General features: G+C 61.5%; 9 protein-coding genes and 2 long non-coding RNA genes across 34 annotated transcripts; 4 read left to right on the top strand and 7 right to left on the bottom strand.

Annotated features, from left to right (window-relative positions):
* Positions 1–15,535: 15,535 nt before the first annotated feature.
* RFNG (RFNG O-fucosylpeptide 3-beta-N-acetylglucosaminyltransferase) lies at positions 15,536–19,647 on the bottom strand. 3 transcript variants are annotated; one of them, XM_013054279.2, is made up of 8 exons: positions 19,293–19,647; positions 18,707–18,800; positions 18,102–18,204; positions 17,811–17,964; positions 17,501–17,589; positions 17,223–17,388; positions 16,668–16,750; positions 15,536–16,581 (listed from the first exon to the last, which is right to left on the bottom strand). In XM_013054279.2, exons 1-8 carry the CDS (start codon positions 19,578–19,580, stop codon positions 16,500–16,502), a joined length of 1,059 nt encoding a protein of 352 aa, XP_012909733.2. In that variant the 5' UTR covers positions 19,581–19,647; the 3' UTR covers positions 15,536–16,499. The 3 variants fall into 3 exon arrangements, with proteins under 3 accessions (XP_012909733.2, XP_012909734.2, XP_044941586.1); XM_013054280.2 differs by having other exon boundaries at positions 18,707–18,770; XM_045085651.1 differs by having other exon boundaries at positions 18,707–18,755; positions 19,293–19,646.
* Positions 19,648–19,664: 17 nt separating this feature from the next.
* On the top strand, positions 19,665–25,006 carry GPS1 (G protein pathway suppressor 1). 2 transcript variants are annotated; one of them, XM_045085647.1, is made up of 14 exons: positions 19,665–19,765; positions 20,614–20,706; positions 21,291–21,472; positions 21,994–22,158; positions 22,244–22,379; positions 22,484–22,561; positions 22,731–22,788; positions 23,191–23,276; positions 23,496–23,590; positions 23,758–23,863; positions 23,947–24,027; positions 24,114–24,251; positions 24,338–24,472; positions 24,561–25,006. In XM_045085647.1, exons 1-14 carry the CDS (start codon positions 19,733–19,735, stop codon positions 24,633–24,635), a joined length of 1,461 nt encoding a protein of 486 aa, XP_044941582.1. In that variant the 5' UTR covers positions 19,665–19,732; the 3' UTR covers positions 24,636–25,006. The 2 variants fall into 2 exon arrangements, with proteins under 2 accessions (XP_044941582.1, XP_044941581.1); XM_045085646.1 differs by having other exon boundaries at positions 22,728–22,788.
* Positions 25,007–25,194: 188 nt separating this feature from the next.
* Positions 25,195–30,939, bottom strand: DUS1L (dihydrouridine synthase 1 like). 3 transcript variants are annotated; one of them, XM_045085649.1, is made up of 14 exons: positions 30,793–30,939; positions 29,928–30,174; positions 29,337–29,412; positions 28,856–28,906; positions 28,449–28,561; positions 27,885–27,967; positions 27,632–27,735; positions 27,296–27,440; positions 27,083–27,179; positions 26,904–26,992; positions 26,377–26,522; positions 26,062–26,099; positions 25,709–25,784; positions 25,195–25,605 (listed from the first exon to the last, which is right to left on the bottom strand). In XM_045085649.1, exons 2-14 carry the CDS (start codon positions 30,162–30,164, stop codon positions 25,466–25,468), a joined length of 1,395 nt encoding a protein of 464 aa, XP_044941584.1. In that variant the 5' UTR covers positions 30,165–30,174; positions 30,793–30,939; the 3' UTR covers positions 25,195–25,465. The 3 variants fall into 3 exon arrangements, with proteins under 3 accessions (XP_044941584.1, XP_044941583.1, XP_004748732.1); XM_045085648.1 differs by having other exon boundaries at positions 29,337–29,445; positions 30,793–30,938; XM_004748675.2 differs by lacking the exon at positions 30,793–30,939 and adding an exon at positions 30,455–30,766 and having other exon boundaries at positions 29,337–29,445.
* An 8,315-nt stretch (positions 30,940–39,254) lies between these two features.
* Positions 39,255–56,791, bottom strand: FASN (fatty acid synthase). Of its 2 annotated transcripts, none has more exons than XM_045085644.1 (42): positions 56,634–56,791; positions 54,888–55,021; positions 54,144–54,296; positions 52,850–53,023; positions 52,533–52,733; positions 52,308–52,430; positions 52,104–52,219; positions 51,895–52,029; positions 50,906–51,377; positions 50,643–50,830; positions 50,355–50,544; positions 49,659–49,753; positions 49,406–49,540; positions 49,120–49,323; positions 48,852–48,967; positions 48,380–48,555; positions 48,089–48,280; positions 47,926–48,006; positions 47,630–47,809; positions 47,235–47,414; positions 46,943–47,146; positions 46,136–46,440; positions 45,501–45,893; positions 45,255–45,419; positions 45,055–45,173; positions 44,719–44,873; positions 44,382–44,585; positions 44,051–44,201; positions 43,786–43,964; positions 43,571–43,690; positions 43,343–43,465; positions 43,007–43,230; positions 42,709–42,910; positions 42,463–42,614; positions 42,259–42,350; positions 41,844–41,995; positions 41,486–41,731; positions 41,067–41,255; positions 40,620–40,850; positions 40,307–40,530; positions 40,119–40,217; positions 39,255–40,006 (listed from the first exon to the last, which is right to left on the bottom strand). In XM_045085644.1, the coding sequence occupies exons 2-42, from the start codon at positions 55,012–55,014 to the stop codon at positions 39,617–39,619; spliced, it is 7,557 nt and encodes a 2,518-aa protein (XP_044941579.1). In that variant the 5' UTR covers positions 55,015–55,021; positions 56,634–56,791; the 3' UTR covers positions 39,255–39,616. The 2 variants fall into 2 exon arrangements, with proteins under 2 accessions (XP_044941579.1, XP_044941580.1); XM_045085645.1 differs by having other exon boundaries at positions 54,888–55,047; positions 56,634–56,787.
* Positions 56,792–60,234: 3,443 nt separating this feature from the next.
* Positions 60,235–153,561, bottom strand: CCDC57 (coiled-coil domain containing 57). Of its 6 annotated transcripts, none has more exons than XR_006608288.1 (25): positions 153,431–153,561; positions 147,180–147,341; positions 146,707–146,966; positions 140,972–141,262; positions 139,345–140,205; positions 138,768–138,869; positions 137,025–137,133; positions 131,638–131,739; positions 130,248–130,405; positions 130,066–130,140; positions 125,587–125,787; positions 121,764–121,922; positions 118,731–118,893; positions 118,219–118,353; positions 113,517–113,739; positions 112,749–112,901; positions 108,781–108,888; positions 108,527–108,630; positions 105,679–105,849; positions 101,564–101,738; positions 92,134–92,234; positions 86,783–86,914; positions 86,106–86,322; positions 60,738–65,894; positions 60,550–60,635 (listed from the first exon to the last, which is right to left on the bottom strand). XR_006608288.1 is itself a non-coding variant. In XM_045085627.1 (22 exons), exons 1-22 carry the CDS (start codon positions 140,563–140,565, stop codon positions 60,433–60,435), a joined length of 3,531 nt encoding a protein of 1,176 aa, XP_044941562.1. In that variant the 5' UTR covers positions 140,566–140,965; the 3' UTR covers positions 60,235–60,432. The 6 variants fall into 6 exon arrangements, 1 of the variants encoding a protein (XP_044941562.1); XR_006608286.1 differs by lacking the exon at positions 153,431–153,561 and adding an exon at positions 150,416–150,539; XR_006608289.1 differs by lacking the exon at positions 153,431–153,561 and adding an exon at positions 150,416–150,539 and having other exon boundaries at positions 141,123–141,262.
* On the top strand, positions 69,137–75,709 carry LOC123393511. Its single transcript, XR_006608290.1, has 3 exons — positions 69,137–69,265; positions 71,131–73,511; positions 73,588–75,709. It is a non-coding gene; the product is annotated as an uncharacterized LOC123393511 (long non-coding RNA).
* Positions 153,562–153,665: 104 nt separating the features above from the next.
* SLC16A3 (solute carrier family 16 member 3) lies at positions 153,666–168,648 on the top strand. Of its 11 annotated transcripts, none has more exons than XM_045085636.1 (7): positions 153,666–153,801; positions 155,841–155,898; positions 165,462–165,709; positions 165,785–165,965; positions 166,099–166,242; positions 166,528–167,286; positions 167,940–168,648. In XM_045085636.1, the coding sequence occupies exons 2-7, from the start codon at positions 155,862–155,864 to the stop codon at positions 168,194–168,196; spliced, it is 1,626 nt and encodes a 541-aa protein (XP_044941571.1). In that variant the 5' UTR covers positions 153,666–153,801; positions 155,841–155,861; the 3' UTR covers positions 168,197–168,648. The 11 variants fall into 11 exon arrangements, with proteins under 11 accessions (XP_044941571.1, XP_044941573.1, XP_044941566.1 ...); XM_045085634.1 differs by lacking the exons at positions 153,666–153,801; positions 155,841–155,898 and adding exons at positions 163,760–164,007; positions 164,737–164,989; XM_045085633.1 differs by lacking the exons at positions 153,666–153,801; positions 155,841–155,898 and adding exons at positions 163,760–164,007; positions 164,734–164,989.
* CSNK1D (casein kinase 1 delta) lies at positions 168,171–199,909 on the bottom strand. Of its 3 annotated transcripts, XM_045085643.1 has the most exons (10): positions 199,494–199,907; positions 193,147–193,257; positions 182,569–182,717; positions 181,849–182,077; positions 181,213–181,383; positions 180,682–180,830; positions 178,730–178,901; positions 178,021–178,160; positions 174,977–175,040; positions 171,749–173,847 (listed from the first exon to the last, which is right to left on the bottom strand). In XM_045085643.1, the coding sequence occupies exons 1-9, from the start codon at positions 199,567–199,569 to the stop codon at positions 175,008–175,010; spliced, it is 1,230 nt and encodes a 409-aa protein (XP_044941578.1). In that variant the 5' UTR covers positions 199,570–199,907; the 3' UTR covers positions 171,749–173,847; positions 174,977–175,007. The 3 variants fall into 3 exon arrangements, with proteins under 3 accessions (XP_044941575.1, XP_044941578.1, XP_044941576.1); XM_045085640.1 differs by lacking the exons at positions 171,749–173,847; positions 174,977–175,040 and adding an exon at positions 168,171–169,238 and having other exon boundaries at positions 199,494–199,909; XM_045085641.1 differs by lacking the exon at positions 174,977–175,040 and having other exon boundaries at positions 199,494–199,908.
* A 26,252-nt stretch (positions 199,910–226,161) lies between these two features.
* CD7 (CD7 molecule) lies at positions 226,162–229,936 on the bottom strand. The gene is made up of 4 exons (XM_004748653.3): positions 229,369–229,936; positions 227,685–227,999; positions 227,311–227,441; positions 226,162–226,649 (listed from the first exon to the last, which is right to left on the bottom strand). The coding sequence occupies exons 1-4, from the start codon at positions 229,442–229,444 to the stop codon at positions 226,542–226,544; spliced, it is 630 nt and encodes a 209-aa protein (XP_004748710.1). The 5' UTR covers positions 229,445–229,936; the 3' UTR covers positions 226,162–226,541.
* LOC106005466 lies at positions 226,240–229,058 on the top strand. The gene is made up of 3 exons (XR_001178812.2): positions 226,240–226,378; positions 227,326–227,461; positions 228,597–229,058. It is a non-coding gene; the product is annotated as an uncharacterized LOC106005466 (long non-coding RNA).
* A 1,640-nt stretch (positions 229,937–231,576) lies between the features above and the next one.
* On the bottom strand, positions 231,577–246,279 carry SECTM1 (secreted and transmembrane 1). The gene is made up of 8 exons (XM_045085626.1): positions 246,188–246,279; positions 244,623–244,925; positions 236,316–236,364; positions 234,124–234,225; positions 233,471–233,782; positions 232,653–232,709; positions 232,303–232,466; positions 231,577–231,990 (listed from the first exon to the last, which is right to left on the bottom strand). Exons 3-8 carry the CDS (start codon positions 236,362–236,364, stop codon positions 231,976–231,978), a joined length of 699 nt encoding a protein of 232 aa, XP_044941561.1. The 5' UTR covers positions 244,623–244,925; positions 246,188–246,279; the 3' UTR covers positions 231,577–231,975.
* Between the last annotated feature and the right edge of the window lie 5,038 nt (positions 246,280–251,317).

Genomic DNA, 251,317 nt, shown 5'->3' with positions numbered 1-251,317 from the left:
ACCTTATCCTGCACGCGCACACGCACGCACACGCGCTGGCCCCATGAGTCCCCCGTGTGGGCTCAGCTCCCGTTCAGGTCCTACAAATTACCCTAGTGCTGGTCTTTTTAAAAAGAGTGGCTTCGGGACGCCTGGGTGGCTCAGTGGGTTAAGCAGCTGCCTTCAGCTCAGGTCATGATCCCAGCGCCCTGGGATCGAGTCCCACATCGGGCTCCTTGCTCAGCAGGGAGCCTGCTTCTCCCTCTGACTCTGCCTGCCTCTCTGTCTGCCTGTGCTCGCTCTCTCCCCCTCTCTCTCTCTCTGATAAATAAATAAAATCTTTAAAAAAAAAAAAAAAAGAGTGGCTTCATCGAGGTACAATTGACGGGTCCTGCTAGCAAACAGTCCACTGAGTAAATTCTAAACATCTAATCGGCTTTCTTAATCCCTTTTGGGCAGGGATCTTCCCATCTAGAGAGAGAGGAGCTCCCATGAGCAGCAGAAAAGGAGAGGTTTTTAACGGCAGAGAGGGACGGGAAAAGGAGGTTGTTAGCAAAGGATGCCTTGCCTCTGACGGGGGGGGGTGGGGGGGGCTTGCTTCAGACGGGGGGGCCTTGCCTCAGACGGGGGGGCCTTGCCTCCGACGGGGGGCTCCTGAAGGGGGAAGACGTTTCTGACCGGGACCATCCCCGGCTTCACTGGCTCAAGGGTCCCTGATGTGAGTTACTTCGGTTTGGGCCGGTGGTTTTCTTCGCCCCTCCCCCCTCCCCTCCCCACCCCACCCCTCCCCTCCCCTCCCCTCCCCTCCTTCCAATCCTTCTTTTTTAAGATTTTATGAATCTATTCACCACAGAGAGACAGCCGGAGCGGGGGGAGTGGCAGCAGAGGGAGAAGCCGACTTCTGGCTGAGCAGGGAGCCTGATGGGGGGCTCCATCCCAGGACCCGGGGATTGTGACCTGAGCCAAAGGCGGATGTTCCACCCACTGAGCCACCCATGTCCCCGGGCCCGTGGTTTTCTTTTTAGCCACAGATTAAACGTGCATGATTGGAGGAGTCAGGGCCTCGGCAAAGCCCGTGAAGCCATCCCTACAGTCAAGGTCACACACCCAGGTTCCAGCACCCAGTTGCTCGCGTTTGCCGTGAGACCTGCCCCCACAGCGTCCTGCGCTCGGTGCCTGGAGTCACTCTCTCCTCTCGCCTGAACCTGCCCGTCAGTTCTGTCTAGGGAAAGTGTCCAGTCCAGGCTCGCCTGTGGCTAGGGGTGGCCCGTCGCTCTCGCCCCCCTCACTCCAGATCACTCCTCAGTCTTGCCTCGACCTTTACGACCTTGGCATTTCTGGAGCCTGGAGGTCAGCTCCTTTATAGGAAGTCCGTCAGCTGGGGCTTGACCGGTGTCCCTCCGAGGTGAGGTGCCCCATGTCCCCGCCAGGGAGGGGCACCATCGGCCGCTGCCAGGTGGGGCCTGTCTCACCACTGGCCATGTTAACTTGATCGAGGGTGTCAGCTTTGACCCCGTCAGGCACAGCACTGTCCCTGTGCCTCACACCTGCCCTCCTAACCTTAGGCAAACCGTCCCCTGGGGCCAGGGTCCCACGTGCACGCGGTGTCCGTCTACCCCGTGTGAACCGCCACCACGCATGTGACTGAACCTCCAAGTAGAGCCCGGAGCGACCTGTGACTCACAGAATCCAGCCGACAGCGCAGCCAGACGCGTGTCCCCTAGACACGCTGGCGCCCACACTCGGGGCGGCGACCGGCGGGGGGGGGGCAGAATGGCCGGCGTGCACAAGCGCCGACAGTGCTTGTGACCCACAGCTCTGGTCACAAGTACCGCCCACCTCGTGGCTCTCCACGGCCCAGGCCCCTCATCCACTGGAGGGAGAGCCCGGCGGGCCGGCCTTCTGACTACCATGACGCGTGGCAGGCGCCACCAGCGGGTCTTGGGGACGGGTGGCACCCGGGACCCCGCGCCCTCCCTGAGCTCAGGAAGCCCCGCGGCGGCCCCCACCACACGCTCTGGCCGCAGAGAGGAGCCCGAGGCGGAGTCGGCTCTGGAAGGGGCGCTGCTGTGGGCACCCCCGGGCTCCCTGCGCTGGGAGGGCGGGTCTCCCCGGGCTGGACCGGCCTTGCTGCGCCTGTGGGCGCCCCCTGCCCGGCCGCGTTTCCAGGTATACCTGTGCGGGCGGCCGGGGGCCCAGGGCGCCGGACAAAGCTCTGGCCGCCGAAGCCCTGCTGCCCTCGGGGGTCCGGCTCTGCCCGGCGAGCCCCGCGGACCGCGGTCTCCGCGCTCCTTGCGTCCCCCCGCCGGCTCCCACGCCCTCAGCGGCCGCTCCACGCCGGCGCCTTCGCACGTCTGCGGCCCCAGATCAGCCGCCGTGTGGCCGCCGCCGCTTCCCGAACTCGGGCTCCACACGGCCCAGCCTGCCCGGACTGGGGTGAGCGCGGCCAGAGTGAGGGCACCGGCCGAGCACCAGGACGACAGCAGCCGCTGGGGAGGTGCTCAGGCTTCCTTGGACGCTGGGCTCCGGGGACACCTAGTGGGGCAGCAGGCGCGTCCGTCTGTCCTGCCCCACGAGTTCCAGGTCCTGCTTCAGCACTTGGTGCTGCCACTTTGACAAAAGTCCTGGGGCTCGAGGGGTCTGTTCGCACCATCACTGGGGGGGGAGGCTGAGTGTCCACCGAGGCCCCGCGCTCCTTCCAGGACGACCACGGACACTTTCCTCCCAGGCCTTGGGCTGGGGCCGCCCCTTCCCCTGTGTCTCCAGCACCAGGAGAAGCAGCCTGCTGGGGACACGGGCGCTGCTGCAGGCACCGGGCCGCACGTCCGGCCCCCCCGGGCCCAACAGAGACCCCGGGCCCAGCCTGCTGTGGGCTCCCAGCTGCTGCCAGAGTCTCTCCAAGCCTGGGACCCAGAGGCCATGAGGGCCGACCCGCAGAGGCGCCAACAGGCGGAGCAGGGCAGGCAGGCCAGGACACAAGGCAGCCTGAGGGTCTCCCACAGCCTCATGCGCGCCCTCCAGACCCCCCACAGGCACACCACGCACCACACACTCACGTGCACACCATACACGCCGGTGCACGCATTTGCCCTGATGCCTGCATTGCCGCCTGTTTTCTACCCCGAGATTATGTGTTTTTTTTTAATATTTTATTTATTTAACAGAGAGAGAGAGACAGACAGAGATCACAAGTAGGCAGAGAGGCAGGCAGAGAGAGAGAGAGGGGAAGCAGGCTCCCCGCTGAGCAGAGAGCCCGATGCGGGACTTGATCCCAGGACCCTGAGACCATGACCTGAGCCGAAGGCAGAGGTTTTACCCACTGAGCCACCCATGCGCCCCAACTATTGTCTCTTCTTAAAAGCAACCCAGGGATGCCTGGGTGGCTCAGTGGGTTAGGCGTCTCCTTTCAGCTCAGGGTCCTGGGATCGAGTCCTGCATCGGCCTCCCTGCTCGGTGGGGAGCCTGCTTCCCCCCTCTTCCACTCTACTTGCTTGTGCGCCCTCTCGCTCTCGCTCTTTCTCTCTCTGTGAAACGAATAAATAAAATCTTAACAAAAACAAAAACAAAAAACCAACCCAGGAACATGCCGAAAAACTCCTTGAGAAGAAGCTGTCGTCCCCAGCTGCTGCCCCAGAAAACCCGTGTGAATGGAGCTCCTGTGTCCAGCCCCCAGCGGTGCCCCAGGCCCTGCCTCACTGCCCACCAGCAGCACACGGCCGGGGGCGCATGGGGAGGGCAGCCCCGGCACACACTGGAACGCACACGTGGGTCAAGAGCACACACTTCTGGCCACGGGTCTCGCCGTCGGAGCAGCGGGGAAGGGGACAGGGCGGACAGCGTTCTGAGGGCCCAGGAGAAGGACTCCAGCTTCGCGGTGCAGAAGGGGCCATGGGGGGGTGGGGGAGGCCTCAGGTGCACGCTCGTGACACACCTGTGGTGCCCCTGAACAAAGGTCCTTCTTGAGCCTCCGAGCTAACTTTAACTCCGGTTTCCTCCTTGAGAGAGGGGAGGTTTTCTTTCTCTTCCTGTTTTTCAGGGCAAGGAAAAGCCTCTTGAGCAGACCTGCCCGAAACTGGACCTGGGCAGGGCCGCAGACGGGACACTCGAGCAGGGTAGGGTGGGGTAAGTCATAGCCGGCTGGGGCCAGGGACGGGGCGGCGCGGCGCGGAGGGCCAGAGCCTGGGCACCCACTGGAAAAGGCTGGGCAGCGGGCTGCACTCAGAAGGGCGGGGGTCCTCAGGGAGGCTTGGGCACCTGATCAGCCTGGGAAGGAGGCCCCTCCGTAGGCCTGATCCTACCCCACTGCCTGGGCTGGGCAGTTTCGGGAAGGCTTGATGTCACCTGGAACATTCTGAGATTGGGAGGTGTAGACAGGTGCGGTCCCATGGCTGTATCCTGTGCACCTGCGCGAGGAGGCCGGGCAGGGAATGGATGCCAAGCCAGGCCGTCTCCAAGCCAGGGCACTCTGGTGCCATGAGGAGTGTGGGGGAAGGGGCTGCCCCAGTGCCGTTCATGCTGAGCCAGAGGCTTCTCTCTGAGAGGCACGTGTCTGCTGTGTGACCCAGGGCCCAGAGCAGCCCTGGTTCCAGAACTTTCCTCATACTCCACTGGCCTCTTGCTGCCCAGCAGGCAGCACTGGTCTTACTTCATGAGGGTCTACCTGTTCCCAAGGCCAGTCGCCTGCACTGTCCGGCCCCGGCTCCCAGCCCTGCTTAGCTCCTGTCTCGTCTGCCTGGAGGGGCCCCGCCCCCGCCCTGTTGGCCTCTGCCCGCTCAGCTCTTTGCTCCGTGCACCTTCCTGGCATCTGGGCCCGAGAAGCCAAGCTGGGACGCCGGCTTCCCTGAGGGTCACCCCTCTGGGTTCCTGCAGCCCTGGTGTGGGCCCCACAACAGCTGCTCTGGGACTCCTGACAGCCTGAGCCCCGGGGGCAGGACGCGCTGGGGCCTCGGTTCCCCCAACAGCGGGCAAGATTTTCCGTGTGTCTGTGGTGTGAGGAGCGAGTGAAGGAGTGATCGAACGAACGCACATTCTTTTTTTTTTTTTTAAGATTGTATTTCTTTATTGGGATGGCTGGGGGTGGGGCTCAGCCTGTGAAGCGTCTGCCTTCGGCTCAGGTCCTGATCTCCGGGCCTGGGGATCAAGTCCCGCATTGGGCTCCCTGCTCTGCGGGGAGCCTGCTTCTTCCTCCCCCGCTCCCTGCTGCTTTCCCTGCTCCTGTGCTCTCTCTGTCTCTGCCAAATAAATAAATGAAGCCGCATAGACACTCTAGGTCAGACCTCCCCTCCTGGGCCTCTGTGCTCCCAGCTGGGAGCAGGATCCAGGGCTCAGGCCACCCCAGGAGTTCAGTGTGGGGACGGCTTTGTCTCTGGGGGTGTCTGTGGGCTCAGCGCCAGGCCTCTCCTGCTTCGAACACCCTCTCTGTGGACAGGGGTTCAGGCTGTGGACACCCCAGGGAAAGGCCTCCTGCAAGGTTTCCTTTGAGGACCTGGGAGCCCTGCACGCCGCCTCTGTCAGGCCACGTGGAACATGCTGCAAACCACAGCTCGTTGGGTCTTTTCCTCACCCATGGTGGCCAGGTCTCACCCAGCCGCGGGGGCCCCGAGCCTCGGACGGAGAGCCCCAGGTGTCTGCGGAGGGGGTGCCCTCAGCCCTGTGGAGCCGGCTGGGAGTGCAGGCCAGCCAGAGCCACCGCGGAGGTCTCAGTCCTTCTTGGGGGCTCCTGGCCCTGCCGGCCTCCAGCACCTCCTGAAGGCCCCGGGCCCACTCGGGGTCACCCCTGCTCTCTCAGAAGCGATTTCACAGCCTGGCGCTGGGGCTTTGAGAACGACAGGGAGGCCGTGGGTGTCCGGGTTAGTGGGCAGGGGTCCCTTCCTGGAAGCTCCTGGGTCCTTGGGACCGAGCCTGCCCCCACCCCTGACAGCTTCTCGGGTGGGAAAAGGCCTCGGGCCCCTGCTCCCAATTTAATGGGGTGACAGCGGAGTGTGTCAGGTGTAGAGAGGGCCTTCAGGCAGATCTCCTTTGCCAAGAACCTAGTAAGCTGCTTGCTGAGGTGGCCTATTGCACAAAGGCCCACGTGGGTGAGTGGAAGGCGATGCGTCTGGGGAAAGGCATCCGGGAGACTCCCAGGATTAGGCCTGGGGGCAGGGGGCAGAGATGTAGTGCTGGGAAGGGGACGTCAAGCTTCCTGCTTGCAAGCTGTCTCCCTGGGCCTGTCCCTGGGCCCTTTGGCAGTTGACCCCAGGCTGCAGGCACAGGTGTCCTCCTCCCCCCACCATGCGCTGTGAGTCTAGAAGCAGAGGGCCCAGCTGTTGGGACCCGGGGAACTTTATGGAGGTGAGGTTTCTAGGGGTTTCTCATCCTCAGGCCAAGTCACTGAGTTCTCACATCCCTAGACCTCTCCCAGTGCGTTTAGAAGATGGTCCCTTCCACCAGCATGACAGTGTCTGTGGGGAGCTGGCCCAGCTTAGACGAATTTCTGTCTCCTCAGATCCCACTAGACCCTTCCATCAGCTAGTGCTTCCTCAAAAGCAACTATAACTTGGCCCTTGGATCGGAGCAGAACAAGGGAAAACAGACCAAGATTCACAACGCGATGTCCTCGCCATAGACTGAAACGCTCGTACACTTGCTTCCAGCGGGGATGTTCTAACTGGTTCCCAGACTAGCCTTCCCGCTGTGAGTGACCGTGGAGTTTGACAAATGTACCAGTAGTGATTTTCTGGAAATGGATAGTAGACAGCACAAGACTTCCGTCCTTGGTGGATAGAAACCCCTAAGGTCAGACCCACAGATGCTCTGCCGGGGATAACACGTCCAATGAGGGGCAGGGGGTCAATCTAAGCAGAACATGTGGTCCTGCCACGCAGCAGAGGCAGATCAGGGTTTGAAGCAACTGAAGGGATGGAGTCTTCAGGGAGGGGAGGAGGCTGTGCCCAGAAGTCGGGTGTGGTCTCTGTCTGCTCCCTGTCTAGTCCGTGGCTGAGGAGTGGGCTGAACACAGGCAGGATGAGATCACCCAAGAGTGGCTCAGGACAGAAGAGAGCAGTTGTTATGGGCCCAGTGCTGGGGACCTGGGAGCTCTGGCCCAGCCAGAGAGGGTACAGCTCCTCCACACCTAGTGCACACCCTGGGCAACCAGCCACGACCTGGAAAGTCTCATCCTTAGGAGTCAGGGCCAGTGCTTCTCTCTCTGAATCCCTCACAGAGTATACAGGGGAGACAGTTTGGAGGCTGAGTCCCACTGAGTTAGAAGACCTGGGGAAACACCAGAAGTCTTCTGCAGAGAGCCCTAATAAAGCACAAAACCAAATCCGAACAAGTTTGGAATGATTAGTCAGTAATTAAACTGTCTACCAGAAAAAAAAAAAAACCAACAACAACACAAAACAAAACAAACAAACAAACAAAAAAAAACCCCAACACTCTTCAGAGGAAGATAACAAAATCCAGACTTTCTATGGTGTATCATCTGTAATGTCCAGTACACAATGAAATACTTCTAGGAATGAAAAGAAACAGGAAAACATTGCCCATAGTCAAGGAAAAAGCAGCCAACTGAAACAAACATTGTCTTGATATACCAAACAAGACTTTAAAGCACATATTTAAATGTGTTCAGAAATTAAAGGAAAATAACATTTTGATGAGCAAAGAATTACAAAGTTTTATCATAGAAATGGAAACAATAAAAAAGAATCAAGGGGCGCCTGGGTGGCTCAGTGGCTTGGGCCTCTTTTGGCTTGGGTCATGGTCTTGGGGTCCTGGGATCTAGCTCCTCATTGGGCTCCCTGCCCACTTGGCAAGGAGCCTGCTTCTCCCTCTCCCTCTGCCTGCATCTCTGCCTGCTTGTGATCTCTCTCTCTGCCAAATAAGTAAATAAAATCTTTAAAAAAAGAATCAAATGGAAATTGCGACTTTAAAAGTACAGTAACTAAAAGAAATTTGCCGGGTAGGTTTAATGAGATTGTAGGTATCAGAAAACAGAGTCATTCCACTTGAAGGCAGGTCAATAGAAATGAGTCAATCTAAAGAAAAAGAACAAAAGACCAAAGAAGAATGAAGAGACTCTCAAGGAGCCTCTGGATAGGGTTAGATAAATGGTCTAACATGCAGGTCACTGATGTCCCAGAAGAAGAAAATGAGAAGAGAGGTAAAAAATATCTGAAGAACAAATCCCCCAAATTCTCAAACATTTGATTTAAATTGTCAACATACGACCCCAGAGCTCACCAAACTCCAAGCAGGATAAGCAGAAAAAGAATGACATCAAAGTGCATCCTGACCGACCCGGTGAAACCAAAGATCGAAGGAGGATGTGGAAAGAGACCGGAGCAGGAGCGCTCGTTGCCCAGCGGGAAGCGGGACGCGGAGCGGGGACGACCAGCCCTCATGAGCCAGCGAGGAGGCCAGGAAGCAGCGAAATGACATCTCCAAAGAGTTAAAAGGAAAAAAAAAAAAAAAAGTCTGTCAATCCAGAAATTCTAGACGCAGCAAAAATATCTCTCAGCAATGTGATGAGAGGCGCCTGGAGGGCTTAGTGGGTGAGGCAGGTGATTCGATCTTGGGGTTGTAAGTTCAAGCTTTGTGTTAGGTGTAGAGATGATTTAAAAATAACACCTTAGGGGCACCTGGGTGGCTCAGAGGGTTGATTTCCTGTCTTCGGCTCAGGTCATGATCTCAGGGTCCTGGGATCGAGTCCCGCATCGGGCTCTCTGCTCCGTGGGGAACCTGCGTCCCCCTGTCTCTTTGCCTGCCTCTCTGCCTACTTGTGATCTCTCTCTGTGTGTCAAATAAGTAAATAAAATTAAAAAAAAAATACCAACACCTTAAAAAACTAGGGTGAAATAAGATATTTTCAAGTCAACAAAAGCCAAGAGTGGTGGTGACTAAGACCTGTACTACGAGAAAGCTAAACAATGTTCTTTAGCTCAATGAGAAATGATCCAGGTGATTCCTTGCAGCTACCAGGAAGAATGAAGAACGTTAAAAATAATAACTACATTGGAAAATATTCAATACAATTTTTCTCATCAAACATTTCTTTAAAAACACTTGACTCCTTAAAAGAAAAATAAGAGGGGCCCCTGGGTGGCTCAGTGGGTTGGAGCCTCTGCCTTCGGCTTAGGTCATGGGATCGAGCCCCACGTCGGGCTCTCTGCTCAGCGGGGAGCCTGCTTCCTCCTCTCTCTCTCTGCCTGCCTCTCTGCCTGCTTGTGATCTCTGTCTGTCAAACAGATAAGTAAAATCTTTAAAAAAAAAATAAAAATAAGAGGGGTGCCTGGCCGCTTCAGTGAGGAAGTGACTGTTGATGTCAGGGTCTGAGTTTGAGCCCCATGTTTGGGTGTAGAGACGACTTAAGTAAATAAATATTTTAAGAATATCCTAGTGAAGTGGCATATGTAAAAGTCAAAAGTAAAACAATAACAGCCCAGAGGTTAATGAGGTTAAAAGGAATTCTAGTCTTGCAAAGTGGTTCATATCAACCCCAAACCAATTTTGGTGAATTCAGGATGCGTATTGTTAACAGTACGGGACCAACAAAATACTTTTTAAATGTGTGGCCACGAAACCACATGAGGAAATGAAGTGAAGCCGTAACGCGATTTCACAGTCCCACCCCAGGAGAGGGGTCAAGGAGCAACAGGGGACAAAAAGCAGAAAGAACAGATAGAAAACATGGGGAAGTGGCGTACTTGAGCCCAACTAGACCCTTAGGTAAGTACACTGGACACGGCCTGAGTACACACGTCCCGGGCAGAGATCAGCTCCCCGAATGCAAAAGCAAGACCAGAAGCGCGCCCGGCCACCTCAGCTGTCAGGCGTCTGCCTTCGCTCCGGTCGTAATCTGGGGGTCTTGGGACCCAGCCCCGCAGCGAATTGCACCCGAACCCCCGGGCTTCCAGCCTGCGTCTCCCTCTGCCTCTGCGCCTCCCGCTCGCTTCCCCACCCTTTCCTCTTGCCCTGCTCCTGCGCGTGCGCGCTCTCTCAGATCAGTAAAACCTTTTTAAAAAGATGACACACACTTTACAAGAATACGACCACACACTCCAGGAGGGGTGCGGGCAGAGGACAGAACTACAAGGAACAACTGGGTGAAAAGAGGGGAACCCGGCCCGGATGGGAGAGCGTGGGAAAGTGATTCTTGGGGGCCCCTGGGGGGCTCAGTGCGTTAAAGCCTCTGCCTTCGGCTCAGGTCATGATCCCAGAGTCCTGGGATCGAGCCCCGCGTCGGGCTCTCTGCTCAGCGGGGAGCCTGCTTCCTCCTCTCTCTCTGCTGCCTCTCTGCCTGCTTGTCATCTCTCAGATAAATAAATAAATAAATGTCAGATAAATAAATAAAATCTTAAGGAAAAAAAAAATTAAAAAAAAAAAGAAAGTGATTCTTGGCACAAATTCCAAGAAAGAAAAAGCACGGAGGAGAAGAAGGGAGAGGAGAGGAAGGCGGCGGGCGGGAAGAATGTGGGGGGCAGGGGGAGGCAGGAGGGGGAGGCAGGAGGGGTGCGGCGTCTCCTGGGGAGGCCTCCGAGAGCTCCGCATCTGGGGCTGTTGCTCCCTTCTCCCGGGCAAGGGGCGTAAGGGGACAGGTTAGGGGCCCAAGGCCATTCTGTGTGGCTTCAAGCTTTTAATTTATTATTTTATTTTATTTTGTTTTATTTTATTTCATTTTTTAAGTGGGTGCCATGCCCAGCCTGGAGCCCAGTGCGGGGCTTGAACTCTCGACCTCGAGATCAAGACCTGATGCTCGCCTGACGGGGCCCCCCAGGCATCCCTCGGGTTTCTTCCAGGAGCCTCTCTGAGAACTGTGTGCCCTTCCAGGGCCACGGTTCCCTTGGCCTTGGCCAGAGCACAGCTAGGAAAGTGGCCTCGGGGGCTGGTGGCCCCCAGGCTCTGGCTCAGGCAGGAAGAAGGACGTTGCTGAGGCTCAAGGGCTGTGGGGCTCGGGAGCGAAGCCCACCGGCCGGGCCAGGGGGCGATGAGGCCTGCGGTGCAGAGCCGGGGGTGCCCTGGGCCCGGCACAGGCACGGTGAAGCTGCCTGGAGGTGGTGGCTGTGGCCAGGGCGTGGTGGTGGCTGGAGCCCACGCATCCCTGCACGGAGGCCGGGATCCCGGGGAGACCCCTCCTCACCAGGGCGACTCCCCACAACTGAGCTTTCAGGAGGCGGTGCTGCTGTCCTCTCCTCCAAGAAGACAGAGGCCCGTTGCCCCTGCCAGGGGTGCGTGCCAGCGGCTGCGAGCAGAGGGCCCTGCCTTTTCCCGCCTCTCCTCCTCCTCCTTCTTTAAGATTGGATTTATTTATTCGCAGGGAGGGAGAGAGAGAGCACAAGCAGGGGGAGTGGCAGGCAGAGGCAGAGGGAGAAGCCGGCTCCGCAGAGAGCAGGGGGCGCCCAATGCGGGGCTCCATCCCAGGAGCCTGGACGGCGACCTGAGCCGAAGGCGGTCACCAACCCACCTGAGCCACCCCCGCACCCTTCTTTCTCCTTCCTCTTTCTTCTTCTTCCAGAACCTCTTGGTGGCTGCTGGCCTGGCTTCATGTTCCACGTCAGGAAAACGTGGCCGAGAACAAGATGGTGACCACTGGCTGGAAATAGAAGTTTGTGTCTCTGGTAACGACAGGTAATAGATGCTTCATAAGATCCCCACCCCTGCCCCCACCACGAACACAGCGTCAGGGGCTCCCGCTCCCTCTGTCCGGCGCTCGGGGCACGGGCCCCCGAAGGGCTCCTCCGCACTTCCCCGCTTCCGTCCTGCTGAGCCGGCGAGAGCAGGGAGAGGATGGTGTCCCTTCTGGACTCGGTGCTCCTGATCCTTCTCTCGGCCTCCATGTTACCCGCTGACACTCGGGGGACTTGGAAGCCACAGATGGTGGCCCCAGAGGTAGGGGCGCCCTGAGTCCCTGACCCACGCGATGGCCGCATCATGTGAACAAACGCGTATTTTGGGCAGGGTCCTAACCGCACCACCGCCCAGCCCATCCCGCTGACCCTCCGTGCTAGCTTTTTCTCTTTCTTTCGTTCTTTCTTTCTTTCTTTCTTAAGTCAAAACAAATGACTTCAGGGACGCCTGGGTGGCTCAGGTGGTTAAGCAGCTGCCTTCAGCTCAGGTCATGATCCCAGCGTCCTGGGATCGAGTCCCACATCGGGCTCCTTGCTCGGCGGGGAGCCTGCTTCTCCCTCTGCCTCTGCCTGCCTCTCTGTCTGCCTGTGCTCGCTCTCTCCCCCTCTCTCTCTCTGATAAATAAATAAAATTTAATAAATAAATAAAGCTATTTAAAAAAAAAAAAAAACAAATGACTTCATGGACTGATTCTAGCCCTATTTGTTGAAAAGACCCCCATAGGCTTGCTCTGGAGACCTTAGTGGTCCCCTGTAGGCGTGTGCACCCGCGCCGGGCTGTCCCCTGGGCCCTCGGGCTCTGCGTGCGGGCCTGCCCGGCACCCGCTGTCTCCGCACCGCAGCCCCATGGCAGGTCTTGAAGTCTTTAACTCGATTCTTTTCCAAGGTTGCATTTTGGATTCCACTAATGTGCTTAGTGTTTCTATACCAAGTTTCGAGTCGGCTGATCAACTTTTTTGTAATGTATTTGTCAGACTTTGGTACCAGCATTATACTGGCCTCACAAAATGAGGAAAAGTGTCCTCTTCAGCCTGATTTCTGAAAGGTTTTGGGTAATGTTGGTACTCTTCCCTTCACGTTTGATAGAATTCAGCAGCGAGAGCACCTGAAACGGGGTATTTCTTTGTGGGAACTTTTTGGTTAATACATTGAAATTATGCAATAAATATGGGCCACTCCCGCTCTGAATCTCATCTTGGCTCACTTCCGAAACGACGTCTTTATGGAGACATTGTTTGTATCAAAAAGTGGCTGGTGTTAAGGTGTACAGTTCGGTGTTTTTCTTACGTTCGGAGAGTTGTGTAACCACAGCTACTATCGAATCCCAGAATCGGGCTAATCCTGTTACTCACGGTGGGATGACGTGGCCACAAACACGGAGTTAGCTAGTACCGAGCCCTTGCTCTGGAGGGATGCGTGTGGCCTTCCGGCACGCACAGGATTCACGGAGATAATAACCCTAGCAATGGAAACACAGTTCCTTCCAGGAGATTCTGTTTGACAAAAGAGAAAACAAGGTTCAGCAGCGTCGTGTGAACTGCTTGGGAGTGGGGACTCGGCCCTGTGCCTCTGGCCGCAGAGCGGGAGCCTCTGCCCTCCGTGCACACCCTCCCCCACCCGCCATAGCCTCCGGCCTCGGACGCAGGAAGCAGGGCCTTGCCTAGTCCGACCGCGACCTCCGCTGGGGATGCTCAGGTCTTCCACTGTCGGATGAGGACAGGAAGAACTGATCTTGAGATTACAAACAAAATGTGATCAAGCAGGCCAGTCTGCAAACGCACAGCCTTTCAGTGGGGATCAAGGGGTTTTCGTGGCCCCAAGAAAGCCCACACCCATCAGCAGCTGCCCCCGTTCACCGGCCCCCAGCCCCCAGCAGCTGGCCTGCTCTGTGACCCACTGTCCCCCCAGGGCTGGCCTGGGGCCTGGCCTGCAGGGACACGGGGTGTCCTGACGTTTATTAAACACTCGTTCAAAAAAACTGTTAGATGGATGTCCAGGGATGCACGATTGAATTTTTAAACTTAATTTACAAAATTTTAACTTTTTCTGATGCTTTGGCTACTGCACGTCCATTGTATGACATACTTTGTTATGCGTAAAATGCCATAAAGGAGAAAGAAAAAAATCCATTTTACCGGTTTTTGCATTTTTCAGAGACAACTAAACATTTTGGCGTTTCTTTCCAGGCTTTTTGTCCTCCCTGAAAAATGAAGGCACCAGCGGGTCTGGCAGACCCCGCCGCTCGCCGCTTTGGAAGCCGGCCAGTACCCCCCCACCTTGGAGGCCGCTGGGGGTCCGGGGACGACTGTTCCTCCTGACCCAGCGAGGGGGTCTGCGGTCTGGGAGCTTGGGCTAGTGTCCCAGTCTTGGGGGACGGCATGCTCTATGTCCGGGGGTGTTAGGGGGTGTTCCGAGGAAGGACAATGCTGGGTGACCTGCCGCAAGCTCCCTCCCGAGTGATGGGGGTCCCTTGCGAACTTGCTGCTTCGGGGACTAAGGGCACCCCTCTCCCAGGACCCCAGCTGGCATCTCCTACCCCCTGGATTTCTGGAGCCCATGTCTACCCGTCCTCAGGCTCCGTTCCCACTCTGAGGCTTGGGCCGCCTCCTGGTGCCTGTCTCACCCTCCACCCTGACGGCCCCCGCAGCCCCAAGCTCGCCCGGTCCGCCTGTCTGCCGTGGTGTGCGGCTGGGGTCGCGGGATCCTCTCCCCGGGAACCCCGAGCGGTCGCACCTGGGGACAGACGTTTGAAGCAAAATGGGAAACTGCCTGTTGGAAAATTTCATAACCCGAGTCCAGCAACACAAATGGGCAGTGCTGGGGCCACTAACGAGAAAAGCCTCAAGGCCCGAGTGAGTGGACGTGAACTCAGACCCCAGCCAGAGTGGGAGAAACGGCTCGGGCTTGGCTCACGAGTCCATGGCAAATCCAAGCCTGGAGGACGGTTTGGAGAGCAGAGTGACCAGCTCAGACTTGATGGCGTCTGAGCGGTGTAGACAGAGCGGAGGTGGAGGGGGCGCGATTCTCCACGGCAGACACGTCCCCCGCGGGCACGGCGCAGCCCAGGCTGAGGCGAGGGCCTAACGGAGGCTGAGGAAGGGGCGGGAGCCCCCACCTGCCGCGGGCGGAGCCTCACGCACACCCACACGCCGCCGCCTGCGGACCACACCGCGAGGTGCTGACCCGGGGCTGAGATCCGGTGCCAGTTTCCCCCGCGGATCCCTCCCTGGTTGCCGTGACAGTCGTGCAGCACCGAGAACGCAAGGTTTCAGACTTGCTGAAATTCGCCACTCCCTGCGTTTGCCTGGACCCCAGTGCTCCTCCTTCGGCCCCGACGGTGCTCAGTCTGGGGCTCCTCCCAGGACTGTCAGCAGCCCTGGGGCCTGGAACCCGTAACGCTGGACTCTCAGTGACCTCCGGACGTGTCTTCCTCCTGGCGGAGCACCATCGAACCGTACGTGGACACCAGTCCGAGGACTCCAGGCTGCTGTCTGGGTGCTCCCTGCCTGCCCTACGCACGTGCATCGGCACCTCTACGGCTCCCTCACCTGCGGCCCTGCACACACACACGTGTGCACGTTCACGCACGGCCCGCACACGCACACTCACGCACGGCCCTGCACACGCATGCTCATGCACGGCCCTGCACACACGCACAGCCACAGCCACACTCACGTACAGCCCCGCACCCCCCCGCACACACACTGGTTGTCCCGCAGTGTGCTGAGGAAGCAGGCGAGACGGAAGACTAGCCTCTGGGGCCAGGTTTGCGGTGGGTCCAGCCCCTGCTGTGCGCTTGGGACCCCTCGGGCAGTTAAGGCTTGGCAAGCAGGGCTCTGGGGGGCGCAGAGTTGCCTGGAGACCCTTCCTGGGCCAGCAGCTGGAGGCCTGTCAGCTCAGCTGCCAGGTGCCGGGCCGGTCCATTAAGCCAACCGGCCAGAGAATAACAATCACCCCTTTATTCACTTCCAGCAACTGCGCAGCCAGGAGCCAGGGCGAAAGTGCCGAGTTCTCTCATTCCGCTCTCTCTTCCACGGAAAGGCACAGTTAAGGCGGGTCCGCTGCAGGGGTGGGGGCACCGCCCTGCAGGGGGAGCCCAGAACAGAAGGGCCCTGCTGCTTTCTGGACTTGGGGCAGGGGGCGAGGTCAGGGAAGACAAGCATGGAGTGGTGGGTCGGAGTGGAGAGATATGAAGGCCTTGGCAGAAGAGACCCGGTGAGGCGGCCTCCAGGTGGCGATGCCCGGGGCAGAAGTAAGCCGGGTTTTGAGCTCGCTGGCCGGGGGCCTTACTGCAGCGCCTTCAGAGACCAGCCGGGTCCCCGCTCCAGGCCTGCTGGTGCAGCCTCCGTGCCCACGGATGGCCTGCTGACGGAGCCCACGCACGACCCTGGGCCTGGAGCCCACTCAGTGAGCCTAGTCTGCCCGGAACCCCCTCCAGCAGGGTGAGGGCAGCGCGGGGCCCTGGGAGCAGAAGCCGGCCTCCGCCCGGGCCGCTAGGTCCCCGGGCCGCTAGGTCCCCGGGCCGCTAGGTCCCCGGGCCGCTCGGTCCCCGGGCCGCTCGGTCCCCGGGCCGCTCGGTCCCCGGGCCGCTAGGTCCCCGGGCCGCTAGGTCCCAGAGTAGACCCCTTTCCTGCGGGAGCACACCTCGGGGCTGCGCTGGGAGGAGGACCCACATTACACCCCCCGCTCTCGGCGGCAGCTGGCACACGCACAGCCTGGACCCCTGGTGCAGGGGCAGGCCACTCACCCAGAGAGCTCGGTCCCCTGGCCCACCAGGGGCTCTGGGGGGGGGCGCTCTGGGGGAAGCCTGCAGCACCCCATCTCCCTGGACATGGCTGTGGCCAGCTAAGAGAGCCGAGAGCGGAAAGGGTCAGCAACGGTCCTGCTCCCTGGGTTGGGAGTCCAGGGTCACCGAGCAACGAGGTCACTCTGCTTGTGCATAGGACACCAATCTGTGTCTGGGTAGAGAAGGCAGTGGACAGACTTGAACCTGGGAAGGAAACGCGGAGGTCAGGCCTCCTGGGATGTAGGTGTTGTGGGGGGAAGCACCAGAGGCCCTCCTCACTGCCCATCTACCGTGTGGGGTCCTGCTGCAGGCTGAAGCCCCCGACGTTCACCACGTTATGTGGGTTCTCTGGACCCCCGTAGCTCAAGGTGACCTGAGCGGGGGCAGGGAGGGGAGAAGAGACAAGTCGCTCCCAGGATCAGCTCTTCCCCCACACCCTCCTCTGGCCTCCGGAGTCAAACCAGGAGAGGCTGCTGTGCCTCTGGCTCCCCGGGGCCCTCCAGGGCAGGACTGCCCCCCATCCCAGGGCCCCCAGGGCACGACCTCCCCCCGACCTGCCAGGGTAGGTGGAGGGCCCACCCAGGCCAAGTCCGGGCCCATCCCCCACGCTCCCCACCCAGGGCAGGACTGTCCCCCTCCATCTGGGGCATCCAGGAAGGCCCCTCACAAAGGAGCCCCTGTACCCAGGCCCCGGGATCCCAGCAGGCCAAACACACGGTGTGCAGTAAGTTCGCTGCAGGGCTGGGAATGCTTCCCTGAGCCCTGGTGATGGGCCTGAGATCCCGGGCAAGGGCCAGGCACCTCGGGGGACAGCCGGGGGCTGAGGCCCGGGAGCTGGGCTATACCTGCCGCAGCACGGCGTCGGGCGGCAGCCTCCGCAGGTCCTCCAGGTGCGAGTGGAAGAGCGCGCTCGGCAACAGGCGCGCGCCCAGCAGCCCCTCCACGATGTAGCCCACGGTGCAGTCATCCGGCAGCCGCGCCCGCTCGGCGGTGCTGATGAAGCTGCCCAGGCTGGTGGGGGGCCCGGGCCAGCAGGTCAGGGCCTCCTCCGTCCTCAGTGCCACCATGCCCGCCTCCCAGCCCGGGCGGCCGGCCCCCCACACCCCCCACGCACCGCCCTCACCTGGCCCAGGGGCTCATCTTCAGAGCGAGGCCTCTGCTCAGGCAGAAGCCGGCTCCGCCCGTGGCGAACCAGAACTTGACGGTGGTCACCTGAGGAGGAGAGAAACGCTGGGCCGGGCGGTATCCGCAGCTGCTCTCCGCACAGAGGGTGCCCCCCCCCCGACACAAGGGAGGGGCTTCCCAGGGGCCCAGCTCCTCCCACAGCACCTCCTGAAGGGCCCCCACCCCAGCATGGGCCAGACTCGCCACGCTGCCGCCCTTCCCCAGCGGGGTCCCCGCGCTCTCAAACGTGCTCCCGGCCCAGCACTCACGGTGCCCCCTCCCGGGACCCTCTCGGCGGCCTCGATGGGGTGGTCCAGGCTGGGCCGGCCCAGGTAGACGTCCTGGCTGGGCGAGAAGGCGGAGAGCAGCCGCAGCAGGCCTCTGGGGTTCACGTAGTTGTCGTCGTCCACGTGGCAGAACCACCTGGGAGCAGCGAGAGGTGCTCTGGCGTGAGGGGCTGGTGCCGCTGGGGGCCTCCCCCTGCTGGCTCCCGAGCATGGGTGGGCCCGGCCTCAGCCCTGGGCTCTCCTGGGGGGCACTGGAGCAAGGCCACCACATACTTGCGTCCGGACTCGATGAACTTGTCGTATTCCACGGCCATCTTGCAGCACAGGGCCTGACGGGTGTGCACGGCCGAGCAGTTGGTGTTGATGACATGGCTGCCTGCCGGGCGCGGGAAACGGGGGAGGCGTGAGGGCCAGCCCACCGCATGGTGATCAGGGCAAAACGGGGCTGCCCAGTGGGCATGGCCACCTCACCCTGCTCGAAGCCCCCAGGCCGGGTCCAACCGCGCAGCCCTGGCCGGCTGCTGACCCACAGGGCCCAGACCGGTAACAACCATCTGCACCACTGTGAGCGCAAAGCCGCCCCAGGTCGAGGACTGCCAGGAAACAGTGGCCTCTGCTGGAGCATCTTCGGGACCGTTTGGGGACTGTGGCTCTGGCCCGAGGCCCTGGGAGGCCTGCCAGGGCTGCGGGAGGCAGAGCCCGGCCCGTGTGTGTAGGGGACCTGGATGCTGGCCCTGCTCTCCACCAGCTGTGTGACCCTGGGCAAGCGACGCCCCCCACCCCGCCCCAGACCTCTGTACACAGCAGGGAGACGGGTGTCACCGCACCAAAGGATCCATGAGGGGACCTGGTGCGCACAGGCTGGGGAGTGCGCTCACCTGCCCGGAGTTGCAGTTCAGGGTCATCCCCGTCCGTGAAGATGAAGGTCTGGGGAGAGACAACCTGTGAGGCCCCAGGGGGACCCGAATGGAGCTGCAGAGATGCCCCTGGGTGAGCCTGGGCTTCGGAGATGGAGCTTCAGGATAAGAGGGTGCCCAGGATGGGCCTGGACGCTGGGGTTGGGACGGGGCGGAGGGGTGGGGGAGTGGGGTTGTGGGTGGGGGGGAGTGGGGTGGGGGTTTTCCCCAGCGATGGCCTGCTGCTGTCCCCAGTGTCTCCTGCTGCGGTTGGGGCCTGGCCTGCTCTCACAGGACGTCTGTGGGGTCTTGGTCCAGTGTCAGCTGAGAGAACCCACCCCAGTGGGAGGGCGGCCGCGCTTGGGTCCCCACAGACTCAGAGTGAGGGTCTGGCCATCACTCTGGGGACACAGCAGTGGGCAGGGGGTCCCGGGGATGGGGTCTCCGGGGCAGCCCTTGCGGGGACAGGGGTGTAGGGGGCGCGGACGGTTGCCGTCCGGGGTCGGGATCCGGGCTGTGGGATCGGGGGATGGGGTGCCGCGATCGGGGATCCCGGGGCGAGGCCCACCTGCTGGCGGGCCCGGGAGATCCAGGTGCTCAGCAGCAGCCCCAGGCGTGGCCCGTGGTTCTTCTGGGTGGTCTTGACAGCGATGAAGACGTCGTCCGGCCGCAGGCGGGGGACGGAGGCGGGTCGGGCTGGGGACCCCCGCCGGCCGGGGCTCGGACTGGGAGCCCTGGCAGGGGCGGGGGCCGGCGCCGGTACGCGGGGCAGTGGCAGGGGCAGCAGCAGTAGCGCGGCCAGGGCCGCGGCCAGCGCGAGGCAGGCCCGGCACAGCGCCCCCCGCGCGCGGCTCATGCGGCCGCGGGACCCGCGGGCACCGCCCGGGCTCAGGCCGCGCAGCGGCCCCTTTAAGAGCCGCCCCGCCCGCCGCGACCCGGATGCGCTGCCCCGGAAGTGGACGGCGCTGCCCCGGAAGTGGACGGCGCGCCGCGGCGGGGTCGGTGAAGATGCCGCTGCCGGTTCAGGTGTTTAACCTGCAGGTAACGCGCCGCGGCCGGCGACCCCAACGCGCCCTCCCGCACCGCTGCTCCCGCCCCCCCACCCCCGTCGCCGCCGGGCCGGGGCCGGGCCCCCGCGCGGCCTCCCCTCCCCGCCGCCCCGCGGCCTCGCGCAGGGGCCCCGCCGTGGGCCCGGCAGCCCGGCCGGCGCCAACGCTCTGTCCGTCCGGCCGCGGGCGGCTGTGTCAGGGCCGGGGGTGCGGAGCCAGGACAGGATGCGGGGCAGGCCTCCTCGCAGGGGCCGCTCTACCGCGCCCCTCCCAGCGGCAGGTCAGCCCTCGTCCTGCCGGGCTCGGCCGGGGACTCCGGCCCGAGCGCAGCCTGTCGGCCCGTACGCTGCTTCCCGAGGTACCGTCCAGGACGGGGGGCCCAGGGGCGAGCGAGCGCGGGGGGGCGCGCCCACCGGCCCCAGGACACTGTTCCGCCGCCGCCCGGGCCCGCCGCCCCCGCTGCCGGGCGCTGCTCGAGGCTCGGAGAAGCAGCGTCAGGACGGTGGCTGCGGCCGCGAAGGGACCGCAGGGGCACCCCCTCCCCCCCGCGCCGCTGCCTGCCCGCGGCCCCGGAGACCCGCGGTGGATTGGGCGCCAGGGCTCTCGCTCTGCGGCTGCGGGGCTTGCGGGGGGCGGCGCCGGACACGGGCTGGGGAACGGTCAGGGACGGCCAGCGCCTCCGGACTGGGTCCCGGACAGGATCGCGCAGACAGGATCCCCAGGACAGGAGCCTGCTGGGGACGTGGCACCGCGGGCAGAGCCCGACTCAGGGGACAGTGAGGGTTTCTTGCCCTTCCTGGTCAGTCCGGTTCGAGTGCCAAATGCCCGCTTGTGTTGCAGGGGGCCGTGGAGCCCATGCAGATCGATGTGGACCCCCAGGAGGACCCGCAGAATGCGTCCGATGTCAACTACGTGGTGGAGAACCCTACTCTGGTAAGGAACCCTGCGCGCGGTCCTAAGGCAGGCAGCAGAGGGCGTGGGGTGTCAGTCCTGGGGCGGGTTGGTAGGTGGGGGGGCCCACCCAAGCCATGCTTTTCTCTGACCCAGAAACCTCTAGGCTGTTCGGTTGCCCACTGGTCTTGGGGGGCGGTAGCCCAGCTGGAGACCGGGTGCCCCACTTCTCTTCATGGGTCAAGAGCCCACGCGCAGCTCTCCTCAGACCCAGGACAGGTCTTTCTTGGCGCCCAGCCTGCAGCACGGCTTCCTGACCGCTCTGCCTGGGGACTGGCAGTCACGAGTCAGGCCCATCTGGCTCTGGCCATTTGCCCCCTCAGCGCCCCAGGCAGGGCTCTACCCTGGAGGCCCCCGCCCTGGCTCACGCCAGGTGGCTTTGCCGGCACCGGAGAGCCGTCTGGCTGGCGCCCGAACACCTCGTCGTTCTTGCCATGGGTGTAGGGCTTCTCGGATACCGCAGAAGGGTCAGTGTCTGGGTCCTGCTCCTGGCTCACCCGCCAGGACTTGGGATCTGGGGTCCCACCTTGCACAGCCTCCGTCCACTCCCGCCTCCCCGACTTCAGGATCTGGAGCAGTACGCGGCCAGCTACAGCGGGCTGATGCGCATCGAGCGGCTGCAGTTCATTGCCGACCACTGCCCCCCACTGCGGGCAGAAGCCCTGAAGATGGCCCTGTCCTTTGTGCAGAGGACCTTCAATGTGGACATGTATGAAGAGATTCACCGCAAGCTCTCGGAGGCCACCAGGTGACACCCGGGGCTTGGCCAGAGGAGACAGGGCCCTTGGTGGGAGCCGACTACAGGGACTGGGCGTGGTGTGTCCCCTTGGGTCCGGCCTGGGCAGGGCCTTCCTGTGCTCCCGACTCCTGACACCGTCCCCGTGTGGGCACTTAATAGCATCCCTGCCTCCGTGTGGGGACATGGCCTTCTTTGTTGAAGCCAGGCAGGGCGATGAATGGCAAAACAGGCCAGGTTCTCAGTCGCCCTGTCGTGGGGCTCTCTGCGCCGCCCTGGCCTTTCTCTGCGTGTGCAGGGCGCGTAGATGTCCTGGCGGGAAGCGGGTCTCCTGGAGAGGACCCCTTGCTCTCCTCTGCGCGTGGCCGCACGCCCGCGCCTTCTCCCGGCGGGCATGCGCTCCAGGCTGTGGGCCCGTGTTCCTGTGCTGCCTGGGCGCTCCCTCGGCAGGGGCTGGGCAGGGGCTGGGCAGGGGTCCCCGGGGACACCCCTCTGCCTGCGCCTCGGGCCCTGACGCCTGAGCACTCCCTCAGGGAGCTGCAGAACGCGCCGGACACCATCCCTGAGAGTGGCGTGGAGCCGCCACCCCTTGACACGGCCTGGGTGGAGGCCACTCGGAAGAAGGCTCTGCTGAAGCTGGAGAAGCTGGACACGGACCTCAAGAACTACAAGGGCAACTCCATCAAGGAGAGCATCAGGTGCTGCTCTCGGGAGGCCGGAAGGCTGGCGGCCGGCACGGCCCCTGTGGCCCTGGGCCAGGTCCGCTCACATCTGGCCCTACAGGCGCGGCCACGACGACCTGGGTGACCACTATCTGGACTGTGGGGACCTGAGCAACGCCCTCAAGTGTTACTCCCGGGCCCGGGATTACTGCACCAGCGCCAAGCACGTCATCAACATGTGCCTCAACGTCATCAAGGTGGGCCCTGCCTGGGGGGTGGGCGGCCGGAAGGGCTGCGGGGCAGTGCCGCCCCTGAGCCAGGAGGGGGCGCCCCAGCTGAGCCCACCCCACCTGCCCGCCAGGTCAGCGTCTACCTGCAGAACTGGTCTCACGTGCTGAGCTACGTGAGCAAGGCCGAGTCCACCCCGGAGATTGCCGAGGTAACGGCGGCGTCCCCACTCTGTCCTCGGACCCGGTCCCCCGACCGCTGCGCCCCGGCGGGCGGGGCCCTCCCCAGACTGCTCTTGCCCCTCAAGCTGGGGCAGGGCCCAGGGAAGGACCAGGGTGTGGAGGCTGGTGGCTGACGTGTCCCACTTTCCCCTGCAGCAGCGTGGGGAGCGGGACAGCCAGACCCAGGCGATCCTCACCAAGCTCAAGTGTGCTGCCGGTGAGGGCTTTGGGCCGGGTAAACGCCACCGAGGAGACCAGCGCTGGGGTGGCGTGTGCGGGTCCGATGTCAGTTCTCACTGCCAGGGTGGGGGGCCTCATCGCAGCGGAGGAAACGTCCGAGCCGCCCCAGGGGTGTCCGCCAGGCCACAGTCCTGGGCGGGGAGGCCAGTGCGTGGCCAGTGGTCAGGGACGGAGGTGTGGCTAGCGGGTGGGCCTGGGGCTCCTTCGTAGGAGTTCTCGCCTCTGCTGCTCACGGCTTCTCCGGCTTCTCCGGGCCAGGCTCACGGGTGTGGCCACGTTTGACCAGAGTCCCCGTCCTTGACCCTGGGAAGCGGCTGGGGTGGGGGAGGCAAGGGCGCCGGGCTTCATTCTGCCCTCCCCCCGTCCCCCTGCCCCGCAGGCCTGGCCGAGCTGGCCGCGCGCAAGTACAAGCAGGCCGCCAAGTGCTTCCTGCTGGCCTCGTTCGATCACTGCGATTTCCCTGAGGTGAGGGACCGGAGGCCGAGTGGGGCCGCGCTCTTGCTGGGTCTCCGGAAGCAGGGGGAGGACTCATGGGTTACGCTCTTTATTGAGGGGACGCCCCCTTCAGGTGGGTGGTGGGTGGTGCGTGGGGCAGCCGTGACCCGGCCTCGTGTCTATTGTCTCCTTGGACTCTCTCGACGGTCAGTGACCCCGGGTGTCTGTCCCAACTCTTCTTGCCCTTAGCTGCTTTCTCCCAGCAACGTGGCCGTCTACGGTGGCCTGTGTGCCTTGGCCACGTTTGACCGGCAGGAACTGCAGCGCAATGTCATCTCCAGCAGGTGGGTGGGGGGTGGGGTGCCGGCCCTGCGCCCCCCGGGCCTGCTCCCTTCCGGAAGTGTGAGGACTCACGCCGGGCAGGCCTTTGGGGGGGCTCGGGCCGTCGGCCGTTGGCGCAGGTGCCCGTCAGGGCAGGTGCGGGCCGGCTCTGAGGGCCATGCGTCTGCAGCTCCTTCAAGCTGTTCCTGGAGCTGGAGCCACAGGTTCGCGACATCATCTTCAAATTCTACGAGTCCAAGTACGCCTCGTGCCTGAAGATGCTGGATGAGATGAAGGTGAGGGACCGGCCAGCTGGGGGGCGGGGGGCTGGGGGGCAGGGTCCGGGGAGCAGCGGTGCCTGAGCGGGTCCCCTCACCAGGACAACCTGCTCTTGGACATGTACCTGGCCCCCCACGTCAGGACGCTGTACACCCAGATCCGCAACCGCGCCCTCATCCAGGTAGACGCGGGGGTGCGGAAGCTGAGGCGGGGTGCTGCGGGCGGGCTCGGGAGTCCCCAGCGGCTGACTCGGCCTCGGCCCCGCAGTACTTCAGCCCCTACGTGTCGGCGGACATGCACAAGATGGCCGCGGCCTTCAACACCACTGTGGCGGCGCTGGAGGACGAGCTGACGCAGCTCATCCTCGAGGGGCTCATCAACGCCCGCATCGACTCCCACAGCAAGGTGGCGGGCCCGGGGCCAAGGCCGTGGGTGCAGGGAGGGCCCCTGGGCTGTGGGGAGCACTGCTGAACCCCACCCCTCCGCCGCAGATTCTGTACGCCCGGGACGTGGACCAGCGCAGCACGACCTTCGAGAAGTCCCTGCTGATGGGGAAGGAGTTCCAGAGACGCGCCAAAGCCATGATCCTGCGGGCGGCCGTGCTGCGCAATCAGATTCACGTCAAGGTGAGGGCAGGGGCAGCCCCCGTGCGGACGCGCTGCAGGGTGGGCACACACACGTCCCCTGGGCTGAGCAGCCCCGTCTCCACCCCAGTCCCCTCCCCGAGAAGGGAGCCAGGGGGAGCTGACGCCGGCCAACAGCCAGTCCCGAATGAGCACCAACATGTGAGGGCGCTCACTGGCCTCCAGGATCGGCTCGTGCCCTGCCCGCCCCCATCCACGGCCTCGACACACAGGCTCCCACGGCTCACCCGCTACTTGTGGAGGGGCCTGTGTACCCCTGTGGCCCCTGCTATGCAGGGCCCCCCGCAGGGGCGTCCAGGCCCGGCTTCTCGTGTTCCCTCGCCCCCTGCTGTGCCCTGGCTGTGCCCTGGCGAGGCGGGCTGCTGCTGCTCAAGGCCCTTCCCGGAAGGAGAGACCGGCAGGGCTCACCCGTGTGACTTCCCCGTGTCACCCCCACCCCCAGCAGCACCCCCTTGTTGTGTCACCGAGGGTGCAGGCAAGTTCAACGTCAGTCCATTAAAGGGCAGCCTGAGAACATTCCCTGGTGCCATTCCTTTCTGCTAAAAGGGCTTCCGAGGCCCATCTCCATGAGGTCAGGCTTTGGGGTCAGGGCTCCCCACCCCATTACACAGGCCGAGCGGCGGGGAGGGGCCTGAGACCAGGCAGCGGCTCCACCCTCCCAGCCTCACGTCCAGGTCTCGCAGGCCTGGGGTCTGCTCACGCCGTCTGGTTCTCTGCATCGTTTCAGAGATGCACGTTTATTGTTCACTTCTGAACACACACGTTGCAGGGAGGGGGCAGGTCCAGCCTGGGCGCCTGCTCCCTGGTGCAGCATTTCTGGGCTCCTGGCGTCGGCCGAGGGGAGACCAGCTCTTCCTTCCGCGCAGAGTAGCGGGAGGCTCCCTGAGTAAAGGCATTTCCTTAAGTGGGATGCGTAGAGGTCACAGCGGCAGTCCCTGGGCCTGGGGAGGCGCTGTGTCCGGCTCTGGCTGCTCCTCAGGCCAGGGCGCTGCCCACCACCTCAGGAAGGCCGCCTGGCTCCCCGGGTCCTGCTGGCTGGGGCTCCTGCAGCCTGGACGGGGCCCCCTTCCAGGCCAGAGACTTCTCCAGTTTGGTTTTAAAAAGCAATCCGTGACCTGGCGGCAGAGGAGGAGGGTGGTGGGGCTCAGGAGGCTGAGGGTCCCACTGCCCGCTGGGGGCTGGGACTGGGGGGGGGGGCGGCGGCAGAGGCGCCCTTACCTGGGCAGTCCGCAGCCTCTCTGAACGCTCGCTTCTTGCAGCAGCCCCGGCACAGGTTGAACACACACCTGTTGCCCTGGACGCGGGGAAGCCGGTGAGCCTGCGGCTGTGGCCCCTCCACCTGAGCCAGCCCCCCAAAGCCCAGGGCCGGCCAGGAGCACCGGTGGGCTGCAGCCCGGCCCAGGGCCTGCCTTCCACACCGCAAGCGGCTGTCGTGAGGCGGGCAAACAGCCATCCTCCCTGGGGCTGCCCCCCACGTCCGCACGACAGGTCCCGGGCAGTGTCAGCAGGGACCGCCCCGCCCGCCGCCCCCTAATGCTGAGCTCCGGCCTGGGCAGCCCGGCCAGACTCACCTTCGGGTTTCCACACTGATCACACTTAGCGTATTTTGCTGAGAAAAGAACAGAAGCAGGTATTGGTGAAGCCGGGAGCCGGCCCGAGGACGCAGCACACGTGTCCCCACCGCGTACTAGGTGCCTGCCACTAGAACCTTCTCCAGAGGGTGGCCCCAAAGCCCATCCCCACCTCCAAGCAGCAGCCAGGGGAGCAGGGGGCAGGCCGGGCCGCGGTCACTCACCGTGGCAGCCTGGCTCCCAGCAGGCCCTTACCACTGCGCTCCCCTCGCCCGGGGGAGCAGCCCCTGGGGCCCCACAGGGAGAACAGCTTACGCTTCAGCGAGGGGTCGAAGGTCTTGTGGGGGTTCCTCAGCTGCTTCTTCTGCTTGTTCTTGGACAGGACATCGGTGCCGCCCTCCTCCTCCTCCAGGGCCCGCTTGCCGCGCGCACCCCCATTCTCCTCGCTCCCTTCCCTGGGCCTGGGAGGGCAGGGCAGCGGGCAGAGCCGGCCCCGTGGAGGGGTGACTCACCAGCCCGGGGCCCAGGACGTGTACAGCGCCCCACAGCTCGGCTCCTGGGCTCCCGGGGCCGTGGCTGGGTCTGAGTGGCCCCAGATGACAGCCCAGCCACGGCCGCAGGGACCCAGGGGAAGCTCAGGGGTGCCTGCCACTTGCCCCCAGGACAAATCCACTGGGACCGCTTAAGAGAATCACCTTAGGGGACAGCTAGCATCCCAAGAGCGAGCCGAGCCGCCAGCACCCTCCACCAGGGCTGCAGAAGGCCCGCCAGGCCCTGGTGCAGGGAGCGGGGTGCCCTCTCCTCCGTGTGTACCCCGGCCCGTGGGCTGGTGGGAAGCTCACCCTGGCCGCAGGTAGGGCTGGCAGATCCAGTGGAAGAAAGGCAAGCCGCCAGAGGGCTTCTCTCCCTCTTTCTGCCTGGATATATCCTCCTGCAGAAGCCCAGAGCAACCCAGGTCACGGAGCCTGGCCGCCCCGCCGCCCGCCCGGCCACCCCGCCCCCAGCCGGCCCCACCACCTGCCTGACACCGCAGCTTCAGCTCCCGGCTCACGGCCGCGGCAGCCTCCAGGGTCTTCACCTTGGCGAGCTCCTCCCGGAGCTGCTGATGCACCTGCAGCCTGAGACAAAGGCTCTGTCCCCGAGCCGCACCCAGGTCGAGCCCCTGCCCGGCACACAGACCCGACTCGGGAGCGAGCTCTCCCGACACACGCTTCCAGAGAGCTGAGCAACTCACGTGTGGTGCCACAGCTTGAAGAGGTGTGCGCGGACGCAGGACAGGGGGCAGGGGTGCTGCCGCACGATGTCCAGGTACTCCTCGGCCAGCTCCCACACGGCAGGGCTGCGGCCCTCAAACAGGGCGGGGTTGTGCAGGTTGCCCTCTGGGGAGAATCGGGGAAGGAGGGCTCAAGGCGGCAGGCGCTCACGTCCCCGGAGGGGCGGCCCCCACCATTCAGGCCACGGGCAGCCGAGGCCTGGGAGTGAGGCCAGCACAGGCCCCGGGCAACCGGAATGGGGCCCAGCCCCTCCATGGCCCATCAGCTGTGGCCCATCGGCCACGGCCCTGCCTCACCTGCACTCATGACCCCCTGGACTCCTGTGTCCCGGATGCAGCGCTCCACGTCCCGTAAACACTGGATGTTCCCGTTGGCAAATACAGGGATGGCCACTGCCTTCCTGTCGGGAGCAGGGGCAGACGCTCAGCGGAGAACCGTGTCTCCTTGTGCCCCATAGCAGGCACAGAGCTCCAGCCCCCACACTCCCTCCGACCCCACCGCTCGGCTCCCCGCCAGCTCGGGCAGCGCGGCCCCTCCTCGCACACTCACCGCACGGCCTTGATGTGCTCCCAGGAGGCAGTGCCCGACAAGGGCCCCTTCTGCTCCTTGGTGCGCCCGTGCACGGTCAGCAGCTAGAACGCAGGCCTGGCTCTACTGTGCTGTGACCGCAGACCCCAAACTAACCCTTGGGCCTCACATGCCCAGTACCCTGGGCTGCAATTGGGGGCTGCTGCCTGTGGCTCATGTCCCACGGATCCAGCCGGCGTGCAGAAGCGAGGCGGCACCTTGTTCGAGGGCCGCTCCTCATGAAGTGGCAGCACGCCAGGTCCAAAGGTGTTGGGGGGGGCACCAACCTGACTTTAAGGCTGGGGTCAGGTAGGGGAGGGCAGCTGAGGCCTGGCCCCTCCCAGGACCGGCCTCCTCCTCGGGAACACGCAGCTCCCCCACCCTCACCAGGCCTTGCCTCGGGGTCACCACGATTCTGGCCCTCCCTGGCGAGTCGGTGCCTCAAGGGAGCTCCTGGGGGCAAGGACCCCTCCCTGCCTGGTGCAGGGTGCAGGGGACACGAGGCAGGGGAGTAGGGCGTGGACCTGCGAGCCCTCAGCCCCTCACCTGGCAGCCAGCCTTCTCCAGCATCTGGGCATACTTCACGGTCTTGTCGATCTCCGGGAAGACTCGGATTTTGCACGTGACGGGCACAGCGAGTTTCTCGTGGGCCAGGAGAACTGGGGAAAAGGAGAGCCGGCTTCTGACGTGCGTGCTGTTCGCCTCGGGCCGGCCGCGGGGCGGTCTGCCAAGACACTGCAGGGCTGGGCCGGGACCCCTGCCCCCAGCTCCCGCTGTCCGGTTTGCGGTCGGGCTCGAAGGGGAGTGGCTGGTGCGGGGCAGTGGTTTCCCAGCCCCTCCTGCAGCCGCAAGTGTGCAGTGGCCAGGACCCACCGGCCACGACCTTGGGGCTCCTTTACCAACCACGACCCAGCCTGATCCCCGCCCCCGGCCCCAGCGCGCAGCCAACTCACTCATTCTCCGGAGCAGGTCCCACTCCTCCTGCAGGAAGGCACCGTAGTGACCTGCAAAAGAGCAGACGGTCCTGCCACATCACGCCTGGGGGCTGTGTGCCGGCTGCTGGAGCTCAAGGGCTTGGAGTGGGACGCCCACCACGTCTGGCCAACCAGCAACCCCTCAGACTCAGCGAAGAACAGTGTCTGTGCCCCAGGCCGGGGAGCGGTCCCAACGCCTGAACTACGCTGGGTGTACAGCGGCAGGGCCGGCGGCCGTTCATCCTCCCCAGGCACTAAAGGGGGCGACGAGCCTCAGGCCGGCAGAACCCTGTCACTCGAGGGAGGAGCAAAGACAGGACAGGGACGCCACCAGGAGCGGAGAGAAGGCCCTCCCCTGGTCGTGTCCACACCCTGGTCTGTAGGGGGCCCGCTGTGGTTTAGAGCCTTGCCCTCTCCCCACAAGGCAGTGCTCCGCACAGCGACCTGCGGCTGAACCCACCTCTTTTGGCTATCATCTGCGGGCAGCCCAAATTCAGGTCGATGGCGTCACAGTAATCCTGAGCCAGGAGAGCTGCCTGGACAAACACCTCCGGGTCATTGGCACAGAACTGGGAGACACAGGTGGTGACGTGAGCCCGACACAAACCCTGGGACTGCAGCTCCCCGGCCCCACAGGACATTCAGGGTCCCCGGGGCCGCCTGCAGGATGCCATCCTGTGCTAACGTTCACGTGACGACACGGGCCCACACCACGAGGAGGGGACGTCACAGACGCACGTCCGTCCCAAGTGACACAACGCTGGCCTCCCGGACTTCAGGAGAGCAGAGCGTTCCTCCCCAGCGTCCGGTAACACACGTGGCACACGGGCAGGTGAGGGGGAGGGGCTGCCAGTCTCGCACCGCACTCACGGCGTCCCCTCACCCAGACTGAGCCAGCGCCCCAGGAAGGGTCCATCTCTGCAAGCCCAGCCCCAGGAGCCCCGGGAAGCCCGGAGCTTCGCCAGAGCATGCCCGCCCCCCCGCCCCCGCCCCCAGAAGTTGGTTCTGGAAAGATGCGGCACCTGGCACTCCCGGCCAGGCCCCTGCCCACCTGCACAATGAGAGGCCGGTCCTCGGGGCACACCTCGCAGTACAGGTTCTCCTTCCGATAGTTGGCGTCGCGGACGAAGACCTGGGCGTGCAGCATGGGGGTGTAGCAGAGCTGGGCCCCGTGCCGGCGGCTCAGCAGCCTCCAGGCCAGCTCACTCTGGTCCACCATGGGCGCCACCACGTGGCGGGCGCCCCCCAGGGTGCGGCTCCAGAACTCGAAGCCCTGCAGCTTTGGCATCGCCTCCACGCTGAAAAGGGGGAGACCAAGGGTCGGCCGGGGGCGGAGCGGCAGGGCGGCCTGAAGGCATCGGATGGAGCCCGGAGGACGCACAACCGTCCTCGAGGCCGCTCCAGGGCAGCCTGACGGTCGCAGGCACAGACATCAGGGTCCCCCCTGCTGCAGACCCAAGGCCGTGGCCTCGGGGCACCGCGTCCCCACCCGCTCGCCAGTGCGCCAAAGAGCCAGGGAACGCGCTGACCTCGTCCCCCTCCCCCGGACACCTCGGTCAGGGAGGCGGCCCTGCCCACCTGCTCCGCACAGCGAACGCCGGGGCGCGCTCGCCGGCCCGTCGCACCGGTGCCGGCCGGACGCCCGCGCCGCAGCCGCCCTTGCCCACAGGCCGCCGGAGCAGCCGCGGCCCCCGGCCTCCCCCAGCGGATCCCCGGCGGCGGCGACCCCGCGCACCGAGCTCCGCGTCCCGAAGCAGTCACCGGCCTGGCACCGACCGAGCGCGCCCCTGGGGGCGGCACTGCCCGGCCGGGGTCGCACGGGGAGGTCGCACGGGGAGGTCGCACGGGCGCGCGGGGCGCTGTCACCGTCGCTGCCGCCTCGCGCGGGCGCCCGGCCGGACCCGCGGGACACGCACCTGCCCGGGCCCCTCCCGGACCGCCCGCGGGCCTCTGGGAGCCAGGCCGCGGCGGGGGCTCCCTCGCTGCCCGCAGGCCGCCACGCCGGGGCCGCCGCCCGGCCCAGGACTCCGCGCCGGGGCCGCCGGAAGGTGCCTCCTCCAGGGCGGTCCGGGCGGCCCGCGGTGCGGCGGGAAACGCGTCCCCGGGAAACCGCGCCCGGTCGCGGAGGAGCCCCGCCCCGCGAGGTCGGAGGTCAGAGGCCGGAGGTCGGCCGGGCCCCGCCGCAGCGCGGTTGGGCGGGGAGGGGAGACCCGAGGCCCGGCTCGCCCGGCGCCCGCTTTCCACTCCGGGCTCCCGCTTCTGCCTCCCGAAAGGGCCGCAAGTCCCCCGCCTCGGCCGGGTGCTCAAAGGCCTCCGGGGGCCCCCCCAGGCCGGAAGTGCTGCCGTCCGCGGGGTCCCACCCCTGCACTTCCGGGGCCCGGCCGGGGTGCGCGCGCGGCGAACCCGCCTGAAACGCAGCGCGCACGCGCAGGGCGCTCCCCGCCGCTGGGGCTGGCGCAGGCGCAGGCGCAGCCGGGAGTCCGGGGTGGTCGCGGCGGGAGCTGCGCGCGGGGGCCGCTGCGGGGCGGGCCTTTCCCCCGGCGGCTTTGAAACCCGCTCGCTCCCCGCCGGATGCCGTGCGCGCCCCTCCCCGCCGCCAGCGCCCGACGCCCTGCCCGTGCCTGCCGCGCGAGCCGTGCTTTAATTCGCGGGCCCCTGCGCACGAACCCGACAGTGTGCAGGGACGGGGCCGGCGTTTCGTTCCGGCCTTGAATACGGCCGCGTCCCCGAAGGTCGGGCGCTGGAGGAAGGACAGGTCCAGACCGAAACGGCGAGCGCCCCGAGCACTTCCGCCGGGTCCGCGGAAATCAGTGCCATGCAGTCTTTAAAAATACAGTAACTAGAAAACTTAAAACTACCGACGTGGGCAGGATTTCTGGAACCGCAGATGGAGGGGTTTTCCAAATGCCTTCCCAAAAAAGCAACGGTTCTAACAGGACGAATCATTTAAAGCAACCATTCCAGGACCCTTTTTTTTTTTTTTTAATATTTTATTTGTTTATTTATTTACTTGACAGACAGAGCACAAGCTCTCTCCCAGGTGCCCCCCATCCCGGGACTCCTGACCAAAGACATACAACATTTAGGAGCACTTACACGGAAGTTACGAACATCAGGCAGGCCTGGCTGGCTGGTCAGCGGAGCCAGGGGCCGGGTGTGACCCTTGATCTTGGGGTTGTAGGTATGAAGCCCCATGTTGGCTGCAAAAATAAAATCTTTCAGAAAAAAAAAGGAGGGAGTGACTGGGGGGCTCAGTGGGGGGAAGCGTTAGGGTTAGGGTTAGGGTCATGATCCCGGGGTCCTGGGTTCAAGCGTACATCGGGCTCCCTGCTCTGCGGGGGTGCTCCCTCCGCGGCGGCTCCCCCTGCTTGTGCCCGCCCTCTCACTCTCTGTATCTTGCTGTCAAGATTCGGGAAGGAGCGCCTTTCCTTTCCTCCTACCCTCTGGTAATTCCACCAGAGTCCGGTGGGCCTCCAGGACCGGACAAGGGGGGGCTGATTAGAAAGCCTCCCAGGTGTTTGTTGAGAAAACTGCAGTCATGGTGACAGACGGCGAGCTGGACACGCAGCTGCCCGAGGCCACAGGACTGGTTGAAGCAAGGACAGTTTGGCCAGAAATTCAACAAGGAGACTCAGTGGACAAAACAGCAGCCATCGGGGCAGCCGCCGGCGGTGCCCGGTAGCCTGCAAGGCCGCGTGTGTGCTCCGCAGGGACCAGGCTGCACTCCCAGCTCCACACTTCTCTGGCTGCATTTGAGGCTTCACACCAGCAAAACAGAAAAACCAGGGCTGAACTGCGGACTGCTAGGACTTGGAATACATCCCCAACCCACGCAGAACTGTCGGCAAAGGACGCAGCCCCTCCGGAGGACGCTGGTTCACGATGCTTACGCGTGCCTTCTGACCAGTAACGGACGGTCGTTAAGCCGTACTGACCCAGGGAAGCGGTGGAGACCAGGGGCACCCAGCTGGCTCTGTCCACACAGCTCGAGAATTTTGATCACGCAGGGTGTGGAGCCTACTTAAGAAACGAACAACCTGGCAGATATCCCAGTGGCCACACCAGAGGGGACAGGCTCGACAGAACCCACCATCCAGGCGCGGTGCTACGTAAAGCAACACCAGCACCAAGAGCGACACTAAGTTGGGTGGGGGCAGGGGGTTCAGAACCCAGAGTTTCTACAGCCTGTCATCTAAAAATGCCCCATCGTCGATTGGAAACATTCTTTAAAGATTATTTAGTTTAGGGGGCACCTGGGTGGCTCAGTGGGTGAAGTGTCTGCCTTCGGCTCAGGTCATGATCTTGGGATCCTGGGATCAAGTCCTGTGTAGGGCTCCCTGGTCTACTCCCTCTACCCTTCCCCCCTGCTTGTGTGCTCTCTCAAATAAATACATAAATAAAATCTTTTAAAAAAATTGTTTACAAAAATCATGCAGCTAGCAGCAACCACATTGGTAAGAGTCTGGGGCCTTTCCCTCCGATCGGGGGCAAGGTAAGGAGGCTACTGCCTCTCTTTACTCGAAATAGTCCTGGGGTTCTCCCGGCACCAAAGGCAAGAAAGAGGCATAAAAGGCGTCCAGACAGGAACAGAAGAAAGAAAATGCCTCCTTTTGCTGTCACTGTCTAGGTAGAAACTCCCGGAAAACAAAAGCGACCTACAACACCCCCAGCCCCGCTCCCCACCTCTCTGCCTCCTTGTGATTTCTCTCTCTCCGTCAAATGAAGAAATGGAACTTAAAAAAACAAAATACAAATATTTATGACCCGCTCGTGTTGCCTCCTGCCCCCCCAGCCCCCGTCCCTAGAAAGCTCTGATCTGTTTACTGTCCCTAGAGATTGCCTCGCCATTCCAGCATTTTGCAGAAATGGACTCATGCTGCGTGGACTCTCCTGGTCTGGGGTCTGCGCTCAGCGGCAGCGTCTTGAGCCCGTCCACGCCACGCCATCCTGGGCATCCGCGGGCCTCACTCGCTGCTGGGCAGTGTTTCGGTCCAGACAAGCCACCGTCCACCCGACCCGTCACCTGTGACGGAGGACTCCGTGTGTGCGGCTTTGGGCTTGTGGACAAGTCTTTGTGTGGACCCAGACTCTGCTTCTCTTGGATAGATGCTTGGAGTGGCATGGTCGCCTCAAATGGTAGCTGAACGTGTCACTTTTTCAGAAACTGCCAAATTGTTTTCCAGTGCCGGCACCATTTCACGTTTCCGCTAGTGACACGGGGATGTCCTAGCTGGTCCATACCCTCCAATACTTAATATTCTTTTATTTTTTAAGATTTTATTTATTTTTTAAAAGATTTTATTTACTTATTTGACAGACAGAGATCACAAGCAGGCAGAGAGGCAGGCAGAGAGAGAGAGGAGGAAGCAGGCTCCCCGCTGAGCAGAGAGCCCGATGCGGGGCTCGATCCCAGGACCCCGGGATCACGACCTGAGCCGAAGGCAGAGGCTTTAACCCACTGAGCTACCAAGGCGCCCCGAGCATTGGACTCTTGATCTTGGCTCAGGTCTTGATCTCAGGGTCATGAGTTCAAGCCCTGTGTTGGGCTCCCTGCTGGGTGTGGCACCTACTTAAAAAAAAAAGACAAAGAGCAAAAATAGTCAAACTTTGATAAATGTAACAATTTATTCTTTTATCAATCATGTTTTTGGTATCCTAGTTAAGAAACCTTTGCCTAGGGGTGCCTGGATGGCTCAGTTGTTAAGCGTCTGCCTTGAGCTCAGCAGGAAGCCTGCTTCTCCCTCTCCCACTCCCCCTGCTTGTGTTCCCTCTCACTGTGTCTCTCTCTCTCTGTCAAATAAATAAGTAGGTCTTTAAAAAAAGAAAAAGAAAAAAGAAACATTTGTCTAACTTGAGTTCACAAACATTTTATCCTATATTTACTTTGTAAAGTTTTATAGTTTTATTATTTATTTATTTCATTTGTTTTTTATCTTTTTAAAAGATTTTATTTATTTATTTGACAGAGAAAGATCCCAAGTAGGCAGAGAGGCAGGTAGGGGGTGGGGGGAAGCACTGAGAAGGGAGCCCCGCATTGGGCTGGATCCCAGGACCCTGAAACCATGGCCTGAGCCGAAGGCAGAGGCTTAACCCACTGAGCCCCCCAGGTGCTCCTCCATGGATCTACTTCTGTGTCCTGATGTCAGTAAACACAGATTATTGCAGCTTTGTAATAAAGCTTGGACAGTCTTGGAATCAGGCACCGCAGCTTCTCCACCCTGCCGCTCTCCAGCACATCCCAGGGGAACTGACTTTTGGGTCCGCGTGTCCATCCACACAGGCTGCCGGGATTTCGATCGAGGCTGTACGATGTGTGCGGGCCGGGGGTGCCCGGGCGGCTCCGGCGCAGCTCATGGGACTCCTGGTCTCTGGGTCTTGAGCCCAAGCCCCATGTTGGGTACAGAGATTGCTTCAAGTTAAAATCTTAAAACAGGGGCGCCTGGGTGGCTCAGTGGGTTAAGCCGCTGCCTTCGGCTCAGGTCATGATCTCAGGGTCCTGGGATGGAGTCCCGCATCGGGCTCTCTGCTCAGCAGGGAGCCTGCTTCCCTCTCTGCCTGCCTCTCCGACTACTTGTGATTTCTCTCTGTCAAATAAATAAATAAAATCTTAAAAAAAAAAAAAAAGCTAAAATCTTAAAACAAACAAACCCGTAATGCTCATTCTGGGGAGAATGGACACATAGCCCTGAGTTTTGCGGCCCCGAGTGAGGCACATCTCCGCACCCGCTGCCTTCACCTGGCTCAGCAGGGCCGCGCCCACCTTCCGTCGCGCTGCCCCAGCTCTGCCTTCTCTGAGGGGCGACTGGCGCTGACTTGCTGACGGCAGCGTCTGCTGTTCGTGTCCCTTGTCGGTACTTGAGTGACGGGCTCAGACCCCGTCTCTGCTGGGGTCGTCCCAACTCACCGCCTCCATCTAGCAGGTTTCCGGAGGGTCTGTCAGCGTCTCCGCGCGGGGGACCATGTTGCCTGCAACCAGGGCCGGTGTCATTCCTTCCTTCTCCGCTGGACGCCTTTGGTTAGTCTCTGCCTCGTCCCCCGTCGCAGGGGGACGCCCGCTCTGCAGCCACTAGGGGCGAGGCGGCTGCATCTTGCTGTCTACCCGGCGCGGGGGGTCTCGCGTCTCTAGCGGGCGGAGAGATGCCCCCGCAGACCCAGGGTAGGCGTTGCGTCTCTGTGTTCAGCACATGCTGTTTTCTGCATCCAGTGAGATGATCCTTTTCGGCCGTTAATGTGGTGAGTTGCGGTGATTGATTTTTGAAAGTCCAACCAGCCTTGAATTCCGAGGATAAACCCCAATTGGTCATGATGTATTCCCCCCTTAATGCGTGACTCCGCATGCTAAAATGCCGATGTTTTGCTTGCATGACCGTGACGGATACTGGTAGCTTTCCTGTAACGTCGGGCTTTGGTACCAAGGGGATGCTGGCCTCGTAGCAAATCTGTACATTACCCTCTTGCTGTGGAGTGGATTGTGTCCCCCACATTCATGGGGGAGCCCTAATCCCCAAAGGGACAGTATTTGCAGACAGGGCCCTCAAGGAGGTGCTAAAGGCGAAATGAGGCCCTAAGAGTGGCCCCTCAGCAGACAGGGCTGTGCCCTTACAGGAAGAGGGAGCCACACCGGACTTGTGCGCTCGCTCTGTGCTGCCGGAGGTCAGCAAGAAGGCAGCTGAGAGCCAGGAGGACAGCGCTCCCCAGGAACTGCGCCGGCAGGAGCCTCGACCGTGGGCTTCCCGGCTGTGATGAATTCCAGTCCATTGTGTCGTGGTACGGCAGCACGAGCCGACGACACATCCCCGAACTATTCATGCAAACGGAACCCTCGCACGCGCGGAGACTGGTCTCCCTTCCGGGACTCGGGGAGCGTCTGGAGGGACGCTTTTTCTCCTACGCGTCTCGCAGAACTGGCCGTTCCGCACTGGAGTTATCTCTGCGGACAGGTGTTCGCCGCAAACTCACTGTCTCCCACGCAGGTAGGGTCACTCGGGCTGCGACTCTTTCTTTGTTCTGCATCTTATTCCGCGGATTTTCACTCTGGCACGCATTGCTTCCATTATTCTGCCGAGCCTCTCATTTGCCCGCGTTGCAGCGTCTGAAGGTTCATCTGAGCCGTCGGTGCCTTCGCCCCTGCCGCGGCCGCCTGCCGAGCGTGGTGCTGCGCTCTCAGCTCTGACACCGATTTCTCTTTCCAGTTTTTCTTTCTTTCTTTTTTTTTTTTTTAAAGATTTATTTATTCACTTGACAGAGATCACAAGTAGGCAGAGAGGCAGGCAGAGAGAGGGAAGCAGGCTCCCTGCTGAACAGAGAGCTGGATGCGGGACTCGATCCCAGGATCCCGGGATCCCGGGATCATAACCTGAGCCAAAGGCAGATGCTTAACCCACTGAGCCACCCAGGCGCCTCTCCAGTTTTTCTTTAACCCGAGGATTCTTTAGCACTGAGATCTGAGGGGGCGCCTGGGTGGCTCAGTGGGTTAAGCATCTGCCTTTGGCTCAGGTCATGATCTCGGCGTCCTGGGATCGAGTCCTGTCCTGTCCTGCTCAGCGGGGAGCCTGCCTCTCCCTCCGCCTGTGCCTGCCTGTGATCTCTCTCTCTCTCTCTGACAAACAAAAGAATAAGATCTTAAAAACAACAACAACAACAACAACAACAAAACATTGTGATCTGATTTCCACACATTTGAAGATAGTCTAGAGAACTTCTTGTTATTCTCGTTTTATTAATTGCGGCCAGAGAAAATATTTTATAAAGTTGAATTTCTTTTTAACTTAACGGCACTGGTTTTATGACCCAGAATGTGTGCTCCCTTGGTAAATGTTCCACATCAATTTGAAAAGAACTGTGTTGTGCTGCTGCCCCGTGGGTGTTCTACCTCCGCCAAGGCGAGTGGGCTGGTCACACCGTCCATCTGATTTACCCCCGACATCCCGTCTCCGTGTCCTGCCAGTTCAGGAAGGACTTTTGGACTCTTCAACTTTCATTGTACATTTGTGGTTTCTCTTCGGATGTGTAACCTGGTCTCCTGTGACTTGGAGCCGTCACGGGGCATGGAGGCTTGGGGTTGTTACAGCCTTTCAATCAGCTGACTCTTTTACCTTTTTTCTCATTATGGAGGAACCCTTTATACCCCCAATGCATTTTTAAAAAAAATTTATTTATTTACTTGACAGAGATCACAAGTAGGCAGAGAGGCAGAGAGAGAGGAGGAAGCAGGCTCCCCGTTGAGCAGAGAGCCCGACGTGGGGCTTGATCGCAGGACTCTGGGATCATGACCTGAGCCGAAGGCAGAGGCTTAACCCACTGAGCCCCCCAGGTGCCCCCCAGGTGTATTTTTTGCTCTGAGATCTGTTCCCTGTTGGCACATACAGAGCCATGTGCCAGAACAGCCCTTCCCAGGGCAGGAGATTCCAGGCAGGGACAGACCGCATCTGTGCACTCTGTTGGTGGACGCCTGCTGGCTGTCCTGAGCAGGGCCAGCGTGAACACTGACACACACGTCTGTGCAAGCCCTGGTGTGCCATTCCTTGGGGCATATACCTAGGAGCGTAACTGGTGGTTCACAGTAATTCTACGCTGAACTTTCTGAGAATACGGAAGAGCCCCTGGTCTGTTCTGGTTTCAGCTCATCCCTTGAGAAGCCTGGTGGTAGACCTGATCCCCCGACCCTGGACTCCCTGGCTGCAGGGTCCAGCTTTCCCTGCTCATTCCCAGTTGGCCCAGAACTCACAGCTCTCCACACCCCAGGGACCCACTGGGGTCTACCTCACCCCCTGGCTCTCGGGGTTCAGATGCTCAGGGGACCTCCCTGCCCCCCGACTTCCTCGGATGCACCTCTGTCTACCCCAGCGTCTTGGTCAGCCTCTTGTTTCAGCCTGGCTAGTTCTGCCGAGAGCAGCCTCGGGGCGGCTGGGAAGGCCGTGTGCCAACGAGAGTCACACGCGGGACCCCGACTCCCGGTCGAGAGCGCTCAGTCATGTGGGCGGGACCCTCAAGTGAGCAGAAGCCCTGGCGTCCCTGAGGAACAAGGAATCCTGGCCACAAGCAGTGGCGCCGGGGACCCCACACTCGGCCTGGCCCATCTCTTCAGTCCGCAGCAGCGGATTATCTGCGTCCCCCTGGCTGTGTGTTCCCAGTAGAGCTCCCGCCTGGCCCTCCAGGAGCCAGGCCCTGTCCCTGTGTCTGAGGGCTGCGGGGAGCAGGGCAGCCCACCACCCCGGGTCCCCACGGCAGCTGTTAGAGGAGGGAAGGGTGGCCGGAGGCCAGAGCTCAGGTGGGGTTCAACTGTGGGGAGGCCGGTGGGCGTTCACCAGGTTGGGGTAAAGACGGACATTGTCCAGACGTGGCCCTGGACACAGACAGTTACAGTAAATTCCAGAACTCAAGCAGCAACATGGATCATGTTTCTTGAAAAACGAACACAGACAAACACAGACCGGGTGCCCGCGTGCCCTGGGCTGCTCCTTTCCACAGGCCCCTGCATCATGGGGGCCCCAGGGCTGGGGCTCCTGCACCCCCCGCCTTCCCAGGGGGGACGAGGCCCTGGCGTCTCCCCAGCGACGCAATAAATAGGAGAACCGGAGGGACGAGCGGGGGCCAGACCCCCGCGGGCCCCACACGGCGCACCGCCCGCCGGCCGACCCTTCACAGACCGGGCAGGTCTCCGAGTCGGCGGCCCCGGCGGCCCGGGATGCGGGCGGGGTCCCACCGGCAGGACCCCAGTCCCCCGGGGCGTGGGGGCGGCTAGCCCTCCCGCACGCTGACGCGGGGCTCGGCCAGGGTGCTGTGGATGATGCTGAGGATGGACTCCAGGCCGCTGCCCTCCAGCAGCGTGCGGTGGTCACCCTCGACCACGTGCACGGACACCTTGCCGTCGCACACCTGGGACAGGTTGTAGTCGGCGCCCAGGCCCTCGCCGTACAGGCTGCTGGTCTTGGCGCGCAGCAGCGTCACGTTGCCGTGGTAGGTGGCCCGCGGCGCGTACTGCTCCGCCGCGCGCAGCTTGTGGTAGAAGGAGTGGGCGGCAAAGCTCAGCTGCCGGCGGTCCAGGCCGGCGTGGCTGCGCACAATCAGGTCCACGGTGGCTGCCACGCGCTCCTCCAGGCCCCGGAGGGGCAGCAGCGCCTCGAGCACCTGCGGGCCGGGGCACAGGACGGCCGTGAGCGGCCCCCCCGCCTGCGGGGTCCGCCCCCCACCCCTGAGCCCAGCCCTGGCCCCGCTCCCCGCCCCGGGCTCACCGACCCACCCTGTCGTGCTCCATGTCCACGAACTGCTGCACAAAGAAGCACATGGCCTCGGCCTCGGCCTCGGCCTCGCAGCCCAGGGTCATCTTGGCGCGGTAGCTCTGCGGAGGGACAAGGGGCCGCTGCAGCAGGGGGCCGGATGGGGGCCGGGCAGGGCAGGGGGAGCCCACCGACGCCAGGGGGGCCTCACCTGCGTGTAGGCCAGCACGTAGGAGTGCGAGCCGTCGAACAGGAAGAGGCTGTTGTGTGCGGGGGCAGGGCCGGGCTGCGCAGCCTGCAGCTGTGAGCACATCTCGAAGGCCACGCAGGCCCCGTACGAGTAGCCGGCGATGCGGTAGGGCCCCTCGGCCTGCACCTGGCGGATGCACTCGATGTAGTAGGCGGCCAGACTCTGGATGCTGTCCAGGGGCGCGGCTGCGGGGCAGAAGGAGGTCAGCGGCAGGCGGTGGGGGTGGGACGCGCCTCACTCGGGGTGGGGACGGCCTTGCAGGACGGGTCCCCACCTCGGGTGCACTGCAGGCCGTAGGTGGGGATGCTGAGCCTGGCAGCCAGGCTGTGGAACACGGTGACGGAGCCCTCGATGGGGTGCACCAGGAACAGCGGTCGCTCAGAGCTCTGCACCGAGTTGAGCCGCGTCAAGGTGGGGCCCTCCGGGTTCACCAGCAGGGTGCTCAGGTTCGGCTGGGCCTGCTGATGGGCCAGGCTGCTGTTCTTGGGCATGGCGTTCTCCAGCTCTGCAAGGAGGGGAGGGTGCTAGGGAGGCCCAGCGCCGGACAAGGGTGAGGCGCCCCAGGCCCCACAAAGGGCTTGCAGGAAGGGGCCCGATGGCCAAGCCCTGACCCGGGGGGTGGCTTCAGGGGCTCACGAGCCTGCAACACAGAGGGGCACCGGGGGCCGGGGGGGCCCAGGGACTCTCCCCTTCCTGCAGCTCTGTCCTCACAGCCACGCACCTTTCGCCGGGCCGCCCTTTGAAGAAAGCTCCTGCAGCTTGCGGAGCGAGAGCTGCCGGATGTCCCGCATGGACAGCAGCAGGTCGTGCTCACGCTCCAGCATCTGCCGCACCTCGACGCCCATGAGCGAGTCCAGGCCCAGGTCTGCCAGCGTGCTGTCCAAGTTGATGGTGGCCAAGTCTCGGATGCCTGGGGACAGGGACTCAGTTGGCAGTTCGGGAGGCGGAGAGGGGGCCCGGGTGAGCGCAGCACGCCGGCGGCTGGTGCCCTTCCCAAACCACCGTTGGCCTGCTTCCCGCACGCAGCCCCCCACCCCGCCCTGTGCCGACCACGGGTGCCTGGCCTCTCCTGCAGCGAAGAGGCACAGCCTGTTCCCAGCCAGGACAACAGTGGTCAGCGGGGATGGTGGGCTCCCTCACCCAGGATGTGGGCCACGGCCTTCATGAGGTCCTGCTGGGCGCTGCTGTCTCCCTGGGTGGCAGCCTTCTTCTCAGCCAGCACAAAGCTGCTCAGGACGGGGTAGGGCTGGCTCAGGAAGAAATCCAGCACCCCCAAGCAGGAGCTCATCCGCTGAGGCAGCGTCCCGCCGATGACCATGTCGTTGGAGCCCATCGACTCCAGGATGAGGCCCACGTCACCGATGGCGCCCCACTGCACGGCGAGGCCTATGGGAGGACCAGGGCCAGTGGGCCAGGGTGAGAGGGGGCGCCCGTCAGGGGCAGGCGGTGGGGGCTGCCGGGCCGGGGGCGGGCGGTGGGGGCTGCCGGGCAGACGCACCTGGGAGCCCGTCGTGGCGGCGCCTCTCGCACACACGCTCCATGGTCGAGTTCGCGAAGCCGTAGTTGGTCTGGCCAGCGTTGCCGCGCCCGCAGCTCACGGACGAGAAGGCCACGAAGTAGTCCAGCTCGGGGCACGCCGCCCGGGTCACCCTGTGAGTGCTCGAGTCACACCCTGCCTGCTGGCCCGGCCCACCGGCCGCCACGCCCAGGAGCCCCCGCCTGCTAACCCGCCTCCACGGCCCTGAGCCCCCAGCTCAGGCCCCCGCAGAGGCCTGTCGCCTGGTCCCCGAGTGGCAGTGGGAACTGTGCTGGGATGCAGGCAGGGCACGAGACAGCTGCTCCCGGCACGTGCCAGGTCAGGGCCAGGCCGCGCTGGGGGACGGGGACAGGGCTGAGAGGGCCGGACACCTCACCTGTCCAAGTTCACGGTACCACTGTACTTGGGCTTGTTGACGTCCTGGAAGAACTCAGGAGTCTGATTCTCTAGCACGGCGTCTCTCAGGACCTGGGAGTCAGGGACTCTTAGCAGCTATCCTGACCTCATGGCTCTGGAGAGCGTGGCCTGGGAGGGCCTTCCCTGGGGGGCCTGCTCGGGAACCCTTCAGAGTCACACTCACCACAGCCAGGTTGAAGACGCCGCCCACAGGCCCCAGCTGCGTGGCCTCCGCGATGAGGCTCCGGGCCCCGTCGAGAGAGCTGGCGTTGCTGGTGGACACCAGGACCTGCACGCCCTGGCGTCTCCACTCGCGGACTTGCTTGGCCTGGTAGCCTGCAGGACACGGGGCAGCGCGGTTGGGCTCCCTGGGCTTCTAGACCCGAGAGCGCAGAGCTGAGCGGGCGTCCCAGCCCTCAGACCCGCTCACCTGTGCGGATCCCGGAGCGAGAGGTCAGCACGAGCTTCTGGGCGCCGCGCAGCACAAGCCAGTGGGCCAGCTCCAGGCCGAAGCCGCCCAGGCCGCCCGTGATGATGTAGCTCTTGTGGGCTGGGCAGAAGGTCTTGGACACCGCGGTCATCAGTGTGGGCCTGGGCACCTGTGGCCCTGCCTCTGGCTCCTCCTTGAGCACCTGCGGCCCAAGCAGCAGCCCAGCTCAGGCCCGACCGAGGGGCGGGGCGGGCGGGGGGGCGGGGGGAGAGCCGGGGGCCCCAGGGGCCGCACTCACCTGCACCACCACTTTGCCGATGTGCTTCCCCTGGGCCATGAAGCGGAAGGCGTCCTCCACCCGGTGCTTGGGGAACGTGGTGCACTTGAGGGGCCGCACCACGCCGTCCCGAATGCCCGCCCGCAGCAGGGTCGCCACCTCCCGCCAGCCGCTGCTCCCGTCGTCCAGGAGCGAGTCCAGCAGGATGCCGTGGAAGGTCACGTTCTTCAGGAAGACAGCCATGCCTGCGCGGGCAGGGGGAGGGCTCAGCACTTGCGGCAGCCCCTCCGCGGCCGACCCTGCGGACTGCGCCCAAGTGCGGGTCTCCCGCTGCCCACCGCCCGCCGCCAGCCTCACCCAGCTGGTGGTTGTTGGAAAGGTCGAATTTGCCGATCTCCAGGAAGCGGCCGTGCACGGCCAGGCAGCGCACGCTGGCCTGCAGCTTCTCCTCCGCCAGAGAGTTCAGAACCAGGTCGACACCTTAGGGGTGGGGGTAAGAGAGGTCCTCCCATCACCACCGGGCCCAGGTCCAGAGTGCCCGACCTGGCCCCCGCCTAGGCCCGGGCAGGAGGCGACACCGCTCACCCTTCCCGGCCGTGTGCCGTAGCACGTGCTGTTCGAAGGACGTGTCCCGGGAGTTGGCAAAGCTGGTCTCGCTGAGCTGGGGGAACCTGGCCTGGAGATACGCCCGCTTCTCGGCGGACCCTGGCAGGGAGAGGCGCGTGCCGCTGAGCCAGGCTGTGGGGCTGGGGTCGGCGGGGGGCGCAGCCCTGGGCTCCCGGGAGGGCTGGCGGGCTTACCCACGGTGGTGAAGACGCGGCAGCCCAGGCTCAGGGCGATGGCGATGGCGGCCTGGCCCACGCCGCCGGAGCCCGAGTGGATGAGGACTGTCTCCCCGCGCTGCATGCGTCCCCGCACGATGAGCGAGTAGTAGGCGGTGGTGTACACCACGGGCACAGACGCGGCCTCCTCTAGGGTCCTGCGGGCACCGCACAGGATATCAGCTTGGCCTGAGGCTTGGCCGCAGCCATGCAGGGCACCGGGCTCAGAGTCCCCCCGACTCACCAGCTGGACGGCACATCCCACAGGAAGTCCTCCGACAGCAGGACGGAGGTGGCCAGGCCTTCAGCCGGCACGAGCCCCATCACGCGCTTGCCACTGGCGTCCCGGCCAGAGAACTCCATGCCCAGCATACAGTCCCGGGAGGACCATTTCCCTGGGGGCAGACAGCGGTGGTGAGCCCTGCGTCTCCCAGGGGCGGGGCGGGGCGGGGCGGGGGGCAGTGCACAAGCTCAGGCACCAGGAGCCCCTGGGTCCCGAACGCTGCGATCGAGGACCCTCCTCCTCCCAGCCCCTGGCCCAGAGCGTCTGCCGCGGCTGAGGATGTGCTCCGCACCTGGGATGGCGTCGGGGGACAGCTTGCCCGTAGCCAGCATGATGTCTCGGAAGTTGAGGGAGGCGTAGTTGACGGTGCAGAGATGCACCCTGGGGTCAGTGGGCTGGGTGTGGCGCAGGGGCGAGCAGACCCAGCGGATGGAGGAGAGGTCCCCCCGGGTGAGAACGTTGACAAAGGCATGCTCGGTCTGCTCCTCCGGCAGGCCTGACGGCAAGAGGGAAGCGGGGCTGCCACGGGGGCTTTCCGGCCAGGGCCCCCCAGGCCCCATCACCCTCAGCCCACCCAGGTACAATGCAGGGAGCTGGTGGGGATCAGGGAGTCATCTCGGGGCGCTCACCGTGCTCCAGTGGGAAGTGGCGGAAGGCCCCCCAGGCCCCGTCGCGGTAGACATTCATCACGAGGTCCCCCTGTAACACCTTCTGCAGCTCCGCGGAGCCTGGGTCCATCTTGGGGGTGGGGGACGTGCTGCTGAGGTTGGACACCAGGATGCATCTGGGGGCATCCAAACAGGTGAGGGAGGCTGGAGAAGAGGAGGGAGTCGGGGGGGGGGAGAGGGCAGAGGAGGGAGAGAGTCTGCTCGGGAGAGGGAGGGAGCAGTGGAAGGGTGGGGGCAGGAGAGGGAGAGAGAGCCGGGGCCGGGGTGGGGGCCTGCAGCCCCGGGGCTGTCCCTCACCGAACCCGCTGCCCGCCGGGCTCCCGGCGGAGACAGTTCACCATGCCCACGACGCCCGAGGTGGGGCAGCTGACGGCCGTCAGCCACACGGGTCGGGAGGTGTTGTCTGCCAGGACGCTCTGCGGGATGAGGGAGGGTTGGCGTCGGAGTGGGTCCCCAGGCCCGTGAGCGCGGCGCTGGGCGGCCCGGCAGACACTGACCTTCAGGGAGTCCACCCAGCGGAAGCTGGTGTCCTCCACGGGCAGGAAGATGGGGCTGCCCTGAGGGGCCGGCCGGCGGCACAGGAAGAGCGCGGAGCCGTAGAAGGACCTCTTCAGGGCCACCAGACGCAGGGACGCCTGGGCAAACAGCCCCTCCCACTCATCCTGCGTTGGGGGCGGGGTCAGTGCTGGGCCCGCCCCCAGCCCCCGCGCCCCCCGCCCCCGGCCCCCAGCCCGCCTCTGCACCTGGCTCAGGAGGCTCTGCTGGCCTCGCTGGGGCTCCGGGCAGGTGAGGAAGGCGACGGTCTCCCCCAGGGGGTGTCCTCTGAGCAGCGTGTGCAGCAGCAGGAAGCCACCCTCCTTGAGAGCAGCCGCCATGTTGCTGAGGGCCGTGGCTGGGTCATGGAGTGTGGCCACGGCACAGTTGCACACCAGCAGGTCAGCCGGGCCCAGGCTGCTGGGGACGGGGCCCGCAGGGTCCCACTGCTCCTGGGTCAGGTTGTACTCCTGCAGCTTGGCCTGGGCGGCCTCCAGGGCCTGTGGGTGGCGGTCCGTGGCCGTGTAGTCCAGCTGGAGCATGGGCTGGGTGCTGAGCAGCAGTGGGACGCGGGAGTAGAGGCAGCCGTCGCCAGCCAGCACCTGCAGGCGGGGAGAGCATCCTGGCCCAGCGGCCCCCCCCGCAGACACCCGGGTCCAAGCTGGCGGATGTCTGCCAGGACGGCCCACCCTGCTGCAGAGAACACCAACGCGTGTCCTCCCCCCAGCCCACCTTCAACCAGGGCAGAAAGGTCAAGGACAGAAGGGCAGCCTCGGCACAACCTCCGATGGGGCCCGGCGCTGCTGACGCCCGAGCCTGCTTGGACCGGGCTCCACACACCCACCTCGACGACGCGCATGCGGAGGCTGGTCAGGTTCTCCAGGGAGGTGTCCACGCAGGCCTTGAGCGCCGGGGCGTCGAGCAGGCCGCAGAGCAGCGGGTCGTTGTGCAGCAGGGGCCTCTGCTGGGCCAGGAGCTGGCTCAGCTCCATCTGCAAGCTCCCGTTGAGCTGGAGCTGACAGGCGGCGGCCAGCAGCTGCGGCAGGCCCTGCTGCGGGGGCTCCCGGGGGACCTGAGCCCCGTCCAGTCCCGGCACCACCATCTTCAGCCCCTGCTGGGCCACCTTGGTCTGCAGGGCCTGTGCCAGCCCTAAGAAGGGGAGAGACGGCCACTAGGGAAGGGTCCCACCTGCACCAGTGTCCCTGGAGCCCCACTCGGAGCAGGCTCCGTGGCTAACCAGGCCCGCCGCCTGGTCCTCCAGGACCGGGAGCCAGGCCTCTGGTATCATCGAGGCATGAGCTCCACAGAGGGCAGATTCCCTACAGAGCGCAGGCTCGGCGCCCCACAAGTTGTCCCCCACCCATTGGCGCCGGGGTGAGGACAGGGTGCAGTCTGCTGGGCTAGGCCACCCAGCCCCCACCCCCCGCGATGGCTGGCTGGGGACCGAGGCCAGAAGAACGAATCTGTCCTCGTGCCCTGGGCCGACCCTGAATGCCGGGGGCCTCTCGAGGAGGCGGGTTTCCACTCCTTGTGAAGCAGGAGGTTGTCGAGCTGGAACGGGTCTGGCGAGGGGCTGCGTGGGCAGGGGAGACTCCCTCTCGCCAGAGGCAGCGGTGAAGGGCGGGGCACAGACGCAGGGATCGGGACTCACCCCTGCACAGCTGCAGCTCCTCCTGCAGGGCCGTGTCTCCGGCCAGGAGCCCCCCCTCCACGTGTGGGGTGAAGCAGAACTTCTCCAGGACGGGGGCCAGCTGTTCCTGCTGCCGCCGCGGGGCCACGGACGCGTGCAGGCCCGAGATGTGGGCGCCCCCGGCCACCGTGCTATTCAGGCAGCTGCTCACCACCACGTCGGCCACTGTGGGGGATAGGCAGGGGCAAGCTGGGGGCGCGCGGGCCGTGGTGGCCGGGGGCACAGTGGGGCAGGGGCCGGGACACGGGGCTACCTTGGGCCTGGCCCTTGAGCGAGTACACCTTCCGCCGGTGCGTGGCAGGGTCGATGTGCAGGGAGATGATGCGGGTGGGCAGGCGCAGGCTGCGCTGGGCCGCCCCCAGGATGGAGAGCTGCAGCATGGCGTCCAGAAAGGTCACCCAGTTGTCCTTCCACAGCAGCTGGCCTGCGTTGCCTGTGGCCGAGGGGCCGTCAGCGTGGCCGGGCCGGGCCGGGCCTCTCGCACGCACGGCACCCTCCCCTCCACGTGCCCCCTCACCCCCTGTACAGCCTCCCACAACCCCCGTCCCCACCCCCACCCCCACGACGGCTCCCGGATGCCGTGTGGCCTGAAGGGAGGCAACCCCAAGGCTTGTTCCCTGCCCCTCCCATGAGAACGTGGCACCCTACCTTCGAGGTTGGCCTCCAGGACACCCTGGAAATGGGGGCCATAGTCATAGCCGCACAGCCGCAGCTCCTTATACACGTCCCCCTGGGACAGGCAGAACGCAGCCGTGGGGTCCGTGGGATCCGGGCCATCCTGGCTGTCGAAGAGCTTGGGGTCGGGGTCCTCCCACTGGTACACCTTCCCTGGGGTGAGGGCAGAAAAGCCTGAGACGCATCCCACGGACCTGGCCGCCAAGGGCCCCCCCAGGGACAAAGCCCCCCCGGAGAGCCTGGGGCCCGGCCAGATGCCCACTGCTCACCGCTCACGATCAGGTTGCCGTTCTCAGACACCTCGAAGGTGCGGGAAGCCTCCAGCAGCCGCACTTCCAGAGCCACGGTCCCTGTGGACAGCAAGGCTGGCACTGAGCCACAGGGGTCGGCCGTTGGCTCCCCTGCCCTCGCCGGGTGGCCGCCCCGCCTCACCGGTCTTGGGCAGGATGGTGGCTTGGTGCAACGTCACTCCCTCAAACACCACAGGCAGGTCATCCATGTTTTGGCTCAGGGAGCGCGCCAGCGTCTTCCACACCAGGCACAGGTAGCCGGTGGCAGGGAAGAGTACTCGGCCGTCGATGCAGTGGTCCACCAGGTAGTGGTCGGGGGACTCAGGACTGGTGTCTGTGTGGGCTGAACCTTAGTGCCGGCGCCTGGGCGGGCGAAGACAAGCCCTGCCAGCGCCCGCGGCCCGGCCCTAGGCTTCCCTCAGCCCCTCCTCACCAATGCTGTAGACGGTGGCCGCGGAGGAGCCGCTGGAGCCGCTGGGGAAGTCCCCGGCTGCAGGCACGTCCCAGGTCTGACTGTGGTCCCACTTGATGTGGGGGGAGATGAGGGGGGTCCCCCGGGGCACCGGGACCTCCATGGGTGGATACAGGCCGTTGGGGTTGGCATCAATGCTAGTGGAGAGGGCACGGTGTGAGGTGCCGGCCGGGGCGGGCGGCCTGGCCCGGGACTGCCCCGTCATACCCACAGCCAGTCGTCTCCCACGAGGCCCCGGAGGCCACCCGGATGGGGTGCAGTGGGGGCCGTAGCAAGGGAGCTTGGGGGGGCCTGGCACCCACCTCCCACTTCCTGGGGATGACTTCAAGGCCGCCGAGCGGCCCTGTACAAATGCTTTGCTGTCGGGGAGACGCTCCGGGTGGCCCGCTCCACCCTGCCCCCTCCCTCGCCCTTCCCCGGCGAGGCCACCCACCCCAGCAGGTGCAGCCTGCCCACGCTCCTGAGGAAGAACTCCAGGTTGTCCGTCTGGTCCTTCTTCATCAAGGGGACGATGGTGCAGCTAGACTTGAGGCCTCTCTTCAGGACGGCCTGGCGGGGCAGACGGGCTTGACCTTTCTCAGCGGCTCCCACCTGCCCCCAGGCCCAGACCCTCGGCGGCTCTTGGCCGATGCCCCAAGACCAGGGTCCCTCCTGGGACCGGCCGGCCTCCCCCGCTCCCGCCCCCCGAGCAGGGTGTGCACCTGCAGCAGCGCGTGCGGGGCGATCTCCAGCACCACGGCGTGCTCGGGCACGTGGTAGAGCGCCTCCTGGAACAGCACCGGGCTCACGAGGTTGTTGACGCTGTACTCCGCCGAGGACGTGCGGGCCAGGCTGCCCTGCCACTGGGCCTCGGGGATGGAGGTGCTGAGCCAGCGCGCTGAGCGGGGCCTAGGCTCCCGGATCACCTGCGCACACGGCCCGGTCAGTGCGAGGCCGTGGCTGCCGCCGCCCTGCCTCCGCGCACCCCCCCGAGGGCAGCCGGCCCACCTTCTTGAGCGCCTGCAGCAGCGTGGGGGCGATGGCCTCCATGAAGTAGGAGTGGAAGGCCATGCCGCCCGTCCGCACCTCCTTGGCAAACACACCCTCCTCCTTCAGCTGCTCCAAGAAGGCGACCATCTCGGCCTGAGGACAGAGGTGTCTGGACTCTATGGTGCACCACGCCAGCTGCCTGGCCCTGCGCAGAGCCGCCCCCGAGGGACAAGGAAGGGACCCGGGGACGCGCCTGGCCTCGCGGGCCCACCTGTGGTCCGGAGATGGTCACCGTGTCTTCGGAGTTGTGGCAGGCGGGCACGATGCCGGGGGGGCAGCGCTGCTTACACTCCTCCCAGGACAGGCCTGTGGGCAGGGGTGGCCTCAGGGGGCGGGCTGTGGAGAGCCAGGCGCACACCCCCCGCTCCCGCCGCGAGGACGGTGCCGCCCCAGGCAGGCCCTAATGAGGGGTGTGGTAATGACCACCGCGGAGCGGGGCCTTTACAGGCACTTTCGCTCCTGCCACGTTTGATCTCAAGGGAAGGTGTTCTCTCTGTTGTGCCGTGGGTGGACAGCTGGGTCTCAGACACTGGGCCTTGGCCTCCCCCGTCAGCACCTCAGGGAGGTGGCTCTTGGAGGTAACCCTCCTGTCTCCAGCCCAGCCCGCCCAAAGCACGAGCAGGTGCAGGTCGAAGGCAGCCACGGCGAGCCGCTCCGACACCGACTCTCCCGAAAGCCCTCGGGCTGCTTGCCTACAGGTGGGAGCTGGTTCTCAACCCCACGTGGCTTCAGCCCTCCCTGTGGCTACTGCGCCGGGTTGACAGACGGCCGCCATGCTGCACCCAACAGGTGCTAGGGTGGGTGGCCGCCTCTGCCCCGTGGGCACATACGGAGCACAAGGGACGACACTCCCACCCCGGACCCCCAGGCTGGCAGGGGGAGGATGGGGGACCTCGGGGATGCCCACCCACGGCCGCCATGGCTCCCGGAGGAATGCTGGCCTCCTTGATGCACTGGCCCCGCCAGTAGGCGGTGAGGATGGTCTCCTCCCGAGTGAGACAGCCGTCGGCGTAGCCGCAGGCCACCTCCCCCAGCGAGTGCCCAATGATGCCGTCCGGCCGCACGCCCATTGAGGTCAGCAGGTCTATGAGAGCGATCTGGGGAGGGGGAGATGTGACACGTCACGCCAGTCCGGCCACCAGCTCCGTCCAGCAGCCCCATCCTGCCCACAGGCTGTCGGGCCCCCAGGGCACACCTGGATGGCGGTGAGACTGACGAAGGCGTGGACGAGGTCGTCAAAGGTGGTCTCGTCCTTGCTCAGGAGCAGCTCAGACACCTGCAGACCCAGGGGCTTCACGACCTCGTCGGAACGCAGGATGGACTCCCGGAAGCCGTGCAGGCGCATGAGGCTCGACCCCATTCCGTGCCACTGCGTGCCCATCCCTGTCCCAAGGAGATGGGTCAGGGCTGCCGGCCGCCCGGCGCCCACTCTCCCCCAGGACGGGCCCGGGCTCTCACCGGAGCAGATGAACCAGACCGGACGCGGGCCGGGGGGCAGCTGCGGCACCTCCTGCACCTCCAGGCCGCCGTCCTGCACCCCCAGCATCGTGAAGCCCCGGAAGGGCATGGCGGCGGGGGGGCTGCCCGCGATGTCGTTGAGCATGCTCACGAAGGCCGGGTCCCGGTGGTGCCGGTGACCCTGCTCCAGCAGGCAACGCACGGCCTCCGCAGTGCGCCCGCTGGCCCGCAGCAGACGGGGCAGGGTGACGTGCGGGGTGGATGGCGAGGGCGGCCGTGAGTTGGGTCTGAGGACGACGTGCACGTTGGAGCCTCCAAAGCCGAAGGAGTTGATGGCCACGATGCCGCCGCGGACAGGCAGGGGCCGGTCCACCACCTGCAACCGCCCTTCCCGGAGGGCTGGGATCTCAGGGTTCGGGCTGCAGAAGTGGAGGTTGGGGGCCCAGAGCCCGTGTTCCAGGGACAGCAGCACCTGCGGAGGCTCGCAGTCAGCGGGGCAGCTGGCCCCGGAAGCTCAGCACTGTTGCCGGAGGCCTGCCTGTCCCCAGCCTCAGCCCACCACGGTGCAGGGACCCAACGATCTGACCTCAAGTCCCTTCCCTTCTCTGGGCCTCCTGCCTTCACCCGGGGCCCTGTGGTGGCCCCTGGATGGGTGGGCTGTGGGCCTAGACACAGAGGCACCGCCCCCCACCCCCGCCAGGGCTTCTTCCAGGTCCCAGTTCTTGCGGAAGCCACAAATGGGTGACTACGCCAGCCGGAAGAAACCTAGAGCACCGGCAGCTACAGCGCGGGCTCTCCCCACAGGCCACCTGGTCCTCGCTGCCCCCTATTCTGGCTGAGTGTCTGACCCACAGAGAGCAAGGGGGGAGACCGGTCATCGGCCTGGCCCCTGCTGCCTGGGCCTCCGTGGCTCACGCCCCTCGAGCATAGCCGTGGGACCCCCCGACCCTGGCCTGGCAGGCAGGACGGCTCTGGACTCGCCCACCCACCTTGGCCAGTGCCGCCAGCCCTGAGGCGGGCTCTGGGTGCCCCATGTTCGACTTTGTGGACCCGATCAGCAGCGGGTCCCGGCGGGTGGTGCAAAGGGCTCGGTCAATGCCGTTCAGCTCCTGGGGGTCACCCACCTGTGGAGGACAGGAGGAGGGTCAGGACCCCAGCTGAGTACCTCTCGGGCGCGGGGTGCTGGCGGGGCGCTCACCTTGGTGCCCGTGCCATGGGCTTCAATGTACTCCAGGGACTCTGGGGCCAGCCCGGCTGGCTCGTACAGGGAGCGGATGAGCTGCTCCTGCGCCTCCCCAGAGGGGAAGGTCACACCTGCAGGACGAGCAAGGCCTCAGCCCCCGGCCGATGACCCCTCGCGGTAGCCCGGCCCGGGGCCCCTCCAACCCCCGCTGGCGCCCACCTTGCTCCTTGCAGCCGTCGGTGTTGGTGCCGGCATTCAGGATGGTGGCGTACACACGCCGGGCCAGGGACTTCTTGGTCAGCAGCATGACCACCACTGCCTCTGCGCGGCAATAGCCGCTCCCTGTGTGCAGAGCGCCAGTGAGGCCCGGGGTGCTGCAGACCCTCAGCCCCCAGGCCAGGTGCTCTGGGGCTGCCGCCCAGCCCATCACCCGCTGCCGCTCACCAGACTCATCGAAGGACCTGCAGACGCCCTCGGGGCTCAGCATGCCCAGCTTCATGAACTGCACGGACGTGTTGGGCTTGAGCAGGATGTTGATGCCGCCCACGATGGCACTGGGGCACTGCCCGCTGTGGATGGCCTGGTACGCGTTCTGCAGAGCCATGAGGCTAGACGAGCACGCCGTGTCCAGAGCAATGCTGGGCCCTGGGAAACAGCACAATGTGGGGGCCCAGTGGCGGAAGCCGCATGGCCTCCCCTGGGAGCCCCGGCAAGCCATCCTGGGGGAACCAGGGGCCCGGAGGGGCTGAGCGGGCACCCACCTTTAAAATCAAAGAAGAAAGAGAGACGGTTGGCCATCATGGCCCGCTGGCAGCCCACCATGCTGTAGCCCAGGAGAGTCTCGGGGTCTCGGCTGAGGGCCTCCGAGGCCTCGGAGCCGCTCACGCCCACCCAGACACCGGTGTGTGTCCCTCGGAGTGACGCTGGGTTGATGCCTGCAGGAAGCAATGGTGAGACCTGGCGGCTGGGCCTGTTGTCCAGCTCTGGGGTAAGTCCTCCCCTTGTGGCCCGACTCTGGAGGGGCCTGAGCCGAGCAGCCAGCCCAGCTGGGGTGGAAGACAGGGAACTCGGGGCCCAGGAGACAGGTGGGGCTCCAGGCTCTGGGTCAGGCAGAGGCCCGAGAGAGCTGGAGGGGAGGATAGAAGGCAGCATTGTCTTCAGGACACTCCCCTGGCCCCTGGTGTCACCAGTAGGGTCTGGCAAGCCCCAGGACCAATGAGCACCCGAGCGCCAAGGGCAGCCCTAGGACAGGCTCAGATAAGGAAACAGAGGGAGACAAAGGCTGAGTGTCCAGGCTGAGAAAGGAGGGAGGGACCCCAACCAGCCCCCGGGGAGCGGTACCCAAGGTCTCCGCTTGCCCTTCACCCCAGGGAGCTCTGTGCTGGCGACACTGTTGAGTTCAGGGCCCGGGGGCCGGCCGGCTGTGGGGCAAGCGGGCGGGTGGGCCAGGACTGCCCGCCTGCAGTGCCATGGGTCGGCCCCCTGCTCCCCCTCAGGGCCGGGCTCCTGCCACCCACCTGCCGAGTGCCACGCCCACGAGGCCAGCCTCCTCTCCCCACCAGGCAGGGCTCCTAGGCCCCTGGGGTGGTAGGGACCGGTCTGTGCCCCGTGACAAGGGACAGCTGTCTCAGGGCACTTGTACAAGGCCAGACACAGCCCAGAGAAGGGGAGAGTGGAGGGCACGCGTCCTGGGGGCCGGCCCCCACCTCCCGGTCTGCCTGGCACCCCACCCTCGCCCCAAGAGCAGCTGTCCTCTGGGGAGGGAGGGGACTGGGGCGTCAGGGCATGCCAGGGACACCTGCATGTTGTGAAACCTCAGCCTGCTCCCAGGCCCACGCCTCCCGCACCGCCCTGAGCCCACGGGCCCTGAGCCACAGCCCCAGAGAGCCGCAGCGCCTTGGGCTGCCTCCTTGGTATTTCTGGGTCTTTAGACTTCTGCTTTTAGATGTGGGAAGAGGCAGTGATGTCATGATTTCTGGAGAGGTGGGAACCTCAGGGACGGGGCCCCCAGCCCCAAGGAGGCCACGGCCGGCCCGCAGCCGCATGGGGACCCACCTCCATCCAGGATGGCCTCGTAGGTGGCCTCCAGCAGCAAGCGCAGCTGGGGGTCCATCGTGTGAGCCTGCTTTGGGTGCACCCCGAAGAAGGAGGCGTCGAACTTGGACAGGTCCTTCAGCTTGCCGGACCGCCTGGGCAGGCCGTAGAGCCCTGCAGACAGAGGCAGTGGAGGGCTGTGGGACCCCAGGGACCAAGGACGAAGTCCCTGCCGTGACGGGGGGCCATGAGCTCCTGAAGAAGACTGGGCAGGGGCCGCACTGGGCAGCCATGTGGGAGGTGGCCTCGGAGCAGAGCACAGTGGGGACGGGGCTTCCTCACTCCCCACGGCCCCAGCCGGAGACCCCTGCCTGCCCTAATGCTGCCTGGCGGCAGCGGCCAGCCCAGCCCCAGCGGCTGACTCACACCCCGCAGATCAGGTACAACGGCTCCACGGAAGAACCTCCTGGGCGGGAGGGAGTCAAACCAGCTTCCCGAGAGAACCTGGCATCTTATCTGGCAGTGCCTGGCTGGGCTCTGAGGGACAGGGTGGTGGGCGGTGGGACCAGGGGTGCCTGCCCCACCTGGCCTCACCCTGGACCTGCCCCCCCCCCCCCAGTGGGTCACCTAGCTCGGCCATGCCCAGGCTTGGCTCTCAGTCCCCAGCTTTGCCTCGGGGTCCAGGGCCTCTGCCGCTGGGACGGGGGCTCAGGCTGGAGCCGGTCTGCGCGGTGTGGGAGGCGAGTGCAGGGGCCACCCACTCACCAGCCTTCCACCTCCTGTCATCGTCTGTCACCATGTCTATGCCGCCGATGAGATTGGTCCAGAACTCCTGCAAGTTGTCCGACTCGGGCAGCTTCCCGGACATACCAGCGATCACCACCTCCTCCATGGCTGTTCTGTACAGGGAGGGCAGTGTGGGGGCCTGGAGCTGGTCAGCTGCAGGAGCCACACCACCAGGACGCAGCCTCCCGCCCTCTCCCCGGGCTTCCCGACCCCACAGCACCACCTATGGGTCTGAGAGCACTGAGACCACGATCCAGGTGGCCAGCTCCTGCGCCCCGCACTGGCCAGGACAGAAGCCCCGGGTGCACGGCGTGGGGGTCCATGACGGTCCAGCCAGCCCTTACTCGTCATTAGGAGGATCGGGCCCTCTAGCCTTTGGCACTGACCTGTCCCATGTGGGACTCTGGCCTGGGTGACTACCCCGTGGCCCTGCTGCCCTGTACCGTGGGCAGGTGGGCTCTGCACCCATCTGCTGGGATGCTCCTGGGACGGGGCCATCCCAGAAGGGCCAAACTCTTCCCGGGACGGGGCCACTTGGCCCTCATTCTGTTGGGAGCTGACCCACGGAATCAAACAAGCCAAAGAGGGTCCCAAAGTCGGAGTTGGGGGAGTACCGGCCCACACGGGCCAGTGGGCCCTGCCCCCCACACGCCAGCTTGCTCTCCACTAAGGGCAGCCCATGGACTGCCAGGGTTTGGGAGGGACATGGGGGTCCCAAGTGCAGAGCCCCTGCAGGTGGATCCACCCTGGTCTGACCACCTAAGCAGGGTCCAACCTGGGAGACCCGGCCTTGGTTGAGGGGCAGGGCAAGTGCTGCTCACGCCTGCACACCTGTGCAGGTGAGGCCTCAGGACACCCCCCGGCCACCTCTGCACAGCCTGGCCGACCACCCAGGGCCCCCTGCGTGGAAAGCCCCCACCCCCCTGAGCACCGGCGCTCCTGGGCGGCTCCCGGAGGAGGGGGCCAAAGCCAGGCTTGGTCCGGCCACTTCCGCCAAGGCCTCAGGGCCTCGTGGCGCTAAGGACCAGCGGACACGCCAGTCTCCGGCCGCCCCGGGTCCCCGGGCCTCTCCGAGCAAGGGCGCGCGAGCGGAGAGCAGCGTCCTCGTCGCGTGGCCCCGCGTGCCCGAGTCCCGGCCCGGAGGGAGCCCCCATCCCCAGCGCCGCATAAAGAGCCCTTGGGCGGCCGGGGCGGCCCGGCTCGGGGGCGGCCGCTGCCTCCAGAGAGCGCCCGCGGTCCCCCTACTTGCTATTCACCGAGCGCGGCGCGGCCCGGGCAGGGGCTGGAGACCCCGCGGCGCCACCTCGCCTCGCCGCCCGCCCGCCCTCCGGCGCTTGGGGCTCCGCGCGGCGCCCACGTGACGCGAGCCGGCTCCCCCCCGCCGCGGCCCAACACCCCGGCCGCGGCGCTCGGCACCGGGGCTGCGGGATGCGGCCGGGCGCTGCGGGCCTCGTGGCCCAGCCCGCGACCAAAATGGCTGTTCGCGGCGCGCCCGGCGTCCGGCCTCGCCCTCGCCCACCCGCCCCGCCGGCCCCCGGCGCCCCGCGCACCCACAGCGGGCGCTCGGAGTCCGCGGCCCGACGGCCCGACCCCTCCCCGCGGGAGCGCCCCGAGACCGCAGCGTGCGGGCCGCCGCCCCGGCCCCCCGGCGCCCCGGGCCCCGCCGCCGCCGCCGCCCCGGCCCCCCGGGCCCCCGTCCCCCGGGCCGCGCCGGGCCGCTCGTACCTGGTCTGGCGCGGGCGGCGGAGCGGGCGGCGGAGCGAGGATGGAGCGGGCGGCGGAGGGGAGGCCGGGCCGCTGCCGTCTCTCTGGCTCCCTCTAGGCCGGCGCGACTCTATTTAACCGCGGCCGTCCCCGCGCGGACACGCCACATGGGCTGACAGCTTGGCTGCGCCGCCCAGGCCAATGAGCGTCGGGGCTGCGCCCCGGGACCCGGCGCGCCGCCGCCGATGGGGTGATGCCGCGCGCCGCCGAGCCGCCGGGACCCCGCGCGGGGGCGCGCAGCCGCGGGGAGCCGGGCGCTCGGGGGGCGCCGGGAGGGGCGCCTCGGCGCCCGCCCCCACCCCCCACCCCCGCCCCCGGCTTCCGAGCCCCGCCCCGCGGGCCCCCGCGCGGAACCGCCGGAGGCGCGCGCGCACGCGCCGGGGCCCGAGACCCGGGGCCGCCCCCCGCCCCCTCCCGGGGCCGCCCCCCGCCCCCCACTCCGGGCCACGGGGCCACGTGTGCGCGCCGCGCGGGGGAAGCTGGACGGGGATGTGCTTGGGCGCCACTCGGGGACCACGCTGGGGGCACGCAGGGGGGCCGGCCGGACCCCCGGGAACACCGACGGACCTGCCCGCGCTCTGGCCGCGCGCAACGGGACCGACATGGGGGGGGCGGGGGCGGGGCTCGCTCCGCCGCCGCGACCAATCGGGGGCCGGGGGCGTGCGCACCGGCCCAATGGCGGCGCGCGAGTGGGCGTTGCTAGGCGATAGGGTGATGGGCCGGGCGGCGCGGCGGTCGTTGACCCCTGCCGAGGGCGCCCCGGGCGGGGTCACTGCCGGTCACCGCAGCGCGGCGCGGCCGGCCTCCCCAGTCCCGCGAGCCGGCGCGCGCGCCCCACGGCTCCCGGAGCCCGCGGGCGGGGCGTGGCGCGGACACCGCTTGGCGTGGTTCGAACAAAGGCGCCCCCCTGGGCAGAGGCGCTCGCGCGCGCGCACGTGGCCGCTTGCACCCACGGGCGCGCACACCCCCGGCTGGAGGCTCGGCCGTGCGGCTCGCGCACTCCCCAGCTCACGTGCTTGTCCAACTTACAGAAAGACCCAAAGGAAACCCACCGCCTGTCTGGGGGACAGCTGACACTCCAAGAGGGCCGCCTCCCTCCCTAGTGGCCATGCCCTATAGGACCCAGGCGCCCTATGGGCCCCCCAGCAGGTCCTTTGTGAGGCTATGTCGGGCCCCAGGATGGCCAGTGCCCTGCTTCCTCTCCACCGCCTCATTGTCTTGAAATCAATGCTGCGCTCCTCCGCGGTCCCTCCAGCTTTGCTTCCTGGAGCGCAGGGACTGTGCGGCAGGACACTGGCAGGGACGCTCAGGGACAGCACAGAACGGGACTGGCGGGGTGACACCAGTAGCTGCAGCTCCACTTGGCCGCATGCCCCTGGATTTCCCATAGTGCTCACCAGCCCCATGAGGTCCTCGTGGTCCCTCCATGCCCTGATGCTTCCGTCGTCCCTTTGCGTCTTGTCACTGGGGGGCTTCTAACTCCTGACAGTGGAAGGAAGCGCAGGCCAGGAAAAGATGGGAGAGAGCCCTGACGTCCAACAGCCAAATTAATGTCCTGAACAACCTTCCCTTGGATTTTTCTTTCTCTTCCAAATTAAAATTTTTCAGCTACCTTGTATCCTGGGCCAGGAGTCACTGGACCATGGTGCATCACACTCCCAACCTTGGGTGACTTGAACGATCCCAGGCTCATTTCTTGCTGGTCAGTGGGGCTGCGGTGCTGGGGGACACTGGGAGCAGGATGCCCGCCCACAAAACAGGCGTCTCCCCACAGGGTGCTGCCCGTGCGAGGGGCTCTGCTCACTGGGGCTCTGCTCACTGCAGCCTGCAAGGGGCCAGATGATGGGGGCCCACCGCAGGCTGGGCCAACCTGAGATGGAGGGCCTGGGCTGGCACCTTCGAGGGAGGGCTCAGAGACTCACTCATGGGTTTGTTGGTTTTTTTTAAAGATTTTATTTATTTGACAGAGATCACAAGCAGGCAGAGAGAGAGGAGGGGGAAGCAGGCTCCCCGCTGAGCAGAGAGCCCGACGCGGGGCTCGATCCCAGGATTCTGGTACCATGACCTGAGCCGAAGGCAGAGGCTTTAACCCACTGAGCCACCCAGGCTCCCTGCCCATGGGCTCTTCTTTTTTTTAAGATTTTTATTTATTTATTTTGAGAGAGAGAGCAACAAAGTGAGAGAGAGCACGAGAGGGGAGGTCAGAGGGTGAAGCAGACTCCCCGTGGAGCTGGGAGCCCAATGTGGGACTTGATCCCAGGACTCTGGGTCCATGACCTGAGCCAAAGGCAGTTGCTACCAACTGAGCCACCTAGGCTCCCCGCTCATGGGCTCTTAAGTGCCTCTTTGGAAAGTCACAATGCATCTCTGCTCAGGTTTTCAGCTTAAGGAAGTCACACAGCCGCGCCTCACTTCTAAGGACACACCAGAAACCAGAAACGGCAGAGCCCTGGCACCGCCCCCCTCGGCAAATCTTCCTCCAGGTTGCGGCTTCCTGGCACAGCGGGGCGGGCCCAGCATGGCCTCTGCAGCTCCTGGAAGCACAGTGGGCCCGGGCTGAGTACTATCCTGCGGCAAGGATGTCCCCAGGCCCGTGTGCCGTCACATGGAGCTCAAGGGTGCGCAGGACGGGGCAGGAGCCGTTGCAAACCACTGGGGCCTGGTCTGTGGTCTCTTGACCCGACATCAGGGCGACGCGTGAGCTGCAACAGCACCCGTTCGTGGGCTCTCCCTGCGATGTGCTTCCACACGCGCCCCTGCACCTGGGAGCCAGGCGGGGAGAGCACATCGTGCACATTCTACACGAGGTCAACGGAAGCCACAGAGGCGGCACGATGTGTGCCCGTCAGCCTTCCCCCGGCACTCTCCGACATCCTCCCAGAGAAGCCGTCTGCCCGGTTCTGTGGGAGCCGCTGACCAGAAAGGGAAAGCCTCCATGCAGAGAGCTCGGGCTGCTTGAGGGCACAACCGCACTCGCCTCAGGTGGGGACAGACTGTCTCCGTTGCTAGCGCTGCTGCGGGCACAGAACGGCCTGGCTCTGCCAACCAGGTGTGGACACCAGTGGAGCCAGAGGCTGAGGGCTCCAGGGGGAGCATGGCAGGACCGGGGATGGTTCCCTGCAGAACAAGTCTGCAAGTGTCCAGCATGTGCGGTTACGCTATGCGAGACATTTCTCGGGTGGGGACGTGTGGGTGTGGTTTTGTGGTACTTGGAGCAAGGGGTTCAGTGTCCAGCCCCGGGCATCAGGCTGTTGGGAATGCCTCACTTCTGTCCTACGTGGCGGGCAGACGTAGAAGGCTCCAGACCGACCTGCTGGGTTGGCCTCACGGGGCCAAAGAGGTCTGGAAGTGCCACCTCCACGTCACCAGGGGCCAGACGCCAGCAGCCAGGCCATCTGTTCTTCCAGAAGGTCCCCTCGCACGGGCAGCACCCTGTGGGGAGACGCCTGTTCTGTGGGCGGGCATTCTGCTCCCAGTGTCCCCCAGCACCGCAGCAGGCTTAGCAGCCACGCTGCCCTCCTGGCTGCCTCTCCCAGGTAAGGACTACAGGGCCGAGCCCAAGCACGGGAAGCGCAGGCTTTAATGGCTCTAGGTCGGTCAGTGGGGCCTCTGCTCCGGGGCCGTGGGCACACTCACATTCTCCGCGTGCACATGTGGGCACTCACACTCACACCCCCCATGCGGGATGGAAGCACAGGCCCCACGTGCCAACACAGGACGGGAGGCGGGGGGGCGGGTGCGACGAGGAAGGCCCGGATAATCAGTCCTTCAAATTGTAGTTACGGATCTTGGGGGGCTGCTGGCAGCCTTTAGTTTTTGAAGGGGGAGCTCTGGCGGGTCTGGCGGGGAGGGCCTTTGCCCGAGCTTCCATCTTCACCCCTTCGACGGCAAAGGCTGCCCGCGTCGCCACGGAGCTGCGGTCCGGGTGTCTGAGGCCGCCGGCTGCTGGCCGCGCAGTGCGCTCTGCAGAAGGACAGCAAGAGAGAGGCCTGTCACAGCACGAAGGGAGGAAGCAGCAGGAAGCCTGGGCTCCCCGAGGACGAGCTAAGCGGCTGCGCCTCTCACCCGCACAACCCAGAAACCCCACGCCTTGGCCCTCGGAGCAGAGCCCGTCAGGCCAGAGGTCCTCCCTGGGGGACGAGCTCTGCGGCCGCAGCTGTGCCGGGGGCCCTGGCACGGGGCGGATCTCTGGGACACACACTCCCCAGATGCACCCTAGGGCTGGGCCTGCTCCTCCACTGGGCACTCTGGACACACCATCTCCGGCCATTTCGCAATGGGTCCCCGGGGCGGGTGCTGAGTTAATGGTTGACCCAAGGCAGGTCTCAGGCTGTGCCCGGCTGTCAGCCACGTTCTGCCCGCTGGCCGTGCTTGCCAGCCCCTCCAGCTGCCCAGCAGCCCTGATGTGTGCGTCCAGGCACAGGCCGAGGACCCAGGAGCCTGGCCCACGTGCCGCACGCGTGGGCCCACACGCAGGGGCAGCGCTTCCAAAGTGACCACCACGGCGTCTCCTACTAGGGCACAGTAGGGGGCTTCCAGTTTCCAAGTTTCTCTACTTGGCAAGTTTTTAGAACTAGGACTATATTTCTTTTGTAAACAAAACAAAACAAAAAAGATGGTGGTGGGAAGCAGCCACAGCTGGAAGGTTCCCTGAGAGGTCAGAGTGGTTCTCCCTTGTGGGCTGGCCCAGTGGGGAGGGCCGGGGTCCCTGGAGTACCCCAGGAGGGTCCCGGCAGATGGGAAAGCTGCCCCAGAGAGCACACGTGGGGCAAGGTGGGGCCCGGCACCAGCATCTCACACGGGTGACACACACATCACACGTCTCAGAGCCAACTACCCAGGGCCTGGACCCATACGGCCGTGTGCAGCACAGGTGGGGGACACCGCGTGGCCGCGACCCACCCGGGTGAGGTCTGAGGGCAGGCCGAGGGGCAGGAAAAGGCCTGTGCTCTGGAAAGCACACACAGGGGAGGCACACTGTGAGCTTGCTGGCAGCGTCCCCGGTGCTGGGAGGTGGAGGTCTGCCGTGTGTACCCGGGTCCCTCGCCCTCACCTTGGGCCTCTTCTGTCCTCACGAGTACCTGGAACAGGTCTGTTCCCCACAGGCTCCCTGGGGTCACACAGCCTTAGGCTCCCTTCCTGGGGCCAGGCCCGTTCTCCTCCTAGTGCCTGGGCTCCAAGCACTGGGATCCTGGAGTGGGGCAAGCTTGGTCCCTTGGATGTCCCTGTTCCTCTCTGCTTCCCGAGGCCATGGCTGTCTCCCTCATGGAGGAGAGGCCCGTGCCTTTGCTTCTCTAACTGCAGACAAGTTCCCTCCCCTGCACGCGCCCTCCTGCCCCAATCTCATGGGCCCCATCCCGATAGCTGATAATATCTGGGCCCGTCCTGGGCGCCTGGGGGGCTCCGTTGGTTGGGCCGCTGCCTTCTGCTGAGGTTATGATCCTGGAGTCACAGGATCGAGTCCCGCATCGGGCTCCCTGCTTGGTGGGGGGTCTGCTGCTCCCTCTGGCCTGCCCTCTTCTCATGTGCTCTCAAAAAAAAAAAAAAAAATCTAGGCCCACCCTGTGCTCCGAAGCAGTGGCCAGCGGGGAGGGGCAGAGTTGGGACCCTGACCCCACAACGTGAGGGACCGGCCCTTGCAGGGGTTCCACGGGACTGGCCTGAGCTCCCCCTGGCCATCTACTGCCACCAGGGTTGGAGAGGCGGGGGGAGGTGGCACTCTGGGAGGAGGAAGAGCCCAGGCCCTGAGGCCTTGTGCTTGGGGGGCCCGCGACGCTGACCGCGGGAAGAAGCCGGCGGAGGCAGCCATGTAGTCTCGGGGGGTTTTGTCATGCCCCTGCCCGCAGAGCCCTCCCCGAGGCGTCGAGGAGGCAGCCAGCTGCCCCAGGTGTGAAGCTGGACGGGTCCCGCCTGTTTGCCCTGTGACCATCACCTGAGATGCGCCCTCCTCGCTCAGGCGCGTGGCTGGTTTGTGGCGGGGGACCCCCTCCCCTCTGCCCTTCCCGGTCCCCGCCTGCAGAGCCCAGCCTGGGACAGCTCTTCCTGCGCTGGGGCCTGACATGCCTCCCGTCGGCGGCCGGTCTGGCTCCCTGTGCCCAGGGCCTCACAGCTAAGAACGTGGAAGCAGGAGCCTGTGTCTGTGCCGGGGCTCCCAGGGCTCGGTGAGTGCTCCGAGCTTCCCTGCTGCCTGGAGCCACCGCTCAGCCCTCGTCGGACTGGGGGAGGGAGGCTGGCCGCTCTCAGGAGCAGGTCAGGCTGCTGCCGGCTGTCAGGGCGCCCTGAGCACATGTTGCCTGGGCCTCTGAAAGCCGTTGGAAGGGCTGGGGACACGGAGCCTCTGCCAGCCCTGACTCTCCAGAGCCTTCCTTGGGGCCACGGGGGCAGCTCAGCTCTCAAGTCCTTGTTGTGGCCTTGGACAGTAGGCACAAGGCCTCCTCAGGCTCCCGGCAGCCTCGCTGGTGCAGGAGCCCTCCTGGCTCCGCTCCTTCCATCCTGGGTGCCGACAGGCGCTGCTTCCACTGAAGCCCCCCTCCAGCTTGCGCGGGAGCCCCTCCTGCCGCGGGGTCCAGCCAACCGCACCCCCACCTCGCCTTGCCCCTCATCCCAACCCCCGCAACTTTCCCTGTAAGCAGGCTCCATGCCCAGTGTGGAGCCCACCGTGGGCTTGAACTCATGGCTCCCAGGTCAGGACCTGAGGATCAAGAGTCGGACGCGAAACTGACTGAGCCCCCAGGCGCCCCCAGCCCTCCTTCTGATAAGTTGTTATGAATGAGATTATGTCAAACTCCCCAGAACCTTCCAAGGCTTCCTACCATGGTGGGAGCGAGCCCAGGCCTTCAGTAGACAATGCGTCAGGTGGGGTGGCCTCTCTCCCTAAGCCCACGCCCCGAGTCTCCAGAAGCTGCCAGCTACTTCCCAGAGCCCCGAGCCTGCCCGGAGTGACCCTGCAGGGAGCGCCTGTCTGCCCTCGGTACAGAGGCTCTGGGTGGACATTCCTGGGCACGGCTGTACTCAGCAGGGGGAGGGCAGTGCACAGGAAACCCCAGATCCTTCAGGGCCCCTCAGGCTGCCCCTGGCCTGGGGCTGGAACCCTCTTGTTAATCACCCCGGCAGCCTGCTCTGCCCCCTCCTCCCTGAGGTTAATACCCAATGCCAACCCTTAATCACTTCTTCCTACTATCATTTTCGGGGTGCCCCTCCCTAGATCTGAGTCTGCTGACGCCTCTCAGTGTGGCCCAGTGTGGTTCCTGTCCTGCGTCTCAGGAAGTGCCGCTGGGCAGCAGGGAGCATCCTGGGGCCCCAGGGAAGGGAATTTAGGGGACATACCCTGTGAGAGCAGCTAGTCCTGCCCTTGTCGGGGCTGATTTGTCCGAGGCGGGCAGGCAGAACCCGGACAGCGGCCCAGCCCTCCACGTGGCCTCTGTTCCTTCTCTGGGCCCTGAGGCTCCACAGCACAGGAAAGAGGAGCTGACAGAGGCCAGAGGTGGGGCGGGCGGCCGCAGAGGTGCGGGCGGGGCCAGGACAGTGAGGACTGCAGGTCCGGGAAGGAGCAGAGAGTGATGGCCAGTCCACCAGCCCCGCAGAGGCGGTGGCGGGAAGAAGTGCCCGGGCCCCAGAGGGGAAAGCGTGCAGTGGACAAGCCGGGGGTGCGGCCTGTGTTAATGGACGTCGGGACCCTGGGCCGAGGGCCTGGGGAGCAGTCAGAGAGCCATCCTGTGGGGCACAGGGAGCAGAGGGGAGGGGTTGGCTCTCACCTGCCTCCTTTCCACAGATCTAAGCCCCAAAGCTGGCTAAACAGGGTGAGATTCACGAGGGACTTGTGTCCACACGGGACCAAGGCGGCCACACCGCGGTCACAGCCGGCAGGCTCCCTGCTGGCGCCGCCCGCCTCGTGCCCCGGCCGCACGCCGCAGTGAGTTGCTCTCTGCCTCGCTTGGCGGAGGAGGCCGCTGCAGAGGACTGAGCAATGCTCTCCCTTTCCTCGCAAAGGCGGCCCCTGGAGAGGGCTGCCGCTGGCCACACGCCCACAAGCTGCCCATCGTGCTCACGGCGCTGAGCCACTCCGGCCAGAGGCTTCCCCACACCAGACCCCAAAATGGCTCTCTGGAGGTCTGGTGAGGGCTGCACCGGGCTGCTCTCGGGCGCCGCAGAAACAGAGGCAAACGGACAGAATGCCCACAGGCCAACCGCCGAGGTGCCGGCGGAGTAGGGGTCCCCGCGCAGGCTCCCCTGGGTCCGGGGCCCGGCGGTCAGGCTCTGGGACGTGGCTTGCGGCGCCGGTGCGGCTCCTTGTGTGGCTGCAGCTGCGTGGGGAGCAGGAAGGCCCGCGGTGGCTTCCCGGGGCACTTCCCTCCGGAAGGGCTGGCCACGAGAGGACACTCGTCCTGTGTGCCGAGTCCCGACGCCAAGCCCGCAGGGCTCAGGGCACAGCTTTCTGCGCGCACTCCTGTCTCATGCCCGGGCCGCGGTGTCCCCGCCCCCTTCACTCCCCGACCCTCTCCAGGAGACCCAGGGGACAGTGGTTAACTTTGCTCCAAAGGGGGGGGCGATAGGTGTCCCCCCTCCTCAGGAGGCCAAGCCAAACTGCGCGGAGACGTGGGCCTCAGGGCCTGAACCACAGTGCCACGGCCGAACTCCCGACTCCGCCGGGAAAGGGGCCCCGGCCACCCTTGGGGGCTGGACTCCAGCTGGAAGGGGGTCTCGGCTGCCCGCAGTGGCCAGAGCGCCTCTCTGCCGCGTGCCCCAGCTCAGAGGAGGCTTCACGAAGCCCAGAAACCGACCTGATGGAGCCCCTGGCTTCCCCACAGGCCACGCCGCCCACCGCCTCCCTGGCTGGACGGAACGTCAGCTAGGACACGTCGGCCTGCCTAGAAGGTCCTCCACCCACAGGAAGCCAGGGCCCTGAGCTGCGGCCCAGCTTCCAGCCCGGTGACCCGCGGGCGGCTCTGCCAGGCCCCGGATGGCCGGGGGCAGGCAGAGGCACCGCGGACAGGCCAGAAGACAGTAGGGCTGCGGGGACGGGCAGGCGTCTCCGAGGCAGGAGTCTCGGGCTCCCCAGCGATCTCTGCCCACGGTGGCCTGGAGACGGGGCCGCCTCCGTCCCGACGCACTGGCTGCTCCCTGGACTGTCCGGCAGAGGCCCAGCCCTCAGGGGACAGGTCTTCCCTCCTGCCTCTGCCGCGCTGCTGGGGACTCTCAGGCAGGTGCTTCCAGAGAAGGCTCCTGTACAGAAAGAGGGGCCGGCTCCAGGGCCTGTGGTCCCCACGTGGACACCAAGGCAGGGTCACTGTGCATGTCAGAGATGAACGTTCACATCAGAAAATGCAATGCCGGGGGCACCTGGGGACGCGGTTGGGGAGCTCAGTTTGTGGCCTCAGGGTCCTGGGGTCGAGCCCGCATCGGGCTTCCTGCGGGCGGGAAGCCTGCATCTCCCTCTCTCGCTCCCCCTGCTTGTGTTCCCTCTCTCCCTGTTCTCCCTGACAAATAAGTAGATAAAATCTTAAAAAAAAAAAAAGGAAAAAGAAAAAGAAGAATTTATCTCAGTAATGCGAGGCCTGCTTCTTCTCAGAAAATCTACACATATTTACCACATCAATAAGTGAAAACGGAAAAAAATCATGTCTACCATAATCAATGCAGAAACAACTGATAAAGTTTAATACCTATTTGTGATGAAAACTCTCAATAAATCTGGGTTATAAAAGAAATTTTTTAATTTGATGGAGGGTATATTTTTAGAACCCAGCAACCACACGTATTTGGTGGAAAACCCAGCCTCACTGCCTTCAAGTTTGTGAGTGGATGAGATGCCCACCATCCTGTGGCTGTAGGTCCAGCCAGCTCTACAAGGAAAGAGCGAGAAATCAGGGGTAGAAGGCTTGGAGGGGAAGGCGACAGTTGCCTTCTGAAAACGACCCCATGATGTCCTTAGGGAAGACGGACTGCCGGCGTGGGGGTGGCTGTGGGCGAGGAGGCCAACCCGGGACTCTGGGGAGCTTCCCTCTAGAACAGCAAGCGCCTGGGGGACAAGATAAAATGTCAGAAAGAGGGAAACTGTGAACAGGACGGCCGCCTGCTTCGTGAGTGCACGGTCCTTGTTACACAGTCGGGGGCTGGCGGGGGCCGCGCGGTGGCCCTTCCCTAGCAGAGGTGCGTGAGTGACCGATCTGCAGCCTTCTCCAGATGCAAAACGACCCCATGAGATGAGAAGGCGGATGTCTCCCCTGAAGCCGATGGAAACCAGGCCATTATTTCAGGTAAGAGCGGGCGAAAAAATGCAAGTGGGTTTGTTCTATACCCGGTTTAATGTCTTTTAAAGGGTAATATCTTCACCTTTGCCGATCCGCAGGGGCTCCTGGGGCCCTTCCGGGAAGCCCGGGGGAGGACACAGGCGGCGGCAATGACCTCCCCCGGGAGCTCCGAAGCTCCACAGCGCGGAGTAATTAAGAGCTGAGTAAATTGATAAGAATTACCAGGATCCTCCGAGGTCCCGCAGCAACCTGGAAGGAATGCAGGTGGTGTCCTCGTGACGGCAGGACAGACACCGAGCACACGGAGTGGAGGAGGGACGCCCGCCGGGAGTCGTCCCTGGATGGCCGCGGCTCCTTGCTGAGAAAATTGCTTCTATCCAGTTACAACTTACAGGCAATAGATGCACCCATTGTTTTTTAAAGATTTTATTTATTTACCGAGAGCGTGAGAGGAGCAGGCCAGAGGGAGCAGCAGACTCCCCGCGGAGCTGGGAGCCCGATGCGGGACAGTCCTGGGGCTCCAGGATCATGACCTGAGCTGAAGGCAGTCGCCCAACCGAGCCACCCAGGCGCCCAATGCGCCCATTTTTAACCGTACATCTCAATGGCTTTTAGAAAACGTGCGCCTCGATGCGTTTGGAACATTGACCCCTGCAGCCCCAAGCCAGCCCTGCCTTCTGCTGCCACTGATCCCACAGTCTCTTCTAGAGCTTCCCGTCAGTGGAACACAAGACACTGGGCACTTTCTGAAGCCTGGTTCTCCCAGAAACCCAAGAAATGTTTCCCGAGAACATTCCTGTTCTTACGGATGACCCGAGCTCCTTTACTTGCGGGTTAGTGTTCCGTTGTGCCCCGGGGGGGCGTTCGCTCGTCCCCTATCTGGGCTCGAAGCAGCTATAAACATTCATGCTAAACTCTCTGGGTGCATGACTTTTTAAAAAAATATTTTTAACTTATTTATCGGAGAGAGCGAGAGCGTATGAGGGAGCAGCAGAGGGAGAGGACAAGCAGACTGCGGAGCACGGCGGGGCCTGATGTAGGGCTCATCCCAGCACCCCAAGACCATGACGTGAGCCCAGATCAAGAGCCGACCGGGTCTAGCCACCGACCCCCAGGTGGCCCTGCATGGACGTTCCCCTTTCTCCTGCACGGTAGCCTCGAAACCAAAGGGCTGGGCTGTGCCGTGAGTACACGTTTAACTTAAGAAACTGCCAAACGGCTTCCCAAAGCAGCGGCATCACATCACCCCCACCCCCGCCCCGGCCGCCGTGTGCGCACACGTCCTGCCGCTCCAACACGGTCTGGGTCACGGGAGCGGGCGCTGCCCTGTTCTTCAGGTCTGCAGTGCCCTCCTGGCTTCACCCTCGAGCATCCCTCGTGCGCTTTTTCTCCATTTAATGATCTTCTTTTGTAAAGGGTCTTACCAAGCATTTTGGCTACTTTCTGTTGTGTGCATTTGTGTCTCATTCTTGACTTGTGAAGTTCCTTGTATGTTCTGGGTGCAAGTCCTCGACACGCTGCCCAGCCTGTGGCTTACGTTCTCACGTCTTCACCGCGTCACTGGGAAAGCAGACTCTGCGTTGTCCACGGAGTCCAATCCGTCGGTTTTTTCTTTTTTTAAAAAACATTTCATTTATTTGAGACCGACAGAGAGAGATCACAAGCAGAGAGCAGGGGGCGGGGGAAGCAGGCTCCCCGCTGAGCAGAGAGCCCGATGCGGGGCTCGATCCCAGGACCCTGAGACCATGACCCGAGTGAAGGCAGAGTCTTAACCCACGGAGCCGCCCAGGCGCCCCTCATTGTTCCCCACTTGTATCTTTACTATTTTCTCCTACTATAAACCTAAACTTTGAATTTAGTTTGTTCTTATTTTTCTAAGATTTTTTTTTTTTTTTTTTTAATTTTAGAGATGGGGTGGGGCCCTCAGGTGGCTCGGTAGGTGAAGTGTCGGCCTTCCACTCGGGTCTTGACCTCAAGGTCCTGGGATCAGCGCTGCATCAGGTTCCCTGCTCAGCGGGGAGCCTGCTTCCCCCCTCCCTCTCCCTCTGCCACTCCCCTGCTTGTGCTCGCTCATTCTCTCTCTGTCGAATAAATAAAATCTTTTAAAAAAAGACAGAGAGAGAGAGAGATGGGGAAGGGGCAGAGGGAGGGAGAGAGAAGATCTCAAGCACACAGCGTGGAGCCTGATATGGGGCTCGACCTCACCACCCCGAGATCATGACCTGAGCTGAAATCAAGAGTCGGTCGCTTTAACCAACAGAGCCACCCAGGCGCCCCGTATTTGTCTAGCTTTTCGAGGTGGTCAGGTGGACGACTGAATTCAGAACGGTGTTCTTCTCTCATGTAAGTATTTGGACGCTTACGTTTCCAAGGACTACTTTGTGATTTCTTCTTGGACCCGTGAGCATTGTTTGGTTGTTATTTTCTGAGATACTTCTCTGTTCTTGATTTCTGATATAACATGTTTGCGGCCAGCAAATACAGTACGTATGATTACCGTCTTCTCAAATTTACCAAGACCAGTTTGATGGCCAATATGTGACCTATCTTGTCAAATGTCCCAGGTGCATCTGAAAAGAATGTGTGTTCTGGTGCAGGTTACAGAGCCGTACACACGCCTGTTCAGCCGAGCTAGCTGACCGAGCTGCTGAAACCCTCTAGACCCCGGCTGACTTTTCTGTCTCCTTGTTCTGCTGATTACTGACGGAGAAATCCACAAGGCCCCAAGTATAATGACGGACCCCTCTACATTTCCTTCCATTTCTGAGAGGGTTTTTAAAAAAAGATTTTATTTATTTTAGAGAGAGAGAGCACAATTCGGGGGGAAGGGCAGAGGGAGACGAGAGAGAATCTCAAGCAGACTCCATGCCGAGTGCAGAGCCTGACATGGGGCTTGATCTCACGACCCCAAGATCACGACTTGAGCTGAGTCCAGAGTTGGATGCTCAACTGACTGAGCCCCCCGAGCGGCTCTTCTTCTGAGAGTCGATAGACTCCATGCGTTTGCCACGCTGGCATTAGGAGCATACACACTTGGGAAAGTTGTGTCCTCCTGATTAACTGACTTCCATGCCGTCACGAAATGTACCTCGTGATCTTAGTACTCCTCGTGGGGAAGTCCACCCTGCTGGACGTCAGGCAGCCGTCCAGCCTCTCTTGTCTCTGCCTCTGCATGTACAAGTGGGTTTCGTGCAGACAGCACACAGTCGAGACTAGCTTTCTGCTCCCAGTCGGCTTTTTCATGCAATATTTAGACCATTACGTTTAATATAATCGTCAACGTGATTGGTTTTAATGTTTTAAATGTACCTTTTTGCTAGATCGCACTCGCGGGTTGTTTTCTGTCCTGTCCGTCCCTGTTCTTCTCTCCCTCTGTCCGAGGCTGCTCTGAGTTGATGTTTTCACTCCATTGGGTCTATACTGCACTACTGGCTGTTCTTTGTCATTGTTTTTTAATGGCCGTTCTGTGGTTTACGTGCACTTTTGACTTACCTCATTCTGCTGTGACACGCTGTTGCACAATGTCACCTCCAGGAGCCTTGCAAGAGCATGCTTCCCCTTCCCTGTCCCACCACGCCTGCCACCTTGTGACAGGTAGCACACACCTCTGACTTCCACACATCTCACAAGCCCCATAAGACACTGTTAATGCGTGCGTTTTAAACAGTTAGCGTGTGAAGAAAATGTAAGCCTGTCTTCTTCATTTACCTGCAGACCCGCCATGTCTGCCTTTCCGGATTATTCTCTGTTGACCCCCATCTCCATCCGGCATCATTTTCTTTCAGTCCGAAGAGCATCCTCTAACATTTTGTGTAGTGGGGGGTCAGTTGGTGGTGAGTTCTATCAGATTTGTTTATCTGTGAAAGCGTTTATTTTGCCTTAATTTTTGGAGGATATTTTTGCTAGATACAGAATTCCATTTTGACGGCTTTTCTTTCAGTATTTTAAACCCGGTGAGCCTTTGTCTTCCGGCTCGCAGTTTCTGAAGAGAAGTCTGCCGTGATTATTTGTTCATCTCCACGCACTGTGTCCTTCGTTTTTCATTCGACTGCATTTTAGATTTTCGTTATCACTGATTTCTAGAAACTCAGCTGCAGCCCTCCCTGGGTGGCACACGTGTGTTTAGCCAGCTGCTGGGGTAGTTGAACCCGGATCTGTGAGAGAAGAGTTTGCATCAAATTTAGGGGGAATCTGTTTTGTTATTACAGAGAGCGAGCACGCAAGTGGGACAATCTCAGCAGACCCTGCGCTCAGCGTGGGGCGTGACACGGGTTCAATCTCATGACACCGAGATCACGGCCCGAGCTGAAATCCGAGTCAGACGCTCAGCCGACGGAGCCACCCAGGTGACCCTCGTCATTACTGCTTGGAATAGTTCAGTCTCTCCCTGTTCTCTCCTTCTGGTAGACTGATGGATGCCGGCAGGAGGCCGAGGCTCGCTCTCTCTTGGCGTCTCATTTAGGACAGATTTTCTTGCGATGACTTGGAACTTTCTGTTTTTCCTTCTACCATCTTTATTCTTGGGTTAATCCCATCTAGTGAGCTTTCCTTATCAAATATTATAGTTCCCACCTACAGAAGTTTTGTTTAGAACTTTTCATATTCTCGGTTTTTCTCATCGTGTGTATGTTTTCCTTTAAATACTTGAATGCAGTCATTCCAGTTCTTTTTAATATCTTTGTCTGCTCGGTTATTTCTGGGCCTCTTCCTACCGATGGATTTTCCTCTCGCATGTGGATCACATTTCTCGCTTCTTCACGTGTCTTGTACGTTTTGATCGGGTGTTAGGCATTGTAACATTTCCTTGAAAAATTTTTTTAGAGTGTTGGTTTTATTTTGGTGGGCAGTTAGGTTCCTTGACTGGTCATTTCAAAGATTTTTAACTTTTCTAGTCTAAGTCTACGTGGGTCTTCACTCCAGAGGTACCTAGGCCTACTGCTGACGTGTGACTTCTCTCAGTCTCCATTAAAGGGAGGTGACGACGGACACTCATTCCTCGGACTGAGTATCTCCCTACTCTGACAGCTCTGGAAATGGTTCGGCTTACAAGTTGTCTGTCTTTCCTTCCCCTTTTCGTACAGATAGCTACGCTACATGTCTATGGGCTAGTACACAGGGAGAACTCAAAAACATGCCTCTACAGGTTTCTGGAGCTCTCTTCTGTGTAGTACCCTCCTTTCTAGACTGTCCTGCGACTGCCAGCCCCCTCTGCCTTCCCAAACTCCAATTCCCATTTTTGCAACTCACTTTGCTGCTGAGTTCTGTTTGGCCTCCCTCTCTGTGCCTTCAGCCCAGAAATTGCCTTCAGGCAGAAAGTCAGGGGGATTCTGGAACTCACCTCATTTGTTTTCCTTTTTTCAAGGACCATGATCCTGTGCTGACTATTACCTGATGCCTGAAAACAGCTGTTTCATATATTTTGTCCAATTTCCTAGCTGTTTACAGAGAGACATTAAAGCATAGTCCATAGAATAGCCAGAAGAGGAAGAGGGCATTAGCCATGCTGTGGCCCCAGAACACACGCCGAGGAAGAGTAAGCCGATTTGGCTATTTCTTAAAGTATTTACTTTGGTATAGAAGTTCTTTCTACATAAACTTTCCCCCAAGTGGCATAACTGTTTCATCAAAATGCTTTCAAGAGGAGAGCTAACAAAGATCTACTTGACCGTTGCTTCTCGAAAAGTTTACAGGACACTCTGCACTTCTTAAAATGTCTCAGGTTGTAATCATTAGCCCAGGCAGGAAGCCGGCGCTGCTCGCCCAGCTCAGGACCCGGCGCTGCTCCCCTCTCTGACCAGAGCACTGGTTCTGGGATTTCTTTGGTTGTGATCACAACAGTGCTGACAGGTAGCGCACAGCAACCCGTACCAGTTTCGCTGGTATGCCAGGTACTCCCGTCCAGTCCTGCCTGAGAGTGGGAACAGGCGGAGCCAAGAGGGTGAAGGGCAGCAGGGGGGAGACCCCTTGCCCCCTGGGGTCCCACAACCTAACAGTCACAGTGCCGAATAAGCTTCCTGGCTCTCAGGGCCAGCCCTTGTCCCCACGTGGCTCATGAGGTCTCTCTGTGGCAGTGGCCAGTGAGAACGCGTGCTGAGCCCGCCAGCGGGAGGCCCTCCACCCATCAGCAGCTCATGCTCCCAGAGCCCAGCCAATGAGCCCCGACTGGCAATTGCCTCACAACATGTTTCTGGCGCAGAGGCCAGCCCCCCTGGCTCTAGCTGGCTTCCTTTCCTGTGGCTTATGCTGCTGGTCTCTGAGTCGGGTCTCACAAGGTTCTCCTAGGTCTGTCTGTCTCACAGATGCTCACATTCCAGTAAGGCTCTCAGACCCAAGGGGAGGTCCCTGGTGAGTGCCCAGGTATGAGGGCTACGCGGGAAGAAGAGAATGTATTGTTCCAGGTGCATTTACAATAGAATCACAAGACATTCTTTCAGGTCACCTAACCTGTGCCATTCTAACCTGTCTTATCACAAATCCATATCACAAGTGGTCGTCACTCAGAGCCGGTGCTGGGCCCTCAGCCTGCGGTCGTGTGTGCAAACCCTGGGTTTCATGAGAAAAACAAGAGCATCTCTGTGGAAGCCAGATGGTAATACCCTTGGTGATACCCCGTGGATGGGGTAACTCTAAGGTCCCATGTTCACTGTATGTTTTTATGACCTCAGACCAGGGCTGGGCTCACAGAGCCACAGCTGAAGCAAGGTGCCTTCAGAGGAAGGTCCAGACCCTGCTCCTGAGCCGACGCAGCCTTCAGGGAGGGCACAGGACAGTCTCCACTCAAGAACACAGACACCAAGAAGGGGACAGATAAGACGGAGTCCTGGGGGCCCACTCAGCCCTAGTCAGAGGCAGGTGACACGCTGCAGGATGGACATGAGGACAAGCCCAGGAGGGCCTGGTGTGTTTGCCCTGCGATAACAAGCGGAAACATTCCGGACTCTCCAGTAGAGAAGCCCAGTCTTCCCAGCAGTCACCAGATTCCCTGGCTGGGAAGGAACCTTGCCAGAGGCCGGGCCTCTCTCTGGAGCCCGCCGGCTGAGCAGAGTCACGGCAGCGTGTCGTCTGTCCTCTCCTCTGCGTGTGCAGTCCTGGCACAGCCCCCAGCCGGGGGGCCACACGGCACGAGGCGGGGCCGGCCAAACCAGCGGTAATTTGGCACACACATTGTTCTGATTTTTTAACTAGTTGCCAATACTCAAAAATGAAAATGTGCTACATAAAAACAAGATTTCCAGCTTCTCTGGAAAAATGGGACGATCTGGCGCGTTGCACCATCTGCCACTGAGGGTCAACTGTGGGACGGTGTCACGGGCTTGCTAGAGCCAGCCCACCGGCCCGCTGCCGCCGCCACCCAGAGGACCGCCCGGTGGTTAGCGTGGCTCCCTGAGTCCTGCACGCAGCCATCTGTGCCTGGCGTCCACAGGTACCATGGCGCGACTCTCCTCAGCCGGTGGGCTCAGGGTCCGGAGGGCATCGGCTTGGACTCTGGTCCTGATCCCCCCTGACTGGGAGCTGGGAGACCTTAGGGGAATAACCTAGTGTCTGTGGGCCCAGGTCTGCTGACCCGAAGGCAGAGCCCTGGCCTCTGAGCTCTGGGAGCTGCTGAGAAAGGGACCCGCTGCCGAGAGGCCTCCACGCGCGCTCGGGCTGTGAACACAAGGTGGCTGGGTCTGTTTTTCCGTGGATTGCTGGTTAAGAACAGCCTGGCAACGTGCTTATCTGATTCAGATGTCATCTCTGTAGAGAGATCTGTTTGGAAACATTCTTACCACACAGGATTTAAAAATAATTTTGGATTAGAAGCCAGTTAGTAGCACCATGCATAGCCTTTTCTTAACCTTTTATGCAATCCTTTTTAAAGAGCAAAATGTTTAATTCCAGGAAACACTAATGTAATTTTCAAAAGAACAATAATCCAAAGAAAAGAAAGTGACACCCACACTGTACCCTTCGAAGTTGTAGCCCTTCTCCCCCTGCTCATTCTGACCCCCAGGGGATCCCCTTGGAGGCAGCAAGGGAGGAGGGCGAGGGTCTCCACGCAGGGTTCAGACCCCACAGGAGAGCTCCCGCCCACCAGCTCCCATGATGCAGCTGGAGCAGGACCCACCTTGAGTGGGCGGGGCCTCCGGTGCAGAGCCCGCCTCCTCTCTGGAGGAGGTGACCCCACAGCCACATTCCTCAGGTGCCCCCCCACCGCCATTATCTGTCTGACCTCTGGGACAGCCTTGGCCCTTCCCCCGGCCACCTGCCCCTGCTCCTCCGGAGCTCCAGGAGTGCAGGCAGGACCAGTACTTGGGCCCTCTGGCTAGGAGCTCCCTGGCCTTGGGCAGGCACTCAGAGTCCTGGGCCCTGGTTTCCTCACTTGAAAATGGGACAGCAGTGGTCCTGCGGTTTCCTGAAAGGCCGCTGACCCCGTTCAGGTTACATTCATTTGTAAAAACAGATCTCCAGCCGCCCCCTCCCTAGAGCAGGGTCTGACTTTCACAGCTCACAACGAACATGCATTTTCTTACCCTGCGAGCTTCCGCGGTCACTTTTACACACTGTGCGAAACCTAATGACCACAGCACCTGAAAGACAGCCAGCCTCACCCACAGTTCAAAACTGCAAATTAAAACCAATAATGAAATGTGTTTCTCATCATCACATTGGCAAAAGAGAAAATGCTGGATAAAAATCTAGAAGTGCCGGAGGCTCCTGGCTGGCACAAGACCGTGAAGCCACTCACTCTTGGTTTTGGCTCAGGCCCTGATCTTGGGGTCGAGTCCCACAAGGGGCTCTGTGCTCAGCTCGGTCTGCCTGAGATTCTCTCTCTCTCTCAAATAAATAAAGCCTTAAAAAAAAAAGTCCACCATTATGGGAGTTAGGAAACACACTCGTACGCCCTGCAGCCATGAACACAAACCGGGCCAACTTCTTGAGGGTGATTTGGAAATAGCTCCACAGAACTTAAACCTCTCACACCTTTGACCCAGTGATTCGACTTGGAGATACCGTCCTGACAACAGACTCCCACAGACCCGCACATACACAGCAGCACAGTCTTAGGAGCAAAGACCACAGGCCATTGAAACGTTCGTGAATACAAAGCACTTAAAGCCTGTATTCAGCAGTGGATCACTGGGAAGTGTTAGCTCTGTTTGTCTGTACCAACAGAGAGAAAGACGGCCGCTGGGGGTTTAAAAAGCAAGCTGTCTGCTGCTGTATACAACTAAAAAGAAAAGGGGAGGCACGCACATTTTAAAATATTTGCTTCTGTGGCCACAGAGAGCAGGGCACACCTGGAGAGGGGCAGGGGACTGGACAGCTGTGGTCTGGGGGACAGAGATGGGACGGGAGGCAGGCAGGGGGTGACGGGGAGGGAGGGGAGAAGGGGACTGTCTTCTGGGGGAAAACCCTCTGTACCATTTACATTTATTTCTCAGCCACAAGGAAGTAGGTGTTCGCCATGACTAGCTGAGGTCTGGAGCCCCCTTTGCCCCAGTGGGCGTTCTGCTTCCTGAGTGTCCACACACGTGGCCGGGACACGTGTTGTGGGGTTGACTGCCCCAACCACCCCCGAGACAGACTCACCAACACAGCGCTTCCCGGAAGACCCAGTGCCCCGGCCTGCCCCTCCGAGCTGGGTCAGGCTTCCCAAGGCAGGCGCTGAGTTGCCAGTGGGGCCCCGACAGCTGTGCCTTTCTGCGGCGGCCCTGGCTGAGTGCTACCGTCCTGCTCCGCTGGGATGAATTACTCGTATGTGAAGTTTGGCATCTTGCTTAAGAAAATCTCTCTCCAGTTAGATCATTTTTGAAGTGATAAAGGGATTATTTTAGACATTTGTGATTTTTAAATCCCATCTCAGGTTAACCTTCTGGTCTTTTGTGAATCCTCAGTTCCATTTCTGTATATATTCAGGTTTGATTTTAAGTCATTTAAGTGTGCGGCCAGCACTGCTGGTGGAGGGCGGTCCCTCCTGCTCCGACCGGGCCATTCCGGGCTGGCCCCTCCTTACCGATGCGCTGGCATCTACAAGGCCTGGTTCTTTCCCCTGTATGACCTCTTCCCCTTGAAAACACACTCACTTAGCTTCAAGGAAAACTAGCAACCGGCCGTTTCAAGGTGGAGAAAACAGCTTTACGAGATGTAGTACTTCCTCCCAGGAAGAGTCCATTGTCAAAACCTACTTTGTCAACAATGCTGGGCACTTGCTCTAATCATAGGCTCTTCCCAGGAATCCAGATCCCTGGGCTGCAGACTAAGGGCCTCCCTGGGTTCCATTCTTTCCAGTTATCTCCCTGCTCAACTTGATTGAGCACCGATTGTGTACGGGCTCAGGCCGACCACAGGGAGCGGGGAAGAGGGGAGGGTCAAGGATCAAGGCTGATGCCCCCAGCCCAGGTGCACGTAGTCCCAGGATGGGGGCTGGGCTTGCGGGGGAGGCAGGCAGGCGCTTGCAAAGGAAGGTGGCGAGGAGGTGTCCACAGACAAGGGCTGGGGGGGTGGGGCGCCGAGGTTGTGGCCCGTAGGCCCTGCAGTGGAGCCAGAAGAGAGAGGGGTAGGAAGCAGGTGTGGGTCGGGGTTGTCGGAAGTGGGGCTGGGCGGAGGGCCGGGACGGGGGGTCCTACCCCTCAGACAGGATGGAGGGACGAGGGGCGACCCAGAGGCGCTGGGTGCCATCAGGTGATCTGGACCCCAGGCAACTGTCTGGGCTCAGGCCCCAGCCTCACATGGGGGTGCAGCAGGGGTCGGCCAGGCCTGTGGAGGCAAGATGGGGGTGGCTCTGGTCCCGCCTAGAAACCAAGGAGCGTGTGTGTCCTTCCAGTGTAAGAACCACGTGCCCCCGAGATACACCGTGAACTAAAGGTACTTCTTCCCGTTTGGACGCAGATGTCCCACACCATCGGACGACTCGCCACTCCGACTGCTCACGACGGCTACTCACCACGCACCGAATATGGACAAACGCGAACCCACTTCATCCTAGTTTCTAGAATGGAGCCTCCAGACTGCTTGTCTGGGGTCCGATTTCCAGCTTGGTACTCGACCATCGGGCTTGGGAACACACGTTTCCCCTCCAGCAGAGTTCCTGTCTGCCTGAGTGTCTTTGAGGAAACCAGTGAGGTCTTCAAAAGTACGCTTACACGACGTCAAGTATCATACAGGTAACTCGGTTATGCGTACTCCATACTCCGGTGTACAGCTCTGTAGCTCGTTAAAACATCTAAACCGCATTCATTTCAACCTGTTCCCCCCACCTCAGTTTTTCAAAGGGCGAGCCAAAAGCCTACACTGAGACGCCTCTGCCTTTTCATCACGAAGCCCCGCTCACTAAGGACAACAGCAACCCTCCCCGCTGCACAGACCGTGTTGAAGGCTCCTCCACACCAGCTTTCCCGCTGAGGACCCCAACACAGCTCCTGGCTGCTGTCCTCAGGGTCTGAGACAACGCCCTGATGAGGTGGAAGGGGCCTGTCAGCAGCTCTGGAGAAGCACTTCCCTGCGCGCTGACGAGCAAGAGGCGCTCAGCCTCCCCCCGCGACGGTCAGAGCTCTGCAGCCCTTCTGGACCAGCAGGATGAGGGAGAATCCCGGAGGAGCCGGCCCCAGGCTCACCGGCCTCTGGACCTAACGTGCAAACTGAGGGACTCCCCTGTGTGGGTCAGTGTGTCGGTCCCACTGCTGTGCTGGCCGCGCCACGGTCAGCGATGGGATCGGATGCCCCCCACTCTGGCTGTCCCGTCCTGGCTCCAGGGAGCACATGCAAGTTTCTGGGGGTGCCCCGATGAGATAAAGTGTTTTAAGTCACTCCCAGGAGGCTGTCCTGTGACCTGTGCACAAGCTTGGCAGGCTGCTGGGGGCAGGGGCTGCTCTCTCCCGGCGCAGGAGGCTCTCTGCCACGGCCGGCGGTAGCCAGCAGGCCGCCCCGCGCACCGTGGGTCGGACGCTGCTGGGCCTTCGCCTTCCACCTGCTTCCCGACTCGTCCAACGGCCGTTTCACAACTGGGTTCTGCAAGCCTCCCACAGCCTCCTCCTCTCTGGGCCATGGCTCTGGGTCACACTTAAATACTTAAATAAAAAAGCAAGAAAGAGGATCTGACCGGAGCCTCCTGTCCCACCAGCAGACCTGCTCCCTGGACGGTTCTCCAGCGGTCTCTGGCATCTCTGCTGTCAGAGCTCGGACAGCTTCTGTTCTGGACTCTCCCGTGGGTGTTTGCGTCGCCTGGCCTCAGGCGGAGAGGGCAGATGGGCCTGCAGCCTACCCCCAAGTCCGCCTTGCCCCGGAGTGGGGTAGGGGCTGGGGAGAGAGGGGACCCACAGCCGTCAGCTGTGCCAGGAGAGACAAAGCCTCACACCTGCCCTTGGGGCCTTGTGTCTTCTGCCGGGCCCCATGAAGCGTGGCCAGTGCCCCCGTCAGCTGAGTGCACAGTTCTGGCCACCCCTAAAGCCCCTGCCTCTGTCCTGTCCAACCCCAGCGCCGCACGGCCTCCGGCCCTCCTCTCCTGAGTCTGCCTCCCCCTGCAAGACCTACCGTGTGCCCCCTGCCTCTGTGGCCTGCACGCAGACAAGCTTCCTCTGGCATGGTCCTCTCGCAGGGCACAGGCTCCAGGACAACTCGTCCACCCCGTCCTGGCCTCCAGCCGCTTCCCCCCGGGAAGCCTGGCACGACCCCGCCACCAGCCCCCGCAGACCAGCCGTGACCCCGCAGTGACCTCCACCTCACCACAGTACGAGCTGCCTGACCTCCCCTGTCCCCCCCGCCCCCCGGGGACCACTCCCGCCGTCTTTAAGGCCTTCCGTGGCAAAAGATGCCCAGATTTCACCAAGCACACGTACGTGTGTGGTTTCCAGAACAGAAATAAAATGTCCTAAGGAGTAAAGCGGACAGCAGGGCACCTGGCCGAGCCCCTGCTGGGGTGCGCAGCCCTTCATGTCCAGACGGAGAGCTCGACATCCGTGCTGGGTGCTGGGGTTACTCGGAAAAAGATAAAGAAGAAAGCAAGCGGCCGTGCACTGAGCTGACGCAGCACGGCTGCCCCGTTTTCCTAAGTGGAGTCCGGCGGGTGTGGCCGCGGGCGTGACGGCCTGTGGTCTGTGGCCCTCACGGAAAAGTCAGCCACCTGCTACTTTGGGTCCTTTGGTTTTCAGCGCGGGACGGGGGGGGGGGGGCGGGCGAGCTGCTCAGTTCTCACTGTCTCTCAAGTCTTCGTTTCGCCCGGGTGGTGAAGGACGCGTGCCCGGGCTCGGGGGTTCCGGGCCCACAGCACGTGCGCGCGGCCCGGGAGAGGCGTCGCCTGGCACCAGGGACCGCTGCGAGCGGGCGGTGGCCGCCGCCGCCCCCACGCCCGCGCGCTCGAGGCTGTCGGACACATCCCGCGCCCGGCCGGGCGGTTACTCGTGCTGGGGTTTGCCAGGCTGCCCGGGGGGAGGGGGGGCGCGCTTGGCTTCGGCGGATCTTCCCAGGGCACCTCTGGCCCAGACTCTGTCCTTTGGAGGCTCTGGCCGGCAGGCGTCCTGCCACACCTGCTTACGCCGTCCTCGCGGCTCCTGACCTGCTTTCTTCCTGCTTCTCTTCCAGTCGCTCTGTCCGGAGTAATTTCTTCATATATGTCTGCATCACCGACCTGTTCCACCCACCCACCAAGATTTTAATTTGAATAATTACGTTTTCCTTTTCTTAAAGTTCCTGTTTGTTCTTTTCTTAAGCTTGCTTGGTCTTTCTTTATAATTCTTTGTTTCCCGAACATGCTTTCTTGTGAGTCTCTTACTGGTTTGAATCTATGAAACTCAGCCGGTCAGACCTTGTGTCTTCCAGGTTCTGCTCTGCCGGTCTCATTCCCAGTGCCTTGACCCCTGTGTGTGGGATCCCACTCTCAACTGGAATCTGATTTGTGGGGATGCTTATGGCCGGGGACAAAGGAGGCCCCCTAAAGCGGCCTGTCTCCACTGCCACCCGGTCCTTGGGGGCTCCACCGGTTCAGAATCCTGAGAACTGAAATCCTTAGGCCACCCAGGCCTTGTAACTGGGACCAACTCCCATGAGAGCATTTCTCTCACGGTGACAAGTTAGAGTGACAGCCCTGCTGCCAGTGTCTGGGCGAGGGCCCTGACCCCGCTCTGGGCAGGCAGGGCACGGAGCTGTTTCTGACTCACCTTCCCGTGGAGGGTGGGGGGGATCCTCCCCAGTCTCTGTCTTTGAGCCAGGATCGCCTGTCACACCCCCACCCTGGATGGGCCCTGAGTTTTGTCACTTGCTTTCTGAACACCGTGAGGCTACGACACCCAGTGCCAAGTTTACCCAGTTTGACGGGGGCCCCGGGGTCAAAGCTGCCGGTGGCGATCAGCCTGCAGTCGGGGGCTCCTTCACGGGCTCTCTGGCTCTAAAAGCTCTTCACCTCCTTGCCACGTATGGGTGCCTTCAAGCATGACCGCAGCATGTCTGAGGAGCACACTCTGGGCTACGTATTTTGTTGTATGTTGGCTCCAGCCAACATGGCGCTTGAGCCCATGACCCCGAGACCAACAGTCAGCGGGGTCCACTGACGGAGCTGGCCAGGCGCCCTGACTGTGGCATTTCCTTCGGCAGGTTTGTGGGGCCGTGGGCAGAGGCAGTGTGAGTCCAGGCCTCTGCTGGGGCGCTGGGACACGAGGCTGAGCTTTACACTGAACTAGAGTGACTCAGACGCGAGGCAGAGGGAACACTCTCCTTGAATAAGGCCTGAAAGAGCTTCCCATTAAAAATTCTCCTTTAAAATTCTTCTGGAAGAAGAAAAACATATCCAAAGACTACTATGGGAGATTTGCAAAATATGTAAGGATAAATCTAAAGAATTTAGTCAAATGCGAGCGCCTAGTTGGCTCAGTCAGTTCAGCCTCTGCCTTTGGCTCAGGTCATGATCCTGGAGTCCCGGGACCCAGTCCCACATCGGGCTCCCTGCTCGGCGGGGGGTCTGCTTCTCCCGCTGGCCTCTCTCCTCTCATGTTCTCTCTCTCTCATTCTCTCTGTCTCTCTCAAGTAAATGAATAAAATCTTTTAAAAAATAAAAATAAAAAAATAAAATAAAGAACAAGAAACACAGGATACTCTCAATAGATGCTGAAAAAGCATTTGACAAAGTACAGCATCCTCTCTTGATCCAAACTCTTCACAGTGTAGGGATAGAGGGTACACACCTCAATATCATCAAAGTCATCTATGAAAAACCCACCGCGGATATCATTCTCAATGGAGAAAAACTGAGAGCTTCTCCCCTAAGGTCAGGAACACCGCAGGGATGTCCACTATCACCACTGCTATTCGACATAGTACTAGAGTCCCAGCCTGAGCAATCAGACAACAAAAAGAAATTAAAGGCATCCAAATTGGCAAAGAAGTCAAACTTTAGCTCTTTGCAGAAGACATGATACTCTATGTGGAAAGCCTAAAAAACTCCACGCCCAAACTGCGAGAACTCGTACAAGAATTCAGTAAAGGGTCAGCGGTATAAAATCAATGCACAGAAGTCAGTTGCATTTCTATACACCAACAGCAAGACAGAAGAAGGAGAAAGTAAGGAGTCGGTCCCACGTACATCTGCACCCGAAACTGTCAGATGTGCAGGAACAAACCTAACCAAAGACACAAAGGAGCTATACCCTGAAAACTACAGATCACTCATGAAATAAATGGAGAAAGATACAAAGAAATGGAAAAACATTCCATGCTCATAGGTTGGAAAAACAAATATTGTGAAAATGTCTATGTTACCTAAAGCAATCTACACGTTTAATGCATTCCCTATCAAAACACCATCGGGGTGCCTGGATGGCTCAGTGGGTTAAAGCCTCTGCCTTTGGCTCAGGTCATGATCCCAGGGTCCTCGGATCGAGTCCCGCATCGGGCTCTCTGCTCAGCAAGGAGCCTGCTTCCTCCTCTCTCTCTGCCTCTCTGTCTGCTTCTGATCTCTGTCAAATAAATAAATAAAATCTTAAAAACAAACAAACAAAAAACCACCATCAACTTTTTCACAGAGCTGGAACAAATAATCCTAAAAAATTTTTTTAAAACATTTTATTTATTTATTTGACAGACAGAAATCACAAGTAGGCAGAGAGGCAGACAGAAAGAGTGGGAAGCAGGCTCCCCGCTGAGCAGAGAGCCCGATACGGAGCTCGATCCCAGGACTCCGAGATCACGACCCAATCCAAAGGCAGAGGCCCAACCCACTGAGCCACCCAGGCGCCCCAATAATCCTAAAATTTATGTGGAACTGGAATAGACTCCGAATAGCCACAGGGATGTTGAAAAAGAAAACCAGTGCTGGCGGCATCACAACTGCAGACTTTAAGCTTTGTTACAAAGCTGTCATCATCAAGACAGCCTGGTCCTGAGGCGCCTGGGTGGCTCAGTGGGTTAAAGCCTCTGCCTCCGGCTCAGGTCATGATCCCGGGGTCCTGGAATCGAGCCCCCCTCCTGCGTCGGGCTCTCTGCTCAGCGGGGAGCCTGCTTCCTCCTCTCTCTGCCTGCCTCTCTGCCTATTTGTGATCTCTCTCTCTCTTTCAAACAAATAAATAAAATCTTAAAAAAAAAAAAAGACAGTCTGGTACTGGCACAAAAACACAGATCAATGGAACAGAATAGAAAACCCAGACATGGACCATCACCTCTATAGTCAACTAATCTTTGACAAAGCAGGAAAGAATGTCCAATGGAAAAAAGACAGTCTCTTCAACAAATGGTGTTGGGAAAATTGGACAGCCACATGCAGAAAAATGAAACTGGACCATTTCCTTACACCACACATGAAAATAGACTCAAATGGATGAAAGACCTCAGTGTGAGACAGGAAGCCATCCAGATCCTAGAGAACACAGGCAGCGACCTCTGTGACCTTGGCAGCAGCAGCTTCTTGCTATATGTGTCCCCAAAGGCAGGGGCAGCAAGGGTAAAAGTGAACTCCTGGGACTTCATCAAGATCAAAAGCTTTTTCACAGCAAAGGAAACAGTGGACAAAACCAAAAGACAACTGACAGAATGGGAGAAGATAATCACAAACGTCGTGTCAGATAAAGGGCTAGTGTCCAAAATCTATAAAGAACTTATCAAACTCAAAAAGAATCCAATCAAGAAATGGGCAGAGGACATGAACAGACATTTTTGCAGAGAAGACATCCAGATGGCCAACAGACACATGAAAACATACTCCACATCACTCGGCATCAGGGAAATACAAATCAAAACCACGATGAGATCCCACCTCACGCCAGTCAGAACGGCTAAAATCAACCAGTCAGGAAACGACAGATGCTGGCGAGGATGCGGAGAAAGGGGAACCCTCCTGCACTGCTGGTGGGAATGCAAGCTGGTGCGGCCACTCTGGAAAACAGCATGGAGATTCCTCGGAAAGTTGAAAATAGAGCTGCCCTATGACCCAGCAATCACACTACTGGGTATTTACCCCAAAGACACAGATGCAGTGATCCGAAGGGGCACGTGCACCCCAGTGTCCATAGCAGCAATGTCCGCAGCAGCCGAACTACAGAAAGAGCTGAGATGCCCGTCGACAGATGAATGGATACAGACGATGTGGTGTATATACACAACGAAACGCCATGCAGCCACCAGAAAACGAAATCTTGCTATTTGCAATGATATGGACAGAACTAGAGGCTGTTAGGCTGAATGAAATAAGTCAGTCAGAGAAAGACGGCCATCACGTGATCTTACTGACAACGAGGAGTCTGAGAAACAGACAAGGGGAAGGGAAGGAAAAACAAAACAAGACGAAATCAGGGGGAGACAAACCGTAAGAGACCCTCAGCCACGGGAAACAGACCGAGGCTGGAGGGGCCGGGGGCACTGGGTGACGGGCACTCGGGGGGACACGGGATGGGGCGTCCTGAGCAGCCGACGTGTCACTGACCTGAACTGTCAGTTTCTGTCCCTGAAACTGACAGTTCACTCGGTGTAAATTAATTGAATTTAAATGTGAAAATGTTTAAAAAAAATTTTTTTTTAAGTTAAGTGAGAACCTGGGGGGTAGTGGGGTGGTGAGATCTGTAATTCATGTTTTAGAAAAGGCCTAATTCCCATCATAAATGACCAGCTCCCACAAATCAGTAAGACAAAGACAGCAAACTCCAAGTACAAAGGGGCAGGGACCGGAAGGCGGGAGAGGAAGTGCGGACTCGGAAGGGCCACCACCTCCCCACCCCAGTGGCTGCAGACATGGCCAGAGCCCCGCTGGACAGCGGCTTCTAGAACCGACAAAGCAAAGCCCCTCGGGCTGCAAGACCCTTCGCTATAACAGGACACGTGTGACAGAAGACTGGAAATAACCCACAAAGTCCACAGCAGGGACAACGGTCACACGGGTTGGGGCACATCGACCTAACGGAGCATGCTGCGTGGGGCCAGAGCCAGAGCAGGGATGCTCTGTGCACACGGACCCCCGAGGGGCTCCGTACGGGCTGCCCTTCCGCCGTCTTGCCACGAGGGGGGGTGGCACGCAGCTCCCCGAGAGCTGGGCCCTCCTGGTGGATCCTTCTGACATCGAGAGCACCAGGCGGGACTAGGGCAAGGACAGAGCCCTGCTCGCGAGGCCGGCTGGCACAGGGAGTGCCCAGTCGCCCTGGTGGATGCACCAGCTCCCCAGGGAGGGGACCCCCGCCGGTGGCCTGCAGGGCGTGCGGTGGGTGTGGACGGGCCCATGGGTGACGTGGCCGGAGCGCCCGCACAGGCGGAAGGAACACCCCGTGTCTGTCCGCATGTCAGCCTGGAAGTGGCCACCCAGCCCTGCCCGGCAGCGGCGGGGACAGCACATCTCACCCCTGTTCTGACCTCTGGCCAGATGGTCATGGCTCACGTTCTGCCTTCCCGCTTCTCCCTGAGACCCCGAGAGCAGGGTCCCCAGTGGGAATGGAAATTCTCCTCGAGCTGGAAGGACTGAGCCAGCGGGACCCCCGCGACGGATCCCATGACGGGCCGAGCTGGCCGTCACGGCCGCCTGCCCGCACTCATGGACCTTTGCCCCATGCGGTCCCTACATAAACTGGACGTGTTTCCTGCACCTGGAGGGTTCTGAATGCTGGCCGTCCAGGAACAGCATCCCTGAAATAATCTTTCTTGTGTCACCACTGCCGTCTCTCTGCCTGTGGCTTCTGTCAGCGGCAAGGGGCCAAGCCTGGCCTGTTGAGGACCCTGGAGCCCTACCCCAGCCTACCTGGTGCCGAGTCATCCTGGGACGTGAGGCCAGAGGGGCTGGATCCCAGGTCCAGTAACTTCCACGTGTCCTGGAGGGGACTGCTGGCCACCGAGGAGGAGCTCCCAGCCAGGCACCTACTCTCCGTGGGGCCTTCGTGAGACGGGCGCAGCTTTGGGGACTGGTTTTCTTTGTGCCGAGGGCATCTGCAAGTCGCCGCAGATGTTCTGTGTTGCCGCTAGGGAAGTAAACACAGACAGAAGGATCCCAGAGAGCCGGCCCTCCCTGCCCCTGGAGTCAGCGACAAGACTGCAGGCAAGGCTGGACGCCAGGCCTTGGGCAGAGGCCCCGGGGACAGGCCCACGCTCCCAAGCACACTGGCTGGCCAATGCGGGACCAGATGGGATTCCTACGGACCCTGGAAGGACAAAGCAGTCTGGTCTCCATGGAAATGCCCCAGAGCCCACCTCTCTGGCTGCGCCAAGGCCCCCTCTGGCGTCCGTGCCCACCCGTCCCCCCGCGCCCCGGGTGCGCCCAGTCTGCGGAGGCATGAGAGCCAACTCCCTCCATCCTAAGAGGACCGTCTGGGGTGGCCACAGCGGCAGCCCCCTGCTAGGACCCCAGGCGCTCTGCTGCCCGCAGCTGGTCCCCGTGCTGAGATGGGGCGTGGTGTCCCCAGCACCCGTGGCCCAGCATACCTGCCCTGACCTTGTCACTGCTCCCGCCGCCTGGCCCTGCGGAGGCTGGCTTCTCCCGGCTGTCTGGGCCAGGCGGGGCTGCACCTTCCCGGAGTGCTCGGAGACATGGGTCTTCCTGGTGTTCTCAGAGTCCTGCCGTGGAAATGCAAACAGAAGGAATCCAGTGGGTCTCCCTCGAGATGAGGAAGGACTCCCTGTGTCAGGGACTCACTCAGGTCAGTGGCAGCCAGGAAAGGAGGGGCACAGTCATGTCCACCCGCCAGGATGAACAGCGTCCCCAAGTGCCCCTTCCGGCCTTCAGGAGACCAAGCGCCCCGACATCACACGCTTTGCCGCGGCCTGGCCCCCGTGCCCCTCAGTCTGCTGGCAGGGGGGACGCCCACCGAGCCGTCGAGGGGAACTGTAAGGAGTCTTAGGAGGCACCGAACAGAAACCTGGAAGAAAACGGAGGAGTTAAAAGGAGCCGGACTAGGGCAGACGTTCGAGCAGTGGCCACTCGCGAGGGAGCCGGCCAGACCCCCAGCCTCTTCCCGGAGCCCCGGGGCACATTCAGGCCCACGGAGCCGCTCTTCTCTGCTCTGGCGGGATTAATATTGGAGTTGGACTGAGTGATGCATGCGCGTCTTTGGTTTCAACGAGCCGGCTCTGGTGACGAATGGGCTTTTTGTGTTTGTTGAGCGACTCCCTGAGCTTCTTCCTCTGTGGTTTCTTTTCTTTTCTTTTCTTTTTTTATATTAATTTATGTATTTTCAGCATAACAGTATTCGTTATTTTTGCACCACACCCAGTGCTCCATGCAATCCGTGCCCTCTCCAATACCCACCACCTGGTTCCCCGACCTCCCACCCCCGCCGCTTCAAACCCCTCAGATTGTTTTTCAGAGTCCATAGTCTCTCGTGGTTCACCTCCCCTTCCAATTTCCCCCAACCCCCTTCTCTCTAACTCCCCATGTCCTCCATGCTATTTGTTATGCTCCACACATAAGTGAGACCATATGATAACTGACGCTCTCTGCTTGACTGATTTCACTCAGCATCATCTCCTCCAGCCCCGTCCACGTTGCTACAAAAGTTGGGTATTCGTCCTTTCTGATGGAGGCATAATCGTGGTTTCTTTTCTTTTTCTAAACATTTATTGAGAGAAAGTGAAAGTGAGCACGGGCGTGCGGGGGGCCGAGGCAGAGAATCTCACCCCCCACTGAGCAGGGAGCCCGACACGACACTACACGACACGGGGCTCGATCCCGGGACCTGAGGTCATGACCTGGGCCGTGATCAAGTGTCAGACACTTCACCGACGGCGCCCTTCCTCCGTGGTTTCCGATCATATCTGCTGGTTCAGAGAGTGAGCCTCAGGGAGTGGCCCTCTCCCAAGCTGTAAGAGAGGAGTCCTCTCACTGGGGTAGCGCAGACGTGACTTCTGTGGTCTGGAGGGGTTAATAGAGCATGAGACGGTCCTTAATGTACCCGAAGGAAGTGGAGGTCCACGGAGCAAGGCGCACGTTTTACTGTCACAGAGAACAGGCATATCTTTGCGACGACTTGGGAGATTTTCTTCCAACACGAGTTTAGAATTTTAACCAATGCAGGTTGGAAAGTCACGAACTGCTGGTACTCCAGTGCTTCAACGGCATGTCCCACAAGCGGTGAAGGGGTCCTCCAGGACAGGGGGCCGTGCGGGGGACGAGGTCCTCTGGTGGAAGTAGCCATGGTCTCCAGCCCCTTTTCTGTGGCCAGCCCTGCCCAGGTTCTCAGGCCAGCGTCGCCTCGTTGGGCAGACCACTGCCGCTGTGCAGGCCTCCCCTGCAGACCCACTCCGGGCACTGTCCGTGCTGTCCCTGCCGTCCCGCGACTGAGACACTGCCCTTTGCCGAGGACTTGTGTCGCGGCCCAGCGGAAGCCCCGCGACCCCCAGCCCAGTGAGGTGTGTGCCCGACGGACGTGCTGGATGGGCCGCTCTGGCCTCGCCAAGCCCAAGCCACCGTTCACCTCCCCCAGTCCAGCAGCTGGGTCCTGGCCGCTCTCACTTTCCAAAGCCATCCCACAGCGAACCCTGACTTCAGCTGTCTCCAGATGTGACACTTCTCCCGGCTGGCCGCCCAGCGCTTGTTCCCAGGCCCCTGGGTCAACGTAGAACCTGAACACAGCCCCCTTGCTCAGGCCACCTTGGGGCTCACGTCAGCCCACGGCGGAACGGGCCGTCTTTCTCCCAGCAGGCTGCTACTTCACTGCCAAGAACTTTGAAAAGGCAAAGCCACACAAGGGAGACTACCTTGGCGGAGCACGGGCAGGTAAGGTTAGTCTCAAGACTTTAGGAAACTCCCCTTCCAGGAAACTCCCTTCCAGGAAACCGAACGCTGGCAAATGACACATACACACGGCGCCAAGACATGCGCTTGCTACCGCCATCAGCTCACGACAGGCAGGAGCTCCTGGCCGTGCGGAACGGCTTGTGAAGCACGGACTCTGAAGGCAGCAACGTCTGGCCTGAGCACGCAGGTGGCTGGCACACCGGAGGCCGTGACCTCTGTGGAAGGACAGTGGCATCCTGCTGGCCGGGCCCCAGGTCGCGGTCATTGGGCTAGAGTCAGAAGCACGAGCAGATAGAACGCAGCATCTGTTCTGGGTAAGAACTCAGTAGAGCAGGAGAAAGAACTTCTAACTGACAAAGCGTCTGTCTGAGGTCGAGCTGCATGAAATTGCTGATATTGAACCACTTCTGACTCAGAGAAATGGCCACTTCATAGGATTCAGCATCTGCCTTTGGCTCAGGTCACGATCCCAGTGTCCTGGGTTCGAGTCCTGCACTGGGCTCTCTGCTCAGCGGGGAGCCTGCTTCTTCCCCTGCTTGTGTGCTCTCGCTCTCTCTCTCCCTCTCTGACAAATAAATAAAAACTCGTTTTTAATTTTATTTCTTTATTTGACAGGCAGAGATCACAAGTAGGCAGAGAGAGAGGGGGGGAAGCAGGCTCCCCGCTGAGCAGAGAGCCCGATGCGGGGCCCGATCCCAGGACCCTGGGATCATGACCTGAGCCGAAGGCAGAGCCTTAACCCACTGAGCCACCCAGGCGCCCCATAAATAAAAACTCTTAAAAAAAAGAAAGCCAACTCTGCTCCTAACCGCCCACAATACCTAGAAAAGTTTAGTTTAAAGAGAGCCTCGAGATGAACAAACAGGCACAGTCATCAGACAGAATGCCCCCCGGCAGGAAGAAGGGAGCTTTCCAGCCGCGGGAAGACGTGAGGCAGCTCACGTGCGCGTTCCCCGGAGAAAGAAGGCCATCTGAAAGAGGCCGCGCAGCGCAGGATTCCAACCCCAGGACGTTCTGGAAACAGCAGAGCTGGGGGGCAGCAGGATCAGTGGGTACCAAGGACAGAGCTGGGGCGGGGGAAGGATGCACAGAGCACAGAGAATTGTCAGACAGCGAGACTGCTCCGTAGGAAACCACGATGGTGGACACACGTCATTACACACGTGTGCAAACCCACAGAACGCACAGCGGCAAGAGCGAGCCGTGACGTACGCCACCAGCTCCGCGTGACGATGGCGTGTCCGCGCGGGCTCGTCAGCTGTGACAGACCCACCATCTGTGCGATGCTGACATGTGTGCGCCAGAGGACTTTCGTAACAATGTTTACAGCAAAAAACACCCTGACTGTCCCCCGAGAGACGAACGGAGACGTCCCCCGCTGTTGTATTTGTTCAACACAAAGGATGTACAGAGACCCATGTGTAGACCTGGGCTCGGCAAGCCACACCTGGCAGAGGCCAAATCCTCACCTCTGTCCAGCCCATGAGCTAAACATAGTTTTTATGTTTTTAAATAGCTGAAAAAAATCTGTTTCCTGACAGGAAGATTACATGAAATCAAACTTTCAGAGTCTATTGGGCTCTCGTGGGGCGCACCGAGGCCCGTCTTCTCACGCCCCACCTGCACCACAGCTGGCCCAGCAGCAGAGTCGTGCACATGCTCACGTGTCTGTGTGTGTCATCCAGCCACCCAGCCGCCCGTCCATCTGTCCATCCAGCCACCCATCACCTAGCTATCTAAAGTGCAGGGGAGGCAGAGGGAGGGAAGAAAGAGAGTGCCACAGCCAGTGCAGTAGCAGTTAACAACCGGTAGGTCTAGGCGAAGCGTGTAGTGCTATTTTTGCAACTGTGTAAATTTGAAATTATTTCAAAATAAAAAATGAATTTGAAAAAGACATAAGCAAGAGTTTAAATGTTTAACACATGATTAAAAAAAAGTCTGTTCAAAACCAGTGAGAAAAAGGATAATTACTTAAGGGCACTATGACAGTGAAACAGAAACGCTAGAAGAAATGGGTAGACATTTACCTAAACTTGAAATAGAGAAAAAACCCAGTGAAATAAATCATGAAAGTTCACCATATTAAAAAAGTTATCGGTGGATTAAGCAAACAAAGAAAGGATCAGGCAGGTAACTCTGGGAAAGGCTGTAACGGACAAGTAGCAGTTCCTTCATTGATAAGGAACTCGAGAGAACTGACAAGTGCAAACACAGTAGAACGATTAACAAAGCATGTGTATAAATAACCCATAAAAGAGGAAATATATGTGGCCAATAAATAGATTACAGGCTTTAATACCACCAAAGAAACAAGAAAAGTCTAAAACATGAAATTTTTTTAACCCACCATATTCGTAAAGATTTGAAAAATAGGGGACGCCTTGGGGGCTCAGTCAGTTGGGTGGCTGCCTTCGGCTTAGGTCATGGTCCTAAGGTCCTGGGGTCGAGCCCTGCGTCAGGCTCCCTGCCCAGTAGGGCACCTGCTTCTCCCTCTGCCTGTGTGTGTGTGTGTGTGTGTGTGCGTGCGCGTGTGTGTGTACGCGCTCACTGTTCTCTCTCTCAAATAAATAAATAAAATCTTTTTTTAAAAAAAGGAAAAATAACGCCCAGATGGGTAGGCTGCGGTAAAACACACACTTGATGTAATTGGTAATCTTATGTTTGCGATTTACTCAGGTCATTTTAAAATCAGCAGGAGGGGTGCCAGAGCGGCCCCGCTGCTTGTGTCCGACTTCCGGTCTCAGCTCAGGTCACGATCTCAGAGTTGGGGGACAGCCCCCAGGCGGGCTCTGGTTCAGGCGGAGTCTGCCTGAGAGTCCCTCTCCCCCTCCCTCGGCCCCCCTCTCTAAAATGAATAAACAAATCTTTAAAACGAAAACAGGGGAGACGCTCTGAGAGGTCACTGGTAGCGGCACTTGCGTGTGAGCATCAGACCCTTCAGCGGTGCTCACTGGGTTTCCCGCCTCGGTAATGCGATCCCACACGCAGGTGACCCGTGAACAGGTACTACAGGGACACTTCTCAGATCAAGCAGGATTACCTGAGCTGCAAAACCGGGCTGCAGTTGTCCCGAAGCGGCCTCGCGGGTGACACTCCGGTTCTGGACCCCGGGGCCGGGCGGGGGGTGATGAGCCGCTCCCCCTAGAAACAAGGGGACGAGAAGGATTTGCTTCCTTGGGGTGTTTCTGTTTGTCTGGTTCTCGTGGACGCTCTACGTGGGCCTTGAACTCAGCACCCTGAGGTCAGGACCGCGCGCTCCAGCGACCCAGACCCGGCGCCGACAGGGTCTGCTCCCCGAGGCCCGTCCCTCTGCGGCCGCACAAGCACTCGGCGGGCCGGCCCTGCTCCGGCACGTCCGTCTGGCGGGGCGGCCGCGGGGGCGGGGGCGGGGGCGGGGGCCCGGGACGCCCCGGAGGCGCGCGAGGACCTCCGCGGCGCGTGCGGACCGGGCAGGGCTCCCGGCGGCCGGCGCGGGGCGCGGAGAAGTTCTGCTTCGACGAACGGGAACAGCGCGTGAGGGCGGCCGGACGGGGCGGCCGCGGGGCCGCGGGGCCGAGGTCCAGCCGCCCCTCGGTCAGCGGCCTCGCCCGCGCCCCTCCCCCGCCCTCTCGCCCGCGGCGACCCCGACCCCGCACCCCGACCCCGCACCCCGACCCCGCACCCCGCACCCCGACCCCGCACCCCGACCCCGCACCCCGCACCCGCACCCCGCACCCCGACCCCGCACCCCGCACCCCGACCCCGCACCCCGGAGCGCGCTCCCTCCGAGGGACGCGCCGTCGCCCCGTGTCGCCGCCGGGAGCCTCTCGCCGCGCGTCGCGGACGGACGTGGCCAACCCCGGCGGGTGCGTGCGGTTCGCTCCGCCCGCGGCTTCGGGCGCCCGCGGGGGTCACCGGCCGCCCCGCCGCCCCCGCCCGTCCAAGCTGCGGTGGCACGTGCGACACCCGCGTCGCCGCCGGGTCCAGGCAGAGCGACCCGCCCCCGTCCTTCGGGGGAAATTTCGGACGAGTCGGCCACCGAGTGCACGACGGGGAGCCGCCCTGGAGGTGGCCTGCGGGCCCTGACCGCGACCCGCCGCCGCCGGGAGGTTTGGGGCCGCTCGGTGACCGTCCCCTGCTCCCCGTCGCACAACCCGGACGGACTGACCCCAGCTTTGGCCCCAGCAGTGTCCGGGACCGTCGGAAATGATCTGGGTCTTTGGTTTACGGCCACGTGACAACGGAAAGCTGATTTTAAAACCTCCAATTTATAGGGAAACAATAGCCCTCTAGGTCTTTAAAAAAACGTGCTAAGGAGTGTTTGAAAACCGTCTGCGGTTCCAATTCAGCCTATTTTCTGGGTATTCCATAAATTTAATCTTGAACAGTCACTGTCAGCATTGCAGTCTGCGACATTCGTAATAGCATCTTCCAGAACAAACATCTGCAGCTGAATTCAGTGGCAACCATTCAAATTCGTCTCAGACTGGGTAGACTCCGCTGTTTATGTTCTACCTGGTATCCGTTAGTGGCCCACCGAGACCCCTAAGAATAATACTGGTCTTATTGATGCTGGTTTAGAATTGTAGCTGTTTTGTTTCTTTCAGATTGAAAAGCATAATAAGTTTAAAGGTTTTCATTTGGTGTTGTCTTTTTTATTTTAAAGATTTTATTTATTTATTTGACAGAGAGAGATTGAGAAACCCAGCAGGGGGAGGATCAGACGAAGAGGGAGAAGCAGGCCTCCCACAGAGCAGGGAGCCCGATGTGGGGCTTGATCCTGGAACTCTGGGATCATGACCTGAGCCAAAGGCAGACGCTTAACAACCGAGTCCCCCAACCCCACCACCCGGCCCCCGGCGCCCCAGTCTCCATCTGTGTCAGTTTCTTTATTCTGACCCAGCTTTTCCTTGGAACTGGCTGTAACATCTGACTGGTCCCCTCACTATCTAGTGAGCCCTAAACCTGTGCCCATTTTCATAGCTATTTGAGCCATATTTTACCTTTCTGGAAACGACCCTTTTAAACACCTGATGAAAAATACCGACAAGTGGGCGCCTGGGTGGCTCAGTGGGTTAAGCCGCTGCCTTCGGCTCGGGTCATGATCTCAGGGACCTGGGATCGAGTCCCGCATCGGGCTCTCTGCTCGGCAGGGAGCCTGCTTCCTCCTCCTCTCTCTCTCTCTGCCTGCTTGTGATCTCTGTCTGTCAAATAATTAAATAAAATCTTAAAAAAACAATGCCGACAAGTGTTACCGGACATCAGAAAGGACGGTGCACAGCGGGAAGCAGGCCGAGCCACGCCTCTGCGGACACTTCACACCTAGGGACAGGATGGGGAACTGGCAGAAACGCAGGAGCCGCACTGAGATTTCGACACAAAATCATGGATCTCGGCAGTTCAAGTTGACAAACACACATAAATTTAGAAAAAAATGTGAGTAAGTATGTATGATAAGGCTGCTTAACAGAACAGATTAAAAGTAAAACTCAACACATGTTTAAAAATAACTAAAAAATTCTAAAACTCTCCTAAACGATCAGGTGAACTAGAAAACCCGGTGCACAGCGGCAGAGTATCTGGAAGCTAATCACAACGACAACGCTGCCCCTCCAGACCCCCAAGGCCCAGCCACAGCAGCCCTCAGATGGGGACGCGATCAATAAACAAGAATAATGCAACTGTTAAAGAAATCAGGGAAAGATCAAAAACCAATGAAAGAAATGAACAAACACAATATGTAACCTCCTTATAAAGATAAAGGAATCCATCCACTGGCTCCCAACATTTCCTTTGGGGAACCCCAGGGAGGCAGGAGAGGAGCGGAGGGGGGGGGTGAGAGGCTTCCGGCAGGTCCGAGGGGATCTCCAGAAGAGGCCAGAAACAAATGGGACGGAGGGTCTTTAAAGAGACGATGGCTGAGAATTTCAAAGAATGGGAAACAACCAACCAACCGTAGTCTTAAGGTTTCAGAAAACCAGCCACTTCCTGAGCAGGTAAAATTAAGGCAAACTGATCTAGTCCAGACACCAGCCAGTAACACAGGAGAAAGGCAGCCAGAGAGAAAAGGGTGGCCCTCCCCCAGGACAGGGCCCCGACGGAGGACACTGGGACATTTGCTTTAAAAATGTTTGTAAGAAAATGCCAGGTTCTTGTTCCAGCCAAGCCATCATTCTAGAAAGTGGTCACAATACAATCTTTTTTTAAAAAATTAATTAATTCATTTATTTGACAGAGAGAGATCACAAGTGGGCAGGGGTGCGGGAAGCAGGCTCCCCGCCGAGCAGAGAGCCCGATGCGGGGCTCCATCCCAGGACCCTGGGATCATGACCTGAGCCGAAGGCAGAGGCTTTAACCCCGAGCCTCCTAGGCGCCCCATGATACAATCATTTTTGACAACAAGCATATGCGCTGCCCCTGTGCCACGGTCACGTGGGAGACACTGGCGTCCAGGAGCCAGCCCGGCACGAGTCTCAGTCAAGCAGGACACACAACATGACTGAACATCACTGCTTCCACACTGGGATAGTTTTACAACAGGATCTTAGATGCACGTGTAATAACGAATAACAAACATAAGTAGTGATTTTCGTATTCACACACACGTGCCTAGTAAGCAGTGGTGGGTTAGCAGGCTAACTAAAGCTAGGTCCCTAATCTGTTTTTTTGTTTTTTTACCAAAGAATGTTTTTCTTAAGATTTTATTTGAGAGTGAGAGAGCACGATGGGGAGGGAGGGGCAGAGGGAGAGGCAGCTCCCAGCTGAGCGGGGAGCCCAGCGCGGCGGGTCTCGATCCCAGCTGAGCGGGTCTCAATCCGGGACCCTGGCAGATGCTTCACCGACTAAGCCACCCAGACGCACCCCCACAAGTCATTTCTCCATGAACAAAAACTTCATCAGGAAAATGACACGATAAGGAGACATGAAAGGCTCTGTGCTCCCTGGTTCCATCTGTGCGACCCCGGGAGAAAGACAGAACAGAGACAGTGAAAGGGTCAGCGGCCCCCAGGGAGGGGAGGGACTCGCAGGTAGAGCACAGAGGATTTCTGTAAAATTCCTCTGCACCATGCCACCCACAGTCCCGTGGCGGGTATGTGTGTGACATGCCTGTCCCAACCTGTATGACGTCCAGCACCAAGAGGAACCCAGATGTCAGCGTGGACTCGGTGCCGATGACGATAGCCTGTGACCACGGAGGCCCTGTGGTAGCAGGTTGGCTGCGGGGGGCATTCTGAACCTAAAACTGCTCTGAAACGCCGAGTCTTCACAGCAGTGCTAGATGCTGAGACCCTCGGAAAGAACCTCTGGAGGCCTCCCCCGAGATCCAGAGGGTGTGGGCGGCGGAGTTTCCGGGAGCAGCAGGGTCAGCGGGAAGGGCCAGGCCCCACGGCGGGTGGTGCCGCTGTCCGCCTCAGCGGTGAGGGATGAGCCCTCGGGACGGCCGCCCCACAGTCGTGGGCCCCCCACACCAGGCTGCCGGAGCGGGCCCAGGGCCAGTGCAGCCTGACCACAGGCCCACACGCCGGCGGCCCGTCGGTGCAGAGCCCCAGGCGTGCCTGACCGGGAGCCTGACCCCAGGTGGGACGGGCACGAGGGGTGAAGACTGGGCAGCCAGAGCTGAGGCCGGCGAAGGGACTGGGGCGCCCGCTCCCTGTGAGGACGGGGGGTCCTCCCCAGAAGCAGCTGGGGGCGGATGCACCCTGGGGCGGGTGCAGGAGAGCCCTGGGTCGGGTATGCCGGCAGGGCTGGGCCCGCTGAGGGGGCTGAGAAGCACCTGGAAACACGTCCAGACGGACGGAGCCTCCTGGCGCCACCTCGGCTGGGCCGGCAGGCGTTATTCGTTGTCAGATGATGATAAGATATTTGTGTCACGGTTGGGTTATAAGGCAGATGTATTCACGAACCAGATAAATGGTCTTTGTGGAAAAAAAAGCAGACAGACCAGTCTTGCCAAAAGCCTTTGCCACCGGGTCTAAGCATTTCCATGGAGAGTAGAAATCCTACCACCAGCTTTTGGGGGAAGATGGCCTTCCGCAAAGGGACCAGATGAAGAGCGTCTGGTGTATTTGCAAACTGCAGGTGCCAAGGAAGTCTGGGACAGAACTCCCTAAGTCTCATTCACGATTTCCCTCTGCAAACCACAACCGAAATGGCTACATGTCCCTGCGGCCGCCCGCGTCCGCACAGTCACAGGCACACGCGTGCACGCCCCGCCAGCATATCTGCTATACAGACACACGAGTGTGCACGCTTCCTTCGCAGACCGCTGCATCCAGGCTGCATGTGCACAGGAGGGTCCACAGGCCGGAGGTCCACACCCTGTTGCGGGCTCCGGAGAAGAGTATACAGGAAACGGGAGTAAGAGTGAGGGCCGTGCTGTCACCTGGAGCTGCTACCTTTTTCCTGTGGCGGCTGAAGTACCATCCGTAATGGACTGGGATTTAATGGGGAAAAACAGCTCTGACCGGTCTGAGGCCAGGTGGAGGCAGCCCGCTCTGGACTCCAGTGCCCAAGCACGAACGTTTGGGCCGGTCCCAATGACTTCCTCATGGTAACAAAATGCTAAGAACAGCCTTGAGGGGCGCCTGGGGGACTCAGTCGGTCCAGCCGCTGCCTTCAGCTCAGGTCATGATCCCAGAGTCCTGGGATCGAGTCCCACGTGTGGGTCCTTGCTCAGCGGGGAGCCTGCTTCTCCCTCTCCTGCTCCCCCTGCTTGTGCTGTCTCTCTCTCTCTCTCTGACATATAAATAAATAAAATCTTTAAAAAATAAAAGCAACAGCCTTGAACATGCTTCTAAGAGAAGCACTGCTGATCCACAGGGCACCAACATTGTAGAACTGAACAGGGAGAGCCAAACTGCTCTCGCCAGCTTCCCTGGTCTCCTCCGCACTGCTGGCGACTTCTCCTGCTGAGAGTCAAGCTCAGTACGGACTTAACTGGCCTCTGCAGGCTCCTGAGGAGGCTGCGTGTTTCCCGCACCCTCCTCAGCCCTGTGGATTTCTTCTGGGCCCCACACACGGTCTGGACACACCTGCTTCGGCGTTGATCCCCTTCACCGGCCAGGCGTGTCATGGACACGTCCCCCAGCCTGTCATTTCTCTTCATCCTTGTGTACAATGTCTTGTCCTTAGAGCCTTTAAAAATGTAACATCCTGGGGCGCCTGGGTGGCTCAGTGGGTTAAAGCCTCTGTTTTTGGCTCAGATCATGATCTCAGGCTCCTGGGATCGAGCCCCGCATCGGGCTCTCTGCTCAGCGGGGAGCCTGCTTCCCTCTCTCTCTCTCTGCCTGCCTCTCTGCCTGCTTGTGATCTCTGTCTGTCAAATAAATAAAATCTTAAAAAAAAAAAAAAGTAACATCCTGTCTGCTGATATTTGGCTTCCACTGCCTAGGGGGTGTTTTAATTTTTAACCTTATTTAGGGAAGCTTTTCTCTATGCTTGGGGTTGTTGCAAAGATGAACTGAGGTAATGCGTGCACAGCTGATGGAGGAAAGGCAGTTTGGACTGAATCCCAAACCACTGCTCATACGAAGGTCTTAGAAAAGGAGGAGAAATAGCCACCGTGGGAGACAGTGCTACGGGCCACCATGTTTCCCTCACGACACAGGCTGCAGACTACGAATACTTTCCTGGAGTGGAAATGACTGAAAGTGATCCAACAAGAGGCAGAAAATCCACACAAACAAATCACTGTAGAAAAAAATGAGACAACGGTAAAAGTCTACCGTTAACAAAGTCACCAAGCATGGAAAATCTTTGGCTGAGGTCTGCCCAACCTTCAGAGGAGGCCGCAAGCGCGGTCACTAGGGATCTGCGGCTTTCTCTGACTCCGTGGGGCAGGACGTGGCCGGCCTGGCGAGAGCAGTGCGTTTAGCCAGATTTGAGGCCCAGAGATGCAGAAACTGCACAAGGCAGGAAGTACCTGGCATGTGGGGGCAGCTCCTCAGTTGGATGGACGGACGATAGACGGACCGACGGATGAACAGATGGGCGGATGGGCGGGTTTGTGGATGGGTACACAGCTGTGGGGGTGTGTGTGTATGGATGGGGGGTGGGGTGGGGGATGGGGGTGTTGAGCGACTCACTGAAATACTTGGCCATGAGGCCAGGCTGGCTACGAGTGACCACAGTGAAGAGGAAAGGCAGGTTCACTGAATGTTGGAGCGGAGGGAGAAAGGCAAGGCTCCAGTCAGAGAAAAGCTCTCGGGCCTTGGGGGCCATCAGAGAGGGCACCCTGATGGTGGTGTAGCACGGCCAGGAGGCCGAGGTCAGCTGTGGAGGGTGTTGCTGGTTTGAGGACAGGAGGACAGAATGCAGTTCTGGAGAACGGAGAAGAACCAGAGCCACAAGTGCCAAAGCTGCCGCGGTCACCGACTGACTGACAGGTGTGAGAGAGGAGCGTAGAGCAGACGGCACCGCCTTCCAAAGAAACCAGGTCTTTAGTGGACTTGGCAGAAGATGGTCTAGAAGTGTGTCTGACGAACAAGCAATCAGCCTTCCTCTTCGGCTGGTGACCTGGCAGGGGACAGGGAAGGCTCTCACCGAGCAGGTATCGAGGCACACCGCCAGTCCTTGTCAGGGCTGTGGGTCACGATGCCGCGGCCGCTGCTGTGCTGCCGCCAGCTGGGGGTCTACCAAGCCATCCCTCACTCTTCTTCTTCCAGAGGTGCGGTCTTAGAAGGACAAAGCCTCTGGAACAGCCTCTCCTCCACCACCCTACGTGCAGAGTGGATAGCCCGCTGGGGTCTCCAAGAGCCATCTGGGCTAACTACCCATTAGGTGTGGTTTGCTCCAGCCCTTGGGTCCCTGGGCCCACAGCAGCCCCTCAGCAAGAACCAGGCCTCCAGTGCCGATCTCGGGGGTCGGCAGCCTCCCTCCCGCAGACACTGCGCCCTGCCGCTCCGTGAAGCTCTCCCCCTTCCAGTTCCCGCTCACTGGATAATTCTACTGCTCATATTCAGGCCAAAACACTACCATAAGGAGAACTACTACTGTTACCCATGCAGCTCAGCCGTGGGGAGTCCTGAGGGCGAAGAACAGGCCTGGCTTCCCTCTCCCTTCCCTCGCGTTGGGTCGTCAGGGATTAGGACGCGCCCCGGGAAGCTAAGACCATAGACAGAGGAAACATTTTTTGCTGATACTTCCTTTGTGGTGCCCTGGGCTTTACTTCGAAAGCTGAGCCGTTGGTGGGTCTGCAGCCCTCCAACCTCCCCTGTGCTTCTAGACAATGGACAGGAGAGAGGGAATGGCCTGTCTCCCATCGACGTGGGTGGAACCCCAAGTCCCTCATCTCTGACCCTCACACAATCTCAAGGCTCTTGCTGGAAAAACACAGAGAGGCAGAAGCCACGTGAGGCAAGGGGGTACAGTGTGGGGAACGGGGTGCCACAGGGCAGCGAGGACTGCTGGGGAACGTGGTCTGAGAGCCGCGTGGCCAGGGGCTTGCTCTTGGGGCTGACCGAGCGCGTTCGATCCGCACAAGGCTACTCCGGCCGGCTGTGGTGACAAGCACGCAGCTGCCCTGTGAAGCACATCATCTTGCCCACCAACACTGGTGCCTCTGGTCCTCTGGCAACAGGGGCCTTGGCTGTGTGCTGGGAGCTGGGTGTCTGCTCCCCACGCGGGACTCTACGCCAACCCTTCCAAGGCCCCGCCAGGAGGAAGGTGCGGCTCGGTCGGGACCCTTTCCCCTCCTGCTCCGCCGCAGGGACAACAGTGTCATTACTTGTCATCCATCGGGGATATCATTTCCTTATTGGCTTATCAAGAGACTGCATCCTGTAAGTTAGGATTATAGACGACCATTCGTGCAGCGAGCCCGTGGGGACCACATCACCGGCACAGACAGCATCAGTCTGAGCACCGCCGCACGCACCGCCGCGCGCAGCAGACGGGGCCCCGGGCTTCTGCGTCTGCGGCGGCAGCCGGGGCCAGGGCTGTAGACAGGGACGAGGGCACGCCTCTTTCTAGTCTGGCTGTCTTTCTTCGGAGCCAGGGCCCTGAGACACCCGGGGGCAGCTGGGCAGCCACTGCCAGCGGTCTCAGGCCGCGTCCCAGGGGACCCATGGCGGCCGTGAGCGACAAGTCCGGGCAGGGTAGCGGAGAGCACGGCGGCTGTGGCTGTCCCCCCCACAGTGCAGCCCAGAAAGGCCACCGCGGTCCACTACAGTATTGTCTCACAGACGCTGCCGGAGGCTCGGGTTCATGGACACATTCCGCCCCCCGCCCCAACCCAGCAGGATGAAGCTCCGCTCTGTGCCTGTGACCCCTGACCCCGGCTTCCCTCCACAAGGGAGGCCACTGTTCTTCCTCCCGCCTGCCAGGGGAGTCAGGCCAGATGCCCCCTCAGGGCAGCACAGCTTCTCTCCTCCCTCCGCTCAGGCCCCTCCCCTCCCCTTCCAGGGGAGCAGGCCACAAGAAAGGCCTTCTGGGGGGCCCCCGGCCCCCTGGCCCCCACTGCCTGGCAGCGCAGGCCACGCACCCGAACTCACCCGGGGCCCGATGGCCGAGCTCCGCACGGAGCCTGTTCCCCATCTCCAGGAGCTGCTCTTTCTCCAGGCGGAGGCGGAGGATTTTTCGGGCGGCTTCCTTTAGTTTCCTCTGGAGTCGGGGCACAGACAAGGCCTGTGGGGGCTGCGGCCCCTGGTCCTCAGTCGCTGTGGGGCTCTGGGAACGAACCGTAGGCAGATAGCCTGTAAGACGAGCCGTCCAGCGGGGAGAGGCACGAGTGGGTGGGGGCCGAGTCTGCAGCACCGGGGGACGGAGGGATAAGGAGCAGCTCTGCCAGCGAGACGGGGACCTCACATCCCGGAAAACTCCTCTACAGTGGGGTGGATGAAGACCGCGAGCCCCTGGGCCAGGCCTACACCTGGTCCCCTGCGGCCCCCACCAAGCCTGGGTCTTTCTAGTGAGGACAGCGAGGAACCGGCGGGGACCCACGCCGAGCCTCTGAGGGGTCCCAGGGACGCATGAGGGTTGCCTGTCTGACTGGGTCCCCTGCGGGACACCAGGTTATGGGCTGGGTACACAGGTCACAGGTACTGGGTCACATGGTGCAGAAGGGGCTGGCAGAGGCGGGACACAGAGCCGGAGGCCGGTGCCTGCCTTCCCCATTTCTCTCCTGCCTGGACAGTGCAGCAGGGTCACTGCCGGGCCAGCACACAGTCCCTGGACGGACACCACTCACCGGGACGGTGTTTGGAACGAGGGGCCGTGGGGAGGAGGAGAAAGGAGAAGACAAATGCGTGTGTGCCGGACAGAGGCCCGGGAAGCGCCAAGCCTCCGGGGCCCCAAGGGACGCAGGTGGCCTCTTTCGCCGCCCGTGAAAAGCTGCCCTGGGCCATCTTGGCCACACAAGCTGCAGCCAGAACAGGAACTGGCCCAGAGTCCCTGGAACAGATCAGCACATTCTGTCCTGGCCCCGTTTCCTGGTGTGCCTTCCCAGGGCTGGTAGACGCCCGCACACGTGGCGGCCGCTGTCCTCCAGGTGGCTGGAGCCGCGGGGGCTCACGCGGGTGCCTCTTGCACAGGCTGCGGGCAAGCCGGGCAGGAGGACAGGAGCGGAGACACAGAGGAGAGCGGGAGAGGGTCCGCGCCCACACCCTGACCCCGGACAGCGCGCGGGCCCGCGGGCCTCGCCTGCGCTCTCCTGAGGACCCGGGATGTGACTAGGGTCTTCGGGCCCACGGAGGGGCTGGGACAGAGCTCGAGGGAGGACAGAGTGGGGACACGATGCTGGGAGCCTCCGGTGCCGCTTTAAGTGAGGAGGCTACGGTGCACCCCAAAACGCGGAGACAGGCAAGAGAAAGCTCGCTTTTGAGAGCTGACCCAGCCCACCAGGCATCCCCCCACGCTGGCCCCGTCAGCCCTGGCCTGCTCAGGGGCTGGTCCCAGAATCCTGGCCAGGGGAAGGGGTCCTTGTGAGGGAGGGGTCCGCTCCCAAGGGCGGTGGTAACTGCGCTCCACAGAGGCCAATGGCCGAACATGGCCCCACGTGGGGGTGCAGGGGGAGCCTGCCAGGGCTGCAGCGGGCACAACCGGTGAACACTGCCCCCCAGTGGAGCTGGAGTGTCCCTCCTGCTGTGCTCAAGGGGCAGGGAGGAGCCGTGGACAGGACGTGGGGAGAACCGCAGATCTCAGTCCCCCGGCTGGGAGGTCACTGGGGACACGACAGACGCTGGTCCGGCAGTGGCTTCTGCTGCCCACTGGGAAGGGGCTCCGAGTCCCGCATGGGCCCCTTTCCTGGGCTGGGTGGTGGGGGACCGGCCTCCACCTGGGACAAGGCCAGACTCGCGCGGGAGCGCCAGGACGGTGCCCCACCAGTCCCTCTGCTTTGTGGCCGCCAGTCCCACGTGCCGTGTGCGCTTCTTCCCGAGCCGCGGACGGGAAGCTGGAGCCCTCGTGCTCGTAGATGCCTCAGTCCGTACTTCCAAACGCGGATCTGCTCTCGGTGGCCACAGTCGCGCAAACCAGAAATCACGAGACACACAACACTATGACCCAACTCATGGGCCACACGCACACCTCGCCCACTGTGCAGTCGTGTCCTACAGGCACAGCTGGGGGTCCCACAGGACCAGCGTCCATGCGAGGAGCGCGTCCCTCAGCGGAGGGGTGTCCGCAGGCTGCACCCTGGGAAGCGGCTCTCGTCCTATCCCTGAGCCGCACCCCCACGTCCGTGGGAGACACTGCGTCCCGGCCCTGTTCCTCCTCCGTGAGTCAGGATGGCTTCTGGGCGCGCGGGCCGCCATGTCTGCAGACTCGGTTCTGGACCGGCCCCCCTCCTTCCTCCCTCTCCTGGTCAGTGCAGGCCCGGGAGTCCCACTGCTCGTGGGGCCGGGCCTGGGGCCCTTCGGTGCCCGTGTCCTTCCGTCCTATCTCCGTATGTCCACAGGGGAGCCAAGCACCCTGCTTCCTCTCAGCACAGCAAGAGATTCAGAAACCCGTGTCAGCACTGGTGACGTTCAAGGCTCCCGGGCCGCCAAGGTGCTGGCCTTCCTGCGGTCAGCCTGGATCGGGCATAGTGACCGGCCACTGGATTTCCTGTGCCTCCGGTCCCCCCCAGCTCCAGCCCGTCCGTCACAGAATTAAAACATCTTGTTTTCAAATCCTGCCGATGTACCTGATTCCCTCTTGCCAGGCGAGCGGGATCTGTGAGCCAGGCTGGGAATAGAACCCCTGGTGCCACCGACCGCCGGCTAGGCACGGGAAGCACCTGGAATGAACCCTGGGGACGGGGTGAGGCAGACGTGCTGCCCGCCTGCCTGTGGCTCAGTGTCCCACGGCCTCCAGCTCAGGACAGCCGGAGTCCTGGTGCAGGGCCGCGGCTCTGGCTCTCCAGGCCACGCCCACTTAAGGGCGGTGCAGGCAATTCTGGGTCCCGCCTCCCCGTGACCCCTGAAGGCCTCCCCTCTGCGGCCGTTCTTGAGCCGTCCATCCGTCTGTCTGTCCCAGGGCCTGTCTGGACCCTCTTGCTGTTCCTGAGCCAGAGAGGAGTGGGCCTCGCCTCCCCTCCGGTCCTTCCGGGCCGGCCGTTGTCCTAGAGCTGGGTCCCCCTCGTGCCTCTCCGCTCCGCCTTCCACCCCTGCTGCCAGAGAGCTCCCCACGCCTCCCAGATACCACGGTACGGGCACAACTGCAGGTCGCCACGGGGAACTCAAGTCACTGCAGGTAACCATGAGTAACGCAGGTCACTGCAGGTCGCCACAGGTAACGCAGGTCACTGTAAGTCACCATGAGTAACGCAGGTCGCTGCAGGTCGCCACAGGTAACGCAGGTCACTGTAAGTCACCATGAGTAACGCAGGTCGCTGCAGGTCGCCACAGGTAACGCAGGTCACTGTAGGTGCCACAGGTCACCAAAGATAACCACAGGTGGCCCAGGTCAGCACAGGTCACCGACAGAGTCCGAAGTGTGCCCTGACAGCATATCCATCCCGGGCGTTGGTAGAAGAGAAGCGGCCCCGTGGGTCAGATCCATGGGGACGGCGGCTGTGGACTCTCTGCACAGCTCAGAACCATGGCTTGGACCAGCCGCGGAGCCTGCCGGACACCAGGTGCGGAGGGCCAGGGCCCGGACAGGAGCCCCGCTCTCACGAGCGCAGAGCGGCCTCAAACCCTCTGAAAACCCGCTCAAGGGTCCTCTCGAAGGAGAAGCCCAATTCCGCATGCAGTTTCAGGGCCCTCCTAGCCAGGGGCAGGGACTCCCTTTTAGAAGAAACAGAACAGCCCCTTCATGCGTGTGGTTTTCCCATGCTGGACTTATTATTTTTTTTTTAACATTTGTTTCTTTACTTTGCGGGGAGGGGCAGAGAGAGACTCTCAAGCAGATGCCCGCTGAGCGCAGAGCCTGACGCGGGGCTCCATGTCACCACTGTGAAACTGTGACCCGAGCTGACACGGAGAGTCAGCCGCTTCACCGACTGGGCCGCACAGCGACGTGGACTTCAAGGGGCGGGGTCCTAGGGCCTGGAGGCCACGGACCAGGCCTGACCAGGAAAGCCAGCCACGGGGGGAGCCCGGGATGGCTCCACCGACGGCCACTCGGGGACTTCAGCAGGCCCCGGACAGGACAGCAGTGGCGGGAGTGATCAGCACAGCGCACCTACCTCCCTCCCGAGGGCCACCTTGTCCAAGGCGGGCAACAGCGGCCTGTTCCCGAGGTGCTCCTCAAGCTCAAACACCTGCTTCCGCAGCTCCGAGACCTGCTGGCGCACCTGGTCCACCTCATGGGGAAGCGCGTGCTGGACGGTGTCCACGTCCAGGGGTCGCTGCAGCACCTGGGAGACCATTTCGGGGGCAGTGTTAGGCCGGAGGGCGGGGGGCAGGAGGGCAGGCACACTCGCCTGGTGCACAGGAAGGTGACAAGGGACGCGTCTGTCAGTCTCCCACCTCTGGCCGAATGCAGCCGTTCCGCCCGCCAGCACCCAGCCCGCCCCCTGCAGCGCGCCCTGCGGGGCCTGTGGCAGGGCCTGCGCGGGACCCAAGGCTGGCCAGGGAGAATCCAGGCCTGAAACCGGCTCTTCCAGAGCCCAGTTCAGGCGGAAACCAGCAAGTGTAGAAAATGCTGGTGACCAGGAGGGGGCAATCCAGGGCTTGAGATGGGAGCTGGGGCCGTGGGAGGGGCTAATGGACAAGCCAGAGAGAACAGAGGGCCAGGAGGGCAAGTCCCCGGGACAGGGTGGCCTTGGTCGTGCTGGGTCGGCCCAGAGACCCCCAGAGCAGGCCCCAGGCCGGAGCCCCAGGGCCAGCCCCTCACTCTGGACATCTGTCCTCCTGCCGAAGGAAGGAAGGAAAGAGGAGGCGCCCCTGTAGACTCGCTTCCGGTTTATTCCCAGGAGGAGGAAATCTGTTCCTTTCCCAGGAAGCCCTACAATGACTCGCTGGTGAATATTTTATTCTTTGAATTTGTCACATTCACACCAAAAAGGTGACCACGTGCTCAAGAGATCCTGTTAAATAACAAACCAACAAAAACACATCTTGAGGCGAACATCTCTCCCCGTGATAGTCTCATCAGCTATGGTCATCAAGCGCGTGCGTGATGTCCCCGCGGCCGGCAGACTGGGAAGCAGCGAGGCTGAGCGCCCTGAGCCGTCCCCACGCCGCCAGCACACAGCAGCCAACGAGCCCCCTCCGTCCTGACCGGCAGCACAAGGCAGCAGCCCCCGCCCAGCGGCCAGTTCTGTTTCACGGAAGACGCAGGGCACACAGGGCACTGGGATTTGTGTTAATTATGGACTTAAAAGGACAAGTGAGAACTTCTCGTTTCCTCGTGAAAAACATTTCTGTGCAAAAGGCAACGGCACGATGACACCAAAATTACAAGCAGTTAAAAAAAAATAGGCAAAACAGGATGCCTGGGCAGCTCAGTCATTGAGCGTCTGCCTTCAGCTCAGCCATGGTCCCAGGGCCCTGGGATCGAGCCCCGTGTCAGGGTCCCTGCTCCGCCTCCCTTTCCCGCAGCTGCTCCCCCGGCTTGTGCTCTCTCTCTGTCTCTCTCTCTCAAAAAAGGAATAAAATCTTTTAAAAAATTAAAAAAAAATTAAAAATATAAATAAACTGGAAATCATAAAAATTAAAAACATTTGTGCTTTGAAGCACATTATCAAGAAAGTGAAAAGAGGAGCCTTAGCATGGAAATTCTGCAAACTGTGCATCTGATAACGGACTAGTATCCAGAATACGTAAACAACAGTCAGAGCCCAACGACAGAGAGACGGACAGTGCAGCTACGAACGGCAGAGGATCGGAATCGACATTTTCTCAAAGACACGGGAACGGCCAGTGAGCGCACGAGAGAACGCTCCACACCGCTCGCCGTCGGGGCAGACGCAAGCCACAGCCACGGCAGCGGCCGCAGTTGAAAAGAAACGAGGTCACGGGGGTCAGGACGTGGGCCGTGGGGGTCCTCACGCACGGCCGGAGGGACAGAAAACGGGGCCGTCGCATGGGGAAGCGGCTGGGCGGCTCCTCGGAGAGCGAACTGCGGACTCACCCCACGACCCAGCGCGCCCGCCCCCGCACGTGTGCCCAGAGCAGCGGCCAGCACGGACGGCCCCGAGGTCGGAGCCCACGGTCGCAGCAGCATTATTCACAGTTGCCAAGAGGAGGGGACACCCAAGTGTCCTTCGGAACCCACACATGTGGGGAACACAACGAGCTATTCCTCAGGTCTCAGAAGGTGCCAAGGATGACGGACGGACCTTGAGGACATGGCGCCGAGGGAAACGAGCGGGTCGGCAAACGGCAGCTGCCGCAGGACCCCGGTCCCGGGAGAGGCACCCAGCCCGTCGGCAGGACGCAGGTCCCCAGTGCAGCCTTGCCATCTTGTGCCCGGTGGAGGGGTGCCAGGGGAGGCTTGGGGGGCTGGTGCCGAAGGGGATGGTTTCTGTTCAGATGATGGAAAAGTTCTGGGACTAACAGACCGTGGGGACACTAACACAGTGTTGCCAACGGAGTTAATGTCACTGAACGTACGCTTGAAAATTATAAGCTTCATGTTTGCATATTTTACCACAATGAAAAAACACTAAAAAAGAGAAATGGTGAATTTGCAGCAATAAAGCGTGGGTTATGACCCAGGCCGCACGTGTAACGGGTCAGCGCGCGCATCAGCCCAGGGCATGACTGTGGCCTGACCCCACACAGGCTGCGGAGGCGTCTGGACACACTCCCACCACACCCCTGCGCCCAGACCGGCCCCAGAGTGCCAGGAGCACATAGCTGGCATCGTGCTCTGGGCCGCAGCCGCCCGGGGCAGCGGAGACAGCAGGCCCTGTGCTCCACCACGGCGGCCCCTTGCTCCAGACTCATTTCCCAGGCCTTCCCGGGTGCCGTCACATGGCCACACATGACCTCACAATAAACCCTTCTTGGAGGGAAACTGAGGCACGAAGAGGTCGAGGGCTCCAGCCAGGAGAGCCGCCCAGCCCACGTGTCAAGGGGAAGCTGTACCTTCTGCCTGAGCCGGGCCACCAGGAGGTTCACGACGTGTGCCCTGTTTCGGAGCCTCCTGAGCGCTAGCCCAACGGGGGCACCTTCGGCCGGCACAGCTCCTCCTGCAGGAAGAGTGAGTCTGTCAGGCTCAGGTCTCTGAAGCCCTGGAGAAGGTTCCAGTCAGCTGCCCTGTCTGAGGAGTCGAGCCTGTGCTGTCCAGGGCAGAGGGCCCTGCTTCCCTGCCCTCCCCGAGGCATGCCCGCTGTCCCTGCCTGTCCACCGGGAGGTCAGCTCTGGAGCTGAGTGGAAGGGCCAGTCCCCGCCAGCACCGAGGGCCATGGGGGATGAAATCTCGTCCTTGTGCCAAGAAAGCAGCGTCTCTGCAGGAAGACAGTGCAGCCTTGCCGTCGTGTGCCCGGGGGAGGCCGGTCAGTACCAGCCGCCCCTCACTTGGGCATTAGGGAAATGTTCCTAAACCATAGGTTAAGGAAGGAATCAGTGCAGGTTAGAAGTTATCTTGACCTGAATTATCATTAATAAACCGCTCATGCAAACTTCCAGAAAGCAGGGCAGCCTGCTGGCTCAGGCGGTGCAGCGAGCGGCTCCTGGTCCTGGGCTCAGGAGTCTGAGCCCCATGTTGGGGGCAGAGATTACTTAAAAATAAATACTTTTTAAAAAAAATTAAGGGGCGCTTGGGTAGCTCAGTCACTTGAGCGTCCAACTCCTGATCTAGGCTCAGGTCATGATCTCAGGGTCGTGAGATCGAGTCCTGCTTTGAGCTCTGAGCTGAGCACGGAGCCGGCTTCTCTCCCTCTGCCCCTCCCCATGCTTGTGTGCATGTGTGCGCTTGCTCTCAAATGGCTCAACAAATCTTATAAGAAATTAAGTAAACGTGGGGGCCTGGGTGGCTCAGTGGGTTGGGGCCTCTGCCTTCGGCTCAGGTCATGATCTCAGGGTCCTGGGGTCGAGCCCCACGTCGGGCTCTCTGCTCGGCGGGAGGCCTGCTTCTCTCCCCGCCCCCCGCTTGCTTGTGATCTCTCTCTCTGTCAAATAAATAAATTAAAAAAAAAAAAAAGAAAGAAAGAAATTTAGTAAACAGGGCGCCTGGGGGGCTCAGTCATTAAGCCTCTGCCTTCAGCTCAGTCATGATCCCAGGGTCCTGGGGATGAGGGGCTCCCTGCTCAGCGGGGAGCCTGCTTCTCCTCCTGCCTCTCGCCCTGCTCTCGTGCTCTCTCCCTCACTCTCTCAAATAAGTAAGTTAAAAATAAAATAAAACTCATAGGACGATACTAAGTAATTTTTGAAAATTTAGATGAAATGGACAATTTTCTAGTAAAATAGAATATCAAAAAGTGACACAAAAAAGAAAACATGGATCATCCTTGACTGTAAGAAAGAGTGAAATAATACTTTAAAGCCTTCTCATGAGGAAAATCCTAAACCCAAAAGGGCTCAGAATTGAATTCTATTAACTGGTTCACGAAAAATTAACATAAGTCTAACACAGTTTTTCAGAAAACAGAGAAATAGGGAACATCTCCCAACACATCTGAGGCCAGACTTGTGGTCCTAAAACCTGACAGTGGGCGTCATGAGAAAGAAAGCCCAAAGTCCCTCACAAACATAGACGTACTAATTCTCAGTAAAATGTCAGTAAAAGAATAAATCACATGTGGAGTTTATTCCAACATTCAGAAGCCAAGCCGCGCTCACCGCTCCGAACAAGATGGCGCGTGTGGGCCCCGTCCCTCTCCTTCGGTGCAGCGAAAGCCTCGAGCGACCGTGAGGGGAGGCCCAGCAGGCAGGGCCAGGGGCTCTGGGGACACTCCGCGCTGGGCTCCATGTCTTTGTTCTTCCTGTATTTCCTGGCTCTGATCCTGAAGCAGCCACAGCCCAGAAAGACCAGGGAGCTTAGACCAAGTAAGGCCAGGCCTGCTCCCTGCGGCGGAAGCGCCTGGAAAGAAAGGCAGAGGCTCCCGTGCACCAGCCGTGTGGACCCTCCGGGAAGAGCATGTGGGGAGGGTTCAGGGGGTGAGGCGGAGAAAGGAATTCCTTCACTCTGCGCACTAAGTCTCTGGGGGGGCCTGTGGAAACCAGGCAGTGTGGACGCAGCCCATGTGTTGCGAGCTGAGCTCTGCGAGGACCAGTGGCCTCGGGCAGAGGGGGACAGCATCATCGCAAAGGCTCTGGTGACCAAGTGACCTTTCAGATGCAGCCCGAGAGACGGGCCAGGACATGGATGTGCGTCGTGCCCCAGCAAGAGCAGAAGAGCGGTCAGGCTTTCAGAGTACCTGCTTGGTACACGCCTGTCACAGTCCAGGGTCACTCATCGCACGGACAACCAGGACAAGCCCAGCTGACAGGACAGATGGCAGAGCCACGTGGACCAGGGAATCCATGCACAGAGTTAAGGAATTCGACCACGAGGAATAGGGAACAAGGGATCTAAAACAAGCTGATACATCCTTAAAACAATGGGAAAAAAGAAGTTTCAGCAGAGGAATAAAAGAGAAAGAAAAACCAAATGCAATAAAAGTGCCCCCAAAGGACTCCCGAGCAGCTCGGAGGGGACCCCAGGCCTGCGAGCTGGAAGACAGACAGAGAAATCACCCGTCTGAGACACAGAGGAAACAGATGGACAAAAGTCCCAGAGCCACAGGGACGACAAGCTGGTGCTTCTGTCGTCGAGCAGAGTAGAGCAAACATGTGCCCAAGTCACGGCTGAAAACTCCCCAAACCTGGCAAAGACAAGAACCTTCAGACTCAACGCCAAACGGGTAAGCCCAGACACACCACCATCAGGAATCCCCCCGGAGCGACAGACGCGGCATGGGGCTTCGGGGACGGGGCTCGGATGGCCGGGCCCTCTCGGAGACACGCGGCACCCCGGCTGGAGGGCTGGGAGCTCCTCTCCTCATGCCAGCAAGAAACTCCCTTCTCAGACGACGGGAAGCCGGAAGACTCGGCAGCAGCAGACCTGGATCACATGGAGCCTGGAACATGGGCCTCAGGAGGGACACGCGCCAAGGGCAGGCGTCCGGTGAACCTCCCAGCCTCTGGCTCTCCTCCTGAGTGTTTCAGGTCCCACGGGGCAGCTCCAAGCGGAGCCGAGAACACTGCCTGCCGCGGTTCCCCACGTGGGAGAGGTGGGTTTTGCGCTGCGGGGCCTGACCTCCGCCTTCCGCCGGAGGCTGCGCCGCAGGGACAGGAGCTGGCCGTGGTCCTGCAGCCATGGCCTGCGCGGGCGACCCATGAACAGAAGTCGCCGAGGGACAGAGAGCAGGAAGGAAGCCACTGCTCACACCCCACACGAGGGCCAGGGTGGCCGGTGGACACGGGTCGGTCAGAGACGTCGGCAGTGTAGGCGTCAGAAACTGACCCAGCTGTGCGCTGCCTGCGAGAGTCGCCTCAAGTGGGGGAGAGGCAGGGCACCAGGGAAAGGGTCCTGAAGATATGCCCAGCAGACGCCCACCCAGGGGAGGCCGGGCTAGTGACCGACAGCACACGCGTGGACCCCGGGGCAGGGAGAAAGGAACATTCCAGGACCACCGACGGATCTGATCCCGTCACGACCACGGCAATCCTACACGTCCAATGACAAGGCTTCAAAACACACTAAGGAAAATTGACAGAATCACGATAAAAAACAAAGATCCGCCTTACAACAGGAAGAGAAAGGAGCTTCCTTGCTCTGGCCCTGCTCCCCCCAAATCCTTACAAAATATTTAGGAGAAATGCTGAAAATTTTTCTTGGGGCTCAGGAAGACAGCCAGCTGCCATCAACATCATCCGGGGGATGCCAGCCAGGGAAAGGAGTATAAGAAAAAGAAACAAAAGAGACCAGCTCTGGGGAGCCAGTTCCCAAGCGGAGACCGGATGACCTGGAGGAAGAGCCCGGCCCCCTCCCTTCTCCTCGTGTAAACCCTCCAGCTGCCTGGCCTGCGTCCAGCCCCCTAGTCCCCCCAGGCGGGCCCTGCACCAGGCCAGCGCCCCAGCCCAGCTGGTGTCAGAGCAGGGGGGGGCAGGGAAGCACCCACACAGAGTGGTGAACGGGAGCAAACACCTCGAGAATGGCCTGACCCGGGGACTCCTGGGGGTCAGGACAGGGACCTGCAGTCTGTGGTCACTCCTGACCTGTGCGTTTGCATTTTGTGACTTTCTGTAGGGTTTGTATTTCAATTAAAGCAAAGGCAGCGCTACTGGGGCAGAGCACGCGACAGGACAGGACAAGGACTCTTACCGGGGACGCGGGCCGAGGCGTGGACGCTGGGTTGAAAGTCAGCGTAAGAGGAGGAGGTCTTTGAAGGATCAAACACGTCTTCTAGTTGCTCTTCCAAGGCTTTGAATTTATGCTTTAGATTCCGTATTTCTGTTTCAAGGACCGTGATGTGATCTGCCCCCAAAGACCCAGGAAACACACAGACACGCACGTGTGCACATCCCTCCACCATCGCCACGGCCGAGGCCCACTCAGGCGGGTGCTGCTGTCTCCCAGCCTGTCCCCCACCACGGCCCCGGCCTGGGTGCTCACTGAGGAGGGCCCCACCGCCCAGCAGACCCTCAGCGTCCCTGCCATGAGCCTTCATGCGCAGGAGCACAGCGTGTCCCCCGCTGGTGGAGCTGTGCCCTCTGCTCACAGCCGCTCCTGGGCTTCCTGACGCGCATGGGGCACAGCCCAGCTTGGGTACGGCACAGGACACCCTGAAGAGAGGCCTGGTGCCCCAGCCCTGATGCCCACCCCTCGAACACGGTGCCCAACCAGCCCCCCGTGCCAGCGGCGTCCCGGCGATAAGTGCTGAGTACACAGCCCTCCCCTTCCCAATAAAATGTTGTCGCACAGAAGCGCCGACGGAAGATGCTCCTGTCAGGGAAACGCTGCTGCCGTTCTCGGACGTCCTGCTCTACAGCGGATGCCCGTTGGTGAGACTCCGCGGGAAGCCCATCTTGGACCCGGTGGAGACCCGTGTCCCCTCCCTCCCCTCCTCCTGCTGCCCTGGTCCCTGCTCACCAGGCGCCTCAGCTGCTGCCTCTGGGCTTGGACGGGGCTGCTCTGTGTCAGCGGCCCGAGCCCCCGACGGGGCAGGAGGAGGAACGTGGTCACTCAGAGTCTCCATTTCTTTCCGCATCTCCGCAACAGCCCTTCGTAAGCTTGCGTTCTGCTCCTGGAGCCTCTGCATCTCACCGGACGGAAAACTTGCCCTCATCTCTTCTTCCTGCTGCCCGAGGAGCACCTGTCAAGGCCGAGAATGCTTACGGCGGCCGAAGAAACCCGCGGCTCGCAGCCCGTCCGGGGACGCTGTGCACACCCCTGCCTCCCTCCGCGCCTGCACTCCCGGCCGTGGGGACCCCCCGCCCCAGCTGACGATGCTGACCCTCCGGTCGTCGCGACAAGAGGACTGCTGTTCGCCAAAGGCAGCTTTTCCTGACAAACCTGGGGACTGTTCCTTCTCAGTCCCAAAGCTGCCCTCCACCCGCTGGGGCGGCTGGTGTGGAAAGACCGGCCAGAACGTGCCAGCGATGAGGCAGATGGCGCGGGGCCGTCGCTCGCTGCAAAGGCTGCTCGCGGGCGTGGGACGGTGCTTCGCCGGGCAAGGCAGTCTGGCGAGCACACGGCCACCCACGGCTTGCCCGGTCCTGCGGCACACGGCCGCCCGAGCGAAGGGGAGCTACTGCCAAGTGCACGGCCGGGCAGCCTTAGGACGGCAGGCGCGAGCGGTCAGCGGCCGCAGGGAAGAGAAGGGCCACAACCATTTACATCGTGAACCGAAGAATCACAGTGACGGGAGACACACAAGTCACAGAAGTGGAAAAAGGACTCAAGGCTATGTGGCACAGCCTGACCTCTGTGAAAGTGATACGCGCACGGCGACACGTCCAAGACCCGCAGGAGAGGCAACGGAGCACCGCAGCGCAGTGCCCAGAAGGTCCCACCAGGGGGACTCTGTGTCCTCGGCCACCATGCCGGCCCCAGCCGATGTCCTGTGAAGGGGACGCATCGCACAGACGAAGGAACAGACGCTCGAGTTAGTGGGGTCCGACCCAGCCACTGCGCTGTCTCCACACGGCCCCCACATGCTCAACCTGCCCCCGCGCCAGGCTCTGGCCACTCGTTCATTCCCACAAAAGCGCCACGGAAGCTGCAAGAGCCAGTCTGCTCCGGGCCAAACGGGAGCCGTGCGAGGTTAGAGCTGGGCCTGCCTGCTTCCAGAGGCCACGCCGGCAAACCGACATCGCTGCATCCTCGCCATGGCCGCACATCACTGCTTCCAGAAGGAAGCTCTTTTCCTACTGAACACAGACCCCAGCTTCCCCTCCTGGTCACAGCCCCACCGGCTCCACTGCACCGGCTCCCTTACCCACTCCTCGCCGTGGACCCAGCAGACTGGAAGGGTGGCTTGTTTCCCTGCAAACCCCCAACCTGTCCTGTGCCCGTCGGAACATCTCCCACAAAATCTCACAGCTGCTCCTGCAGACCCCACAGGAGAATGGGGGACCTGCTGCCGGCCTGGCCCTGCCCAGAGGCTCTATCTGCCGCCTGCAGGGCCGGCACCACCCTCGCAGGGTCTTGGCTTCCTCGTCCGTAGGACGGAATGGCGGCGCAGGCTGCTCCGGGAGCCCCGGTCTCGTCTGTGACTTGGCGTGGCGACCAAGCCTCCATGGCACAGGCTGTGTGTTCCCCTGCACCCTGTACTGTGACGGTCCGCACTGTGGAGCCCAGGATCGTCCCCGCTGGGGGACTGGTGTGGTTCCCGCTCAGGCTCCGTGAATGTTAACTTGGTACCGGTGGAAGGAAGACGCCGCTGCACCCCAAGATGCAGCCCTCGGCACGGCAGGGATGACGCCGGCTCGCCTCCCTCCGCACCGCCTGCTGACCCGCCCGCTGCTCCCCGCCGTTTGCCGCGGGCCCTGCTGCGCCAGTCGGGCAGCCACACTGCGAACCTGCTAACAGTTACAACACCCCGGAGCAGGCCGACCCGCAGCAGACCGGCTGCGTCTGCCACACACGCGCACGGCATCCCCCAGCCCCAGGCCTGACTCTAAGCACACGCCTCGGACCACGGGGCACGCCAGCTTGTGCCTGCGGCTGGCCTTGCGGTGTGGCCCGCTATGCCCACTCGCCTTGGCTCCGGGCCCCATGGCCAGGCCCCCCGCACGGACTCAGAGACATGCGCATTTGGGGACCGGAGTGGAGTGTTTTCTCAGCATGGCTGGAGGGACACAAGTAGCTTCGTGACTTTCAGGTCAGCTCGCGGACGCTCCGCTTCCCGCCTGCTTCAGTCACCAACCACAGGGTGAGCGCCGGCCCCGGAGGGCACAGCCAGAGGCTGCGGGGGCCGCCTTCCCCTCTGCAACAAGCGTGAACCGCTGCCAGCGAGGACGGACCGACAGCCTGGCTGACGGGGACGCCGGGGCGAGCCAGCTCGCAGCCGTGGCGCTCGTGCCTGTGTGCAGCCCCCACCAGGCTGATGTCAGACGGTAGGGAAGAGGCTGCGCTTCTGGAAAGACCCGCCACCTGAACAGCTGGGTGAGTGACTTTTCCTAGAGGGACAGAGGTCCGAGTCCTGGACACGTGGGCCCTGGAAGCAGGAGGTCAGCGTCTGACAGACCCCCTGGCTCTGCCCTGGAAGCCGCTTCCCCTGCTGGCTTCCCGCGGGGGCCTTGTGGGGAAACACGCAGTGGGCTGGGGCTTCCCGTGTGGCTAGCTGTGGGGGACGTGCCTCAGGTTGGAAGCAGACGCTCCCTCGGGGACTCTGGCTGGAACCCTGCCCACCTCCTCCAGCCTCGCTTAGCGAGGACCCACCCTCCTCGGCGTCCCTCGGTCTGGGGCCACGTCACTCCCGTGTCTGCCTCTGTCCGCACCTGGCCTTCTCCCTGAGTCCCTGCCTTGCACATGCTGTGCTTTTCATAAAGACGCCAGTCACACCGGACCAGGACCCATCCTGCTCCGACTGACCTCCTCTGAGCTGGTCACATCCACCAAGACCCTATTTCTAAGTAAGGTCGCACCCTGAAGAGCTGGCCGTTTGGACCGGAACCTGTTCCTTTGAGGCCAGCATTCAGCCCGCGGGCCTCTCCCTGTCGCGGCCTGGCTCTGACCCCGTTGGGGTCAGCGAGGACCTCTTTGTGCAGAGAACACGGCCACGGCTCTGTGTCGGTGGCTCAGACACCACGTGTGGAGACACGTGTCTCTGGGATAAAGTCTAGGCCCTTAGTTCAGTGCTTCCTGAGAGCCACAGGCTTCAGTTCCAAGAGGGCCACAGGCTGCACCCGGGGCCCTCCCTCCGGACGGGTGACGGCACAGCATGTCCTCCACGCCAGCCCCGACGCTGACACCACCACCGGGACAGGAAGCTCTCCTCACGGCTTTCCAAGCGAGGAAGCGACCTGGCTCTGCGGCCAGTAATGTGGCCGTATCACAGAGGGACACTCTGGTGCATGTCCCTGCCACCCGCCGGTCCCTCCCTGTGAGCCTTCCTGCTGCCTTGCGCAGCCGAGGTCGAAGGAGCCCCTGCGCTCGTGGACCATGTCCTCCTTGAGGCTGTGGCTCCCGCCTGGCTGTCCAAACGGCACCGGGTCAGTGTCCTGGGTGCTGACGATTCTCATGCGTGACCAAGAGAGGGTCATCAAATGACAGCTCTGGGTCAGCTCTGGGTCTGAGCTGGGACGTAAAACTCCTGACGGAAGCAGCCGAGGTCCTGGGGTGCACACACAGGCTGGGACAAGTTAGGAACGTGTATGTGTGTTTTAGTGAGCTCTACACCCAACGTGGGGCTCAAACTCACGACCCCAGATCAAAAGTCACATGCTCTACAGACTGAGCGTGCTGGGCGCCCCAAATTACAAATTTCTTGACACTGCTTACGAGCTGACCTATGGACACGTGGCCACGGCATCATCTCGGAGGAAACCTTGCCCACCTGGGTCCCTATGACGAGCCAGAAGTCTGAGCAGCTGCTGCCTTTGGGGTGGGGATAGGGACCAATGGGAAGGGGCGTGGGGGCCTTTCCGGCATGACGGAAATGCTCTGTTTCTTGTTGGAGGGCTGGGTCCCATGGGCACATTCACGGCAAACACACTGAGCTGTGTGCACTGAAGATCTGTGCTTCACCATGTGTCACACAGGAGCCATTCACAGCCCGGGGAGTCTTCTGCCTGCCCCTCCTGCTCTCGCTCCCCCGGCCTCACGCTGCCCCTGGCCCTCTGGCCACGGACCTCAGAACCCAGCCTGCTCCTTCCAAACTGTTCCAAAGGGTCCCTGTGTCTTGGGCCACGGCACTGGCCTCAGCATCGGAGGACCCAAGGGCCAGGACACCAAGTCCTCGGGCAGACCTGGTGCAGGCGGGTACCCAGGCTGTCCCCACAGACGGGATCACGGCACACAGCGACCCCCCACAACAGCTCCGCAGAGAAGGCCACAGCAGCAATGCTACACTACCCGTCTGTATGGCAGTATGTTCGAATGTGAGGCTTTTTGAGATTTCAAGAACTAAAGATACACAACAGTGTCTGAGCACAGGGTCACCTCAGCTCTTTCAGGTGCTAGATTGGCCTCGTGGTGGCGACAGACACAGAAAAGGAATAGGGCTGAGAAGACCGACCTCCCGTTGGGGTCTGTGTGGCCCTGTTCTCCCACGGCCACCACTGAGGGAAGGCTCAAGCAGGCTGCTGTGTTCCTGGGGGGGCTCCGGGAGGACGGCGCTGGCACTGACCTGCACCTCCTTCTCGGGAAGGAGGCCGCGTGTCCTCAATGCCTGCACGGCCTGGTCTCTCTCCAGCGTCAAGGCCTTGAGCACCCCCTCCTGGTCACGCAGTGTCCGCTCCGTCTCCTGGAGCTTCGCAGAGGCCTGGGGAGAGACGTGGGACTCAGTGCCCGCTGGGAGGGTTACAGAGCAGCAGCCGACTCTCAGGTCCTTCCCAGGGAGCAGAGAGCAGGCGCCCGAGTGAGCAGCCCCCGGGCCCACGGGCGCACGGGCCTCAAGTGTGGCCTTCCCAGCACCAGTTAGGGGAACAGCTCGTGCAGTAAGAACCAAAGGCTGTGGCAGGACAGGGACACCTTCGGCTACTCTAATCATCGTTACATGGCACGCTGCTCGGTGAGGCTCGGCATCTCCCAATCCCAACAACAATGCGGTGACAGCCCAGAGCCCTCGTCCAGGAGCCACCGGGAGCTCCCAGGCCCTCCCAGCGCACGACGACACCCGACGAGCCTGGGGACGCAGACCTGATCCCGCGCCTCGCTCAAGGCCCGAATCAGGTCCTCGGCCTTGCGGTAGTGGTCCCTCTCCACGACGTCACAGCGCTGCCGCCAGTCCAGCTCTAGCTGCGCCTTCTCGCGCTCCAGGCCCCGCTGCCTCTCCTCGGCGGCGGACAGCTGCTGCTTGTACCTCGGGGACAGGACAAGCACGGAGGTTAGTGTCTTGCACGTGAAGCAAAGGTGGCGGGCGTGGGGAAGGCGCCACACACTGTGGTCGGGACCCCCAGGCTGGCCCATTCCCAGGCACATGCGGACACTCAGCATGCCGGGGGGGGGGGACGCGCAGCCGGGAGGGGTCCCTGCAGCATGGACACGGAGGGCAGGCTTGGGTTCATACAGGAGCAGCCAGCAAGGACCCGAGCTCCAAGGAAGCCAGCACCGTGGAAGACCAAACTCAAGAAACACAAGAACCCGTCTGGAAGAAGAGAAGGAAGAAAGCCAACAAACTTGGGGGAAACAGAGAAGTGGTTCAAGCAGAGACATGTGAGAAGGTTTCGGAGTGACCGCCAGAGAGCTTGGAGCCGCCGGAACAGAGAGATGGACCGATGCCCATCTCAGAGCAGGTCCAGGGAGATCAGAACCGAGCAAGCAAAGGAGAAAACCCAGCACAACCCGGGGAGACACGTGTCCTCGGACCAGACGGGCTCGCCAAGCGCTCATCCGGGGCCTACGGAGGCGCACGCATAGACGCCGCGCACAGCGCTGGCCCGGGATGAGAAGCCTCGGGGAGACAGAGTGCGGGCCACACGAGTCCCAGGCCTCTCGTTGGCCGCGTGGGGGCAACGCGTGGTGGTGGCTCTGGAAGGCCTCCCCCCAAGGGTGGCCGGGGTGTGCACAGGTGGGATGGGTGTGTCCCTGACCAGATAAGGCCATGCAAGGCCCCGCCTTGCCCACAGGAGGGAGTTTTGCACCACCCCGAGAAGCCACAGTGTCCGGCCCTGCAGACACCTCTGGGACTCAGGGGCACTGGGAAGGACCCCCCGCCAGCCTGAAGAGCCTAGAAGGAAGGGGCGGCCTGGCTGATGTCGTGGCCCCAGCCTAACGAGACCCTGTGCCGGGGACACAGCTGAACCGAGCCAGACTCCTGACCACAGACATGGAGACAGTAAGTGGGTGTTGTTCAAGCCACTAATTAGCAGTGATTTGTTCCAGAGCAACAACAAAGTAACACACAACGGGTTCCAGATCCGGCGGAAGGGGCGCCTGGGTCACTCAGTCAGGTGTCTGCCCTTGGCTCAGGTCATGATCCCGGGGTCCTGGGATCGAGCCCCAAGTCAGGCTCCCTGATCAGCGGGGACCCTGCTCTTCCCTCTGCCGCGGCTCCCCCTGCTGTGCCCTTGCTGTCTCTCTCTGTCAAACACATGAATAAAATATTTTTAAAAACCTAGGGGAAAGCGATTTGGAATGTGGCATTCTAACCCAGGAAATCAGCACCTACACAGGAAGGCAGAGATGGGCATCCTCAGACACAAAAGCTCAGAGCAGCGGGACAGGGTTTCACAAATGTGGTAAAAGCCCACTTGTTTATTTCTTTAGGAGATTTATTTATTTTTGAGAGAGAGAGAAACACAAGTCGGTGAAGGGGCCGAGGGAGAGAGAGAATCTCGAGCAGACTCCCCGCTGAGCACAGGGCCTGACGTGGGGCTCGATCCCATGACCCTGAGATCACCACCTGAGCGGAAACCAAGAGTCGGACGCTCCACCGGCTGAGCCCCAGGTGCCACCGGGTTGTTGATTTTTAAATGTGCACTAAAGCCCGTAGCTCTGTAGAATGTCAGGAAACGCCACAGCGCCGTCCCGTCACCACGATGTCCCGGGATGCCTGTGCTCCCTGCACGTGGGTCCCGTGGGGCAGGAGCAGACACAGAACGTGTTCTCTGTCCACAGCAGAAGTGAAATGAAATCAGTAACAGAAAGATATCTGGAAATCTCAAAATGACGGGAAACCTAGCAACACGTTTCTCAACAGCTGCCGACCAAGGAAGAAATCACAAGGAAGATTACGAAGTATTTTTAACCAAATCGTATCAAAATTGGTGGACGGCAGCGAAGCAGTGTTCAGAAGGACACGCCCAGCACAAAATGCTTACGTGTCTCAGACAAGCAGAGCCAAGGCCCCGCCGTCATCAGCTGTGAAGAGAACATCCGGCGGAAGCCAGGCGAACCAGAAGGGGTAAGGGTGAGAGAGTGAGAGCCAGAGAACGCCGGGAAGCCCTCTGAAAAGATCTGTAGAGCCGACCGACCTCCAGCGAGACTGACCCAGGACAGCAGAGGCGGCAGCGACAGGCCGCGCCCCAGGAGACGGACCCCAGGAGACGGACCCCAGGAGCCGCCCCGGGCCCGTGAGGTCAGCAGCGATGCGGAATGGGCAAACCCCCGGAAAGACTCGAAGTCGCAGACTGACACAGAAACACAGAAAACCTGCAGCAAGCCCGCGGCGAAGCCGGAGGCAAGGGGCCCCCACATGGCACGTGGGAGGGGCAGGCTGTGGGGCTGGGGCGTGAGGAGGGGGTGCCAGCCGGCCGGGGCCAGGTCTCAGTCTCGGCTGCGGGGGCAGCAGAACAGGCACAGGCCGGTCAAGACTCGCCGACCGCACGGCAGAAACTAGTGCATCTCATGACATTTCAGTGGCCCGAGAAGGCAAGTGTGTTCTTGACTCAAGTATTCCCTCTGCCTGGTGACAGCAGCAGCCGCCCCGGAGACCGGAAGCAGCGACTGTCCCCACAGGCCCGAGCAGCAGGAACGCTGCCGTGTGCCTGCGACAGAGCCGAGCCCACTCCCATGGCCTTCTCTGGCCGCACTCCGTCACCCCGTCCCCTCGCGTCCCCTCTCCCGACCCGACGGTCCTCTTCTTCCGGGTTTTCCTGTCTTTCTCCCCCAATGGGCTATGAGGCCAGGCCTGGCTTCGGTTCCCTTTTGCTCCCCTAGTGCCAGAACGGCACCGGGCCCAAAGGAGGCACACAGTGGAAAGACCCCTTGGGGAAGCTGTGGGACAGTCACCTTCCAATGTCTTGCTGACATCTGGCCAGATGTGCCTTGAGTTCCACTGCCTCTGCCTGCAGCGACTGAATCTGGAGGTCCTTGGAGATCATCTCCTTGGACAGCTCAGTGATCTGGGCATCCCAGCCGGATCTTAGAGCCAACGCGTCTTCCCGAAGTCTGCACAAAGAAGGGAGGCCGCAGGAATGCGGTGTGGCGCTCGCTCGAGCTTTCTTTTCCCCGGTGCCCCCAACGCGCACACCCCTGCACGCGCACGCCGCCCTCAGAGGAAGTCTGCACGCCAGCATCTCCCCGTCAGGGTGGGGCCTTCCTCACCCAGACGAGGAAAGGTCCTACCCGAGCAGAAGCACCTGCCCAACCATCCCGCCGACCCAGCTGCCCACTGAACTCCTACGACATGCTAAGTCCATGCCAGCCGTGCAGGGCAGACGTGAGCCACGGGGTGGTGCCGCTGGGCTCACCGGTGCCACGCCTCGCGCAGCCCTCTATGTCGGGACACATGTTTGCAAATTGCACAGGGACATGAGCTTGTACAGAAACCCCTCCTCCACCTGGCGGAATTCCCAAAACTTGGATAATGTCCCCAGAATAAAACCCGTAGAGTAGACACCTGGAGCTGCTGCCCAGGGAAGGCGTAGTGCTGACGGTACCGGAGGCCCCTGGGGTCACTCCGTCCGCGGCCCAGTCATCAGGGAAGAGGCACCGGGCTGCCCCCTCCGGAGGGAAACCAGCCCGGGGGCAAGAGTCTAGTCTCCGAGCCCCGCTGCCTGAGGCACCACAGGTGTCTCGGAGGACGAGGAAGGTCCGTCAACACAGAGTTCTAGCTTGACTCTTAGCCACCGGAAAAAGACCATTTTTCTTCATATGCTTTCAACGAATTATTTCTGGAACGAAGCGTACGAACTCACCCTGACCTCTACCTGCTCTAACGTCAGGAAGGGCCACACAAGTGGGGCGCCTGGGTGGCTCCGTGGGCTGAGACTCTGCCTTCGGCTCAGGTCATGGTCTCAGGGTCCTGGGATCGAGCCCCGCATCGGGCTCTCTGCTCAGCGGGGAGCCTGCTTCCCCCCCTCTCTCTGCCTGCCTCTCTGCCTGCTTGTGATCTCTCTGTCAAATAAATAAATAAAACCTTAAAAACAATAAAGTAAAATAAAAGAAGGGCTGCACGAAGTTGGAAGCTTCAGTACACACCCAAGTAAGACGGCACGCAGGCACCAGGAGCTGGTCTGAAGTGAGATGTAGCTTCAAAATTTAGCACCCCAAAATGCAAAATATCTCCATATTCATTTTTTTCAGGCAAAAATTACTAGTTCTTATTCCGCTTACTTGTTATTGATGCAACACGTGATTGGCTTAAACAGTCTCCCCTCTCTTGTTGGGCCTTCACTGTGGCCCCACGGGTGGGTCAGTCATGACTAGGTTGCAGGTGACCCGGCGACAGAGAACACAGACGGGCTCTCACAAAGCCTCTCGGGGCCACAGCCGCTCTCCTGTGGCCTTCACGACCCACTGGCCTCAGGAAGATTATCACAAATACGCCCAAAGAAATAGATTAAAATATGGGGTGTTTCTGTCACTGGTTTTCAAACAGCACCTGTCTTAGTAGGAGAAGACACAGACTGTCCTGGGCATGGTGGCCCCAGCAGCACCCGTGTCCCAGGCCACGCGGAGCACCAGTGAGGAGCACAAGGACAGACGCGTCGGAAGGAAAGAGCACGTAGGAGGAGGCCGGCCCAGGGCCTCGGATGAGGGGGTCCTGCGGATGCGGCCGGCACCGCGAGAAGGGCCCGCGCAGAGCCTCGCAGCCCGTGTGCCCATCAGACTGTGTCACTTCTGCGTCTCCAACTGCTGCTGCTCGTGTTGAACAGATCGAACACGACCGAGCGTCCAATCTAAGGAAAGCTTCCCGAAGGAGCGCTAGCTTCCCGGTGCTGCACAGCTGTAAGAGCCATCTTCCCCGACGGAGACGTAACTGGGCAGAGCACCCTCCCTAGAACGCAGCCCAGCTCATTCCCCAGACAGACAGGAAAAGCCAGTTGCTAGGCACGGTGAACACTGGCCAATGGCTGATTTAGCTGGCTTGATCAGACAGTGTCAGTAAACACGGCTTCTCCAAGTACCAGAGACGAGTCCAATCCCCAGTTCTGTCCCCAGAGGTTCTACACGCCAGCTCGCCTGCCCAGACACTGCCCATGGAGCCCGCCGGCCTGCATGTACACCGTGTGCAGTGCAGTTAGCACAACTGCTCACAGTCATGCCTGGCTGAGACGCTGGGAAGAAAATTCCTGTTAAGAAGAAACCAGTGGAGGCGCCTGGGTGGCTCAGTGGGTTAAAGCCTCTGCCTTTGGCTCAGGTCACGATCCCAGGGTCCTGGGATTGAGCCCCGCATCGGGCTCTCTGCTCGGCGGAGAGCCTGCTTCTCCCTCTCTCTGCCTGCCTTTGCCTGCTTGTGATCTCTGTCTGTCAAATAAATAAATAAAATCTTTAAAAAGAAGAAGGAAGAGGAGGAGGGGAGAAAAAAAAACCAGTGGACTACTACACGCCATCAACCCCCTGAAATCCTGCTTTTTGCAAAGACGCAGGTGGAACTAGAGGCTGTTAGGCTGAGCGAAGTCAGTCAGAGAAAGACCGTCATCACGTGATCTTACTGACAACGAGGAGTCTGAGAAACGAGACAGAGCAGCCAAGGGGAAGGGAAGGAAAAACAAAACAAGACGAAATCAGGGGGAGACAAACCGTAAGAGACCCTCAGCCACGGGAAACAGACCGAGGGTGGCTGGAGGACCGGGGCTGGGGGCCGGGGGCACTGGGTGACGGGCGCTGAGGGGGACACGGGATGCGACGAGTGCTGGGTGTTGTGAGCAGCCGACGCGTCACTGACCTCTGTCCCTGCAACTGACAGTTCACTCCGTGTAAATTAATTGAATTTAAATAGAAAAATAAAGTTAAAAAAAAGAAACTGGTTGTGGAGAAATCGGAATCCTTGTGCAGACAGGGCACCCGCTGTGAAAACAAGTCTGGCAAGTCAACCTCAGAAGGTTAAACATAGGGGTACCCGGGGGCTCTGTCAGTCGATCCTCTGCCTTCAGCTCAGATCCTGGACTCAGGGTGCTGGGATCGAGCCCCACGTCAGGGTCCCTGCTCAGCGTGGAGCCTGCTTCTCCCTCTCCCACTGCTCCTCCCACTTTACTCTCATGGTTTCGGACAAATAAATAAATAAAATCTTTAAAAAAAGTCAAACACAGATTTACCATACGATCCAACAAACCACCTTCCGGGTGTCCCCCGCACCCCAGTGAACAGGCACCCGCACACCCACGCTCGCGGCAACACTGTTTACGATAGCCACAAGGTGGAAACAACCCAAGTGTCCACTGACAGACGAATGCGTACAGACAGTGTGGTCCAGCCAGGCAGCCAGGAAAGGAAGGACACCCTGTCCCCTGCCCCAGCACCGGTGGACCCAGGAGGCGCGACGGCCAGTGGAATACACCAGTCGCCGAAGGACAGACACTGCGGGATCCCACCCAGACGAGGGACCGAGAGTCATCAACGTCCTGGAGACAGTGTGGACGGTGGGTCCCAGGAGGTGGGGGAGGGGAACGGGAGGGGACATTTGGTGGCCGTACGATGCAGCCAACTGTGCACTTTAAACGGCCGAGATGGTGAATGTCACACGCTGCACACTACCACAACCGCATACGTCCACACACACGCACACGCGGCGCGGTCTGAAGACACGACGCGGAGAAGGACCAGAGACCAAACCCTCCCGGGCTGCGGCGGGCGCCACCAGCCGCCGGGCCCTCCCGCGCGCGCTCACCTGTCCAGGGCGGCGTCCTTCTCCCTCAGCGCGTCCCCCTGCCTCCACTCGGCCCGGCGCAGCTGCAGCTCGAGGGCCTCACAGCGGGCCTGCAGCTCCCGGGCCCGGGCCTCCAGCGCCTGCAGCTGCTCCGCGTGCGCGCCCTTCACGGCCGCCAGCGCCGCGTCCCTCTCCCTGGCCAGACGGTCCAGCTCCTCGTGCCTGGAACACAGGCAGGTGTCACAGCGGCGCAGGGCCCCGCTCGGTCCCCAGACCACACATGCCTCTCCCGCGCTCAGGGGCTGCAATCCCAGGACCTGAGCCGTGGCGCATCCTGCCCGGCCACTGCTCAGGCAAACGCTGGCTCAAGGGCTCTTAGAGGCCGGGTCCCTGGGCGACTCTGGAGCTGACGCCCCCAGAAGACAGACGGCAGCGACAGGGGCTCTGGTCAAGCAGTGCTACTGATGCCCCCACCAGCTTTCCTACTGGCCCCTGAAAGCAGGGCACAGCTCAGCAGCCGTCTGTCACCCAGAACCCTAAGGCTGTCCCTGTGACTGAGGACCGCAGGACGCTGGCTGCTTTTCTTTTTTTTTCAAGATTTTATTCATTTATTACAGACAGAGATAATGCAGGCACAGGGGAGCTGGAGAGGGAGAAGCAGGTTCTCCACTGAGCAGGGAGCCTGGTGTGAGGCTCGATCCCAGGACCCCGGGATCATGACGTGAGCCGAAGGCAGACGCTTAACGACGGAGCCCCCAGGCGCCCCTTCCATTAGCATTCTTCAGTGAGATGGTGCAGCCTTCTTCAACGAGGTCACATTAGCATACTTTTCACTCTAATTACAATCGAGCTTCACCTCACCCACGCTGCGAACTGCTCCGTGTTCTCTACCCTCCGCCAGCAAACACACGAACGCGTGCTGGCGTCCGGCAGCACAGGCCTTTCCCTCGTGGGACCGCGAGGAGTCCGATCGCGACGGCTGGGGAAGGAGAAGACTCACTTCCGAGCCGCACCGCGTGGCGGCTGTCCAGTGGCTCTCAAAAGGCCGACTCTGACGCCGGGCTGGGAGGCTTGCCCTCCGTCACCAGGGTCCACTGGTGCCACTGGCGCCACCGCACTTTCGCACAGGCCGTCCGACGTGAAGCATCGGGAAGCGCTCTAGTGTGTCACGTATATTAGCACCAAATGGTCCTAACCTCGAGCACGTGGGTGCGCTTTTCAAGGTGTGCTCTGGGATTCCCAGTGTTTTGACAATTCTTCTCCAAACACGCGCAGACCCGCTGGGCCCGAGACGGAGTGAGAGGCTCTCGCAGAGCGCCCTGACCGGCTAACAGTCTCCCAGCGAGGCAGGGAGGCAACACTGTCCCTAAACGGAAACTGAAGCCGCGAGCCCGAGGTTTTAGGGAGAAATGGTTAAGCTTGTGACAAAATTAAAAGCATCTTACTGTATACACATCACGCTGGCGAATGTGTTCTCTGAGTCACAACCTTCCAGTTTCCCAGCTTCTCAGGACGAGGGGTTCCCACACTGTCGCTAAGTAGAAGGGCACCAGGTGTACGTAGTTACAGAGTAAGCCTCAGAAAAGCCAAACTTCGGGAACATGAGTGATCTGCCCACGGAGCCGGGCACCACCTGCTCTCTGCTCCCAGGGCGGCCGGCAGACATGTGACCTAGTCACGTTCGGGAGCAAGGCCAGCAGGCGGCTCCTGGCACAGAACTGGAAGGTGTTCAAAGCCCAGGGGATGCTGCCAGAGAGTCCCCCAGCTGTCCTCTGGCCGTGCGTGGGACGAGGTGAGCAGCCCCACTCGGGGGCTTGCAAACTGATGTGGGGACCCTCTCCTCTCCGTCAGGGGAGCATTCCTAAGGAGACTTACACTTAATCACTGAATGTTATAGTGTGGTAGACTGTTTTGTAAAGTATGTGCAAATAATCGTCAGAATACCTTCACTTAGAAACCTTTTAGAAGGGGCACCTGGGTGGCTCAGTGGGTTAAAGCCTCTGCCTTCGGCTTGGGTTATGATCCCAGGGTCCTGGGATCGAGCCCCGCATTGGGCTCTCTGCTCAGTGGGGAGCCTGCTTCCCCCCTTTCTCTCTGCCTCTCTGCCTGCTTGTCATCTCTGTCTGTTACATGAATGAATAAAATCTTTGAAAAAAAAAAAAAAAAGAAACCTTTTAGAACACTTATAGCCTTGTGACCCTTGCGAGTTTGTTTTTAGTTTATGTAAACATAGGTATTGTGATGTATACATACACACACGTATAGAGAAGACTGATTTCAAATTTCTTTTTTTTTTTTTTTAAAGATTTTTTATTTATTTGACAGAGACATAGCGAGAGGAGGAACACAAACGGGGAGTGGGAGAGGGAGACGCAGGCTTCTAGTGGAGCAGGGAGCCCAATGTGGGCCTCGACCCCAGGACTCTGGGATCGTGACCTGAGCCGAAGGCAGACACCCCACCACTGAGACACCCAGGCGCCCTGATTTCACATTTCCTAAGCATAAAACATACATTTTGGGGCGCCTGGGTGGCTCAGTCAGTTGAACGCCTGCCTTCAGCTCCGGCCGTGGTCCTGGGGATCGCGTACCAGGATCGAGCCCCGCATCGGCCTCCCTCCCTGCTCGGTGGGGAGCCTGCGTCTGTCTTGGCTGCTCCCGTTTGTGCTCTTCCTTGGCTCTCTCAAATGAATGTGTAAAATCTTTAAAAAGAAAAATACCTACTCATTTCACTACGCCGTGACAATCAGATTCCTGATTTCGGCTCAGTTCACAACCCCAGGGTCCTGGGGAGGAGCTGCATCAGGAGCTGCTGGACATTCTCTCCCCCCGCCCCGCCCCCTCACAGGTGCACGCTCACTCGCTCTCTAAGATAAATCAATCTTTTAAAAAAGAGTGACCAGTTTTACTTCTTTTTTGTTTGCGCACCGAATGTGGGGCTTAAACTCACAGCCCCGAGAACCAGAGTCATGTGCTCCAACGGAGCCAGCCAGACACCCCTGAACAGTTTTGCTTCTAAATGTCAATATTTACAATATGCGAAAACTGTACTCTGCAACTATTTCAGTTCATGGCTCTGTCGGCGGTGTGTGGCTCTTGATCTCGGGGTGAATTCAAGCCTCATGTGGGATGCAAACATTACTTAAATAAATGAACTTAAAAGGAAAAAGGCTCTAGCTGTGGGCATGAAGAGGAACGCTGTCTGTTGCCACCGGCCCGTGTGGGTCTGAGCCGGACCACATCGTGCTGGGTCCGTGGCGCCCGCGTGTCCCTGGCAGAGGCACGAACACCACGTCCACCCCCGCTCCCGCAAGCCGGCCTGGCCGAGGCGAGCACGGGCCGATGGCGTCTGCATAGTGGCCCGGAAGGCAGCTCCCAGCTCTGGCCTGACTACGGGTGAAAAGGCCGTAGACAGTCTGTAAAGCTCTTCTCCTCAGGGTGCGCACACCACACAAACATCGCAGCCAGAAAACCCAGAAGTGCCCCAGACGGCCCACGCTCCACCACCCTGCACCATTCCCGGTACCACGTAGCCTCACAGCCACACCTGGTGCTTCCCAGAAAAGGAAGGGGGCAGCTCCCGTGGCAGGTGGAATGGTGCACCCCGCCCCCCCAACCCCGGGGCTCTCAGGGGCCCACCTAACCCCGGGCCAGGGCTTCTCCCGAGGCCACACGCTCCCACATGCCCGCCCTCCCCCAGGAGTGTGCCTTGTGCCCTCACTCAGCACCCCCATCCTGCGGGCCTCGCACGCCTCAGCCCGGACAGGCTACCACGGGCTCGCTCAGGGTCCCCGCCTGGGGGGTGCCGTGCCAGCTACAGGCTGGGCATCCCGACACCCCAGTGCAGGGCGTGCGGCCGGTCCTGAGGGACGAGAGAGCATCTCTGCAGGAAGGGGGTTTTTGGGGAAGGTACAGCCTGGAGAGTGGGAGCGCTTTGCCAGGATAACGTAGAAATGAAAGGCGACTATCACCAAAGTAACCTTTGTTGCTGCGGCCTGAAACTAATGAACTGATTCATAAAACTGTTTTGTTTTTTTTTCCCGAGACAGCTCGTGCCTGCACTGGGACTGGGGGAGGGGCAGAGGGAGTCCCAGGCAGGCTCCATGCCCAGAGTCAGCCTGATGTGGGGCTCAATCTCACGACCCCACGATCATGACCTTGGACGAAATCAAGAGTTACATGCTTAACCGACGGGGCCAGCTAGGCGTCCCCCTGGTTAATAAAGCGTTTATGTTTCAAAGTCTCAAAACACCAGGGCGCCCGCTGGCTCAGTCGGTGGAGGGTGCACCTTTGGGTCTTGGGGTCCTAACTTGAAGTCCCACGTTGGGTGTAGAGATCACTTAAAAATAAAACTTTGGGAAAACCTTTAAATAAAAAGTTTTTTAAAGACTAAAAAGCCTAAGTACCCGCAGAAAATCCTGGACAGAGCACGGAAGCAGACCCAAAGCAGGGACAGCCTGGCCCTGACCCCTCGAGGCCAGGCTGGGGGCCAGGAGCACTCACATCCTCCTGGCCACCTCCTCTTCTTCCTTCCTGGAGAGCTGCACACAGTTCAGTCTGTCCTCTAAGTCCTTTATCCTAAAAAGGAGGAAATGTCACTGGGAAAAGCAGACGAGGCCCCCAAGCCGGCTGACCGGCGGAAGCCCCTGGCCCGAGGAGTCGGGCAGGTAGGCGCGGCCACGCACCGGGCGTCCTTGGCAGCGGCCGCGGCCCTGAGCTCCCGGTCCCTGCGCCGCAGCTCGTCCTCCAGCCCCGCGCCGGCAGCCTCCGCGCTCCGCAGCGACTCCGCGGCCTGGGCGGCTGCCTCCTTCACAGCCGCCAGCTCCTCGTTCAACACTTTCACCTTCAAGAGATGAGGAATTCAGGAAGAGGCTGGGCCTGGAACCGAGCCGTGAGGAGGAAGCGACACGGAGCCGCGTACCGCAGGCGTGGCGCGAGGGCGGCTCGGTTCTCAAACGCGCTTTCTGGGCTCAGGCTCCGCGGCCGTGAACTGCGGCCCCCGTAAGGGCTGCAGCGCCCTCATCGCTGGTGCGTGGAAGCTGCCCTGCCCTCCAGGGCAGGTGTGCAGGGGTCTGGCCCGGTGGGCAGAGGGAGGTGGGGCAGGGCCCATCCCACTGTGGAGCTCGGGACGCGGCCCCGCTGCGGTCCCGCTGGCCCTCTCCCCACCAGCTCTCACGGGTCCCCGAGGCCTCCTGAGGGTCACTGCAGGGCTCCTCCAGGAGTGCGGTCAGGTGCACTGATGCACGGGGCCAGACGGGGCCCGAGACGATGTGGAGCACTGGTGTCCCTGCCAGGACGTGAGGGCGGGCTGGGGGCTGCCCGGCCCGCGCCAGTCACGGGAACCGGCCAGGGTTCCCGGGCCCTCTGGCTGGCCCAGCACTGCCCTGGGACTGTAGCATTGTGGGGAGGCCGGAGGCCTGTGGGAGGGGCCCTTCCTGACTGCGGTGGTGGGGTTGCTCCTCTGGACACCTGCTGGGCAAGAAGCAGATGCAACCCTGGGGGTGGGGAGGTGGGGACAGCGCCAGGCCAGGTGTCTCCCCCGCTTCCTCGGAGTCCTCCCCCGCTTCCTCGGAGTCCTCCCCCGCTTCCTCGGAGTCTCCCCTGCTTCCTCGGCCTCGCACAGCCTCCCACTTCCTCAGAGCTGGCCCTGTGTCCGCGCTAAAGTTCAGACGTGCTGCTTGGTGACGGGCGCTCACTGTGGCCGGGTGCACAGGCTGCATGCAGGCCCTGACCGCCTGCCTGGCCTCCTCCGCTGCCAGTGGGGGACGAGCAGCACCTCCCCAGAGGCACGTTCCCGGTGCTCACAGAGGACACACCAGTGATAGGCTATCTGGATGGGGTTGGGGGGCACTTTATCCTGGGAGGGGCCCCTTCCCCAAGGCCGGGGATACCAGAGCCTGGCAGCAGCCCTCCTCTCTCTCAGGAGAAGGGCCATGTAGCAGGCACCACGGTGGGCGTAACCCCTGACCCCAGCACAGCAAGGGAGGCCTCTGTGTGAAGCCCACCTTCCTGCGCCCAGCAGCCGCACCGGGTGTCTGGGGAGGGAGCGGTCATCGGCCAAAGGCTGTCCCCCACCTTGAGCTCATGAGTCGAGACCACGGTGCTCAAGCTGTCTGCCTGCTGGCGGAACCCGTGCTCCCGCTTCTGCATTTCCGACTTGAATTCCAGCAGCAGCTCCTGAAACAGAAGGGGGTGGCGTTGAGGGGAGGCCATCAGCCCCAGCAGAGAAGCTCCCACAACGAGGACCCAGTGAGCGGGCCCGAAGCCGGCAGGACACCGAAGTCCCTGGAGGCAGAGGCACCCAGGAGTCACGTCCGCGTAAACCTCCAGGGGCTCCCGCAGCGTCCGAGCGCTGCGAGGGATTGCCCCAGGGCTGCCGGCAGTCTCTGCCGGGTGTCCACGGAGCCGCCGGGCCTGTCTGCTTGGCACACACAGATGAGGACCTGCTGGGGACCCGCGACAGAGGCCCCTGGGCCTGCTTACCCCGCCTGTGCGTGGGAGCTTTCCGGCGGATTCCGGCCGGTTCAAGCTGGGTGTCCAGGCCACGCCACGGCTCCCTGCCCGTCTCCCCGCCAGGAGCCCCATCCCACTCCTGCCAGGGGGCTGACCACGGCTTGGCAAGCAGGCAGTCTCCAGAGTCTCGCCCCCCACTGAATCTACACACCCAGTACGTCATCGTGAGCATGAGAGCACTTGCGTGCACCCACCAGGAGCGGGGACCACAGCCCACACCTGCCGCCCCCGGTTTCTCCTGGACTTTGGGTTGCCCTGCGGCCTCCCCCCACCTCTCTCCTCGGCCGTCCTGTGCCCTCACATCCCTTCGCGCCATCCACCTGGGCAGCGTGACCCTCTCCAGGGGCGTCGGCCTCCGCACTGTGGCCTGGCTTCTCCCCGGACCACCGCCCAGCCGACCCTCCGGCCCTGCTTCACGCCCCCAGCCCCCCACCCCATGCGCTCCCTGCGCCGCCTGCTCTCTGTGGCTTCTTCCGGGTGGGAGGAGCCTCTGCCGCCCCCCACGCCCCACGTGGCCTCACGGGGGTCTGGAAGCTCAGCTCTGGCCTGGCCCGGGCCCACTGGGACTCTGAGGCTGGGGCTCCTCCACCCTGGGTACGCCAGGGAGTCTGCTCGGCTCAGGCCGCCCTCTCCACTCCCATCACCTGGTTCCCACTGTTCTCAGCTCCTAAGGGAATGGAGGCAGCTGAGGGCTGAGCCCTTGGCCACGGGCCAGGCTGCAGAGCACGTTCCAGTAGCTTCCGGGAGAGGCCCGCTGAGCCTGGTCTCTGCAGGGCTCCCCCTCCACCCGTGTGTACGGACCCGAGAGCCCCGCGCCCGCGCCTCACGGCCGTCTGCTGTTCTCCCCTCCGTGAGTTCCCAGGAGGTCTCGGCAACATCTCCCACTATTGCTCCAGCCTCTGCTGGCCTTTCGCTCTGAAGTCCCCGCCCTGAGAAGCCACCAGGCCTTTTCCTCCAGAGCCGGCCCCCTCCTGGTTTCCACTGCAGGTTTCCAGGATGTGATTGCAGAACCGAACGGCCCGATTTATCCTCTACGTCTCTTAAATTTCTCCTAGATGTTCTTTCTTATCTATATTCTGAATGTGTTTCTTTAAATATACATTTAATTGTCCAATTCTTCCTTGTTTTGTGACCTACCACCCCGTTCTTGGGTTATGGAGGCAGCACACATCTCTGGAGGCACTAGCCACAGGAAGACCCCGCGATGGCCCTAAAGCCTGCAAACCACGGCAGCATGAGGCGAGGCTGGCCCTGTTCCCACCCCAGTGCAGACAGGCTCGAGTTCCCACCCGTGGCGAGAGCAGGGGGTCACGGGATGGCCAGCTCGCCTGCGACGGCTAGACCGGCGTGGACACCGGAGGCCAGCGTGGGCACACCTGCCACCTCGCCCCAGAAATGGACACACAGCCGGGGGGGCTTCAGGGTCACCGACCCAGGAATCATCACTCTTCCAGAGCCATTTTCCCTTTAACTCGGCTTCTTTCCCACGCAGCCGGCGATTCTCAAATGTCTCTCTTGCCTCAGCTGCATGCTGCTATCCGAGAACCCGGCAAGAAGACGCTCAGTGGAACGTCAGCACATTAAATCACCTGCTGTTCATACGGTCCCGCTGAGGAAAGGAAAGGCCGGGCCCAGGACGGAGGATCGCCTAACGCACGTGCGCAAGGACTTGCTTCCGGAGTCCACCGGCGCTCCTACACATCAGTGCCGTGAAGACAGATCATCCACCTTACGAGAAGGGCGGAGAAGGTGAACGGACACTTCCCTCCCAAACAATATCTTCACGGCCAATGAGCACATGAAAACATGCATACGGGGGTGCCTGGGAGGCTCAGTGGGTGGAGCCTCTGCCTTCGGCTCAGGTCATGACTCAGGGTCCTGGGATCGAGTCCCACATCGGGCTCTCTGCTCAGCAGGGAGCCTGCTTCCTCCTCTCTCTCTCTGCCTGCCTCTCTGCCTACTTGTGATCTCTCTCTGTCAAATAAATAAATTTTAAAAAAATCTTAAAAAAAAAATTTAAAAAAATATTTGTTAAATGAATGAAGAAATCAATCACCCCATTTCTCTGTCAGTGGCTTCTTTTTTTTTTTTTTTTTTTTTAAAGATTTTATTTATTTATTTGACAGAGAAATCACAAGTAGGCAGAGAGGCAGGCAGAGAGAGAGGGAAGCAGGCTCCCTGCTGAGCAGAGAGCCCAATGCGGGACTCGATCCCAGGACCCTGAGATCATGACCTGAGCCGAAGGCAGCGGCTTAACCCACTGAGCCACCCAGGCGCCCTCTGTCAGTGGCTTCTAATCCTACGTTGCTAACCGATACAGAAGAAAGCTTCCCTTAACCCCACAGCCTACTCACAGGTACGCTAAGAGCCAAACAGATGACTGTTCTCATCACCTTAAATTTCATTTTTCAAGAGAAAAGTCACTGTCACCATCGAATCAAGTCTCCTGACAAGTCAATCATGGACACCAGAGCTTCCGAACCGAGAGAGGAAACCAGCCCAAGGAGAGCAGGAAGTCGGGGGCACGCGGGAGCCTCGTTCCGCCTCTGAAAGAGCAAGACGTGGCAGCGGAGCAGGCTCAAGCCAAGGGCAGGCCGCGCCCCGAGAACCGGCGCGGCTCACGCTGCTCCAGAGCCGTGCCGCACAAGTGCCACTTCGGGTAGACCAGCAAAGCCGCAGAGTTTCTGTCCTTCCAGACGCAGGGCTGCCGCGAAAAGCAAAGCTCCCCATGGCTGTGAGGGGGTCCTTGACAGGTACAGGGGCTCCAAGCTGGAACCGGCCCGAGTCACAGCAGAGACCGAGTCTGGACAGCCTGGGAAGCCCCGCAGAGGCCTGGCCCAGCCACCCCAATTCCCCAGAGGTCACTGCTGCCTCTGAGGGTCACTGAGACCCTGGCTGCCCTTCTGACCCCTGGGGCCCTTCTGACCCTTCTGATGTTCCTGCAGGAGTGACCCGGGGGCTGCCTGAGGAAATCTCAGCACTACCCAGCAAGCCATAAGGGTCCGGTGGTCACCCTGCTGCTCAGACCCCACTTAGTGCCCTGCCAACTGGGGCTGTTCCCAAAAGGCCAAGCTGCCCATAACAGACGAGACTCATTAGTTCTGGAAAACTCTAGAAGTCCTCTGCAGATTTCAAGAGCTGTCAGGGTGCTCTGAGTAGCCGCATCCCGAGGATGAATGTGGGGCTCCCGAGAGGAAGGAAAGGCTCTCCACGGGGCCTCGGCCTCCTCGCCTGTGGTCAGAACACTGTCCCTGGGCCTTTCCACCCCGCCTGCACGAGGTCTCTCGGGAGACACGGTTCTGGCTCAGGGGCTGACACGGCACCACGGCGCAGTAGGCCAGGCGGCCGGGCCCCAGTTCACTGGCAGGACAGGTCTGTCCCTAACTGCTGCCCCAGCACCTGGAGCAGAGCCAGCACGGCCAGGCACACCCTCCGATCTGCCCCGCGGCACAGTCACCAAGAGACAGGGAACAAGCCCGGGGTTCAGTGTTGCGAGAACAGGCAGAAACAGGACACGGCGCAGGCTGACTTCGGATGAGTCCTTTCTCCGATACCGTGAACAGGAGTCTAACACTATGCGGGAGGAGCCGGGAAGGGGTTCAGGAGGCCCCCAGAAGGTGCCACTCCAGCACACGGGTTGTTCTGAGCTGAAGGCGCTTGAGATCCTGCAGGCTCCGGAGAAACTTCTGTCCCGTCTTAACCACAGAACGATCTAAACTGGGCGTGTTTTCCAGAATAAGGGTCGTTAGCAGAGACAAACGTTCTCTGTGCGGTGTGGCAAACACCTTTTTCTCTTCTACACACACGCACGCACGCACACCGTCTACATACGTGTGTGCTTCGTAAATACCGTCTATGTCCGGCATGGGGCTCGAACTCATGACCCTAAGACCAGGAGTTCCACGCTCTACTGACAGAGCCAGCAGAGCACTCCGGGCAGAACAAACATCCTCCTGCCCCACGCCGGCTCTCCTCACTGCCCCGAGGGGCCTGCCTTCCCTCTCCAGTGCCAGCCCCCGCCCCTTCCCCGCGGTTCCGACTGACGCACAGACCTCACTCTGCCCGACTCTGAGGTTTCCACGGGTGGACTCCCCGAACACGCACCTAGTACATCTGACGTTCTCCCACTCGCCTGCCTCACAGCGACCCGACTCTTAGCCCAGCCAGAAGGACCTCGAGGGGATGGCGCTCTTGCTCCCCGACAACGGCGACGCGGGGCCGGGGTAACAGTGGCTCAGAGCCTACACACTGGACTCCCGAGTCCGCCTCTGCCGTTCACTGAGGGCACCTCGGGCGGGTCGCTTCATGCCTCTGGGCTCGGCCCACATCTGGGAAATTCGGATCGACACTGTGTCTCTGCTGTGAGCGGCATGGGGAGCTCCCCAGAGGCAGTTTCCACAAACACTGCGGCTGCTACGGAGGACGCAAGCTCGGCACGCACTCGAAGGAGCCAGGGGGGCCCTGTCGCCCCGCCCCCGCACTCACACGGCTCCCCCACACGTGGACTCAGCCACAATGTGGTACCCTTCGACCACACCCCGCACGCCCACGTCCGTCACAAGTGCGGGCCGAGTCTCCGGGTCTGGGGGGCCTCTGGCGACAGGTTAGGCACTGCCTACAGGCCGACGCGTCTACACAGACTCCCAGAACAGCTCTTTCCTAGAGTAAGTAACTCAAATTTCGATTTTCAAAACTTTCTCCTGAAATAACTAAGGGAGAAACACGGACCCTTGTGAGGAGAGAGAGCACCGAGGGAGCTTCTAGAGACAGAGGTTTAGACGCCCACTGTTTCCCACCCGGCCGCCCCAGAATGGGCACCTGCTCCAGTAGCTCAACTATGATCCCAGGGACACCGCACAGTTAACAAGAAGGCCGTCTTCTCCTCAACAACTTGGATTCCAAGTGGTGGGCAGGGCGGGCACCTGAGGGGTGACGCCAGAGCGCCCTACCTGCCTCTGTTGAGCTAGCGCGCCATGGAGCTCTGCGAGCTTTCTCTCCAGCTGCCGGTTCAGGCTTTCGTACTGTTCCCGCTGCTGGTCCATCTCGCTGTTCTTGTTGCTGTGCAAGCAGGGGTATGAAAACGAGTCAGATGCGTCTGCAGGCTGGGCCCTTGGGAGGCTTCGGTGGGACCCGCATGCTACGCCACACAGGCGACTGCCTGCAGAGGAGCCTGAAATGGGGTCCAGAGTCTCCCAAGGGAATTCCCAAAGTGCCCAGGACACAAGCCCAAGTCACGGGTCACACTGAGAACAGGAAGGTCCCCACCCAAACGGGAAAAGGCAGTCAGCACATGCTAACAGCAAGACGACACAGACACAGCTTTTCCAACAAGGGTTTTAAAGCAGCCATTATGTAAGACTTTGGTGCACTCTTAAATAAAAAAAATTAGAAACTCTCAGCAAAGGAAAACTTACAAAGAATCAAACAGAAATTGAGAACTAGGACGTACGACAACCAGACATGAGACTCACCAGCGTGAGCCCAACAGCAGGACAAGCATGTCAACAGGACAGACCCAAGAGTCCATGAACTTGAAGCCAGAACAACAGAAACGACCCCAGCAAATGACAGAAACAGAGTGAAAACCAGGAGCAGGGCCTCAGGGAGCCGTGGGACAGTCACAGAAGCGGAACACTCAGGCCGCCGAGCCCCAGCGCGGGGGGAAGAGCAGCGCTGAGGCGCACTTGGTCTCAGATGAGGGAAAGGAGGAAGGGGAGGCAGACGACGTGAGAAGACACTTCCTAAGAAGGACATAGAGCCTTTGAGGCCTCTCCAACGCAGCCGTGAGGAAGAAAACCAGTATCCCCCCAAGGGCAAGCTGGCCCACATGCCCCAGCACTGCAAGCCCCTGCTTCGGACCTGCCATGGGCATCTCAGCGGGGGCGGGGGGTGAGCTGCGGAGCTGGGGAACGGCTAGGACGCCCACAGCCCTCCTGTGGGGGTCATGGAGCCCCGGCCCTGCTCCCGGCGACGCTGACCTTAGTTCAGCTCTGTACCTGTCTTCCCTGCGCCCCGGGAGGGTGGCACGGGGGTGAAGGCCACCAGCCACACTGCTCCCAGGAGCGACAGGCTGCCTGGCATCGGACCCGCCGCACCTGCACCGGCCCCTCGAACAGCTCGGGCTTCCAGGCTTCCTGAGGACGGCGGCACCTGGAACCCAGGAGCTGGGCCTGTGCGCTCTTACAGGCCATGCCGGTGGGGCAGAGGCTCAGAGCCGGCCTGGTCCCGCGCCCACCAGGCCACCCCAGCGCATCCAGTCCACCACAGGAAGGCTCTGGCCACAGAGCGGCGCCAGTAGGCCCCGCAAACCCAGAACGGGCCGGGTAGCCACTTAGAAGGACGTGGCAGGGGCACCTAGAGGGCTCAGTGGGTTGAAGCCTCTGTTTTCGGCTTAGGTCATGGTCCCCAGGGCCCTGCGATCGAGCCCCACATCGGGCTCTCTGCTCAGCAGGGAGCCTGCTTCCCCCGCCCCCCGCCGCCTCTCTGCCTGGTTGTGATCTCTGACTGTCGAATAAATAAATAAAATCTTAAAAAAAGAAGAAGAAGAAGAAGAAGGAAGTGGCAGAACAGTGCAGGACGCAAAGAAAAGCCGCCCCCGTGGCTGGCAACTGCCCCAAGCCGATGTAGGCCGCATGCACAGGCCGCGTCTACGTGGGCAAAAAAGTGAGCCCTCCAGGGAGAACAAGACACACCCCTCAGCAGCTTCTCCCTGCGCCGGGCCGTCCTCAGGAAACAACGTCGTCCACAGGACCACCGTCGCCAGCGACACCTCCCACCGGTGCTTCGAAGTGCACCTTGACAACATAAAATCTCAGGACCCCACTCTAAGTGGGATGCCGCCCGCGGCTCCGACGTCTGCATGCTCACACGCACAGACACGCTCACGCACGTGCACACGCACACCAGAGAGACACACACCGACAGTTAACATGACATCACAAACACAGGCGCGGACATCAGGGCAAGGACAGCAGGACAGTTTAAATGAAGCCCATGTTCTCTTGTCACCGAGGAGAGCGCGTGTGACACAAGGGCAGCCATCCTGTCGGGGGGCCCAACAGGACCCTCGGACCCGAGCCCCAGGGTCTTCGCGGGCCTGTGTCACCGGAGCGCCCTGAGCGTGGGGACGAACAGCTGTTCTGCATGATTCGAACAGCCGTGGGCTTGGGTATCTTCAAGGAAATGCTACAGGTTCAGACTTGGTACAGAAAAGCGCGGCTGTGGGAGCCCCTCCCCGCGCCCCCGCCGCCCTGCACCTCCCCGCCTCACCTGTGCGCACGCTCCAGCTCCCGCCGGTGCTCCTGCAGTGTCAGGCGGTGCTGCCGCAGCAGGTCCTCCCGCCGCCGGGCCTCGAGGGCCAGCGCCTGCCGCAGCCGGGCCGCCTCCACTCTGAGCTCGCTCACCTCCGCCCGCTGTGCCTCCTCGAGCCCCCGGGCCCGGGCGAAGGCCGCGTCGTAGCGCTCCAGCTCACGGTCCCGCTCCTCCAGCACCTGCAGGTTGTGGACGAAGTCCTCCCGCAGGCTCCGCAGCTCCCCCTGCGCCTGGTGCAGCCGGCTGTGCGCCTCCTGCAGGGCCGCCTCCTGCAGCCGGCCGCGCTGGGCCTGCAGCGCTCGCCACTCCTCCTCCTTGAGGGCCAGCAGCCGGCTCAGGGCCTGCTCCGTGGGCGGCAGCATCTGCGCGGCTGCGGCCGGGGCAAGGTGGGCGGCGGGCCCGCAGTTAGGGGCTCTGGTGTCCTTCTGCAACACCCGCCCCAGGCCCCCGTCCTCGGCGTCACTGTCACCAAGTGGGGGCACGCTCTGGGCCGGCCGGCAGCTGTCTGGTCACGCGTTCTGAGAGCCACAGGGGGGCCCCCAGGGCGAGACCCTGAGGGCTCTGTTCAGCCTGTTCTCCCCCAGCAGTGCAGGAAGGAAAGACAGGAAACCGCGGCTCACCGACAAGAGTGGGTCCTTCCAAACAGGCTCCCGAACGGATGAGGGGACGCGGCCGTGAAGCAGCGAGCGAGCGCCGGAGCCCGCCAGCCTCCGAGAGCGGCGGCCCCGCGGGGCACCCGCCCCGGTCTCCAGGAGATTCAGCACTCACGAGCCGCTTCCTTGCCTCTCGATCTCCAGTCCACCGCGGACTGATACTTTCCTAAAACAAAAATAAAGTAGTAAAGGAAAATAAAATTAGAAAACAAACACATACAGTGCGCAAGCTCAATTTCTAAATTATTTGACTCAACAGCATAAAACTACTTTGTCAAACTGCTAACAAGCGTCTGAACACCTCTTGCTCCTGCGTGTCTGCCAAGGACAGGCCGCGGAGTGGGCATGGGGGCAGCCAGGCGCGCCAGAGACCGGTGGCCTGGGCACGTCCCCTCACCTGGCAGACAAGGGTTGGCTTCTGACACATAAAACCATGTGGTGCTCTGGGCCCTGACCACGCAAACAGGCCCAAGGCCACACGGCAAGCGCAGACGGCAGGCAGGCTAGGCCCAAGGGCCACGGTCATGCCGGGGGCAGACGCTCCAGGGGCAGCCACAGCGCTTCTCTGAGAGCACCTTCCCAGAAGGGCTGGGGGCACATGAGTCGGGCGTCCGGCAGGCACATTTGGATATCACTGTCACCCCAAAGAATCTGAAATGTCTGATTCACATGAAGTGGGTCTTTTGTAAGAAGACATCCCAGGGCACCAGGGTGGCTCCGTCACTGAGCGGCCGACTGTTGCTTTCAGCTGCGATCATGATCTCAGGGGCGTGGGATCAGGCCCCACAGCCAGCCTGGGTCGGCTTCCCTCTCCCTCTGCCCTCACCACATGCTCAAGCTCTCGATCTCTCCCAAACACATGAATCTACAGGAGGAGGAGGAGGAGAGAAAAAGAAGGAACCTTCCCACCACCGCACGTCATCCTGACTCACTTCTCCGTTTGCGGCTGGGACCGGGGAGACCAGTGGGCGGGACTCGAGAGCCCTGCGGGGACACTCTGAAACGGGGTCACAGAAGTGCAGCGCAGCCACTCCTGAGCGGACCCCACAGCAGCCACCTTGTCAGCACACAGCAAATACAGACCGGAACTCAGAAACGGAGCAAGGGACACTCAGAGCTCCAGCTTCGGCGTTCTTCACGCGCACTCGAGAACGCTCCAGTAAGCGGCCGCACTCTGACCCGGCCGTACGACGCCTTGAGGGGCGTGAAGTGTCGTTTCACTCCTGAAGTTACGGATAAAAACCAACAAAAGATCAGCCGTATACTGAAATCCATGCCTGTCACACTTTGCTGATTGGGTCAGAAACCGAAACCAACGGTGTACGCGCAGGTGCGGGCCGTGCGCTGTGAGGGCAGGTCCCCGCGGACGCTACGTGGGACTCCGGCCCGATGAGTGGGGGTTGCTAGTCACCCTCACTACAAGTTTTTAAAAAAACGAGAGGAAAGGGGGAAAAAATACAAAGTAAAAGAGAAATTGTCGTAAAGGCCTGGGCTGGAATTTGGAGAACCCAAAACACTGTCAGGAACCCGAAACAATGGTGAGCACTTCACAGAGAACGTGCAAATGTGCCGAGCTGCCCAGGAACGGAGGACATGCGGCAGCTCGGAGCTCAGCAGAACAGCGCTCGGACCGGGGGCAGCGGGCGCGCCTGGGGGGCGCAGTCCGCTCGGTGTCTGCCTTCGGCTCGGGTCATGATCCCGGGGTCCTGGATCGAGCCCCGAGTTGGGCTCCGGCTCCTGACCTCTCCCTCTGCCCCTCCCCCACCCGTGCTCCCTAAATAAATAATCTAAGAACACGGCTAGCAGAAGCGGAAAACACGGCGAGACAGATGTCAGGGTCGGGCAATGGAGGCCGCGTAACTGCCGCCGCCAACGCATCCTGCTGGAGGCTGGAGGCTGGAGCGCCGGGAACAGGACGGAGCGCAGTGCCCAGCATCTTCGTAAGGAAAAGGCAAGGCGATCTGTCAGCTGGAGCCAGTATTTTCTTGGCATCCGCCATCGGCCCGAATGAATTCCGCATGCAGGGGGACCTCTACAAGAGTAAGGAGTCCTGCAGCACAGGGCCTGGCCAACTCCTGCTGCAAAGGCAGCTGGTAATTCCTCAGCGCTCTGTGGGCCACAGGGCCTGTCGCAGCTCCCCAGCTCCGCGCAGAAGCAGCCAGAGCGTGGAAGGTGCAGGCTGGGTCCGGCCCGCGGGTCTGCTTTGCCGAGCGCTGCAGCCCTGCGCAGGGACACTGCCGCGGGTACTGTGCGGCAGCCTCCAGCGCTGGCCAGCCTAGGCCCTCAGGGCTCACTTCCAGCCTGGCCGGTCTGGGGCTGACCGGGCGCTGGACAGGAGCAGCAGAGTGCGGAGGGAACGCCGGCGCCAAGACCCCGAGCAAGAGGCTGAAGCAGAGGAGGGCCTGCAGAGGCTGCGGGAACCGCAGGACCTTGCCACATGCGATATAACGAGAAACACAGCAAGGCCTTCGTTCTCAGCTCCTGACACACGGCTCCGAAAACCCTCAAGACCCTACGGGGCAGCTTTTGTTCCCTTTAGTGTTTGTTCCCCGGTTCTGAAATAACTTCAGGTGAGAGGGGAGCTTCCATTTTCATAACAAACCTGTCAACACACCTGAGTTTATGAGGCGACTGTGGGAAGGCCCAGAAAACCATGGGATGGAGCTGGCTGCCAGGGGATCCGACGCTCCCCCTGCCGGCTTCCCCGGGAGGCGGACTCGATCACCAGTGGCCAGTGGTTCCAGCAATCATGCTTATGAGCTGACGCCTCTACAGAAACCCTTGGCCAAAGGGTTCAGAGAGCTTCTGGGTCAGCGAACACACTGGGGGAGCCCGAGACAGCACGGAAGCTCTGCACCTCTGCACCCATCGCCCTGGGCATCTCCTCCGTCTGGCTGTTCCTGAGTTACAGCCTTCCATGACGAACTGATGACGAACTGGTCATCCAGAAAGCGGAATGTTCTGTGAGCCCATGGGCGGGTCGTGGGACCTCTGAGGTCCGGCGGGTTGTCAGCAGCACAGGTGACAACCCAGACTTGCCTCTGGCACCCGGGAGGGGCCAGTCTTGAGGGGCTACCCCCAGCAGTGAATCGGAATCCGGTTCCACCGCAGACAGTGCCTGGCGGAGGGAAAGCCGCGTGCCGCCCGAGGCAGAGCAGAGTGCAGCGCGTCCGCAGAGGGAGGGGGGCCCGGGAAGCAGGGGCCCGCTCGCTGGGGGCAGCAGAGCTCCAGCGGCCTGACCGCCGCGTCCTCCCCAGGGCCAGCCCTGCAGGGTCTGCAGAGAGGCGGCGCTCGTCCGCAGCCAACTGCCACCAGAGCCCAGGAGCCTGGGCCTCGTTCAAGGCTGTAGCCCTAACCCCGCGGGCCTTTCGGCCTCCGCAGGCACGCCGTGTCCCCCACTCCGCCGTGACACACCCAGCCAGGCACCTGCTTGCCCTCCTGAGTTACAGACTGCCTGAGCCCAGCACCCCACGCTTCTGCCCCGTTTCCCCAGCAGCCTCTCCCCAGCTGCCCAAGCTACCCGCACGGGGTGAGCCTTGCCTCCCCGCTGCCTCCCAGCCCCGCACCTCAGCTGCCATCATCCCTGAGCCGCGGGGAGTCGCCACGAGGCCCCGAGCCATGCGCCCACTCGAGCGCCGCTGAAGGGACCTTCTAGGAAAGGAAAAAAAGCCTCCCTCCCTCGGGCTTCCCACTGGGGGACACCCGCAGCCATCGCACGCCCTGGAGCTCGCCGGCCGCGGCCGCGGGCAGGGCGGTGTCAGGCCTCCCGGCGGCCCCGTCACGGGACAGGCACCCGTTCGCTTCCTCCCGACCCAAACACCCAAGGACCCCACGCTGCGGTCGCCAGCCCTCACCCCTCCAGGTCCACGACGACTGAAACTTCAGACGCGTCAGCGGATGGATGAATCGCAGAAAAACGCGAGGCGTTTACTTCTGGAAGCTTTTATTCAATGAGAAAGGGCGTCCTTGGCCTCAGGCCCAGTCAGTGACTTGTCTCCCCCGAGCAGACAGCCGAGACGCACGGAGGTCACTCAGGCTCTGTTCTGAGCCCAGGCCCACACGCAGACGGTGACGACAAATGTCTGCCCCGTGCAGGAGCAAAGCCCACACCACCGTCAGCAGAAGCCGCAGAACACCTCCACGGACGCGGCGAGCTTCCTAGAACCCGCCTTCGCTCCTCCAGCGAGTATTTACTCCGCGGTTAGCAGGCGCGAGGGGCCGGGTGGCCTCCTCTGCGGGCGGGCAGGTAAGGCCCCGCACCCATGCACCACCACCCTGGGATGAGACGGAAGCCCAAAAGGAAACGGGCAGAGGAGGCAACTCCGCACACCAGCAGAGAGACTGGGCCCTGGGCTGCCCGGGGCAGAGGCCAGGGAATCTTCCACCCACTGGCACAGAGCACGAAGGGGCCCTGCTTGGCCTTCAGGAGCCTTCCAGGCCCTCCCTGGGCCATCCATGGTCTGTGCGCCAGCTGCAGGGCTCCCGGGACCACTGAGAACCCAGGACGACTGCAGGCCAGGCAGGCCGCCAAGCCGAGCAAAAGCCCCGGGGGTAGAACCGGCGACCTCCACGGCTGGGGCTTTGCCCACACTAACTGCGTATCTACTAGCTGCCCCAAACCCCCAAGGTGCATGCGCCCCGCTACCAGCCAGCGGGGGAGCTGTACGCGTGGCCCAGGAGCTCCGGGGCAGGCCCAGTTCGGTCAACAAAACCTGGAGCTCGCACAGGTCACCCACACGCCTCGGCCCACTCGCAGGGGACGACCCGGGACTAAAGCAAACACACACCACCACATGAGGCCCCTGCTACTGTGACCTCGGGTGACTCAGACGGTCGCCCAAAGCGCCCATGAGTCATCACCACAGTCCTTCGCAGAGAACACACTAACGTCTGCCAGGTCTACGGGCCTCCCCTCCTCCGGGGACCACATGAGCGCCCTGTCCTGTGCCGGGCACCCTGCCACCAGCTTCGCCTTGTGAAGGCTCTGGTCACACAGCTACCCACAGCGGTAGCCCCGTAACGGAGAGCCGACCACATGATACCACTTCTGTACGGCGTCTGGACATGGCTCCGGCCATTCTCAAGGTAAAGTTCAACCTGTTTGGGACAGTATTCGGGGAGTCCCGGGACAGCCCCCTCCTAGGGAGCGAGCTTGGACAGTGCAGCACCACTGGTACCGCCCTGCAAAGGCGCACACCCCTTGTCCCAGAGCGGCCTCTGCCCTGCTGCTCGCTGATCTCAGGAAAGGATGATCCTAAAAGCCCCGAGGCGGACAATAATCGGCTTTAAACGTCACAGAGTAAGATGGACCCAACGGGTCGGCCAGCGGATGTCCCCAGCAAGCGTCCAGTTTTCAGGAGGGATGACGTGAAGCTTCTGGGGAAACTATAGACATCCCACGAGGGGAGAGACACACCGTTACCCTGGCTTTGCGCAGGGCTTTGCGTTCCCGGTGTTCTAGGGGACCGGGGGTTCAGCCGGGGACGGAGCAGGCCATGCGAGGCCACACCATCACTCTGACCTCCGTGTGTGTGACACGCGGAGCTTTCTAACCCTTACTGCAGACCTGGCCCCTGGAAATCCGCAGGGCCAGGAAGATGAAAAGAACGCCTCGTGAAAGCCACAGTCTCCCCCGCACGGAAGACCTGCAGGCCCCATTCGGATGTCGGCAACAGCGGCCCCGTCTGGAAGATGACCTCAGGCAGCAACACACACGGAAGCACCCCAGGGGCCGCCAGGAGTGTGGAGCGGCTTGGGGCTCACTCACCCGAGCCTCGCCAGCGGCTGCAGCAGGTGCCCGACGAGAGGGGCGGCCTTGTCGGAAACAAGGTGGGGGCAACGCCTGGGGCCGGGCGCGCCTCGCACAGAGCACAGGGCGAGGGAGGCTCAGAAGTGGGCACTTCCCGTCCGTGGGAGACGCCGACGAGTCCTCGCAAATTCGGGGGGAGCCAGAGGCGGCCAGAGCCACTGGGGGAGCGCACGCCAGGTGTTCTGGCAGCTGGCGCCACAGTTAGGAGGACAGAGCTCGAGACCAAGGTGACTCCCAGGAAACCACAAAGAACCACATGGGAGGTGCAGAGCTTCCCAAGCACGGGGCTCTGCAGGGGCGTGCCATGTCCTGGAGCTGTCCCCAGCCCTCCTGCGTGGTCTAGACGCTGGCGAACAGGGAAGGAGTAGGACAGGGCGCTTCTGTCCCATGGGTTAATCCTACCACTCGCCCAGGGGACCAGACCCTCAGAGTAAAACCCATCAGAGATGAGCCCGCAGATTACCCGGTCACAGATGTGACACTAGAACTAATTGCACACTGTGGGGCTGAAGCAATTTGTTGCAATTTGTTTTACAATTTGGATTTGGAGCAATTTGTTTTACAATAAACATCTGATGAGGACTTAACTGGGAAAGCGTTGCTCGAAGGACCGCGGCACAGCATAAGCACTTATAGACACTACAGCTCACACAAGGGAACGTCCGTGCAGGGGGAAAGCTGGTCACTAGACGCTCACGAACACGACGACTGGGCACGCTGGCTGAGCAAGAGCCGTCAAAGCAGGGGCTCCTGTTCACCTCCTCCCTGAGGACTGCGGCCCTGGCTGCATTAGGCCCTGGACTCGGCCACTAGTAAGACGAGCCCCGCCACTCCTAACGCAGAAGAACCCAAACGGACCTCATTAAGGAGTGTTCCCTCGTCGCTCCATAAACACAGGTAGTGAGTTTAATCTACAAGACGTTTTTGTGGGACTTGAAAGAAAGTGCAGAGGTGGCTCATCTCTGGTTCTGCACTCAAGCTGGGACACAGCGTGGGCCGTCTGAGCTAAACTCCATACGTGGCCTCTTCCGGCACATCCAGGGCCTGAAAATCATGGGCCTGTGACCACAAGCCTTTCTTCCCGTGCTCCACTGACTACCAAGTAGTCCCACGACCATCTGCAAAATCGGAAATAAGAGCCAGGGGCCAAAATGGATCTGAATTCCAGCAGTGGCACTTGCTGGGGTCAGGGGCACCACTAGAGTGCGGGGGCGTGAAGTGCTCTGTTGTTGGCACGTACACCTGCCAAATCCCTTTGCCAACAGTAACAGAAAACAAATAAAAACTGAGTAAATGAGAAATAAAGTGGAAGGGAAGTTGAATCAGCTTACAGGTAAAAGCCGTTGATGCATATCAGCGCTCTCCACACCCAGCGTGGTGCTCAAACCGTGACCCCAGGATCAGGAGCCGTGCTCCCCGCGCTGAGCCGGCCGGCCCGCCCCGGGAGCCGCCGGCTTTCAGAACAACACGGTTCACAAACCGAAACTCCGAATCTGTAAGGGCTCACAATGAGAGATGAACAGAAAAAAGCGAACCTAACTTCATGACAAATGATTAACATACATGAAAAAACCCGCGTACGTGTACCCAAATAACTTGGTAAAAACATATTTGGACTCTATTTCCTAAGGAGAAAAACAAAACAACTGCATGCAAATACTACATCCTAGCTAACGTGTTTTCCACAGAAATACGGATTGGCGATTCAGAAGTTCCCCCGTGTGTAGTCCAGGATTGAGCACGTAAGTAAACATAGTGACGACAGGAACCAGATTTAAAGAGGAAAAAGAATGTGGAACGAACCTTGGGGTAGCTGACTGGAGATATCAATATAAACTCACAGCTTTTATTTATTTATTTTTTTTTAAAGTCATGTAGTGCCGCAAGGCCCTTTTTTTTTTTTTTTTTTTTTTAAAGATTTTATTTATCTGACAGAGAGAGACACAGCGAGAGACGGAACACAGGCAGGGGGAGTGGGAGAGGGAGAGGCAGGCTCCCTGTGGAACAAGGAGCCCGATGCGGGGCTCGATCCCAGGACCAGGGATCATGACCCGAGCCGAAGGGAGATGCTTAATGACGGAGCCCCCCAGGTGCCCCCAAACTCACAGCTTTAATATATACACAGATGTACACACACAGAAACAGATGCGGGTGGGTCTGATGTCCTGGCTTTGCCCACCGAGAAGGCCACAAAGCAAGGACACCGCAGTCAGCACACCCACAGCCCGATGCTGGTTTCCGAATGCGCTCTTCAAAACGAGGAGGAGCCGGAGCTCCACAGAGAAGTGGCCGATTCAGGCCAGGACAAGGGAAGCTGGAGATGGGCCTGAACATCTGGCGGTGCTGAGAAATGTTGGGGGACATGCTGAAAGGACACAGAAGCCCACTGGACGGGGCTCCCAAAGCCCATATCTGGAGAATCAGCAACACAATACAGCAATGGATTATAACAAATGGGATAAAAACAAAGTGGAAACATCTAAGTAACAGGAAGGGACAAATGGGGAGCAGGGAAGGCTTCTGGGGCAGCTGGCTGGCTCCGTGGGCAGAGCAGGTGGCTCCTGGTCTCTGGGTGCTGAAGCCCCAGCTGGGAGCGGAGCCTGCTTAAAGAAGACTGGGCACAAGGTTCCTTCTTACAGTAGGATTCCAACCAGTGTGTACAAAGCATAATGGGAACAGAAAGTCTTTATTTGGTGAACAGGATTAATAACGGCCTCAGGAAACACCCGTGATACAAAGTGCGGTTACATGACCTCCCTGCAAGGTGAGCTACTTGCCAACAGAAAAATGGTAAGGATTCTGTAACCGAGACACACCTAAACCACATACCTCAGTGCCCCCGTCATGGGACAAGCTGGCATCATGTGCCTCTGGAGAACAGCGGGATGTCACTGTTGAAGTTTCCTTATAAAACTGCCTAACTTGGGGTGCCGGGGTGGCTCAGTGGGTTAAGCCTCTGCCTTCGGCTCAGGTCATGATCTCAGGGTCCTGGGATCGAGCCCCGCATCGGGCTCTCTGCTCAGTGGGGAGCCTGCTTCCCCCTCTCTGCCTGCCTCTCTGCCTACTTGTGATTATTCTGTCAAATAAATAAATAAAATCTTCAAAAAAAAACTGAAAAATTTTTAAAAAGTAGATTTCTTAAAAAAAAAAATGCCTGAGGACGCCTGGGTGGCTCAGTGGGTTGAGCAGCTGCCTGCGGCTCAGGTCATGATCCCGGCGTCCTGGGATCGAGCCCCGCATCGGGCTCCTTGCTCCGCAGGGAGCCTGCTTCCCCCTCTGCCGCTGCTGCGTCTCTGCCTGCCCCTGCTCGCTCTCGCTCGCTCGCTCTCTGACAAATTAAAAAAGAAAAAATTAAAAAAAAAAGCCTAACTTGGAGGGGTGCCCGGTGGCTCGGTGCAGGTGGGGTGCCAGCCGCAACTGGGGGTAGAGTCGCCTTAAGAACCTTTTAAGAAATGCGTAAGCTGAAGCGAATGGTGAGGAAACATCAGAGCCACCCAAACTGAGGGGCGTCGTACAAAACGGCGCGTTCGCCCCAAGTCCACGGAGCACCGCGGAACCGGCCCAGACGCGAGAAGAGTGGGGAGCCACCAGGTCCCGCACTGGACGCGCGGGGACCGGGGCGGACACGAGCCCCGGCTCGGTGGAGGCGCCAGGCCCTCGGTCTGCTAACGGCGGGGGGAGGAGAAGGCGCGAGCGGCAGAAGCCCCCACCCCGGGAGCCGCAGAAGCCCCCACCCCGGGAGCCGCAGAAGCCCCCACCCCGCTCCGGCCCTGCCCCCGCGCACGCGTCTCCCGCAGGACAGAGCAGAGCGCACAGCGCATCCCTGGGCCGGACCCCGGGGCTGGAATCGCTCCTCGCGGACGGCGGGGCTGGGGCTGCCCGCCTGCTACCAGGGCCGCGGGCGCCCGCACCGGGGGACCCCTGCGGGGGGGGAGGAAGGGGTGACCCGCACGGGGAGAGGGGGAGGGGTGACCCCGGGGGGGAGGGGTGACCCGCACGGGGAGAGGGGGGAGGGGTGACCCCGGGGGGGGGGGTGACCCGCACGGGGAGAGGGGGAGGGGGGTGACCCCGGGGGGAGGAGGGTGACCCGCACCGGGAGAGGGGGAGGGGTGACCCCGGGGGGGAGGGGGGGTGACCCCGGGGGGTAGGGTGACCCGCACGGGGAGAGGGGGAGGGGTGACCCCGGGGGGGAGGGGTGACCCGCACGGGGAGAGGGGGAGGGGTGACCCCGGGGGGGAGGGGTGACCCGCACGGGGAGAGGGGGAGGGGTGACCCCGGGGGGAGGGTGACCCGCACCGGGAGAGGGGGAGGGGTGACCCCGGGGGGAGGGTGACCCGCACCGGGAGAGGGGGAGGGGTGACCCCGGGGGAGGGTGACCCGCACCGGGAGAGGGTCGGGGGAGACACGCGCACCGGGAGGCCGGACCCATCCGGCCCGAAGCACGGCGCCGCCAGCCCGGGTCCGCCGGGCCGCGAGAAGAGAGAAGAAGCCAGTTGAGGGGCCCGAGACGCGGCAGTGAGGACACCCCCGCCCCGCGCCGCCCCCGCGCCCCGCGCCCGCCGCTCACCGCGCGCGCCCGACGGGAGCGGCCTCCGGGCCCGCCGCGTTGCCACAGTGACCGGAGTCCGGCCGCCGCGGTCCGGGCGCGCTCGGGGCCGCGCTCCGCGGCGCCGGCCGGAAACGCGAGCTCGGGCGCAGGGTTCCGGCCTCGTCTCACCCGGCCCGCGCGCAGGCGCCGAAGGGCGAACCGACGGTCCCCGCGCGCAGCCGCGCCGGGGGACGAGGAGCCGCGGAGCCCGTGGCGGGCCGGAGCGGAGGCGGCCGAGGCTCCCCAGCGCCCCTCCCCGAGCGCAGCCGGCGCGCGGCCGTCGTTGCTGCCCCGACGGGCCGGGGCTGGGGTCCGCTGGAGGAGGGCGAGCCCCCCGCCCCCCGCATCCCGCCGGGCCGGGGGCGCGCGGGGGCCGGGGCTGGAGCGGAGAAGCGGGGGCCGCGCCTGCGCCCGGACCGCGGCGCCTTCTGTCCTGTCCGCCGTCGAGGCCGGGCACTGGCCGCGCCCGCCGGTCCCCGCGCGCCCTGCCGCGGCGGCTTGGGAAGGTCCTGCCCTCGCAGGCAGCGCCGGGCGGGCGGAGGTCGCGGTCGGAAGGGTCGAGCGGGTGAATCATTCAAGCCTCGGGAAAAGCGGAGGATTTCACGTCCCGCGCAGAAACCAAGTGACCGTAGCGGGCCCGGGCTGGAGGCGCTGGAGACGGTCGCCAGGGACCTTTCGCCTGCACCCCGCGGCCCGGGGCCCCTTGCTGCCTCCAGACCAGGCCGACCCGCAGGCCCAGGGCCGGGGCTCGAATCCTAGCCCAGTCCTGTCTTCCGTCTACGCAGGACTGTCTGGCTCTCCTCGCAGCCTGGGCACGCACGCCCTTCCCTGCTGCTCGGAGGGTCAGAGACCACGCTGAACCGTTCAGGTTCCCTGAAGGGGCCCCAGGTGTGTCTGGGTGGACAAAGGGGCCCAAGGGACCTGCCTGTTTCAAGGACAACAAGAGCTGACCAGGAGCGCCGTTCTCGCCGTCCTAGGCCCCCAGCCCTCATCCTATAGTGACCCCAACACTAAGCCCTCCCCAGCCCTGAACACATGATAACCCCAAGGCACAGCATGGCCTTGCTTCTTGTGGGTAGGGCCAGCTCCTACCGCCCTTTGGTGGGACACACTTCCCTGCCCCTTCAGGACCCCAGCGACCCTAGAGCTTCTGAGCCGCTCACCAGAATCCCAGGTAAGGCTTCTGGGGCCCCAAGTCCTGAAAGGGGCTGTACTCGCTCCCCCTGCCTGTGACACAGCCCGCAGGATGGTGGAGGCTGGAGTGGGCCCATCCAAGAGACTCCTCCCACGTGGCCAGTCCCCACTCCCCCCACCCAGGTCTGCGAGGCAGTCCCCCCAGGCTCCTTATCCGTGCCCCATGCCCAGTAGCCCAGTACACGCCTATGGGGAGATGAAGGGACATCCTGGCCACCAGAGTCAGGCCTGCAGAGCTCTTCTGAAGTCTCCGGCCGGTCCGCTGGTGCCCCTCTCAGCAGTGCCCACCCCTGCCTCAGGCCCCTGACTGCCTCATCCCTTACTTATCTAACCAGCATTTACTAATCACCTAGCCAGAGCCCACCCACCCTCCCCTGTCCTCCAAGGGCTCCAGCCTCCTCGGCCCACCGAGGATAACATTGGCACACGGCGACCTCTGCAGAGGTCTGCAGCGACAAGGTGACCCCCGGTGAGGGCAGCATCGGCACACGCGGTGACCCCTGCTTTCGCTGGGCCCCTAGCACCGAAGCCCAGACTGCGTCTCAACACTGGGAGGCAGGCTGACTCCACGCTTGGGTGTCGTAAGCCTGGAAGTGCTGTGGCTCAAAGGGTTGGTTTTGGGCTGTGGCTCCAGGATCCTGGGGTACACCCTGACTTGGTGGCCAGAATAGCCCCTGGGTGGACAGCCTGGCCTGGAACTATACTCCCTCCCAGGACAGTGTCCTAGGGAGGTGCAGGGAGCACCAGGGGGGGCCCAAGGAGTCCCCATCCTGACGGCCCAGGACTCGTGGTCCTTCCCCTTATGCTGGCCCCGGAGCTGACCTCCTTGTGGGATGTCCCTTGCCTGCCTCCTGCACAGCAGTCGGGGGTGGGACTGGTGCAGGCACAAACCTGCACAGCATTGAGCAAGTCACTTCCTTCTGGGATTAGGAAATGCCCTGCCCTGTACCCCTCACCACGTTGGGTCCACAGCAACTTCCCCATTTGCATGCAGGGCCTGGGGGCAGGGAGCCCTGGGCTGCCACTGGCTGCGGGAGCCTCTTCTTGGAAGGATGCCTCCAGACGGGGTGGGCGACACCCCGATTGGGGGGTTGGTGGGAGATGCCCTCTAACCCCCAGTGTGTCCAGGTGCTGGACAGCCAGCAACATGGTCCCTGCCCCCCCAAGACCAAGGGGTGCCCTGTGAACCTGAACCAGGCAACAGGCTGGGGCGGGGGAGGGGTCCTCACAGCCCCAAACCAGGAAGGGACTCCAGGGGGCAGCACAGTGCTCCCAGAGGGACAGAGGGACCAGAGGGCCCATGTAGTTGTTTCCCAGAGGTTAAAGCCCAGGGGCAGACACAGCTGTGAGATGTTGCCCCCAGGGCTCGTGTGAAAGGGCCATACTGCCCAACAGGTGGGCCCCAAGAGGGGCGTGCCCCGCCAGGCCAGCCCCCAGGGCTGTCTTGACCAGGCGGTTGGTGTCCACCTTCCTTTGCTGTCCTGATTACCGCACAGACAGCAGCCTGTGGGGTGACGCCTGGGATTGGGGGACCCCAGGGGACTGGCAGGTTCATATTGTTAATCCGGAGACCGTAAGGTTCACATCTCTGGGCTTGGAGATGATGGAAGCCAAGAGGCTTGTGTGGGCCACACACAGCTGGGACAGGACCCGGCCCCTCCATGCCCCGGGGGAGCCCACCTACCTGAGGGCTGGCACCCCCCGCATGTGGCTCGGGACCGTGCGCCTGCTGTCAGAGTCCCGGCCGCCTCCCACTCCCCGCCCAGCCCCCCAGTGGCTCTGCTCTCCGTGCTGACTCACCAAGGAGCGGGGACTGCGGTCGGAGCAGGAAGGTGGGGCAAGGCCTTCCCCTCCTGCAGGCTGGAGGAGCGCTCATGCTTGGCACGAAGCCCAGCCTCACTGGCTCAGCCCCAGGCCAAGGCCTGGCTGCCGCCCTCCTGCCCTCCACTCTGGCCTGCGGAAGACTGGAACACCTGTCCTTCACCTGGTGTCTCTCTTCACGGTACCTCCATGTCCTCCGTGCCCTGGGCCCGGAATGCTCCACACTGAGATTAGGGGGACTCGCAGGGGCTGTGACATCAGGTCAGCCGAGCTTGATCCTGGGCAGCAGGATCAAGGAACAAGGTGCTGCACTCAGCAGGGACACGGAGCCCAGCTGAGTGTAGGGTCAGGTACGCGGTGTCGCGGCGCCATCAGCCAGGCCATCAGGCAGCCCTCCTGGCAGATGAGATGTGAGTGGTGGCTGAGGCAGAGAAGGCGGAGGCCCAGCCAGGAAGCCGGACCACAGGGGTGGGTGGTTCCCTTCGGCCACTGAGGGGGCAGAGACTGGACCAGGGAGGGACAGGGCTGGTGGCTCCATTGGCTTGTGGGGGCACTATCTCCCGTGTCCCTCCCTCACCTGCATTCACGGAGCACCCGCTCTGTTCCAGGCACTGTTCCAGGCACTGGGGTAGGTGGAGGCTCTACCAGCCTTGGCGGGCCGTGGCCCGGGCAATAGAAGCCCAGCATTTGCCTGGGTCGGGCTGTCGGCACAAAGGAGAGAGAGGGACCCAGAGGGGAGCCTGACGTGCGGAGGGCATCAGCGGGGTCAAGTGGGGTCACAGATGGAGTTCTGCCGGAGCCGAGAGGTGTGGGGTCCCGGGGAGCCTGAGCTCCAGTGCGTCTCGGGGCTGCGAGCATGAGGAGGGTCTTGCGGGCCCTGAGAGTGAACAAGGCCACACCCTAGCTGGCATGGAAGAGCAGAGGTCGGGAGGCAGGGGGGACCCTCAGAGCTGCAGGGGGAGAGCCAGGCAGAGGACCCCTGCGGGCTGAGGCCTGAGAAGTGGCCACCGCATTTGGGGGTCGGGGCTGGGGGGCCTGACAGGGAGCAGGGGGCAGCGTGCCTTTCCCAGGGGCCCCCTGCCGCCGTGAGACTCTGTGCGCAGTCAGGCTCGGCCAACGGGCGGGGATGGCCAAGTCTCACCTGAAGGGCAGGTACAGGTGCAGGTGTGGCTTGGCCGCCCTTGGGCCAAGCACAGGCCATGGGAGCAGCCCACTGCCAGCAGAGGTCCTGGAGCCCCCGGCTTCTGCTGGGACTCCGCGTCCCTCAGGCAGCTAGGATGTGCAGCGCCAGGCCGGGGTAGGGGATGGGCGGCCCCTGCCCGCCACAGGTGGTGTCTGAGGACCGTCCTGGATGTCCCACCGCTCCGTAACAACAGCTCCCTCAGCCAGGGTGGTGGCGGGCAGCGGGGGAAACAGTTGCAGGCAAGCGAGGAGGGTCACGCTCCACAGCCACTGCCTCTGGGTCTGAGGCACAGGGAGGAAGGCCAAGACCTCAGGCAGCGGAGGAGCTGGTGCCTGAACTGCGGGGCCTGCAGGACCAGGGACCACAGGGACCAAGGCGGGGGGACCTGGAGGGCCCAGGTCCAGGAGGACCCTGTGGGAGGAGAGAGGCCAGCAAGCACCAGTCCCAACCCTAATTTGCTCCAATCCCTTCCCCCAGTGCCCCACAGCTTGGGAAGGATGGAGTCCCACGGCGCCGGCGGCATCCACGGGTGGAGGGCAGGACCAGTGGAGCCGGGGGAGGAAAAGCATATGTGGGGCCAGACCAGGGCCTGGGGGGCAGCAGGTGGGGCAGGAGAGCCTGAATGCTTGGGGCTGCTCCCTGTCCAGCCTCCAGGCCAAAAGGCTGAGCTTCGGGGAATGGGCGGTGGGGGGAGGCCGGGGCAAGAAGAAGGAACTTTTGTGCCTCCAAGAGCAGTCGGGGCTTCACCACACCCACTTCCCAGACAGGAGACCGGTCTGGAGAGGTCCCGGGGTTGAAATCAGCCAGGCTGCTCAGGCTCTGTTTTCTGCTGCTTCCTTTTCCCCAACCGGAGCAGATTCTGGGGCTCACCTTCCCAGCGATCCCACGGACCTGGGGCTGTGAACGCTCTGGCCGCAGTGCCAACCCCCACCCCAGACACCCTCAGCCTCCCCCAGGCACCCCGACCCCCAGACTCTCCCAACTCCAGATACCTACCTCCAGTCTCCCTCCAAACACCCCCAATGCCCCAGAAAACCCCAGTCTCCCCCAGATACACCCAGTGCAGACACCCCCAACCCCCACCCCTGCAAGAGACACCACCCAACCCCCATGCCCAACACCTGCCCTGGGTGGGGACTGCAGGTGAGTCACGCCAGGCTGGGCTGGGGTCCGGCCTCTGCAGCCTATTTCCGCCTCTGTTCACAGATTGGGCCGGCCAAGCGGTTAATGTGTTTATTTTTCTGGGAGCCTGAACACATCCCAGGTAAAGGCCCTGGGGAGAGGGAAGGGGTGGGAGGGAAGGGTTAGAACGCCCTGGCCTTAGGCCAGCTGCCCTGCTGGGCAAGGGTCCCCCCCAGCCCCCCACCCCGCCTCATCTGCAGAGGTGGCCTCTCCACCCTGGAGTGGGGGAGGGGGCGGCTGCAGGGAGTGGGGACCCGCTGTGCGGCCAGGCCACCAGCTCCCTGAGGAGGGCTCAGGGCCGTGGTGCAGCCCAGGTGTCTGTCACGCGGTTTGGCTTTCTTCACCTACCCTGGTCCTGTCCGTTCGGTGGGTGGCATGGCCTAGAGTCCAGTGGTGGGTTCCCAGGACTCGAGAATGGCTTCATCAGCAGCCTGATGCCCCAGATCTGGCCCCAGGCAAGAGCGGGAGGCCAGTTCTTCACCCTTCCTGTGGCCACTGCCCTCCAAAGCCTCTCTAGGTGTCCAGGGTCATTTCTGGAGATCAAGGCAGAGCCTGGCCCCTGTGTCTGGATGCACAGGGGAAATCGAGCTGGGACCAGCAGCAGACGCGCTGAGCAGACAGCCCTCCTCTGAGTCCATCTCCAGACAGCAGCTCAAGAAAGGCAGAGTGTGTCCCCGGGAGCTGCAGCTGGCTGGGCAGGACTGGGGACAGCCCTGGAGGCCCCTCGGAGCACGCTGCAGGGTGTGATAGATCCGCAGCTGTGCCCTGCAACAAGTCAAGGAACTGGGAGCCTGGGAGCCAGGGGGAAGGGGGAGGTAGGGTCAGGGCCGGGTCAGGTCGTCAGGGAGTGCCCCTCACCTTGTATAGGGCCATTCTGTGGGGTCACCCCCTCGCCAGGATGGACCCCCCTTGGTCCTCCGCTCCCTTCTGTTCAGAAAGGGGCAGCCTGGGCTGTGGGGCCAGCCCAGGGCCACTGTCAGGGAACAGGCATCGGAGCCAGCTCTGGGGTGAGTGTCCTTGGCCTTGTCTGTCCCTCCCAGAGAATCGCACCCAGTGTCGCCTGCAGAGCACAGGGCACCGTGGGGCTCTGTGCAGGATGGAGCCTGGCCGCCCGAGACCCTCCCAGTGCTGGGCAACTCTGTTGGGGCTCCTGCCCGCCTCCACCCGCAGGACTGGTCCCCATGAAGCCCCGGGGAAAGACTTCCCAGGTTGTCAGCACTGCTTCCCACGGAGAACCATCTCTCCCACACATCATCATTCCGCCAGCACCCCCGCCCCCCCCCCCCCCCCCGTTGAAGCGCCCTGCCCTGGAATGCTCTGCTGGGGTCAGGGGACAGGAAAGTCGGTGTCTGATCAGCTGCCCTCTGTGCCCCGGCTCCGAGGGTCCGGAGGACAGGCAGTCTGGCCCCAGGACACACACCCAAGGAAGACCATGCCTGAGGGGCTCTGAGCCTGGGGGACTGTCTCCTCTGTTCTCAGGGCTCCTGCAGAACCAGGCGTCCCTGGCTGACCGCCTCCAACTCTCCTAGCTGGACGTCCAAGGCCCCTTCCCTCCTCGGAGCGCAAGTGCTGAATCCCAGGTCCTCGCTCTGGTCACTGGGGGAGGTGGGCGTCTTCCCAGGTCTTGGAGCTCCGAGAAGGCTGAGCCACGGGCTAAGGAAGCTGGGACAGAGCAGGAAGACCCTGTCGGCCCCTCTGTGCTCTTCAGTCTTGGGTGGGGGCAGGGATGGGGTCAGCGGCTGAAGGCTGCACAGCTTCTACCCGAGAGGAATCTGCAGTCTTCAGGGAGGGGTGCACCAGCCCCCAAGTTCCAAGAAGAAGGGGAGGCATCTGGGTGATGGCAAGAGGGACTCCGAGCTGGGCAGGGTGTAGGTCTCAGTAATCCGAGGCGGGGGAGCATGGCGGCCCCCACTCCAGGGGCTGGAAGTCCTGTCCCAGGTGGGGGGCTCCTTTCTGCGGCTGCAGCCTGCCCCACGGGGCCTTGCCCCCCCCGGACCCCTCCCACATGAGGGTACCCCCGCCTGCAGCCTGTGGATTGCACATCTGCTGGTGTAGGCAAACAGGGGTAGTCCCTGAGGCTGGGCTGGACTGTGGGATCCTGAGGGCACTGGCTTCCCCCACGTGCTCCTCCAGACACTCAGGATCCAGGCCTGCACCCGAGGACCCGCGCTGGAGGCCTGGGCTCTGCTCACCTTCTCACGGACGCGTGCTTCCAGGGCCATTTCTTCAGCAGTTTGGAGTGAGGTGGTCAAGCCGCGAGCCGGGGTGGGGACCCGCCCAGCCTCTGAGTGCCAGGGCTCTTTTCACAGGGCACACGTGGGGTGTGGTTTCTCAGCACCCCAAAGGGAATGCGGAAGGTCCTGGTGGATGTGGCATCTCAGAAGGGGTAGTCGGGTGGTGGACCCAGCTGGGAGGCCCACGCTGCCCTGCGAACTGCCCGCTACCTGGGAGCCGGTGACCCTCACTCTGCTCTCCGTGTCCCCATGGGCCCAAGGTCGCTAATGTGTCAGTCTCCTGTACCCCAGGAGACTGGGAGTGTCATTTCAAAGTCTCCTGGGTGGAAAGTGTTCCTGTGGTCCCCGCTGGGTGGCCGCCACCAACAGCCACACTCCCTGGCACAGCCGCAAACTTGAGCTAGCTCTTTCCGTGCGACAGATGCGAAAATGGGGCTCGACGCACTTACTAGGGACCAGCTGGGATCCGCCCACCCCGTGGGCCAGGGACGGCCGGTGTGGGATGGGGGGCGCCCCCGGACTGGCGTCCACCCCACGGCGGTGGTCCGGTGCCGGCCGCCTGCGAGGAGGGGCACCGGCTCTATCTGGCTTCGGGGTGCGGAGCCACAGCGGGAAACGGAAGTTCGGGGAGGTCGCCTGCCTGGCCCGCGAACCCTTCGGGCGTGGGGGCCCCCGGCCCGCGGCCCCGCCTGGGAGGAAGCCGAGGCTCGGATGGGGCGGGGATTCCAGAGGGTCCTGGGGAGGGAGGCCTGAGCGCCCCCGAGCTGAGCTGGGAGCCCCACAGCCCGGGGTGGTGGTGGGGGGTGGCGAGACCCGGGGGCCGGCCCGGTTGGACGAGAAGGTTGGACGAGAAGGCGCACCTCCCTCCACGGCCCGGCGCGGCGCGGCGCGGCGGGGGCGGGGGCGGGGGTCCCTCCGCGCGGCCGGAGCTTTGGAGCCGTCGGGAGCTCCGGGCGCCCCTCCCGCGCGGCGCGGGGTCCGGGCGGGGCGGGCAGGGGCGGCGCCAGGCGGCGGTGACGCGCGGGGGACGTGCGGCGCGAGCGGCCGGAGCTCCGAGTCCCCCCGCGCGGCGGCCGGCAGCCCGGCGGACAGAGGCGCGCGGCGGCCGAGCGGCGGCAGGTAGGCGCGGCGCGGATGCTCGGCGGGGCGGGGCGGGCGCGCCCGGGACCCTCCGCGGAGCCCGCGCTCCGGCCCGCAGCCCCTTCCCCATCCCGGCTTCGGCGCCCCCCCCCCACCCCGCGGCGACCCCACCCCCCCAGGGGTTCCGGGGAGCCAGCCGCGTCCCCACCGCGCCCTCGGCCCCGGGCCCCGTGCGCCCCTGCGCCCGCCGGCCCTCGGGCTGGGCCCCGGCCGGGAGGCGGATGCGCGGGGCCGCCCAGGGCGTCGCGGAGAGAAGAGCGCGGTCTCCGCGGCGGGCGGTGTTTGGTGGGGCTGCCGCCGGCCCGGCCCTCCCGAGGGCGCGGGGTGCACGTGCGCTCCCGGCGTGGCGCTGCTGGCGCCCTGGCCTGCGGGCCTCGGTCTCCCTCACCTCCTCCCGCTTCTTGCCGCGCCCAAACACTCGCCGTCCCACACCCGCCCTCGGGCGACGGTTCCCAGCGCAGGCCCGGGGCAGAGAGGGAGGGGGCTCCCTCTGAATCAGGCTGGACGCCCTGGTTCGAGTCAACCCCTCCTCTCCTGCCAGGCCCCTCGCCTGTGGGAAACCTGGCGGAGCCTCAGTTTACTTGTCTGAAAAGTGGGTGCGCAACACACCTTCTGGGATGCTGGCCCAGGCCAGTGGCCGGCGGGCTGTGAGTAAGGTTAGCAGTCAGGTTATGGCCACTGGGGGTGCCTGGCATCTAGGTGAGGGACAAAGAGGTAGCCCAGAGGCCAGAGTGCTTTTCTATCCCAGAGGCACTGAGCTGCACGTCCAGAAGTGCACTCTGGGTGTGAGGGACAGACAGAGACGAGTGTGCCATCGAGGCTGGACCTGGCCTCTGTGGGTGGGCGGGCGGTAGGACTGAGGAGTTGCCCTCACGCCGGGAGGCTTAGGGCACAGGTGGTGGAGCTGCGGCAGGCGCAGAGCCTTCCTGCCCCGGGGCCTGGGATGGGCAGTGGGAGGCCTGGTCCCAGGGCAGACTGGTAATGACTTGGTGTGACCTTGGGCAGGGCATGATACCCCGGAGACAACCTGGCTCCGGCGGACTCCAGCCAGGCCCTCCGTGTGGAGGCGCGGCCGCAGAAGGGGCTCGTGCTCTCCAGGAGAGTGGCCGGGGAGCGTGTGGCAAGGGCGGCTGTGCTGTCCCCGGGGCCGGGCCCTCCTTGCTCCAGGGTGGGTCCCCGCGGTGGCCCGGCCAGCGTGAAGGAGAAGAGCCAGTGCCACTCCGAGGCTGCGAGTCCAGGGGGGTGACGACTGCCTCCCAGAGCGGCCAGTCCAGCCGAGGCACCTGGATCAGGCCTCGGGGGTCCGCGAGCGAGGAGGCCGGGGCTCCCCACAGGGCCGCCGGGCAAGTACAGACCTTCGGGCTTCAGGCGCCATCGGCGAAATGGGCGGGGCGGGGCAGCCGTCCTGCAGACGGGCCGCTGGGTCGGCGCTGCTCCCGCACGGCCGGGCCCCTGCGGAGGGAAAATGAGGTCGGTCCGGCCTGGGCGGGGCCGCAGGATCTCTTTGGGCGCGCGGCGCTCGGCGGCGCCCAGGGCGCTTCCGGGGCTCCCTGACCCCAGCGGCCCGCGTGCCGCCCTGTACGGTGACAGACGGGAGAGCGCCTATTCCAGGCAATACGGTGGCGGCTCCTCCCTTGGCGCGGTCACGTCCCCCACGTCCCTCGCCCCGGAGCGGGCCGGTGGGTGGAGCTTTTCCCTTCCCACACCCCTCGCGGTCTCGACCGCCCCAGCCCCACCAGGCCCAACGGGCTGGTGGTGGGAAGGGCCCTTCTAGTGGGGCTAGCTGATGCAGGGACCCTGCGCTGGCCCCCTGGCTTTAGGGTGGGGGGCGGCTGCAGCCAGTCCAGCAGCGGGACAAGGTGGCCATGTGACCAGGCCAGGTAGTACCAGGCTGGGCAGGGTCCAGGGCTGGAGGGGGCTGCTTTGGGCCTGCTCCAGCCTCTACTGCTGCCTGGCCCCTTTGAGCCTTCTAGAGGAGGGTGCCCTGAGGGTGAGCCCACAGCTGTCCACAGGGCCACCCACAGGGCCCATGGCCCCCTCCTTGTCACAGGTGGCACAGTGTTGGAGAGGGCTTAGCCTTAGTGCAGTGTCCAATTTGACACATGAAGCCAGCATTTTTGCCCCACTGCCCTCTTGTGAGCCCACCCGAGACCTGAGGGCACCAGGCATGCCCTGGGGGGCTTCATGGTCAGTGGAAGAGGGATGGAGGGCCCAGGCTGGGCGTAACAGGCCTGGATCATGCCTGGGGCAGTGCCCAAGGCCCACCTCCCCCCAGCCCCAGCTGTGCAGTCAGTGGGTAGGGGGAGCAGCATCTGGGGTCCTGCGCAGGCCCTGGGAAGGGGACAAGCATGCTGACCAGTGGTGCTTTCTGAGTCCTGGGCAGGCAAAGGCTTCTGGATGTGCTGTTAACCGTTTGCATGACAGAGGCAGTGGGGAAAGGAAGCAAGGGCGCCTGGGAGGCCCTCCCTCCCCCGGAGGCGCGGCACTCCTTGTCCATCAACCAGCCCCTTATGCTCCAGAGACCCTCGGGGCTCAAATGGAGCCAAGCACCAGCCACAATGGGGCCGATCTCCTAGGCCTCCCCATGCAGGGGGAGTCCAGGAAGGAACGCAATTGCCCCTTCGTGCCCCGCCCGCCTGGGGCTGGTCTCCAAGGACTGGAAGTCTGCTTAGATAACTAACTGACCAGTCTCCTCAGAAGGTGAACCTACAGGGCGCCTGGGATAGGCCACAGGCTCTAGAGTCGGAGGCCACCTCACGGAACCCAGGGGACATGGCGTGCCCTGGCACCTGACAGACCCAAGGTGGGTGCACGTCAGGCACGGGGGTCTCCTGGGGGCATGCCAGGGTGCATTGGGGACGGCAGGGGGTCTACAGCCTGGGGTGAAACTGGCAGGAGGCCAGGTTGGCTCAGGGGCTGGGGCCTGGAGTCCTGACCCCAGCTGGGACTCGGCCAGCCAGTGGACTGCTGAGGGGGAAGCTGGCAGCGCCCTTGATTTGGGAGAGCACAAGGCCCCGGCCCGGCCCTGTCGGCTGTGGTCTGCTGCGTGTGGGCATTCCGAGGGACCCTCCCCTGCTCAGCTTACAGCCGCCTGGGGCCGTGGTGGGACCTTTTCGGGAAGTGTTGGGGGGGCAGCTCCCAGAGCCTCACCTGACCCGGAAGCGGGCACACGCGCCCCACCAGGGAGATCAGCTTTCGGAGGCCCGGAGGGAGGGTTATTTCTGGGCTGGGGACGTGGTTTGCATGCTTCCCTGTCATCACAAGGCCAGCAGGCTGGTGTGTACCCACAGATGTGCCAGTGCCACCTCCTCCAGGTCCCAGCCAGCCCCCAGAGGGGACCACTCCTCCCATCTTGGGTTGTCCTGGGAATGTGGCCAGTCTGGGTCTCTGCCAGTCTTCCTCCCCCAAGGCAAGCTGGGCTGAGAAGGCCATTTCCTCTTCGAAATCCCAGCCCCTTCTCTACTCCCCCCTCCCCTACCCCCCCCCCCCAGTCCCTCCAAACCTCCATGTCCCTCCCATTCCCTTTCCTTGCTGAGAAGCCTCACTTGGAGGGCTAGCCTGTGTGGGGATCGGGGAGGGCGGTGTTTTAGCCTGGCTGGTACCCCAGGCCGGGGGTTAGCTGGGAGGAAAGGGAAGAGCCTCTGGGGCCGTTAGGACTGGCCGGGAGGGACGACCATGCTGCCCACGTGGGTCTCCTGTGGCCCACACAGGTCCTGAGCCGTGCCGTAGCACCTGCCCCTTGCCCTCCTGGGTCCTAGCTCAGGGGATGCCCTGGGTCCCGTGGGTGGTCAGCATCTGATGAGCAGAGAACAGGGCAGCAAAGGCTGGGGGTCGTGGTCTGCTGGTGAGTGCCGGGTGTGGCTGCTGCTGTGTCTCTCTGAGGGGCCCAGCTTCTCCTGAGACCCAGGGGTATGGTTAAGAGCTGCTGCTGACTTTCGGCTTCAGACGCACTCTCCTCTTGGGCCTCTGCATGCTCATTTAGTTTATTTTTAAAAATCAGTGAACGTCTGTAAACCTACAACCCGAGAAAAGCCAGGATTGTGGGGACACCTAGCCCTTCGGGGCCCCCACAGCCACCAGCCCCATCCTCTGCCCTGGGTCTGGGGTGTTTGTGCTTTCTGCCCTGAACAGTGTCACCGCACCCTGACGCAGTCCTGAGATGGGTTTTGGGGTTTTATTAAGTTTCCCTGCTGCCTGTACTTCGGGGACCTTTTAAGCTTGACGCTAACAAAGGGAAGGGATACTGCAGCTTGGTGTCCCCCCCCGGAGTGTTCTGGCTGCGGGGCAGCGTTTGCCCATGTCCCGTCCTGGCGTCAGGCACGGATCTGGAGGGCAGAGCCCAGGGGTGAGCCGAGACTGCCCAGGCAGAGTCCAGTCCCAGGTCCCAGATATGCCTAGGATGTGGAAATGGGCCACCTGGGGGCCAGGTCACAGGGCTGTGGGCACATCTGCAGGAGGACCGGGGGTTTCCTCGGCCTGGGTGCCCCCCCCCACGCCCGGGGCTGGGGAGCCTTTGGCCTAAGGAACACCCTGCACCTTGCCCTCTGGTCCACAAGCCTTCTGAGCGCTTGGGGGGGGGGCAGTGCCAAAGGGTACGGGGTCTGGAAGCCCAGCGAGAGGAGAGGTTGTTCTCTTGGGTTTCCCAGGAGCGCTGCCCATGGCCCTGAAGCCTGGCCCAGCCTAGGGTGGGGGCCTGAGCCATGTTCCGCTCCAGTGGGCCGTGTCAGCCTTGTCATCAGCCGGACGGCCAGCTGGCTCCTGGAAGTCCATCATCCAACAGTCGTGCTCGTCAACAACTGCTTGGAATCACCCAAAAGGTCTTCGGCAAACACCCCCTAACACATGACACACCCTGGAATCGGGAGTCCAGACCTCCCCCTGCCCAGGCTCCTGTGGCCATGATGCTGGGGGCAGGGGCAGGGTGGAGGCTGGGAGGGGGGTTACTTTCCACATCACTTCTCCCCGCTCACTCACCCTGCACTCACTCCAAAGTCCTGCCCCACGTTGCGTCTCAGGCTTGCATACAGAGAATGGGCCACCAGGGGGCTTTGCAAGGTCAAGGGTATTGCTGGAAAGGGGACAGGGGGTGGAGCCAGGGGGCTGTTCGGTCTCCTGGTTGGGACGTTCCTGGACCTCAGTGGAGGCGGAGTGTTCCCACCACAGCCCTGGCAAGTGCTCCCCATCAGGGCCTCCTTCCCCCAGAGCTGGTCTTCTGCACAGCCGCAGGGTGGGCTGGACCCCATAGGCCCAGGCCCCGGGAGCTGCCCTCCCATCCCCGCACCTGCACTGGGGAGGCACTCTTCTGGGAACAGGCTCTGTCAGGTGAGGTGGGGGACCAGCCATCAGCTCCCCTCTGGGATTAGGGGATTTCTGGCACTAGGATCAGATGGAGGTGAGGGGCGGAGAGAGGAGGCTAGGGTCTCCAGCTGGATGTCTGGTCCCAACATTCTACGTTACTGTGCCTCAGCGGGGCTAAGGTGTGGCTTGGAGAGGGAAGCGGGCTGCTGTGGGGTTTCGGGCCGACAGCCCTCTCCCCGCCTTAGCAGTCTGGGGGCCGGAACGGTGTGCTCCAGTGGGCTGCATGGAAGCCGCCCCTTCATTCAGCCCTGCCGCCCACCCTGGGAGCTCCCCTTCCTCAGTCTGCAGAGTGTGAGCAGCTGGGTGGCAGGAGTCGGCTCCGGCTCAGCAAGGGGCCCTCCTTCGCTGGTCAGAGGGCCCGGGGTGGGGATCCTCTGTGTAAGGACCGTCTGCGGGCCCCTGCCGGCTGCCCCCAACTCCGGCCGGCACAGGCACGCCCGCGTGAGTCTTCCCCCTTTCTCAGGCTCTCACCCGGGGAGGGAGGTGCGACACAGGGCAGAATCAGGAGTCCTGCTCCCCTGCGGGTGGGGGAGCGCGGCTGACCACAGCTAGCTTAGGACTCAAGGGACACCACCCCAGGTGGGGCCCCAGGCCCCCTTCTCACAGGACCCGCCCACAGGCGGCGGAAAGTGCAGCCTGTTCCGCCACACGGCTGGTCTCATGTCCCTGCTGGGGTCTGTCTTCCTCAGGAGGTAACCTGAGCCTGTGCTGAGCCCAAAAAAGCCACTGCCCTTTAGAGCCAGCTGGGTGGGAGCAGGCCAGGCCTGGGTGGGGGAGGGAGGAAGCCCTGCCAGGCCGCCCAGACAGGCCAGACGCAGGTGAGGGCCAGAGGTGGGCTGTCAGGTGGCTTGGGCCTCGGGACCCTGCTGTGGCTGAGACTGGGCGACTGAGTCTGCTTCACTTCCTTCCTCAGGGACGCACAACCTGCCCTCCTGGCCATGGGTGGCGCCGTGGTGGACGAGGGCCCCACGGGCATCAAGGCCCCGGACGGAGGCTGGGGCTGGGCCGTTCTTTTCGGCTGCTTTGTCATCACGGGCTTCTCCTACGCCTTCCCCAAGGCGGTCAGTGTCTTCTTCAAGGAGCTCATGCGTGAGTTTGGGATTGGCTACAGCGACACGGCCTGGATCTCCTCCATCCTGCTGGCCATGTTGTACGGGACAGGTAAGGGGCTGTGATGCCCAGTGGTCACCTCTGGGGTTCACCAAGGCCGCTCTGGTTAAGAACCTCACACACCAGCAGGAAGCGTGGGGGACCGGCAGGGGCACCTGGTGTCTGCGGCCCAGGTTCTGGGGCGACTGCAGGGGAACCCTGGAGAGGCTTCTGCCCGAGAGCCGTGGTCCCCACACGGCCACACTGGGCACACGTCAAGTCTGTCCAGGACATTTTGCTGTGAGCTGCGTTTTGCTCAGGAAGGCGTGTGAGTGTGACTTGTATCCCGGGCACCTGGGGTGTCCACCAAGCTGGGGCGGGGGGTGTCGGGGGAGGGAGGGGCTGTTCTCTCGGTGAGCGTGGAGAGCCTGGGCCCAGCCCCGTGTCCCCACCCCTCACAGGCCCACTGTGCAGTGTGTGCGTGAACCGCTTTGGCTGCCGGCCCGTCATGCTCACGGGGGGCCTCCTGGCGTCCCTGGGCATGGTGGCCGCGTCCTTCTGCAGAAGCGTCATCCAGCTCTATCTCACCACTGGGGTGATTACTGGTGAGTGGAGCCCATCCGGGAGTGGGGCAGGCTGTGGCCCGCTGGGCCCTCCAAGGCAGGGGGCAACAGCTCGGGCAGCGAGGGTGCTGGGGTGGCGTGCCCAGAGCAGGGCCTCAGGAGCAGGCAGCTGTAGACGGCCCCCTAGGCCTGGTGCCGGTCTGTCCCCCATTCCCCAGTGGTCTCCATTGGCGTGTCAGTGGGCGCCCGGAGATGCCCACCCAGAGCTGCGGGGACGAGGGCCCGGATGGGCTTGTGTGACGCCTCTGCTGCCTGCCCCTCCCGCAGGCCTGGGTTTGGCGCTCAACTTCCAGCCGTCGCTCATCATGCTCAACCGCTACTTCAACAAGCGGCGCCCCATGGCCAATGGGCTGGCGGCCGCAGGCAGCCCCGTGTTCCTGTGCGCCCTATCCCCGCTGGGCCAGCTGCTGCAGGACCGCTACGGCTGGCGGGGCGGCTTCCTCATCCTGGGCGGCCTCCTCCTCAACTGCTGTGTGTGCGCCGCGCTCATGAGGCCCCTGCGGGCGCCCGGGCCAGCTCCGGGCCCTGCGCCGCAGCAGCCGCCACGCCGGCTGCTGGACCTGAGCGTCTTCCGGGACCGCGGCTTCGTCATCTACGCTGTGGCCGCCTCCATCATGGTGCTGGGGCTCTTCGTGCCCCCCGTGTTCGTGGTGAGCTACGCCAAGGACCTGGGTGTGCCCGACGGCCAGGCCGCCTTTCTGCTCACCGTGCTGGGCTTCATCGACATCTTTGCCCGGCCCACTGCCGGCTTCATCACAGGCCTGGAGAAGGTGCGGCCCTACTCTGTCTACCTCTTCAGCTTCTCCATGTTCTTCAACGGCTTCACAGACCTCACGGGGTCCACAGCCGGCGACTACGGAGGCCTGGTCGTCTTCTGCATCTTCTTCGGCATCTCCTACGGCATGGTGGGAGCCCTGCAGTTCGAGGTGCTCATGGCTATCGTGGGCACTCAGAAGTTCTCCAGCGCCATCGGCCTCGTGCTGCTGCTGGAGGCCGTCGCCGTGCTCATTGGGCCCCCGTCGGGAGGTGGGTGCTGGGACGCAGGCGTGAGTGAGCCTGCCAGGGGCGGGAGGGGGGGCCTACCACGCGAGGGCTCTTAGCTGCAGGGACCCAGCAGGTGAACAGCAAGTGTCAGGAGCAAACCCTGGCCGTGCCCGCCTCCCGGGCCAAAGGCTGCCATGTAGGGGAATCCCGAGGGCGGTGCCCCTGCACCTGGGCCAGCCCAGAGCCGAGGCGGGGGTCGGCTTTGGTTACGTTGGGCTTTTGCTCTTCTTTGTGAAGGCTGAAAAAATCCTGGGGCGTGGGCTAGGCAGGCAGCCTGGCCTGGGTCTCTCCAGCCAACTCTGTAGGCCGCCACCCATGGGACCCCGCGAGCGCCAGGGCTGTGCCTCATTGTCCTGGGGCTCTTCTGGGGCCCTAGACGGTTCCTATGAGGGCCACGGGTGACAGGGCCTCCAGCGAGAAGCAGTGTGGCCTGGTCACTCACCCGGAGACTCTGCCTCTTGCACCCGCTCGGATCCAAAGCCTCCCTCAAGCCCCCCTGGTCTGTGCTATCTTGGGGGCCGGGGAGGCTGGGACAGGGTGCCCTGGAGCTGTCCCCAACAGCACAGTGGTGCACAGGTAGCCAGTGACTGTGGGGGTGACCTTCAGCCCGGGCTGACGCTGTCACCCCTTTGCAGGCAAGCTCCTGGACGCGACGCACGTCTACCAGTACGTGTTTGTCCTGGCGGGGGCCGAGGTGCTGGCCTCCTCCCTCGTGCTGGTGCTGGGCAACTTCTTCTGCATTAGGAAGAGGCCCGAGGCGGCCGTGGAGGAGGAGGAGCGCCGCAAGCCCCCCGCAGACGTGAGGGTGGACTCCCGGGAGGTGGAGCACTTCCTGAAAGCAGAGCCCGAGAGAAACGGAGAGGTCGTTCACACGCCAGAAACGAGCGTCTGAGCCCGGGAGGCCAGCGGGGGTGACGGAGCCGGACAGACTTCAACGCTCATGTTTATTTCACAGTCAGGACTAGCTTGGCCGCCCGCGGGTCTCCGGGGAGGTGGTGGGCGGGGAACCGCGTCATTCCACACTGTGGTGAAGCTGAACCGCGAGGTCACGAGCCGTCTGCACTGGGGACCCAAGCCTGCTGACCCCGGAGCTGCCCGGTGCCCACCGCTGAGCTCAGGGACCTAGAAACCCACGCTTCAGAGACAACATGGCGGGCATCAGAGGGCGGGGCTGGGGAGAGCCCGCGCAGTGGCGCCGTCTCGGGAGGGGCTTCCCCATGATCCTGGCTGCGCCCTGCCTGCCCCTCGCGGGGTGCCTGGGAGACAAAACTGCCTTCCTGGACCTCTGAAGGTCTGAAATAAACCTGCCTGTGGGAGGAGCCACTTTGGAAGGCTCTTCACGGAGTGGGATGTTGTTCTTCGTGGGGTAGGGGTCTGTGCACTCCATGCTCATTTTCTCAACCACCTGCTGGTTTTTACAGAGTAGCTCTGGCCCCGGCCAGGCGGGTCACGTTTCTAAGCGCTGCTGGTTCTGAACCCTGCCCTGCTGGAGCCCAGACAGCTCAGAGCGTCCACGCAGGGCCCCGGTGGCTGGCAGGGAGGGGGGCTGTGCCGCAGGCGTGCGGCCGTGCCCGGCAGCCCGTACGAGGTGTGTGCACTTAAGCTGAGACATACGTGTGGTTCTTGTTCACTGTGCGTGTGTTTAAAGAAAATGATCTTCCTGCCTTCCGTTTATTCACCCCTCGGCCGGCGGGTCGTGGCCCTACAGCGCCCAGTGTGGGCGTCTGCTCCCGTCCTTGTCCAGCCCTGCTCGGCCTCGCCCCGGGTACCTCACACCCACCTGCCCTCGTGGCCAGTGGTGGCCTGTGTGGCTGGGAGCCCGGTCAGAGGCCGCTGGGGCCGCCTCAGTAGGTGGTGCGTCGCGGGCGCTGGGGACGGCAGCGGGCACCCTGGCGGGCCGCGTGCAACCGGAGAGATGCCACGTCCCTGCTCCTCTGCAATGAAAAGCAAGCGAAAGCTCACGTCTTGTCCCACCGGAGAGGTCACCCCCGAGGGGCCTGCTGCTCCCCCGCCTGCACCTGCCCGTCCAGCTGTGCGGAGGACCAGGCACCTGACAGCGGGCCTGGCCCGCAGCCCCGGGCACGCCCCCCTCCCCACCAAGCCCTGCCTGGTCAGCCTGGACCCTGTGCTGGGGCCTGGGCTGTGGGGGTGCCAGCCGTCGCGGGGGTCAAGGCAGAGCCACGCAGGGGCCCTTCGCTGCTATCTGCGCTCCCCGTGGCTGCTGCTGGTGACGTGGAGCTGCTCCAGGCTTCCTGGACCTCATGCTGCAGTGTCCCTGACCCTCGCCTGTCTCTGTGCCTGTGTGCAAAGGCCTGGCCCAGTCTGGGGACACTTAATATCAAGCAGTCCTGAGATGGTCAGCGGGTCAGCGTTGCCCCCCCCAGTGGGCTGGGGGCTGGGGTCCACGTAAGCCGGTGTATGCTCCAGGGTGGGAGTTCTGCCACCCACCCTTGGCCTCAGGAACACGGACCCGTCTGTCCCTCAGCTGGCACCTCGGTGGACATGCTAGGTGGACCCAAGGGCCCTTGCCCACCACAGTATCAACAATGCCTCTGCCCCAGACCGGAGGCTGGGGTTCGAGGCCCGGGTGAGCAGGCAGCCTTGTCTGCCTAGGTTTTGGTTCCAGAGGTTTCCAGCTGGGCCTATTTAGGAGAAAGGAAGCTCGCTGTCCTCAGAAAGCTGTGGCCACCGAAGGCTGAGGCCTCCCCCCACAGGAGTCTAGACCAGTCACTGCTCAGGGGGCCGTGGATGGCGCTACCCCTCACCCTCCGTCATTGCCCGAGGAGGCTCACGGCCAGCACCCGTAAAGCCCGTCCTCCCGTGGACCGATACCGATGCCTGTGCTGCGCCCTGATCCGCGGGCGAACCGCCCGCCTTGGGCCCTCCTTGCAGGACACGCACACATCACCCCAAGACACCCTGGGCTGCTGGCCGTAGCCTGGTCGACCTGGGGGCACCTGCCACACACACACACACACACACACACACACACACACACACACACACTTGGAGGGACCTGTGCAAAGACCCTGGCACACACATGTGGGCTCCAAACCGAGGCGTGCCTGGGGGATCTGCTAGTGATATTTTGAGGGGCAGCTGCCCAGGACCTGCAGGGGCCCATGAGTGGGGGTCATGAAGGGCTGTGCAGCCCTTGCCAGTATCCAAACCATGGCCTTGAGGATGCAGAGCCCGGTGGGCACTCCCCTTGGACCTCAAACACAGCTTGCGGGCGCAGCAGCACGGAGAGCGCTGCTTCCACAGGCCCCGCCAGACACAGGCGGGAGCAGAACAAGAAAAGGGGGTGTAGGAGTTTCCAGAAGGGCTTCCCAACAGCCCTCGGGGCGGGGGCGGGGGCGGAGCTGGGGACAGCCCGGACTGCACATACTGCTGAGCGCGGAGCCTGCCATCCAGCCCCGGGGTTGGGCCCTGGGTCAGGAAGACGGGGGGCAAGCCAGGATGCATGTCCCAGCACGAGGGAACAAGGAACAGGACAGGCAGGCCCTGACAGAAATCAGTGCAGTGGTCCCTGTCCCCCTCCCGGCAGAACGGGGGCGCAGCTTGGGGCTCGTGTCTCTGGCCCTTTGGCTGGGCGCAACGGTTGGCAGCTGGCGTGAGCGGCAAGGAATCTGGGTGCTGCCTTCTCAACGCTGGGAGCCAGGTGAGAAGGGCTGAGGGCCAAGAAGAGCCCAGCCCGATTCCAGAACCTCAGAGCCCACTGGGCTCAGCCAGTGACAGGAAGGGGAGGGCCTGAGCAAGGGGCAGGACTCAGGGCCCACACCCTCCAGGACACCCCCAGACCCCGGGGGCCGAGCGGCAGTGAGGTCAGAGCGCACAGGCTGGGCCCGCTCTGTCGTTCAGCTGGGGCTCCTCGGGGCTCCTCAGCTCAAGCAGGAGAGGGAAGCCAAACCCCAAGAACAAGGGACAGATCCACCCAGAAGCCACGGAGCTGGGGGTGGGGGTGAGGATGGGCGGGCAACACCAGGGAGCCCCAGGCACAGGGCACGAGCACCGGCCTCCTCGGGGATCGGGGCCGACAGGCCTGAGCCCCTTGGTCAGGCAGGGGCCCCAGGAGCCGCCTCGCAGGAACCATGCACGCCTTCCATGGCAGCAGAGCGCTGCTGGCTTCCCAGAGGCTCGAGGCAGGCGGGGACTTCCTTCCGGGCCGCACCGAGGCCCAAGGAGCTCAGGCGCCTGCTCCATGGGTTAAGCCAGGGGAGAAGGGACTGGCGCTTGGAGACAGCCTGCACGGGTGTCCGCTCTGGGAGCTCGGGCAGGGGCAGCCCATCCCCGTGGCCTGCAGCCGACTGGCCTGTCCGGACAGCACTGCCGGACCATAGGAGGATAGACGGGAACGCCCCTTTGCTGATGAGTTTTCACCGGGTTAACCGACACACTCTGACCCCTCCTGGACATGAAATAAAGAGCAGCGCAGGGCAGGGGGGAAGGTAAAAGCCATCACGGGTTTATTATTTACACGGTGGTTAAGCACATAAATGCAGTGATCACACAAAAGAGCCAAGTCAGAGACCGGCCGCCAGTACACAGGTTGACACAGACGTTGCAACTACATTTCCTGCAGCAGGAGGGCAGCAAGTGTGCATGGACAGACAGCCGGCCACGCCGCTGAGGGCCCAGGCCCTGCCCACCTCTCAAACCCAATCCAGCCGTCTTGGGTCAAAGCCCTGACGGGGAGCGAAGGCAGGCTGCCCCCGGTGGTCTCCGGCACTCTAGCGGCAGCTGCGGCTGCTAACAACTGCCCACCAGGGCAGGGTCCCACCCTCCGAGAGGGTACTGGGTCACGACAGCCCCCACCTCGCCCAGACCCAACTTGGCTTGCGCCGCACCCCCAGAAACACAGCCCCACTGGGCCGAGTCCCTGCACCCTGCAACACGGAGTGGCCCGCTCGGTACTCAGAGCAGCCGAGAGCTAGGCTCTGTGCCATCAGCGCACACCCATCAGGGCGTCCCTCGGAAACGCTCCCGTGCTAGGGGCCCAAGGGGGCCGAAAGGGGGAAAACACAGACATGGATGCTCTAGGCCCCTCACTTGCTGCGAGCGCCCCGGTCTCCAGAGCACCCTGCAGTGGGGTGGCAGGAGGAGGAGGGGTTGTACCCACAGACACCGATTATCGCCCCTAGTTTCCCACAACGGGGGCTCCCGGCCACTGGCTGCCACCACCGCCTGGGCTGCTGCCTGCTACGGAACGAGGGAGCGACCAGGAAAACCACCAGGAGCCCGGCAGCCCCAGTGTCCTTCTTGCAAGACTCAGCCCTGCCCTGCTGCTTGACCCCCGTGGGGTCCGCTCCGTCCCAATGAAGGTCGTGGAAGGAAGCGTGCGACACTGCACCCTCCTGGGTGATCAGGTCGAGTCGCTGGCTTCTTGGCACTTCAGGGTGGATCCCCTCGGGCCGAGGCTGCCGTGGTCACGCCTGGCCCAGCGCAGACAGCCGCACCCTGGGTTCTGAGCACACAGACGTTAACGCACATCGGGGGCCAATCTACACCGATCATGTTTACAGTCAGTTTAGAGAACGTCCCAAATCCAAAGACACCGAGGCACCGCCACCACCAAAATAACCACACATGACCCCGAGGAGGGGCCGATGTCTCTCGGTTTGAAATCCTCTCCTGAGGGACCAGCAACGCCCATGCAAAAAGCCTTGGCCTCCGAGGTCGTCCGTGCTCGGCTTCGTTCTCGTGCGTCCGGGACACTCAGAGGACCGCATCGCGCAGGTGTTCCGGTGCAGGTGGGGAAGGGACGGTGACAGCCAAAACCAGCGTAACGAGGCCACAGGACACACGGCACACGACACACACAGACGCACACACGGCACTTACACACACGTCTACACGGACAGCACTTCTGGTGAGAAAACCCCTCTCCACAGCGGGCCACGCAGCGAAGGGACCACAAAGCAGAGGACGGGCGCCCGCGCGCGCTCTGCTCCCTGACTCGCTCGGCCTGCACAGAAAGTCCGCCCCGGCCTTTGCTCAAGTCAACATCGGTTTTAGGACCGCAAAAACAGACGAGAAAGAAACAATAAAAAGACAGATTTCTTTACACAGATTTAAGCCAGTAATTTTTAGCAAAATGATACAAAACTGTCTTAACCAAGTAGAAGGTCGGTGGCTACAGTAGGCTCGTCAGGGAGCAGGGCGCACCGCCACTGGAGGGGAACCGAAAGGCTCTGGGGCGGGAGTTTGGTTCTCTCTGCAAGGGTCTCTCACACTCCGCTTTTCTTCCCAGCCCGCGACAACTGAGTCCACGTGGGGGGCCCTCGGTGCAGCCCCTGCGACGGCAGCGCTTTGGAGTCTGTCCGGTTTAGTTTGTGTTTTGTTTCCCCCACGGGCATCGCTGGGTGGGCGGCCTGGAGAGCTCCCGGTGTTAACGTTTCGGTTCTAGACCGGGGGGCGCGTCACTAGTAAAGCCATTGTAACAGAGTAGATCAGCCATGCATTGTCTGCCCTTCACAGCAAAAAGGAGAGTTCTCATCGGTGCACCACAGACTGAAGACCACTGGAAGCCACCCGACCGGGAATCTGTCGGAGCCAAAGCACAGGAGAAGGTCAGCATGAGGCCAGAGGCACGGAGCCGGTCGGTCAGGCTTGGACACGAAACACCAGTGGCGGCGAGGGGACACAGACGCTGCCCAGCCCTACGCCAGACGCCCACACCCCAGCCACTCTGGACGGCCCCTCTGCGGCCAGGACATGTGCTCAGCAGAACGAGCGACAGAAGATGCGGAAGGAGGAAGAGGCAGGCAAGCAAGGTGGCCACGGAGCTAGAAGCCCAAGAACGGTCGCACCAGACAGAGTCCCAGCGGGAAGAAGTATCGCTCCCTGCACTCCTTCCTGGAGAGTAACCGCTGTTCTGTGAAGCGAGGACCAGGCGCTGTGTGGGCCCTGGGGGTCCCCGTGGGGGGAGGCATGAAAAGCGGCCCCTATCGAGGTGCCCCTGAGAACGCAGCCGCGCCGAGCTATGGCCGTCTCCCAGCGGCAGCAAGCCCTGGCCGGAGGGAGCCCGGCTCGGACGCCCAGCCATGCGCCAACGGCAGGGGAGCAGGTGGCTGTGGCTGACGGGTTAATACAGACGGCAGCACGGAAGGGCGCTGAGCAGAGACCGAGCTCGGAAGGAAGACGAACGAGGACAGAAATAAATGCGAAGGAAGAGAGTGACAAAGCCGGGGCGGCAGAGGCCACCAGGAGACCCCCGCAGCGAGAGCGCAAGAGCCCCCAACAAGCACGGCCGCTCAGCTGAGCACGACACGACACACGCCCCGCACCATGGACCCTGGGCCAGGCGGCTCGAGTGTCCTGGGACCCCTGGAGCCAAGCCCAAGCGCAGAGCCCTGGGCTCCTGCTCCCGCCACAGGCCCCGGACTCCCGAGACTGCCGCAGGGCCAGCGGCCAGCAAGGGTGGGCAGGGTCCTGGGGCCGCCCCCGTTCGGAGACTCTCTGGGGTCTGCTGGCCCCCGGACTGGGTGACCGAGCGCGGCTGCTCTGGGTCCACAGGAGGAAAAGCACTGGGCGGAGGGACCGCACTCTCCCTGCGGCACACCTGGCATGCAAGCCCAGTCCCACCTGCGCACCCCCGTGGTGGACGCTGGGGTGGTCAGCGCCCGCCCCGCCCGGCGCCGGCTCTGACAAGGCCCAACGCGAGCACACTCACCCGGTGCTGCCTTCCAACGGGAGACGTGCAGCTACTTGCCGTGGTGTTCGAAAGGAATGCTATTCTGAGGTGGGGGAAAAGAGAGCTGTTGGTAAGGGCTCTGCTGCCAACGGACACGGAGGCCTTCCTCACCTCGCTTCCGCCACGTCCACCACTGGCTGTGCCGCCTCACGGGGACGCCAGGGACCTGGTGAGTGGCCCCCAAACGAGAGCAGCCGCTATTGCTCCTCTAGGCCAACGGGCTGATGAGGCCGACTCGGGGCCAGGCAGACCCCTCCTCACTCCTCAGGCAGTGCGCGGACCGACATCCAGGCGGCGCCTCTACAGGGGCCCCTCCCGAGGCTCTGCCTGCTGCTCAGCGCGGTCTGCTGGGGCTTGGGGAGGACAGGCCAGGAGAAGACCAAGGGGCTGCAGGCCTTGTTTCGGGAGCATGAATGCAGACCAACCAACCAAAAGGACCGACTGGCTCAGAGACTGGGTCCCCTTCTACTAAGAGCACTGGAGCCAGGAGGCCTTCTCTTCTCGAAGAGAAAAACCCGCAGCAGTTTCACTGACCAGATGCTCTTGGGGCTCTGTGCTGCTCTGGCTGAGAAGCCAGACTCACACTCGGGTTGGCAGCGTGGGGACTGGTCTAGCATAAGCCGCCCTGAGAAGGAAGTCAGGGCAAGGGGCAGCCACCCTCCGGCACAGTCTGAGTGCACCATGGCTGAGGGGTCGGAACAAAGAACACTGGCGTCCACGGCTCCCCCGATGCCTGGTGGGAGGGTCAGCAGGCTCCTCCCATAAGCCGGCCATGGCTTGAGCACCGTCTTGCTGAAGGTGAACTACTCCCCTGGTCTTGAACATCTACACAGGACACAGTATCTCCTCCTCAAAGCGCACAAAGAACCCAGACCAACGGCAGCCACGGGGGAAGCTGGTGGAATGTGGCCTCAGCCCCAGTGGGGCAGGACCACCCACACCAAACAGAAGCATCACTGGCTCTGCCTGCACCCCGCTCTCTGCGGGGGAAGCGCCACTGGAACCTATAGACTCGAAGATGCTAGAGCAACCCTGCTCACTTTGGAACTTCCAAAGCCCTGGGGCAGGCGGGTGGGGGTCAGCCCCTTGCTGTGAGGCTCAGACAGAGCCTCTTCCTGCCCTGCAGAGTTCCCTGAAAAAGTGTGCTGGTGGGTGACCAGGAAAACCAAAGAAGGGAGCCATCCCTGGGACCGGAGTGCATCCGGGACACACCCCCCGGGGCTGTGTCCTCAACATGAAGATCCTTAAAAACCGCCTAGAGTGACCAGTGCTTCTTTCAGAGAGGAAACACCCCCAAATCAAATCTCTGGAGGCCCTTCCCTCCCGGCCAGCTCCGTATGCTTTTCCACATGGAAAGCCAAATCAAGAGCAAAGATGCTGGACCCCCGGGGGCAGGCCCACCTCAGCAGAGGAAGACCGCACAGGAAGGCTCGGCTCTGGGGCGCACAGGGTGAGGCCGGCCACGCCATGCGGAGAAGCTGGGCTCAGACCAAGCGTTTTCCTCAGTGGTCCCAAACCATGCAGACACTTGCTTTTCTCTCAAGGAGAACTAGGTGGGTCCCTTCCCTTCATCTCTGCTGGTGGAGGCCCCACATCTGGATCCCGAGTCCAGACAGACCCCGACTGTCCCTGACTGGGGTGTTTGGGGCCCCAGAGCAGGCCGGATGCCTGGGCTCTTGGCCACGCGTGGGCAGACACTGCCCAGGACACGTTCCCGGCTGCTGATTCATGGATTCCAGGGCCCATGGGAAGAAGCCCGTAGCCCTTTCTGTGTCCTGCAGGGAGGGCGGGCTGTGGGGCTGGGAGCCATAACGGGCCCAACCTCATGACCCTGGCCAGACTCCTTAAGCCTGGAGTCTTAGTCTCTTCGGGAGAAAATTACCGTACATACCCACCCCACTTCTGACCGAACCACCGACACACGAGACGTGTTCAGAGTGAAACTGTGTTCTCTTCATGAAGCAAAAAGCCCAGGAACCTCCCTCTGCCCGGGGTCCCGCCGCCTGTCTGCTGGAAACCAAGCCGACGCTGAAGGACTGCGGTTCTGGGTGGTTCTCACAGACCCTGCGCTCTCCTAACCCGACGTGCTCCGGCCGCCCGCCCACCCGGCGCCAAGCACTAGCCGATGGTAGAGCCCAGTGCTAACTCGCCCCCGAGAGCGGCCACGGTGACCCAGAGGGGTGCTGCCCGAGTGCAGAGTCCAGGACGCGGGCTTCCAAAGCCTTCCTGAAATCAGTGCTTGTCTGCCCAGCAGATACTACGGGGCACAGGCAGCCCGGAAGATCCCCGCCACAGCAGCAGCAATGCCCTGTGACCCGCCAGGGCCCTGAAGGCTACGCGACGAAGAAAGTCTGTGTGTGTGGGAAGAGCTCATCTGCGGGGTGCACGTGCGCAAAGAGCTGCGGCACCAAAGCCAGAGAGGGAAGAGGACCGAGGGGAGGGGACCCGCGTGGCCCCGCCATTTCCCTGAGGACACCTGCCCTGTCAGAAAGAAGGCAAGTGGGCAGGGACTTCAAGGGACGGGAACCCGCACCCGCGGCACATCGCCTGGTGCCAGGCTCCGACGGGCTGGCCCACGCCACCTTACAGGGGCTGCCGGCCACCCCCCCGCAGGCTGTGTGTGCCCGCCACGGACACGGTAGGAGCAGCCAGGGCACTGCCAGTCTGCACGGGAAGATGGCCCGGCCTCCAGAGCTGGCTCGGGGAGGGGCCGGGGCCACAAGATCGGCGGCAGAAGAGAAAAAGGCCCATCGCCCGCTGCAGCGCGGCTGGGGAGCCAAGCCCTTCGCCCGCACAGCCCGCCTCAGGCTCCCAACCGGGGAGCTGCACGGCCGCGAGGGGCAGAGTGTCCCTCTCCACGTAAAACTCAGAAAGGGGGGAGAAAGGAGAGGAGGAGGAAGGAAGCCCTTCATACCCGCTCCCCGGTCTGCTTGGTGGCCTCCGAGCAGCCCAGACAGCGAGGCCTGCGGCCCGCGGCGCCTGACCTCGGTGAGCCGGGAGTGGCTCCCGTGCGGAGCGCGTACCTGAGAGGTGGACATGCGGGAGGTGTCTTGCCGGCCCGTGAGATCAGAGGACGAGATGTTGACAGGGGCGCCGCGGTGCAGCCGCATACTCACTTTCCGCTCTCTTTCCACACCGGACACGGGCCGAGGAGAGGTGTTAGCTGGAGGGGGAGACAGGAGGGGCGGTGAGGGCTCCGGGCAGACCCCCGACCCAGCATGAGGGCCTCTCCTCAGCAGTCTCAGCATCCAGAACCACAGCGGGGTGGGCGCTGCCACACACCACCAGATACCCAGGGCGGCAACAGGCAGCTGACCCCTAGCTGGCCTGCACCCCAAGGTCAAGGTCAGCAGTGGTGGGCAGGGCCCACAGTGTGCTGGCCCTGGGGGACGCTCCCAGGAGCGAGGCACAGGAGTCCAGCAGGAGGGCAGCCTGAGGCCCCCACGCTTCCAGGGTCGCTCACGGAGGCGACGGAGGGGCGGGTACTGAGAGGCTCGTAGGGAGCAATCCGTGTCATGAAAAAGAGAAACGATGGAGAAAAAGAAAGAGACGTCCCCTGGCCGGCCAATCCTCGGAGACCAGAGTCTCCCAGGACCAGAGGCACTCAGCCCCGCCCACAATGTGTGTCTGCCGTGAGCCCGCGTGGGGCCCTGTGGCTCCAACAGCAGAGCGGCTGACACACAACCAGAACCCTCCGGGGCCTGCTGGGGCGACATGGAGCTAGTCACTCACCAGTGTGTGAGGTAGGGGTGAGGGGGGTGGGCGGAGCCACTTCCTGGGTGCCCCGCAGGCGGCCCGAGGCCGTGGAGGGGAGGCCACGGGCGGCTGGGTTTCGGGAGTGCCTCAGCCGCTCCTCTCGGTCCCGGCGCTCCCGCTCAGCATCATCAGCGGCCCGGCTGGCTCCCTGCAAAGGAGACCGCGTAAGACCCAGCTGAACGGGGTTTGGTGGAAGACAACCCCAAGAGCCCCGGCGGTCCCCTGCTGTCAGAGAAGCCATCCAAGGTGAGGTAGCTGGTTGGCACAAAGCCTCCCTCCCTCGAGGACAGAAGCCTGCCCTGGACCCTGGGAGGGTGCGGACGAGGCCTTCCCAGCATTTCCGAACCCCAAACACTGACAGCAACTGGGTGGCCTCTTCCCCCTGGGTATCCACACAGGGATGGGAAATCATATGAGGTCGGGTCAGCGGTGGGCCTGAGGTGCTGGCATCTAGGGGATCCTAGAGGCATGCAGAAGCGGTGGCATTTGGCTGGCGGGGGCCCGGCCAGAGCCTGGGCGGATGTGGGGCCAGGGCCCACGTGACAAGAGCGCAGGCAACCATGGCTAGTTCTACTTTGAGTGCATGATGACCCAGGAGTGGGGGCGCGACTCTGGGGCCGTCGCAAGGAACAGCGCTGTGACGCATCTGTCTGCAAACCGCAGCCCACGAGCTGAATCCAGCCGCCGGTGGTGTCTGCCAATGAACCTTTACTGCTGGAGCCGCACCCACTGGTGCCCGTTCTGCCCGTGGTAGCTTCCGAGCCGCAGCGCAGAGCCGAGCTCCTGTCCCAGCACATGCACACTGTGAAGCCCAGGAGATTCATTCTCCAGCCCTGCCCGGAGGAGGGCGGCCAGCCCCACTGGGAGGGCGATGATACCAGAAGGTCGCCCCAACACTGGGCAACCGGTGGTCGCACAGCCCGAGCCAGCCTGCTGCAGGGTACCTGGCCCTCCCCTGCAGGGCACACACCCTGCACAGACACCTTGGCACCTGCAAGGCCACAGGACAAGCCTTTGTCTTACACCCTCTGAAGAGGAGGTTCGACTCCTCCATCAGATCTTGTCACTCTGGAAAGGTCCCAATTTCTGTTTTAAGCTACCTAAACAGGAAAAATTTGTAATGGAAAACGAAGTAGAAGTACCAAAAAAGCCCCTGAAACTTCCTGGCAGCAATGTCCGAAAATTAATTAATTAGACTCAGACAAGAGACTCGGACGGGACGCCAGATTAAAAGAAGGAGAACATCAGGGGCGCCTGGGTGGCTCAGTGGGTTAAACCTCTGCCTTCGGCTCAGGTCATGACCTCAGGGTCCCGGGATCGAGCCCCACATCGGGCTCCCTGCTCGGTGGGGAGCCTGCTTCTCTCTCTGCTTCTGCCTGCCGCTCTGTCTGCCTGTGCTCGCTCTCTGACAAATAAATAAATAAAATCTTAAAAAAAAAAAAAAAAAAGAAGACCTCAAAGCTCGAGGTCTGCACGTATGCGAACACCTGCACCATTTAACAAGGCCGGCAGAGAGGCCCACCCTGCTCGCTTGCCTGCACGGCTGCGTCAGAGGGACGAGGGGCAAGAGGTCACCCCACCTGGCTCGGCCATACCCTCCTGCACGACATGCACTCTGGAGCCACGCTGACAGCAGTCACACACGTACCTTCCAATCACAGATTTATCAGTCGAGGGCGAGTCGCAGTTCCACGCATACCTGCACCTGGGAGACCCTCTCTGCTGGCGCCTGAGGCCCAGCGCCCGTGTGGCTGCCTCTGCTCTCCCTTCATGGGGCTCTTGCTTCACAGGACCTCCCACCCTGGGGGGACCCCACCCAGGCCACTCGGCCCCCCAGTGCGGCGGACGTGCCTTCTAAAGCCTGCCCCGCGTCTGGCGGAGCCTCTGGCTCACTTCCGCGCTGGGGGTGGGCGAGCTGGCGCACTTACGAACTTGAGCATGTTCCAGTCGAACACGTAGTCGTAGGAGAAGCCCTGGCGGTGGAAGAGATTCCTGAAGAGCTGCCGCAGGTAGGAGTAGTCGGGCTTGTCGTCAAAGCGCAAGGAGCGGCAGAAGTTCAGGTACGTGGCGAACTCAGCTGTGAGACAAGAGACGTGGTGCTAGCCAGCACTCCCCGACTGGGTGTCTGGCGACACGACGGCCACCATCCGCTGCTGCATGCTTAGGATGCTGAGACACGGCGTCTCAAACACGGGTCACACGGGGCACGGATGCTTAAAAAATGCACCAAAGAGCACAGCTGGTGCCACCCGTGGCCTTTCTCCACACGAACGAGGCAACTCCGTGGGTCATGGCCCCAGAAGGTAAAGGAGCAGCAAGGACAGAAGGCTGCCACCAGCTCAAGGACACTCTTCACTGTCTGGGGGGACACCGTCTGCAGGGGACCCAGCCTCCCTGCAGCCCCACCACGGCCACCCCGAGCGCGCGGCCAGCCCGGCACCTGCCCCGGGGACACGCACAGGGGTAGCTTTTACACAGCACTTCGATGGGCGTGGACATCTTCTTCTCGCTGATCCGCTCGTACTTCTGCCTCTTGGTGGCGGCCTTCAGCCCCTGCCAGGGCAGAGAGCCCAGATTGAAGTACATGAGCACGTAGCCCAGTGACTCCAGGTCATCTCTCCGGGATTGCTCTGGGGAAGAGGAAACGGGTCAAGGAGAGCATGTGCGCGCGCCCGCCGCCGCAGAGCCGAGACCGCGTGCACCCGCCGCCGCAAAGCTGAGACCCCAGGCACATTCTGACTGTAGAGGCGAACTGGTCAGACCACAGAAAACTAGTCCTGGCTTCGGTTTTACCAGAAGTTGCCCCCGATGTGCCCCTAGGAAACTGTCACACCCCTGGATGAGTGCCACCAATGTTACAAGGAGTGTCAGGACGTCCAACCGCTCATTTACCCGCCGTCACCAAACCTCCCAACGGGTTTCCAGAGTCGGGAGAGCTAGACTTTGCTACAAAGGTTTGACGACAGCCTCCGTGCCAAACGTGCTGACCACTTCCCCAGGGTCCCCCAAGAGGCTGGCCTTTCTCTTCAGAGATGGCCATGCCCAAGGCAGTCCAGTGACGAGGGCACAGGAGACCCCAGCACCCACGGACTCACCGATTCCAAGGTGCGTGTTGATGGAGGCGTACCGCGCCGTCCCGGTGAGGTTCTTGTTCTCACGGTACGGGATGTGCTGGTGGGTCCGTGCGTCCCGATACTTCTTGGCCAGCCCGAAGTCAATGATGTACACGAGGTTGCCTTTCTTCCCCAGCCCCATGAGAAAGTTATCTGGCTTCACGTCTCGGTGGATGAAGTTCTTTGAGTGAATGTACTCAATGCGACTGATCTGCAGGCAGGAAGTAGTGACCAGAGGTTGAATTCCAGCAGTAGCCTCGGGAAAGGCCCCTGCTTGGCAGAGACACGGCTGTGCCCTCAGCTGCACGTCCCGCGGCCCTTGGTCAGAGCAGAGCAACTCCACAGCCAGGGAAGGCTGCTCAACAGACCATCTTCCACACCCCTGCATGGCCGGGGCAGTTCCCCTCGTTGGCCCCTGCGGTGGGGGTCAACCGACAGCAGCCTGACGGGACCACCCCTCCCTGACGAGGGTCTGCACCAGCAGTCCTTCCTACAAGGACCCCCTGGGAGCCACCTGCACGTCTCCAAACCCAGCCCCCAGTCACAATGCTGCGGCAAAGGTGACTGCACCCGCCCCCCTCCCTGGGCACTAAGAGGCACAGGAGGAGAACAGCACCGGAGCGTGCCCTCAGACTGCTGACTCACGCCAAGCCAGGACCTGAAGGCCCAGGCTCCCTGTCACCTCAGAGACACGATTCTTACCATCTGGTCAGCAAGCAGCAGGACAGTTTTGAGGCTGAATTTCCTCGAGCAGAAGTTGAACAGATCCTCCAGGCTTGGCCCCAACAGCTCCATCACCATGACGTTGTAGTCCCCCTCCGCCCCGCACCACCGGATGGTGGGGATGCCCACTGCAAGAGAAACCCGACACGCCCGTGCTCGCATACAGGGGCACAAGGGACACGAGAGCCAGGCGGGCAGTGGCTGGAAGCGACACTGGGAGAGAATGGGAGAGCGTCCCAGGCGGGGGGTGAACAGACACCAAGAAAGCTTCCTACAGGCAAGGAGCGAGCTGCACGTCCCAAAGCAGGAGCGAGCCTGGCTCGCGGTCGGTAGCCGGAGTCCACTCTGCTCAGGACTCCCTGGTTTTCCTGTCACACCCTCTCTCCGCCCCGGTCGTCCTGTCTCCCAGGCTCCTCGGGGCCGAGCCGTCTCTCACGTCCCTGGTTTTGGGGGGCCCGGCAATTCTTGGCGGGGGGTGGGGGTGGGTTCTGGGGCCATCCCTCCGTCGGGATCGTGTGAGGACGGGCGACGGGTTTGGGGAGGAAGACCGCAGAGCTGAAGGGCCTTCTCCTCGCCTCACGTCAGGGGTCTCTGTTCTCAGTGGGACCCGTCACCGAGGACGGGGCCTTGACCCCAGGCTGGGGTGTGTTCCTTCTCCCCAGTGTGTGTACTGTTCTCTCAAGAAGGACGTCACGCCGTGGAGCCCACACTCTGGAGATGGGGGGCTGGTCACGTTCTACTTCCCGAGGGCAGAGCACCCACACACAGTACTCAGGTTTGTCTTTTCCCGCCATTTACTCACTTAAAGATTTTCTCTGTCAGAGAGAGAGACCACAAGCAGGGGAGCAGCAGGCAGACGAAGTGGGAGAAGGAAGCTCCCCACTGAGCAGAGCCCAACGCGGGGCTCGATCCCAGGACCCTGGGATCATGACCTGAGCTGAAGGCAGACGCCTCACCGACTGAGTCACCCAGACACCAGAATTTTATTATTTTTTTATTAAATCTTTTTTTAAAAGTATGCATGCTGTATAGTATTCCCTTTGGAGAAAAGGTCACAACTGATCTGTTCTTTCATCTGGACTGTCTGGGTTTGCTTCTATCACAAACGGTGCTACTAAGTGTCCCCTTACTATGTCCACGGTGGAAATTCTTACACACGAAATTCTTGTTCACATCCAGTCTCCCGGGCACAAGCCGATAAACACAGAGCATAAGCTGTGTGGCTATGAGGTAATGTCACCTTGTCTCCCAGACGGTCGGCCCACCCCACAGGCCCAGCAGCAGCGAGCCGGTGCGAGACCACCCGACTGCTTGTCGTCAGCCGAGGAAGGGAGCCAGCACCTCACTAACTCAACTGGGATCTTTCATCCGTATATTTACTGGCCACACGCTGTTCCTCTCTGAAATGTCTACCCTTGTCTTTTGCCAATTTTCCTATCAGGGAAATAGCCATTCTTTAAAAATTCTGGGTACTAAACCATTGTTGATTTCATGTGAGGCCATTTTTTTTTTCTTTTGGAGCCTTTTGATGAGAAATTTTAACAAAGACAAACATATCATTCTTTTCCATTATGAGTAATGTTTTTGGTATAAGAAACCCTGAGTCAAAAGCAGATACTATTATTATCTTTAAAGAGTTTAAAAGCTACTCTGTATCAAACAAGATGGAGTGACAGGAGCCCAATTCCCGCGCACATCAGCCAAGACCAGAAGGCTGGAAACACAGAACATGTGGAAAAGTGGTTTCTGAGACATTAAACGGAGGCAGCGAAAACACTCAGAGCTGAAGGACAGGACACAAGCCACGTGGGCCTAAGACTGCCCCTTCCTCCCTCGACTATCGGCAGAAATGCCAACACTCAACAGAATAAAGTAACTTGACTTCACCCCGTAACTAAGCAGACAAAGAACCCGAGCAACAGAGTAGAACACAAGCACGCAAGCAAGGACAACTCGTGCCGTCCGGCATCCAGAGACCTCCAGGGATGCGGAGCAGAAAACATCTATACTGAGGAATAGTCGATCCCCTGAAATGGGTTCAGATGTGAGAATGGGCAGAGAGGGACAGTAACAGTTACTACAGGGGCAAGTGGGTGGCTCATCATTAAAGTGTCTGACTTCAGCTCAGGTCATGATCTCAGGGTCGTGGGATCGAGCCCCGAGTCTGGCCTGTGTCTGGCTCTGCACTCGGTGGGGAGCCTGCTTGAGAGTCTCTCTTTCTCCCTCGGTTCCTCTCCGCTCCGTGTGCCCTCTCTCTCTAAAAGTAAATGGACAGGGGCACCTGGGTAGCTTAGTTCTATTTATATTGTGGGTCTAAAAAGCTACATGAGGGCATGGCATGGGAGATTTATAAAAGACTCAAGTCCAACTTTTAGAGGGAAGAACTACAGTATCTGAGATTAGATGGTGCAGAAGAAAAGATGTGTGACTCGAAGGCGAAGCAAGAGAAACTACTGGAAAAGCAACAGGAGCCAGCTTCAAGCCACCTAGTATCTATGCCACCAAAGCCCCCAGGAAAGATGGAGGGACAGAGACGGCTGGAAGCAGCCGGATGAAGACAACACACCCGCAGGCCGCACGCAAGAGCCATAAAGACCTTCACACCCACGTTCGTGGCCTGCGGATCGCATCGCTCACAATGAGGGACGCGGAGAGCATCTCGAAAGCAGCCAGGGGGATCGGTATCACACACAGAGGGCAAACATCAGGATCGCTGCAGACATCTCGGCAGAAGGGAGGCGCAAAGAGCACGGGAGACGGCGTCTTTCAAGCACTGAGGACACCAACCTCCAAAAGCCAAGACAAATGCGATTTTCAGATACAAAAAAACTGGAAGAATCCTTCAGCAGCAGACCTGCACTGCTACGTAGGGGAAAGGCCACCCTTCAGGCAGAGGGCAAGCGATGCCAGCCGGAAGTGTGGGCCCACACAAAGGGACGGAAAGCACTGGAAGTAACAACTAAGTTCACTCGTAAGAGCTTTTCACATTACTTCAATCCCTTTAAAAGCTATGACTGTTTAAACAAAAAGAACAATGCAATGCACATTTGGAACACGCAAACGTCTGTGCTGCAGGACAGCGTCACAGGGGCCCGCAGTGGGGAAGCCACATGCGCCCACAGGCCAGTCTGCTCCACACCAAGCGCAGAGCGCAGCAAGGACACGGCACGGTTTGTTCAAGATGACGCAATAAACCCTAACTCAGTCCCTGAGGTACGAAAGAGGTGCTGGCGAGCCAGCAGAGGAGCAAATCATAAGAAAAACCATTAAGAAAGTAAATAAAGGGGCGCCTGCATGGCTCAATCGGAGACTCCCTTCGGCTCAGGTCATGACCCCGGGGTCCTGGGCTTGAGCCCCAAGTCAGGCTCCCTGCTTTGCAGGGAGTCTGCGTCTCCCTCTGCCTCTGCCTGCTGCTCCCCGTCTGTGCTCACCTTCTCTCTCTGACAAATAAATAAAATCTTGGGAAAAAAAAAAGTAGATAAAATGATTCATCAAAAAGAAGGCAAGGGGCACCTGGGTGGCTCAGTGGGTTGAGCCGCTGCCTTCGGCTCAGGTCATGATCTCAGGGTCCTGGGATCGAGCCTCACATCGGGCTCTCTGCTCAGCAGGGAGCCTGCTTCCTCCTTTCTCTCTGCCTGCCTCTCTGCCTACTTGTGATCTCTGTCTGTCAAATACATAAATAAATCTTTGGGGGGGGGGGAGAAGGCAAGGGAGGAGGGAGACAAAACCAGCAGCAAGATGGTCAGCAAGATGGTCAAGTAAACCCCGGCGGGTCAGGAACCACATCAGGCACCACATGAGGCGTGTTCTCGCAGAGGAGCGAGAAACGCGCGCCTTTTCCGCACAGGCAGGTCGTCAGAAGGACAGCGCGGGACACCAACTTTAGACGGAAGGGGACCTGAGAGCTGGGTCCGCATGGGACGCGTAGGCTGCGGAGAGCGTTTCCAGGGACGTGCGTGTGACCAGGACAAAGCACCAGCATGTCCGGAAACGCAGCTCCACGCGGCCCCCCAGCGCAGCCTCAGGACATGCGCCGCGGAACTGCAAGGGGACGGACACGCGCACCGGCCGACAGCGCCCTCGGTACCCACAGCACCCCCCAGGCCGCGGCACCGCGGGTTGTCAGCAGACAGGGCCCGCAGCGGACAGAACAGGCCTGTGCCCTCAGATGACGATGAGATTCGATCGGAAATGACAGGGAGCTCCCTGGGAAGCCCCCAAATACAGAGAAGCTGCACAGCCCACTTCAAAAGAACCCACGGACCAGGGAGCCCTTGGGAGGGGAAAAGAAAGCTTTCTGAACTAAATGAAAATGAAATCACAACATGTCAGGGTTTATGAGACGTGCTCCAGGAGCACCTGGGGGAAATTTATAGCAACAAGACGCCGGTATTAGAGAAGGCAGATCGATGATCTCAGAAAACAGGAAATTAAACCCCAACAGATGAAACACAAATGATCACAGCAGTAATCAATGAAACAAGACACAAAGAAGACAGAAAAATTATAGAAACCAAAGCATGTTCCTTGAGAAGATTTCTGGTAACCCTCTCACCAGGCCAACGGGAAGGAGAGAGGAGGCGCGGCGAGAGACCAGCCACCAGCAGGCTCTGCAGCCGCCGAGAGCCAGCGGAGCAGCACTGCGAGCAGCTCTCCGCAGTCGCGTCCCTCACAGACGACACGGATCAACTGCTGGAAAGACACCAACCATCACAGCCGTTAACTGCTGGCCAGGGTGTAAGGGACAGCCACCTGGAAAGCAGTTGACTGTTTCTCAAAAAGGAAAAACATTCACCCACTTCTGATTCCGCCGTTCCACTCCTAGACACTCACCCACGACAAAAGTAAGTGTCCACGCGAATACCCACACAAACGTTTAGAGCATCTTTGTTTGAATGCCCGCGACTCGGGGAGGGACGGAGAACCTGCTGGATGCACCCAGGGGCCACTGCACGGTACCGTGAGGACGACCCTCTCAGGGGCCGGGCCGGCTTCCTCGGGCTGGCCGGAGGTGAGGGGCAGAAGGCTGCTGCGGCCGCGGCGGTCACAGGCATCGCTGTTACTTATCACTGTCCCAAAGAACTGTGCCCTGGCCACGCACAGATGGCAGATCTTGTGCATTTGAACTCTGCTCTAGACGCAAGCGTTCTGCTGTATGTTCCCGTGTACCTCTGCATGATGCCCTCTTTGTGCACTGGGCTCTCGGGACGAGGAGACATTTTGGGGAAGGGGCAGGCAGTAGCCGCAGGGCTGTGTAGCAGAAGACGCTCTGCCATCTCCCCAGCGTGCAGAACTACTATTTGGAGTGCACAGCAACACCCCACTTTTACGAGGGCATCCCAGGACTTGACCGCTCCCTCCTCGGAGACTCAGAATTCGTCTGAACAGGAAACCTGGAGTACAGGTGCCAGCAGAAGGTGCTGAGCGGAAGCCACAGCTGGGGGAGGCTGGTCTAGATCGGGGATGAAGGACTCCTACTCTGGACCTCCAATCTCGGGACATGGGCTTCCTTCACCTACCAGATCCCTCACTGGCTCAGACCAGCACCTACACCGCAGCACCTACCAGCGCCATAGGGTTCCTGCGTGTGTCTGAAAATATTCAAGCTGGTCATGACAAGTCGTAAGAGAGCCTGAGAGCCCCTGGATACCATATGAACCAAAGACCCTAACCCTTAACCTTGAACCACGCTGGGTCTTCTTGCCTTGGCTTGCAGAGACCACGGTGTCCGGGCCGGTATCCTGCCCCGCCGCAGCAGTGGTTAGTGCCATGGTGGTGAGTGCAATGGAAGGCACTGGAACAGCCATGCCTCATCCTGGTTTCGAGCTGCCCCCTTGGATCACAGCGTCTGCTGGACCCACAGCACTCACAAGCTGCCGGCTGGGTGAGCAACAGGCAGCCTGGCTTGTATAAACACGAGCTCGACTCCCTCCATGTTCCTCTGGGGTTTTATCATTTACCAACTTGTTTTCCTACTGAGCGAAAAACAGCCAGAGGCTGACAGAGGCTTTGTACCAGGCAGAGGATCTGAAACGCAGCCTTGAGGGACCCCTTCTTGAAGTGCGTGCATGCACGGGGCGGGGAGGGACCATCGTAAGCCATCCTTTCTTGGTGCCCCCTTCACCTAGTTCCTATTTGGGGCCAGATCTTCTGTCCTGAAAACTTGCCTCCTACCCTAGTCCTTCCTCTATACCAATTCCCCCCAAAAGCTCAAACACCCTTACATTAATCTCTGGGGGTGGTCTCCACAATTCTTAAATGGTTTGTGTAAAACTCCGAAGAAGCCGGCAATACTCCGTGCCTTGTTCCCAACGCCCCAAGTCAAGGCTGTTCTTTGACACGATTCAGGCCAAGCAAACTGCTGTGTTTAGATGGACCAAACCCACCTCACTTGTCTCTAATCCTGGGAAGATGTGCTAGGCCGGGAGGCGTGGGGGGCGGCGGCTGGCAGACCAAGAGCGGCCTCCAAGCCGCTCAGGAGCACCTGGGAAGGTACAGGACAAAGTCAAGGGGCCACAAGACTTCAGTGGGATGTGCATGAACGGAACTCCATGTTTAACGCAGGAAACCAAAGCTGTGTGTGGAATCTTGAATTTCTGGGGAAGGAGGGAGAGGAGGGATGTGCCTATCTGCCCTCTCCCAAGCTCCAGGAGGCTGAGCCCCAGGTTCAGTGACCCTGTCCCTGGACAATCCGGACGTGATAGCTAGATCTGCTAACACTGTGTAACACACGCACCGACCCTTTCCGTTCCCTTCAGAAAACACAGTGAAGAAAAAGACACCCTTAATTTTTCATACCCTTGTCTTGTGTGCAAGCCAGGGCACCCCACACCACACTACAGAGGGATGGTGATGACGAGGCCACGAGGCAGCGGCTCCAACAGAAGCCTAGATGCCAAGCAGCTGGGACCGAACGGCCCCGGAGGCACGTGCAGCGCTCGAGGGCATCCTGCAGGCCAAGCACTCGTCTGCTCCATGAAACACAATTCCACTCTCAGGCGGTGCGCCAGAAAAGGTGTCTGGATGCCATCGAGGCACTGTCCCCAAGAGCAAGATGCCAGAGCAGGAGAGAAGTACTGCTCACGGAGACGTGAGGTTACTCAACGCCTGGGAGCGCGCAGGGTCGAGGAGAGCCGTGTGCTACGTGGAGACCATACGCACGGATGCGGGGTGGCGTACGTCAGCCAGATGTGCATCAAGGACTCACGATGTCTGCTGACACTGATGGGTGCTCCGATGGTGACCCCTACTTTCTCTAGTGGTCGACACCAGCATGCTTCACCACCCCAGCACCAGGGAGCAGACAAAATGTGGTCAAAGCAGAGAGCCCTGCGGTGAGAGTTCTCCGGCCAGAAGACGCTAAGCTCTCTGTGTAGCCTACTTTGTTCCGAGTGGACTGTCCGGAGAATCGAGGGGTGAGGCCCCAGCAAGCAATCGGCTAGGCTACCCACAGGCATGTTCCCGCCGTCTGTCCAGACTGTTCCTCTGGGGACGGCAAGATCAGAAATCGGAGAGTGCACGCCGCCGCGGGGCCCGTGCAGGGACAAGGCCCACGAGGCGAGACAACGCCGACCCGCGGTGCGCGCTGCCCCCACCCGCGTGCCATGCGGACGGAACTATGCGTCGCTCCCAACGCCTGATGGAGTGCGGCAATGCCAAAACCTACGCGTGGGACTGAAAAACTAGTGAGAAACCAGGCAAAAGTGCTTTTCATTTTTACTTACGAGAAGTTTCAATATTCAACATTCATGCAAATACAGATTTTCAGTTTTTGGCAATTCAATCCTGAAACCGTAAACCGCCGCACCTTCTGACAAAGCCAATGATTTTTAAAAACAAATCTCTTATGGGTGACAGAGAAACAACTTAGAACAAACTAGACAGGGATGTCGGGGGCAAACTCTGGACCATGGCTTCTCTCCCAGAGCGCACTGGGACTGACATGAGGGCATTTGGGGGGGGTCCCCTACTGCCTCTCAAGCAGACGGGAGCAGCAGGCACTCAATTTAGTCTGGGTCCCCACAGATGACATACGTTCTTGGCTACCATGAAATGTTTCTTAACAAAAAGATAGTGACTGTCCAAATACAGCACGGGAACTGACCAGGACATAGGACGAGAGGCGTGAACTTGGGGTCGCCGCCAGCTTCTACCGCACCGACAGGTGCCGGCCCGCCCTCACTGCCAGCCCGGACTCCTTACGCGCAGCCCACTCACCCCTCGCACACGCCACACCTGTCCTGAGCCTTGACCAGAAGCTCATGTTCTTTACTGAGGGGTCACCAAAAAAGGGCTGGTCAAAGCCACTGTGGGGACGCGAGGATGGGAGAGAGCAGTTAATGTCTGGCAGTCCACCGCATTTTGAGAAGAACCTGATGTCTACCCAAGTCACTCCCCAGCACAACTAAGCAAGACCCATCCCTGCTACTCCACGTGTTCCATCCTGCCGGCACACTCGTGGCAGGTGGAAGCATCTGGGGTGCGCTCCTGACCACCGGAGGGCAGTGGCACGCCTCCCCAGGAGCAGAGCCGCTGTGCAACGGTGGCCTGAGTGCCACGATGCTCAGGTTCACATCTCTGTCCTCTGGGAAGTTCTGCATCAGTCTGTGCGTGTTCTCACTCAGGACACGAGGCTGGCGGACACCCACTGCGGAGGACTGTAGTGGCAGCAGCCGTGCCAGGGTCTGTAGGCGAGGCTGACTCCTCCCGCAGTGGCCGGCCCGCCTGAGCGCTGCTCTCTCCGGCCACGCTCAGCAACACCACCATTGTCTAGAAGGCCCTGCGTGGCAAGCTAGAGAGCGTGCGGCAGCCTCTCAGCTTCCAGCTTCCTCCTAGGGTACCACGTGTAAGGAAGCCCAGAACGCAGCATTAAAAGCATTGAGGAGCCACAATCAGAGGCCCTGGCCGTCCCTTTCCCACGGCCAAGCGGTCTGTGTGTGATGGAGAGGGGGACGGACAGCACGTGAACCCTGCACCGTCCGCAGCCCCAGCTTCACAGTGGTCAGGAGCTCACGCAACACTACCAGAATCTTGGACGCTGCGTTTATGGACATCATCTCTTTCAAAAATTGAGATCTTTACTTTTTTTTTTTTAAAGCACCTTGATAATGTCCACCAAGTACATGTCTGAAACAGAAGCAGAACTCAACCTGCACGCGGCAGATGGCCGGGCAGGAGAAGAGCCTAGGTTTCGAGGACCCTAGAGGAGGGACACAAATCTTACAGCAAGGATTTAAAGTGAGACACGATGCCGCCACCTGCGCCCTCCGCCCCGCGGCACCCAGCTGTGGTCCGGGACGGCGAAGACCCGCCCCGAAGGGAGTAAGTTCTTCTCTGCTCAGTGTCAGCCACTTCAATTCCTATTTGGGGCATCGGGGACAGTTTTCTTCCCTTCCACTCTCTGGCTCTCTGACTTACAGATTTTCAACAGAAACGCGGCCTGTTAACACTCAACAGGCTTTCAAGGTGGACGCTTTCCTCAACCCCCGGCCATCAGGCCCTGTCCAACCATGAAGGCCACACCCGGAGTCACCACCTGACAAGCTGGGCAGACTGTTCCTGATGCCTGAGAAGCCCTCTGCTGAGTGTCCCCAGAGGGCAGACGCACTGGCCAAGCCCTCTGTGGACCACGCCCTGGGGCCCACAGGTGTTTTCAGAGCCCAAAGCCGCCCCTGGTCCCAAGAAAGCTGGGACAGGACGCCCCAGATGCCCTCTGTGATGGGTCCTGCAGGACTATCCGTGTTGCTCTGCTTTGTATCTGTTACTAAAGGACATTTGTCACTGCGTGAAGCAAGTAATGTTGGTTGCTCGCAGCAGCACAGATTAAACCATTTTTGTGGAGAAAAGATGGCAGAGGGGAATCACCAATGCTTCCTTCTCACCTGAAAAAAGCAAATTCAGACTCTGAAGACAAATTTTCACTTGGCAAAGCGCCGAGAGCACCCCAAACTACGGACGCACCACAGAGGCTTCTGCCGCTTCTACCACGAAGGGTCTCCGAACAGGAGGAGGGCAGCCGTTCTTCCGGCACGGAGCCTTGATCCCAAGGGCGGCTCCTTGGGGTGAAGCATGGACATGTCCTTCCTAACGCTGCAGTGTCTTGGGACTCTGAGACCTCCAGCAAAATCCCCACTTGCTCCATTAGCCAGACTACTTGGAAGTCCAGGGAACTCTAATAAAAGACTCAGAGTCAGGATGAGTGCTCCCAAACATCAGAACCCCCGTAGGTCTGAGAGGTTTTCCAGAACGCTGCGAGCAAAGCATGTGACTGACGGGGCACACCCGGCAGTCAGGAGCGTGCCTAAAAGTCAAAATTCACATGAACCCTGAGTTTAAAAACAAAACTAGCTAATGTGGGGCTAGGGAAAAGCAGAAAATCATGTTTTCTGTTGAACGAGGCCCTCGGGAGGCCTCCTGATCTGAAGGAAGCCGCGTGACTGAGTCAAGTGCAGGGATGTTTCCCTCCCTTTCCCAAATAACCCAGAGGCTGCACCTCATGACGCATTCTCCCTCATCAAATACACCCCGGGTTTTCTTGCGAACAGGTAAAGGGCGTACCTCCTCCCTGCATCATTTTGTAGATTTTGCTCTCGATGTGGAGCTGAGGGTGTTTGGTTTTGACGCATTCAAGCTTGATGGCAACTTCTTCTCCGGCAGCAATGTCCGTACCTTGGCAAAGAAAGAAAACAGCACACGTTAATAACCTGGTGGCGACCACCTAATGCCACGCTACAACCCACTACGCACCCGGCACACTCTGCTCTCCACTGTGCGACGCTGTCGGTGGTCGACAAACCCCGTGGAGAATCACTACTACTTTGACTCTCTAAGCTGGAAGCCTTCGAGATGCAGAGAAAAGTCTTACTCCGTACTCCCTCACCCACTTCCACAGGTCCCCACTCCGGTCACGTGACTGGGGACGCAGAGACAGGACAGTGTCCTCCTCTCGGCAAGGATTCCCCTCTTTTTTGCCCTGATCCTTCCAGTCCACCTACCGGTCAGACCCCGTGTTCACCCACCCAGGGCCAAGCAGTGGGGGAGTTCCAGGGTGACTGTATGTTCCTCGTTTCTCCATGCTGCCTGGACAGGCCTGTGTGGGTGGGTTTGGGCCTTTCTTTTTATGAAACACCCCCCTGGCTTCAGTCCACCCGCCCCGGGTGCTGAGCCACGCGCATCCTGGAACAGTCAGGGTGCTTCTCGAGCAGAACTGGTTCCCATAAGGAGACTCCTGCAAACCTCTCCCTAACCGAAGAACAGGACTTCGTGTTTATTACTGACACTGGACCAGAAGGATAGATCCTTTCTCAGAGCCCAAATGAGATCCGTCGACACAGGCCTATCATATACCTTTTGCTAGTTTTATACTAAAACTGGCAAAATATCTGCTAATACCTCCCAATAACCAGCCCACGGGTTTGAAGGCAAAGTCAGAGTTACTATCTAAAAATGTTCTATCTCTGTTTTACTCCAATTGAGGAATTGCTGATGTGACAACACCCTGCCCCAGACTTCACATACAAATGCTCCTGACCTCTCGTGTGCCCCGAAGCTGTGCCTGTGAACCCCTCCTCAAGAAGCTGCAGCTGGAGACAACAGGGCAGCGTCCTGCATAGTACACACCGAGCTTCCCCTAAGTTCCTTCCAGTACTGCTGTCCCTCTTATCTGCAGCCAGCTGTGGTCTGTGAACAGATGGTCGTGCTCCGGCCCCACGTCAGCTCCGCAGCAGCCTCGCCCCAGCTCGCAGGCCCGCACCCCTCCCCTCCCCTCCCCCCTCTCGTCAGGTCCACATGTCACCATCTCAGGGCGTCACCACAAAGGGGAGTAAAACGCAGTAAGGTTACTCTGAGACCCGGTCACAGACCTTCCGGTACAGGGCACGCTGCAACTGCTGTTTTATCATTAGCCGCTGCTGGGAACCCCTCACTGCACATCATTCAGGAACATGACCATGGGTCAGTACGTCTGGGAACAGAGGTGGACGCGTAGTGTTTGGTCCCGTCTGCGGTTTCAGGCATCCCCTGGGGGTCATGGAATGTGTCCCCGGTGGATAAGGGGGTCTGATGAATAAACCACTTTCATCCTTCCCAGCAGTACATTTATCTGTACTGGTTCCAGCAGCTCAACAGACCCAGGACGTTTCCTACTCAACGAGATCCTAGTGTTGGAGAAAGCCACCTCAGCTGCCCGGTTTCTCTGTCCACAGGTTCAGGGGGAGAAGCGCAGCCCATTTCATGAGACGGGCACAGAGAGGTGGGCTCACAGGTACACGGCACTCGGAGATTCCCAGGCAAAGGACGAGTACGACCGGCCAGCACTAAAGCCACGACCAGCCTGTGGGAGCGCGGCTGTTCCTGTGGCCACTCAACGCCCAAGAACCCCCAAAGTCTCCTCCGGACCGCTCAGACGGCCGCGAGAAGTGCAGGGCTTCTGCTGGGCCTGACTCCAGAACCGTGGGAGGACCGCCATCTGAGGGCGGCAAGTGACCACCCTAGATTTAAGAACTGTGCTGACCGTTCCACACAGACTCCTGTGGGCACTCCGAAAGACAGGTAATATACTGTGTTCTTCCTGCCCGCACTTGCGATGATCTATCCAATTACAAGAGAAATGACTTCATCCTCAATGTGCTGTGCAAATGCAAGATGCACTGGGAGTTCCTGTGAGGACCTGGACTCCGAGCTGAACCCGCCAGCCCAGGAGACACGGGTTGAAACGGATGACTCAGCTTTCTGGTTACATCAGCAACTCTGTTCCCCAAAGCAGAAGCAGCGGGGCCTTCAGCGAGAGCAGTCTTGCTCCGCCAACTACGTCAGCACTGTCACCCCTGCCACAAAGCAGGTCTTCGATGACAGGACAGCCTGGACCCACACAAACTACCTACCAGACCAATGCCTTCAAAAAGGCAGAGAACATTCTAGCCCTACCCCATTGTGCCGGATAACGCAAACATCTTGCCATCAATCCAGCAATACCGACTTGACGGTCTTGGAAACAAATGACCACGGGCAACTGTGGAGAACAATCTGAAGTCCATTCTCCTATCACGGTGCCAGGCTCCCTGCACGACTGCAAATGCAATACAGCCGGCCTCCCCCAGATCACAGCAGCAACAGGGCCGGCCTCCCCCTAGGATCGTAACTGTCAGAGTTGCCAGGTCACATGATCCAAAGAGAGCCGGCTTGGGCTCTGCAGATAAAAGGTGAGCACAGCAGACACTGCGGGCGTTTCTTTGGAGGATGTCTGCCCAGTGGGCAGACGGACCAAGAAGCCCAGCTTTAGTTCCTGGGCACTCCTTGAGAAGCAAACATCACAGGCAAAACCGAGGCCCACGCGTCCATACGGCCCTGCAGCCCTGCCCTGCTTCCTGGGGCTGGCCTCACGCCTCACACTTCACCAGGAGCGCTGCCCCCAGTCTGGAGCTCGAACCACCCCCGGCCCACGGCGGGGACCGATGCCGGGCAGCGAGAGAGCAGCGAGGGGCTCTGACAGCAGTGACACCGCAGCCAGTTCAGTTCATCATCTTCTACAAAAATAACGGTCCAGGAAGAACGGGAAATTACAAAACCTGGTTCTTCAGCGTAACGGACTCTTACGAGCACTTGTAGACAGAGAACAAGAATCGGAAAGACCGCACCGGGCACTCGGTTTCCGAGTCAGAAGTCAATCCACAGTGTCTGTCTACAGCGACCACTTTTATGTCCCGAACAACCTCAACTCCGAGGTAGCTCCGCAAGGAAGCCCACCCCGTCGGGTACGAGTTCCTCTCTCCAGGCGAAGGTACTAGTCTCTACGTAGGAGCGGGTTAGCGGTCGTCCTAAGAAAACAGAATCACGTCTCTCCAGGTGAGCCAAGTCAGACGGTGAACTACGCGCACCCAACCCCAGGCCTGACGCCGTCCGGGACCACCCGCACCCGCTGCCGAGGACGGTCTTAGCGGTCTTAGCGAAGCCAGAGGGCGCGGCCTCTGGGTCGCCAGGCGGGTCACCCTCCCAGGGCCACGCTGACAAGGCAACCGAGGCAGGCGCACGGCCTCTCATCAGAGCCTCTCCGAGCTTAAGCCACGACCCTAGGAAAGCGTCAGCCAGTTGAGGCAACTGGTGTCTCCCCGCGGCCCGGCAGCCGCCACCTCGGATCCCTACTGCGTGCCGGACTCCTTGTGCCGCGCTGCTCCTGAGGGAAAGTCCGTGAGAGGAAAAACATGAAAACCGAGTACTGAAGGTCTCTAAAGGTGTTTACGTGCGCTAGGACATCAGACCGCGCGGTCCACACAGGGAACACGAGGGCCGCGCCCTGGTAAATGGAGTGACGGGGTCTGACAGGGCACGGGCCGGAAGAAACCGCCATCCCGCCCATCACGAGTGACAGTGGCAGGGGACGGGAGGGCCCCGAGGACCCTTCTGCCAGCCTCCAGCAGACAGACGTGGACAGGACAGGGCCGCGGGCTGAGCAGAACAGAGGCTGCGCCTCCTGCAGCACGGCCCCTGCACACTCCCTCCGTCCGCTCTACCGCTCAGAGCACGCGGTCCACGTGGAGAACATGGAGGCGCACAAGAGGTACACGGACCCCAAGGGAAAGGGCTCCTGGCGTCCAGCGCCTCACGAAACATCGCCTCCGGCAGCGAGGGACCGAAGCGCACGCAAGCTAAGGCTGAGGGAGGCGCAGGGCTGGGAAAGCTTTGCCTTACGCCCACTGGCCACACCGAGTCCCGGCAACGTTCCGCCTAGGTGTGTGCTGTACAGGACACACGGGCCCCGAAGCCTGCCCAGCCCGTCCTTCCCGAGAGCCTCTGGGATCTGGTAGGCTTGGAGGTGGACTGAGGGTCAGGACCACACATTCTGGGGTCCACAGTGGCCCAAGTCCAGAACATGAACTTTCTGAAGTCCAGGCATTGGAGGAAGAGTCCCAACGTACTGTCCCCTTTAAAAGGGCAGCTGTGGGAAGGACTAGAAGGACTGGCAGGGCACAGGGCTGCCTGACCGTGTCGGTGCCGCGGGCCGCTGGGAAGGCAGGGCAGCCCTGGCCCTCTCGGTCCACACGGCCCTCAGCAAGTTGAAAGACGGGCCTCCTCGCGGTTTCCAACCTGTGAAGGCACAGGAAGTCCCAGGCGGAAATCCAAGACTCCGCACGCCAGGACCACAATGTGGTGAACCCGTCCAGGAGTCGAGCTGGCTCTGGTCAGTCGTCAATGACAGGGGAAGCGACTTAAGTCGTGCTGGCACCAGAGCATGGGACACATGAGGACCCAATTCCTGAACTTACGCCTTTACTGACACAGGAAAACCTGGTGCGGACCCCCCTCCTCCCCATGGTCTCCGGAGCAGCCTCTCGGACCCTTAACCACAGGAGCTGGGAGCTTTCCGGCCACATCTCCTTCACAGAACAAGATCGCCTTTCCTCCGTGGGCCCTTCCTCCGTGGGCCCTCGCTTAGCCTGAACGGACCACCGTGTGGGCCAAGAGCCGCCGCCAGGAAACGTCAGCTGTGTCTTGGGTGCGCCTCGAGGGATGGGCCGCGGGGCTGCTGGGAGCCAGGGCACGAGAGGTCCTGGGGACAGGACAGACCCCTCTGGGGCAGCTCAGCCCGATCGTGGACGGGGAGCTGCGAGGTGCGGCCGGCGGTCGCCGCGGCCAGAAAGCCTGAGCTCAGCCGCCTCGACTCCCAAGTACGGGTGGCCGGTGGCCGGCGGACGCACTCTCAGAGCGGCTCCTGCCCCCTGGGTTAAAACTCCAGCCGAGGCGCCCCGGGGGCTCCGTCGTGAAGCCTCTGCCTCCGGCCAGGTCAGGATCCCAGGTGCGGGGTCCGGCCCCGCGCCCCGCGCCCCGCTGCTGCGCCCTCTCCCGCTGGTCTCTGCCTCGCAAGAGCAGAAACTTCAGCCACAACCCACCGCTCCGGAACGAACGCGAACCGTTCACGCTCCGCCCGCCTCCCCGACGCCGGTGCCGCGGGGCCGCAGCCGGGACGACCGGGGAGAAACGGCTCGGCGGCGCGCTGGGGGCCGAGCCCGGGGCAGCGCGACCCGCCGGCTCGCCGCGTGGGAACGAAGGCGCCGAAACCGCGACGGACTCCACGGACGCGCCTCGGACACGGCCCCCAGCGCGCCCGGGGGCAGCAGGGCGGCTGGGGCGGGGCCCGGCAGGTTCGCGGCCCCGCGGCTCTCCCCGCGCCTCCGCCCCCGGCGACCCGGAGCCCCCGGCGACCCGGAGCCCCCGGAGCCCCCGGCGCAGGGGGACAGCCTCGCCGGCCCAGCGCTCCGCTCGTGCCCCCGCGTCCAACTTCGCCAGCAGGACAAGGCGAAACCCCACCCGCTCCTGCCCCGTGCGCAACACGCACTCCGGGACGGGACGGCCCGCCCCGCCGACCCCGCGCTCGGTCCTGCGCTCCGGCGGCCCGCGGCCTAGACCCGGGGAGCGCCCTGGCCTGTCCCCGTGCCCACCCCCACGTGCACAGGACGCAGGGGCCGCACACCCGCCCGGTGGCCTTTGTCTGCCTGCGGGGACACCCCGGCGCGGACAGCGGGCGGCCGGGGGCGCGGGCCGAGGCTCAGGGCCACTCCCCGGCGGCCCCGGGCGCGCGTCTGGGCAGCCGCCCCCGGGGGCTCGGGCCGGGCCCCACCGCAGGGCCGGGGAGTTCGCGCTGCCCACACCCGGGGGCTGCGGGCGCCCGGATCGGGCGGGGCGGGGGGCGGGGGGCGGGCCGGGTCCAGCCGCAGGCCGGGGGGGGTCCGCGGCGGCGGCTGGACGAGCGCCGAGGGGGTCGGTCCCCGGGTCCTCGGAGCGGGGCCCCCGGATTGGGGTCCTCGGGGCGGGGTCCTCGCAGCGGGGTCCGCGGCCCGGGGCCCAGGGGGCGGGGGCTGGGCGGACGCCCTGCGGGGGGCGGCCCCGGCCCGGGGGGAGGGGCGCCTCACCGAGATAGATGTCTCCGAAGGAGCCGCTGCCGATCTTCCGGCCCAGCCGGTACCTGTTCCCGACTCTGAGCTCCATGGCGGCGGCGGCGGCGGGTCCGGCTCGCTCCTGCCCTCCCGGCCGCTTCCTGGGTCTGAGCTCGGGGAGGCGGCGCCGCTGCTGCCGCTACGGCGGGTCGGGCTGCCGGCTCCGCCCCCCTCACGGCCCCGCTTTCACCATCGCTTTCCGGCCGCCCCGCTGCTCCCAGCGCCTCAATACGGGGCGGATGGGACAGTCCGAGCGCCGCCGCCCCTGCTCCGGCCCCCACCGACCCCGCTCGCCCTCTCCCCGCCGCGGATGGACTCGGATCTTCCGGGCCTAAATCCCCCTTCAGCTGCCTGAAGGAGCCGCCGCCATCGCGCTGTGACGTCACTTCCCCTAGCAACCCGGCGGGGCGGGGCCACGCTGCCCGAGGGGCGGGGCCATGGCTTCGGGCGGAGGGGTGGGGTCTGGGCGGGGTCTGGGCGGGGCGGGGCGGGGAGGGGCCAGTGCGCACCCGTGTCCTCTGGACCCCGGGGCTCCCGGGCCATCCCCCTTTCTGTCTCTGCCTCGCCGCTGCGCCCCGGCCCGGGAGACCCCCCGCCCTGCCCGCTCCCACATGCAGGCTCCACGTGCTGGCGCGGGGGCTTCGTTGGTCCTGGCAGGTGTCCGGGAACCCGGCGGCTCCCCGCGACTGACTCGAGACGGGCCCCCAGGCAGTGATTTTTGCAAGAGGGAAAGAGGGAGCTGAGCTTGTCTGTCCGTCCAGGTCCTGGCACCCGCAGGACACAAGCTGGGACACAGGTATGCGGGGCCTCTTGGGCTGCCCGTGGTCTACCGAGCAGCTCCCCTCCAGTCCTGTGTCACCTTCCCTGCTGCGCGGCAGGCTGCTGTCCTCCCACGTCCAACATCTGTCTGGTCGTCTGGTCCTCCGCGCTCAAACCTGGAGCCTGCTGTCGGACCCGAAAGGAGAAGGTGAAGCCACCAGGGTCTCAGTCCCATCTTCCTGGAATCCAAATCAACCTTTTCGTCTCGTTTGTATTGGGCCTGAGTGCTCTTCCTTGGGAAAGAAAACAAGAGTGCTAAAGTTGAGAATGACCACAAGCTTCAAAGACCCAGAGTCCTGATTCTTCCCCCTGGGAAGATGCGTCCAAAGCAAGAAGGACTGACCATCATGGCATTGCTTCTCGAGGCCTATGCCCACCCATGTGGAAAGGGAGAACCGTCAAGCATCATGTTTTGTTTTGTTTTTAATATTTAAAAAAAATTTTAAAGATTTTATTGATTTATTTGAGAGAGAGAGCAAGCATGGGAGGAGAGAGGTCAGCGGGAGAAGCAGGCTCCATGCTGAGCAGGGAGCCCGATACGGGACTTGATCTCAGGACTCCAGGATCATGACCTGAGCCAAAGGCAGTCGCTTAACCAACGGAGCCACCCAGGCGCCCCAGGCATCATGCTAATACACACTTCTGAACATCTAGTGGATACCCACTGCTCTGTGCACAGGGTCCCGGCAGGTGTGGGCGAGACAGCAGCACAAACTGACCCTCCCTGGGGTGGCCAGGAAGAAAGCAGGGGAGTCAGTGCCCTCCCCCCTGCACAAAGCAGGCGGGCTCTCCCCTGGCAGGTCTCCCCTCTCCAGCAGTCAGTCTCAGGAGTGCAGCCCCTGCCCCAAAAGGGTTGGGGAGGCAGGTATCAAGTCCTGAGCGGTGTGTAGCAATGCCTAGAGACAGGAGAGGCTGGGAATGCCCCACGGCCATGTGTCAGCCTGGTTTCTCTGTCTCACAGGGTGGGGGCAGGGGGTTTTGTCAAACCAGTAAAAATAGGTTGTTGGCAGAACTCCCAGATGAAAGGGGCCTGTTCCCCCTCCCAGAAAGCCATGAGTACAAACTGGGAACAGAAAGGGGCCTGGAAGTACAGTCCACGGCCACTCCCTTAGCTGCCCTGGGCTGATCACTGGCCAGCAGTCCATCCTGGGGACTAAGTGTCCTCTCTCAAAAAGAAGCTGCAACTCTTTGGGCCTCCCCCAGGCCCCAGGGTTCAGCCCATGTCACGCATTTATGCTTGGACTTGGTCAGGATAATCAGCCGACAGCAGGACCAAAGTCCTTGTTTGTGTTTTACTCCTCCTAATGGTGGGGGGAAGTACCCGGAAGGAAGAGACTGCACAGGACCCAGGACCGGAGGCACCTTCCTCAAGGAGCCATTCACCAGGGCCTGTGCCAGGCACAGAGGCCTGTTACCCCCGCACCATGCTGCAGGCGGCCTGCCCCAGAGGCTACAGCTGTCCCCTGCACATTCCTTAGTTTCCCGTTTGTGAAGCACCTCGGGGTGGGGTGGGGTGGGGTGGGGGGGGGGGGGGGGGCCTTGCCAAGGCCACGCTCTGACAGGTGCTCCCCCACTTGCAGCCTCCAGAGGCCAGGATGCCTCGGAGTGGGGCTGACCTGGCTGGTGAACTCTCTAGAGTCCTCTCTGTCCTCACGTGCTCCTCAAGTGCCATTCACTTGTCGTGCGGGGCCGAAGTCGATGCCCCAGACCCTTGGAGCGTCGTCGGTGAGAGGACCAGGAATAACAGAGCGAGAAGGCTGGCACAGGTGCGCCTGTGGTCTTGTTGGGAACAGCCTGACCCGTGTCGCAGCTCACACTGACCTCAGGCAACACCTGCAACTGCGACTGGCACGTAGTGGGCCTTCAGCACACCGGCTTCGTGGATGACTCACACGGATGATGCCGCACTCCCGAGCCAGGCCTTTGCCGCTGGGGCGGCCTCCCCCCGCCTCGCCCTGGGAGGGTTTCCCTGCCCTCTTCACGGCTCACTGGCCCCTTCTGGCAAGGGCGCTGGCCCGTGCTGTCTGCTCCCTCGGAAACGCCAGCCCGGGTCTCCCCGGGTGTGTTCCGGACTGGGCGGGGGCAGGGGGGCTCCTTCGCCCCTCCCGGGGTCTCTCCCGCGAGACCCCGCCCCGCAGGCCCGGTCCCCCCCTGCGCCCCACCCCCCTGCGCCCCACCCCCCTGCGCCCCACCCCCCTGCGCCCCACCCCCCAGACACGCTCCGCCCCTTGCCGGCCGAGGTCGCGCGTGTCCGCAGGCCTTTCCCGCTCCGCCCGGCCCTGCGGCTTCAGTGGACTCTGCCGGACCCACTGGCTCCTCCGCTTCCACCAAACTGCCTCTGGCCTCTTGGGCAGCCCGGAGGCCTCGGAGGGCAGCGGGTCCCGCCGCGCCGCCGTCCTCCCGCGGAAGCAGAGCGCGGGAGGCGAACCGGGAGCGCGTGCGCCGCGCCGTGGGGGCCGCCCTCGCCCGCCGTCCGCGTGTGTCTGCGCCGGGCCGGACACGCGTGGCCGGACTCGCTGTTCAACTCGCGCGGTCGCGGGGCGCAGTTCAGGGCGTTCGTGCGTTCCCGGAGGGCGCGACCGTCCCCGCCGTCCGCTTTCGGGTTCCATCACCCCGAAAAGAAGCGTGTGCCCGCCCCGGGCCCCGCACCCCGGGAACCCTCCGGGCTCCGCGCCCTCGCTCGCAGGTGTGGCCGGGGCGGGCTCCGGGCTGCCGAGGTTTGCGGTTTTCCGTCCCCGCGAGCGCGCAGTCCCCCTCCCACAGCCGGCCTGGGCCCGGCTCCGGTCAGACTCGCCCGTCTCGGGAAGGAGGAGGGCGGTGGGCGCACGAGTCCTCGGAAAGGTACCTGGCCCGGGACTGGGGTCCCTGCCGTGCGGGGTCTCTCGGCCCCGCGGCGCCGCGGGCCCTGGGCTCAGGGCTCCTCCTCCTCCCCCCCGGCGGGTGCCGGCAGTTTCAGCTCCTCGGACCTGAAAGAAGGCGACGCACTGGTCCTGATTCTCCAGCTCTTTCCCTGCCGCGGGTCGCAGGTCACAGGGCAGGTCCAAGGATCTTCCCCTGGAGCTGATGAACGGGGACTGAATCATCTGCACAAATCATGAGGACCTGCGGCTCCCCTGGGCCAGAGCTTGGGGCAGCTCTCGGTCACTGACAGGAGGCTCACACCTGGAGAGAAGGTCACCCCAGCGGCCACTTCTTCGTCCGGGTCCCATGGGAGCACAGAGGTGAGCAGGCTTCTCGCGTCCACTTCAGCGGGACAAACCACAGCGATGCGAGGGCGCTATCCCCTCAGCACCATCGTCACCAGATGCAGACACTGAGGCGGAGAAACTGAGGCCCGAGACTGTACGGCTAAAATTTCTAGGTTTTCTGGGGCAGCTGCAATTTGAAATATCCTGTATGATTAAAAAAAAAAGATTTTATCCATTCATTTGACAGAGAGAGACAGAGAGCATGAGCAGGTGGGCAGAGGGAGCAGCGCGCAGAGGGAGCAGCGGGCAGAGGGAGCAGCGGGCAGAGGGAGCAGCGCGCAGAGGGAGCAGCTGACTTCCTGCTGAGCAAGGAGCCCTGCACCTCCCCAGAGGAAGAGCTGCGGAGGAGGCAGTAGGAGCACCGCCTGCTGGCAGGGTAGGGGAAGGGCGGTCAGATGAGTGGATAAACAAAACGTCTGTCCGTAAAATGAAATGTTTACTGCTCGGCCGTCAAAAGGAATGGAGCACGGATGCCCGCCACAGGGCAGATGAGCCTTGAGAACAGTGCACCAGGTGAAAGGGGCCAGACTCAGAGGGCCATGTCCTGTGGGGTTCTGTGGATGTGAAATGTCCAGAAGGGACAGGAAGTGGATTGGGAGCTGGGGAGGGAGCTGGGAATGGGCCTGGGGCAAAGTGCTGACAGGCAAGGGGTCTACTCCTCCTTTGGGGTGACAAAAACATCTCAGAACTAGGTAGAGGTTATGATTATGTGACATCAAGAATGTGTAAAAAGCCACTTAACTGTATACTTTAAAATGGCAAGAATGGTGAATTGTATGTTAAGGGAATTTTACCTTAAAATAACACAAATTAGCCCTGGGGACAGAACTCAGATTCCTTGCTGGGGTTTAAATGGTCCTCACCGTGTCCCCTCTCATGCCCCCACAGGAATGACTTGCAGTTCCCTGAAAGCATCAGTGTCTCCTGCCCCAGGGCCTTGGCACACACTATTCCTTCCACCTGTAATGTTTTTGTCTCTGACCTTTGCTCAACTAAGTTCCCTGTTTCCCCTCTCCCCAGTGAATGATACTGATCTAGTGCCCATGGGACACACAAGTGGCAGAGGACCAAACAGGGTCAGAGGAGTCACCACCCTAAAGGCGGTGGCTAGGAGGCTGAGCTTGGAGCTTGCCCAAGCTTCAGTTCCTGCTCTGGCACCAGCTGTGCAATCTTGGGCAGGCGACTCCACCTCCCTGTGCCTCTCCTTTCTCAGCTGTGAAATGGAGATAATCCCAGTGCTAAGTCCAGAGGTGGTAGAGAGGGTAACAGGGTTTAGAAGAGGGCCCAGAGCCAAGCAGTGGCCGTGTGAATATTAGCTGCTCACATAACTACCGTTTATTTGGGAAGTTAATCGTCAGGCAGGTGGCAGGGTGGCGTGCGCCTGCAGAGCTGTGGATGGGACCTGGGCCTGACAGTCACCTCCTGCTCAGATCACCCCAGTGAGTCAGGATCCACGCCCACTCCTCACCTTTGGACCTGTACCCACCTGTGCACTGAGGATGCTGGGCCCAGCACTAATGATGAGCCTCATTTAACTAATAAAATTCGCCAGCTGCTTCCCTGAGGGCATGAGGAGGGACAAGCCAACTGTTGTAAGGTGAACAGTAGTTACCAACTGGACAAGACAGGTACAGGCTGTGGTTTATAGCTTCCAGCAGCTTCTAACACCTCCCCCAAAGACCTGAAGGAGTGACCTCGGCCCAGAGGAGGGGAGCCAGCAGGAAGGGTCAGTAGCGGAGCCTGACGGGTCTCCCGAGGGTGAGAGGCTGCTTGTGCGTATGTGTCCCATGCAGCTGGCGTCCGGCTGCCGGCCGAGGAAAACTCCGGGAAATGCTGGGCTCACCTGGGCCCCGGCTGGCCAGAAGCCCCAGGAGGAGCCAGGAGGAGCAGTCAGGTCCCAGGCACTCGAAGCCAGCCTTGCCACTGGCAAGCAGAAGCGTGCAGCCTGAACCCAGGGATCTGGGACAGAGGCCAGGCTTGGGCATCTGCTTTGAAAGCTGCCACCAACCTCACATAGCTGTTTAAACTAATTAAAACGAGGGGTGCCTGGGTGGCTCAGTTGGTTCAGCAACTGCCTTTGCCGTGGGTCGTGGTCCTGGGGTCCTGTGGGACCGAGTCCCGCGTCAGACTCTCTGCTCCTTGGGGAGCCTGCTTCTTCCTCTCCCTGTGGCTGCTGCTCCCCTTGCTTGTGCTCTCTCTCTGTCTCTCTCCATCAAATAAATAAATAATCTTAAAAAATTTTTTGAGAACATGATTTTTATTTTGTAATATTGATCTTTATTACGTATATCCATATTTCATTTGCAGTCTTTATCTCTAACTTACCTTGATTTCTCTGTTTCGATATGTTTCCTAATTAAAACAAAACAAAAGTACGGATCCCCTTCCTCAGCCTCACTAGCCACGTTCCAAGTGCTCAGTGATGCCTGGATTGGATAGCACAGAACAGAGCATTTCTATCATTCTGGAAAGCTCTCTTGGGCAGGCCTTCAGGAAACCAAGGGGCCCAACCGGGCTGGAGGTGTGGGGGGCACTGGGCAATGTCTTGTCACAGTTGGTGGCTTCCTGGCCCCTCGTGGGTGGAGGTCAGGGGTGCTGCGGAGCACCCCACAGTGCACGGGGCGGCCTTCCACAGAGAACAGTAAGCGCCAAGCGTCAGTGGGGTATGATGCAGATGCCCTGCTCTCGACCGAGCCAGCACCTGACTAGCTTCCTTGACCGCTCTATGGAGGCCTCAGTGAGCCTGGCTCCTAAGCAGGCCTTCACCTAGATGGGGAGGGTGTGAGCCCAGAGGATCCCGGGAAGGGCTCTGCTGTGCCAGTCCATGAGTGGAAGTGTCACCTGTCACTCTGCAGGCCAGGGGCCGGACTTCCAGGACGAAGCTGGTTCAGGTCTAACATCTGGAGTCCTGAGCTTTAGAGCCGCAGGGGTGAGGAACACCTACCTCACAGAACCAGACACTTGGCCCTCCCCCACACACCCCCCCCCCGCTGGGAACCCTGAGGCAACCGGCCATGGGAGCTGGGCACGGCATGGGCCTCGGGTCTCTGGTGGAGCGGAGGAGCCCCTCACGGCCACGCCCAGCCTCCAGGAGGGTGGAGGCCCGGCACCCACCGCACACAGTAGGGCCTCAGCATTTACAGAGTGAACGACAGAGGAACCAGCAGGGACTCGAGGCAGCCCACTGGCTCCTCACCTCTTCTGGCAGAGAGGGACCGGCCAGACCCAACCCTGACCTCTGACCCCAAGCTCCCACCCCTTTTCCGGGTCCCTGTTTACTTCCCAGCCTCAGGGAGGTGGTTTCCAGCTCGAGCTGCTGGCTCGGGGGGCCCGGAAACAGGAGGTGTTCTTGGAACTAGCCCTGCTGTGATCTGCTGCTCACGGACTCGGGAGGCCCCAAAGTGGCCCCACACCTTGCTCCTGGCTGGGAAACAGGCCCCCACAGCTCTCCTGGAATCCACGGGCAGAGCCCCTTGGCCTCTAACCCTGTTCCGTGGGCTGCTGGCGACCCTGCCGAGCCCCTCCTGCAGCCTTTCCTGGCCACATCACCTCTCCCGTGTCCAAGCCCTGCCATCGTCTCTCCGTCGTCATCTCCTGCCAGGCAGGGTGGGGACTATCCTCTGGTTGGGGTCCAGACCTGCTCCTGCCCTCCTATCCACGCCACTCCCCAGAGAGCCCTGTCTTGGGGCCTGGAAGACGGCAGGGCTGTCGATGCCGTTCTAGGTGCCAGGGGCGGTGGCCTGCAGGGGGGGAGGTGAGGCCCGTGCCACCGAAATATATGTGGTCCTGGCCTGAAAGAAGCCAAGGTGACCCCCGAGTGTCCCTGCCTGATGAACCAAGCTGTTAGCCTGCCAGGGCAAGGCTCGGGGAGGGGGGGGTCACGATTGTCCTTGGCCTCAGGATGGTGTCCTCTCTCTCATGGCCCGCGGCGTGCTCTGCAGGGAGGCTGGCGGGAGAGTTCAGCTCTGGTGCCTGGCATGCCTGCTCACACCCCCCAACCACCCGTGCATCTCTGCATCTCCAACTGTGCTGCGTGACTGGGCAATGGGTCACTAGGCCGGGCCTCTCTGGGCTCCAATGCCTGCTGGGTGTCCCACCTGCCCCAGGGGAGCAGGGCCTCTGCAGGTGCCCCTCCCCCCATGAGCTGGTATCCCCAAGAACTTCCCCAGGACCCTGACCCCTGAAGCTCCCCAGTTCTGCCCACCGGGCAGGCATGGGGCTTCTGCCACACTCCCAGAAGTCCTGCAGGGGTGGGAGCTGGGCCTCTGGAGAAAGAGGGACCCTCCCCCCACAGTCTCCTCCAGCCAGGACACCCCAGCAGCTCAGCCGGCAGAAGGTGGCCGGGTTGGCTGACCCAGGCCAGCAGGAAGCTGCCTCCTCGGGAGGCCTCTGGGAGGCGTCCTGGGTGCTAAGGCAGGAGTGGAGGGTACTGGGGTCAGGTTAAGGCCAGACTTGGAGCACTGAGACAGGGCTGACAAGACCTGCGTGGAAGTACGGGATGTGTGTCTAAGGGGTAGCCGTGTGGGCTCTGGCACCGTGCGGAATGCTTGTGCACTGGGAAAGAGCAGCTGTCATATCATGATCGTCGTGGTCAAAAGAACTGCAGTGACTTCAAGAAAGGGGCGAGCTGGTAAAGGCAGCTGGTTCCAGACCAGCTCTGCTGCAGCTGGGAATGGATTCCAGAAATGCACCTAAATTCAGAGCACCTCCCTTCTCCCCACCCGGCAAGAATAAAAGGAGAAAAGTACAAGCAGCGATCAGTGGAGGACGGGGCGGGAACACAACCTAAAGCCACCTCATGGGTGGGAACCATCACGTGAAATCACCTTGGCAAGAAAGAAGGGAAAAAGCAGAGCAACACAAACAAAATACACGAGAGTGGAAATAACGACAGACCCAACGTAGACCTAAAACGTAAGAGGAACACCTACAGACTAATAAAACAGAGCACCTAGATGTAGTAGACAAATTCCTGGAAAAAATATAAAATGACCAAAAGAAGGGCAAAAAGAACAGGAATAGACGGAAATGTGGTTGTGGGAGCCCTTCCCTCCCCAGCCTGGGCTGCAGACTGTTCTGTGAGTGGGTCCCACCCTGAGCCCAGGGACCAGTAACTCCTGTCTTGGACAGAATGATCCAGAAAGTGGAAAAGAGTTAAGGCGGATTGTGGCTCCTAACCAGACAAGGATAAACAAAAAGAAAACACAGGAGGTCTGTTTCACTCAGGAACTTTGGTTCAAAAAATCTGAAATAAAATACTAGGTTACTACAATTACAAGTGAGAAATTGACCTCATGATCTGGGTGTCTCTAGTCTCATGTAAAACAGTTTCAGTCCATTCATCCCATTAATAGACCGAAGAAGAAAGATCCTATTAGTAGGTACAGAAAAGCCTTTGACACTTGTATCGAATACAGTATTTTCTCACTGATTAAAAAGCTCTTAGTACAAAAGAAATAGAACATTTCCTTCGCAGGGTGGGGGTTAGACGCCCAAGCCTACAGCACCATGTATACAGTGGAGAAACTGGTGGCCAAGATTGCGACCAGGACAAGCCGCCTCATGAGGCTGATGTTCCCACGGTCCCAGATCCTACATGACCCAGCAGTCCTGCTCTGCAGTTGACTAAACGTTAGTGTCCCCGCCCCGTTCCTATGCTGATAGTGTGAGGAGATGGGGCCTTTGGGAGCTGACGAGGGCACGAGGGCAGTGCCCATGATGGGATTCGTGCCCTCTTAAGAAGGTGCCTGGCAGGTTCCTCGCCCTCCCTGCTGTCTGCCACACCACCGGAAGACCCAGCAAGAAGACAGCAGTCTGTGAGTCAGGCAGCAGGCTCTCATCAGCATGGGCCCTGCCAGCCCCTCGACCTTGGACTTCCAGATTCCACAACCATGAGAAAGAAATATTTGTTGAACTAAGATGTGCTTCCAGGTATTTACCCAAAGGAGTTAAAAATTTATGTCCACAGGAGAACCTTCATGTGAATGTTTCTAGCAGGTTTGTTCATAGTTGCCCCAAATTAAAAGAAACCAAAATGTTCTTCAGGAGAGGAATGGGTCAAGAAGCTGGAACATTCGAGCGGTGGAATGTTGTTCAGGCGTAAGGAATGAGCTGTCAAGACACACGAAGTCATAGGTAGACTGTAAATGCCTATTGCTGGATGAAAGCAGCTGTTTACACTGGCTGTGGGCTCTTTGACATTCTAGAAAAACCAAACTATGGAGACAGTAAAAATCAGTGGTGGCCAGGGTGGGAGGGAGGAGGGATGACACAAGGGGTTTTTAGGGCAATGAGACTACTCTGTGTGATACTGGAACACCGGACACGTGAAACCACACATTCATTAAAGCCCATAGACTGTCCAGCAGAAGGAACAGGCTTTACCGTATGCACAATTTCGAGAATCATACAGGAGTGAAGGACTCAGGGTGGCTTGAGAGAGGAATCTGGCTGCATCACAAGTGGTAAAGCCACCAGATGCAGGGGCTGGGGACACGGTGCTCAGCCGGGCCGCTTGGAAGGGCAGAAGAAAGGTCACGGGACGCACACTGCCCTTGGTCAAGCTGTTCCTACGGGGTACCTGTCAGCAATTCTGAAAGCACCCCATGCGCTGGGACAGAGATTGTGTCGGAGGTGTTGGGTGCTGGGGTGGGGTTTCGCACTGTCGGAGTGGGAGCTGACAGAGAAGCAAGGGGCAGGGTAGGTCGATCCATGTGGGGGGGGACTCATGCTAAATATAGGTACTTATGGGGAGACGTGGAAGTACTTGTAGATGTGTGTGTAGATGTGGGCTAGCACACACGTGCCTCCTTGCTCTGTCAGTGGAGAAGCAATGACACCGAGAAGGACGCCAGCACTCAGACCTTGGTTTCTCATCCCTGTCTGCGAGACAAGGAACCAGGGCCACTTGGGGAAATGCTGAGGTGAGGACTGGGACGTTGCATGTGCAAGACGATACTGGGGCATCCTCTAGTACGAGTGTTACGGACTGAATTGTGTCCCCTTCCCGGCAAATGTCGTAGGTGAAACCCTACTCCTCTGTGCGACGGTGTTTGGTGACGGGGCCTTCTGGGAGGTAACCAAGGTTAACGAAGCCGTAGGGGAGCACCTGATTCAAGGGGACCAGTGTCCTGGCAAGGAGAGGAAGACACAGCAGGGGTGAGAGCACAGAGGAAGGCCACGTGAGACGGGGGCAAGGCGGCATCTGCCAGCCACCGAGAGGCCTCAGGAGAAACCAGCCCTGCGGCGTCTGGATCCTGGGTCTGAGGGATCGCCCTGGCGATGGGCGGTCGTTGTTTAGGCCCGGGTGTGCCGAGCCCTGCTGGTAGCTCCGAACGAAAGCTCCCGCACGGCGGGGGCCACGTCGGAGGGACGCCTGCGAGTCCGCAGCGCCGCGGAAGGGCTCGCGCAGCTCGGGCGCCGGCGGGCCACGGTGCCCCTCCGCACGGAGCGCGGGGACTCACGCACCTCAGCCGGGCGGTCGCGGCCACACCCGCGGGTCCCACGGGGAGCCCCGAGCCCCGCCACACGGAGGAGCCGCTTCGCCTCTGCGGTCTCCTCCCCAAGCCCGCGAGGCCGTCCGCCGGGCAGTCCGCAGCCTGGCTCTGCGCGGCCCTTCCCAGAACCGCCGGGTGGCCCGAGCCCAGGACAGTCCGCGGCGGGTCTCGGCCCCGACGCCCCTGGGGGACGCGGCGCCTGAATGGGGTGCGGGGTCCTGGGGCGGGGCGGGGACGGTCCACGGCAGCTGGTGGAGACGCGACGCGGGAGAGCCGCGGCGTTTGGTGGGTGACGACGACCGTGACGACGGTGACGGTGACGACGGTGACGACGACGGTGACGACGCGGCAGCTTCCGCACGGGCCGCTGAAGGCTGAGGCCGTGGGCAGCGCGAGCCCCGGGACCCCGCGACCGGAAACCTCAATCTCCGCTAAACCCGGAGTGGACGTCGCAGGAGCAGGACGTGGCCCGCCGCCGCCGCCGCCGCCGCCCTCTGCCGGGCCCGGCCTAGCTTCGCTCACGACTTCACCGAGCTTGAACCTGTCGTATCGGTGGCGGCCCCCCGCGGGGCTCGCGGTGTCCCCCCGGCGGCCGCCCCGCCCCGCACCGCCCCGCACCGCGACGCACCGCACCGCACCGCTGCGGCACTGGCCGGCCTCCCACAGGGGAGCTCGTGCGGAACGCGCCCGCTCGCCCCCAGACCCGTCCCGACCCCGCCGCCGCCGTGCTCCGTCCGGGAGGCGCCCCAGCGCCCGACTCCGGGGCCTCAGCGGCCGCGCGCCTCGGGACTGGCGGGTCAGGGCCGCCGACCCACCGCTGACCTTACCGCCCGGGCGGGGGGACGAACGCCGGGACTGACCACCGGCCGCGACCCCGCTCCAGCCCCGGACGCGTGTTCCCCAGCCTCCCTCCCGAGACACGGGGCCGTCTCCGACCCGCGCGGGACCGTCTCCGGCCGGCGCGGGACACCCGTGGAAGTCGCCTTTCCGGGACAGGAAGAGACGCGAGCGCCCGACGGACTGACCAGGCCGCGGCAGGCCCCGGCTCTGCCCTAAGCAGGCATCCTTGAGCTCTGACTGGCTGGTCAGAGTCCTGTGCCCGCCGGTGGCCCAATCGGAGAGGCCGCGGCTTGTGCTGGGATTGGCCGGGTCGGGTCAGGCCGCGGCCGGGAGCGCGAGGCTGGGGGGCGCGCTCGGTCGGGCAGACGGTCCTGCGGCGGGAGCAACCCCAGGAGCCCGAAGTCCGGCGTCTTCCCCTCCGGCCTCTGCTCAACGAGACATTCACGCGGCGAGCACCGCCCAGTCCCCCGGTCGCGCCCCGGAATGCAGGTGCGCAGGTGCCACCGTCTGACGGGGCGGGGGTGCGGACTGAGCTACGGCAGGAACCGCTAAAGTCACAAAACGCGGAGCCCCGGGAGCACTCGCGGTCCTCGGCCACCGTCGCCACCCGCGGTCACCCTCGGACACCCTCGGACACGCTCGGACACCCTCGGACACGCTCGGATGCTCAGTCACCATCACGTGGGCCCTCAGTCACCTTCGGTCACCGTAGACATTGTCTGTCACCATCTGCCCTGGCCCTCGGCCACCCTCGTCCCCTTAGACACCCTCGGTCCCCATCCACGACGGCCCTCGGCCGCCCTCGGCCACCCTCCGCCGCCACCTGCACAGCACCGAAGGGCTGGCGTTTCCGACTTGAGTTCGCACCCGTCTCCCGAGTGCAGACACCTTCGAGCTTAAGCGGAAGAAACGCGTCTCTGCCTGCCGTGGCCCCCGAGCCCCGTCCCGCTGGCCCGCGAGGCCGGGTCGTGGTCCGACGTTCCTGTGTCTTGAGACATTCGCGACTTCATCATCCTGGGATCACTCCAGCGTGACCCCTCACGCCTCCCAGCTGCGCCCACAATGGCTAAGATAGTAAAAGCGAAGAATGAGGGCGTCACCGGGAAGGGTGACAGGACCGGGAAGGGTGACAGTGACGCCGACGTGCGGGGCTGCTTGTGCAGGGGGCGCCGGCTCACGGGCCCTGCGCGCCGCTGTGCGCCCCCACCTCGCGCCGCCGAGGGCTTGGGTCTTCCACGCGCCGGCCACGAGCGCAAAGAGGAGAAACCTGACGGAGGGCAAATGGGAAGCCGAAAGGGACAGAGCCCTGACGGCCCCGCTGATGGCAGAACAACTGTCCTCAGACGATGAGCTTCCGCACAAAGCATCCCAGGCTCGAGGTGCAGGGAGTGAGCCGTGTGTTTCCCAGCCAGTCAGTCCCTCAGCAGGAGGACGTGACCAGAGTCCTGGGGCCCGCACGCGGACCATCTCGTGTGCCCGCAAGGACTCAGGACAGGATTCCTTCATCTCTTATGATGTCTGTGCCTCAAAGTGTACTTGGTACAAATACAAAGAGGCTTTCTCTGTTTAAATTCTTATTAAAGCTTCTAATAAACACTTTTATTACCCTTTTATTTTTACTTTTATAAATTATTTGTAATCTGAATTGAAGTATAATAAGTAAGAGGCCTTTCCGTTTCCTGCCGCGCCGTGGGGACCCGGGCTGCACAGAGCTGGGAAGTACCTGACCATCCAGGCCCCTTCCCTTTGAGCCCACAGTGGGGGTGACAGTGGGGAGGTGCTGGCCTGGAACAGCTGAAGGGGTGAGGTGCTGTGGGAGAGTCCCGTAGGACCAGGGGGCGCCACAGGAGGGGAGCAGCCTTGTGTAGGAGCACACGGTGTGTTGGGGGACAGGCTGTATGTGTGTATGTTGGTGAGGTAGGCTGTAGGGGACAGACTGTGTCTGTGGGTTGGGCGGCAGTCTGGATGTGTGTATGTCGGTAGGCAGGCTGTGGGGGACAGGCTGTAGGCAAACTGTGTGTGTGTGTGTGCGTGTGCATGTTGTGTGTGTGCCTTGGGGGACAGGCTGTGTGTTTGTGTGTTGGAACGTATGTGTGTGTCGGGCACAGGCCGTGTGTTTGCATGTTGTGTGTTGCATGTGCGCCATGGAGCAAGCTTTTCGGATTTCTGAGACCCGCCAGGAACTTCTGCTGGGATGCGGCCTCCAGCCCCCAGGAGGGCTCCCTTCCTGTGCCAGCCGCGTGTGCCGAGCCATCATCCCAGGCCGCTCCCGTGAGGTTCCCCTGACTCGCCGGCGTCATCAGTGGGCAGCGGCCGGCCGTGACCAGGAAGTCGTGGGCTGGGAGTGATGACACAGCTCGGGGAAGGCGAGCGATTGAAGATTCAGCCCTCTGCATGGGCGTGATAGCCCGCGGATCCGAACCCAGCAGCCCTGACTCTTGACTGACCCAGAGTCACGGCCGATGTCGGCGCCACCATTCTTGATCACTGCGCTCCTCGCACGGTACCTCAAGCCTCCGCACCCTGTGTGGGGCCACCCCCAGGGCTGGCAGGGACTTTGCAGCCGAGCAGTGTCCCCAGGACCCCCTTCCCAGCCCAGATAGGGGCAGCTTCTTTGGGTGACCTGGCCCAGTGTGACCCCCCCGTTGTCTAGGGTGGTGTCTGCCCCCGAAGGGGAGTAGTAAGCATGCTGGTCTGAGGGCAGGACCGAAGTCCACAGAGAGTCCCTCTGAGTCCCTTGAGTGCGTCAGAGGCCCAGGGCCTCGAAAGGTCAACACCCCCTGACGCCAGTCACAGCAGTGAAAACCCAACTTGCTCAGCGAGGGTTTGTGGGGGGTGGCAGGGCAGTGCTGAGATCAGATCTGGATTCGTGCAGAGGTGGGTACGTCTGAAGGGAGAGGAGGGTCGGGGAGAGGAAGCCTGCAGCCCAGGGAAGGGTACAGGCCGCTGACTGGTGCGGGGGACTTAAGCTCCAGCCCCCCACAGAGCCCCATCTTCCAGTGTTGGTCAGGCGGTTAAAGGCAAGGGACAGAGGGTCCTGGGGCCCTGGAAGGGGGGTCTAGCGCCCCTCACATTCCCGTGCCCCCTCCCCCCTCCAACCCCCTAACTCCAGTCCCCACCACCACTTCCTGGCAACCCCCCCCCCCGCGCACCCCTCCCCCCACGCCCCGGCTGTGTGTTCATAAACTTCTGCTTCCCTGGCTCTGCCCTGGTGGGTCTGTTCTCGCCGAGCTGCTGGCTTCGGGTCGCCCCTCCTAGGAGACGGGATTGAGTTCTGGCTGAGAGAATGGCCTCCCCACATGGACATTGGGCACTAGGCTTAAAGCCCTGCACTTGACCATTGCAGGAGTTTCGAGGCCAAACCCAAGTCTCCAGGGCTGGGAAATCTGGCTTCGGACCTGCGACCTGCGGGGGACCCTGAGAGAAGATCAAAGGCCCAAACACCCCAGAGGCCAAGCGGGGCACAGCTGCGGGGGTGCTCATCTCTCCGTGAGCCCACAAACTGGGGAGGACGCCTTGAGGCTGGAGGTGCTTCGTTTCTGTCAGAGCCCCCTGCCGCGGGTGACCTTAGTTCTCCTGCTGCCAAGGAGAGTCCGTGAACGCGGTCCTCTTTCCAGGCCTAGTGAGGCGAGACCCAGGACGCCCTCCGGGCGGGCCCCCGCCGCTGCCGGGTCCTGCCGCCAGAGGGCGCGCGTCCCTCCTCGGAGCCCCGGCCGGCCCTGGGCTGGGGCTCTGCAGCAGGGCTGCCGGCTGTCTGCAGGTCAGGTGGATTGGCCCTCCCCTGCGTCCACGGAGGGTTGAGGACCCCACTTAGCCATGGTCTGCCAGTCCAGGGACTGCTTGTCGCCCCAGAGGCAGGCTGACGGGAAGGAGAGTGAGCTGTAGGGGGTGCGGGGCCGGGCAGAGAGATGTGGAGGCAGCTGCCCCGCAGGGCCCTTCCTTAGCTTGGACACCGCCGCCACCCCCATCTCACTGCAGCTCCCTGGAAGCAGATGAAAGCGGAGTCCCCAGTAAACCAGCTGTGGCTGGCAGGAGATCCTAGAGGCCCTGGCAGGGTGGCTGGCTGAGATGGGTAGAGATGGCCAGAAGGACAGGGCCGGGGCCTGTGGGCAGGAGTGCATCCGGCCTGACCACCCAGCGTGAGCACACAAACCGGGTGGGACGGGCCCAGCCCAGGACAGCGTGGCCCCCGGGGGCAGATCTGAGCTCAGCGTGCCCCCACGAGTGTGAGGCGGGAGGCGAGGAGGCCAGCTTTTCAGCCGGCTGTTGGAGGCCGCGGGAGATCCCACAGACAAATGCACTAGCTGTGGAGGCGGTTGGCCATGACACTGGCACCGGCGCCAAGAGACAGATCTAGGCAGGGGTCCTACATCTCGAGACCCGATCTGGGGGATGCATAATGTCCTGGAGGAGGGACAGGAAAGACGACCACTCCTCTAAGGGGTCCAGCTGCGGGCAAGATGACGTGGCCACCTTGCCATTAGGGCTCCCTGCCCGAGCTCAATGACCGGGACCAGCTCTCCTCTGACGATGCTGATGAGGACCAGGGGAGGGGTGTCAGCCCATCCCTGGGACCTCACGGCCAGAAGGTCACAGGACCACAGCCAGCTTTGGGGCCTGGCCACTGCACTCAAGGCCCCGAAACCTGGCAAGTGACAGCCCCTTGGCCAAGGTGGTTAAGGCGACAGAGATGGGACAGTGAATGTCATCCTGGTCTCTTGAGAGGCTGCAGCCTAGAAGCCCAGGTGGGAAGAGACCGTCTCAGGCAGAAGATGTGGGGCGAGATAAGGGCAGGCAGAGGGCCCTGTGGTCAAGGTGGTCTCTCTTTGAACACGCTGAGCACAGCCTGGACCCTCTACCATCTACCGTGTCCAGCAGAGAATGTGCGGTTGCCCTGATGCACTCTGCCCCTCCCCCAGGAGCCCCCTTTGAAGAGACCGCCTGACTCCCCCGACGCCTGCCCCAGACCAGAGCGTCACTCCTGTGACCGCATCCCACAGGCCCCGTGTCACTCGGACTGTAGCAATGTGCCTGCTTTCAACAGCTTTGCCTCACCAGGTGCAATCACTTCTGTGGGGTGTCACTCCCAAAGGGTTCTTCCTTCCGGAGCCTTTTACCGGCTGGGGGTCAAGGTGGCCTTGAGCGGGTGGGGCATCCGCTGGACCTTACTCTCTTGGCCCATGCTGGCAGTTGCCCAGCAGCTGTGGGGTGGTGGAGTCTTTAGGAGGACCATAAAGTTCCATCCCACCTTGATTGGGGTGGGGGTCTTATAGGGTGGCGAGTCCTGCAGGGAGTGGGAGCTGTCTCAAGCACCAGGGGCAGCTGGTGGGAGGCCCGAGGCCGTGGGTAGATGGTTTTGAGGGTGGTGAGAACACTGTTCCAGAGCTGAGGGTTTTCATCAGAAAGAGCACCCCAGGAGAGACAGGATGTGGTCTCCTGCCCATCTTTGAGAGACAGGAAGCCCTGCCTCCAGTGGCGTCGAACTGTTGGGCTTGTAGGGTGGACTTGGCCTTGAGTAGCCGAGGTCTAGGCTGGCTCCCTGCGGCCAGTGCCCCGGGTAGCCCTGCAGGGTCACAGAGCAGGCAGGCCTTCTCCCTTCCCCTCTGGGAGCTGTCCCCAGACCCTGCGGCAGGCCTCAGGCTTATAGGTGATGGCCAGCAGGCCTGGGGCATATGTTGTGGGGAAGGTCTACCTCCTTGCTTTGGCTGGGCTATGGCCTGCAAGGTTCCTCAAAGACCCATGGGCCCGCCCTGGCTGGCCCCATCTTACCCAGACGGCCTGGGGACCCCAGTGTCCAGCCGGTTGATCTCTTGCCCATAACAGACATTCTCTCTCCCCGGGGGGCACCAGGTTCGGGCACAAGATGGCTCCTAGGAGCCCACAAAGGGGTCTCTTTTCCCCACCCCCAGGTTTTCTGGTATCTTCCTCTGTGATCTCCAGGGAAGGCTTACCTTTGACTTGGGAGGCCCTGAGACTAAGCTGTGTGCACAGAGAGGAGGACAGGCGGCTGTCCCCAGGGCCTGCACGCGAGCAGCCGCCTGGCCTCCAAGGCCCAGTGTGCCGACTGCCCCAGCCATTCGCTGCGTGCCACTGGCTTTCCCTTTTCCCTTTCCCCTTTGTCCAATGGGGAGATGCCACCCCTCCCGTAAGTCTTTCGGGGAAGCAGGGCCCTGTCCCCTCCCCAGCTCCGGGGCTGCTCTGGTCGGAATGGTGGGGGCTGTGGTTTGTTCCAGATGTTTGTCCAGCTGGGGCCGTAGGGCCGCCCCTGGGTGTTTGCGGTCCCTCCTCTGGGCCATGCATCCAGTCGCCTCGCTGGCCTCTCCACGGCGGGGCTGGCTTTGTTAAAGGGGGTAGCAGGGCTCTGTGGCTGACAGAGGGGCGGCTGCAGGGCCCGGGGTGGGGGCGGGGGTCTCAGGAGTTGTGGGAGCCCCGGGCTGAGGGGTGTCCCCCGAGCAGACAGACTGCCGGCCGATGGCCAGTCCGTCCGCTGGGAGACCAGGAAGGCTTGGGGAGGTCCCGGAGAGGCCCACCCGGCAGCAGGGAGCAGAGTCCGGAAAGCGACAGCGTCCCTCAGCCGTCTCTTAGGGAAAAGGGGAAGAAAGGCAGGAGGGAGAGAAAGTGGTTAAAAAAAACAGGTCAGTGGCCGATGGGGAGGGCTGGCGAAGGGCTCCAGGGGCCTGAGGGGGGAGCGGCAGGCAGGGTGGGGGCGGGGCCGGCCAGGCGCGCAGGGACCCGGCCCACGGGGGGGGGGGGGGGGCTGAGCCCTCGCTGCGGCAGGGCTGGGGCCGGGCTTCCAGGTGGCTGTGGGCACTTGTGTGCCAGTGGTGATGCCGGTGGTGGGAAGACACCGTATTTACCCGCCTTCACCCCCTGAGTGTGAAAGACACAGACACCCGGATGCGGGTGCTACTGTTGCTGTTGCCTCTGTGGGTGTTGGGGGGCTGCGGGGGACTCGGAGGCTGGGGCTGCAGGCCTCACCAGCACTGGGGGCAGGGGCGAGGCTGGCGGAGGCCTGCAGGCCCACAGCTCTCCTTCCTGCCTCCCCCAGTAGCCCCCCCACCCCCCACCAGAGCCTCAGCCTGGGTGGGGGTGGAGCTCGGCTCTGTGCCTGCGGGGCCAGCGGAGACGGAGACGGGGCGGACCGCTCTGCTGCTCGGAGCCCTTGAGCTCTTGGCCGGTGCTGAGGGCCACCCCAGTGTCCTGCCAAGGTCACTGCAGGACAGTCTCCTCTGCAGGACGTCTGCTTAGGCTTTCACACCCGAGAGCCACAACCCTTCTCTTCTCAGCTCCGGCCAGCCCAGCCTTGGCTTAATGTTGGCTGGTCCACCGCAGTGTCCAGACCACACTGTGGTCATGGTCCTCGGCCTCCCTCTGCTCCGGGCCCTGCCGCCCCGTCCCCAGCCAGAGGGACCCTGTTATCCTCTCGGTCAGGTCGCACACTCCCTTCCCTGCCAGACTGAACATGTGGCCTGACTCCCCCGTCCACGACACCTGGCCCACCATCCGTGGTTTCTGTGTCCCTGCCTCTCACCTCAACCAGGTTCCCAGACACTCCAGGAGCTCCCGTCCAGCTCCTCTGCCCTCTCCCTTGCCTGGACATTGTCCCCACCTGTCCCCACCGCAACCCTTTCGGCACCGCGGGCCCCTCTTCTCCCCGCAGCACGAGGCTCCTCCCGCACCCTGGCTTTCTGGCCCCCGGGGTAGTTCCTTCAGCAGCTCCCTCCTGTCTCCCCGGGAATGCTGCCTCCTCGGCGCCGTGAGCCGGTGTTTGCTTGCCCCTGTGCCCTGTGTACAGTGGCCGCTCAGTCAGGACTGTTGGATGGACATGAAAGTCCCTCACACATGTAGAGGGACAGCAAACTGCTCCTGGTTCCACGCGTCGCCCCCACACTGGTCTCAGCCACGCGGACATCCGTCAGGCAGGGCCCCGCCTGCTCGTCCTGCTGGGCGCCCACTGCCCCTTCCCCGGGGGGTTCCTGACCCTGCGGGGCCCAGGCGAACCCCCAGCAAGTCTGCTGTGCGGCGGGGCTGCCAATCCCCGTGGCAGGGGGCAACCGTAACCCCACGGTACACCTCAGGGAAGCTTGAGGACATCTGCGACCCGGGAGCAGGGCGGCCCCTCAGCCCCCTGGACCCCACCTCGCCTCCTGTAACAGAAATGACGACTCACTTTCCGATGCCTCGGGGGTGGGGGGCAGCGTCTCCGGAGGCCACCGGCTGCTGGGCCCCAAGCAGGGGTGCGTGCACCAACCCCGCTCAGGTCTCAGCCCTGGCCCGGGCCCAGTGCACATCCTCACCACAGCGGCACCGAGCCCTGTCTTCTTCCCTGTGCGGCCGTCAGGCGGCCGTGGCTTGGCCTGGAGCCCCTCGGAGTCCGGGCACACATGATCTGGGGTCCACTAAGGGGCGTGTGGTCTCTCCTAGAGCGAAGAAGTTCCTGCTGTCTGTGGGGGGGGATGGTATACGGGGTGAACGTTGCCCCGTCCCCGCCGAAAGTCACATGCACACAGAACCCGAGAAGGGGACCTTACGTGGAGATGAGGGTTTCTGCGGACATCGTCAAGTTAGGAGGAGGCCTTCTTAGACGGTGCTAAAGCCGGGAGGACGGCATCCTTGCAAGAAGGGAGGAACATGGATGCAGGTGGCACCACAGAGAAGTCCCCGTGATGACAGAGGCCACAGGCCAAGGCCTGCGGATCGCAGGCAGCCGCCAGCCGCGGGAGAAGCCTGGAACCGAGCCTCCCTCAGGTCCCCCAGGAGGATCCAGCTGGGCCTTGCCTTTGAATTTCTGGCCTCCAGAACTGTGAGAAAATAAATTTCCATTATTTGAAGCCACCAAGTCTGTAGTAACGTGTTACCGCGGCTGCAGGGAAGAACGCACCGGGCTGGTCTCCGGAGGGTGTGGGGGAGGCCAGGCTCAGAGGGGCCCGTGTCTCCAGAGCGCCGCCCTGCTGGCCGGGAGCGAGGTGGGCGGCCTGTGGAGGGGGACACGGGTGGCCCAAGCTGGGTGCTCATCAGGCCGGTGGACACACATTTCACCTCCAGGACGACGCACCGTGACGACCCGGCCCAGTGATAACGGTGCCATTCCCCTTTTATTCTTTTTGGATGAGAGTCTTGAAAAGTAGAATTTCCCAGGATCCTCGTGTTTGCAGGAAGACAAGGCAGACGTCCTGTGTTCACTCGGCCGGGCCGGTGCTGTGCCGTAGAAGGAATGATATTTAAACTCTGTGCTCTCTCTAGAAAACGGCATCACAAAGTCCTGGTCGTCTGGAGAGGAGGCCAAAGAGCAGGCAGCGAAATTATGTAGCAAGAAGCAGAATGGTTGGTGGCGTCCATTATTTTTTTAAAAATATCATTTTCTGGACGGTTTGGATGCTTTTAGAAATTTGTGATTTCTTTTCCCGTCCTGAATATGCACTTTTGTTCCCGATTTCTACCTGTGATCTTGTGTTTGTTTCTGGAGGGGCCCCTCTCAGTCTGCACGGGCTCAGACTTGACAAGGCTGGACTTGCTGCCTTTCCCGGGGAGCACCTGCACTGCCCCGTGTTTTCCGCATCCACGCAGGACCATCTGGAGGCCGCCTCGCCAGTCGCACCCAGGGTGCAGGGGACAGGGTGAGGACTCGGGTGTGGTGCAGCCTCGGGGCCACGTGGCCCTCAGGTGGGCCCTGGTAGGGGCCCCTGTGGACCGTCCAGGGGACTCACGACCCTCTCTGCCCCTCCTCAAAGTGCAGGGGCCCGCTCTCCCTGCACGCACCCGTCCCTTCCCGGCTGTCCCACTGGTGGCCTCTCGAGTATTGTGTATGTCATCCCACGCCTCCAGTGAAGGGGACTTGTGCACTCCTACTTTGGGGTGCGTGTTTGTAATTCACGGAGACTGCGTTGGGCCTGTAGACCTCACTCTGCTTCTGTTTTAGCCTAGAAGCTGATGACGGTAAATGATCATTAAAAAAAAAGGTTCTCCTGTGGTTTCTGCTTGATGAGTGTGGGACTCCGTATGGATGAATGGCTTCAGATTCAAAGGGTCGTGCTAAAACCTCAGGTTGAAATGGTCGATTTATTGACTCCTACCAGTGCCTCTGTCATTCCTGGGTTTACATATTTTACCCATTTATTTTTAGGTTCATAGGTACCGACATTCGTCCTATATTTCTGTTCTTGTTTTTACCAATATTTCTATTTTGTTAGGAATGGGATTGATAATTCCAGCTTTTGGTTCATACTTGCTTTTTATGTTTCCTACCCTTTTATTTCCAACCTATTAGTGTCCTTTTGTTTAAAGTGTTATCTCTTGGGGCGCCCGGTGGCTCAGTGGGTTAAGCCTCTGTCGGTCACATAAATAAATAAAAATCTTTGAAAACAATAAGGTGTTATCTCTCACCAATCATATATTGTTGGATCTTTTTTTTTTTTTTAAAGATTTTATTTATTTATTTGACAGAGATCACAAGTAGGCAGAGAGACAGGCAGAGAGAGAGGAAGGGAAGCAGGCTCCCCACTGAGCAGGGAGCCCAAGGTGGGGCTCGATCCCAGGACCCTGGGACCATGACCTGAGCTGAAGGCAGAGGCTTAACCCTCTAAGCCACCCAGGCGCCCCTGGATCTTTTCTTTTAAACCCAGTTTGGCCCTGTCTTTTAATTGGTGAGTTTTACCCATTCACATTTATTGTGAAGGTGTTTATTATATAATTACTTTGGTTACTTATTTATTTTTATTTATTTATAATTTTTTTAAATATTTAATTTATTTATTTAACAGAGAGACACAGAGAGAAAGAGCGCACAAGCAAGGGGAGCAGCAGGCAGGGAAAGAGGATCCCTGCTGAGCAGGAGCCCTTTGTGGGGCTCGATCCCAGGATCCTGAGATCCTGACCTGAGCCGAAGGCAGGTACTCAACCGACTGAGCCACCCAGGCGCCCTGTATAATCACATCAGTTGTAAGTCCTGTCATCGGGGCTAATTGTGCTTGCTGTTAAGTTCGTTTATTTTGTCACCTCATTTAATATTTTGTATTCACTGCACATTCTTTGCATCTATCTTTTTTCTCTTTTCCTGTTTCTGCTAGGCAGCTCTTTCTGCTGGTTTATGCAGTTATGTTCTGTTCGGGTTCTCACTGCGGCTGCGCGGGACCCCCTTCCTGCTCACTTTCACGGAATGATTTCTTAAGCTTATTTGTGCCTCTTCCTTCTGACGAGAGAGATGTCTCAACGTGTTCTCACGGCCTTCCCTCTCGGTCTCACGGTGCTGGTATTAATCTACAGTTTCAGTTCTAGATTGTCAGTAGATTGCCCATAGATTGTAGATTGTCGGTTCATTCTCTTTAGTCATTGTTTTTTGGAGGAAAGTAAGCTTGCTTGTAACTTCCGTCTTTTTTCTCCTGTGTTTGGGTCTCCCTTATTTGAACACGGCCTCCAAGAGTGATTCCAAAGTCCATTTTGGATGGAGTGTCTGAAGACTTCATGTGCCTGAGAAGATCTTTATCACATCCTTACACTGAAATGATAACATTTCAAGTACAAGTTATTTTCTTTCAGTAGTTAAAGGTATTATGCCATTGTCTTCCTGAATTCAGACTTGTCTCTGAGAAATCTGATGTCACTTGAGATTTGGGATTTCTCCCTTGCCCCTGAAATGTGTGGGTGCAGGCTTGCCTTCTCCCTCTCCCTTTGCTGGGGGGCTGTCTGGGGCCCCTTTACTGAGAGTCTCCTTTTCTTGGGCTTCCTTGGGTAAGTTTCTCCTCTACTGCCTATATCTTTGAGAGCTTCTTTCCTTTTCTTTTTCTGGGAGAGTTCCTCCATCGGATCTGCCTCCCTCTCTTGCTGTTCATTCCATCTGCTATTTCTTGGGCCAACAATTATGGTTTTATTCCCGACCTTTCCAAGCAGATGTTTCGATGACTGTCCTCTGTGAGTGTCCTTGACTCTGGTGTTGGTTAGCCCTGTCCCCAGAGGTGGACGTGGCCCAGTTGGCCGGCTGTCTCCTAATGATACGAGTAGCAGGCCATGAGTCTTGAGGTGGTCAGGTCTGGTCCAGGGTTGGGGGACAGGCCAACCTGGAGAGGGGAGGGGTGAGCCCCAGGGGGTAGGCTGAGACCGCCCAATCCATGCCAGCCCCTCCCTGTCGGCTGTCCTCCCTGGCTCGCTCCTGTGTTGGGAACTTAGCTTTCATGGGAGGGTCAGTGGCCATCCTCTGGCTTGGGGGGCCAGTGTGGGAAGGAGCCAATGCTACTGTTCCCCACGGCACCCAACCACCCTGTTTCTCCAAGTCTCAAAGTTCCCTGCCCCCATCTGTGGCCTGGGGATGGAGGCTGTTCCTTCAAGTTTTGCTTCTCACAGTCAGGGTCTTGCTTCCACCTTCTGTGTGTGGTTGACAGAGCATTTGCTCAGTGGAGGCTTATTCTGAGGGTTTACCTGTGGAGTTCAGTCCTCATGGTGCCCTACCAGGTAGGGCAGACATTGTCCCCATTTTACAGATGAGGAAATTGAAGCCTGAGAACCTCAAGTACAGGGGAAGGCGGTGGGGAACCAGGACTTGGACAATGATTAGGCTCTTCGTCGCGAGAGGAACGAACCAGGCGTATTTAGGTATCTGTCTGCCTGTCTGTCTGCCTAGCATGTCCAGCACAGTGATGACAGGATTACATTGCTATCCATTGCCTGCTTTTGATACAAAAATTCACAACTCGGGAATGATCTACATGTCCACAGGAGAGAATTGCCATACCCAGTACGGTGCACCCCCATGGCAAGCGTTACGGTGGCCTCGGGTGTGGAAAGCAATGTGTGACCCACGTTTCTAAAGCGCAGACGGGCACACGTGGTTGTTTAAATCTGCGACTCCAGGATAGAAGGACAGACGGGGGTTTGACCCTGGTTCTCGCTGGGTAGTGGGATGTGCGTTCGCCAGGGCAGGGAATCACCTCAGGCTCAGGGAAGACCACTAGGAGCGTGACCTCAGTGGTTCTTGTGGAGGGCACCAGGGACCTGCCACTAGGACCCAAGTGGCAGTTAGGAAGACCAACAGAGACACCAAGTCCTGGTGTCCCCGCCTCCAGGGACCCCCCCGAGGGAGCACAGGTAGCCCTGCAGACCCAGACGCGCCATCGGGGGCTCGCTTCGGGTCCCCACTCGACCACTCATCAGCACAGCCTTGGACAAGTCCTGCCTCTCTGGGCCTCAGCTTTCCCTCTGTAAATAAGGGGTCTGGGGTTTACTCTTTCTTCAGGAGGGGGGCTCTGTGGTTTCCAGGTCTGGCCCGACTTGCTTCCCACCGCCCGCCCTGGCCATCAGCTCCCAGGAGCCTCCACCCTTTCCCCACTCCCCACCCTTCTGAAGCAACTTCCTGTAGATGAAAGACATCACCTCTAGCCTCCCTCCAGAGGCCCTTGTCACCTGAGGCAGGCTTGACCTGACCCCACCCCAGTGGCCAGAGGCTGTGCCCCCATGGACCTACGCCCTCCTCATGGTCCCCCTCCGTCCTCCATGCTTACGATTGTCCCATTGTCTGTCTGTCCTTCTCTCCACACTCCAGACTATGCCTGCGTTGGGGGGGCAGGGGGTAGTGCTGGGTTCCCCTTCCACGTCCCCCACCTCTCCTGACCCTTATCTCGATGCGGGGCTCCATCCCGGGACCCTGGGCTGAAGGCAGAGGCTTAACCCTCTGAGCCACCCCGGCGCCCGCGCCCGGGATTATGTCAGTTTTGTTTTTGTGGTTTTGGTGGGAGATTCCAGGGTGCAGGACGGGGGTGGGGCGTGGGCAGCTTGGCCTGCTGCCTCGCAGCCCAGAGTCTAGGAGGACACCCCACAGCTCTCACCCACAATGGGGGTGCATTTTCCTCTCCCCGGACAGCAAGCAGGTTCCCCAAGTTCCCATCGCCCCCCTTCCCGCAGGAGCATGCCCAGGGTGGGGCTCTCATTCTAGACCCCAGGCCGACCGCTGCCAGCGCCCCCCTCCCACGCCCTCCCCATTCGGTGGGGGGGCCGGTGAGGACAGGTGAAGGGGCTGAGGGCTGGCTGAGACCTGGGGGAGTGCTCTGGCTGATTTGCCCCTCCTGCAGCCCCCCTGCGGCCTGGAGCATGGAAAGTGCCCCCTTGCTCCTCCCCTTCCTCGGGGGTCCCCGCACGCACGCACGCACGTAATCACACTGGCTACAAAAGTCCTAGAAGATGTCTGGGGCGGGGATCAGTCAAGCCCTCCCCCTCCTTGGCTCGGAGCTGGGTGAGGAACAGAGAGATGCGGCGTCAGAAGGGGGGAAGAGAAGCTTTATTTCTGGCAAGCCTGCGCTGGGGTTGGGACTGGACTTCCCCTGCCTCTTGGGCCCTGGGCCCAGTCCAGGCATAGAGAAGCTCCTCCCGCCGCCGTGTGGGGGAAGGGCAGCCAGCAGCAGGACACAGGCTTCCTCCCTGGTGGGCCCAGCGTGCCAGAACCAGCCGGGCACGGCAGTGTGGCAGGCAGGAGGTAGGCAAGGAAGGCTTCCTAGAGGAGGCCCGGGACGCCAGGAGCCTGATGGCTGCAGGGAGCTGCTGGGTGGGCCAGGGGGTCAGGTGGTCAGCGGTGGGTCAGGTGGTCTTCTGTGAGCTGCGCCTGGGCAGGGGGAGGCTTGGAGAGGGTCCTGCTGGGCTCACTGGTACTCATTGGGGGTGCACATCCTGTTGGGGCCTCCACAGGACATGTCCTCGTACACCACACATGCTGAGCTCTTGTCCTCCGCGCAGCACAGTCTCTTGACCTGGAAGGGAAAGCCTGTCCTCTTGGTACAGGGCCCAGCTCGCTCCGGGACACCCGCTTGCTTCAGCGCACGCCCGCTTAGGAAGCTTTTAGACTCCACCCTTGAAATGCTGCTGGGCTTTGGGGCCTGCGTGAAGTCAGTTCACAAGGGGCATTGAGCAGCCCTGAGGTCCCCCCAGGCTGGGGGCGGGGGTGGGGGGGCTGGGGGGGCTGTCTCAGCGGGATGTGGAGCTGGGCAGCGGCAGGTGAGTGACCAGGGCAGAGCTGACCACTGCCTGGCACCTGTCTCTGTCCCCCCAGCGCATGTTCACACCGGCCCCCAACCTCACACCTCCAGACTCCTGTGCACACGTGCTCACACTCACACGGCCACATACATGCCGCCGTCCATGTTCTCTGAGCGTCTGCCTGGACCCTCTCCCCTCCCCTCAGTGGCTGTCACCCTCTGGGGGGCCGTGCCCATCCCTGCTCACCGCCCCAGCTCCTGGGTTTCCCTCCTACCTCAGACCCTGCCACCCGAACCCTCAGAACTCCCAGGGACCCCGATGAGGGGTGGACAGGTCCTGGGGTTTCTCTGGGGCTTCACCATCTCCTTCCTGCCCTGCTTTCTTCGAGGGGCTGGCTGACAGGGACACAGGAGATATCTGGGGGTTCACACTGACCTGTGTCTTCCTCAGCACACATGCTGCCCCTATCGCCAGCCCGAGGAAGAAGCAGCTCGCAGCCAGGACCACAGGGAAGGCCGAGGTCAGCTGAGACTTCGGGCACGTGTGTGCTTCCTGGGACACTTCGTCTGTGAAGAGGAGCGGAGAGGTGTGTGGCAGGTGGTGGATTCCACTCCACGAGAGCCTTCGGGGTTCATGGAGGGGCTCTGGAGTGGGGGGATGGGCAATCCAGGGTGCTTCCTGGAGGCAGCGGGCTCCAGCTGGAATGAGCATCTCAAGCAAGCATAGAGGACGCTTTGGGGCAGACAAGGGCAGGTGGAGCCTGGTTTACTGTGCAGGGAGGCGGAGTGGGTCCCAGGCACGCTCCTTACCTGTCACCAGCACCAGGGTGCCAGGGCCCCAGACCACGTCGTCCATGACGGCCTGGCAGACATAAGCCCCAGCATCGGCCGGCTGCAGGCGGCTCAGCGTGATGGTCAGGTTGTGCTGCAGCCCGGAGAAGGCAACGCGACCTCGGAAGCACTCGTCTACCGTGGGCTGCTTCTTGTCTTCATAGTAAATCACGCTGGTGGACTTTGGCCACCTTTGCTTCAGGTAGACCCCGGCCAGGGGCCCGCTCGTGGAGCAGGTGATGTTGATGGAGCCCCCCTCGGAGGCAATCGTGTAGGGGGGGAGCTGCCGCACCTCTGCAGGAAGGACCCCCTGCTGTCACCACAGCCTGGCCCGGGGACAGGGGGAAGGGACCTCCTCTCTGCAGGGCACGCCGGAGGGACAGAGGGGCCCTGGGACAGCCCGCTGTGGCCGTGTCACCCCAGTGAGACCTCTCAATGGACGCTGCTCTGGGGCACACACACCTCAGTGGCCGGACACGAACACTGATGGGGCCACACCAGGGCCAGCTGCCTGTGACCTCTCTGCACACTGGGGCTGCAGGGAAGCTCGGGTGCGGCCCCTTCCTTCCAGAGCAGCTGGTCCTTCACCGAGCAGTGACCACTTCTCCCTGCCCCTACACCTTCTCCTTCTCTTAACAGACTGGCCCAAGATAGCCAGACAGGCTGTGCTGTCTCCTTCTCTCTTTCCATTGCTGGCTGCCTCAGTGTCCCCATCATTTCCAGACACCGAGAGCGGGTGGCTCTGTGCGGTGGGCACATTGGGCTTGTCTGAGGGATGCCCGGAAATGTCTCTGTCTGCCCAGCTGGGGCCCAGCCAGCCCAGCTTCCTGGTGCAAACATGAACCTTCTTTATTTTTATTTTATTTTACTTTACTTTATTTTATTTATCAGAGAGAGAGAGAGAGAGAGAGAGCGCACAAGAAGGGGAGCAGCAGACGGAGAGGGAGAAGCAGACTCCCCACTGAGCAGGGATCCCAACATGGAACTTGATCCAGGACCCTGGAATCGTGACCTGAGCCAAAGGCAGACGCTTCATGGACGGAGCCACCAGTTGTCCCAGGGAACTTTCCTAATGTAGCCCAAGCATCAGCTTCTCAGCAAACTAAATTCTGGAACTTTCTTTTGCTCTTCTTTCTTTTTCTGTGTCTCCCCACTGTGTCTCCCACCCCACTGTTTCCACCTTACTGCAGAACTTTGCACATGGACCTGTCTTAAAAAGCTAACTAACAGGGACACCTGGGTTGCTCAGTGGCTTGGGCCTCTGCCTTCAGCTCAGGTCATGATCCCAGGGTCCTGGGATCGAGCCCCACATCAGGCTCCCTGCTTGGGGGGAGCCTGCTTCCTCCTCTCTCTCTGCCTGCCTCTCTGCCTGCTTGTGATCTGTCTGTCAAATAAATAAATAAAATCTTTTTAAAAAAATAGAAAAAAAAAGCAAACTAGCGGACAACATTCTCTCATAACCCGGGGAACCTTGCTAATTATGTAAAAGAGAATCGCCAGACATTTAAGTAAAGAAAAAGATTCTGCACCTCGATGTCACTGGGGGTGGGGAGGGCTTGGTGGGGAGGTCAGGCTCAGGATCCCCAGACCACCCCCTTCCCAGGAAGGAGCATCCCCAGGTGGGGGCACAGTGGGGGACGCGGTGAGGCAGGGCAGGGCTTACCTTGGGTGGCCAGAGCCCCGAGCAGGGTACAGGCATAAGAGAGGCGCAGGGGGAGCAGAGGGAGCTCTGGGGCCATGCCGGCCGCCACCCTGCCCCCCGCAGACCAGCGCCGAGGGAGAAGCAGGGCCCCGCTCACGGCTGGCTGAGACTCTTCCTGTCTGCAGCGCCCGCCTGCGAGCCACCAGCTCGGAGGCACCGCCCCGAACCCCCAGGTAACGGCGCGTGGGAGGCGGTGGCTGGTGGTCCAGGCACTCCCGGAGGGCTTCCTGGAGCGGTGCCACCGGCAAGGGGAGGTGCAGAGGGCCAGGCTGGGAGGGCCGGTCCTCACCCCCTCTCACCCCTCCCCACTGTCCTGCTGAGAGCCCAACGGGTGACCAGTTGTCCTGGTCCCCCACCCCCCGCCGTGTCTCCACAGGCCGGAGGTGGGGGGCAGGACCAGGAGAAAGCCGGGGAGTCCCTCGGGGGGTCGGGTCAGGGGCCGGATGCCCTGGGTCCTCTGGGTCACCTTCTGTCCAACCTGATTTATGCCTAGAAATCTGGCCTACCATTCCGTGATCCCCGCGTTGTGGGGGCGGGGCCCGCAGGGCCAGAGGAGCAGGGGGCGGAGCCCGGGTGGAGGGCGGGGCCTGGCGGCAGGGGCGGGGCCTGGGGCAGGGGCGGGGCCTGGCGGCAGGGGCGGGGCCTGGAGGGAGGCCCCAGAACTCTATCTTCTTACAGAAACCCGCGAAAACACAAGCAAGAAGGAGGAAATGAAAACAGTGGAGGACCCAGGCCCAGGACTTGCCGTAGGTCTAGGTCCAAGTCAAGGGAGCAGGTAGGGCCTCCCGCCTGGGCTCTCCGCGGTGAGGGAGGGGCGACCGCCCCCGCCCCCAGCAGCCTCTTTGGATGCCTTCCTGCCTTGTTAGTGCTTTAGGACAGGAAGCAGCTTCTTTCAGTTTTTGTGTTTTTCCCCACTTAAAACACGTGTACTTCTCAGGTCATTTGATGACTTCTTGGTTGACTTACTTTATTCATCGCAAAGATCAGCGCTCTGGGTTTTCAGAGCACCGAGTGCATATTTTATTTACGTTTGAAGTAGGCCGCATGCCCAGCCTGGGGCCCATCGTGGGGCTTGGACTCACGACCCTGGGATCGGACCTGAGCTGAGATGAACAGTCCGATGCCTCACCGACTGAGCCACCCAGGTATCCCCGAATGTGTGTCCCTCTTCAGAATCCACTCCATGGAGTCACACGTTGTGATTGTGAAGACATCTGACAAAAGGGTCAGGGACAGGGAAGGGCCTGCAGGTGGACAGGTGGGGGAAGGGAACCCTGCGGCTGGGAGGTCGGGGTGGGGAGGGCTGTGTGGACGCCTGACTGCCAGGAGCCTCCGGCTCCCTCCCTAGCCGAGGGGCTCTGGCTTCAGCGACCCCTCCTGGTGCTGGTGGCGCTGGCGCTCCGCCTCCGGCCTCCGTCCCCCACAGCGTGACCTCAGGACCAGGGGCAGGAGGGATGCCAAATTTGTTCTTGCCCAGGGCCAAAGACAGGAGTGCGCCCAGATCAAGCTAAGACCCAAGCTGGGGCATCTCCAGGGTACAGCAGCCGGTTGCTTCTGCACCCGAGGCTGGAAGCCCAGGCCCCAGGCACCCATGGGGCAGAGAAGGGAGAGGTTCTTTGAGGTCAAATGTTTCAGATTTCTTCTCCCGGCTTTTTTTTTTTTAAGACTTCTTTTTTCCTTTTTTAAAAGATTTTACTTATTCACTTGACAGAGATCACAAGTAGGCAGAGAGGCAGGCAGAGAGAGAGGAGGAAGCAGGCTCCCTGCTGAGCAGAGAGCCCGATGCGGGGATCAGAACCTGAACCGAAGGCAGAGGCTTTACCCCACTGAGCCACCCAGGCGCCCCAGAGATTTTTGTTTTTTTGAGAGAGGGAGAGAGAGAGAGCATGAGCCAGGGGAGAGGCACAGGGAGAAGCAACTCCCCGCTGGGCAGGACTCCGTCCCAGGAACCTGAGATCCTGACCTAAGCTGAGGACAGACACTTAATCACTGAGCCACCCAGGCATCCCTGAGATTTTCCTTTTTTTTTTTTTAATTTTAAATTTAAAATTATTTAGACATAAAATATATTTTTATCCCCGGGGTACAGGTCTGTGAATCGCCAGGTTTACACACTTCACAGCACTCACCATAGCACATACCCTCCCCCGTGTCCATAACCAGCCCCCCCCCCCCCCCCGCCCCCCCCGATTTTCCCATTTTTGACCAGAGAATCTGCCGGGGCTGCGGTGGGGGACGGGTCGCGGGCGCTGAGACAGGGGCGGGAGGCTGGGGTGGGTGGGGTCAGCCTGGGCCACACCCTCTCCTCCCGCCCCTCCCTCCTCGGCCCGGGCAGAAGCTGGCCTCTGGGCAGAAGGGCTGAGCGGGTCTCCTGTGCCAGAGGCAGGGATGGGGCCTGCTTCTGTCGCCGCCGCTGCATGTCAGCTGGGTGCAGGCGGGACACGTGGGGCTCCACTCCTGAGGGGCGGGTTTCGGGTGCTGGTGACCTCAGAGTGGGCAGGACTCCTGGAGTCGGCTCTGGGTTTTAGGCCCGTACATCACCCCCCTCACAGGCCTCCGTCTGCCAGTTCAGAACCAGCTCTCCTGGGGAGGGAAGCGGGGATGAGAGTCAGAATGTGTGGGCGCACTCGGGTTGCGTGTGCTCACACGCATGCAGACACACCCGCGGGGCCCCGCGTCTTAGGTCTCCCGTAAGGAGCCGGAAGTCCAACCTCTGTGCTGCCCCCAGGGTGTCCTGGGACAAATGAGTGCTTTGGGGACCCAGTGGGCCTGACCCGGAGGGAGGCACCTGCCACTGCCAGCGGGGGTCCTCTGAGGGAGGGGCGTGTGCCCTCTCTGGGCCCGAGGTGACCCCCAGCCCCCACCAGCCCACAGACTAGGCGCAGGGCCTCAGACCTGGGGTCCTGAGCACTTCGGGGGGGCGTAGCGTGGGGGGCCTGTGCCTTTGATGCAGGCTAACACGCCGAGCACCAGGAAAAGGAGGCCGACCACGGCGCTGCTGACCACGAGCGCCTCCGTGAGCGGGTCTCCAGCCTCCGGCGGGCACGGCGTCTCCCGGCCTGTGGGAAGTGGGGGCAGGGGGACACTTGTTCACCACGAGGAGCCACTGGCTGCCTTCGCGCACCCTTGAGGGAGACATCGCCCCCATGGGCCGGGAGCAGGGGCGGGGTGTGCAGGGGGACAGCGGTGCCGCATGGAGGAAGGGGACAGCCCGGGGGACCTGGGTGTAGGGTGAGAACACCTACCACAGGGATTTGCAAAGAGCAGACGTCCTCTCTCCTTCAGGTCTTGGGACGCTGCCCCTGCCGCCGCCCCCCAGGCCCAAGAATCAGATGAGAGGAGGGTACCCCGAGTCCCCGCAGGCTCGCTGGGTCCCTTCCCTGGGCTTGGCCAGGCCGGGGCACCGTTCTCAGCCACATTCTCGGCCACCGCACGGCCCAGGGGGACTGTGATTGGAACCGGTGGGGTGGGCGCTGCCTGTGGGTCTGAGTGGTGTCCCGGAGGGGATGCGGGACAGGGAGCGCCCCTCCAAGTGGAGGGGACGTGAGGAACCACTCGCGTGAGGGCAGTGGAAGCGGGACCGCAGGTGGCAGGGGCATGGGTGTGGACTGGTTGGAGGGGGGGCCTTTGTCAGGCGGGGACCGCCGGACCCTTCAGGTGGACAGTGTCCAGGGCAAGGGACCGGCTCGGGGAGAAGTGGAGGCATCATGGGGCATCTGGGTGAGAGCAGGGAGGTGGGCCCTGCGGGGGCAGACGAAACTCTGCAGGGGCTGCGGGTGGAAACCCCCCAGCCCAGCCGGTGAGAGGGAGGGGCCTGGGGCAGAGCGGGAGGCGCACGGCCTCGCCTCCTCCCTGGGCAGGGCAGCCCCCGCCTGACCCCCTGGTGGCGCAGGTCCCCGGAGGAGCAGAGGCGGGTCTCGTCTCATTCTGCTCTGTCGGAGCCCAGGCCTCGTTCTCCGGGCCCGTCCCAGGGCACTTTTGGGGGGGAACGAACGGCTCGCCCGCCCCTCCCAAATACGAAGAGCCCTGGGGTGAGCTGGGGGGACGAAGATGCCGTCCTCACCCGAAACGTTCAGTGTGGTGACCCCGATATTCCTCTGCAGACCCTGCAGGTGCCACTTGTAGCATCCGGTCTGGGCGTCGCTGGCGTTGTCGATCACCAGCTGGGCCTCGCCTCCCTGCACCCGGAGCTGCCACCCTTCCCGGCAGAAGCACCCCGGGGACCGCACGCGGAAGAGCGGCTGGACACTGGCCCCGGGGGTGCTCAGGGTGACGGCCACGCCGAGGAAAGGGTTGGAGATGTTGCAGCCCATCACGGCGCGCTCCCCTCGGGGCACGGACACCACTCCTTCGGTGCAGGTGGGGTTGTCCCATTCTGCGTTTAGGGGACAGGTCACACGTGGGTCATGGCGGGGCCTCAGGACGCTCACTGACCACCCTCCCTGGGGTCGAGGGAGGGACGGTGATGCGATGAAGGCCCCAGGGGCGCCCAGGCCCAGCTCGGGGAGCTGGAGGACGCAGGAGCTCCGTACCCGCCCATCGGACGGGTCAGCACGTGCGCCTCAAGCGGGAAAACAACACCGGAGGAAAAGCGGGGAGGCGTGTGTGTCCTCACGCGCGGCTAGTGTGGCGTGTCACCGGGCCCCGGCACGTCCCCCAGGACCCCTCCTTGCAGGCGGATTCTGGGGAAGGAGGGCGCGCTCTCTGTGCACTCACCGGAGTGTTGTGCAGTCGTGGCCACACCTGCAGCCGCCTCACTGTCCCCGGGCTCCTGGGCCAGGCGTGCACACTCAACTCCACAAGGAAGGTTCCCTGCTCCTGCAGGACACCGCCACCGCCGCTGTCAGAAGCCACGAGCACGGGCCCCAACCTCCGCCTGCCTTGCTGGCCATGGAACCCGCCCCACCATCTTGGGAGGCCAAGTCCTGGAACGGTCACCCGTCGCCAGCCTCACCGCACAGTCTGAGCAAACTTGAGCGACAGGGACCCGGAGCCCCAGCACACGGCAGGCGGGGCTTCACACAACATGAGCTAGCCAGCCCAGCCCTCCTGGTCCTGCTGTGGCACTTTCCACCGGGGACCAGGCACAGGTGGACAGATGCCAGACAGTGGCACGAGCTCTGGGCACGCCGTGTGCTGCGTGAGCCCACAGTTCACCGAGTCCACACAGCGTGGCAGGGGCCTTGGGAGCCCACAGCAGAGGGTGTGTGAGGTGGAAATTCTGCAAGACAGGTACCAGCCTGAGCAAACCCGGGGTGTGGGGACCATGGGCCCCTCCCAGGCCGCAGTCCCATGTCTGCACCTTGTGCAGCTGGCCAGGGCGGCTCAGCCAGCGGGCGCGGGCCAGCAGGCACCAGAGTAGGCAGGGGGGCTCGGTTCGGGGAGGCCGTGGAGCCGGCAGGAAACTGCCCGGGTTCCAGAAGGTGGCTACGGTCACAGCTCCGTGGACGTAGACCTCCACATGCGTGTCCGCAGCAGGAGCCCGACCCCGTCTCCCCGCTGTCCCCCTCAGCAGCTGGGGTTTGTCCTGAGGAAGGGTGTTAAATGCCTTCTCTGCAGACGTGGTCTGTAGAGGACAGGGACACGATGCAGCCATCAGAAAGGATGAAATCTTGCATTTGCAAGTGCTCAGTGCATAAGTCAGTCAGAGAAAGACGGTCATCACGGGATCTCCCTGATGCGAGGAGTTTGAGAAACGAGACAGAGCAGCCAAGGGGAAGGGAAGGAAAAACAAAACAAGACGAAATCAGGGGGAGACAAACCGTAAGAGACCCTCAGCCACGGGAAACAGACCGAGGGTGGCTGGAGGGCCGGGGCTGGGGGCCGGGGGCACTGGGTCACGGGCGCTGAGGGGGACACGGGATGCGACGAGCACTGCGCGTCGTGAGCAGCCGACGCGTCACTGACCTCTGTCCCTGAAACTAACAGTTCACTCGGTATTAACTGATTGAATTTAAATAGAAAAATAAAATAAAATGCCTTCTCTGCATCTTTACAAAATTGTCAAGGTGTTGCATGAACACACACCTCGCACAGAAATTCAAACAACTCTGAGGCACCCCCTGCCCCACCTACAGAGAGGCCGCCGGGCGGGGGGCCCCAGGCCAGACAGAGCCCTCTGCTCTGGATGCCCGCGCCGTCACCACGCCCGCGGGGGGGCTGACTCGGGCTGTCAGAGTCCGGCAGAGCTGGAGCTGGGGGGTGGGGGGCGGGCGGCACCGCCGTCATCTGCCCAGTGCCTGGGAGCCTCGGGCCTCTGCGGCTCACAGGTTTCCCGCTGATCCCAGATGTGCTGATGACCCAGCCGGGGGCACCCCGCCCCGACCGCACCCGGGAGCAGCCGGGGCAGCCACAGATGCTCCCTCTGCCTGTGATTTCTTCCACTGGGTTGAGGTGCCCTGGGGTCCGGCATCTACTCTGCCCTCCCCTGGAGGCGTGTGTGAGGGGCTGGCCTGATTCTGCAGGACGGAGCGCGCCCAAGAGTCTGCATGTCTAACGAGCTCCCAGGTGATGCTGGAGCCACTGGCCCAAGGAGGATCGGGGACCAGAGCCGAGGCAGAGAGCCCTCAGACTTGTCCTGCTGCCCTTCCTCTGGCCACAACACTTGTCACTAAGGGGCCTGACCCTCTTTCCCATGGAAACTGGACACGCTCTTAGCCATCCCCATACGCGTTCTGATGGTCATCACTGGGCACTGGAGCGGACACCCCTGTCTGCCATCCGGGGGAGGACTTGGCGTATCCCACTGTGGCCCAGGAGCACTGGGGCAGCCCCTCTCAAAGTCACGGTCTCTACCTGGGGCCTGGGTCCCACTGGGCCCGATGTGGATCTGCTCCTCCCACCCCTGCCTCCCCCTCCCAACCCCTTGCTGGGCCACCAGCATTGCACGGAGGCATCCTGAGACTTACTTCCATTCTGAGCACTCAGGGAGGTGACCAGGAGGACAATCCGCAGCATCTGGGGGACCGAGAGGGTGAATGTCAAGGTGAGCATGGCCAGGAGGACAGGGAGGCAGCCTCAGGGGTCTTGTGTCCTCTTCATTGGTTCTTGGGACACTCCCTGGAGGAAGGAAAGCCACAGGATCGGAAGTCTGTGGGCTGCAGCCCGGCCAGGAGCGACAGCAGTCCCGAGCTGCTCCCTGACCAGCTGTGCCCGGAGGCCAGAGCCCCGCGAGGCCTCTTCTCCTGCACCTTCTCTGTACCTTTATAATGTACGCGACGCGGGCCACTGACAGACAAACAAGAAACACGGACAAGCCAAGAGGGACGTCACTGGGAGAGAGCCCTGCTGACAGCACCATAATGACGATAAATGTGCAAAACTGGCCTGAATTGTGTTCCTGTGGACACGGCCACGCCCACTAGGGATCTGACACCATTCCGAGACCGCCTTGGGGGCCCCTGCCCTCCCCACCCTCGCCCTTTCCTGGGCTGGGGGCACCTGCTTCCTTCGAGACGTCCTTAGGGGACGGGCTCTTATCAAGCAAAGGAGCCCTCCTGTGGGACTCACGAGGCAGCCTTCCGTCTCCTCTGACGCCAGCGCCCCCTCGGGCTTCTGCAGCCCTCTTGACCTTTGTTAATGTGACATTTTTCTGATTAAATTATTTGAAAGTATTCTGTTTTATATATTTATTTTTAAGATTTTATTTTTAAATCAACTCTGCACCCAGTGTGGGGCTCGAACTCACAGCCCCGAGACCAAGAGTCTCGCCTCCTGGCTGCTGAGCTGGCCGGTCGCCCTTATTTAAAAGTCTTTTAAAATTGCTTGCCAGGCCATTTCTTGACCTTTTGATTACAAAAATAAGAATAATAGACTTTTTGTTTTGTCTTTGGGCAGTTTTAGATTTACGGGAAAATTGGGCGGGAAGTGCAGAGTCGACACGTGGGCGCGCTGTGGGGGCACACGCGTCGCGGTCCGTGAGCCGGCACACACGCGGGCGTTGCCCGAAGTCCGTGCTTCGCATACCGCACGGCTCACTCGTGTGTCGAACGGAAGGGCCGTCTGGACACACGCGTGATGGCTTGCGTCCGTCATCGCGTCCCTGACAGAGCTGTCCCCGAACCCTGTGCTCCAGCGGCTCATCCCCTTCCCCGGGCCCCTGGCAACCCCTGGTCTTCCTCGTGTCTCCACAGTTTTGCCTGAATTCAGCTGTTTGGGGGGAATGCGGCACCAAGGCCAGGAGCACTGGGAACTTTGAACTTAATGGCCTCCAGACACGTGGGGCCACTGGTGACCAGGCCCAGTCCTGACCCCAGTCAGGGGAGTGGGGCTGGGAGGCATGATCGCAGCCCCACCAGGGCCACAGAGCACCCGCTTCCGTGCTGCTGCGCGTAGCTCCCCAGACCCCCGGGGGCCTGAGCAGGCAGGCGTGTTTTCCCACCTTGACCCCACCCGCCAAACCCGGGGCTCATGGCGGGTCTCCTGGCGTGGTCTTCTGTGAAAACACTTGGAGCGAGAGAAGGCCTGCCCTGCCCTGTACAACCACTACGAAAGGAAAACGGCCGGATCCAGCTTTTGAAAGAAACATCTAATTTGAGGTGAGAAGAGTTTCAACAATGGTAAGTGCAAACCACTTGCTGGGCTCCTGGCCTCCATCCCACGGGGCTCTGGCCAGGCGGCCACACTCCTGGGGCGGGTAGGGAGGGGTTGTGCACAGGCTGTGCCCACTGGCTCAGGGCTGGCCCGAGCTGGCCGGTCCTCCACAGGGACAGGTAAGGAGGGACAGACAGAAGGACGGGCATTCGGCCAGGCTGACGGATGGAGGCTTTCCTTCTCTCAGTCCACACAAGGCTCTGGGCTCCCGGGGGCGAGAACCTGTGCTGAGCCAAGTGGCCCGTGTGTCACAGACCCTGAGTCCCCGCGGCTGAGGGTTTTGGCTGATGTGCTGAATGTGCCCGGCATCTTAGGAAGCTACTCGTTGGGTCCCCACCCACTATATCGGGGGGCCATGCTGCCGCCGCCTTCGCAAAGTCTGCCTGCGTTCGTGGGGTACAGCGTCTCCTCCTTACGGGGCTGTAAGACTCGCGTTTTAGAGAAACAAAGTGCCACCCGCAAGACAAACGTGCTCCTGCTCCAACATTTCTCTTCAGACTATTCCTGGAGCAACAAGATGCTACATGTTTACGACGTCCGTGTTTTCTTTGAAAGTCACGGTTTTGTTACGAGAAGTGTTACTTGTTTGCTGTTTTCAGGTGTCCTTTTCCAGAGACCTCCCAGACCGTGGGGGATCCACGGGCACCGAACTGGACCTCCACGTGCGAATCACGAATCCCCTCAAGGCCATTGTGCAAGCGTCGCGTGACACGGTCCACACTTTCTTCCAAGAAAGTGGGCTGCGCCCAAGACATCCCACGCGTGGCCCCCCCCCGTGCCGTCCATCACGCCGCTAACCGTGGGCGACTCGCCCGGGACGCCGCCACTCCCAACGTAGACTCCCTCAACTGTGCTCACCCCGGGAAGGCAGGCTCTCCGCTCTGCTTTGTATATCTGTCCCTGCAGGTTTGTTTCCCCACGAGAATATTATTAGCGTAACCAAAATCAATTTTCTTCTTCAAACCAGAACTTGCTAACGAGGAGGGAGGGGCGTCGGCCCGGCCCCGCCGGAAGGAATCTGCTCTGAATTACACAGAAGACGCGGACGTTTCACGGCTGGAGGCGATCCCGTGGCAGCCTGGCTGGTTTCGATGCCTATCGGCCACCGCCAAGATCAGACACGCACAGCTCACTCCCATTAAATGCTGCTTATGCGGACGGAGGGTTCTAGGAAGAGGAACCGAAACTTTCTGTGGGTCTTTTCCTGGCACCTCAGATAGGATCTGCTCTGCTGCTCCCAAGCATTATTACAAAATAACTTTGCTTAAATTAGAAGACACACATTTTTTTCCCTTCTTTCACCCCCGACAGAAATCTTCTGAAATGGGAAAAGACACAATCGTGCCCCTTGGCCCCAGGCACCCTTGCCGATCCCGGGGGTCTCTCCTGGGCCCGTGGCCAGAGCCCTCTGTGCCAGCTTGAGGGAGAGCTCTGCGCGGGCACCGGCCTCCCCGATTCCCGATTCAGGCCGTGGGTCACTATGCGAGCTGAGCCCCAGCCCCATCTGTGGCGTCTGGCCTCTGCCTGGCCGTGGAGGAAACCCCAGGCGAGCCCCGCGGTGTTTCTGCCCTCTTGCCCGGAGAACCGTCCGCAGGGGCCTCTGGAGCTCCCTCCAGTCCTTGCTGAGCTTCCCAGGGTCGCCGCCTGGGATGGGGGCCAGAGCTTCCCCCAGCGCGGTCTCCTGTCGGGCATCAGTGCACCTTTCTCTTCCCTGCTGCCCCTGGCCAAGCTCCGCGCCGCCTCGGGTGCCCACGCTTTCTCGGTGCTGCGATGTGGGCCAGGGTGCCCCGGTCTTGGGGCGGGGGGAGGCAGGCCACGCTCTCCCTCCGGCTCCAGGGAGGCCAGGCGCTGACCCAGGCTCCGGCCCCGCGTGAGAGGTGAAGGCGCATGGAACTAGGGGCAGGTGTCCCCAGCGCGGTGGGCAGGATTCCCACGGGAACCAGAATGCCACCTGGCGGCCGCTGGACCCGGGCGCTGAGGGAGCAGCAGAGCCTCCGGTTGGTGGCCCGGTGCGCGCGGCATGCCCAGCAGATGGGGTGCTGCGCCCTCCATCCAGACGTGCGGGTACTTCCACCGCACTGGTTGGGCGCGACCTCAGGACTTAGGGGGAACGGCAGGAGGTGCCCACAGTCTGCACTGTACAGACCCTTCCCCTGAAACATCCCTCATCGGGCCTCGTCCTGCCCGCTGCCGGGCGTCTCTCCTCCATAAACTCGCAGTCACGTTCCGAGTTCCAATGAAACCGTCCGGGATGTTGACTGAGAATAAATACACGATGGGCTCTTTCGCAATCCTGCACCAGGGCCTCACTCCACGCAGAGTAGGGCTGTCTCTGCGGGGTCCTCTGGGATGCCGGCCGGCTCCCGGACCCCGTGCCACCCACGCGCACGGCGGGTGCCCAGCCCCAGGGACCTGAGTGGCCTCCCCGCCAGGGCCCCCTCTGGTCCTCCCTTGGACCGGGCAACACAGAGAGCTGGTCACCGCCTTGAAGGTGTGTGCACGTCACACGTGCTGACCTGACCGGTGGGACCTGGAGAGGGTGTGGTGTGCCAACAAGCAAAAGGAAAGTGAAAGGCAGGCAGCCTCGCCTCTGTCACATGAGGCAGCTGGTGTGGGAGAAACTGGCCATCCTCATCCAGGGCACGGGCCCCTGGAGGAGATGGGGCGTCCGGTGCCCCGAGCCCCAGGCGGCCCTGGCCTGCTCACCTTTGCTCGCAGGTTTTCATCTGCTGAGGGAAGCATACCAGCCGGGGCCAGCCCTGCCAGCATCACAGGCCCCCCCACCTCGGCAGTTTCTAACACTCCATTCATCCCCCAACCCTAACAATTACTTTACATGGACTAATTTTTAAAATCATATTATCTACTCTGACCTCACCTTAAGAAATACACATCTATGGGCGCCTTAGTAGCTCAGTGGATCAAAGCCTCTGCCTTCGGCTGAGGTCATGATCCCAGAGTCCTGGGATCGAGCCCCGCATCGGGCTCTCTGCTCAGCGGGGAGCCTGCTTCCTCCTCTCTCTCTCTGCCTGCCTCTCTGCCTGCTTGTGATCTCTCTGTCAAATAAATTAATTAATTAAAAAAAGAAATATGCATCTACAGCGATGGTTAGATGTGCTGTTTCTATGTATGTTTTTGTTTTATTTTCTTTTTTTTTTTTTCAATATTTTATTTATTTGTCAGAGAGAGAGAAGGAGAGAGAGCAATTGAACACAGGCAGACAGAGAGGCAGGCAGAGGCTGAGGGAGAAGCAGGCTCCCCGCCGAGCAAGAAGCCCAATGTGGGACTCGATCCCAGGCCCCTGGGATCATGACCTGAGCCGAAGGCAGCGGCCCAACCCACTGAGCCACCCAGGCGCCCAGCTCTATGTATGTTTTTCTAATGTGCACTGAACTGTCTACACAACAAGCCAGGAAGTGTCCCGGACTTCCTACCACCACCGGCATCCTCCCGTAGCCCCTGGCCAGCTTCTGCTGTGTCCTCCAAGGCAGGCCGGATGCTGTGCCCACTGAGGACATGGGCCCCGGGACGGACACTGGCTTGGGCTCCAGGCTTCTCTTCTGCTGCCCAAAGCCCTCCGCCTCCTCTGAAGCTTCCTCCAGGCTCTGACGGCTCTCGCCTCACGCACAGCGTCTCTCAGCCCCTCTCCACACTTTCCTTATGTTGGGAGAGGTCTCGCCTCTTGGTGGGGTCCCCTGGTTCCACACTTAGGATAAGGGGTTACCTGGTTTGCACCCCTTTTCACTTCCAAACTTGCTCACCTTGGGCTGGCATCACACCCTCCATCACAGTCCCTGTGGCACTGGGGGGCAGTCAGTAGAGCATGCCACTCAGGGCCCTGAGTTCAAGCCCCACATCGGATGTGGAGCTGATTTAAAAAAAAAAAAAAAAAAAAGTTAAAAAGGAAAAGAACGGGCCCAGAGACAGGGGATCCGGACCAGAGACTGGGAAGCTTCCAACGTCCTGTTGCACATCCTGCCGCCCTGAGCCTTTGGGGACTCCCACAGCTGTCCTGGGCACCACCTGGCTTTTACCACTGACTAGTGGTCCTCCTTTTGGATCGGGGCATGGGCCTCCGCCGGGCAGGTGGCATGGGTGCCAATGCTGAACCCCGGGCTTATCTATGAGGGCATTCCCTGGCTCGGCCTCTCCCCCTCGGAACAGTCCAGAGACCAGAGGGCAGGGCAGGGAGCCAGGCGGGATTCCCCCTCACTGTTCACGGCGCCGTTCTGGCTCTCCCGATACTCCTGCTCCCGGGTCTGGGGAATCCCATCTTTATTGGGAAGGCCGGAGGTCGTGTGAGTCCCATTTGGATGTGGTTCCGGGGACTTTGCACTTTTGAACATGAGTCACAGGCGGCCACTCTCGGGGCACAGAGCCAAAGGCAGCAGAGGTCCCACAGAATGTAATTTATAAGTCCTGCCTCCTGTGTGCTGGCTCTGCCCGTTCATTTGTCTTGTGAGGAACAGAACCCAGTCCGGGCCATCTCTGGATGGCAGCCCTTACCCAGTACGAGTACCCGGCCAGCAAAGCTCATTGCTGGGGAGGCCCAGTGCCTGGGTCCTGGAGGCCCCTGAGGGTGGCTGCCGGTGCTGAGCCATGCTCCTCCCTCCCAGTGGCGACTGTGTCCACCTGCCCCCAGCGCTGGCTGGCCTGACCCCACCTCCGTGGCTGTTTGGCCTCAGATTCAAGTGCAGCCAAGAACAGGTGTTGGGCTGTTCTGGGGAATTCGCTCAGAGAAACTTCACTCTGGTGACACAGGCCCCTCTCTGGGCTCGCCAGGCACAGTACAGACACCCAGGTACGTGTGAGGAGCAGATCTGTAGCCCAAGTTCCATGCAGGGTTAGGGACATACGTGTGTGTGAAGAATGACTCATTTATCGAAATCAAGTGTGTCTTTTAACTGTGGCGGCTTCACTCCCCTGCCTGAACTGTCCCACTTCCCAGCACAGCAAAGGCGAGGAAAACCAGAGGACCGGGACGGGGTGGGGAAAGGCACAGGGAGAAGACGGCCGCAGTGGAGCAGGAGGGCGGGCGGCGGGCGAACAAACGCGGTGCAGGCTTTGCCCTGGTGGGTGCCCCCGGATGTGTCTGCGTGCCGGAGAGGGAGCGACACAGCCGACATTTGTGGGTCCCCGACAAAGGGCGACTCACGGGTTCTGGAGCTATCCACACGTGGGAGTCAGTGACAGTGATGAGGGGACAGCCGGGTGGCTGAGGACAAAGCAGAAGCTGAGCCCTGCAGCCGCCCCCCCCCCCGGGTGGGACATACGTGACATTCTTTAGGGACCGCCCAGCCGTCTTAATGTCCGCACCTTGCTAAGAAGGGAATAGCGACCTGGGCAAGGGCAAGGCCTCCCCTGCCGCATCCGTAGCTCTTTAGCTTATGAAAGTTCTACCGAAATCTCCATTTTTCCTTACCTCCCCTAACCCCATAACCTGCCACCCCTCACACCCCCGGGGCTGCAGCTCTTCCTGCCCACGGGTCCTGTCCCCGGGCTTTAATAAACCACCATTCTGCACCGAAGACGTCTCAAGAATTCCTTCTTGGTCGTCCGCTCCAGGCCTCACCCAACTGAACCTCACCCATATTCTAAAACTCAACATGATCGGAAAGTGCGTGTCCGGATTTGGGAAAAGGGAAAGCTAAGGGAGGGGGCTGGGTGCTCCCACAGCCCCGAAGAGAGGCCCCTCTCTCCCCTGCGGCGGGGATCATGAGCCTGTGCACGAGGTCAGGTCAGGTCGAGCGGGCCAAGCCTCTCACCAGCGCTGTGACCGAAAGGGCTCTGGACCCCCAGCCTGAGCAGGACTAGGGGAAGCGCCCCAGCCAGGGTGCGGCTGCTGTGGCTGGGAGGGGTCCCCCGCTGGGCAGTGCCGTCCTCCAGGCCTGGGGACTGGGCGGCCACACACTTCCTGTCTCCCAAACCGCCTGCTCCAAGAACCCTCTCCCCATCAGCCCCGGAGCCCCCTCCCCTGGGCCCTGGGGCCAAAAGCACATCTTCCCCCCACCCTCACTGTCACAGTCCCAGGGGACAGGCAGGCCTCCCAGGGGCTTGGGCTCCTCTACCCACGACCGGCTGGAAAGTGGTTTCCATGCCGTAGCTCATTAACCCGCCGCCGTGATGCACGAAGTCGGAGATCGCTGCCAGACCCAATGCCAAGGGAAGCCTGAGAAGGGGCAGCTCCTCTCCCGGCTCGCTGGCACGGGGTCCCTGCGGGTCGGGTCGGGGAAGTCTCCCGCGGCTCATTTCTCTTTTATGGGGCTGTGAGAGCGAGTGTGTGCGTATCCTGGGTGTGAGTCCACGAAAGTGAGTGTGAGTCTGCACGACCCCGAGATGCGACCCCCCTGCCCTCTCAAGAGTGGGCCCCGCGGGGAGGCAGGTCCCCAGGGCGACCTGCGGCCTCTGTCCCTTCTCCTCCCCAGCCGCGCGCACCCTCTGCCCGCGGTCCCCTGGCGCACGCGCTCCGGCGGGGCCCTCGGGGCCGCACGTCTGCGGGCGCGGGTCAGCGCAGCGCCCCAGGGGCTCCACCCCCGCTCCCGGAGCCCTCGGACCGCGCGAGCCCCCGCCACGCCGCCGGCGGCCGCGCGTCCCCCCGCGTCCCCACCCCTGCGCGCGCTCACCTGCGCCCCGGCTCCCGCGCCGCTGCTCCAGGCCCCGCGGCCGCCGCCTGTGCGCGCCGAGGCGGGGAGGACAGTCGGGCGCCCGGGCGGGGCGGGGCCAGGGCGGAGAGGCGGGAGCGAGGCCCCGGGACCCCGCGCCGCCGGGAAGGAAACCCCGAGTTCGGGGAAGTCTGGCGTCCTGGGAACCGCCCTGGCTTCACAGAAGAGGTTCACGACTTCCTCGGTAGATCCTCGCCGTGTCTTTGTAGAAACACCGCACCCGCGCGGGCCCGGCGTGGGTGCGCGAACAAGGAGCCTGGAACACTGAGAAAATAAAATGTAAAAAAGATAAAAATGAAAACACGTCACTAGACGTTCCTCCTGAAGCAAACAGGAAAGCAGCGAGGGCGTTCTTCCAGGAAAGCTGACCAGATGCTCCTTTGCGGGGGGCGGGTTGGCCTCCGCGCAGGGACCAGGGGCCTGCGGTCCTCGCCGGTGTGTGCGCGCCCGCGTGGGGCCAGCCGCGTCCGCCGAGACCCCACCGGAGCGTGGGAAGGCCCCGAGTTGTCTCGGGCGCGGGCGGCCCACTGCGTCTGGAGGTGGCCCTGGGCTGCGGGCAGGAGCGGGCAGGGGAGGCCCGCGCGGAGAAGGTCAGCCTCTCCTCACGAACCCCGGCCAGAAGGCGGCCCTCCTCCCAGCCTGTCCCCACGGAGGGTCCTGCGTGGGCGAGGAGACCCGTCCCGAGGGGCACCTGAACGAGGTCAGAGCCACAGAGCAGCTTCGGGTGTGAGGGTTTGCTCATCGCTCACGTGCGCCCGTGGTTCTTGTAAAAATCACTAAGAAGAAACTTTCTCCTTAAGTCTTCGGAGGGGGAGCCAGGAGGCTCAGCGGAGGTTTGGCTGGTGTCCAGCTGTTTGATCTTGGTGCTGTCCTGGGCCCCCCAGGCTGGGCACAGCTTCGATTAGTCCAGACCCAGAGTGGGAGCCGGGCTGTGCCCTCACTGCTGCTCCCCACCGACCAGCCCCCTTGTCCTCACGGAGGGTCCGGCCCGCGGGCAGGGAGATGTTCCAAAGGAAGACATTTGTCTGGTGGGCAGAGAGGGCCCGGCGCGGGTCACACTCCGGGGACGACGGCACTCCCCTGTGGGTACAGAGGCCGGAAGACCCTGCCCCCACCCAGAGCCCAGCGAAGCTTGAGGGGGGCCCCATGAATGATCCCCGAGCCTGCCCCAGGCCCCTGTGCCTCCCCCCAGCCGAGCCCCCCAGGCACTGCGCCTGGGCCGGAAGGAGGGGCTCATCCCTGAGGCCACTTCCCGAGTCAGCCCTTCCTCCCCATCACATCCAGCATTGCCCAGGGTCCCTCGGCTCAGCAGGGGCTCCTGGGCAGCCGCTGGTGGCCACCAAGACCCCGAGGCACAGGGCTCTTCAGGCGGGAGGGTAGGAGGGTCCCGCAGTGTGAGGGACCTTGAGAGTCAGCTGAGGGCTGAGACTGGTTTATCCCTGCGCGCAGGTAAAACACCTTGCGTCCTGAAAGTGAAACAAGTTTGTTTATTTTGGATGGTGCAGAAACCTCACGAAACCACTTACGTGTTCCAGGAAGGAACAATGAGAGGTGCCCGTGTGTCTCACGGAGACTCCTTCCGGCAGAGGACACGCTTGTGGACACCTCCTCGTGACTTTCTAGAAGTGTTCTGTGCGTGCACAAACACCTACGCATCCCGTGGGTGTGGCCTTCCCATTTCTTTTCTTTTTAAAAAAAATCTTTATATTTCTTTTTTTTTTCAAACAGACTCCATGCCCAGCACGGAGCCCAATACAGGGCTTGAATCATGACCCTGAGATCACGACCTGAGCTGAGGTCAAGAGTCCGACGCCCAACGGACTGAGCCCCCCAGGTGCTCTGGGCCCTTTCCATTTTCCTACAGTCCTGGGATCTGGACTGCGGACAGGTGCTCAGCTCCTTCCAACGTGGCCTTTGGAACTGTCCTGTTTCTCCCTCTCTGTAGGCTGCCCCGCCCCCTGCAGTTCCCTGGATCACAGCTTCTGCTGCATCACATGTGTGGGGTTTCACTTTCTTTCTTTGGGTTTCTGGAATTTGTAGTTTCAGTTGTGATTTCCTATCAGACTGAAAATGCTCGTCAGCAGCATGTTCTCACACTCCTCACAGCTGCTGGTCACCTCTTTGTTCCCAGGAGGCGACTCCATTCTAACTTCATTCCTCGTCTGGTTCCCCTTCTCCGAACCTCACAGCGGTTTCAGGCATGGCTCAACCGGTCAACCGGGCAACTCTTGGGAATGCCTCGTGTGTCCTGAGATGTTCCCACGTTCCCTGGCCGTGCCCCTCAAGCCAAGGGGGCAGTGGGGAAGTGTGCTCGCTTCCATACTTGCCAATTCTGACGGGCTTGAACTGTCGGTGATCGAGGAGGGTGGGCTGGACTCCCTCAGTGTGACGGGGCTTGCTGGTTTCCCTGGAGCTCTAGTGATCGTCACTGGTACGTTTGGAAGCAATTTTATTAGACGCAGATTCTAAACTGGTGTGTGTTCTTGCTGAGTTGAGCCTTTATCGTTAGTGACCCTCCGCACCTGACTGTCCAGCGTGTTTCCGGCTGTTCAGTCCGCTGTCGGGACAGCAACGCCAGCTCCCTTTCCTTAGAATATTCCTGGTCCTTTTCCAGATTTTCCCTTTCAGCCGCTGTGTGTCTACAAGCATTAGGTGCATCTCTGGTAAGTGGACATTACCTCACCATTTTTAAAAAAAGATTTTATTTATTCATTTGACTGAGGGATAGAGAGAGAACAGAAGCAGGAGAAGCAGCGGAGGGAGAGGGAGAAGCAGGCTCCCCGCTGAGCAGGGGACCCAGCGCGGGGCTCGATCCCAGGACCCTGGCTCATGACCTGAGCCGAAGGCAGACGCTTCACTGACGGAGCCCCCCAGGCGCCCCTCGTTTGTTGGTGTTTTAACTGCTCTGTTCCAACAGAGTTGGAACTGCTGCTCACCTGCGGACGTTTGTGGAGGGCCGAACAGCGTCAGCCCAGGGAGACTTGGCTTAATCCCAACCCCACCCCCAGGGAGTCCCGTGGGACCAGCATCTAGGATCAGATAGCTCGGGGATTTCCAAACACAGAGCAGAGGCAGCTTTCACTCTGACGCCCGCCTCGCCCTGCCCCTGAGTCTGTCCCAGCGCTCCAGACCCCCCCCCCCCGGGCACCGGCACAACGGGCCCCCACACCTGTACCCTGTCCTCTCCCTTCAGCGGCCGGCCTCCGATTCCTAGAATTACCCCAGAATTAGGACACTTCCCTGGGGAGACTCTAACCCCAACCCAACCAGAGGGCAGGCCAGGGCCAGTGTCCCCAAGGTCCTCGGGCCAGGATGAGGGACAGCGGCTCCTTTGGACCCAAAGGCCTTCTCGGGAGCCCCTCCCCTGCATGAGCCCTGTGGGAAGAGGGAGATTGCGAGAGGCATCTCCAGATGAGCCTTTCGCACAAAGGGAAACGCCTTAGCTGGGGGCCACGGAGAGAGACCTTCTCCAGGGGCTGCTTGGAGGGGGGCCTCGGGGGTGGGTCGGGGGCTAGAGACTTCTCCAGAGACCCACGGGGCATGACCCAGAGAGGCACGTCTTGGACCACCCTAGGGTCCCAACAGCGGCTGCGAGAACATCACACAGACTATCTGGTGTGGCCCCCGAGGGGCGTGTCCAGCGCTGGCGTCTGGGGTCGGCAGCTGCCGGTGGGACCGACAGCCGGCGGGACAGACAGCCGGCGGGACAGACAGCCTGACCCCATTTCATTTCAGTCTGTGTACTTGCTCACGCGCGCGTGAGTGGAAGGAGGCGCAGAGGCAGAGGGAGGAGGAGCAGGACAATGTCCGGCAGACGCCGCACGGAGCGCAGAGCCCATCACGGGGCTCGATCCCACGACCCTGCCATCATGACCCGAGTCTCAATCAAGAGTCAGACACTCAATACACAGCGCCACCCAGTGCCCTGGTCCAATTTCAGTGTGAAAACACACAAACGTAAAAATAGATAAATAAACAAACACTCAAAGGTGTGTTTCCCGAAGAGCTAGATAGGCGTGAAATGGTACCAGAAATGAACTCTGAGTCAGGGAACTGTGGGTTTTTGCAGTTTCTTGTACTTTTTCTTTGTCCTCCAGAATTTCTGCCGTGGACACGTACTTCAGGCATCTGGGAGGACCACGTTGGTTGAGAATTTTTTCAATTTTTATTGCATCAGAGAGAGTGCAGCACTGACGGCGAAGGCGAGCAGGGAGCCTCAGGCTGAGCGGGCGGCGTGCATGTGCGGGGTCCTTGAAGGCCATCCTGACTTCCAGCCTGTCTCGGGGAGGGCCGGGGGGCCCTGGCCTGCAGCACGGCCTCTCGGAGGCGAATGCCATGGAGGTGGCTGGGGGTGGGGGCGCAAACTGGGGAAGGGCTTTGGCTCCTGGGGTCTGAGCAGAGGAACCCTCAGCTCCAGGACATTTTAGGAACAAAGGGACTCCCCTTTCTGTCCATCCCACAGATGGTTTATTTTGCATTTGACCTCTGACTGCCCCCTCCTGGCCACAGCTGGACCAAACGGGCCTGGGGCCATTGGGCTTGAGACTGACCGGGTGGCTGTCCAGAACAGGGAGTGCTCCCCAAGGCCAGATGGTCAGAGGGGCCCTGGGGGGAGGGCTCCGAGCAGACGGCCCCAGGCTCTGAGAAGGTGCAGGCAGTCCTTGGCCCCGGGGCAGATTCAGACATCGCCGCCTCCCTGGGTGGTCCCTGAGTCCTGTAGCCTGAGCCTGGATGTGCTGGCCGGAGGGAGGCCCGTAGCCAGGGTCAGAGCTGAGGGAGCCGCCGGCTGGGCTGCTGCTCGGAGAAACCTGACGGAGAACATCGCACTGGGATTGGTTCCACCGGGGATGGGTCACAGAGCAGAGGGTGGAGAGGCCCGGGCTGTACAGGGGTGGGGGGTGCGGGGTTAGCTGCCAGCCTGCACGCTTCCTTCAGCAAGGGGCCAGCAACCACGGGTGTTCTGCTCTGGCCACGTTCCTGGTCTTCCAGACCGACGCACGCCTGCTCTGTACACAGGAGGTGCTCAGTGAGTGTGGCTGACAGGCGATCAAACCCTTTCCCACGGCAGGGAGGCATCTGTGCAGGGCAACCTCCCCCAGCGCTCGTCCCTCCAGGGGCAGCGGCTGGTGCGAAGGGAGGTGACGGACCGCAGGAAATTTCTCGACATCACAGACACCATTTTCCTTTCTTTTTTTCTTTTTTAAAAATTTTATTTATTTATCTGACAGAGATCACAAGCAGGCAGAGAGGCAGGCAGAGAGAGAGGGAGAGGCAGGCTCCCTGCTGAGCAGAGAGCCCGACGCGGGGCTCGATCCCAGGACCCTGAGATCATGACCTGAGCCGAAGGTGGAGGCTTAACCCACTGAGCCCCCCAGGTGCCCCTCTTTTTCCTTTCTGACTAAGGAGCTCCCCAAAAGGACCAGAGTAAAGTAAATTACAGTAAGTTAGGACAGTAAATGAATATATACCAGGGGTAGTTTTCTTTGCGGTCACCCATGAGACAGTGTGAGAGTAACCGGAGGCCGCTCTGCCCGTCAGCCCCAGCCCCGAAGCAGTTCTTTCCTCTTTTGTTTTTCAGCTAAATCACGTAATGACTCGTCGCGTCATGGTCCTAAGAACCTCTTGCTTTCCCCACGTGAGCGGGACGTTCTGGTCGCTCCGAGTCTGTGCTCCCCGAGTTGCAGTCCCGAGACCCCCAAGAGAGGCCTGTGTTCCTTTTCCTTGTCGTGGTTGTGTTGCCGCCGACAGAGGCAAGCGGGTTTTCTGGAGAATCCGGGCTCAGGTCTGCTTCATAAAACACACAGACGCTTCGCAAAGCTCGCTGTGTCGCATCCGGGCGGGCATCTTGGCACCTGACGTTGGGGCACGAACCATGGCTATGCCCCGGGCTTCCCGAGGCGCAGGCCTCCAGGACCCCCTCCGCCGGCTTCCGGCTCTCAGCCCCTGGGACCTCGTGACACTGATGCCCACACCGCTGTGTGCACAGTCACCGCTGCGTTTTAGAAGATGTTTTCAACTGTCACGTGTGTCTCCGTTTAAAAGATTTTTATTTATTCATGGACAGACAGAGATCACAAGCAGGCAGAGAGGCAGGCAGAGAGAGGAGGAAGCAGGCTCCCCGCTGAGCAGAGAGCCCGATGCGGGACTCAATCCCAGGACCCTGAGACCATGACCTGAGCCGGAGGCAGAGGCCCAACCCACTGAGCCACCCAGGAGTCCCTGTGTCTCTGTTTAAATGGGCTTCTCCGGGACGGTGTGTAGCAGAGTTTCACTTGCGTGAGTTGTTTTCTTAGCAGAAGAGACATCCTCTGTGTAATTACAAGGAAATTCATTTCATTCCCCGACAAACAGTGCTATTTCCAGGCTTCTGCAGACTCTCTCTTAGCAAAGTGCAACCAGTGATATTTAGAAAACCTTCGAATGATCACAGCAGGAGAACGGCTTCAGCCTGCCAGCTCCATCCCTTCCGAGGCCACCAGGGGCCCCGCCCACAGACGACCCCAGACGCTGACCCCGGTGTCAGAACACAGGCCTTCCCGGAGGCGGAGGCGAGCAGGCGGGCTCAGACTTTGGGTCTCTCCTTGCATCAAGACAGAACCTTCCTGCGCGTCGCCCTCCCCCCTCCCCCCTGCCGCTGGTCTGCCCCTCGGCTCTCA

The sequence above is a fragment of the Mustela putorius genome, unplaced genomic scaffold (genome assembly GCF_011764305.1).
Source record: "Mustela putorius furo isolate JIRA1106 unplaced genomic scaffold, ASM1176430v1.1 tig00000873_pilon_pilon_pilon, whole genome shotgun sequence".
Taxonomy (NCBI): domain Eukaryota; kingdom Metazoa; phylum Chordata; class Mammalia; order Carnivora; family Mustelidae; genus Mustela; species Mustela putorius.
The sequence above is the reverse complement of the archived record's forward strand: the minus strand, read 5'-3'. Positions and strand labels throughout refer to the sequence as shown.

Excerpts from the sequence above, each read along its gene's own strand:
- CCDC57 (XM_045085627.1), bottom strand. The coding sequence starts at position 140,565 with ATGACCGTGGCCCTTGGGCCTAGCCTGCCTGCCGTCTGCGCTTGCCGT. Across the intron at positions 125,788-130,065 it reads GAGGAGGTGGCCAGGAGGAT|GCACGAGGAGCTGGACCGTC; the intron begins GTGAGTGCTCCT and ends CCTGTGTTCCAG. Across the intron at positions 118,894-121,763 it reads TGTCAGCAAGACATTGGAAG|GTACAAGCAGCAGCTGTCCG; the intron begins GTGACTGTCCCA and ends CCTGTCCCCGAG.
- SLC16A3 (XM_045085629.1), top strand. The coding sequence starts at position 163,891 with ATGTTCCGCTCCAGTGGGCCGTGTCAGCCTTGTCATCAGCCGGACGGC. Across the intron at positions 165,710-165,784 it reads GGCCATGTTGTACGGGACAG|CAGGAAGCGTGGGGGACCGG; the intron begins GTAAGGGGCTGT and ends CTCACACACCAG. Across the intron at positions 167,287-167,939 it reads CATTGGGCCCCCGTCGGGAG|GCAAGCTCCTGGACGCGACG; the intron begins GTGGGTGCTGGG and ends ACCCCTTTGCAG.
- CSNK1D (XM_045085640.1), bottom strand. The coding sequence starts at position 199,569 with ATGGAGCTCAGAGTCGGGAACAGGTACCGGCTGGGCCGGAAGATCGGC. Across the intron at positions 182,078-182,568 it reads TGCTGCTTGCTGACCAGATG|ATCAGTCGCATTGAGTACAT; the intron begins GTAAGAATCGTG and ends TCCTGCCTGCAG. Across the intron at positions 180,831-181,212 it reads GCTGTGTAAAAGCTACCCCT|CTGAGTTCGCCACGTACCTG; the intron begins GTGCGTGTCCCC and ends CTTGTCTCACAG.
- GPS1 (XM_045085646.1), top strand. The coding sequence starts at position 19,733 with ATGCCGCTGCCGGTTCAGGTGTTTAACCTGCAG. Across the intron at positions 19,766-20,613 it reads TTCAGGTGTTTAACCTGCAG|GGGGCCGTGGAGCCCATGCA; the intron begins GTAACGCGCCGC and ends CTTGTGTTGCAG. Across the intron at positions 22,380-22,483 it reads TGTGCCTCAACGTCATCAAG|GTCAGCGTCTACCTGCAGAA; the intron begins GTGGGCCCTGCC and ends CCTGCCCGCCAG.
- SECTM1 (XM_045085626.1), bottom strand. The coding sequence starts at position 236,364 with ATGCTGCGGATTGTCCTCCTGGTCACCTCCCTGAGTGCTCAGAATGGA. Across the intron at positions 233,783-234,123 it reads CACGACTGCACAACACTCCG|AATGGGACAACCCCACCTGC; the intron begins GTGAGTGCACAG and ends CCCTAAACGCAG. Across the intron at positions 232,710-233,470 it reads CACCACACTGAACGTTTCGG|GGGCAGCGTCCCAAGACCTG; the intron begins GTGAGGACGGCA and ends GGGCGGCGGCAG.
- RFNG (XM_013054279.2), bottom strand. The coding sequence starts at position 19,580 with ATGAGCCGCGCGCGGGGGGCGCTGTGCCGGGCCTGCCTCGCGCTGGCC. Across the intron at positions 17,590-17,810 it reads GGGTCCCGGGAGGGGGCACC|GTGACCACCGTCAAGTTCTG; the intron begins GTGAGTGCTGGG and ends TCTCCTCCTCAG. Across the intron at positions 17,389-17,500 it reads AAGATGAGCCCCTGGGCCAG|CCTGGGCAGCTTCATCAGCA; the intron begins GTGAGGGCGGTG and ends GCCCCCCACCAG.
- DUS1L (XM_045085648.1), bottom strand. The coding sequence starts at position 30,164 with ATGCCAAAGCTGCAGGGCTTCGAGTTCTGGAGCCGCACCCTGGGGGGC. Across the intron at positions 27,968-28,448 it reads TGGAGAAGGCTGGCTGCCAG|CTGCTGACCGTGCACGGGCG; the intron begins GTGAGGGGCTGA and ends CCTGCGTTCTAG. Across the intron at positions 25,606-25,708 it reads AGAGGCTGCGGACTGCCCAG|GTCACGGATTGCTTTTTAAA; the intron begins GTAAGGGCGCCT and ends CTCTGCCGCCAG.
- CD7 (XM_004748653.3), bottom strand. The coding sequence starts at position 229,444 with ATGGCCCCAGAGCTCCCTCTGCTCCCCCTGCGCCTCTCTTATGCCTGT. Across the intron at positions 228,000-229,368 it reads CGGGGCTCTGGCCACCCAAG|AGGTGCGGCAGCTCCCCCCC; the intron begins GTAAGCCCTGCC and ends TCCTTCCTGCAG. Across the intron at positions 226,650-227,310 it reads GTGTGCTGAGGAAGACACAG|GTCAAGAGACTGTGCTGCGC; the intron begins GTCAGTGTGAAC and ends TTTCCCTTCCAG.
- FASN (XM_045085644.1), bottom strand. The coding sequence starts at position 55,014 with ATGGAGGAGGTGGTGATCGCTGGTATGTCCGGGAAGCTGCCCGAGTCG. Across the intron at positions 45,174-45,254 it reads GCTGGGTGGACTCCCTGAAG|AGCGTCCTGGCAGACAACAC; the intron begins GTCAGTGTCTGC and ends CTCATCCCGCAG. Across the intron at positions 43,691-43,785 it reads CCGCGTCTTCACCACCGTGG|GGTCCGCCGAGAAGCGGGCG; the intron begins GTAAGCCCGCCA and ends TCTCCCTGCCAG.